General features: G+C 38.4%; 1 protein-coding gene and 1 long non-coding RNA gene across 11 annotated transcripts; one reads left to right on the forward strand and one right to left on the reverse strand.

Annotated features, from left to right (window-relative positions):
* Positions 1–96,144: 96,144 nt before the first annotated feature.
* NTNG1 (netrin G1) lies at positions 96,145–243,063 on the forward strand. Of its 10 annotated transcripts, XM_072343204.1 has the most exons (9): positions 96,145–96,417; positions 102,441–103,147; positions 158,139–158,779; positions 187,058–187,230; positions 196,421–196,447; positions 205,649–205,714; positions 207,621–207,680; positions 218,898–219,035; positions 241,480–243,063. In XM_072343204.1, the coding sequence occupies exons 2-9, from the start codon at positions 102,902–102,904 to the stop codon at positions 241,704–241,706; spliced, it is 1,578 nt and encodes a 525-aa protein (XP_072199305.1). In that variant the 5' UTR covers positions 96,145–96,417; positions 102,441–102,901; the 3' UTR covers positions 241,707–243,063. The 10 variants fall into 10 exon arrangements, with proteins under 10 accessions (XP_072199305.1, XP_072199310.1, XP_072199308.1 ...); XM_072343209.1 differs by lacking the exon at positions 218,898–219,035; XM_072343206.1 differs by lacking the exon at positions 207,621–207,680 and having other exon boundaries at positions 96,146–96,417.
* LOC140255830 (uncharacterized) lies at positions 143,152–151,384 on the reverse strand. Its single transcript, XR_011904558.1, has 5 exons — positions 151,236–151,384; positions 150,750–150,869; positions 146,398–146,477; positions 145,538–145,633; positions 143,152–143,293 (listed from the first exon to the last, which is right to left on the reverse strand). It is a non-coding gene; the product is annotated as an uncharacterized lncRNA (long non-coding RNA).
* Positions 243,064–267,624: the final 24,561 nt, after the last annotated feature.

Here is a 267,624-nt window from a genome sequence, read left to right on the forward strand (position 1 = left end):
CATCACAAAACAGATTCCATTCATGCAGAAACCCTTGACTTCTTTTGGTCTAGCTGCCTCTGAGAAAAACCGTGCTTGAGCAATTACTTACCATAAGCAAAAATAAAATGCTTATGTACATACTCATTTATTAAATGTTAAATCACTGAAGATTTTCAAAGATATTGAAGAATTTTGTTGGTTCTCCTCTTTCTTCACACAGCTTATCTTGAAATCTAGTCAAAATGCAAGTACACATCAGTATAAGGCTTGAGATGTAAATGCTCATAAGGCAGTTATCACTATGCTTCTCTCAGCTGCTGCTCAGCTGTCACCAGCAAGCCTGGGTGAAAAGATGCCCTAAAGAGCTTGCTGTGATTGTCTGAATAGTTGCTGAATTTGTCATACAGAATTAAATTGTTAGAAAAAAAAATATGTAAGCAGTCAAATACAATTTATAATGCAATCTTAAATCTCACTGGGCAAAACGCAATTCTACATCTCATCATAAGAGACATTTCTTTCACTTTTCTTTATCTTAACAATTTTGGAATGTAGACAAGTAAAAACTTCAAATGTTTTGACAATAACGTGGTTAAATCTGGGATCAAATTTCAGTAAGATCCAATGTTGTGCAACCAGATGTACAGATCCTAAACTTTTTTTTTCTTTACTTCCAAAACTTTATATAAAGTGTTAACAAACACCTGTAGTAATACAAAACTTAGCGACATGTTACCACATATAATATTTAAAAGATAATTTCATGACCATAAGAAACATAAGAAGGCTTGTTTTCTTTCCTTATGGTAAGGTTAAGTTCTAAAAACATCTCTGCTGTAAATAAAAGGGTTGCATTTTTTTTTTCTACTTTTAATTGATCTGTTGATACTAATACTAGAAAAGGATCTTAAAAGAAAGCATGACCAGATATATTTTTTCTCAATTCAGCAATGAAACAGAAAAGCAATTTCAAAAACTTCCATTAAAAAGAAATACATACCTTTCAAGCAGGAGCAACTTCTATAATTCAAGTTTCTCAGCTCCAGCAAATAAATATTTCTCAGGCCTGTTTGTTCATCTGTAGACACATTCAGCAAATCAACTCTGAGATCACCTGCATAAACACATTTGAGACCAAAGCCACAATAAGTACCTTCCATTTAAGAATAGTTTTTTGCAAGGTTTTTGAAGGCTTTAATTGATAAAATAATACCCAGATTACTTCCACTCATCTGCCAATATGACTCTAAGGATTACTCTCAAAAGACTATGCAAAAATGCTCCCACAGTACTGAGATCAACTCAACATAGAAAGGGAAAAATGACAGCACAAACACAGCTGTGGCCCCACTTGTGGTCCATGAGGCACTTTCATGTCACCATTTTTTATACCACTTATTTGTGGTATAGACTGGAGAGCACCACAGGGCCTTTGTTTCCAAAAGTTCTTACCTGCTTTTACCCAGCTCAACTTTTTCTAGGCTACAATTGGGATTTGCTATTACCTTTGTAACATGAAAGAAGGGAATATATATATATATTTTTATCAGCAACTACATGTGAAGAAATACTCAAAAATGAGTTTACTCAAAGTAATAAGTACTAATAAGAGTGCAAGAATAAGTACTAATAAGAGTGTAGTAAGAAGTACTAATATTTTACTGGTTGTTAAAATATAGAAAATATAAAATGTAGAAAGTGCAGTTAAAGCAACAAGCATTTGTCTTCTTTCAACAGTATTCTTGTTTATCTTATTATAACCTGAAAACAGTAAATAATTGAAGGAATTCACTAGGAAAAAAAAATACAGCACAAAGGTGACTGATCATAAATCTAACATCCCTAAAATCATATAACATTGCCATATTTTAACTACAATATCTCTTGAAGAAATTGCAGTCTTTTGATTTAGTTTAACTATAATTCCATTAGACTTCGTTTGTTTCATTAAGCAGCAAAAGACTAATCACAAGCCATCCAGATTTGAATCAAAGCCTCACAAAAGATGGGAGTTGCTCTGAAATAAGAACATAAACCCAAGTAATCAGGGATATCTTTCTGGTTACTTGACACTAGCCTTTGCTACCACTCCTTCAGTTTCCCACACATTCATGTTCTCATTCAGTTTAACTGAAGAAAAGCTTAAGGACCTGAATATTTGTGGCAGAATCCCAGCTTGACCCAAGTTTTCAATTAAATTTACCTAGAGTTTGTCTTTTTGGGGAATGACCAACAACCTGTGTCTGCTGAAATGAAGGCAACAACTTTTTTTTTTAATGTTTAGTTTACAGTACATCCACATATGTTTTCCAGAGACTAATCATATTATTCTTCAAATAAAAGCTAGCCTTCACCATGTCATTGAAATACTAAGTTCTAAATTACTTCTTTATATTGTGTCTATAATGTAAGACTACACTTTAGACATACCAAACTAGACAGGTGGATTATTTCCTTGTGCTATATGTTTCCAAGCATTTACGTGCTAAAAAAATAAATTCTGATTTTACGTGGCCCACTTATGATTAATTTAATGATTTGCCCAGGGTTTAGATTGTTTCCCAGGAGGAGTGAAGGTCAAAATTTACATCTTACTAAATATTTAAAATCTTTAACCTTTTTTGATATGGAACCAAATGATTTGAAGTCCACAGTTCTGTTACTTACATAGCAAAGTTACAGCTTGCTTAAAATTTACACTTCTGATCTATAAATTCTGAGGTGTTTTACATGACTGATTTTTTTTTTTATAGTGATTTATGATGACATCTTAAACCTTTATTTGATGTACTGTCAACTTTCTTATCAAACTTAACACATCCTTGTACCTAAAAAGAAAGGACTTGGTTCTCCAATACAGTCTTTCTCAATTCAAGATACAGATAAGTCATAAACTATGTAGCTGCTGAGGAGGGAGAAATGTAATTTCTTATTGGTAAACATGTCCACAGAGCTTCCGTACACACTGATTAGTCAAAATTTGGCATTCCCATCACACACATTCATACACGGAGCCAGTTCATACGCAAAAAGTGTTCAGCAAAAGAGCAAATTTTGTAAAGCAACTAGATTCTTTTTCTATCAAATGAATTATCCTTTCACCGGATACAATGGAACATAACTATAGATCTGTCAAATATACAATCAAATGGAGTCATCATTCTAAATACTTCCAAAGCACGTCTTTAGATAAATTTACTAGAAATTATCTTCTTGAATATATGCAATGAACTCGTAAAATAAGCAAGGAGAATATTTGGTCATCTAGAAAACTACTGAAATGACAGTAGCTCAGAGAGACAATCTGCCTGCTGGATTGGATTTGTAGCATGGAAAGATTTTATTTTGAAATATCAAGTATTGATGCTCCTTTACTTCAGGTGCATAGATCCAGTACTTGCTCAGCAAGTCTTAGCTCTTCCAAGTCATATTCTTCCTGACCCTCAATATCTCAGATGCAGTTCTTCCACACTTTGAAAACTTCAAAACTTGTTTTGTAGATGTTTTTTTAGAAATTATATATATATATATATATATATATATATATATATATATATATATATATGAATATCAAACTGAAGTCTAAAATTTATTCTTCTGTTCTTTGGATCTTGAAGTTAATTCTCTTACAACAGCCTGTAGCTCTATGAATTGCTTTGCTGTACTTGAGCGACACCTATTAAAATCAGTGAGTGACCACTTCAGGGCATCACACTGAAAAATGAGGTGCTGTTGCAGATGAAGGTACCCCTTTAGCAGTAACACAAACATCTATCGCTAAGAACATATCACCTTAGGTTACTTAAAGTACACAACAGTGTCTACGTGATTTCCAAAATCAAGCAGATTTGGCATAGTGCAAAGACCCTGCTCTTTTTCACATGCTTTAGGTATGCACCCAGCTGGACTTTCTATCCTTAAAGAAAAAGTTTCTCTGACCTTACTACCTCCAACGTGGCTAAGACATATACTGCCAAATTAAGTGGAGGTAGGAAAATACAAGAGATTATAGATAATAATATGTACAGTGTGTCATGTTACAACAATACAAATCCACTATATATTGATCAACAATACAGAGTTAAGGTTTGCAACACAGGCATTTTTATTCAATCCTGTGGAATAACGAGTTTCTGTAAATTCACAAATACTGAGCTCCATAAGTACCTGCTCACAGCAGAAGCCAAAGATAAAGGTGAGGAACCACCCTTCTCTGGCTGAAACATACAATGAGCCAAGCCTTTGGCATAAGCTTAAAAGGAACTATCATATTTGTGAATTACCTTTAAAATCTGTCAGAAGTGAAGATGATTGAGTTTTCACACTTTTATTCTTACTAAGACTTAAATTCCAGTTCTGGAAATGCATACTGGACGTTACTTTTAAGGAAAAATAAAATTAAAAAAAAAAAAAAAAAAAAAAAAAGCATATATATGAGTTTTGTTTATTAAGGAAATCAGGATGTAGACACAGTAATTAGTAAAAAGTTAAAAGAGATTGAGATCCCTTGGTAAACAGATACTGTTATTATAATGCTCGTCCTTTTCTTGAGCATTATCTTCATTTTTATCTTGTTAGTAAGTTTCATACATACAGACTTTTTAAATAACCAAGATAGCTCTTTAAAAGGAAAAAATGCAAAGAGCCATTCTGACTGCCAGAATTTGAGGCAGTGGCAATATGCCATCTGTTACACCTTGATAGAATCCATGAGCAAGAAACTGAAACAAACTGTGTCTGATGAGATAGAGCTGAAGCGGCATAAGAATCTTCTAGTTTAAAAAATAAATAAGTAAATAAAAATAAAAAAATTATTGCTGCTTCTAATTTCCTGAGTTGAATCACCATGATTGGTAGATGGATGTGAGAGGTTGGCTTATAAAGCCAGGGTGATTTTTAGATGGATAGCAGCTCTGGCTTAATCTTAAATCATGAAGCAAATAAGGTTAGGAAAAATTAAAATAAAAATCAATGGCAACTTACAGCAACTAAAACCAAAATAAAACATTTTAGGGAATAGAAGCATGATGGAAGCTTCCAAAACTGCACTATTGAGAACTTGCGGACTGAGAGTTACCTTCATTTAAACAACTGAATAAATGTGCCTGCCCCTGACTTTGGCAGACACAATGTCAGTGCCCCCTGGTTATTTACATTAATTCAATTGTGTAATTCCTTTAAAAATTCACTATAAATACTAATTAAATATTTTTTAAACAGCTAGATCTGGCTCTCTAGTTACAGTAATGGAAACTGGGAGGTGTTGAATTATTATTTAGGTGAATTATGCAAGATAGACTATAACATTTTTGACTAAGTCAGGTTGTCATCTGATTAGAAGTGCTAGAAGTACTTAAAAAAAAAAAACAAAGCACCTGACAATCTAATGTGCACAAAAGTGAGGTATTATGTGATTGTGTAGAGACTGCCAAAAGTACATCTGCAAATCTATAAGTATTTTTGCAATACTTGCTCCAATCTAAATATGGTTATGAGTACTTTGATTTTTAAAGTACTGCTTGTGGTCAGCAATTGGTAGAGCTTCACTCAGCTGACTCTAAGGACAAACAGAAGAAACAAGAGGGAACACTCCAAGAGTTTGCTCTGTGATCAGTTCCAGGAAGCAGTCCTGCAAATCAGTACTTTACGGGAGTAAAGTGATAACTCCTAATTACTGGAAACTAATACCTGAGTAATAGGGGATGGATAAACCTCCAGCAGCAAGCTGGATTGAAATCCATTTTTTTCTGCCTTCAACTTTGCTTCTCTGGATGTACAGTTATTCCATTGTCCCAATTTTAACTCAACCTGTTCCAGATCTGAATAGAGACAATTAACTTCTGATCACCTCCAGTGATCTAAATAGAGAACATAAAAAGAATCAAGAATTCAACTCTCAATTCTGTGTTACTCAACTTCTCCAAGGCAGACAAAGATAGGAAAAATCATATTCCCTATGACAAAGATGTATGTAATTACATTAGAGAGATCAGCCACGTGCAACTACTCATAATGATAATATTAGAAACTTGGAATGGAAAGTGTCAGCTATCATCTTTGTAATGTTGTGTCTATATGCAGGATTTCCATTACATTTAATTTGTAAAACAATGCTTTGCAAATATGCTTTTAAATGACTGCATATTACAGATTTTAGTTAAAATATACTCAAAACCCTGTATCGCTTGCAGTGAACAGAATTCTGCCTCCATGAAAGCACAAGCACGCACGTTACAAATAAATAAATACATTAAGTGATATTAAGCAAATTCAAATCGAGTGTTGACTTGAAAAGCTCGTGGGAACAAAGTGCTGTAAGGATCAAGACCTGCTGCTTTCATGAAATAATCCTCCAGTAAAAACATGGAAGCTGTTTAATTGATTAGTAAAAAATAGAAGAGATCTTTCCAGAGTTAATAGATTCTATTATTTCTTGCTTCTCTTCATGCAAACATTTTCAGCCAGACCTCATCTAGCAGGTACAATCAAGCCCAGACAAGCCTCTCCTCCTCAGTCTTTTTTCCTTTATATGGGTTTTACCTATGTTGAACAAGCTCCTCAGTATGTCTGTCACAAATTACTCCTTAAAACCAAATCTTCTGTACTTTCTATAACATAAATTCAATTTGACTGACCTGCTATTGGTCTCTGTCTCTCCTCAGAGCTTGTCATAAGAAATAAACTTCTGATTTTAGTCCTAGTTCAGGGGTAATTCCTCTTCCTTGCAGAATCTTATAATCCTTGCCCCATAGATCCTCATTTAAAGCCATACTCTGAGCAGAGGAAGCTAAAGAACAGGGGTGTAATTTCCAAGCTGAACCAAAGGATGGTGCTCCAGCAGAAGAGCAAACAAAAACAAGGATTTATAAAGTATTATCACTTTACCTGGTTATTCACCAGATGCAACTTCTTTCCAGCTTATCACACTCAACATAAAAATGAAAGAAAAACGCAGCAGCAGAGAAGAGAGAAAATTAGAAGGAACTCAGTGGTTGTAACTCCCCAGTCCCCCATACAGCAAAGAATTCCACTGAAGTTATGCATGCATATTATTTATGTCACTTTTGCATTCAGTCAAACTCCATAGGAATATGTGGTCGATTATAATAATTTTTGGATTTGTGAATTTCATTTCTTATTAAAAATGCAAAGCAAGAAATGTTATATACAGGTAGTACTTCCTAAAATGCATGTATATACATTTATTAGAAATCTTGTATTGACTGAAGAAAGAAGGTATCCATATGAGGCGTACAGAAAAAAATACTGACAGCGGGTATTAAGGACAAAACCTTTGTACATCACAAACAAGTCTCGCTTCCTACAGCTTTATACTTCTCCATTGCCTGTGCAGGAACACATGATGTGTACCCAAATCATGATGGAAAAAAACAACAGTTCAATACATGCCTGAAATGACACCTGTGCTTCGTTTCAAGGCTCCATGAATGAAGCTAAGACTGAAGTCAGAGTTTTAACAGAAGCTCATGGACATAAAACCCCATTTTAAAACATTGCAACCTGAAATTTATCTTCCTTTCAGAAACTGTGAAGTTCAAGATAGAATTATCACCTCTGTACATAATTCTAGATCTCAAAAGCATCAAAATAAGCTCATACATTAACCTGTAAATCTTGCAACAGAAAAAGCTCTAGAGTAAAATTCTTTCATTGACTCGAATCAAAGAAAATTTCCAAGAGCCACAGATTATTTAATATAGCTTCTGCCACACACCATTCTCTACCATATATCTAAGTCCATTAATGCTGTGGGAGAGAATTCAAAGGATATGCACACAAAAAATGTAAAGCAAGCAGCACTTAAAATGAAGCCACAGATACAAATAATAATAATAATAATAATTTGTAGTAAACTAACTCTGAAAGCCCAGGCATAGGCAGGAGAAATGGAAAAGCAGGAAGCTGCCTCCATACTTCTATTCTCATTCAAGTCACTTCTTCTTCTTTTAAGCATAGGGTGAGTATTACCTTATATATTGCTTTTTTCCTCACTCAGGAAACTAGCCCAGGGCTGACAAGCCGTTATCATGCACAGCACAGGAGAGGTGGCAGCAGCCCAGCCTGTAGGGTCACCACCTGCAGCCCCAGAGCCCAGCTCACAGCCTTTGCACCCACTTCAGGGTCTCTGTGCTACACAAAAGTAACTTAGGAAGTTTTAAAATGCTACTTCCAGTGGAATTGTAAATGGTTTGCAAGCAGGAGGAAACAATTACCATCCTTCATGTGACTTTTTTTCAGTTAACAACACCAAAACTGAGCAAATGGGTAACTTAACAAACCAGTCCCCCTGCAACCACACCTCACAGTTTCTGGTCCTATATATCCAGCTTTGATTAAAACCTGCAGCCTCTAAATCAGGTAAAGAAAATCAGAAAAGACCAACACCACTTACTTAAGCAAATTAAACCTAACTTTCACAAGCTGAGGAAACAGTCTCGATAATTTTATGACCCTTAAATATTAGATAAGTAACTTATTTATACCCACATGCTTATTACCTACTTTGTATTCCCTGATCTCAGACAGGTTTATTAAATCCAAGGTTTGATATTATTCTCATACCACTAACAATGAGGTCTGATCGCTATTTCCCTTTCTTCTTAAAGTTATGCAGGTAGCCCTCCTGAGTACAAAAGTCATTTATCTGACAATTATTGATCTCTTTTCAACTTGCCCTACATGTGAATCCTATGTACAGAGATCATCTCCACCCCTCGCAGCTGGTATTGTACTGCCTATAAACACACTCCGGGGAAGGGCTGGCTCTCAGCAAACTGTTACAGAATGAAGCAACACAACATTTCTGGGAAATTAAATGTTTTGTGTGTAAATGATCTGAAAAAAGTGGCCATTCATGAACTCTACAGCCTGCTATGGCTTGCTCTTTATCACTTCTTCACAGTTATTATTACTGCATATCAAAACAGATACTGGGGGGATCCTCAGGTCTCTGTAATCTCTTCACATCAAGCAGGACCTTGCAGCATCTTCTATTTCACATTTTCTAAGTGTTTGACTTGGTACTTTATGCTTCAGTTACTTATTGTTTCCCTTAGTGGGGAATGGGGCTGTACTCTTCTCCCAGGGCAGATTCTGAAGCTGAAAATAAGGCAGAATAATCTTTAAAAGAAACCTCAGTATTTCACAACATGTAAATTTCTCCAGTTGAGAGGCACACAGCAGATTCTAGGAGAACCAGGAAGTTGTTCTTTCACATTCCAGGAACACAGCCTGGACTAACCAACCAACAAATATGTGTCCCCCAGTACAGCTGGTTATCTTTTGCGCTGGCCAAGCCCCAAGACTTACCAGAAATGGATGCTGCTAAAGGAGATGAGCTCACAAGGCAGTGGTGTGAGCTGAGGAGCCCACATGCAGAGGATCACACTGCAGCTCTAAAAATGAACACCTGAAATCTCTACAGCTCATCAAGTGGGGAAGCCTGACCAAGTAAGTAGAAGCAGGGCTTAAATAAAAAGGATACATCTAAGTAGAATTTGGGGTAGGTTGATATATCTAAGATACTTTTTCCTTGTGGCTAAAAACACATCAAAGGTAAATTATTAGGTAAGGTAAATTACACCTTCAATCTGAGTCTAAGACTTTCTTTTCCCCTTCAGTCTCCTCTTTCGGTGTTGGGTTATTAATCTGTCTTTAATTCCTATGGATCTTTACCAAACATGTCCTTGTCTCTCAGTCAGAGTATATTCTGTGTTTCACAACACTCAGCAAAACTTTAAATGCTCAAAACCAGTGACTTCGTTAGTAGGTCAGCTTCTAGCTGGAAAAGGGGAAATACTCAAAATACAGAGAGAAGCTGAAAATGCATCTCCTATATAGTTCAAAAACTACATTAGAAAGAACAGAAAGTTTCTTAAACACTTTCTAAGACACTGGTTCAACTTTGAGGCCCTTATTTTTGAAAGTTTCCCAAATGCTATATTTTCCCTGTGTAGTTTTCCAGCTCATTTCTACCTCTGCCTCTTACTCCATTCCAGCAAGAAAATTAAAAGCAGTAAAACTCTCAAGTTGTTTGCATTTTCTTTCCTGTCCTGCCCACTTCACTATTACCAAGGGTTGACTGCTTCAAAAATAAGCTCGTGATACTTTTGCATACTCCTTGAAAGTCACATAAGAAACAAATAATTTTACATGAATTAGAAGCAGAGAAGATCCGTCTTCTCTTTTCTTCCAAAAGCGAGAAAAGAAAAATAAAAGGACCTGACAACCACCATAAAAATTGTGCTGTTTCTGTAAAAGAAACCATCTTGTTGGGAGGTTCATTCCACTGGTAAGCAGACAGTAACATCAGCCCAGCTCTGCCACTACAGTTCCATTTCCTCTCTCACATTACACTTTATAACGCTTGCAGAACTTAGGTTTGTGAGTATTACAATAAATAAATTTCAGGTACTAAAACTGTATTTTTTTTTCCTTTCTTCTATATATAGGGAGAAAATGAGGTGCTGCTGCTACTACTTGAAGTCACTAGACTCCTTCTGTCTGTATACCAGAACTGCCAACAGTCCTTCTCAAAATGATACTTGCTATGCAGATGAACTGTCACATCACAATATGAGTTTATTAATGAAGGTGGGTTTTGTTTTAAGCAGCTATTATCAACTATGAAGTTTCTGAAGTCACAGATGATAACAACAACACATTTATATTTCTAACATACTACATTGGTTGTAAATTGTTTTGCATGGGTTCAGGCTTTATAATCTCTCCATAACCAGTGACCATGGAAGTCATGATAGCTGTACACAGAACAAAGTCTATTCTTACAAGAACTGAGTGCAAAATTCTGCAAGTTCTCTCCTTTGGTACATTTGGGAAAGAGGGGTGTTTCTCCACCTTGGAGAAGGATGACTTGTGCTTCCAGAAGAGACAAGCTCAGGTTTGTACAGATGATGTCATCTGCAATGAGTCAAAGGGTCAGCACTGTAACATCATCCTGCTACTTCACAGCACTAATGAATTCCATGTAATAATTGCAGAGTTTTCAAGCTAAAAACTATTGATTGCTTTTCTTTCAAATCATTCCCTTCTTATGCCTCATTCCATTTTTTGTCTAGAACAGCATCATTTGTGTTGAGACCTCATTCATCTTAGTTGTATTACTTATCTCTGTAGCACCTGGGTCATTCTTGGTGCCACACAAACAAGAGATAACTATGCATAATATTCATTTTCTTTGGTGTAAGGTATCATTCATCCACCTCATCTCAGATGCAACAATGTGTCCCCTACACAGCTGAATTCATGCAGCTTTGGTTAACTAAAATCCAGAGTAAGCCTATTAGTTCAACATGTTTGTGGTAAAAATGCTTTTAACCAAAGCTTTTTAGAAGCACAAACTAAGGTGTTAAAATAGACAAAAAAAGAAGCTAATGTTAATTGTATGGACTGATGTAAAAACAAAAACAAAACAAAAACCACCCCACATTAATCCATTTGAGAATATGAAGGTTGTCACATACTATACATTTATGCTCCTGTTGTTTTGAATGTTTAAAAGTTCCTTTTCCTGCATCTGTTGATAGCTATTCTCCCTGTGCTCAGCAGAAACATATATGTTAAATAACTTAGATTGTCTACATTATGTATAGAATTAACACAGATTTGCTTTTATAATTCAATAAATTCTTGGTGTGATACATCAATTTTCAATAACAACAAAACAGATGAGGAAAAAAAGAACAGAGTAAAACCCTTCCACATGGTGAAAAATAGCAGCAACTGATTCAGTGGAGTTCAGCAGTGCTGCTATAGAGCAACAGTAAATAAAATCAGAATGGTAGCAGTCATGTGTTTTACACTTTCCTCTTGTGAAAATATCTCTTACTGGTCCATGTTTGTAAACTCTGCCACAGGTAATAGAAAGTCTTAGCTGAAATTTCCTCAAAATCCTGACTACAGTTAGTTAAAAACAGTTTCTATTCTATAGCACATTCTGAGCTTTCATTCTGTCATCAAAGAATGAGTGAAGGTACTGGATCTACACTACTTAACATTTCTCAAAGCATTTAATTGAGAGGTGACCACTCTGATACTCGTTACACAAATAATAAAAGATCTGAAAAGAACCTTAAGACATCCCATTTACGCCCTGCAACTGATATATAAAGTCAAGCAGAACTATGCTGCCCCTGCAAGCTATTTGTCTAAACTATAATTAAAACGTTTCTATAAAAGGGATTTCACAACTTCTATGCTCACCTTTTTTTGTTCCTTAAACATCCATACAATTCACACATTTACAGTTAAACTAAAACAGTTTTTCTTAAAATTAAGGCCACTACGCAATTCTTTTAAAAGCCTTTTAATTTTTGGAAATCAATAGAACTTCCCCCGTCCTCTCTTTTCTGGGAGAAATAATTACAATATATTAACTCTTATTTTTCAAGCAATTTATTAAGTCTACATGAATTCTGTACTACATGATTTGTATTTGGTATTGACTCCGAAATAAAGACATTGCCATAAAGTATTTTGAGCTTGCAGAAGCAAAAATCTAAATAAAAATTTAGCCTTGTATCCAGTAATAATCTATCCAGATTCATGTTCATCAGAACAGTTCATAATGAAAGTCCTACAGATCAGTAGGACTATGTTCCATAGCATTTTCTTAAGGATATTATCTTCTCCTCCTTTATAGAGCCTAACAAAAGACAGTATTTCTTAAAAACAACAACAAACTTTGTAGGAATGCCCTCAGATCCAAATCTTTCACCAAAATTGAAGGTGCTTGACTAAGACACAAGCCTGCCTCCTACCACTACACCACTTCTCTTTCACAAGTGGCGTATAACTGTATGGTTGATACATTTTTACCAAGACAAACACCAACACTACTCCATGCTTTTGGTCTACTATGCCATGCCATATCATAAGCTTTGCTTCTTTCTGAATACACATCCTTTTACAAAGAGTGAAACAGGTGAACTTCAGAATTTTAGAACAATTGGCCTCGTTTTTATACACAAACATTTTAAAACTTCTTAACAAAAGTACCTACAAGCACTTGAAAGATAAAAAGGAAATTAACAGCAGCCAACATGTTCATCAAGAACTAGTATTGAATCAGATCAGTTTCCTTTCAAGACAGGTTGGAGAGGAAGAATAGATGCCATACACCTTGTTTTCAGCAAAACTTTTGTCAGTTTTGCATGGCATTCTTATTAAGAAAATTTAAATATATGATGCAAATTGAATTGTCATTAGATGGATGCGATACTAACTAGACAAATAGAGTCAAGAGTGACTGTAGGTAGGAAGGAGTTTGAAATAATCTTGACAGATTTCATGATTTTAAAACTAAGACAAAATACCAGAGAGACAAATACAAGTTGTTGGGTGTAGGCAAGAAAGATGAGCTGCACAAGTGGAAGGACCCATCCCAATAGCCATGCTGTAAGGAAGGGTCTCAGAGCTAGCTGTACACTGATAAACTGAAAGGGAGTCAAAACCACCACACAGGCTGGTTTAGGACGCACTGGGATAAGAAAAGCCTGCAAGACACAAAGCCTGATATTCCTGAACTTGACCTGACATAATTAATACATGGTTGCTTACAATATTCACACAGGAGCTCCTCATTTTGAAAACTAAAGAGATCATGCCTGATGAGTCTTTACTTTTCTACCTGGTAGTTCCAATGAGGCGATTCTCTCTTCAGAGGAAGAGTAACCAAGTCCTACAGATGCTTGGAAATGTATCACTGGTGTGAGCAACTAAAAGCCTCACAGCATTTATTCATTTGCCTCACTTATTTTTAATCATTGCTCAATACTGTGGCGCAAAAGAATTGATCAGAAAGCTAATAAGATAAAGTTACTATCTACTATTTGTCTAAGAAGAACATAAGATGACTGAGGAGATTAGGCCTCATGTGGAGTAATTTAAGTCAAAAACAGCAGCACTTTTTGTCATTAGAATTAAGTGAGCAGGACAGGAAGGAAAGCTCATAGCTAGTATAATTTTATGAGGGTAAAAAAGGTTAAAATTCAAATCCTTCTTGGAAAGATTATGTACTTCTTTTGACCTATTGTATGAAGTGAACTGATTTAAGTGGAAAAAAAGCACTGAAAAACTTAGTTTTGGTCAGACTTTTAGCTCATTTTTTTCTCCCCTCATCTGCCATATTTCAGTCACCTCCCTTTTAAATTTGATCTTTTCAGGCAGGTCAGATAGAGTATATGTATTGCTCTGCAGTTCTCGTGAGCTGATCCAAATTGACCCTAAATCAACAAGTGTGAGTCACTGCCTGTACTATACTTTAAATGCATAGTTTGGGGGCAGCATCGCTGAAGCTAGTAGAGAAAGCTAGAAACTCAAACTCCAAGCTCTACAGGCTGCTTCTATTCTCACTCACTCTAAGAGGATTCCTCTGGGGAAGAAGAGGCATCCCTTCTTTGGTGTGCTCAGGAGGGAAACTTGTGGATCAGATAAGGTTTTCCCACAGCTATGCTACCAAAGGCTGCTCACAAGCTGTCCCCGGTCTCTGCTGTAGATGAGCTCTGACTCAGTTTCCCTCATTTAAAGCTTCCAAGTACCTGACTTACTGCTGTGTAACTTTCAACAATGGTTGAATATGACCCCCATTTTCAGGTACTCTACTCCTTGGAATTCACACTGTCAGACTGTACAGTTTGGTTGAATAATTAGGAGTTACTTGGTCTAAAATACACATGATAGTGAGTCAGTTACTTTCATGCTGAAACATCTGACAGTCAGTGGCAGTTGTCTTACTCTGCCTCATCTGAATCAAGTACATGGACAGCAAAAAATTACATCACTGTTCTCCATTATTTCCACTGGAAGCCGCTGGAGTCTTAATGTTTGTTTATGATATACACCTAATTGAATAGAGCTGGTGATAGAAAAGATAAAATATTTTGTAAACCGTGTTGACATTTTGCAGTTGGTGAGGAGGATGCCTTCAATAAAACAGGATTTGAGCACTGGAAATCAATGGAATAAAGAATGTGAGCAGAATGAAAATTCAACATTGCAGAGATGCACCTCTGCTTTCTATTGAAACACAAAGAGGTATCATTATTCTGAGCATGATATTTGTTATACTGCAACTTCATCCACCCTAGTCTCCTCACAGTGGCCTTTGACTTCCTTGGAGTTTCTGCCGGTAAAAGATTGCCCTGCAAGGACCAAATGAACATCATAAGAGACCTCAACAATGCAGAGTAGAAACATTTTGCAGGTGAGAGCAGAATACTGAAAAGAAGTAAAAAACCATCCAATAGCAGTTCCAGTACTGAACAAAAAGCACAGAATTCATTTTACAAATCAAAAAGGAGATTTATGTGCTACGACAGATCACCTTGCTGTCTCAATACAGCAGCTGGATGCATCACAATACTAGGGCAAAACCACCATCTCAACACTTCCCTGGCAAAAAGAACAGATATAGTATCTGACATATGGACATTATGTATTTGGTTAGAATGGAAAAAGGATGGCAGTTCAGTAACTGCTAATGTACTTCCTGGTGCCCAACTCATGAGCAGCACCAAGAGCTGGAGGAGGACAGGGTGTCTGAGATAACTGGCACTGCAAGAGTAAAGAGTAGAAAAGCAAAATATCAAAGGAAAAAGATATATATGTCAAACTAAAATGAGTCAGAAAATTCATCCTACTACTTTGTTGCCCTAGGATTTCAAGTGGGTAACTGTCCATGCCACAAAAGAACATACAGGCAAAAAGTCATCCTGTATTTATGAACCATCATCACTAATAACAGTCTCCTGTTAAAACTTCAGGAAAGAAGGATCTATGCAAACATTACAGTATTTCACAGGGTAGTTATAAAGTTAATAAAGGAATCAGAAAAAAAGAGTTCCCTTGTTTATTCTATAAAATAGGCTACAGCATGCATTGTTTTGCTACATTTTCATATCACATCCCCCTTCTTTAAAAAGTAAATTTTAGGTAAAGCAGTAAGTGAAATAGAAATAATAGTCATATTTCTCTTGCTGCACTATAAAAGAAACATTTTCCTTAGTGTTTTACTATTTCTGATTATAGGTTTGCACTCCTTTCAAAACTAGGCAATATCTGAGGTGACAGAATAGTTCCAATGAGGTAAATAAACGTCTATTAAAACAGTACTGTCAACCATGCAGAATAAATAAATAGAATTCCCCACAACACAAAGGCAATGTTTGTAACTAACAATAAAGTAAAACTTGAACAAAAAGATTGGTGAGGTCTTCCATTATTTCAAGCATGTAAGAACTTGAATGTGAGCCATGATATTTCACTCACCTAAAAGGAAAGCTTTTCAGTGATATTCAATTGCCATTTGATCCACTGGAGTGATCAAAGACCAAACAGCAGTATCACGCATTCAAATAGGAAAAAATAGGAGAAATTCATGCAATGAAATGGTGAATTAATCTTCTGTAAAGTACTGCATTTTCCCACAAAGCTTTTGAGGAACCTATTCATTTTTAAATGGCTTCTGCCAGTGAAATACAACTTATTACTTTCTTCCCGACTGTATTTTAAGGCAGAAACACATAGCAGCATGAAAGGCATTAATAACTTCAAGCTCATTAATTTCAACAAAGCAAGCATGTATTTTAACGGACACTGTAGCAGAGCTACTAAATTGTCCAAGTTAAGCATGTCTCAGTATGTTTTGCTAAAACCAAACCTGAGTGTATATAGAACCTTACAGGGATGTACCTTTGATTCAACCTATAAAGGTACCTACCAATTCAACCTGTATCCAGTTGAACTGGATCAACACTAAGCAGAGACTCCTAGTATTATGCAGGAGCTGGAAACGATATTCACAGACTTTTTATTTCCAGATTGCGGTTACATGGATAACTTTGAGGAATAAAAAGGGAAAAAATAAATCACTTATTTCAGTATGGCATGTTGTAACTTAAAAAAAGAAAAAAGAAAAAAAGAAAAAAAAAAAGAAAAAGAAAAAAAAAAAAAGAGAGAAAACTAACAAATGTGGATCTACACTGAAGTTTTAAATCTTCAGCTACAGTCTGAACCTGAGTACACTTCCTACCTCTCAACAGATTCCTTTGGTTATCCACAACCAGTTTCCATGTGCATTAATAACTGCAGAAGCAGAGCTGGCCTAATATTTGACTAGACAATCACTGAGCCTGTTTAGAACTGTCTCACTTTCTCTGCAGACCCCTAATGACAAGTCATATGCCCAACTAAGCCCTTAAGAGTATGGTAAGTCATAAGGAAGCATTTCCTCTTCCCACAATGGAAACACTCAAAACTGCCTGTAACCCAAGTTCCTTTTTCCATATGAAACTGACTGTGGCAATCATGCTTCAGTCATATGTATAACACATGCATGGGACCAGCCCTGACAGAGATGTACCACCAGTGACTTGGTAATGGTCTCAATAATGGCAAATCCATTTAGCAGGTAACTGTTCACTATAAATACAGTTGTTCAAGTTACTCAGTTAATAACAACCGGTTTTGAACATAAAAAGGGCTATATGCTTCCCATTTGATCCAAATTTATCTAGCACCAAAATAACAGCATTAAACCTTCCTTGATGAAACTCTTTAAAATCTCTTTAAAGCTCTCACTTAAAAGCCTCTGAAAGAAGAAACACAAGCCAAGTTCCACCACTGCATGCTCTCCTCCACTTCCATTATCTTACCAGACTACATCAATGAGTAAACTACAAGTTTGATTACTAGACATTTAGTCATACCATTTAGTAATGCTTGACTAAGTCAGGTTCTACCATTAATTTTTGTGCAAGTCCACACAGACTGCAGTCACTGAAATAGTTTTGGATTTCTAACAGTCCGGCTCAGAGATAAATATGACCAAATTCTCAGTAGGACTCTCAAAAGAGTTGGACCCTTTTTATAAGATGTAGGATCAAAAGTGAATGTATTTGAAGTAATCCTGTAGGTTGAAGAGCTCTCTATTTTTCCACTAAAATTAAGCAAACATTGTATTATCTGCTGTGTATCCACTATAAATAATGGATCCTTCTGGCTTTTAAAAAGATTGGATGGGTTCAAATCCACTAACAATGTGACAGATAACATTCTTACCACATCCTTGCTCTCCAAGGGTCTGTCAAGTGATGCTTAGAGAATATTTTCAGAAACCAAATTTACCTCGGGGATTATAGTTCCCTGTCAACACATTATATAATTTGTTTTCAGAACTGTCCTATTCAAGGGCAGAACCAGAGCATATGCTGCAGCATACCTCCCCCATGTACTGCTTCTACAGCTACTTCCAGTTGGTGGCTTTCACAAAGATTAATTTAGCAAGCGCATAGTAAAAAGCTGGATAAAGTAAGATTTTACTGGATTTGGGCCAAATAACTAGATAGAACACTGCTCTGTCCATATCCAGCAACTAACATTGCAATCGAGCAGATATTTACTCTGGTCTGGAATTTGTGGAGGCCACACCTTTAACTTTGGATTTGAAATTTCTGTTTAAAAGCCAGGAAACAAGGGAGGTGACCTGCAACAGCCTCCAGTGCAGGCAGGAATCCTATAGCTGCCAATGGCCTTCCAGCTCCTTCCACACCCTTCACAGCCTGCGCTTTGCCTTGAACTATTCTTATGCACATTTCCCTATAACATACTTTTGTCCAAAATTCAAGCCATTACAATCAGACATTGTGTAGTTAAGCTCTGAACAACAGAAATAACAGATGGCATTTTGGTGACCCAAAATATTACATTTATTACCCACTTATGCCACTGCTCACAAGACTATTAGGCAAGCTCCAGATGTAACCCTCATCTTACTCAAATCAGTGCAACAAATGTACTAACTTCCTACAGCTAGTTTCAAATGCAACACCTCTGCTAGAATAGGCACTGACAGAAGCAGTTTTTAGTTAGAGAAGTCCTTAGTCAATATTTTTTCACAAATGAAATCTCTGTACTCTGTTCATTTTGACTCTGTACTGCGAAAACCTTAGGAGAGCACCTGTAAGCATTCTTCCTGCATGGAAATTTTGGTAGCAGTTTAGGGGATTTTGTTTGCCTGTTTCTTTTGGAGGGGGTTGTTTGCTTTAGAGGATTTATTATTATTATTATTATTTTAATAATAGTCTTAGCTACTGCATTTTTCAATATTTCATTTGGAAACATTAATAGGATAACATAGGTAGCCACAGCTGAGTGAATTCACACTAAACTTTTCCTTTTTTGTTCCTGTCAAAAAAATGGTTGGTTTTGGAAACAGCAGTGAACACAGGGCCTGCTTTCCACCTCTGTCCTTTTCTTTAGGATTTAGTGAACTGAAATTTGTTTTGAGCATTCCTTAGTCCTGTTATAATAGCTTGTTTATAAACTACTGTAATTATTAGGAATTTATTCAGGCTTTTCTATGTCCTTCCTTTGAGATAACAGAATGCTGAAAAAGAATTTCATTCTCTGCAGCTCAGTAGGTGCAGCAGAGGGATCCTCTCTCCCTGGTTTGCTTTAGCTCTGCATTTTGAACCGCACAGTGTGAAGCAGGCTTAATTACCAGCTTGACATGCCCTCTTTTTACACTTGTTTCACAAAGGAGAAAGGTTGGAGGACAGTTGTCCTGGCAGTTCCATGAGGATAAAGAGAGCAATCTCTTGGTTAACTTTTTAAAAACTAAAGTGTAGTTAAGAGTAACTTTATAATTCCCACTCTTCCTCCCCTTAATCCCAGAAATCTAAACTTCCTTTCACAAAATAAGAAAAAAAAAAACAAAAACAAACAAACAAAAAAAACACTTTCAAGCATATATTTACTTAGTTTAAAAAAGTCCATCTTAATTTACATTTTCAGAAAAAAAATTACACCTTCCTATTATTAACTAAGCAACCAAACTTCCACTAAGCTCTCATCTCTTTTCTTAATAAATCTAGAAGAGTTTTCGAAATCTTAATTCAGCTATATAGGCCACTTCCACTCTCTCCTTCAGATCTTCAACACCCCATTAAAGCTCCTGCTGCATCAGCACCTTCATAGTTTGATTCCCTCATACATGCACCCACCATAGCACCACTCCTTATCCCTTATTACCATTCTCTTTTATGGTGAGTAACACTGTGAAATGTTGTTGAAGAAACACAGATCAGAAGGGGTATAAGGCACCTCTATTTCCTTCACTCAGATCTCCTAAGGTGCAATTGTGATCAGGGTAAATTTATTAATAATTACTTGTCTTGCATGAGCGTTGTGAAAATACAGGAGAAAAACTGAATACAATAAAAGTACGTTGAGGATTCTCATGTCGAATTCTTATCTGCAGGTACTCTAAATTCATTTGTTGCTCTGCATTTTTGAATTCTTTTGTTGCGATCACTGATGCTGTTTAGAGTTCCAGTCACACTACTGGCTTCCCCTTATCAAATTGTTACTACCCTTATGTTCTTCTATTTCTAGGTAATTTTTAGTGCCTGATTAAGGATTTTTTATTTGTTTATAATTAGTACTATTATTCCTGTCTTTTTTAATTATTATTTGTACATAACAGGAAAATCCTTTACAGATCCTTCCCTTTTTTTGTTGTCCATCTTCTTAGAGGTACCGCAACTCTGAGTATTATTTTGTACTTGGGGGTGGAAGGGAGCTCATTTACTTTAAATGTAACCATTAGATTCATTTACAGTATATCATTTGAGAGTTTATTACATTCTCTTTGGTTTTACCAATTTTCTTTCATTTCTTACTCTGCTCATCTTAGCATACTTAAATCTGTAGTCAGATATGGGCTATTGCCATATCCATCAAACTCAGAATTCCTAAGGCCCCAGACAGAGCTTCTAATTCCATACAGGTTTGTTTTCAGGGTCTTACAGATTACTACCAAAGCTGCAAAGAGATCCAAAGAGCCATAAACATGGTGTCCCAAGGACATCATGGCAGAACCACTATTTCAAAGATGTCATCTCATGTGGTTATATGGTTTTTGTTTTGTTTTTTAAGAATTCTTTCTTGAGGGTTCTGATTTTCCAAACCCAGATCATTATTTCGAATTTCTAAGTTTACAGATAGGAACATGACGACTAGGCTCAGATAGGAAGGCTTTTGTGACATGAGTATCACATGACGTACCTACATGATTTGATCCATTCCAGCTGGTTCAAATATGACTACAATAGAAATAGACAAACTATCTGGACAAAGTTACCAAGGGAAACAGGTCATCTAGACCTCCTGTGTGAAACTAGGCAGAATCAAGAGAAATGTAGTCATAGCAGGGGAGGGAAGAGAAAATGCTTAACTTCTTGCACCCTTTTTCTCCTCTAAAACTTTTAATTCAGTAGTTCCCATGGAAACATTCTCAAAATGAGTATCGTATTTTCGATCATTTATAGTTATTTAACTACAGTATATTTCAATTGAAACAAACTACTTGGATTAAAACAGCGAAAATCAGGCTGGGATTCCCAAAGTTGCTAATTTCAAGTGTTACATTTCTCCCATTTTGTCAAATTTCAAGATTCATGACTTTGGCTTAGAAATGCTCAGAAAAAGTTCTGATACAAAATGAAAGCCCTTCCATTAACTAACAAACTTAAAGCTACTTGACTTTATTTATTTTTTTAAGTGTTCTTAACAGGTTTATTTCCCCCCCCCCTCCCCCCGCCCATGTAGCTCTAGTATGGTATAGCATATGAGAAACAGGCTAACTTGGCATGACATTAAATGAGTTCAAATTACACTAACTGAAGGAAGAAGCAGGGTGGTTGTCCATTTATACATTTTGGTAGGGAAAAAAATATCAAATTGGGACACTTACATTTAAATATCTACATACAAAAAAACCTTGATAACGTTTCCAAAACCTTTTCATACTTTTGTAGAAAATTTAAGAGCATTCTATGATTGCATAGTTATACTAAAGAATTGCTCAGCTAGACATCATCTTTCCAAGGCATGGTTTTTAGTAAAAGTTATCAGAAATAGTAGTGATGACCAGCAACGTTCTGGAAGCCTCAACTTGAAATTATCTGGGGATTATGTGATAGTGCCAGAAATTCTAATGGGCTGGCAAAAAATACTAATTAGTAGAGGAACACTGCAGTAGTTCATAGTGCTGTAGCTTCATCTGGCCAAAACCACCGTATAAAGGAAAGAATCAAAAATGGATCTAGATAGGTGCTTCTCTATCATTATTGTAGATTTTATAAAGGTAGGTGTAGAAACATCTATCTTGTGATATACATTCTTAAGTGAAAAAGAAAAAGCTAAGTAATGCCATAATTTGAAAATAATAATTTTGTGTAAGTTTTTAAATGTAACTAGTCCTTCTTATTCACTCCTTAAATCAAACATGCTGCAAGCATACTTGTATGCATTTAAAAGTTTTACTTTGACAAAACCACTCTTATTACTAACAACATGGTCTACATCTAATGTTCACTAAGATGTCGTATTCATTGCTTTAGAGAGAATTTTAAATACAGATTATGTGGTTCCTGCTTTGTAATGGTTTCTGCGTAATGTCCTTGTACTGCAGGGAATTTCATTAGCAAGTGCCCTGATCTTGTCCTCCAAAGCCTCATTGCTTTAGACAAGCATGGATTTAATTGAGAGAAAACCAAGCTGTGATTGTGGCTCAGGTGTGAAGGCTGTTTCCCTCAGCAAATTAAATTCAGTGTAATGACCGAGCTTTCTTTTTCTTACTCTCCACTTATGAGAGATTTAGTACTGCATATTAATTATTATGCTGGCCTCTCTTACCACGATGTTGTTTTTCCCATCGTTTTGTGAGATTGATGCACAGATAAAATTGACTGTTTAATGTACTGTGAGCATGATTAACATCCTGAAGATGGATGACAAGGTTATTCTATGTCACCAATTTCTACAGGGCTTCTACTTTAAACAATGAAACTCAACAAAATTACAGCCCCTGCTGATTCAGCATTTTCTCTGTCTGAGCTCTCACATTGGAGGTTTCTGCACAAACACCTTGCTCCCCCTTTCTGTGGGGAATTGTCAGAGTACCATGAACACTGACATACACATCAAACAGCTAAACACCTCCAACATCAGAATCAACTACAGACATATGAACTAGCAATCTGCCTTTACAAAACTGACTATATGATCCCACCACACTAGACGTGAAAAATCTGAAACAAATGGGTCATTTTCTGTATGGAAAATATTTCTGTAGCATGAATCTGAACTACCAAGCCCAGAGTACCAAAATACACATTATCCTTACTAAATGTGAAAAAAAAGGCCTAAACATCTCCAGTACACCATAAGGTAAGTATATTCCATGCATGCACATGTGTACAGACACACTGGTCAAGAATCTTAAAGGAGAAGCACTTTAATTCTCATTTCCAGTCTTCTGGAATGAAGCAATATAATCTTTTTGCTGAGAATGGAAATGGTATTAATACCTGCATGCAAATCCTGTTTATCACTATTGCCATCAAGTTTATGAGAACATAAATTTCTTTCCACAATACTTTTTCATCAGAGATCAATAAGCATCCAGTAGCAAATCACCAAAAATAAATGAATATATATAATCGTCCGCTATATTCTATTCAGGAAATTGCTCTGAAGACTTTCCTATACAGCATGCAAACTCTCAGTTCTAAGGAACTTAGTGAGTGACAAAAGAATCTAAGGACGATCAGCTGTAGTAAATCTACTGAACCTTTCATCTCTAAGGATCAAACCATTATTTATCTTACATTTTAAAATCCTTAGACCACGGACCGGTACTATTAAGCAAGTTAGGGTCCCACAGATAGGGCCAGCTTTAAGAAATTGAAATGGATTTATAATCCTGTGGAATATAACCCAGCGCAGAGAACTGTACTTAAATAAGATGAAGCTCTTTAGCAAGTCTATTACCTTGGAGTCATAGCATTTACACAACATGGCATTTTTGCAACTCTCTGGGTCAGAAATTCACAGCCTTAGGGACACAGTGTTATTGTTGTCCAGAAATAGAGATTCCAATTCTGTCCTGTGTGCCTGCTTAGCATTCAACTATTAGAAATAGATAGCAGTGGTATTAAAATCTTACAGCCTGTTTCACACATTTTGTGAAGACTAGTCCTATAGAAATTGGTGCAATTCAATGGACCAAGGCATAGGAGAGCATGAGACTGAACACTTGAAAAAGCTCCAGACTGAGTTACTGCAAGCGAAGCCTTCTAATGCATTTGTGCCTAGCCCTCAACTGGTCTGTTACCTCCACTGGGCAACTGTGATGTCCTGCTATAGATGGAAGCGTGAATGCGCCCAGCCCATTTTAATGCAAGGCTTCAAATGTCTTCATTTTGTAGGGGGAACAAACTGGAATTTAAAATTTAGCATTATGTGTACCTGCTCCAGAAATCTGTACTAGAAGTCTCCCATTGGAAACAGAAAGCAGCTGAAAATGAAGAAATTTAGTGCCAAATGAAATACCATCCTGTGTTATGAATCCAATGTTGAGAGGTAAATATAAAGTATATATCCTTAACTGCTTGAATTGTCATATCTGATCATAGCCAGAAAAAAAGCTATTACAAACTTGACTGCATTTCTTCACCAACCCTGTATCATAAACTCTTACAGCGCGCCTCAACTTACTAATTCACTTCTCCTTTGTGTATCCCCATCCATGCTACCTTGTAATACAATCCCTCTGTATAAGTATTGATTTTAAACAAAAACAAAAAACAAACAAACAAACAAAAAAGAGATATAGATTCATACAGGGAAGAAATTCTTTACTCTGAAGGTGGGCAGGCATGGGAACAGGCTGTAAGCAGTGAAATCCCCATCTCCAGAGGTATTCAAGGCAAGTCTGGATGGGTTCCTGGATGGGTTCACAACACTGTCAATGGCAGGGAGTTGGAACTGGGTGATCTCTAAGATCTCTTTGAATACAAGTCATTCTATGCTTCTACAATCATGTTGTTAAAAATAAAGTCAACATCTGATTTGCTTCATTTCCTCTATTATAAAGAAATAGATGTTTGTAAAATACCAAGTGTCAGATTCTTGAAAAAGCTTTTCAGACATTGAGGCTCCGGTCTCAATGAATAAATTCCTCAGATATATTTGTTCTTATGAAGAAAAAAGCACGCTAGGAAGTGATTAATTAGTGGGCAGCCTAACAGTTACTGATGAGTATGAAAAACAACTGAGTCTCCATTAGGCATGTGATAGCAGCAAGCATATTTCTCTATTCTTTCTTCATGAAAATAGACTTGGAACACTCAGCTAATATCAATTGGCACAATCTACTTCACTGGAAAGGAGTTAGACTAATCTGCCTTGGCTGGAAATCTACCTTTAAGCAAGGCAAACTCACTATGCAGTCTTGGTAGGACAATAGTATTCTTGCAAACTACATTACAGGTGCTCCTCTCGTGTTAATCCCCTAAACAAGGCACAAGGCTGCAGTCCTCCTAACAAGAACTGCACAGAATTTGGCTGGAATGGCATTTATCATTCATCTCTGTTGCGTGGAATTCTCTGGTTTCATTGAAATTCAGTCTTGACAGTGTATTTAGCAGACTTTAAACTTTGTAAAATTATTGGCTTTTTATATGAATAAAAATAATACGTATATACATTAAAAAAAAAAAAATCAAACAGTATCTATACCAAATGTCTAAACAATGCTCTTTTAAGCTCTTCACCCTTTAGTTAACACCTGTGTTCTCAAACTTCTTTGCACTTTAACAAGGTATTCTGGCTGAGAAGAACAGAAATTACAAAGCAAGAGATCAGATACTTCCTCACTGATATTTCCTGAAAAGCCCCACATGACTGAACTGAAGGACAATAGAGAGGAAACTAAAGACAAGGAAAGTGAGAAAGCCTGTTGAATCAATAATAGACTATTTCACTCAGAAGTACTCTGAAGAGACTGCTCTTGGGTCATGAGCCTGGGTAGGTTTTTGAACACCCTCCTCTTTGGAGGATTTAGCCTCTTGGCTTTCCCTGTTCACTGTAAAAGTTATCTGCTGGCCAAGATTGTAAGATGGTATCTCAATCAATATCTGCTTTAAATATATCTGGCAGCCACTCTCCTCTGGTTGACAACTTTTTTGTGCGTGTACACTGATTTCAGCCAGAATTTTCATGCTATTAAGTGTTTCATAAGGAAAAGTATTTACGGAAGGTGACTATTTGATGGCAGACTGTTTAAAAAGTTTTTGTCTATAATAAAAAAAAGCAACAAAATACAACAACAAAACATTTTCATAGCATTGAGAAACGTGTTAACTGACAACAACTTGCTTGTCCTTTCACTGGTGTCAGAAAGAATAGCTTTTCAAAGTCAAATTTTATTTATATATAAAATCTAGTAAACTGGTTTTGCAATAAATAAGAATAGCATCTTTTAAAGAAACAGAAGAATTATTAGCCGCCCAAGATAGATACCTGTCCTTGTACACTTGGAATTTATGAAGGGAAAATTAGGCTGGCAGAATGCATGACTAAGGCTGGTCTGAACTGGCTGAGAATCCAAACTGTCATCTCCAAGAGCAGAACATCACATTTTAGAGAAAGAAAAATGAGGTCTCTAACAACTCCACGTGCCATCAAGGAGCAGAAATTTACTTTTCAAATGAAGCCCATATAATTCCTTCTGAATTAATGACCAGATGAGTAGAGCCAGTGGCCTTGCATTAATACCTAAGAAAATATCCTGCATCAAAATTATTTGCTGGGTTTGGGTTTTGTTTTTCCTCACTATTTTTCATCTTATGAAATTTATGCTTTATTTTCTCTTGTTATAGTTTTACTCATCTCCAGGTAGCTAAAGAGCTTTAGGCCATGATTTAATAAAGCATTTAAATGGATATGCAAGTCCTAAAACATTCAGTGAGAATGCTTAAACAAGCTTGAAGCTAAACATAAATTTTCCTACAGCAGAATGTTTCCTTCCATTTATTGTTCAGTTTGAGTCTGTTTTGCCATATTTTCATCAAGTAATTGTATAGCAGGCAAACCAGTATAGTTTAATTAATCAGCATGTTCTCCGATAATAGATAATGTTGGATGCAGTGATATTTACATCTATATTTTTTATTCAGTCTTATTTTCTTTATTCTGTCAATATTATTTGTGTACCATTTTCTTGGTGGAGAATTGCTGATCTACAGGAAAACAGTGTCAACAAACAACCACAGAAAAACTTTGGGTAAGAGGCTAAAACAGGGCCATTGTAGGCATTTGGAGTTTTAATACAGCCAGGAGAGATTAAAAAAATAAATAAAAATTGGCATTTGCAGCTCCGTGTGCTGCCATCTTGCTCTTTCCAAGAACAGCAAGCTGCTCTGGGGAGCCTGGGGCCCACCATTTATTTTAGCTCACAGTCAGACACCTTTCCAAAAACACCCTTTCCACAGAACTGTGGCAGCAGTTTAAAACTTGCATCACAGAAGCACCTGAGTGCAAGACACGTCAAGATCTCCAGGAAAGGCAAAACTACATAAGTGGCCCTAGACAGTACCTCTAAGTCTAAAACCACACAAGGTCCACGTTATGCCATTTTACCAGAATCCACAAAGAATCAAACTGAACATGGGCTGCTTAACCCTTCTGGGGACTGCAGGAACAACTTGGACTAGTAGGCAAATGGAATATCTCCCATTTGTTACAGGAATGACTTTATGACCCTTTTACTGTGTTTAACCGCTTCTCTTAATCCACTGCTTATTGCTCATTTTCATACACTTATACACACCCAGGAATGCTGGTTAAAATAAAGCTGTTCCACAAAAGGTTTAGATTATATGCCTGTCGTTCCAGCATCATCATTTCATTTAGCTAGTAGAAGGAGTAACAATTTCATATGCTAACAAAAAAAAGTTTAAAATTAAATTACTTCAAATATAAAGCCTGTCTAGTCACCAATCCCTCTCAGCTACAGAATCACTGTTATTCTGCAGCCTCTCCATTGCAAAGGAGAGGCTGACATCACCACAAAGAACAGCACTGATACAGAAGCAGATGGCTCCTGCTTGACCAAGGGAGATATGATTCAGCACCTGTCCCCAGGCAGAGGCATCCCATTTGGCAGTGCTGCAGCACAGCCTTGAGCAGGTTTGTAAGGCCACCCGCCCATCAGAGAGCAGCTCCTCTGCAATGCAGCTGCTTTCCAAGGGTACAAACTGGTGCCAAACTGCCTACAGCCAGATTCATAGCTAAGATTCAGATTGCATTTGTTTATTTTTTTTTTCCTATTACACTCGCTGCTTTTTTTTTTCCTCCAGACAGCAGCCTACTATTTTTAATACAAGATGCCTTGTTAAGTGCCATTTAACACTATGACTGCAACCATAGGAGCTATTTTGCAAATTTAAAAGTGGTACTAGAAAGCTTTTAAATCAATCTTGACTATTTAAATAACTAAGTAAATAAATAACTGCTCACTAGCTTACAAGTGAACTAGTTAGCCAAGGTTCCTGAAATCTTCAGATCAGAGAAAGGTTTAGATTGGAGAAGCCCTTAGAGATAGTCTAGTTCTAATTCCACTTCCATGAGTACAGTTGCTACCCATCAGAGATAAGGCTGCTTGTGTCCCTACCCAATCTGCCTTCAGACGTCCTCAGGGATGGGGCCTTCCCTGGACAACCTGAAGTACCTACAGGAAAATTATTAATATGCATTTATGAATATTAGCTACATATGAATTGTTATATCAGTACAGTCACGTCTCCACTGGGGAAGTGGAAACTGATTTTTTGGTTTGTTTTCTGATGGGTTTTTAGATTTCCTTTGCTTGTTGTTGTTTTTTTTTTCCCTGTTTGAAACAACACCACATGAATTTACTGACTATTATGTGCAAGATCAACAAAAGACTGAAGCTGAACTGCACTCCGGCAATTAGACCACCTTCTGCAAGTGCCCTTTGGTGATGCCAACTTTAAACCCACTGTGTCATCTGATTATTTTGTCTTTGTGTAACACTCAACCCAAACTATTGTTCTTTAGTTTTTCTTCACATTTTGCTGCCTGAAAACTAAGATGAAGCCTTTCCCTTCCCTTCAGGAAGGAAGAAGACAACAAAGAATACAGGAATTGAATTTTTACAAGTACTCCCCAGTAAAATAGCCTAAGAAAACTTTCAGGTAAGTACTACAGAGACAGATTAGTTCAAGACCCAGAAACACACAAGTTGCAAGCATGAGCATATAACTCTATGGGATTTTTTGGAAGAGGTCATTTTTCAATCACATCCAGCAAAATTTCAGTATCCAAATAACAGAAGTTAATTTAGAAGAAGGTCATTATTAACCTCTCCCTATTATTGATGTGTCTAAAATAGTTATTGACACTGACCAATGTTCACAAAGCACCTGAGAGGAAAAAACTGTCCAAATGCAAAGCAGAACTAAGTATGCTGCTAAGTAACCAAATCACCCACCTTCCCTCCACTTCTTTAAATAGAAACTACACTGACTTTATTCAGACAAACTGTTCAACAGTGCAATGGAAACTGAGAAGAAATGCGTCCATATAGGTATAAGCTATCACATAGCGCTTAAGTTGTCTATCAACATAATAAGAACTGACAGAATTAGATTAAATGCTTTAAAACGTTACAACTGAAGTCTTGAAAATATGTATAGAAAGCGTGTTATGGTTTCCAACAAGTTAAAGCTCAATTTTAGCAAAACTACAGATTATTTATAACAGTATTATTAATGATAACTACAGTTCAATGCACAGGTTCAACTCTTCCAGCCAGAGGATCACAGAGTGTTTTACCATCTCTATTTATAGAATGGAAACCAGTGACTGCATCAGCGGAATTTCATGCTTGCAAACAATGAAGTAATGGATAAGGTTCATCCTTATTCATGATGTCATTGATGGCTTGTTCTTGAAAATAGCTAAGGTACTTGCTTGCCTGCATTCTCCAGACACAAGCATTTGCATCTCAAATCTTCACAATATCCCAACGTTTTTAAGGGTACAAAGTAAGTAAGCTGTGCTCAAGAAAAGTTTAAATGTTATACTAAGGGGCAAGGCTTAGAAGGAAAATATCTGTGGTAGTTAGATGGTTGGACCATGTGATCTTTGAGGTCTTTCCCAACTTCGGTAATCCTATGATTCTAAGTAACAAAGTTACATAATATAAATTGGTTAAAGGCAAACCACAGGGAAGAGAACATTTGGTCCCTGGAGTGACCTCTCAACCTCTTATAGCTGAAAGGGAGCTCTGAGCAGACTTCAAATCAACTTCACCAGGAAAATAAAGCCAAGGAGTAGATTTTATCTTATTTTTATTTTATAATGCTCTCAGATGCAATCTACTTGAGTGATTATTTCTTAAACTCCCCTGAAGTAAACAAAGTGGAAAGGTGTAGAAACTCTGTCTTAGTGAGAATTGCTCTGCTGACAGGGAAAAAATGTCTCTGAACAATTAATCAATTGAACTATTATTTGCAGTGAGAAAAGTACATGCTTCAGTCAAAACATGAATGCTGTGGTATGCAAAGATTTGTAACAGTGTGTGAGCACAAGAACAATAATTTTTTGCTCCCCACATGTATTTACACTTATAACAGACACAGCTAAATAGCAAAATGTGTTAACTAATCCTTAATGGATTCAACAAGGAATGCAAATATGCACAGTAGAAGCTCACTCCCAGCACTTCCAACATCCAACAGATGCAGAACTAGGCTTTCATAAGAACCCAGAGGTCTGCTTACAAAGGCATAGCATTCTCAGCTGTAGACAGTTGTTTCAAGGTGCCAAGGCTGCATATTATTAAATAATAAATTACCCCAAGTTGGCAGGTACCCATAAGGATCACTGAGTCCAACTCCTAGCTCCACACAAGACCAGCACCACCCCCACCCGCCAAAAATAATAAAAAGGGAAAAAAAGTATCAGACCATAGAGTTGTTAGCTTACGCTACACCAACAGATAGCATTCACTGACACACAAATACCTCCTAAGGAAGCTAGAAGAGATTCCAAGGACATACCATTTTGGACAGTCAGTTGCAGGACCAAGTTATCCAAACTATGAATTGTTTCAAGGACCTATAGAAGCATTTGGGGTAATTTTGAGTGTAACAGAAAGGTTAATAATAGCTACATACATTTCAGCAACCCCCAGTTTTTGATATAGTGCATATACAACTGTATAGGTGGCTAATATACAGATGTTAGCAAAGATGGTAGTAAATGTACAAAGACTATAAGCGAAAGAGAAACTCACCAGTGGTGATGCCTTAGCTGAGAAAGCTGGGGCAGTCTTCACTGAAGAGCGATCTCCAAGAGATCTCAGTGAGGGTCAGCCCTTAAATGAGGTCTCAGAGGAGGTAGAGTCGAGCTCCACCTCTTCTGGGAGCACAGCTACATCACTCTCATCTGTGCTCCCGCAGCTGACCCCACGCTTGCCTCAGCTGATTAATCAGATGTTCAGGCTGTGATTACCAATCTCCCATACAACAACATAGGATATTTAGCTGTCTTGCCACTAACTGGTTAGATACTCTGCCTTTTTCTATGTACAGGATGATGGTTTAAACAAGCACTCTCAAAAGGGCTAGATCAGCCCAACTATCTGCCACCTATCTGCTTAGCAGTGCTGAGCACTTTGTGGCACGTGACTGCTCTTCTGCCATCTAAACCAGAGATGAGTTGTCTGCAGGGGGTTACAGTTTGTTTTTTAAGGAAGCTTTGGCTGCACTGTAGATATTGACTTTTCCTTTTAAAAACTAGGTGCATGGAGCATCATTTGGATTACTGACAAGAACCTTCTTTCTCATCTAAATCCAGACAGACCTACAAGGTGACCTGCTGTGCATAGTTACATGCAAGCTGAAAGCTTATTGCTCCCAAATGTGTACTGGACAAGCATCCTTACTATAAATGAATGTAAGTTATAGATTTTCCTTTTCCATTTATTAGTAAAATCTACAGACTTCCCCTCATTCTAGAAGAAGCTACATTGCACTCCAGTTAACACCAGACAAACCTTTACCAATGCGCTCTCTGATACTATTTTTCTGCATTCCCACAAAAACTGAAGAATATTTGGCATTGGGTCCTAAAGCACTGCAGAATTGTGATTGAGAGGTTCACTAAAAGATCCACAGAGTCCACCACTAATAGCATACATTGACTCTAAAGGTTAAATGTTATTTTTGGATAAAAAAAATTAAAACAAAAGGATGAACAGAAAAGGAAAAACTAAATTCTCTTTCAAATGTTGAGATGGGAAAAGAAGATGAGTATCCTACCCTCCACATCACTGTGAGTGCAAGCAAGCAGGTTGACTACCCTCCCATAGTATGTACTCTCTCTTCATCAGGACCTGTCCTAACTCCCAATATTGCATTCCTGTTTACAGTGCTGCTTGCACTGACTAGAGCACATGTTAATCATGGCAGGTGTTACACAGCCCAGTTCTTAAATCTTGGTTCGCGTGTATCATGAGCTCACTTTCTGTAAAGCAAAAGCTACAGCCAGGGTGGCAGTGGATGGAAGGTGGTGGGCTGCTTGCAACCACTTCCCACACAACAGTCAGCCCCCAGCAGTGGGGTTTGCAGATACACAGCCAGAAAGATAGCACAAGAGGAGAAGCTGCAAGTGCAGGGTAGGTTGTAGCAGTCTACAGGGACATTGATGGGACTAGGGCTGAGTGACCAAAGGTGCAGCACAGCATCATGAACGTTCAGTCACAGAAATGAATTGTTCTTTAAAAAGACTCATTTGAAAAGGCCTTTAAGAAGTACAAACAGAAACAAAAGCACAATGTCTTGCCCAAGACTTTTGCACCATTCAAGCACAAAACTGGAAAGTGAATCAAAGCAGTACAATCCCAGCTGTGACAGTATGTTGCCTTGTACCTTCCAGGTCCTTTCAGATCTGTGTCACTTACATTGCAGTGGCCATAACCATGTGCTTTCCACACCCTCACAAAGTACCCCATCTACACTCTGAGATGAGCAGAAGCCTGGGAACTGCAGTCAATGCAGCTAAAAAGACAGACAAGGCGTCAGGTAGCACAAACACATGGCTTTCACCTGGCTCAGAGCTTGAACAGATCCCCCCCCCAGCACCTTTACTTGCACAAGCACAGACTGGGCTGACCTCAGCTGGAAAAAAGACTATATCAACAAATCCATTGATCTGAGGAATAAAGTATGATGGAAAAAAAGTAAATAAGTATACTAAGGTTTTCCACACCAAAACCTCCACCTTTCTGAAACACTGTGCAAATTCTAGATCTGTAACAAACTATAAAATCTGATTTTCAGAGAATGCTTTGCTCAGTTATATGCTGTCTATACACAGAAAGATCAGGTATGCCCACTGAATAACTCAGTGTGGGATTCAGGGTATTCGGGGAAGACAGGGCAAGTCAGGTACCACCTGCAAGATAATTTGAAGCAGGCATCTGATTCTCTTTTTAATGAGAACAATGTCTTGCAGGAAAGCCAGCTTGTCAGAACGTAAAAGAAGGGGGTCTGTACCACCACCCCCACCATACAAAGAGAGCTTGCATCCAAAGGAGCTTACACATGTTTTGCTATGTTTGTACTGCATTTGGCAACAACTGAGTGTAAGTTAATAACTAACGCTCCTCAGCAATACAACAGTTAGGGAAAAAAAGAGGAGATGCATTTCTCTGTAATGTTACAGGATATGTCATGATGTACTCTCCTCACTCCTCCACTCATCTCTCCTGAGAGAGTGGTAAAACTCAGATTAAATGGTGTTCACTCCCACTCTCCTGTTAAGGATGTTTTAAGATTTAACTTTTTGACAGGCTGATCCTGTTCCTCCTTCCCTGCTGCTCTCTGTGTAGGTGTAAAAGGCTCTTGTGGACACATGCTCCTCTCACATACAAGCCTGCTCTCTCACAAGAGTGTGGGCCATCATGTGCCAGCCTTCTGCTGGGATTTCTTCACTCAGCCTGCTGAACAGGATAGACAAAGCTAATCCCCCTGTCCAATGAGGCACAGACATGAATTCAGAGTTGAATCCTGTGGCTGGATTAAACCCTCCAGGACAAGATGTTTTTATTAACTCAGATGGAGATGAACACAGAAAAGAGGCTGTTACTCCTTACCACTCCTCATCCTAGTAAAGAATGTTCAAGCCCAGGAGATGTTCTCTTCCTGGGGATGATCCCAGAGCCCTTACCTAGATTTCTGGCATCAGAGTTTCTTTCTGCTCTCACACCCATGCAACCACCCCTATCATACTCCTCCACACAATGAGGCTGAGGCATCTCCATATGCTGCACGGCCTCTTTGCACCCCTTCTGTACCCCTAGTAGAATTTGCCTGGGCTAAAAGCACTTCTGAGTAGAGTATTTCACGTGACTCACTGATTTCTGTGGTGATGAAGCCTTTGTGTTTCCCAGGCTTGCCCAGCAAAGTTCCTTGAGGACACATCCTCACACACCACCCCAGCATCCCAAGACACAGAGCAATCCAACAGCCACCTTCGGGATTCATCCAGCCCTAGCACTTCTCTACCTGCTAGGCTCATTAAAGCAGTCAAAACATGGGAGCAAATAAGTGACATCATCCTTTCATTCAGCCAACCACATCCTCCTGCCTGCCTGCACTGAAGCTGGAAGGAGAGGTGAGGCAGGCCAGGCTTTGGCAGGCAGAGGGGGCAGGCACAACATGGGGGTCACAGTGCTTCATTCAATAGCATATATCAGAAGTATGTTTCCACAGCATCATCACAACAACAGATCCAAGGCTCTCAAAGTACAATGAAAAATAAAAAATAAAACTCAAAGCCCAGCACAGAATCACGCATGATTTTGGAGAAATATCCTTGATCTCTTTGTTTAAAGCTCTCTTCAATAAAGCAGCACATTATGGTGGGGAATGGGGATGAGAGAAAAAAAACTCAAGGCCTGTGAGGTACTTGTAGAACACTACAAGCAGCGTTAGGGAGGGGTAACAAACAAGTAAACACAAATAATCTATTTCTGACAGTCAAGTTCTTCCACTCAGAAAAAGGGCTTCAGCTCAACAGATGAGGCCACAGATGAGGGGGCTTAGTAAAAGATGCCTTGAAACAGGAGATAGACTGAGCTCTTACCTTCAGTCCCAGATTTCTCAATCTCTACAGAGTCTGTCATGTTGCATTTAAAATACGATGCTAGTGTAACAACAAGCCTGTTAAACTACCAGCAATTAAAGCTCATGCTTCCTTTGCCATGATTGGCATAATTTTTTTCATTTTATTATAATGTTTTCAAATCACCTAAAGACAATGATTAGCATGGTATTTTTTTTAGATTATCATAACTGTTGTTATAAAACAAATTACTTTTTACTTTTTCATGTTTTTTCTGCAGATAATATAGGAAGCCACGAATAATAGATTTATCAGGGGAAGGGGAAGAAAGAAAAGACAAAAACTGCAAATTGACAAAAATATGGGTATCTTAAAAGAAATTACTGGATCTCACTTTCATGTCTGTATTATCAAATACTTCTCTGGTAATGTAAGTGCTTAACAAACATTTTCCTTGTATTGGGCCTGCAAGAACTCTTCCTGTTATACACAGAAAAACATTTGGACCCTCATTCCCTCCATAAAAATCTGTAGCAATGACATACTACAGCAGTAGTAGTATTCAATATTTACCCCAGTGCAACTGAGTCTAGACCCCAGCCCTTGAATTGTTCTTTGTATTGCCCAGAATCAAATGCAGCTCTTATTACTCTTGAGAATAGTCATCCCTTAGTAAAGCGAGCGCTTGAAATCAGGCAGAGTGCCACTTCAATAATGCTATTTATGAAGCTATATTGTGTTTGTTTCATAATGGATAGCTTCAACCCTGGTTCAGCGCTGGGGAAGAGTTCATAGAGAACATAACAAAGAAAATCTATAGGATTGAAAGAAATAGTATAACTTTGAAGAGAAGCATCCAGATGGACAAAAAGAGACAGCAACAATCACACAGCAACCAACAGCTTTATGGGAGAGACCAAAACCAAAGATCTCTGCAAAACAGAAGAAACTTAACAATGTTGTCAGTGCTTTTAGGAAAACCTTTCAAAACATGCCCTTTGTTCTAGGACCAAATTGTTTTCCAGGGCCATTACATCTTTCAATCTCATCATCCCCTTCATTTTTAATTAGCTTCTTTTTCATAGCTGTGCTGCATTATATCTCCTTTGTAATAGCTCTGTCGGTACTGATGCCCTCATACCAAACATGCCAGCAAGCAAACAGTGCTCTTGGAATGAGGACTTGCATTACAAAGACACAGAGAACCAGATTTTTGGGCCAGGTCTCTTCTGTTTTTGGGCAGTAAATTGGTCTGAGTAGGGGGATTAAACAAAATATATCCAAGTCACATCTGGCTACAGCTAGATAGCTCCCTACAGATCAGAGCATAGCTTATTCAGATAAGTAATGAGGAAGAAATACTTCAACACATTCTATTTTAAGAGTAAACATAACTAAAACCAGGATAGAAGCCACCACAGACATACGGTTTGATCTTATTTTCAGTGATTTCTGAAGTAACCTCATTCATCTTCAGCGTGACTCTTGGCTTCTACCATGGCATCTTAGTCCAGATCCTAACCTCTAAGTTGCTGCTATAGAAAATAATCAACTTTTCTACTGTTCTCCCTTAAACTATTTTCCAAAAGAATTAAACTTCTCAAAAGTTTGATCCTGGAGATTTTGCTTTCATTTCCACAAATTCCCTGTGATGTTCTGGGATTCTGTAATCTCACACTCAACTACAATTGTCTGCTCTCCCCCACATGTATCTTCAGTCAGTACCTGGAAAAGTGTACTAAGAGTATGCCAATACGGTAGAAGCAGACTTCAATCAATGATGAACAGCCATTTTTGCTGTTCTCATTGTACTTGAGCACAGAATTAGTACAAGTCAGATGTTTTCCTCCCCATTATCAAACTACTCCATTACAATGTCATTTCTGGTAAGAAACATACTAGATAGAATGAAGAATTATCATCTTCTTATCACCACTGAAATGGCAGTACTACCCAGAGGCCACCTGGGTTTCATAAGCATTTTTTCCTCCAGAAGCTCCAGCTAGGATGTTGTTCTTCTATTCTGCTCCCTGCCATAGTTGTTTGTCAACACCACAGCATACAAAACCATGAAAAAGAGCACTGCATCTAAAAAGCACTCTGCAAAGTCTTGCAGCAGGAAAAAAAACAATGTGCAACTGATACCCTGAATATTGAAACAACACAAGCAGAAGCAAAAATAGGACAAAAGCACCTAATGCCACAAAAGAATCCATCAGATTCCCAAGCATCTTGGTTTAAACTTAATGATCTAAGTCACCTCCATCTCCAGAATTACTTCACAGCACATTTCTAGTCCTTCCTAAATTCAAGAGATACTGAGTGAGGTATGCTGAAGTGATTCAGTTTCCTCAAGCTTTCAGTATTTTTGAATATTAACCCAGGTTCATTTTAGTTCTATTTTTATCTGAACTGGCCCTCCCAAATCCAACACTTCCCTTCTAATTTTAGAAAAGAGATGGTAACTCGTGCTTCTACTCATTTAGAGATATTTTAAGGTCTCCACACACAACATTTTTTGCTACCTCCTATGTCAGTAAGGAAAGGCGTATTTGTGTTTTACATTGCTTACTTAATATACAATAGTTTTGTAAAATATTTGATTGTGCAGTTATGTAGCTTAAATTGTAATGACACATGGCCAAACCAGTTGTTGCAGAACTAACAACACTGGCATGAAAGGGCTGTCTTCCCTAGAGTATTTATTCTTATATACTGATCTTTTAGAATTCTTATCAAGCGTGAAAGTTTATTAACATGTATGAAAGACTCCTACTTGAATGATATTACAAAGACATTAAGATATTATTCTAATTCTAAAATTCTGCACTTTACCAGAGAAACTGAAGAATGTAGGAAGATGAAGGAGATTCATTTGAGGAAGATGTGTACTTAGGGTCAGAAGAAGAGCCAGTCAAGGGAGAATACTGATTCTAAGGCTTTTCAATCCCCAAACTATTCCCCCCCATCTTCCATTCAGACCATGTCTGTAGAATCTGCAGTAGGAAAAGGTTAATGATCCAATATTCTGTTGGCAAAATGCAGCCACTGTCATTTATTTTATCAAAATAGCCCTTGGCAGGCTATCTTTCCCCGTAATACAACAAACATTTGAAATGCCTTTTTAGCTAAGCAGTTTGGAGAGCTGTGCAAAAATAAACCACAAGTAAGCAGTTTCAACCCAAGAGTTAAGGCAACAATAATTGTTACTTAATTCCTACTCATCTGCAGTTCCTGTAGTGACATGGCAAAGAAAGCAGCCTTAGTAGGTCGAGATCCATTGCTTCAAAATATCTTCACTAAAGGGATGCATTTTCTTAGTGGAGTGGAACTAATAACGCCTTGGAATGAAGACGGTGACTGACAAATGAATACTAATCTACTAATGAAAAGACCTGCAGATTTCTAGCAAAGAAGTTGCAGACCACAAGCATTAGTGTGCATGTTACTTAACAAGATTTCAGTCACAAGATTTTTTCAGTTTCCACTTTATGGTTAAAGCTTCAATCTTATCCTACAAACACAATGCATATATAGTCACTTCTCTATATCCTCAAATCATAATTTTTTTCAACAACATAATCAAATCACTTACATTGAGGAGATATACCTTGCTGTTGTGTATACAACAGAGGGCTTTCATGGAGAGAGATCAAGGAGAGGAAACACTGAAGTGCTCAGTCACAAGAACTAGAAGCTTGGAACCAAAGTGACATTTTTGTCCTGCTAGCACCACACTCAGATCTTGAACATGTCTCAGCTGCAGTCTTTCTGTTCTTCTAAGCCCGTCTCCAACACCTGATAAGCAGGCAAGACCCTATTCCAGATGAAAAGGTTAGCATAATTGATCTGTACCTTTCTTACTGCTTTAACAGGGATGGGACTTGGTATATGCACATAATCCCCATAGACAGCAAAGGAAATCAAGCCATGTTAGATAGTTAACCTAAGATACTAAACAAATCTCTAGTTATTCAACACCACATATTCTCCAAATGCTGCAGAGGAGCTATACTGACAATCAAAATAAAGACTTTGCCCATCAAAGTGTAACTAAGCCCACCCATCAGACACATAGTAGCACTGAGAAAATAAATTAGGATAAAACATACAAGATCAAAGGACTGGAATGATTGAGAAACCCTGTACAGTCCAAGCCCCAAATTAAATGGATCGTCTCTCTAGGTTGTTTCCAGTTTAAAGGCAAATTTAGCTCTCTTTTAGATAGTAAAGTGATATTTCACTCAACACACCCATGAAAAGCAGATCTACAGATCAGTCTGGCTGTTTTGCTCTTTCTAGAGGAGGCCAAAGGAAGTGTTTGCCTCCTCTTTCAACTCCTCTCTGCTCCTACCTGCAGCTATATAGCTGGATTCCCTACTTAGTAGTCTTACTGGAAGGATGCTCCAGGTCCTTATTCCAGGAAGATTAGAAGCCTATTTCTAAATCAGTTTTAGCATTCACAGTTTATCCATTTTTCTTTCTTGACATTAAATTAAACACGCATGATGTTCCCAGTCCTTGCATATTTGTGATTCTCCATTGTATTCTTGTTCAATGTACATTTAAAGAATACTCTATAAAAATATATATATATTCTACTACTGATCAAACTGAAATAATGTTTTCCCTTTATCAGCCACTTTTATCAATGTACAATACCACTAGAATCTAGCATGAATGTCATAATGCTGATTTTATACTATTTATCACCCCCTTACTTTCATGTATTCCTGTTTTATTCTCTCATAATTTGTTACAGAGAAATGTAAGCTATTTCAGGATGAGACAAAGAAGGCTACGCAAGTTAAGTGGCTAAAATCCATACATTTCCTGAAATTAATGAATTCATTTAGCTGACATTAAGTTCCTGTTCTGCACTACGATCCAATAACCAGCCCAAATGATGCTCTGGATATCAGAATTATTATTTTTTTCCAATTTTCACTTCCAAAAATCTCTCCTGATCCTATCTCTGAAACAAATTGCTGCAGGAGCGATTGGACCGCTTGAGGGTATGGCCCAGAAGACTGATCTTGCAAGGTGATGAGTCATTACTTCTGAGTAAACTTAATGAGAGTTCAAGTTCTTAGCAAGTTTTCAGTTTCTGCTCCAAGCTCAGAACCAAAGACTGTGAGAAGTTCTCGGTGATCACCTACCGTGCAGAGCAGCCATAGAGAACAGGAAGATTGAGGAGTTTACAGAAGAATAGGTAAAGGAACTGGAAAACTGGAGAAAAATAATTTGAACATAAATCTTTAAGCACTTACAAAAAACAGACTAGCAGCCAATGCATATGCTGAATAAATGAGCCATTTTTCTTACTCAAATAATCACAGCAGCATGCATTTGGGTGCTTGTTTGAAGAGATTAGAGCAGTGATAATATTAGAATCAGTAAACAGCTAGTGTATATTAGTATTCTGAGTCTTATTTCTTAACCCTTTGGAATAGCAATTAGTCTTCAGTTTAATTGATCAAATAAAGCTGGTAGAAAATTTTAAAACGCCTTTTCTAAATGACAAAACTGAGGTACTTTATTGATCATAAAGATTTTTTTAATGCAAACTGAGGACTGCTGAGGTAGCAGAACTGTCTACAATGGGTTACAGTGTACTGTGATAAACCTCCCATCTCCTATCAAGCCTTCAATGTGCTGTTCACTATGCAGTCTTTATCTTCACGTGCTGACACATGTAATCTAACATTCTCACTTTGCCACAGTAGGAGCAATTGCTTGACAATTTGATTATGGTTTCCCGTCAGCTCATACACAGAATATTCTTTGAGCTTTCAAGAATCGCAAAATATTTTGATTTTACAATGATAATAATCTTCTGGGGAAAACATCATTTAGAATATTGATTTCTGATAGCAAACCTACTACTGCTCTGCATACAGAAACTGCTCTGAACACCTAGAAGCTGATAAACTACACTCTAAGCCAGGCAGAAATAACAGTAATGTGCAAATAAAGGGAGACTGCTGAGTGGGTTTTTCAGGATAATACATTGTATAGCTCTTACAACATTACAAAACCATGACAGTGGGTCAGAGTCAAAAAACTATTGCCTAAATCAGAGGCTGGGATCAAAACTGAACTGATGTCATCCTTGCCTTCCCTTTGTTCTGTGCTAGCTAGCATAATGCTTAATTGCTCCCCTCCATCTGTTTTATTTTATATTAAATGTCAAAATCCCCAGTGGGACAAGGTAACATACAACATCAAGGAGGAAAATCGCAGTCAAACTGTTTGGCTCTGGCTGTGTCCTAGAAGCTTAGTGCCTACAACAGATCTCTTTTGGTACAAGCCAGAGCAGCAAAACAATCAGACAAGATGCAACACACTTAGTGAACCAAGCTTATGTAGTTATACTTGCTGTCTTCAAGTAGTATTTCCAAAACACTATTATTTAACAAAAAAAAAGGATTTGATGAATGTCAATGGATACAGGTATCCACATCCAGAGGAATGACTTGTGTGAACAGTCTAGAGATAACTGTCTTTCACCATATAGTCTTAACTACCATCTCCAACTGAATCAAGTGGAATACAGATATGTAAAAACTTTTATCAATATGGCTGTCAAATGTGTAAAAACATTCCCTTACCAGGCAAACTGCCTCGTCACAATGGAGTCAAAGTACTCCTTTCACTTGCTTAAAAGGTAAAGGGTTATTTTTTTGGAGGGTATATTTTTAATTGCTTTTTTCATCAAAACATCAGGATATATTTTCTTTCATTCTTCTTATTGTAATTGCCCCTTAGGTATGACAACTGCAGGGAAGAACTAAGGAATAACTACAAAGGAAATGATTCAAGACAGGACAGTATTGTATAGATTCAAACTTAAAAGTGGAGGTATTAAAATGGAGGAGGTAACACTGAAAATAATCCTATTACCGAAACTGCATGACTAACAATAATTTATATGCACCCAGGAACATATGTGCACCCCCAGAACACAATCAATCACTTCACCTGGAATTCAGCCACTCAGCACTATAATATTCATCCATACAAGCTGTTTGCTGCCATTAATCAAAAAGCTTTTAACTAATTACTTCCACTTTTAAGCAACCATTTTGTGAATTTATAATAAATTTACACCTTATTTTGTTTTATCAATAGATATTCAGCTAACATCCTGAATTCTGCCAGTGATAGAGACAATCTAGATGTGTCACGAGACAGATGTGCCACATTTGACATTAAATACCACACAAAGATCTCTGCAAGTCTGAAGAGCTGCTGACATGCTATAAAAAAAAAAAATGGAGAAGCTCAGTAGGGGGTAAGAGCCACATGGGCTTCAGTATGTAAGAAATCAGTTGCTTACATCTACAGTTTGGTAAGAAAACTCCAAATTCAAAACACCCAAGAGAAAGCTACTGTATTCACTTGCAGCATTGTATACCACAACTCATTTAAGTCAGTTAATTGCTGAACAGGAGGAAGAACTTCCTTTATATTACACTAGAGAGAAATACTGAAGAAGTGTACAGTTTGTCTTTCACTAAGCATGAAGAAAAAGCTTCTCTCAACCGTGTTAGATGGGACTGTCTAGCACAAAGCATTATAATTTAAAAGAAGAATTATTAACCATAGCCAGTCTTGCCAAACACATGTTAAGATATCACTACTACTTCAGGGTACATTCCTGATAAGGAGAAAGATATAGAATGGACTACAGGAGAATGGAAATTAAGCAAGTTACTGTATCAGAGTAATTTGACAAAAGGAATTTCAAATTAGAGTAATAACAATTACTGATTGTTTGTTTTTTTAATGTACTTATGTATGCATTTGTGAGTAAGGCTACCTTGAACTTAAAAATAGAAAGAAACACTCAGCAAAATGAAGTCAGATTTTCTGAATTCATAGGAAGTTTCCCATGTTTGAAGTGGCCCAAAATTTAAGTACTGACTTCACTGTACAGTTTCTAAGTGGTTTACAGGGCTTCCTTTCTGTGTCTAACAACATTTTTCAATAACCTCCAAATGGTTCTTTTCAGAAGAAATTCAGTGTCTGAGACTGCACTGATCAGCTATGCAGAGGAGAGGCTGTGATTAAACAGTCCTATTTTAGTTCCACAATTCTACTTTAAATACTATGAAGACACCCTTCCCAGAAACTGCAGAGAAGTCATAACTCAAGTTGGAGTCAAAACTTTATCACAAGCTCACTGAGATCAGACCTAAAATATATATTGAAAATATATGGAGGATTACCAAAGAGAATTAAGTCAAACGTCTTTTGTTGACACCTGAAGGACACAATTTGTTTTACAAATGGGGAAAATATATTTTTATAATCGCAGCAAGTGTAGAATATAGATGGTTCCTTATTTATGCTAATAATTAAGAATAAATGTCAGGCCTACCAAGTCCCAGATCACTTTAAAGATGCATGAAATAAGAAAGACAATTTACTGAAGATCTGTAAAAAGAAAAGGGCAACACCACTAAATAGAGGGATGGTCATTCTGGGGCAAACTGGAAAGGAGATGGCATTCCTACAAGATACAGTACACTTAGTAACTTTCTGTAGTTCTCCTGTTACTATCAAATATGTTTAAGAGCTTTTTCTGTGACAAGATGTTCATTTTCTTTCATCTACAGTTAACTCGTAGTTCTGTCTTAATTATTTCATTTATTACATAAGAAAAAAAACAGATTATGATATCAGCTTGTCATTTAGTGCCTATTGAAGGGCTAGGTAACTGAAGTGGATTGACAAAAATCAACTGAAACGTGTCTCAAGAAAAATCATTTCTTCCAGAATCTGGGGGGGTTATTTTTTGATTTTATTTTTTTTCCACCATTGAAACATGACATAAATGCTTCCTGAGAGGTTCGTGCTTTAATGCCTTTGTAGGGTTTGCATTCTGATTTTTTTTTCTTTTTAGAAGTTGCTTTCAGAATTCACTGTTAAACATTTATGTCTAAAAACCTCTGTTACCCTATGGTGAACATCATCTACCTCATCAATATAAAGAGCACTATTTATGCCAGCACTGTTCTGCCTACAAGAACTGTCCTCAGTGAGAGTGCTGTGGCATTGAAAAATGCTTAAAATTGTTTCAAAGTGAGTAAATCACATTTCAGGCCCTTTTCAGTCTGTTCTCTGTGAAGAGAAGCTCAGCTTCTGGATGTGGTTGTACAGGAAGCTTCCCATGTGAAGCAATAACTGATACTGTGGAGGAAAAAAAAATTGCACAGCTCTAATTGAATTTGTCTACCACCATTGAAATTCTTGAGCTGATTTCAAATACGCAGTCTTAAAAGAGAAAAAGAGTTGACCCCATTAACTACACTGTCTTTGGATTCTATCTATCCCCAACAGAGCAGATTAGATTTCCCTATCCAAAATAAGAGACCATGCTAACATATGCAATTACTATGAACAGGTTTAGTCACATAAACTAAGTGTGAATGAAGATGCACAATCATTTCAGAAGCCTTATCGCAACTATGTACTCTCAGGCTCTAAACTGAAACTACAGAAGTCAATACAGCAGGAAAAACCGTGTCGTATTTTCATCTTTGATTTATAATGCTCATAATGCAGCAACTTGTAACTCTTCTAGCAAGTGGCTTACAGTGTGCATATGTAAAAAAATTAGAAGTAGTAACATTGCTATTCTTGCTTTTACGTTGTTCTCTTTTGCATAGCTTTTATAAATTATTTCTATCGGCAAAAATTTATGTCCCAAAAACCAGATCTCAAACCACAGAGCTGTTGAGTGTTTTACCACTTCTATTAATTTTACTTTGTAAGAACATAAGTGGCAGCATGTTTATACAAGGCACAGCAATGAAGCTGTCATATCAGGAAAGCTGGTTTGTCTCACTTAAAAAAAAAAAAAGAAAGAAAGAAAGAAACAGAACATAAGACACAGAAGGCTTTTGCTGAGAAACCATCTGCTTTAACAATCAGATCATTTCCTGCTCATATCTTATGCTATCACAGGGGTAAGGACTGTAAAAAATTTTTCCACCCCTGCCAAACCATCTCCTTGTACAAGAGCCTGAGTTGCAGACAGCTTAGGTATGACTTTCATAACATTCACATTCTGAAGTCTATATTAACAAATGAAAGCATCAGAGAACTGGTCAGGAGAAATCTTGCCCATGACACAGAGGAGCAGGAGTGAGAAGCTACAGAGGGCAGGACACAAGCTTCACCATATGAAGAGCCACCTCAGCAGTCAAGAGTCCTGAATTTCTCCATTCAGGATCACAGCTTCTCCAGTGCAATAGTGCTCCAGCTTCAGTGCATTGCTTACACGCAAACAATTAAGCAACTATTAATGTTGAAAGCAAGGAAGTAATGGTAACATTTGCTGTCTAGTCATCATAGCCTTATCAAGGATAGCTCATCTGCAATTCCCATCCTCTCCTTCCACATGAGCATCCCCTTCCCACAATATATGTTCTCCTAAAAGAAAGCCCCCTGTAACTTTGCACTATCCCCCACTAACCTCTTTCAGTGGCCAAAATTTAATGTATGCTTTGCTTCAAGAGCTACAGACTTCTTCCTGTAAATACATGACAGCGTTCATACCATTCTGTTCAGTTGATACTCCCCCAGTAGCCTAAGTAAAATGAACTCATGATCACTTTGTGACAATTCTTCAGCAATTATTTCACTATCTGAGCCAGCATCTGTGCTTGTCCCACCAAACTGAGTGTTCCATCTAAAGCTCAGCATGCACCAGACTTCAGGGGCTACTCTGAGACTATTGTGATAGTGAGGTATATCTTGACCAAACAATGCAAACGCAGCATCTGCATCTACCTTACAGACTTGAGTTTGTCTGGTTATCTACAGAGGAGCAAAGGTTCTGACCTGGTTAGCAGACATCCCTCTATCTGGTCCACAGAAACTCCTAGCGTAAAGCCAGTAAAACAAAGTGATCTTGTACATTTGTCAGAATGGCTACTATTTGCTCAGTGGAGTTGTTCTTAGTTTATCTGTGGTAAGACCATCAGGCAAGAGCTGTATTGAAAACAACAATGTACTATGATCATACTACTGTTTCCCTGATGAAGAGTGCCTGATGCAAAAGAACTAAACAATAAGCCTCTCTCATCCTGCCATGCTGTCACTTCCACTAGAGACTATCATCAGCTCTATTAGCAGCAGATCCTGTTTCTTCACACAGAGCACACAGGAAGGGCTTTCACACTGTTTCCACTGAATGCAAAAGCTCAGGAGTAGCCCATAGTGCCATGATTTATTCTCAACCACCTTTGCCCATAACCAACAGAAGCTCAGTCTTCTCATAATTAAAATCAAATGCATACAGTGAAAAAAAAAAGAAAAATAATAGAATTGTTGAGCCATTCAATAACTCAATCATGTACATAAAAGTTCAGATTTTAATCATAAAAGGTGTGACTGTTATTAATTAATCTTAGATGTTGCCAGTAAAGATTAAGCTTAGTTATGAGAGCTCTGGTTGACCTCTTGCAACTCCAGATCATTGAAAATGAGATCCTTTTTTCATTACAGTTAAGCATTCATATACAGCATCCTATTCTGATGAGTACTGCAGGAAGAACCGATATTTCTTCATGACTTCCTACAGGTCTGAGAAGTGTGGAGTGGGGAGAAAGGAATTTAAACAACTAGATGCTGACAAGTCTGTTTGTACTGTAATTGCCACCATAAGTTATTTTTACCTGAACACACTGCTTTATACTACAATTGTGAAACTGATGTTTTTAATATTGTTTGTACTGAGCATTTGAACTGCTTAGCATAACTTAATTACCACATGCTGTAACTCCTAATTTAGTTTCTAATAGGACATTTGCAGAGTTAGGAAAAATAGTTCACACCTGTCCACCAAGTAACATTTTTGGAATACTGACTGTAAGGCAGATTGCACAAACAAACCCTGGGGCCAAGATAAATACATCCTCCACTGTAAACCACTGTTTAAGTTCAAAGTAGATGCCGAGCACTCTTCTGCCTGTTACTTGTCTCTATTTCCTGCAGGAGGCAGTAGACCTATATTATAAATGTTAAATTAAGTACAGTTACTGGTGAGTGGATGGCCAGGTCCTCCCTTCCTTATCCTGTCAGTGATAATGACCTGCTTTGGATCCTATTAAGCATACAAAGAGGTCTCCCCGCTAGCAGCCACAATGGCAGTGACTGGGGCAGAAATGAGCTTCTATTCTCACCTGTCTTGGGATACCAGCACAGTGAAGGAGCACTAGAAACAGAGAGAGAAGCAGCACTGTAAACCAGAAGAACCCAGTGTGATCCATGGATGGTCCTATCTACCTGCGCACCAATTTCCAGGAACCACTTCAAACCCATGCTGTATACACACCAAAGGAGCTGATCCCAGGCTATGAGACAACACCTGATCCCACACAGATACAGCAGAACCACTGAGGAAGCTACAGGTTCTACTTGCCTGTCTCAGTGTTATTTTCAGAGCAACCCTCTCCAGACCTACCTACTTCCTGTTTTTAACATGAACATAAAAGTTTCTTGGCAGTTTGCTTTAAGACCCAACGCAGCTTAGGAATGAGGATTTCTAAATAAGATTAATTACTTTGTAATTAACATAACTTGTAATTCATCATGTATGCAGACAAGCAGGAATATTAATTCTGCTGTTTCTATGAATACTCTTAAGAGCCCACCCATTGTACACTACATAAATGAATCATGCTGGGCTTCACACCATGCAAAATAGACCCTGTGGCTGATGTAGCTTCTGAGGCTCAGAAAACCTAGAAGGAATACAGTAGCTCTTCCTCATGTGATAGCTTTGAAAGGCTGTTTCTGACCATCCTTCCTAACGACTTATCTCAGCAATGCAATATTAAAACAAAAAGCTTTCTGTACTCTTGGATATCTAAATGAGGACAACTTTTTCTAGCTGATGGGCACTCATTCAGCCTGCTACATCATACAGCAGTCAGCTATGAGCCCCAGTCTGACTCAGACACCTGTGTTAGGAGAAAGACTTGGCTCCTTGGCTATCATCTGCCCAGATGAGCAAACACCTCTCCTATTCCTTCCTAATTAAAATACATGTTCCACAATGGAGTCCACCAGTTCTTTAATATAATTACTTCTGTTTCTTTTTTATGAAAAATATCTCAGATTGGAATAAAGTGTCATAGAAACTTACATAGTTTCTGTAATACGTAAATACTCACACCAGTAATCACCTATGCCCCTGTTGAGGAGGGACTCTCACTCTAGCCTCACTTTGAGCTGGCAATTGTATAAGCAGTACAGTGTTTGCAGCACTACATATAGAAACCATGTGTAATGTGAAGCACATGCAGTAGTACTCTTAGGAGCAGTTATTTGGTATGAGTAGTGCTAAGCAGCTGTCAGTCAGTAGAAAGATATGCAGTACTACAGGAACTGGTAAACTGAAATTAGAGAATTGGATATCTATTTGTACATTAGTATATTCAGACAGCAGAACACCTGATTCTCCTGTAAGTTCCCATTTGTTGCAGAACTTTTCTACTCAATTTTTTCATTCCTCAGTTCTTCATTTTACCTTCTATCATTAGCAAACCCTTCACAAGCTCAAGAGCACAGTCAGGACTTTTTGATAGAGACATAGCTGCTAGTAACAGCACAGATAACCGGTATGGCTCATGCCCACCTCACTCCCCACGGAGTGGCACAGAACAAGGTTCACATATTTAGAATAAGCACACATCAAGATCCCCTCTGCAGGCATTTCCCACTTTAGCACTGGCAACCTGGTACCCAGCTCTGCACCAATGCTTGTGCATTGTTAGTTTATCCAGCTAATAAACTAGAGCAGAAGCTGTTGTTACAACCAAGATGCAAGTTCCACTTTTTCAACACAACCACAACTGTGCAGATTTCTAGCAGTCAAAGCCTGGCATTGCCTTCACAAGCACAAGAAAACTTCAGATAAGTAGTTAAAGATGATCCTATGTTATTATACTATACACTTTTCCCTGAGCAATGCCTGTATAGCGTACAAAAGTATTAGTTGACCTAAAATACAAAATAATCCAAATATCAGTTGAAGAACAAACATATCATTAGTTAACAGAATCACAGAATGACCCAGGTTGGAAAGGACCTCAAGGATCATGAAGTTCCAACCCCAATGCCTCTTAACGAATAAGGGAAATGTTGACTCTAACATTAGTTTTATAATACTGCTTTTAAGTGCCAGTTCACAAGTGATAGCCTTCCTACAAATTTACTGCTGACTCTTCTGATGCTTAAGTCATGTCTTTAAGAGTATAAGCTTAGACGCCTCCAGGTTCAAGCCTAGAAATTATCTGTTCAAACATCATTTTTGACCTTTAGGGAAATACTACATAAATGATAAAATAGAAGTCTTTATTTTAAAAAGTTTTTTCTCATTAGTGCCTGCTTTTAATTCTATAAATCACTGAGCTGTACATGTGATTGTGCCCTGTCATACAACTCTAAATACAGAACCAGACAAATTAAGTTGTTACCAAACATTACTACTTGACATTTTTAACCCATACATTTTGAGAACTTTTTAATTACCTATTTACTATGACTTTGGATCAAACCAAAATAGCTTTCAGTGTCACGTAATAAATCACACCACAGAACTACTCAGATTGTTTCAAAATGTGGTGAAATGATTTGTTTGCCACACTTGTGACTAAAGTCCAGCTTCCATTAAGAATACAGTAAATTAAAAGGAAGCGGTTCTGGATACTCTAATAACTCCAGACTTTTCTGTGACTTGTCCTGCCCTTTATCCTTCAAGGAGGGATTTCTGAATCTTCTTTAAGTGAAAGACAATAGCAGTTATGAGTGCAGCACCACCTGCTAGTGAAGTTACTTATGTTAGCTACTTTATATCAGTGCTCCATTATATCCAGAAGGATGTGGTTAGTGGTTAACTTTCATCCTCAAAGCATTACAACAAAAAATTAGAAATGATCCTGCTACAAAATAGTGGTTCCGCAGAGGATATACTCTGATAAGAAATAATGAAAGATAAAGTAACCAGTTATTTTGCTCACCAGCCAGGCTTTGTGGCCGTAAGACTAGTTTTAAAGACTCCTCTCACTGGCATGAGCTCTTGTGTTCCCCTTACTTGTAATAAAGACTTCTAGGAACTACAACCAACTTCTGGAAATACCCAGACTTGAAGAGAAATTGCTAAGCTGCAAAGTGTGTTATGGAAAATACAGAATTAATGACCGCAGTATCAAAAATTCGTTTTGTACTGATCTGAAAGATGTCTCATTTGATCTTTTTGTCATTTGTAATACATGAACAGCTGTATTCAATGCAGCTACAATCGCTTTTACACTCATGGGCTTGTATTCCTGCATTTCATTGCAGTGCAAAACACATCCACTGACTGCTAAAGAATAGAAGCTATAGATTCATGGAAAAGGCTGCTTCTCTTCAGCATTCTATATTTCCAGTTCTTCTTTTTTTCTCCTGCAGAGGAGTCATAGCTATGTCTCAGTGCTTCATGATATAACACCACTCTGCTGTTGTGCACTTCCTCAGTAGATAAAATCTAGTGTTCTGACTAGGAAGAGTTCTTATTTAATGACTTAAAGGACATTAGAAAATGAGCAATACAGACCAATACAGCATAGAAAGCTGTGATTGCTCAGCATTAATTTATGCTCTAGAAGCCCCCTTCAAGCAACTTATTTGGGATTTAAGTGTTCTTATGTCTGCCTGTTAGTATGGAGAATAGGAAGGAAGGAAAACCATTACTGTAATTCTCCAAATAACACAGGAAGAGACAAACACAACATAGAGAACATTGGGCACGAAATTACCAACAATCCATTGCAAAGCAGAGCAGCCACAACAAAACTGATCTTAACGTGTTGGTTTGTTGTGAAACAAGGGAGGGGGGGCTTTCAGTGTTTATAACATTTCACAAATGCTGCTGTTCATACAATTGCTACAAGAAGAATAGCTGTCTTCCTATATACTAAGCTATATCCTTCAGTCAGCTGCTGCAGCTAAATTCCTTTCCACTCCTGAGGTTGGGGGGTGAATTTCTGGGGAAGAAAAAAGAAGAAAACTAAAATTTCAAATTTTCCTCCTAAACCAATGCCAGAGTAAGTTCTCTGAATTGACTACTTTTTGAAAGCCACATTTATCACTGCTTTTCTGTGCCATTTCATCATTAGAAGATAGTAAATATTAAGTACCAGAAAGAGTACAACATGCACCTGCCTTGCAGTTTCACAGGGTAGCAATACCTAGGTCAAAACCCCAGAAATAAGTTCCAGAATGGACCGTCTTCCCTTACAACACTCGCTGCAGACTAATTACTTCAGAATACACCAAAACAGCACAACTCAATGCTGTATATTTTCCAAGTTTTAAAACCATGTTTGAAAAAGATTAAGCTTCAGAAAGAAGTAACAAAGCACCAAACAAAACAGTTTGCAGTGGTGGAAATCAGAATTCTTAAGCTTTCCTGCTATTTGATATTCTGGTTTAATACCTTGTCACACAAATAACGCCTCAATGGAATTTTAATTTGATTCTTCTCTTTTGCTCCTACAGCCCATCTTCAAGTTGAATGGCACAAAACAATCAATGCCTCAATGAATAAACTGCCAAAGCATATCCCTACCGCTGATTCCTGTGATCTTCCTTAGCCATGGGAAAATACTCCTGTTATTAACTCTATCGGCACTGCACTGTCAGCAATCTGACAATCCATTTTCCAACTACCTATAGCAACACTGACAAAAACTGCTTCTCACAATACTAACCTTCTCTGCTTTAGTCCCTCTTTCTGTCACTTCAGACACCCTGCCAAAAACATTTTTCAGATGATTCTTTTCCTACTGAGCCATTTCCGGCCTGATGAGTGTTAATCATACTGATCTACTCTGCAATATAAAAAATTGAATTAAGTAGCACACAACATTAACAGTGATTACTAGAGATCAAAATGAAGGGCAACCAGAAGTGACTTGTCGATGCTCAAGCCTAGCGACCCCTTCATTCCTTCCCAAGGAAGGTGAGGGAACAGATGAATCAAACACAATGGCCATATGTTTATAGATATTTTTTTTCCAAAGCAATCAGACTTGCACAGTCAGAGGAGCACTGACAAGTTGATGTGTGAATTTCTCAGCACCTGTGGCTCAGAAAATCTTGTGTTTGTAATCAAACCACAACAAACAGCTGTAGCTCTACCAGTCACAACAGCTCAAGAGGAGCACAAGCAATGCAGCTATTACTCCTAGGATATGCTTCCCACACGCTAGAAAATTTTGCATTTAGGGTTGCTGGACTCAGAGCAAGACAGAACTACTTAAAGAACAACAGTATCCAGCCTGTATTTCCATAGGAAAAGTCACTGTGTGCTGGACATTGTTCACGAGACCTCTGACTGAATTATGTCGACCACTTATAGTAAGATTTATAACTTGAAAAGATCCTCCCCCCCACTTTACAAGCTTCATTAATGGGGAGATGGGGCAAAATAAACATACTGATGAGAACAACATTCTATTAATGGATTGACAGAGACAGTTTGGTGGATGATGATATAACTGATCTTATTCATTTTTAATCATAATGTATTAGCCTGTGGTACAGAAGGCCAAAGTCAGCAGTGCATTTAAGGAAGCCTTTAAATCCAAGCAGACAAACAGCTACGCTAACTGCTATTACCACTAGATCATTAAGATGCTTAGCATTAAGCATGGGCTTAACATATTCCTGGATTGGGGCCTTAATATTGGCAGAACAGAATAGCAAGAAACCCAGAATATTTAACCCATATTTTACAATGTAGTTGTTAAAAGAAAAAAATAGTGTGTTCCTACATTCCATTGGAGTAAAAGTAGTGGGTGTAAGTTTAGGTATTTCACTTGGTGTCAGTGACATTTGAGTAGGATGGCCAGACAGCGTGGTTTGCGAGAATGAAACCTGGCCTCAACACCTTTCACTTGTCCCAGCAGACTATCCTAAGCAAGGAGTTTGATCTAGGTCCGACACGACTGTTTAAAGCTCAGCCTGAAGCTGACCGGCTCTCCTGTTTTCATCTCTTTCCACTGCATTTGTCTATTTATTTTTCCAAAACAGGAATATCTGTTCTAGGCATGCTGCTAGGCACCCTTTCTGATGGAGTGAATGTATTCACTGATTCCCGGTACATTTTAAACTCTGGAATAGACAGATTGTGAAAGAATTGCCTCTCTGCAAATGCCGTTATAGCAATGAAATCAGTGTCCCTGCAGACAAAAACTGTCGCTTGGGCAGTGAAAGAGGGAGAGAGAATAATTTACCTAGGCCAAATTTCAAGTCAACTACCTGTGCTGCTAGAAATCTAGCATACTGTGCAGAGCACGCACAGTAGAACTCAGTAGGTACACAAATAAGTGTCAATTCACAATCCCACTACTGCACTATGAGAGGATTGCCTCAAAAGCCATATTACATAGGGACCCAAACAACAGGTGGTTTTGTGGAGCTTCAGGATCATCCGCTTAATCTTCTTAAAGAATGAAACAGAACAGCCAGAGAAGGTTCTTACAGAGGAAGATCACAAAGTTCATCAGCTGAGATGTGATTATAAGAGAGCTAATCTGTTTAGCCATAAAGTAGATGATACTATTTGCTCTTCGGAAAGCTCCTCAGCTTCCTCTGAGAATCTCTTCTCTCCTCTTTCCCTGTCCTTGCCCCGTTTACTCTTTTCTGTCCTTATATACAAAATAACACACTGCTTTAAACATTTCATTTTAACCAAGGAAAATAAAGTATATAGTAGCAAATATTTCCTATGCACCAGTGGCATTTCAACGTGGCACAAAAACAGACCTTAAAAAACTAGGAAAAGATTACTCAAAAATAAATAATAATCACAGTTTCCATTTATAATTCTCACATAAAATTGCATCTTTGCTCACTGTGTTGTGTCCAGTTCTCAATGGAAGTCAGCTCCAGGGTTTGCACAGCAGGTAGAGCTGTGACAAGACAAAGGGTTGCTAATGTGTCCTCTGCTTGCTCAGGGTTCACCGGAAGCTATGATCTGCCAAGATGCAATTCTTCATTTGTCTAGATGCTCATTTAAATAAGAGCTTTCAGACAGTGCAATAAAATGCTCCTCTACAGAATTTCAATTCCTACATCTTATTATAAGCAATCTTTTGCTACAAACAGAATAACACATAGAGGTCAAATGAAATACAAAGTTTTCTTGACAGTGTCATCGCTGCCCCTTCATTCCAACCTTCATCATAAACTACACTTTCAGGGAACATTCTTCTAAGATTAACAGAACACAAGCACTAATAATTTCAGGGTCAGTCATCTGCACACTCGCTGGTGGGGTCTGAATCAAAATCACAAGTCCTTTATACTTACTAGTCAGTAAGCAATTTTTTGAGAGTCCTCCTGTTCAGGTATCTAGACAAGAATAATTAATACTAAGAGGAACCAGATAAACCTAGTACTATATTAAATACCTTGCTTCCTAAAGCCTATTCTTAAAAGCCCTCACCTAGTAATGACTAACTTGAGGACTCTCTGATATCATGGTCTGACCAGCCACTACAAAATCACTGCCTGCAGACTGGTAGGGACCAGATGACTCAGCCATCAGGCTTTGGATATCATTTTATCATATCATATGCTTTAAAGTCCCTTACTACTTGCTAAAATAAATGCATGTGTAAGTACTCACATACATTAAGCCTCTAATTTGGGGGAAATCCTAATAGTTCATTTTTGCACTATTATATCTGTTAATTTTACTCTTGCACTCAACTAAAACAGTACTGTGAAGATATGTGAGAAAGCCTTAAAAATAGTAGAATGTATTGATAACTCTGAATGAGTCAAAAAAAGGAAATATTACAGAACCTAAGAAGAATCCTAAATTGATGGAGCTTGTATACTAAAATTTTTACTTCCTTTTGTTTTCGCTTGATTTTCAGCCATCTGTGAGTTTGCTTTGAGTTGAAAGTTGCTGAAGGCTTCCCTATTTGCTACTTTACAGAGGTCACCTTGTATTACCTCTAAAACTGTTAATGATGTTTAACCATTGGGACCAATTTAAATGAATTTACACTCACTCAGCTGCTTTCCTAGGATCTATGTGCTTCTTCCATAGCATCTGTCCCTGTTCCCTGTGCAAGGGTAGCTGCATAGGTTACCTACACTTGTAACAGAGCTGAGTGAGGGCAGAAACAGCCTGTCACGGGGCTCCATCATGGTGAAGGAGCACCACATCAGGGCTGGGGGTTCTCAGTGCACAACCAGCTTTTTCACACATATTTACACAACAGACTAAGAAATTTACTGATAGCTGTCCACAATTATACTTCTAGAGAAATTGTCTGTAGAAAAACTGGCCTCTATGGCCATTCTTCTCACCAGAGCAGGATCCTGTAAGAGCATTGTATGTGAGTCATACTGATGCAAGTCAACTTCAATGAGTTCCACAGTTTTGTTCTCTTACACCTTAGCTGGTACTAATTATTACACAGATCTAGTAGTAACTAGCCTGGATCGCCTGAAAAATCATCTGGTGGTTTTCAGATGGTTCTGTTTTGTTGCTTTTCTTCACATTTACTCTTTTTTTTCCCCGCCTCATTTCTAAGGAGATTTACTAGTAGCACTACATACAAGCTCTAATCTAAGTTCAAGAAAGAGCTCACACAGCCTGAAGCCTACCTCCTTTCAGTAAAGCACTAAATGTAAAGCACATTCTGTTCAAGTGCCCTCCTAAAGATATATCCTTGAGTCAGGACTTGAATCAAGATCCATAGCATGTGCTTTTCAGTCATATATTGCTTATAAAATTATTTCTTTGTGGTTTTCTCCCTGAGAAAAGATTTCAGCACTAGCCCAACCCCCTACCATCACTGGGGAACCAAGGGAAAACCTGAATATGAGAATATTGTTTATGTAGTTACGTGGAGCACTCTACCTGCTGAATATTTTTTCTGAGACTAAATTAAAACCATAAAAAATTTTGTCACGCATTCATATAGGCTCTTCAGGCATGTTTTTATGATCCACTCTGATGGTATTTCACTTGCACAGGAAAATGAAGTAAACTTGCCTAACTAGGCAGACAGACTTACCCTAAAATAATTTTATTTTCAGTGAGCTGTAAAATAAAAAGGCATGAGAGAAACTCTATCTGTAGTCTATATTGAAAAACAAAATCAGTATGTGTCTAAAAATGTTGTGTCACAGAAATTGTTAGAAGGGAACCAAAATCTGAGTCTAAAACTTCTTGTCTTTAATATACACTATACTCTAGATTGCCTGTCAAGTCACCGAACACTGCCGATATGAATGCAGCCAGTGCATATGCTGGCTTTCTAAATAAAACCTGTCAGATTCATATTCAAGGGCCTGTTTTCCTTGTCTGTCTTCTCAAGCTAACCTCACAGCATTGCACTGTAAAGCTAAAAACTAAGTTCCCAGGAGTGTGGCTGCTCAAGAATAGAAGGAACACTACAGATTTTTGATGACTTCCACTCTCCCAGATGTGAGATGAAGTAGGCCTCTGGATAGATATTAGGGGCCGGTGCCCTTTGGCCCCACTCCTGGGGCTGTGCAGCATAGTACTCCCTGCTGCTCCCTTCTAGCACCCATTCACATCTGAGTGATTTCAGGCCCTGTTACTGATCTCAAACTGCGTTTTGGAGATGGTCACTACTATAAATTATCTATTGCAACTGATCTTGTGGTCTCCATGAAACCAATTACAAAAATTCCAATGAGTTTTCAGGATTTTTGCCACTCCGCTAGGAAGGGGGAAATTTGCATTTGTGAGTTGAATTTTTTACTAATTCATTGAAAAATCTCTTTCTGTAGAGACTTAAAAAGGAAGTTCTTGGTTAACTAAAGTAGGTGGGTACTAATAAAGTAGTAGCTTCACTTATTCCATAAAATATTTGCATTCCTACCATTCCCAGATTGCCTCCCATACTGGCTGAGACAGTCTCAGCATCTCTCTGATCTCCTTTAACTCCAGCATCTCCTGTCTGATCTAATTTCAGAAATCACTGAGGACACACTCTATGTTCAGACCTGGAGTGTCTGGTATGTGCAGGACAGGACTGCATCTGGAGCTCCAGTTGCAACTGCAATTCAGCCACACACTAGAAACTAGCAAGTGAGCAGGTCTATGGCAGAGAGATCCATTAAACTTCACGCAAATAAGAGGACAAAGCTTTAAGTCTCACATGCTACCCTACATATATCCCACGTTCCCCATTCAGTGCCGAGGAATTAGGATTCTGTAGTCAACAGTTGGGTCTCCACAGAGGGTTTCTGACAAAAGACAAATCCTGAACTGAACCCAACCCACTGGGAATCCAGGCAGGCAACCCAGCACAAGGTGTTGTGTTGGTGGTAATCTGCATTACTAAGCCAGTAAACGGCTTGCAGCAGTTAGAGGGTTTTCAAAGTATTTATCTTAAGACTTTGATGTAATGAATTGCAATACTGAAAGTTAATAAGCTTAGGTACCTACCTCATAATTTCTAGACTTTTCTAAGAAAAAGGGGCTTAGACTCCAATCTGATCAGTGGCAAATAAAAATAGGTCCACTGGAAACATAGCGGTACAGCATCAAGATAAACAATGGCATCATTTCTATCAGAGACAATGCAGAAACAAGATCTAAATTCATACCTTGAGAAACTAAACTCTTAAATTACAATATTACCATCCTAAATGAAATACATTGTTAAAGGAATAAAACAGGGTGGAATCAATTTTTATTGCTCTATCATGCCTCTAAACTGATTGCAGCTGCAATAAAATTAGGGATTCCATTTCATTTAAAGTAAGGAAAGCAATTTTATTTACTTTTTTCAGTCCAACTCCCCCTCAAGTACACACGTACACAGAGCAATTGGCTGCTGCACTTGTTAGTTTGCTGATTAAATACTTTCTTACTCAACTCTGAACTAATTAAAGAGAATTGAAGTTGCCTGTACATCAGCCAACACAACATTCACTTCAGCTGAAGTCCCTGTACTTTGCTTATCATCCCTAGCCCATAGAGCTGGGGGAGGGGGCTTTCTTCTTTTCCAGCCATCAGTTTTACTAACAGATCCATTCCTAGCTGCTGCGATTTCTCTGGTCAATAACTTTTGATAGCTGTACTAAAACAATAAAATTGCCTTGTATCTGCAGCCTTGTCAGCTCAGTGCCCCACGGGTGCTCAGTATATGCCATGACTGTGCAGTAGTGAGGTGACAAGCAGTGGCACTGCAGGGCCAGCTATAGTACATGACATGCACTAGTGAGGGTAGGAAGCACACAGACTCTGGTCTCCCAACTGCTCAAAACATCTGTCAAGATCAGCACTAACTGTTAGATCTTGTTTAAGGTCCCAGTTCCCCAATGTCTATTAGTTTGGGAAAAGCTGGGCTATTTTTTAAAAGGTTGCTTTTTTGTTGTTGCTGTTCTATTTTGATTGAGACAAATCATTAAGTCCAGGAAATAATTAGAAATTTTACCAAACCTTAACATTTGAAAAGTTGTAATTTACCGGTCAGCACCAGGATTCCTACAAGTTTGACTTGTCAATTTGTAATTTGGTCACTGAAGTGCAATTATAGCATAGGAAAATCTGTATGGTTTCCTAGTTCCACAGCTAGGTGCCCTACTCATATGCATTTGTCCTCTACGCTCCAAACGAAATACACTGCACTGATAAATAAAGCAATGGTTAGCTGCATGGGTATTTGTCTCTGTTTGTAGTTCACAAAGCTGATAAGTTAATCTAGACTGACACTTAGAATGCACATATTTCACCATCACGTTTTTTGGAACATAGTCAAACAGATGGTGCGTGAACACCACAATATATTCTCAGGTTCCCAGAAGGAGTTAACAATTTTTTTTAGAATGGCAGCTCATGATATATCATAACTAATGTTGTGTCACCAATTTCCCTATAAGCCATGATTTTCAAGGCTTTATAATGCAACTATAACAAGTCACTCAGGTTAGAAAAATAGCCTGAACCCAAAAGATCACTTTTTGTTGAGAAATGCTACACATGCCATCCTATCAGCCAGTGTTTTCATATGTCAGATTTTTCTCCTGTATTCACATTAACTGGGGGGGGGGGGGGTAGGTTCTAAAAGTAATAAATAAACTCTTTAAACAAGTAACAGTCTGAAATTTTATGTCAAGTTTTATAGAAGCATGTGCCAAACAGGTTGTATTACAATTGTGCAAGTTATATGTCAGTAAAAACTGGAAAGCTCAAAATAAAGAACAATACATTTTCTAAGCCAAAGTATTTTTAAAATATCCAAATTGGAGATGCTTCAGACGTTCAGATTTTAAAACAGCCACAGACCCCAAAGATGGCTTTTCTCTATATCATCTGATAGCTTAAAATGCTTTAGTCTCTGCCCCTTATGTATTTTTAAATGGCAGTAAAACAGCCTAAGAATTCATCAGTACCAACCTTAGCCAACATACACAGGCTGAGGCAGCATCATCTTGCTCCCATTACAAGAGAAGTTGACTCCACTTTTGTTTAACTTTCATTTCACAGATGAAAACAGAAGCGGAATCACAGCTGGAGAAGGAATTTGAGTCTTTCCTAGAGCTATTAAATCTACAGCCACATCAACAACATTTTATCTGATATTTCATTTCAGCTAGGTTCACGTAAACACATGCACATATAAGCATTGTTGCTACTATACACTTCACTTTAAACTTTTCACACTTGCTCTGCTGAGCAGCCCTTGTTGCCCATTTCTGTTTCATTACATCCCGTCATCCCTGTGGCATACACTATTATCTCCAGATTTTCAGGGCCCTTGGCTAAGTACAACGTGCAGGGTCACATCTTCTACAATGTGCAGGGTTATATCTGCATCAAAACTCTCTCTCCTTAATTCTACAAGCAGAGAAATGTGTTACTTGTTTTTTAAAAACACTGCAAGTTAAAGAGCAGATGAGTGAGAGAAAAAAAAACACACAGCATTTCAGAGCTGCCTTCCCTATCACTGTCTCTCCAGCTTCCATCTCCCTCAATTTTTTGTCATTTTTACTTTTGTGATGGTTGTTGTCATCTGAGTCTGCCAAATGGGGCTTCTCTCTGAAATTCCTGAGAGAACATGAGTAATTACCCAAGCACATTATATAGAAGTTAAGAAGAAAGGCACGTGGCTGGCAGTGCACCAGTCCTGGGCAAGCACAAGGCACAAAGCCCCGAAACAGCTCATGGTGACTGCTGTGAATGCCAGCCCAGGACAGCCCATACAGCAGGACACAGAGAGCCAGGGCAGCCTAGGGAAACTATTGGAGCAGATACTCATGACTGCAGAACAAAACTACCTGCGGTGGGAAGCCAGGGACCCTTAACCAACCCTGCCCAGTTGCAGCTTAATGCTGCTATGCAGGCTTCAGCTGACTCACTTTGCTTTGCCTGGCTAAAATGCAGGCTTGCCCCAAACAGCCTGCACACAAGTAGTTGCACACAACAACCAGGAATGCAAGTGCCACGAAAGCAAACAGTACACATGCCAGAAACTGGCTAGCACATAAACAAGCAAAATAAAGACTCAAACATTGTCTCTGCTGTCCTAAGATGCCAGGAGACCACACAGCTAGCTTAGTGCACAGAATCAGCCCCATTGACAGGCTGGGAATTAGATAACACATCACATACTCTGTGGCAGCCCTGGTCATGGACCCCAGTTTGCTGCTGCCTGTTCATACACCTGTGTTTCACACCATTGCAACAACCCTAGTCTCCAGTTCTGCTCAAGCTGCACCCAAGCAGAGTCAGAAATGGGCTTAGAAGGACATGCACACAGGATAAAAGTTGTATGTTGCATTTGAAACTAGACACATCTGTTGCAAAACAAGATTAATTAGGTTTTACTTTAGATGACGAATCCTGGCCCATTCCCATGGGAACAGTTGGCAAATGTACTGTTCCCATCAGGATGGGTTTGGGGGACTAGAGGTGATTTTCATCATCAGTTTTGGTTGTTGTTTTTTGTTTGTTTTTAAACCAAAATTAGTTTTTAATGTCAGTCTACTAACAATTTTTCATTAGTTTACTAAGACTATGAACTATACTGGGTTCCTCATGTCCCTTTGAATAGTACTAACATTCAGTATTAGACAACATCAGTAAGGGAAATAAAACAGCCAAAATACGTTAATTATTAAAGAATTCGTCCACAGAACCCTAGTTTTATTCAGATGGATGACTGATACATGATCATGATTTGCTTTCCTCACTCAGCATATGTTCCATGCCTTGTAAACTGCATACCTGTAAGAAGTATCCTTCCTTGTTTAGATTAGCGAGATCTGTACATACTGTGCTCTTTTACTGAACAGATTTGCCTGGAACACTGTCAAGCTGACATTAACAAAGCAATATGTAATAAGGAGATGTTCTATACTATTCAGAGTCATCTCTGAGATTGTGTGCAAATCTTGGCATTTTTTCCCTTTTTCTCTGTAGATCCATGTCTATCAATGCTATTAGCATTGGTCAGTGATGCTTTTACCCACAGGCTTTGAACAGTTTCTCCCTCAGACTTTTCCATGGCAAAGCAAGTGAAATCTGTCACCTTGGCATTCTGAGGAAGAAACTTCGTTCAGCATCTCATAAATTCTAATGCAATAAGATCAGAGCAGTTCTAGGGAACTTCCTGTATGTATAACTGTAATATAGAATAAGACAGATTGGAATTAAATACTTACAAAGACCTGCTGAAATACAGTTCACTTTATACACTCAGTGCTTGCCTAGCGACATCGGGACAAACTATTTGTACCACTGACTGTAGAGTTTGTTCTTATCTATAATAATCCAGGAAAAATAATAATAATAATAATAATCCAAGTAAGACTGGCTTTGATAACAAACTCAATGACAGTCTTCATGCAGTACCCAAAACACACCAATCTCTCCAACCCTCATGAATTGGCAGAGGAAGCAGTAACATCACAATAATCATACCACTTATACTAAGCTCCTTGGTCTGAACAAGGCATGTACTCTAAGAGCACGAGAATAAACTAAACTGCTTTGAAAAAGGCAGCGATATCTTCTAGCAAAAGCTTTTATTTAATCTCACTATGAACACCGCACATGACACCTTTTCTGTGACACCCATCTGTACCTCTGTTGACACCTCGTGTATGGACTACATGCTGCCTGGACCCCTGAGGAGACATAAAATTTGAAGGTCCTTGTTTTCACTGGCTTAGCATGCATGTCATCTAGTATTTCCAAATCCTCATTTTGACAATTGTGATTTGCCACTGAGTAAAATATGGGAAATGTTACTCATATTAAAAGACCATATTTAAACACAAACTGCATTCAAGTGTGGGTAAGGTTGTGACAAGCCATGAAACATGTGAAATTACAAATAATGTGAAATGGGCTTCCTAGTAAGAGGAATTAAAGATTCCAAAGTGCACGATGCCTTTGCTTCCCTCCCATGTAATGCAGCAGTTTAGAGCTGGTGGCAAGCTGAGCAGCTGGAAGTTTGCTATGCCACTGGTAAAGCAATATGTTTCTTTTTATTCTCTCCTCTTATGGAAAATGATCTTCAATTTCATTATAATACAATGCAAGTATCAAGTTTATTCTTAGCAGCATGTCTCTTCAGTCCTGTTGTTAAAGTAATTGTAACAAAGGGAATATAAAATGTATTCATGCTACTAATAACAGCTTACTTCTACACAGATCCTTTCATCCAGAACTCTTCCTAGCCACTCCTGCAAACCACTGACAGCATCTTGTTCTCAGACCCTCGAGGCAGATCTCAGACCAGTATTTGGTTTGACTGCATGTGCGGAGCCCAGACAGAAGGATCTTGGTGGCACAGCGCAGTAAAAGATGACAGTCATGACATTTCTATGAATTTAAGATAAGAAGTTTGCTTTTACTTTAACCTCTGCATATCATCATGCATCTCCCACAAGTTTCTGGAAGCAATCTTCAGCAGAAATGCCAAGGAGTTAAATTTCAGGACTTCTCAAGGAGCTTGACTCAGCTGCATTCAGCCTCTGCACCCTTCTTGTACATGTATGGCCCTTAGAACTGCAGAAAGGGTACTAGAAAACTACAAGACAGACAACTGAATTGGAAAAGGCAAGCTTCCTGAACACAGTTTGTACTCAGAGGTCCAGGATTTTGTTCCTGATTTAAGTCTGAAATACATTTGGATCACTTGTTCTTAAACAGAATTTTGGACACGGTAATATGGCAACAGGACTCCCTAAGGAATATTACTTTAGGCTTTATCATTTTCAGATTGATGCACTGTTATCCACCAAACTTATCTCCTTATCCCTGTGGCTGGCTGTGATATCTCTAGACCCTAAATAAAATGCCAAAATACACAACAACTTGCTTACGTCTGCAAAGTATTACATCATACTAAAATTCTTGCAGTCACAAATGAATCTGTGTAAATATCTGCTTAGAAATTCTGAGAGGAAAAGTATAAATTAGCAAATCATTATGTAGCCATAGTTTTCCTTCACCTCCATGTGATGGTACCTCCAGCAGGCTACAACACTGATTTTATAGCAAGGTCTTACTCAATTTATTTTGATGCTCAGTGAAAGAGAGTCTGATAATTGTTTTCCATAAGTAGGGCTTAAGGTTTCTAGACTGCATCTAGTTGGTACACATACAGAAAGGCAGAGAACTATGACGTAAAAGTGCCTATGGGTAAAGGAGGATATAAGGGGCCATCAGATCAAGTACTGATGGAAAGTTCAGAACTGTATTCCCTGGAGCAGAATAGGAAGGATGGAGAAAAACCATACTTTTGAGGATTCAAAAAATAAAAATAAAGTTTAAAAAAAGCTAGAAAAACAAATGTAAATAAATGAGTTCCAAAATAACAAGTCCAAGTGATGAACAAGGCAGCTACCTACACGGATGTGCACCCTCTCACACATAGGCTCAGCACCCAGCACAACCAGTAGCATTCTGGGGAAAGAAGCCAAGGCTTTGCACTGACAAAAACATTCATCTTCCTCAATCTCAGCTTTTATTATTTACTCAATTTTCTGGCTAGAAATAAATGGCTTGGCCACAATATGTTGTGGAGAGAAGTAACATCTGTTATGGAAAAGCAAATTGGCAAGGACTACATTAAAGTGGGATCTGAATAATGCTTGTTCTCAACATTTAGATTTATTCCAATTTTATTTTATTTTTTATAACTATAGATATAATAAATTCACATAGAATCAGGAGACGCGGTTTTTATTCCTGGACTTGGACTTAAGCTATAAACAGTTGTAACTTATTCCCACAAATTCTCCTCCAAACCACAAAGGATTCAGTGTTAGGACTTTATTTGCCTTGGGTCCCCAACTTTTTTCGCCTGAATAATTTCTGAAAAGTCAGATTTACCTTTGCACCCTTATGAATAAAACTCTTGCACAAATATTAGTCCCATACACCAGCTTGGTACCTTGTTCTACTATTACTTATTGTATTGCCCTGATGTTCGTAGTCCTATCTCTATGCCTAATTTTCTGAGGTATATTAACCAAAACTTTGTTAGACATACATGCATATGCTGTATTTTTATTTACCATATCACGGAAAAGTACTTCGTGCTCTGACAAAAACAGGTGTATGCACAGCAAGAGGCATTAAAACACATCATTTTTGGTCAGTAAACTTTGACGAAACGCTTCCTATTTCTGCCTGTGTGCACCTACTCCTATTATATATAATTACATATATTACATCAGAAAGATGCCAGTTATGTATATCCGCGATGCTAGCATCTTTACTAAAGCAGAGTAATACAATCAAAATATGTATGCATAAAAATGCTCATTGCCATGCACTCTACTGATATGAAGTAATGTTAAATTTACATCTGACTGGGCACAAGAAGGAACACATGCTCATGCTTGCCAAAGTTTCTAATTTATAGCCAGAATTCTGCTAAAATCAGCAACTCTGGTGAAGATGCACCAGAGTCTGGTTTGAATTCCCAAAACTCTAAGATGAAATTACAGTCACAGATAACATATTGGTACATTGTATAAAGGCTGCTCCTGTCCTTCCTCTGTTCTCCTGGCCTCCACCTCCCCCCATTTTAGAAGTTTCTAACAATAAAGTGTCACAATGAATCTATCGTGTGTTTGTTTTTTTTTCCCCTAAATTAAAACTGGTTTTAATTTAGCTCATCGTGTGCTTACCCAAGGGAGCTATTATCTTCCAATCCCTTTGCACTCCTCAAGTGAGATTTTCACCCAAAGGAGCGCTACCATTTGCTAAAACATAATTCAGTATTTATGTTACAAGCTACTTGCAGTGTGCTGAAGTACAGAAATGCCAGTTGATGCACTTCATGGCTTTGCAAGAGGCTTCCCCCAAAGATTTGCTGACAAATTAGTGAGAAACATACCAAACGTACCAACCAAAACGTTTTGACATTAAAGAAAAAAATCCCCAGATCACAGTGATAATATCCACAGGAATCTCAAGTCCAGTTAGAGAATGTACAGCAGCAGTCTCATAAGTGACAACAGAACTATTCAAGCTTCCCTACAGCCAGCCCGTCCCCCACCCACTGCATAGACAGGGCCACAAAGCCCAGCAGAGAGGAAAGGGAGGTGCTGGAGCTGTCTAAGCTAGAGTTACCCCAGTGCAGGTGTCACCAACATATGGCCCAAGTCAGGGAACTGAATGAGCAGCATCACCACCTGCCCTTGTGCCAAGCAAACCTGTCTCCACCACACCACTCCACGCTGCTGAGGTATCCCATGGCTACATTCAACTCTCAGGTAATACGGGTAGGCTGAAGCTTCAGTACACAAACATCCTTAAATTTAGCATGGCCTAGTGCTGCCACTTCAATGCTCCTTCCAATTTCACATCAGGATTTTTTCCTCGGGGAAAAAAATAGCATTTTTAATACATTACTTCTCTCCAGGAATAATTCAGTTTTGCCTAAAGGCCTTTAATTATCCAGTCAGAACAACGGAGGAATAATTGCTTCAAAAGGAACGTATCAAAATAGTTATTAATTTAAACAAAATTTGAAACAGTGATTTGATTTTTGCTTGCTGATTCTGAGAAACTTGATTTTGAGACATGAAACTTCTGAGTGACAGAGCAGTGTGTACTGCCTGCTTTGACACTTCTGGTCCAAAACTCTTTAGAAGTTTCTTCTCCCAGAGAACAGTTGAACAAAACAACTTTTACTTCAATTTGGGCCTGAGGTAGCACCAAATTATAGTTATTTTCCCACGAAAGGAAGATTTGATTTCAGACTGAAGCTGGGAGTAGGGATGGGGAATCATGAATTGCTGTGATGTGAAATCGGGATACTACTGGCCTTCTGATTTTTTTTTTCTTCCATTTTCCTGCCATATGCATTCACCTGTGAGTTTTACCTGAGCAGACTGCCTACTTTAATGAGAATTACGCACACAGTTTGTCCCACAGTTTTAGACTAATGCAGCTCTTGTACTCAGCGCTTCAAGGCACAGGTTTCCATGCTGCATCTAATTAGTTTAGGGAAATCAAGTGTAAGAATTAACAGTGCTGCCCAAGGCTGGAGAGCAGCCACTTGCCCAGTCTGGCTGCGTCCCCTCTCACGGTCAGCACACACCTCACAGAGCAGCACAGCAGCTTTGCAAGAAGTCAGAGAGCTGCACGCCATCCCTGATGCGCTCAAAGCTCCCTGAAGTTCACTGACACTCAAAGCAGAGGGGAGACCATGTAAACATCTCCTGCAAACTGTGCCACTGAGCCACCAGGAAATTCAGCTTGTTCCAGGAACAGGATCTGGAACCATAAGGTAACCTTGGAACTTAGCCACAGCATTGCTATTTCATCACAAGCGGCTGGGAGGCCAGGGAAGGCCAGGCAGCTGGCACTACAGATAACATAAACTTCACTTTCTTCAGGCTTCAGAAAGATACAGGAAGAGTGAAGGTGGCATCAGTCTAATGGGACCTCCAAAAGCATGCTCACAAGTATACAGCCTGTACAGAGCACAGCATAGAACTTGTACAGGCAGTGAATTGAGAGTCAGTACAGAAAGGCAGCCACCCCAGCCGTGCCCTGTGGCTGCTGGCTCCAGGCACTGATACCAAGGCTGTACAGTAAACAAAAGACCCGTCAGGATGCCCCAGGTCTGGTAGGGAGGCTCCTGATGCTGCCCCCCATGAGAAATGTCTGAAAGAGCAAGAGTCAGTGACTCACCATAGCCTGTCTAAGGAATCATGGTGTCCACATGGCAATACTACCTCCCACTTGAAGAGGACAGAGAAAGCCAGGGTCCCAATAGAAGGGATTATTGAAGAGCTCATGGTATCTTTATTTTATGCAAATGTGGGAGTGTTAAATATAACAGTATCTGGGAGGAATTTTGATAAAGTTACTGCTGGATTTACAGTGAGATGCAGAAATAATTTTCCTTTTTTCTGTCAAACCATTCCACAGAACATTCAAGCTACTGTAGCCTTGACCAGAGGCAAGTGAAATGATTCCTGCCCATGGAGGGAATGTCCTTTGTTTTTTGTACTGAATTACAGAGCAACCGAGATTGAAATCTAGAAGTAGAAATACAAATCCTATTCACTCTATTTTGTATGTAATTAAAGCCACGATATGCAAGACTGAAGAGTTGTGACAGTATACTCTGTTATTTCCATCAGCACTGATATGGGGGTGACCAAAAGCTCAGCTCTGGGAAGAGTAAATCCATTACATTCTAAAAAGAACTGCAGAAATTCTTCTCCAACTGGAAACTTACATTGATTAATCAAGAGTGCTGGTCTTCACTATTGTTTCATTTATTGTAGATCTCTTACTTCATTCTTAGCATTCAACTAACACCAAGCAGGTAACCTAAGGAGTAAGTTAAGTTTACTTAAAAAAAAGTAACCTACTTCCTTAGTCTGCATGAAACTGCTGAGTATTATGTCACTAAAACTTCTGTGTGCTTAGTTTCTCTTCACTAAACAAAGCAGATAAAGGCTATAGAACTGGAAAATGCTTTTCAACTTGTCTTTGTGACTTCCAAAATGGACTTTGTTTTGCTTGTAACTTCTCTTTAATATATATGGGCAACTACTAAATTGAATGAGGCATTTTAGATATATTTTATGCATTGAACCTAAGTCCGATAACCTAAAAAACAACAAAAAAAACAAACAGTGCCTCACTTCATGTACTCATATGGGTGGAATAACAATGAAGGGGACCAGAAACTTAATTTAAATATTTGTAATGCTTTGTTGATTTCTCCTATGAACACCTCTATGGAAGAAAAAGAAAAAAATATCGTATGCAAGAATACTAAATCACAAACCATCCTATTCTGTGATGGAAAGCAAGAATGGGACCGGCTGAACGGTGTTTCTTATTGGCTTCTGCATCATTGATTCCTTTTGGCACTTTCTATCTAAAACACAATTAAGTTGTTCAATCTTTATCATCACGTTACCTGGCAAGCTTTGCACTGCCTGAATTGCACTGCTCTGTCTGGAAAGGATTAAAAATTATGTAGTAGGAAGGGTGAAAGTGTTTGATGCTCAGGTTTCAGAACGAGAGGCTGTTCTCATATTCATTTATCAAAGTATAAAGTACACATTGTTGCATGTGCTGCATGTAAGAGTTCTCAAAAACAGTGAGAGAGTCAAAAAAACAAATGGAGATTGTGATTTTTTGCCCCTAACGTCTGCATTTGTTTGAGAAACTTCATTGCTGTGGCATTACCCATCTGGTTGTTCTCATAATCACCAGATTGTTATTAAGACATAAACTATTATATGGGTGGTGGAGCAATTTTAGCACCTCCACTTTGTATTATCTTGCAGATACCAAAGTCAACAGGAGATTGTGGCCATGACTCTTCCAAAAATTACTCAAAATCGGGTTACTTATATTCACAGCAGATGAAGTCATTGCTCACCAGTGGAGGTGTACACAGACGGCAACAAACAGACCCTAACAAAGAGCAGATCACCTAGATATAAAACACCAGCTGAGACTTACAGCACTTACTACTGTCCTGATCCTATTGCATGAGTTGTGAGGAATATTCTGCAAATCAGTTTTAACAAAAGAGCAGTATGCCTGAAAAATAACCAGGGAGAATAGTGGGCAGCAATAGGAAGTCTCTAGGCAACCTATTCTGAAAGCAGGCAGTTGACTGGAGGGGCAGCTATAACAAATTTACTCCTACGGATAATTACAAAGGTGTAATGTGAAACAACAAGAAAGTGTTTTTAACTGTTCATGATTAATGGAGGAATCCAAGCAGCAGAATAAACAACAACAACAAAACAAAAAGAAGTATGAACACTGCATTGAGGAAGCACTATTGCTAAAAGGCCGATAGAGGACAGTTAACCAAAATTTGCCAGTGTTTTCCAATTATAATTGCAGATCTAATAAAAGACATTATCCTTTTGAAAGCTTTGTCCATTCAGGCTCTTAGAACATTAGCACTACCTTAACAACACCATTATGTTCTTATATATACACACACATAACAACCCGTGATAAAGATCTGTATCAATAAGCAGATTGTTTAAAACGTTACTTAAAGTTTTTAGCATAGTAACGATTGTCACATTATGAAAGAGGTGCAGTTAGTCTCATTTACTATGAATAACGATCTGCCTCTGTGAATCACAATTTATGGCCACTACAGAAAATGTGGGGTTTTTCTTTCTGGGTTTTTGTTGGTGTTATTGCTGTTTTTTTCCTGCCTTTTTTGCCTTTGAGTTAGAGCTATAGAAGCAACCTCTCATCTAGGCACATCTACACGTAACTATTCAATCCCTTTATTTATCCATAGTTGAAACAACAAGAACAGCACCTCAAGTGTAAGTATCTGCTGGAATGAAAGCAATTTAAGAAATCCTCCTTAAACTACAAACAGGTCCCACTTTTCAATTCATGAATACCTGCACAACCCCCAAAAGCCAAAGGCTTCTGGAAGAGAAGTGAGAGAATTCATAAGAGTGCCCCAGAGGCACATTTGAGAGACAGACTAGCACAACCTTCCTCTCTATCTCAGCCTTCACAACACAAGAAGAAAAACAGACACAGAAGATTCTTCTTCACTCCCAAATCTGTACAGAGAAGGGGGGAGGGGAAGTAAGGGAATGGGAGACCAACTCTTCACTCCACAAACCCAACCTTTTAGGAATGCTCACCTCTTTGATCTCATTAACTGAAAAGTGTAAAGGTCTGTCCTTTTTTTCAGTAAGCAAATCAGTGTCCTTTAACATGTGTCACTTTTAGGCCAGCTGAATTCAATTAACAAAAGCAAAGCAAACGCCCCATTTGGAAAGATTGCTTTCAGTAGTGCCCACCCCCCCCAAAACAAACGCACACACAAAAAAAACCCAGATGGTAAAATTTCACACAAGGACTGAGTTGTATTTGCAAGGCAATAAATAAATGGCACACTCAGACATAAGATGCTATATTTTCCAAAACTAAGTACTTTCTTATTCTTCCCCCCCCCCCCCCCTTTCTTTTCAACTCTCACCTTTTCATTTATTTATTTATTTATTTTAATAGTGAGAAATTACTGAAATTACTTAAACTCACTTCGCCAAAGTCCTTCCACATTAAAGTAGTAAGGAGCAGAGCCACTAAATCCTAATGACAGCATTTGGCAGGAACAGCCCTGAGGGCAAGGACATAAAAGACAACAAGCACCCCGCTCACAGCAGCAGCCCAACTCCCCACCTTGGACCCTCCTTTCTGATCTGTCCCAGCAGTGCTTAAGACTTAGGAAAGACACAAAAAGTTGCTTAGTCCATAATGAGACACTTTCTGCCAACTAGTACTTGGGGCCATCACTGGGGTAGAGTGGTGCACAGCCACAGCTGACCCTGTTTGTTAGTACCGCAGGTGACTCCTGCTCAAGAGCCAAAGGAGAGCAAGGGCTGCAGAGTGACTATCAGGTGGAGAAAGGATGAGGGTCATTAAGACACTTGCAGCTCAAAAAAAAAAACCTCAACTTGGCAAGCTTGGCAAATGCTGTCCTCAGCAGAAATTCGTAAAATAAATCTTACTGTAAAATATATCTTCCTGGGGTTTTCTTTTCATAGTAAGCTTTATTTTCTGAAAAAATGATATTCAGCCTTACAAGATATTTACAGCTCTTATGAGCACAGCGATTCCTGTGCTTTCCTTACTGTTTCAATGTTAGAACTTCAACACTTCCAAGTACACCGATCTTTACTATCAACCCTAGCTACATTAAAAACTCAAAGGATGTTGCTAGAGCCATTCATTACAACATGTAGAGAGCTTGGCTACATGCAAACTCTAACCACGCTAAGTAAGAAGCTGAAAATATTTGTTATTGCTACAACAAAATAATCTCAAAATCATAGACTCTCAATTTTATATGCAAGTTACTCTGAAAGTAATTCCTTCTATTTATTTCTATGGAAACTACAACACATGCTAAGAGCACAATAACACTATTTGATAGAGCAAATTCTCAGTTAAAAAAAAAAAAGAGCTTTCTTCAACACAGTCATAGACATTAGTTACAGACTTGCACTAGCAGCAAAGAGTCTGCAGGCTACACAAATGGATGCAACACACCATCATCATTGCTAAAATGCAGTGCCTCACTGTGCCCATATCCATTGTTCAATTTTGCAACAATTAGAAAGTTCAACACAATGAAAAAGGGACTAACGCAATAGAAAGGTGTTGCAAGGAAAAGATAAAAAGACCACTTACCCATCACCAAAGATCGAGGCTCACAGAAGAAAATGCCACAAAGGGGGGAACTCCAAAAAGAAATCCTTCCCCGTTGGCAGTCAGCCCTTAAATGAGATCTAAGAGAGGCACAGCCAGGCTTCACCCCTTCTGGTCACACAGCTGAACTGCTTTCACCTGTGCTCCCAGGGCTGATGAGTCATTTCCCCAGGTGCTAAAATCAGGCCATGAGTCAAGTTACCATATAGATTTCCATAAGCATTCAGCAAGTACCAGTGATATCAATGGGTGCCATTCTTTCCACATGGAAGAATTCAGTGACACACTTTTGCTTCATACACACTTCCATGTCAGATGCCATTTTGTCAGGCTGTGCCTCTGCTTCCAACTGTCACAGAGAAACAAGGTGTAATTGAACATTGGTGGGAAGATTCAACCTCTGCTGCCATCCCAACACCTGTCTCCGACATCATAGGCCAACATAATAAAATTCTAGGTATTACTTTTGGAGCAGCCCTCATAATTTGCTTATTTTAAAACAGCTGAGGTGATTCTATTCTACAAACACAGTGAAGCCAATTAACATTGTCACTAGATGTTCATTACTCAAACCTATGTCCTCCAATTTACACTACCCATATGCTAGGCTAATTTTGTATGGGATAAAATGCCAGAGAAAGGTGCCAGCTCACTAATACATAAAAATTACACATGCTGTAGTGGCTCAGCTGACAGACAGGCCCTGTTCCAGGATGGAGCTCTCGACCATTCTGTCACAAAATCTGCCCTGCCCATGTAAATCCTTTAAATCTTTTTCCAGGCTAAAATTAGATTTCAGCAATATGAGGGGGCAGAAGGAGAAGGATTTTCCATAACTGATTCTGGTGGTGACTGTGCAGAACTGAATAGGAGGTATTGAAGAAATTAAAAGACATCACTCTCTAACAGTCTGATGGGATGTGGTGTAAACATGCTTTTGTCACAGCACCAAGCCTCACAAGACTTATTGCCATACCGATCTACTTTGTGCCTCTAACCCAAGACACATAAAACAAGATAGCCACGTGACTAAGCCTAGACAACAAGGTGTTGCAGCTGTGCTGCTGAGGTTAGGGCTTAAAAGGGAAGTCTAAGTCTTTCCAGGAGTGCAGGAGGAAAACATGCTCATATTTTAAGACCCTTAGATGCTGTTTGTCATGCACAGGGGAATCTGGCTAGTGTGAACAAGAACATGGAGGCTTTCATGGCTGATAAAGATGGCAACAGTAAGACCTTTTTGAGCCCATAGAAAGGAATCTCTCTCCCCTGCCTAGTGCCTTGGTGGCTGATTGGCTTCCTTATATCAAGGAGGGGGATGCAGCACTACTCACAGGGTTGCCCAGTCCAGCCCAGTTGAGTGCTCATCCTGCCCAAGAGCAGCAAACAGCCTGCTGCAGGACCAAATGGGGAGCAAGGAGTCTGCTGAGGTTCCGCTCTCATCCAGCACAGGGCATGAGGCTGCAACTGCTCCCAGCCTGCCTGTGCTCCCAACAGGATCCAGTCTCTCTGCACAGCCCTCCCCACAGATGTGCCAGCACAGCACAAGGGAAGGTTTGTTTCTGCCTACCACAGCAAAGATAGCCAACAACATTTAAACTTCCAAGCAAAGTAGAGTATAGAGAGAAGTTTTCGGAAATAAGAGCTGGATTTTTATTATTATTTTTTTTAATATCTTTCTTTTCTCTTTACCTACTGAGTAAGACAAAGTAGTGGTGCAGGGGCTATGTGAACTTCCCACCATGCATTACTGCTCATTACAGAGTGTAATCCAGCAGGGAACACCAATCAAGCAGAGCATATGAGAGGCAGAAGCACCATTAGCACCCAAACAACAGCACACGGGGTGAGCCAGGGACTCTGCCAGGGCTGGAATTCAGGTACACAGCCTCCTTCATCTTCATTATCATGTAACACAACCGCACTTGATTGTAAAAGGAAAGTCCTCCTGCTGAGACAGACCACAGATGCAAACATAACTGTCTATAGAAATTAGCAAGGCAAATAGATCAGCAGAATCTTACACAGGCCTGTGACCACTATTATATTTGGCTGTGGTAGCTTTCCTGGTGGATAGCAAACACTAAGTGAAGAGAAGAAAAAAATCTATTGCACTTTCCCTGTCAGCGAGCCATGTGCAACCCAGCCAGTAAATAGCTGAGCTAATTCATAGCCATCACATTTAAAAATGCCACTGAAGTGCAGAAGAGAACACAGAAATTCAAAGCTGTGCATAGTCCCCAGTCTGCAAGAACAATACTCCCAACCTCTGGCCCTCTTCTGGCAAAGGTCACTGAGCTAATATGACTGATAAGTGTAATTCAGAAGGCCACCTGTCACTGCAGATGAAATGCATGTTTTCTTCCCAGCTTTGTAATGCAAATCAGTATGTTCTGTTGAAAAATGACAATTTCAAGTTTCCTTCTTTTATCCAAATGAAAAAGGTGCTGGTTCTCCTGATTTGCAGAGTCATATTCTCTTTATGCACAGGGCAGTGAGGGCAGCTAGCTACATTGCAAGCCTTGCTCATTCACCCACGCACTGCGCACCGGACCTAGAGCATGTGGGAAGAGGTTGTCCCTCTCCACATCAGACAGGGTGCCTACAGAAGCTCCAACATAGAGCTGCGTCCACTAGGAGCCAGCTGAAAGCAACAAACCTTTGCACAAATGTAGCTGTGCTGACAGAAAAAGAAAAGAGAGAGAAAAAAGAAAAGGAAAAAAACCAAACAAACCCAAACCAACCAGCTTGTTGCTAACTGGAAAGCAATGAAAACTTACTAAAAAAATAAGTGTATTTTTCGCATCTTGTCCTGTTAAAATGCGAGTATCACCTGCTTTTCTGCACACATGAAAAAGTTGTATATGTCTTGTACCTAGTACAGGAAACTCGCAGTTCCAGAACACCTATTTAAGAATACAGGAGTTTAAGAGCCTGCTGAAACCTTTTAAAAACATCACATACAGCTCTTTGAAGCTTCAATCCCAGAGCCTTCCTGAGAATAATGGCGAAGTTAAATCAACTTTACTCAGGGATTACTCTGCCTCTCCATGTCTCCACTTGGTCAGAAGTAATTTATTAGAAGATTACCTCCATTAGAAACAATTCTCCATCCTGCTTGGATGCATTTCCTTCCAAAGACTTTATGCCAGACTTTGAGAAGCTGGTTAATCAAAAGGACATCTCAATTAATTTCACTAATGTTCTTCACAAAGCACTGGCATTGCAGTCAGTCTTCTAAGGTGTATGGACAGCCATTCATCCCATTATTCCTCTATTTATTACAAATACAGATTCATTTTCCACCAAAGTTTTGCACATTATATTGCTTTTAATAATGTCTCTGAAGTTTGAGTGGTAGGTGAGCTGTCTCATAAACAGCAACTGCTTTCGGTTTGTGTGTTAAACTGATTTACAGTGGAGTGGCTAGAGTTCTCTTCTGCATAGCTATATAGGATAGTAAATATTACAATATGGGAAAGTATTCATAAAGTATGCTAGCAGACAGGGCCAATGATGTTTTTATTAGCTCAGAAAACAGATCAATCTGGCCTTGTCAGAGCAGAGTAAAACTTGGTTCTTCCAGTATTAATACATGAAATCTCTGTTAGCCTATGATACAGAGTAAACAAAAAGAGTTTAAATACCAAGCTTTCTGTGCCAAGAAAATTGTTTCACAGAAAGTATAATTTAATCATCTAAAAGGGTGGAGATATCTTCCTTATCTATTTCAATTACATCTATTTCATACTCAAGAACAATAAAAAGTTAATAGAGTCCTTGGCCCGGGGGAAAGCAAAACAAGGAAATGTTTGCAGTCTTCCCTTATATATTATTAAGCACATACATAGCGATTGTCTATTTCTAGGTACTCCATGTGCCCTACTGCTGTTCTGCAGTCTGCTCTCTGGGTTGCACTGCCTCTGCTAGCTGGAGAGTTCCAGCACGCCGTGCAGAAGGGACCTGTTCTGCCCAGCAGGAATGAGCTCCCAGCCACCTGCCAAACCCAGAGCTTCCAACAAATCCTGGCTCCAACAGGAACTCCCAGACAATTCAAACTCTGCATCAGCCAAGAAAATAAAATGTTAACTAAAATGCGTGAGAGTAAGCAGGCTGGATATTGCTGCATTGTTTTAGAAAAGAAAACAAAACCAAACAATAAAGAACAGAAAGAAAAAACAAAAACAAAACAACAACCCAGCAGCAGCCATAGAAAGGATGATACAGAATGCAACTTCATATTTCCCACACAGAAATAGAGTTGGGTTCAATCAGTGGTGCACTGAAATAAAGAGCAATAGAACCGAGGATTTCTTCTTTACTTACATTTCTTTGACTATTCTGTGGTATAAGCAGTATCAGCATAGCATCTCTCTGGCATTTCAGATGCATGTTCTACCTGCCCTCCTTCCTCCCCACCCTCCAAATACGCTGTCATTTCCAAAAGCAAAGATTTTGATTAATGAGTTCTTCCTGCCAAAAAATAGTCTCGCAAGCAGCAGAATGAAAATAAGTTACATTATATGGAACCCATAACTACAATCCTTCTGCACAAAAATATCCAATTAGTAGCAAGAGTTGCTAGCTTGTGAGTCATTAATGAATGCTTCTATATGCTGAATATTCATATCTTTTTGTTTATGACATCGCCTCCAAGCTTGACCCCTTGTCATCACATCAGAAGGATGAAAGCTTTAAATGAGGTATTAACAAATTCTTAAATAGCTTTTTTCAAACAGCTTGGAAAAACTATTGAACCATGACTGTTTGGTCAGAGACAAATATTGAAATTCCAACACATCATTTACTTGGTCCTGCAGTAGCTGAACATACGAATGCCACCTGTTACAATATATATAGGATTCCCTCACGGGAGTGCAGAAATTACTGGTTATGCAGGTCCTTACCATGCAGTGAACTCTGTGGGCAGCTTCCTTGTGCCCACGTGGCAACCAGCAGGTACAGAGCACAAAAAAGCCAGGTTCTTTCTGTAAGGCTGCATCAAGAGGAATTTGCTTTTAATTGACTTTAACTTAAAAAAGGCAGTATGATTCCATCAGGTATACAGGTTAAAGATAAACTTAACTAGTAACTATTTTATCTTTCTACTCTTTCTACTAACCCTATAACTGTATTTCATAATTATGTACAATTTACTCCATATTTTACATAAGATAGTTACCAAAGTTTGGCAAATCGCAAATTTTTCTTTAACTTCTGGTGGCTAATAACATTGGACTCTTGGACAATCATATTAGCAACACCACTGAGTATCATGCTGCTTTGAAACAAGGGGTCTGAGTGACTTTTGCAAGCTGGGAAATAGCATCTTCCTGCTTTCTAGCCCTCCCCTGCATAGCCAGGATAAACCTTCCCTTCCTCAGGAAGGCTGCAGCACCAGATGAGTCCAGCTCCTTGACTTTCTATCCAGAGCACCCTGCTAGAAGCCATCTAGCCACAAGCTGCTGCAAGAACAGATGGACTGACATGCAGCACTTGTGCTTCTCTCTACTATTTCACTGGGACATGAAGTACCAGCTGTGGAAGAGAGGGCTCACTGGAAAAGGGGCACTGCCTATCCCAGAGCTGGGCACAACAATCAGTGGACAACCCAGGAAAGATTCACAGTGATGTGGCTCTGGGCAGCCTGGTCTGCTGGTTGGCAACTCTGCACATAGCAGGGGGGTTGAAACTGGATGATCATTGTGGTCCTTTTCAACCCAGGCCATTCCATGCTTCTATGATTTTATGATTGCATGACTATTGTTCCTTATGGAGGGTCTGAGAAAAAGCAGTTTTTCTGGTAGATTGCTCCTTTTAGATCTGAGAAGCCAAGTAGAGGATGTTTAAAAAGAAGAATGTGCAGAAAAGACTCACATGCACTATTTTAGGCTGGAGGAAATACTTCACAGTGAGAGAACTAAAGAGCTCAGTCTGTTTATCTTAGCAAGAGGAAGACTGAGCAGTGAGTAGATTACAACAGATAAGCACCTTTTGGAGAGAAAATACCAGACACCAAAAGGATCTTTAATCTAGCTAAAAATCTAAAAGGTATAACAAGAAGCAAGAGCTGAAAGCAGATTGAACCAAGCTAAAAATTACAAACATACCGTTAACTGCAAATCTGGCAAGTTATTGTACCTGATAATTGACTGAGAGAAATTGAATGGTCTAGGAGAAATAGCAGATTTGCATTACCAACACTTTTTGGCCCTTCACTTGAATTTCAGAGTGGGATGGGAGACTGGGAAGTACTCCAGTTTAGGAAAGTGGAGCTCATAATTCATATCAAAATAATACAACTGCAGTAGCCTATTCTTGTTTCCTTTCTTCCACTGCCCTGAGAAAAGGCATATTTTTAATTTTATCAATTAATTTTGCTAATAGTGAAATCATCGAGGTATTTTTAGTGTACAGCTTTCTATTTACTGTATATCTCAGTTAAAGCAATTGCTCTGAAGACTCGCAGGCCAGTTATCATGCTCTCAATATATACTGTGGATTTCTTTAAAATGCATACATAGAATCACAAAATTAATCAGGTTGGAAAAGATCTTCAAGATCACTAAGTCCAAACACAACCTACCCGTACTACCCTAACTCTTGTGCTCCAATGCCACAATGAATACATATAATATCATAGAAACTGCTACTATTTAATTAGAAATTACATTTAACTAAACAAGGTGCAATAAACTACATTATCTTCAGTTTTTACAAAATAATTGAATAGACATAGTAGTACTATGTTCATGTACATGAGAGTAGGACTATATAAAGTAAAGCATAAGAAAGTCTAAATATTTATTGAAGAAATAAACTAAAGATCCACAGTGCGATTATCCATCATTTTCCCATCAACCAGAACTTAATTCAGATATTATAGATTCAGATATCCCAAGCAAACCTGCTTGGGAACTAAACACAGAAATCTCTCAACTCCGCATTAGGATATCCAATAATTCTCAAGAAATAAATACATACGCCAAAAATACAGGTGAAGTAGCTATATTATGTGACAGCCAGGAAGCTTCAGGAACCATCAGAATATATTTGAATAGTATTGGAAATTGTTCATGGTGAGAAGTCAAATTGTGAGACTTACTATGAGATTTAATGTCTCAGAGAAGATAAACTGAGTAGATGCTAAAATTTATATATGCAGTATGAACTACCCTAAAGCATTCAGGATTTTAAGATCTATAGCAAATGCCCCTTATTAATCAGCTTAAATACTAATTTGAAGTGCTTGTGGAACAAGAAGTCCTTTGAGGTCACACAGGACTGAAGGCTTACACTGACAGACTACATAACTACAAGACAAGAAGAATTGTACACCCCACTAACACATCAAAAAATTAATCCTCAAAACAAGAGCTAAAGTAACCAAGAATTCAGAAATTTAGGCAGAAATTTCAGGGTGAACACATTCGAGAAAATAGAAGTCCTGTGCGTAAGTGAAGCTATGGCAGAGTACTGGGTATTCAAATTAGCAGGAACAGGCTAAAACAGAGCAGCGTGCATTCATGGCCACTGCTAAGATGAGTAAAGAGCTCATGCTACAGCATATACTGGAGACAGCTCAAATTGTCTGCAATAATATCTCACATTTCACACACAAAAGAACATGAGATATTTAAGGAAAGCACAATGCAGAGTGCTGCTTCAAATGTGAGCTCAGGCACTGCAATGGGCATGTCCTGCACAGCATCAGACACAGGAGTGGGGGCTGGTTCAATTCCACTGGCTCAATCCCAGATGAGAAGATAGGGGAAAAGGTTGCACCAATGATAAATTAACCACAGGGAAAAAAAAAAAAAAAAAAAAAAATCATTACCAGCTTTCAGATATGCAAAACATAGGTAAAAGTCTGGAATAGATGAATTTGAGGATTACTCAGTTAAATTCCATCTGTAGCTCTGCCTTTAATCTGATTTCCATAGTTTAGAAAATATCAGAGAAAACGGAACTAAAAGCAAGAATTGTGGAAAAATTGCTTGACTTACTAGATGTGATGAGCAACTGCAGAAAGTGGAAGTGGGAAAGCAAAATGTAGGCAGTCTATTGCTCATGTTGCTGTGGAGTTATTCTCTTATCACTAGGGTGACTTCCTAATCACCACCTGAGCAGCTCTTTCTTATCAGACCACTGAACAGAGTTTTTTCCACGTCCTCTCAACTTTAATTTCATCTGGCCAAAAACAAACCCAAAAACAAAACAACCCACAGCCATAGTTTACTTATACTCATTTCAAGAACAGTTGCTCCTTGCCTATCTATACTTCTAATGTGTTACTGATGAGCAAGGCTGAGTCAGATTTACAATTAAGATATTTGGCCATGCAATTAATGATGAAATTATCTGAAGCATGTGTTAGTAGTGCAATTTTACTCCTGTGCAAGCTGACAGGAGGCCTACTTTTGACTTCAGTGATAGCAGTCTGCCTAGTAGTGAGCAATTCAGAGTTTTCTAACTTAAAGCCTTTTTAATGCCACGAATAGCACACTGTATCCTTGGTAGCATATCTTTGAGGCTATCAGTTGGCAAAGCTTAATTATCCACTATCAGTTTTCAATTACAAGTATATGAATTCTGACATGGCTGTTAGAAGCCTAACAAGTCTTTACTGAAAATGCATGAGCATTCTCTGGTGTTCTTAGGCACAGTTTTTTCCTTCATCAGAGGAAAATGTGACCTCTTTACTGGCATTAGCAAAATATTGTAGTAGATGTTGTAGTTCATAAGCTATCCTTGGTTGGGGTTGAAAAGTACTGTAATTACGTGATATATTTCCCTGGGGAAACAACAACAACAACAAAACAAACAAACAAAAACAACAGATCGTGCTTCTTACTACACTGCAAGTATGGTGGCATCAGGACTGGTTTAAAGCAAGTCTTGTCCCTGATCTCAGTTCCGAAGTTCACAATGAGTCCTCCTGTTCCCAAAGATTTTCTGCTTAACTACCATGAGAAAAAAGGTATTGGGAACAATAGTACCTGGAGAAGACTATGGAGAAAGTTGTTCTTCTAACGAAAAGGATTCCTAATTTTATTATTTTCAGCAACCTTCTATTTTAAAATCTTCAAATGATCAACTCATAAAAATACACAGTGAAAACAGTCGCACCGTTAACTACTCTCAAATGCAGTCTAACAAAACTTGCAGATGATCCAATAATCAGCAAAGCTATATGATGAAATGAGGGAGAAGAGATTCTTGGAAATCTTCTGCTCCTATTCCTAAATATTTAGAAAATGCAGTTTTAATGCTGCAAATTATGTTTCTTTACGCTGTTATTTCCCTTTGTTGGACGCTGTGACAGCAGTCTGAATATCACACCGTATGATTTCCAACCAGCAACATCTATTCTCAACAGGAATTATGCTCCACTTCTTCCAAATGTTCTCAAGACATCAAACATATTTGTATAAATATGCTGTATCATAATTGAGAGAGTTGTTAGTACTCAGAATTCAGACAGCATTTTTACAGCTTCAAGGTGCTATACAAACATTTAGCTGATTTATTAATTAAATCTTCTAACTAGGGACATAACCCAGATTTAGTTAGAAGAAAGCTGTGCATGTAAGAAGGCTGGGTAAACAGGTTTATCATGTGTACCTAAAAGACAATACCAAGTTTTCATAGGAAGCATTTTCCCCAAATGCTGGGAAGTGGCTGGTTAGCCCCTATGAGAACCCACAGTCTTACTCAGGTCTCTTCCTTGGTGACCAAAATAAGGATTCCACCATCTCTGACAGACATACAGCAGTCTTTGAGCACTGGGAAGCTTCTAACCCCTGGTGGACAAATGCACAGCTGGTCAGCTTGGACCACCAGGCAGATTTTCACAGATACTTGGAACTTGTCTTTCCAGGTTCTCCTAAAGAAGTAAAGGTGCTTCCCACTGAATTCAGTAGGACCTGGGTAACTATTTGAGAATATTTCTACCTGTCGTTCCTGTCCGTCCCTACTTCATAAACCTGTGAACCAGTAGCCTCAATATTACTGGTCTGCCTTCTGTATTTTATTACCATCATGGGGGATATTTTCAGACACAGTAAGGAGTTACGACCTAGATTTACAAAAATATTTAGGTCTGTAATTCCTGTTCACTGCTTAACACCAGTGACACTGAGAGCCTCATTGCCCATCTCCAGCGGGGTTTTTGCTATGAACCATTTACTCTGAAGATGAATTTTGCCCCAGCTCCTGAACTGATTCAAGTCAAACACTTTATAACTAAAATCATCTGCCTTCTATGGGTTTAAGTTCTGACATTGCAGGAGAGTAAAAGTCTCTCATCTGATATAGGAGTGTCCTTACTCCTTATTCTTCTTTCTTTGGCATATAATAAATTGAGCCTTGGCAGTAGAAATACTATGGGGAAATAAAGATAATTAAGAAATATAAAGCATGTCACTTTTTTTGAACCCGGTGAAATCTTGGTTTTGTGTCTCTCTTGTAGGATTATAAGTGTAGCTTTAAGTCTGTATTCTCATAATTTTACATAATTGACCATCTGCAACCTTCTATAATCTAAAATATCTAATAACTATGCACAGAAACTGAGCCCTTTCTATAATATTTATAAATATTTCATATGAACTGGAGTTAATACAATTTATTTATAATGCATGGGAGTCTGCAGTAGGTTTATAAAAATAATGGGTGTTAACATGCAGTCATGATTTAATAATCAGAAACTAATTTCCAAAATACATACAGGGAGTGGCTGGTTCCAGTAATCAGTAATGGTATAGAGGTGCAAATATAGATGAATGACTAAGGTATGGTTAATAAAACTTACAGGGTGGAACAAAAATAGCATTAACAAGAACTTCATCCAACCTTCACCCAACCCGCCCCTTATTCCTTTTAGTTTCTGCTAGGACAAAATTAAAATAGCTTCCCCCCAAATCCACAGGCTGCTGGATGAATACCCTCCTTCTGCTAACAACTGCTGTGGTGGAGGATGACATAAGCATATGATGTCACCATGGTGCAATAACACCATCCAAGGATTTCTACCTTCTCAGAAAACAACCCAGGGGCCATCAAGTTGCAAAAGCCATTAAACATCTATTAACTAATTGATCCAAAATTGTTAAAAGGAAAGAAAAGCTCTTTATCTGCTCCACAGTAAATGCCTCTCTCTCTTATCTGATACGCTGACATTGCTTAAGCAATTCCCATAACATTTTAGAGATCTACTTTGCAGATGGAGGAGAAGAAGCCTATCTGCAGGAGAAACCAGAGGAAGTTTCCACGGTGACTTAAGAACATTAATGCAACTGAAATGGACCTTCTGGTTTTCATTTACTGTGAATAAGAGTGCAGAAATCAGCAAGTGCATGCACCTGATGATGAAACTAAGACTACAGCTGCAGTGAGACAATCACGTGCAAGCTATCCTGTACAGCACCACAGGAAAGGAACAGACCTCCCACATTAATCTCGCTTTACATACACCTCGATTCATTTCTCATACTTGTTAGTGTATGAAAGGGTGAAAAAGCAGCAATTGTTCATATTACTTGATGATAATTCCTGCATTTGGAAAAGGGTATACAACTTCAACAGCTACAATTATCCCCCAAAAGCATTATCATGCACATGCTTCATCCCTGTACTTCCAGCCACACATTGCTTATTATTCATTACAAAACAAACTGCGCTTTCTATGGCAGTCCACTGACAAAACAACTTTAGATTTCTTCACAATACTTGCACTGCTCAGCTCTGTAACCTATGAAATGTATTAGAAAACAATGCTTTATATGGCTTTATTTTAAAATGCATTTCAGGTTATCCATTTGAGAAATGCTTATCTTTTGAACTCTAAGATTGCTGGGCTGAACAAAACAGGCTTAAAAAAACCAGAACAATACAAAACCAACTAGCTCAAACCCCCATTTCAATAAAAATATAAGAATATGAATGAAGTAAGCAGTTAATTCAGGGCAGCTGGATCAAGTTTCTCAGGTGTAAATGGGTGTTCAGGCAATGACTTGCGACTTCACGCGACTGAATATTCCAATTCTCCATTGTAAAAGAATTTGTATTTTCTATTTGCTAAGATATCTTGCATATTTATTTACAAGAGAGTATAATTAAAAAGACAAAACAACTTAAGAGCTAATATGAGATTATTCCCTTAAGTATTGTTACCTACAAGCTTCAGCATATGCAGTTATAAGCCATATTGCCTTGACTCTCACAAGAGTATTTAGCACATCCTTCCTTTTGGCTCCTGATCTCCCCTGAATCTTTCTGCCTGCTGCTGATGCTCACTATGTTGTTCCAGGAGGGTCACTTTAGCTTCCAACCAGAGCAGCATGTTTTTAGTTCCTGTAATATCATTTTGATCCATCTCACTAAATATCTACAAACCTAAAATAATATATTTATGATGCTATAAATATATACATTAAAAAAATCATTGCAATATATATTAGTTAAGCCCAGAACATTTCTCATTCTGGATATAGATCAGGTGAAGACTATAAAAAAGAGAACAACTACTTCAGTTCTTGTTCTTACATATGTTGGCCAAGATGTTTGTGCCCTACTGCTTCAATAACCAAGACTATGTTCCTCATATAGATTTAGCTGCCAGTAGTTAGAGGGGCACTGCAAACTGGACAGTCATGAGAATACACATAATCAGGGCTTAAAGTTATAGCTGATGTCAATTTTGGTCAGAGTTAAATGCAGGCCAGGACTGGAAACAGTGGCCATAGAACATGGCACGACAAATGCTAATGTCAAAGATAGCTCTTCCATGTGTCATTCATTGTGAACCTAGCTCCTTATGTGAAAACAAAACTGCAGAAATCAGAGTGGAACAATAGTGGACTAAGGTCCAAGTGGCCATCACATTGCAGGCAATGTTCAGAAGTTCCATATCTGGGCTATGCAGACATTGAAATCAGTTATAGGTTTGGTATCAACTACAAATGGATGCTAGATCCACCTTCTTGCCATTTAACTTGTGACTTCAGAAACTTTTCTTTGTACTCTTTCTCTGTGCTTGTGTATAAGCTGGAGAAAAAAAAAAAAAATAAAAGAATTGATTCTATTAAACTATTTGTCTTTTGAAGATCTTTCATTCTCTTTTCCCAGAAGACAGAGAGCATTCACTGCCCATCCTTTTGCTCTTAACAAACCCATGTTCAGCTTGGTCCAGTTTTGCTTTTATGTAATCACCTGTCTGTCACAAGCAGTCCACATCAAGCTCTATTTATAAATGAAACCACCAGGTTCACGTCTTTTGCCCTCAATAAACAAGCACAAAGTCAGTATGCAATATCTCAGATCCTGAAATCATTCCTTGAACCCCTGAAAATGTATGAATTTAGAGGAGTAGATGGCTCACCTGTGCCTCTTCCCACCAGCATCAAGGCCACATGAATAAGTGATGTCAAATATAATGCCTTTTGAGATAACGGGTCATGAAAGCAGGGAATAAATCATTAGGAAAAAAACACTCCACCACATAAACCTCACTCTTTAATTCTCTGAAGAATTAGAGATGTCTAAAAACAAGCAAAAAAAAATCTCAAGACGCACAGCCCAGCTGCCTCAGCTCACAAGTGCTACATGGGTCTGTGGGTCAGATGGATCAGTCCTCATCCTGCCACCCACAGTCTGCAGGATCTAGTTCATACCAACTCCTCCTTGCAAACAGAAGCCACACACAGTCTTTGTTTCTTGGCTTTCTCTGTTCAACTCTTCTCTCACAGGAAGAAAACTCTGTTCCAAAGGCACAAGTACCCAATGAGCACACCAAACTTCTCTTGCTCCCTCTCCATCACTGGCAGCATGAAACCAATATCCTCCCAATACCAGGGGCAGCTCACCAGCTCAACATGGCATGAATTACCTGATGCAAATACTTTATTTTTATTTTTTTTTCCCTTCATGCTCATGTCTTTCTTTTTTCTTAATGGAAACCATAACAAGTACATAGAAATCAGCGCTCCTCAAGGCATTTAAGGAACTACAGCATTTCATGGAATCAGTGTTTGGGCTGAAATGCCAGCGACTCACCTGAATAGCTTAGATGACTTCTCATACAAGAGAAGACCATAATAACAGCGTATATGAGAATAAATTTGTAAATATTGCTGATCAAACTTCAGCTCAATTGATATTTTACTTAACAGAGTAAACATATAAACTCCAGTGCCATTTAAAAACTTTAATGACCAGATGAATTAAATGATTCACTCATCTTTTCTATAGTTTGATCTATTGGTCTGGCTCTCCAATGAAAAAATATTAGTGCAGCAAATGTCACAATTTTAATTTGTAACCAGCGCCCAATATGCATGCCATAAAATATTATTCTAATCCCCTAAAAGGAAAAGGGGATTTTTTTTCATGATTTAATTGGACAGTCTTGTGCATTAGATATAGTAATAAACGTCGTGCAATGCAGGTGAAATTGAAAATATAAACAACTGCTGTTGACTATGGAAAACCGAAAATCCTGACATTTATGTCTAAGTAATAGACAAGACTGCTAGTGAAGGAAAGCAACCAGAGTCATCTTGGCCCTGACAACCTCTCTCTTCTACCAAAAGGCTGAAGGATACGCATAAGTGCAAGTACAGGGACAAGGAAATAACAACAGCACCTCTCTCAAAATGAGTAAAGCAGAGCTACCTCAGAGACAGTGCCCAGGGGATTGCTTACTTGGAGCACAAAAGTCTCCAAGCTGTGTTCTGTTTACAATGAATCTTCTCCAATTTAGATCTCTTCTATGAAATGAATCCTTGCAGTGCCTACCTCATTTGATCTAAGCAAATGCCTACTTATCTGTACTCAAAGTGCCAGGAATACCATATATATGATACATGTGTTCTGTTCTCCACCACTTGGACTTTGTTTTGTCATAAAGGCCAGCTGCATGCCACAGAAACCTTCTGTAAGGACATCTTAAAGAAAAAAAGAAAATAGACACCCAAAAACAAGTGATCCCATCATACACAACTATGCAAAAAGTTACAAGGGCATGATAAAAATGATTACAATTCACTTGCTTTTTCCTTACAGCAGAGCCATTCATAATAGCTATTCCTACAGATGTCTCACACCAGAACTTGTGAGGTTAAAATAGATGCTTTTGGATTAATGGGCAATGGCTTGACCTACAGGTGCACTTTGTGCTAATCTTTACCATGTGTATGTTAATCTGCAGCATACCACTCAAAGGGTCAGCGGGAGTCCCTTGACACAGAACCGGTTCTGGAGACCCAAGACACAGTTTGCCTTCTCTCTTCAGCTTTGGGGACTGGCCTGGGTCTGCAGGAGCTCTCTGCAGAAGGGCTGGGCGGCCAAGGCTACAGCGGACAGCAGGAATATAAAGGAGAAAGTAAGGCTGAATGCGCACGCTTGCTATTTATGAGCTGAGTCAAGACATGTTCTCTTTAGCACTAAAATGTTCCTAGTATTAGAATAATGATTTTATCTGTAAAAAGAGACAATGCTGCAAATTAATATTGTTGGTTGCTATCTGAATATACATGGGAAGACTTTACTATAACATCACACTGAAAATCTTTATTTACAGGCTACTCAGTTCATTATCTAACAGGACTGATTCATCAGAATCATGACACATCCTTCAAATTCAGAATGATGTGTACTTTGCATTTTACAAGTAAATGGATGAACTACTGTTTGCATTAATTTATAGTGTAATGTTGCTTCCATTTAAATTCAAGATCTTTTCTTTAAGGCGAAAAACAAAAAGAAGCTGTTGAAATGATTTTTAAATATACACATGGAAATAGAACAATTGTAATGAGACTAAGTAGCACAGCAATTTTCATTTATTCACTCCCAAACACCTTAATAAACAAGAGCAGAAAAGCATTTTGAAAAAGTTTGTACCAGGTTCTACCTAAATTTCCAGATACAAGGCCAAAAAAAGCACTGAAAATTCTTTCCAATATCCCATTGTGTTCAGTATCAATTTATCGAAACACAAATCAGTGTTTCCTACAAAGCCAAGCAGAGGCAAACTTCAGAAATAAAGTCACTTATCTCATCTGCCAAATTCTACAGAAAGCCATACCTCCACTGTTTTAAAGTACAAAGACGAGCACACTACAGTTTACATCTTTCTGATACGAAACATAATTCAGTCTGCTGAAGTCTGTTTTCAGGCTTAGCTCCTATTCTATATTCTAATAAAGCATTAGAACGAACCCAACCATACACCTTATAAGAGAACCTGTCTTCCAAAAGTTTATTGCCCCTTACCAGAATTCACTACAAGCTGTTAATTTGTAGCAGTAGAATTCTGCTCTAACCATCCTGGGATGCTCTGGAAGCTGCTGTTATGCAGCACTGCAGCAGTACAGTCATTTCAATAGCAAACCCTGTCAAACAATTAATGTTTATGTCAGTTTAAACTTGAAAACATGATTAGCCATCTCTTTCATTACCTAAAGCTGTTGGTTAGTGCTGCCCTTTACTGGTTCGTAATGGTATACCACAAATCAGAAATAATGGTTACCTGACAAAATGTGGTTCAGCCACATGAAAACTAAATGAGCATCCTATACCACTCCCTGCAGGAGTTCCATGCTCCTCTCACACGAATGCCAATACATGCTTCTTCATAAACCAGTTTTTCAAGTAGCAAGTGTATATATATGCATATATATATACATACTTATTTTCAGTTGAAGAGCTAAAATAATTTCAAATACTGTTACCTGCCAAATACTCTTATGTTTCTATCCCACTTACAAACGTGATTATAATTCAATCCTGAAAGCTCTATATTCATGAAACAAAAATAAATCAACAACAGTGAAAATCATTCCTGAAATGTTTGAATTCCATTTATAAGTATTGCTCTGATTAAAATTTTTGCTAATAAGTGATGTCCATATGTATGCACGATCAATGATCACATGCGTGACTGGGCAAATAACCACTAGTTTGCAAGACAATCTGCTGAGCTGCAGAGGGAACAGAACTTAGCTGGTCCTTTAAAATGGCAAAAACTATCATCATTGTACCCAAACATTAAGCTCAAATTGGAAGCTGGATTCAGGACTGGATGGTTGTTTCAGCTGCTATCACAACCACAGCCTGCAGGTTTTATGTCTCCAAAAAGCTATTTTTGGAAAGGAAAGCTATTTAGAATAGTAGTAACAAGTAAAGGATATCAGAAAACAGATGTCAAATTATTAATAATTACTGTATGTATTACATGTCCCAATCACAAGCTTGGATGCATAACTCTGACCTGAGCAACAACAGTTTCTGCTCACAAACACAAAAAGTCCCTGACTCAAAGACTTGACAAGATTAACTGTTAAAAAAAAACAAGAACAGCAAATATTTTTGAAGTATGCAATTAAAAGACAGAACTTTGATTTCTAAAACAGATTCAATATTTCTGGACAAACAATCTGCTTCTTTCAATTAAGTCTGAAAAATTCCTGAAGTTTGCATTGGTGCTGGCCATTTCTATAAAACATTTTGTTCTTAAAAGCCTGTTTGAAAATTAGAAACAAACAAACATAACCAATGTAACCGTGCACATTGTTGATCAGTTGTATTGACAGCTGTATGCTGTGGTTACCTGTGCAGGTGAGCAAGCTCACCCAGGAGTAGACTCAGGTGCTGCAACTGAGTCTCTGCAAATAAACTTCTGGCCAAATAATAATAATAATAATAATAAAGATAATAATAATAAAATAGAGCAGCTAAGAAAAAGGTGATGTGAGAAGAGAAAGAGAAATTCAGAATATTGGGGAAATAGAAATTTTTCCTGCAAAGCAATTTGTACAGTCCTGTTCAGTGTATAAGTGGTTGAGTCACTCATGCCCAGTTACACTGAAAGCATCCCTGCTAGGGTGTCACACTTCCATCTGGTTAAGTTTTGGGCCCTGAGCAGCAACTTGACTTGTATGGACTTTTTCTGCTACAGAATGCATAATGATAGCATGAAAATGTTGCAGACACCTCTGATTCATCCCCTCTCTTATTTTACGCTGGACTATTAAGGTTTGACTTTTCTGGAAGGTTTGAAGGATTCCCACCCACACTGCTAAGCACAATCAACAAAATGAATAGTTAAACTTTCAACAAATGAGACTTAGCCAATTTTTGCACCAGTAGCTTGATGATAAGAAAAGCAAATATAAAAAAGATTAAGTCTTTAAAAAGCAGACTAATAAAAGTCTTTCTTTTTACATCTCCTCTGTGTTAGCATTTCCCTGGCTTTCCCACAGTCAGCTCAACCTACTCTAGAAAGATTCCTATTTCCAGTGATGCTTAGTGAACCACCAATACATGCAGCTTCACTGAAGTGGTAGACAAACTTTATTCTGGCTTGTAACAGAAATGGATGTTAAAATATGATCCAATTTGTCAACTGGGGTTCACTGGTACAACTACAGCTTCTAGAAAAACCAGCTGCTGCCTGCTGTGCTAAATACCAGAAGAAGTAATACTGTACCTAGGAGCTGTGACACCCCTACCCTCCAGGTGAACCAGCCATTACAAGCAGTACAACCCCAAGGCTTTGCCTCTAGGTATTTCAGCTGCTGCTGTTTCTTCCTAGGAAATGATGAAACCTAAAAATACTGGGCTCTGAAAGGAATAATCAATAGGAGAGGAAAGGGTCTATGTAGATCTGCTGCCCTCACCATTCTGATATCCTTGTTCCATATCACAGAGAGATGTTCCCTGTGCAGGAGGAGTGACTTTGACCCCAAGGAGGCTGGTTCCTTCTTTCTACTGCAGAGATGAAGATATATTCTCTTATTCCTTATTTTCCCATGCTTCTGTTGTGGGGATTTCCCACACTTTTGTATTTTCTTGAGAAACAGCTGCAAAGATTTTCATATTAGCCACTTCCCTTTTTTAAGAATTACTGACAGTTCTCATTGTGAAAAGTACGTGTGAAGTATTTATTTTTCCAGTGAAAATGTTTATATTAATGGCATATCTGTTCAGAAAACAAACAACCAGTGACTGAAAAAAGAATGCGCACTACCACTTTGTGAAAGTCATTTACAGCGGAGAAAGACCACTTTGGCAGGCACATTTATGTCTATACAAGATGAGATTTTGCATTTATTATGGGCATGTGGCATATTATTAATTATTAACACCAAAAATTAATGTTTATGATTGCAGAAAAACAAGCTGCTAAATTCTGAGAAAATATTGTCAAGGATTTACACTTTGTGTCATATGTGTTGTTGTATTGGTTATTAATATACAGATGGTAGCAAATGTACAGAAGGTATAAAGAAGCACTCACCGGTGGTGGTGTCTTGGCTGAAGAAACTGGGGCAGTCCTCACTGGTGAGCAAACTCCGAGAGATACTGCTTCAGTTGGAGTCAGCCCTTAAATGAGGTCTCAGAGGGGATGGAGTCGAGCTCCACCCCTTCCGGGAGCACAGCTACATCACTCTCACCTGTGCTCTCACAGCTGACCCCATACTTGCCTCAGCTGATTAATCAGAGGTTCAGGCTGTGATTACCAATCTCCCATACAGTTGTGTAAATGGAAACAGCAGAGTTTCAGTACTTATTATTAGAACAAAACCTTTCTCATTCTGTGAGTGGAAATCCAGGCAGTAATTTACCTGCATCTCAGAATCAACCAATCCAATACTTCAGGATAACCCTTTGTATATCAAAGAATTGGCTCTGGCTTCCCAACAGCATATCTCACGGAATTCCTTTGCCCTCATTCCCCACTGAACTGCATGCGAATTACAAGAACACTTCTCCCAGAAGACCTGAAAAACATCTTCTATCCTAGGCTCAAGAAAGGAGTAATAGGCACCCATATTCTGCCAGTGGCAAACAATGAGATTCAGATGACAAATCATGTGCATTAGATAGTCTTTCCCAGATTTCACAAATAACCAGTTTCAAGATTTCAAACCAAGATGTCCTGTTCGGAGAAGCTCTGAGCCCTGAAACATGATTGGGAAAGATCTCTATGGACAAAAAGTCATTATCAAAGCATATGGAAATAAAGGAAGGAATAGGATGTCAGAATTGCGTATCTCTTTATGCAGCGTGCATCAGCGCAACATTGTAGTCCCAGCTGGCCATGCAAATTGCCTTACCCTGGCTGGAGGACTTCTGAGAGTACTACATGCCTCAACCAGCCTTTTCCATTAAACCTTCCCAGCGCTGCTGGCTGGGTTCAGCTCAAGGTAGTGCACTGTGATGGAAGCCCCAGTTTAGACAAAGCACATGTAGCTGCCAGCGTTGTTCTGTCCTGCCATTCATTCTGCTCAGAGAAAACCTTTTGCACACTGCCCAGTGATTGAGGTTTCAGAGCAAGGGGTGACTTGTCAGTAGCCTCTCTGTCCCCTATTCTTGAGCTGTTAAGTTAAGGCAGTGGTGAAATGCTGCTTAGACAGGTCTGTGTTTTTGCTGCTTCGCCTGCCGGACAACAGATTTGTCCCCCTGCCTGCAAAAATGCAGAATCTCTTCATTTTGTCTTTTATCTCAACGCAGTTTTCCAATCATTCTGCTGGAAATGAAGCTGCTGGAGGCACTACAGGCACAAGCCCAGATCAACATTCAAATCTGTGCCAACCAATTGACTTTACAGGAGGTTAAACTACTGTCGGCAAAGCAGCAATAAAGTGGACAGAGCAGCTCTGCCTTTTGAAGAGCGTGCCACTGCTCAGCTATTTCTACCTCTGCCTTAGTGCAGCGGTTGTGGCAGGGGAAGAACAGGGGCAAGCCAGCACTCCTTTCCTTTTCTCACCACCCCTTGCCTGGTGCTCTGCAGAGCCTCCTCCAGCTGCCTGTAAAAAAGCTCAGAGACTTGCAAGCAACACACACGAAGAGCAGACCAATACAAGGAGACAGCAGCACACATAGTGCAGGGGCATGAAGTGACTGTGATGCTCTAAAGGAGTGGGACCTCCCTGCTGCTGCCCAGCCCCAAGCATCCCCACCTGCTGCCCTGCTCCCTGCTAGCACACCAGACCCAACTGCAGCTCTGCTCCCACGTCAGAACCATGTCCTCTTTGCATATGTCACTCAGGACCACAAATACACCAAAATGCTGCTTTCAGGCACTGCTCCACGTGTATACTTACATAGAACCCTGCTACTGCACTGCTGTTGTCCAGTTCGGTGTGGCTGCGTCATGGGGAAATGCATTAATAAAATAGTTCTGCTGCATCATTAGAGGTCAACACAGACTATAGCAGGTAATAAAAGATTCATAATGGCACATGAGGGGATGCAATAAATGTCCAAAACACAGCTTGAGATGATGCAAAGCTTGATGAGCTTTAAGACTTGGTTTAAAACTCTCAGTTCAGCTGTTGTTTCACAGGAAAGTTTGCAATCAGCGATAACACGTCTGTACTAGCAATTTATGCTGCTTCTAGTAGAAATTATGCCTTGTAGCAAGTAGTATCCTCGCATGCACAGAAGGTTCCATGCTCAGGCCGGTAATCAAGAATTAATCCATTTCTCTGATTCCGTTAGGGGCCAATACCAGCTATTACTGGTGAGATGGAAGAAATATTGCTGGAAGCACTTTGAAGATAACGTGTTCCTACTGCTGTAACTTTCCATCCTTTGGTATTTAAGGACCAGCTAATCTTAATTTTAGCCAATTTCTAGCCTAGAAAAGCAGAAAGTGGGATTTGCAATTATTTGTACTTTTGTAGATATTCAAACCTTGCACCACATTACTTCCTGTCTAAATATCTAAATCTCCTTTTGGAATCCTGCTTAAAATCCAGAGTCCAAATGCTATGGCAGTGGGTTTCACAGCCCATTTAGAGATGAACAACCATCATCCACTACTATAAGAGGCTGACAGAAATTGAGTACAGGGATTCGTGCAAATATTCTCAGTTTGATTACAAAGGCACCATTCTTCTACATCTGACTCCAGCTTACAACCCCTATCAAGCACCAGAAAAAAAAACAACCCAAAGAACAAACAACACAGGAAAGTCTCCTCTGGATGCCAAATTCCATCTGCAGCAGCCTTTGACAAAGAATTTAAATCAGACCCATTTTCTTGGTGAGCTTCAAATTTGGCTGTGAGATTTGGCCACAATGTCAGACTGGATTTAATTTCTGGCCATGATTTTTACCAGTATAGCACATCTAATCCCAGAATTGGTGACAGTGCGCTCAAACCAGCTGCTCCAGCTTTGATATAGGAGAAGCTAACATCATTAGCAGAAGAATTTAACGATGTTTGACATATCAAATGTCCTGGTCCTGCCTTTAATCTCTGTGGCCAGCCAGTCCCACAGCCAAGCAACAATCCCTGCAGGCTGGCCCAAGGCTCAGTGCAGTGGACAGAAAGCTTCCAGTGCAGCTAGTGAGCTTTGGAGCACACAGAGCAGCAGAATGCACAGAGCAGCTGCATACAGCATGCTCTGCTCTGCTCTCCAGCAACATGGAGCACACTAGTACCTCTGGCATTATATTAAGGCAAAAAGCTGTGCTGTCCACACACAAGAAGGCAGCCTTCTTTCCTGTCTCAAGTATAAAAGTGGAGATCTCTTCCAGAGTGCTCCCAAACCTTTCCTGCTTCAGGATGCTGGTTCAGCAAGTGCCATCTCCTCTACTTTGCAGTACAGCCACCCATCTGTCCTGTAATCACAGAAAAGATCTGCTTCTTCTAGCTGTGATCATACTCTGCCCTTCCCCTTTATAAAACAGCCTATGGAGGCCCTGATGCCTGACATGTTTCAGGTTCAAGTAGGAAAACAAAATAATTCATTTTCATCTTCTATTCTTATATACTGGCCCTCAGCAACAAATTCCAAGCACTGTGAAGCTTCAAATCAGAACTGTTCTGGGGGCCGAAGAACTCTGGAGATGGAGTTCCCCACTCACCCTGATAATACCTGACTTTCCCATGCTAACTACTTATCTGTGCACACAGCAACTGTCCCAGCTCAGCCACAGGAGTGCCAACAAAGTGATGGCAATAGTGCAGCTGTGACACTGCCCACACAGAGAGGAGGCTGGGAGGAGCTGAAAGGGGCCTTCTGGATTTCGCTGTATTAGGGGAAAGAGACAAAACATCACCCTCAGTGGCTCCTGCCATCATCTACACCACCTACTGAATTCTGCAGCTGAACAGAGTAAGTCTGAACATAACAGAAATCCTTTGCCCTGTTAAATTTGGTTACATCCTGGCATTGCAAAACTGAATTTTATCAACTGAATACAATGGTACTGCAACGCAGATAAACACATTTAACGCTTCTTAATGCACAAAACACAAACAAAAAGCACAGCTCTGAGCTTCCGCACCACAGCCAGTGTCAGCGCCTAGAGCTGGCCCCTGGAGCCGGTTGGGTTCAGCAAGCAAATAGCTGCCAGGAGAAGGCACAACTCCTGCGGACGACTTAACTGATTGTAGGTTTAGATGCTGTTTTATAGCCTGGAGAGGTCTGAAGGGGAGAAGTGCGTACAGCTCATTTAAAGGAGGGAACTGGAGAGAAAGTAGGAGCAATTCGGGATGACAGAGCACTGCACGGGGACCCAGGCAGAGCTTTCTCGTGCTCCTGGACGAGGTACGAGGATGACAGTCACAGCGGAACACCAGCAAAAACAACGTTCTCTCAGTACCGGCGGCACGTCGCGCCTGCGGCCAGCCGAAGGACCGGCGGCTTGAAGGCATCCACTATCTTGGAGCCGGCGCCCCGCAGGGTCGCTGCTCTGTCCCCTATCCCCGCAGCCCAGAGCCGCTGTAGCGGGGCTCTGCTATCAGCCCGCCCGGCTTCTCTTTCGGACGGCAGAACCACCGGCGGTGCTCTCCGTGTTTGCGTTATGAGGCCGAAACCGAAAAGACAGAGAGATAAGGCAGCTCCTGCGGGAGTGCAGTAGCCCGGCCCCGCTCCCGGCGGCCGCGTGGCCGAGAGGAGCGGGAGCCACCCGCGGGGCAGGCGGTGCCGGCTCTCCCGCCGCGGCGGGCGCTCCGCGGGGGCGGCGGGGCGGGGAGCGCGGCGGAGGGGGGCGGCGCGGCGGCGGCGCTAGGGCCGCGCGGCGGCGGCCCGGAGGAGGGGTAGGCTGGCGCCGCCGCCCCGCTCGCCGGCAGTCGCGGGGAGGTCGCTCCGAAGTGAGGAGACGCCGCCGCCGCCCGAAGTTTGGCCACACCGGGGCGGCGCACGGCGGAGATTCGCGCCCCGGCTCCGGCCAGGCGCGCCCCGCCCGCGGCTCGCCCCGCTCTCCATGCCGCGGCCGCCGGCGCCCGGAGCGGGGACACCCCCGCCCTGAGCGGCGGTGGCGGGCGGGGAGCCCCGCCGGGCGGCACCTCGGCGGCTCCCGGGGCGATGCTCTGCGCGCTCCGCCCGCCGCCCCGACAGCCGGAGCAGGGCTGCAGCCCGCCCGCCCCGCTGCCCGTCCGCCCCGCAAACGCGCGCCGCCCGCCGCCGCGCACCGCCAAACTTTAACGCCGACAAGTGCCGGGGACCGGCGCCGGCTCCCGCCCGCTTCGCTCCGAGCGGCGCCCGAAGCATCTCCGGCAACTTTCTCGAGGGACGCCGCCCCCGCACGCCCGCCCGCAGCCCCCCATGCCGCCGCCGAGGGAGCTCCAGCGCGTCCTGGCGCCGCGGCGGCTCCGCGTCGAGAGGAGGGCGACCCGCGCGGTGAGTACCGCCCGCCGCAGCTCCGCGGGGCGCGACGCGCTGGGACGGGACGGACGGACGTTTCGGGACGGGGAAGCGGCGCGGGGCCGTGAAGCGGGGTGGCCCCCTCGCCCCGGCGGGGCCGTGGGGAGGATCGGCGCGGGCCGCGCGCCCCCTGCCGCTCGCGCGGCGCGGAACGCGGAGGCGGCCGGCGGGGCGGGGCCGGGCGGTACCTGCGCGGTGCTCCTCCGTGCCTGCTCCGGCCGCGCCGCGCAGCGCCGGGCTTTGTAGGGCGCGGCTCGGACAGAGCGCGCAGGGAGGGGAACTGCCCGCCGGCCCTTCCGCCCCTCCGCGGGGTCTTTCCTGCGCAGGGAGCGAGGAAGACTGGAAGTAGAATTTGTCAACGGGAAGGCGGCGGGGAGAGTTACCCCGCCGGGCGAGGAGCGGTGCTCAGCCTGGAAATCGAGAGCGATTTTTCTAACCGTTCTCAAAAAATTATTTAAAAAAAACCCCAAATGACGGTGAGCAGCATAGATGAGCTGAATGTAATAAAGCAGATGCTTTTGTGCTCTCAAAGTTGGTCCACGCACATCTTCTCTGGCCTCCACCGAATATACTTTTATTGCTCTGCAATCAACTTTTCGATATCGTGGATGCGATGAGCCAGGAGCCAGCCTCGCTTTTGCTGGTAGAGCCAGGGGTCGAAGCTGCCGGTTTGGATACTTTCGCCAAGAGAATAAATCAGCACCTCACCTAAGGACAATGTGCTTTGGGATGGGAAGCAGTGACCTGGGCAACCCATCAGAAGGAGAAAAAGCCCGGCAGAACTTTCCCCGGTTCAGTTTTTGGTGGGTTTGATGTTGTTCGGATTTGGATAAAAATAAAGGTCGATTTCCAGCATCTTTTCAGAGCCTTGCAGGATGTTCACCAGGGAGCTCCCAGCAATTAGGAGCGATATTCTAATAGAGCCGTGGAATTTGCTGCCCACTCCCAACCCCGTGACACCGCTAAGAAGCGACACCAACTTTCTAGCTACGTATGTAAGATCTGGTATAGCACAGAACAAAGTCAGAGACTGACAGCCTCCCGGGTTTGTTCCTCTGTGGCATTCAGAGCTTAGGATTCCATCAGGCTGCAGAAAGTCATCAGTCCCTACCGGCACTGGCAGACTTGGCAGCCCTGTGCCCACATTCTGCTGCTGGGGAGTACCTGGTACCTGGCAGGGTAAAAAGTAACATCCCAAAGCGCAACCACCCCAAATGCTCACTATGGTTCTGCAAGGAAGATCGTGCAGAACAGGGTGACTCTAAGTACAGAAATACTTAAGGCAATAAGCCACAGTTATAAGATCCTAGAGAAAGACCTTAAAGCAGCTACACACAAAGGCTTTAACATTTAAATCAGGAGTGCTTGCGCTCTGCTGAATGCTGCGGATACCCTGCAAGCAGCAGCAGCAGTGCAGCAAGTATCACTCAGCAAAGAACGATGTGGGACAACCAGAAGCAGTTTCAGTGCGGCGCCAAATCCCATCTCTTTAGTAGCAGAACTCTGTATTTTGCTTTCCTTGTTCAATAGTTATTGGTACTTTACATTTCTCCAGAGACAAATCTTTTTCTGTCAGATAGTTGAATAAGCCAGATAAAAATAGGAGAGAAACTTTGTTTGAAGCAGTGTGCAAGTCCACAGACACTACAGGAATCATTTGGAGTATATTTCGTTTATCCAGGTGCGATGGGAAGGGTATTGTGAATTGCTAAACATAGCTTCCCTTTTGCCTTGCATAGATAAATAGTTCCGCATTGAAAAAAGGGGCTGAGTTTATGATGTTTGATACTGGAGCTTTATAGGTACCAGGCGCTCACATTTCCTAGGTGTAACAAGGTAAAACTGCTCTGCTTCTATTAAACACCATGACTGGCGGGTACGAAGATTAGTGCTGTTAGCTACTACACACTATTTCTTATATCCTGAACTAGCTTGAAGTAACTGACAAGCAGAATGGGCACAAAAGGATCTTTTTGCTTGGGCTTGGTCAGATACATTCCTCTGCTGAAGCCGCAGCAAACTTCCTGCAGGGATACGAGCTGGTAGGGATGCCAAGTTTTTCCTCTTGAAAAAAAGAATTCTTCAGACCCCTGCATTGTCAGCCAGAATCCCCTGCATCCGGGAAGGATTTTAACCAGTTTTCCTCACACTGGCGTGCTTTGTAATAACCGAGTTTGGCTCTTGCTCTTGCATAGTGGCAGTGCACATTTTATTGAATACTTGGGCTGTTTGAAAAGCCGTTCTGTTATTTTATTGCATTCTTCACGTACCACTGTAGATGAGAATTGAAGAACCAGAAACCACCCTGCGACATCTGCATGGCAACTTTTCAGCAGAGACGTGCTGCAGGAGAGGGGCTGCGGAGCTTCCAGCTGGCGTCTTTGTGCAGAGGGGATTATTTGGGGCCACCAATGGATTTTCTGCGATGGAAGGAGGCAGGGGAGGTGTGTTTGCTAACAGCCCCTGACAAGAGCTCAAGTTGTTCACCAGCACTAATCCTGCGAAGATGCAGTTCATCGGAGGTGTGGAGAAGGGGGCATCTGCTCAGGTTGCAAAACTGAAATGCTGCGAGAGGCTTGAGTGGCAGCCTCACCCACCTGGGAAGAGGGTGCACAGGCACCTTCACAGCTAATTTTAGACTGAGGTCAGCCGTTTGCCTTCCTTAAACGTGGGATGCAGCCGGTCCGCATTATACACATTGCCACTTCAGTGTCCTCCTCTTTGCCTACAGAGGGGTGCTCTGGGGGAAGGCAGAGACAGAGGAAGTGGGGTTTGGCACCCAGATGCCTGGGGAGGCTGGGTTTTTTTTTGGATTGTAGAGAATATGGTGCAGAAATTCAAGGCCTCAAATGCTCAGCTGTTCACACTCCCAATGTCCCCACTGGGCTCCCTCCAGAAGCAGTGTGCCCCTGAAGTTGGAATGCAGAAGCTGCCCTGCAGCACGCTGCCACCTTGCCCTCCACCCATACTTGTGTGAGCCCTGTGGGCCCCTGCACTGTGCTGGCAGACGGGGAACTGCAGAAGGTCACGCTGCCATATACTGGTTATTCCTGATTTGTCTGATTGCTTCTCATGGGGTCAGATGTGTACCTATTACTTGAGAGGGGCTGCAAAACTCTCGCTTTGTTACCCAAGTTAGAGGCTTAGTGCTACACGGCTGGTGCACTTAAAAACTTCAGAACTGTTATTCTATTTGTTTTTTACAAAATAATTCAGTTGTTTTTATAACTCGCTGACATGTGGAATGCAGACATTCCTGCAGTGACTCTGCAGGAATAAATATAAGCAAGACAAACTGTATAGCTCTGTTAGAAAAATCCCAATAGCGCTTAGCATATGATCCTTAATGTGCTTTGGTCAATATCTTTCTCTGTATCAATGGAAGCTCATTAAAAGAAGATATTGCAGACTAACTGAGCCGTGTCGTATTAGTTCTTGCCAAAGCTTGACATTTTTAATATATTAATAATATGTCTGTAATGTAATGGAAAACTATTAATCAGAACTGGTTATATGCCAGAATTTTAAGCTATAATTGGCTGCTTCTTGTCAGGGAGGTCTGTCGTACAGTTCTACATCTGCCTAATACTCAGATGTCTTGCACTCCTCTGCACTTTTTTCTTGTCAGTGCACTAAATTCGATCGATGTTATAGTCTATAATTCTGTGTAACGACCATCATTATGACTCTGGCTTACTTTAATGAGAATTCGTTATATGGGAAGTATTTTAGAACAGCATGTTAAGGTAGCGGCTTGCTTCCCATTATTTCAGTCCTATCCAATCCTCTTTATTTGTAGGTCTGCATCTCAGCAGTTATAAAAGGTTATTGGTAACTGAAGGGCAAGGAAAATATTAAAGAAAACAAATCACTTTTCTTAATATACAAGCTTGTAGACTAAGGATAATTAAAGCTTGAAATTTCTTGTTTCTACACGGAAACATGATATTCACTAACTGTTCATTCCAGCTATGATCAGACCTTCTCCAATACAGAGTATATTCTGATTTGTCAAAATGCAACTTAAATGACTTGTAGGTTTTGAGTTAGGTCAAGGGACTCTTTGCTCTGCTTTTTTTCTTTCTTTCCTTCTTTCCTTTACTTTTTTCCTTCTTTCTTTCTTTTCCAGCAGAGCAGTTGTTTCGTTTCTGTATAATGACTGCGAAACTATGGGACTTTTTAGAGGTTTTTTCCCCTGAAAAATAAGCTAGAAAGGACCAGAGGGGAAGAATATGAGGCTGTCTTGGATGTCTTTAAAAGGACATGGGGAACATGCTTTGAATTAGTGAAATCCAAGATAATAAACAAATATTGCCACTGGAGAAAACAAACAAACAAACAAAAAAAACCAACATAAGGTTGCTATTAAAGCTGTGGTACTCTACAATGTGATTTTTAGAAAGATCTGATTTTACTTTAATCTTTGATATTTCTTCTTTTGTATCAAAATCGGATTTGAGGCTTAAATATACTTGATCTAGTTGAGAGTTGTCATGGCATGAAATTTCAGATCTTCTCTTTTTATTCTGATAAAATATATCCGAGTTGTGTAGTAACGTTTGATACGACGAATATAATGCAAAATTGCATTTACGTCCATACAGCAATTATTGTAAATTACTTTGCTATGGAAACACAATTCAACCATCTGTTGGCATTTCATGCTGTCTGTGGTTTAGCTCAGTTTAAGATGAAGTATTATTTAAATATAGGGAGGCCATTTGTGAGTAGCTTTGAGGATAACTGATAACTTTTGAGAATGTGCATTAGCAAAACAGTGCACTCAAGAGCTCACCAAGTCACAGGCCACTTTATGTGGCTTCTGAGTAAATGAAGGTTCATGACGCAGAGCATAATCTGAACTTTGGAATAAGCAAAGTGGGCAAAAGAGTGCGATGACTTACAGTTGTTGATGTCTGTCTGAAGGATTTGCATCCACTTCTTCCGCTGCCAAAGCCGGCTCTTGAGCTCTTGTCCTTGGCTGGCACAGTTTGGCAACAGGCACAGGCTGAAAGAGATGAGTTGGAGTTTTCAGTCTGGTCTTTGCCTGCCCATGTTTAGAGAACTTAATCCATTTTTGCAGTTTCCCCCACACATTGTTTATATTTTTACCAAATACATATGTTAAGTCATTGTAATAATACCCTAGGTTTTTCTGCGTGTAATAATATGACTGAAGTGACATAAACAGAGGGAATTTCCAGTTGCTCTTTGAAGACTAGGAGAGGGATGTAGCTGCTGTGAAATAAACATATTTGCCATGAAATAACACTGAGTATACAGGTAACGCCAGCCACCCCCAAAGCTAGGAAAATACAACGTCTGTACTAGAAGGGGAAAGCATTCTTATAGTAAATGACAAACACACTATTACCCCTATCAAAAATTTATCAGCACGATCAGCTGTTAAAGAAAAAAAAAGTAAAGCTCTAACAATGACAAAGAGCAATTTCAAGGCAATGGAGGTGTGCTTCCAGTATCTTTGTTACTTTTCCAAAGAAGAATGTAAGAAATGTATAAGGCTTTTGGAGCTCACTGAGGTCCTCTTGCCAAGAGACTTATCAACACCTGGTAGCCCTGATACTCATCTCTTTGTCACTTTAATAAGAGAGCCTTCCTGTTATTCTGTAGCACTGTTTGGTTCCCTTCTCCTCCACCTGCCAGGTTAGAACACACAAGCAGTGTTTAAGTTCTGCAGTTTGCTCTATGGCAGTGCTAAGCTGAAGACACAGGTTTGGAAGCAGAAACATGTAATTCACCTGCAGCATTATAAATCTGTCTTTCTCAGAGCAGAGTTCAATCTCTCATGTCAAAAATACTTTTTGCTTTGAATGATTTTGGTAGTTTGTCCGTTGTAGCACAGCACCCACAGTAAAGGTTATCCATATTATACCAATTTGTTTTATATTGCATCAAAACCTTCAAAATGTCAACATATAATACATTTTGTAACTCATCGATTCTTGGACAATAACTCTAACTCTTATTGTTTCTAAAAGGGTGCTGGTGCCAGAAGAAAAGAATGATTGACGGCAAACAGACACCAGGCTATAGACACTCACCCCTTTGCTTCAGATACGATTTATCAGCGCATCTGGGCATCCCCTGTGAGCCGTGAACACGGAGGATCACTCAGGGTTATCAACAGTGTAGCTGAAGACCCACAACTTCACAAATTACTATCTACTGTTGGACATCTTTTACAAGAAGCCCTGACAAATAAGTTATAAGACAAAGGACAAGCTCTACATTGCTGTGAAAGGCTGTCTCTGGGGTCTGTGTGGCTTCTACCAAAGTCTTCAACTTAGTAAAGGAAACGCTGAATCCTGATGCCTCACATTTGAGTAGGAACCTATTTTATAAAACATATCCATCCATATGTACATATATGTATAATCTATAGACTGAACATACGTCAGTACTGAGCATCCTTACGAAGGTGACCTAAAAGGATTTAGAAATGTATTTGTCAAGATTTCTGTCACTTCACGCCCTCTGGGTCACCGTATCTTCCATGATGCAGCATTATCCTTCCGTGTGGGGACATTATGATGTGTGTAAGACTCAGATTTACACAGAAGAAGGAAAAGTATGGGATTACATGGCCTGCCAGCCAGAAGCCAGAGACATGATCAAATACGTAAGAGTGACTCTGGATCCCCCAGATATAACGTGTGGAGATCCTCCTGAGACTTTCTGTGCAATGGTAAGGCAAGCTTTTCATTTTCATAACAAGCAGATGTGTATTTGTGCTACTTGGCTGCAAAATGTGCACATACAAATATCCAGGAAAATATGCTTTGTGTTCTGAATATGCTGGTAAACAAAATGCCCGGCAGTACATTAAGCTGGGCAATGCGATGTTCTGCTTATTGGGACCGAGTTTTTAACTTTTCTGAATTCAGTGTCTCTTTAGGTCAACTTTTAATGAGTTATAAGACAGCAGTGTAGAACTTCTAGGGTGTTAACCCCTAACCAGGCAGAGTTACCTGGATCGTGAAAAACTTACGTGAATTAAGTGGCTTTAATACGTTCACCTGAAAGCATCATGGTACTATATAATTCAGCATAATTTCCAAAGACAATACACTTATTCAGACTGAAAATGCTTAAAAAGTGGTGGGAGGTGGGGTGGTGGAGATTTTTGGGCAAGCCCATACTGGCAAAGACAGGGTTATTTGGAAGCTGGGTACTCCAGGCAGCCAGTATGCACGCTTGTGTGCATGGGAAGCATAAGAAACACTTTCAGACAGGAGCCAAACATGATTGAGAGCTATTCTCCTTAACTAAAACTACAGGCTTTTGGGCCAGTCAAAAGAGGGTAAAGAAATGCTCCTTTCTTTAGGTGCTCCTAAAATTAGAGCCTGGTTTTGAAAATTTTGGGCTTGGTAAATAATTGTACATGTATCAGAAACATATATGCATATAATATATATACACATACACACTTAAATGTATTAATAAAGCACTGGAAATTCACAGTATATTACCTAGAGAATTTAGATCTGAAAAATCAATGAGTTCTGGTAGGTAAGTTTATCATAGCTGGGAACAGTCTACAAGCCATTTGTTTGCCTGTGTACAAATCATCATCACTGTATGACAATCCCCACAGGAAGGAAATTTGCTTTTAAATGCCTTATGGTATCATTTGCAACCACTACTGTTCTGTAAGGAGTTCAGGTCCGACCACACATACATTTAGGGCATTATGCACGTGCATACAGCTGCTTCCCACGTACATTATGGTAATAACCACGTGATAAATTGCAGAGCTACGTGAATAAATTACATTCAATGTGAACCTTTGACTGCACCACTTACTCTCTGCCCACTAGTCCATCTCTGCTGACACAGCTCTGACATTCCAAACCTCCAAGTAACTTCTAGTAACCCTGGTTTAAAGACAAGTAAATGCAGTGTACCCTGTATAGTATGTTTGTGTGTGGGGTTTTTTTGGTTGTGTTGCTGGCTTTTTTTTGTCCAAGCTGTGATGAATATTTTCTCCCTGAAAAATTGAAATAGATGGGATTGAGTCCTCAGTCTGTGACATTTAGTAACTCTAGTATGTAGTAAATAAGAAAACTTGTTTTTTTCTGAGGCAGTCCACTGCCCATGAAAACTTGTTTTCATCCTTTTAGTATAGATAAACGTTGCAGCTGTTCCCATACTAAGTGACTCCTTTTTATTTTCTGAATGCCTTGGCTATTGCTTGACTCTTTAGTTGGAACAAAGATAATTAAAGTAATAAAACAGAACAATATTTTGATGAAGTATTAAAGATAGTGCCAGAACTCCCCTTGTAAACACTGAAACTAGGAAGCCCTTAGCTGCAACAATGGGATGAAGGTTTGTTTGGAAATCACCTAAGATGACAGATGGAACACAGTTGTTTTGTAAGTGGTTAAGATGGGGAAGGCTGACAGAAACCTAACAAAAGGAACAGAAAAATAAAGAGGAAGAACTGGAATGGGGAAGGGGGGTAGAGGACCAAAGAGAGAGAGAGAGTGCAGTGAAATAATGCATTTAGTGATGCGAGTTCTGAAGGACTGACTGCTGCATGGTAATTGGTTATATATGCTTTGAGTATAGATGTATACTGAACTCTGAATGCACATATATGCATGGGTGATGGCCTGACTTACTTGAAACATGATGAAAATGACATAAATAGTTGAAGTTCTTGAGGTATTATCTGGCAGCAAAGCACTCCCTTCCCTAAAAAAAAATGCTTCATGTCCATCTGTACTATGTCTATTTATACATCATTCAAAACAAGGTTTTACGTATTCGTAGGGTTGAGCCTTGGCATTTCCTAATGAGCAGATCTTTTATTTTTGTGTTCAGTTTTATTTTTAGAAAATGAGTTACAAAAATACCACTGTCATACTATGAGGTGGGCAGTGGATAAAGCATGCATTTCTGTTAGGCGTGCTCTCATACTTAAAGCAGATCCTGAATTTGAAATGGCAGGGATTTAAATGATTCTTTCTAGCATAGCAAAATGCTGAACAAACTTATAAAAATGTTTGGTTTTATTGCTGTGAATATTGGATATTAGCGTACTAAACCTGTGTAGCAGTTTTTTGTTATTCAAATCAGGCTAATGCTCAACTGCCTTCTCTTTATTCCTTGGAGATAAGGGTCCTTTCAAATAGCCTCAGAAAAGCAATGATACCAAAAAGCTGAGCCTGCTTCTGTGCGAGCTGAAAGAAGTTGAATCAACCTTCTGTTTTATTGCCATATCCATTCTCCAGTCAGCCTAAATTTTCTGTTCACCACAAATTATACTGACTGAGGAACTGTCTGTTGAGTCCATGTCAATTATAGCATGGCACAGATGAGATCACTGAACAACAACCAGACTGAGGGAATCATCCCACTCCTTTTGAAAGATCACAATAAAATCAAAGCAAGTCAGTGAGAGCGTTATGGCAAGAGTCTGCAACAGTGTACAATGTAATCATACACTGCAACACATTCAGTCATGTAACAAATATGAGTTTTTGCCTCCACAACAGAGGAGACATGAGAGGTATGGGCTCTGGATTCCAGCCAGGAACCTAAGTATCAGGAAAGCTTGTTAGAGGTCAGACTGGGCAGTACTGGGATGGGTTGCCCCAGCAGAGCCCTATATCTTTAAGGACACATTTATCAGAAGGCTGCCAGGAGGACTAAGGTATCGAGTATAGAAAACAGTAGCTAATAGTAAAACAGTAGCTAATAGTAAAATTAGCCTCATACATATTTCTGCATATTCCCCATGCAATTAAGTGGTCTTATGAGTGCATTATGGGTTTTGGGGGGTTGGGGGTTTTTGTTTTTTTTTCAGTGCTTAGCTGGTAGACCAAATAACAGGTTTTGGTACATGCAGATTTGTTACAAAGTGCAAACACACTCCTCTAGTTGTTAGCTAATGCCAACATGCGACTGCTCACTGTTCTTAAGTACCTTTGAGCCATCGCTCCAGGAGGGCATCTGTAGGTATGCTAGGGAGCAGGCAGCAGGAAAAGTATCCCACAATTGCTTTTATGCAATCTGTTCTGAGAATAACATTATAGTTTCTGGTGACATTCAGTATTGACAGCTCATGAGATTATTCTGAAACCTCAAACCCCTGGAGTCCTATGATTATGAGAGATTCTCCGCTTTCATTTAAAATACCATCTTTATTGTCATAGTCCTTCTGGTGGCAAAGAAAAGTTTGAAAATGAGACTGAGAAGCTCAAAAAGCAAAACAGCCCTCGAAGTTATTCGTTGTTTAAAATTTCATCATTTTTAAAGTCAGACAGGATTTTTAGATCTTGGGAAAGGATTTTGCTTGATAAGAGAGGCATGAAAAAAAATTATAAAGAAATAAATGGCTTAGAGGAGTTAACACTTGCCATTTCTGGCCATGGAGTTGTGTCTGTCAGTAGAAGGTAACAACATCCTTCCCCAAGGGGTAATATTCCTTCCCTGCAGAAAGGGCTGACTGATAACTTCTGTCTACCCTGTACATTTTAAAGCAATCTCTAGCATCCCAAGAGTGAGGCACGTATGGTGGCAGATGACACGTTTGCTTTCAGTGGCATTTCTGCAAGGATGCTTGACTGCCCTTTGTCAGCCACAGTGCTGGATGATCATTGCGTATGAGATAGTGTGCCATTGTTTCTCTAATTCATTAATTTTGAGCATTTGGCATCACTAACAGTGTATCTGGCACAGTACAATGAGATTTAGTTGGCCTGGGAGAAGACAGAGAGATGGGGAAAAAGAGAAGAGAAAGGAATGACTTCCTGTTTTCACAGTTCACTTTGCAAAGCAAAACTGTAAGTACCCAAAGGTGCTAGTCCTCATGGCACTGCAGCATTTCAATTTGCAAAATATACCTGCTTTGAATCGACAGGAATAAATAACAGTTGGTGAAATCCTTTAGCTCCTTAATTGTAAACACTTGTTAAAATTTCATAAAACTCAGTACACTTACAGAAAGAAGTAAATGTTATCTTTCTCTATGACAGTAACTGTCTTGTCCTACAAAAATACGTATAGGTTGCATCTGAATTCTTTTCTTATTAAAAAATTCTTCAGCTCTAGCTTAGTGTGAGTGGCAGGAGCCACCTCGAGTGAAGAGCATGATCAGGAGCAGGAGTGAGAGCCCCAAACTGAACATCCTTTTCCACAGCAATCTCCCACATTCCTGCTGCATGCTTTGCATGGCATGTGCAGGCACTTCGACCCCAGGTTCAGTATGCACAGCAGGAGCTGTAGTGCAGTTCTTGGAGCTGCTAGCACTGGAGGGGCTATCTCCTTTGCTAACAATCTAACCTTTGTCACCGACCTTGCATTCTGTTTGCCAGTCTTAGTCATGCAAATTCTTCACAAACTTAACCAGGAGACTCCTAGTGGCTACAGCTGTAATTTGCAAACTGGGGATGGATCTTTTTTACAGCTGAAATGGCAACACAAGAATACACTTTTCTGCTTATGTTTAGGCCATAACTAGCTATCATAACACAATCCAACATCACAACAGCTCAAAAAATGATGAAATTATCTGCAATTATCTGTGGCCTGCAGCCAACTTTCTTCATAGGTTAAACAAGCTTGAAAAGAAGCCTACAGACGGAAGTCATGTGCACTTGTACAGTCTAAAGAGCAGAAATGCTGATGATAGTGGAAATGTGAGCCCTTGAGTGATACTCTGTATTTCATAGCCAATCAAAACTAAATTAAGAAACAAAGATTATTAAAAGTCTCCTGTACGTGTAATTCTGGCATGATATTATGAGCTGGACTTCACATTTTTCCCCTCTGAGACTTTCAGCATTGTTAATGCAGCATTTCTTTAATTACAAGTAGGCTCATATTCCTTGAAAAAGGGAAAATAACCTTGAATAGTTAATGATACCATTATTATGTTTACTGAAATAATTAAATGAACAGATACTCTTTTGAGCAACATATAAATCAAAATGTTAAATAAAAATGTGTTTTTGGAAACATTCTGGCACACATGCATTCTTGGGTAAGATATTTTAAACTAGCATTAAGCAGTACTGTTAAGGGATGCCAGTAAAAATATCTATATCTATCTATCTATTATATATAATAGATACATTATATTATTTTTTATATATATATAATATATATTATTGCCTGAATTCAGAGAAGAAATATCTCATTTTAGTTCCATTTGTGTAACCTTATTAATTAGCATGGTGGAGAATGGGACCACCGAGTTAAAGATGAGGCTGTTATTACTGCGTTGTTTAATGTGAGTTTTCGTGGTTGTATATTTTAAAGGTATGTGCAGACCTGGAAGCTTTCACAGACCTGCATCCATTCTTTTTAGACTCTTTTGAGCATGTTTAATTAATAGAAATGTTAATTTGTTGTTGTTGGAAATGACCTCATCTTTCAGGGAGCGTGATTTTTGTTTGGTATTTTCTCTCAAGTTAATAGATGCTTCATTTCATTTCTAGTATAACAAGATGTACCTGGGGAGCTGAAGGCTCCCCTGCTCCTCATCTTTCCCTACTCTGCCATTGCTATTCTCATCAAATGACCACCTTGGTTCTTATATTATTGCCTTAGAGTATGTGGCAGGTATGACAAGAAGGCAGGGAAGCACTGTGCCTTTTGCTCCTTCCTCCCTTCATCCCTGGATCACTTTAACTGACCAACACAGAGGGGGAAAAAAGCTTAGCTGCATCTTCTGAAACAGTGTGTCTACAGAAACTTCTAATGTCTTTTGTTCTTAAGAAAGGAGGTCCTGAAATAAATAAAGCAAATGACAGCAGGAAAAAAAAAATAAAAAAAATGCTAAAATGCATTTTCTTTCAACTGGAACCAATCTAAAAATTACTAATTTCCCATAAATCAAAACTAAATATTGTCAGAAAAAACAAATGTGCACAAAACAAAATTCCCAGTAAATTATTAACAAAACTGTCTGGCTTCCTCAGCTACACCTTACAAACTGCAACGTTTTCTAACCTTAAGCAAAGCAAAAGCGTGCCCCCTGAAGAGCTGGGTACCTAAACAAGGCCGAGAGCTTCTGTTTCTTTTCTGCTGCAAGGACTTAATGCACATATCACCACATTATTTAGGTGAATCATTTTAACAAGATGCATGTTTTGAACATGCACATCATAGAAGCTGCTTCACTGCTGTTTCTGACACCATCCTTATTCCATTTGGTCAGTTATCTCATTTTTCTTTATTTTCCTGATATTAGCTGGAAATAGCAGATGTTTTTAGCTAATGCAATGATCAATAAACGTTGATTGTAATAGTAGCTGATCTTAGAAAGCAAAGGATTATAACGTGTCGAATAAAATTTCCTCAATAATAAGCAATTATTTGGGGACTTCTGTCACCTGGTGACAGCTGTGCAACACACATATTTGAAAGCAACCAGGCTGGGAGGACGTAGATTCTACTGGCTGGTTATTGAGGGCTGTGCCATCACCAAAACGGAGTATTTTCTCACATGTACATACTCACTTTCCATCATCCCTGAGCATTTTAACTTGTTTGGGTTGTTTGTTGGTTTTTGGGTTGTTGTTTTTGTCTTTTGAGCTGTCAGGAGCTATCATTTCAACTAAGCAATTTGATTTTTACCATCTACACCTGCTCATAAGGCTCCTTCCTCCAGTGAAAACTAGAAACAGAACTGCATGTGGGTGACATTTACTAATTACTGGGGAAGAAAGAAAAAAAAAAAAGTAGTAAATAACTACACAAACATCCTCATCTTTTAAAAACAACAGTGCAAATAGCTATAGAAAAGAGTACAGAATGTAATTTTTTCTGACTACTAAAACAAATCTTTCTACGTGTTCTATTTTTCCCCTCTATTTTTAGCCTTCCAGACTTTGACATGCCTCCTGGCTTCCTTGACCATATGGAACTGCCAAGCAGTTTGAATACTATAGGGATAGCCTGCAGAAATATCCTTGCAAGGTGTCTCACTTGCAAGAGTTTGCTCAAACTTCCAGAGACTATAAGTAATAGGTTTAAGGAGTTCATGCATAGTAGCTTTCCTTGCTAAAAATTTGGTGTAAATTTATACCAGCACTTTTCATACAAACAATGAAAAAAAAAAAAGAAAAAATAAAAGAATGATTAAAGAATGTAGAAGTTTATTGGTGTTTGAAGCACTAATAGATTTTATATATATAAAAAAAATCTATCTATCTATCTATCTATATATATCCTTCAACAACTAAAAAGCAGTTGTAGGTAAATCATGACGTATATTTCATGCTTAAGAATCATAAGCCAATTTCCAAGTCTTTTTTTTTTTTTCTTTAATTTTCTTTCTGTAAAGGTCACAGAACTGAAACTGTAGAAAAGAAAAACTAATGTTAAGCTAGAGTTGATTTAAGAATTGACAGTCAATTCATTGAGTTTGTGGAAGTAACATACACCACTAATAATCACTTGGAACTGATTTAACACCATATTCTACTGGAGCGTTAAGAAGAAGCCAAGGACTTCTAACAATCAGTCATTTGTAGTGACATTTTTATTACTCTCAGAAATGCTGCACTTTAATTATCTCCCTGCTTCAAATCAACTGCTTAGTTTGCTCTAACACTGATTTTTTTGTTTAGTCATGTGGTGGTGTTTTTTCCCCCCTCTCTCCTCTGTGGTATTCATTGTCCTTGCTATCGGGATCCTAGACTTTCTATGTTCCTAGCATGTTAAGTGCTAACAGACACAGGACCAGAGCCCCTATCCATGTCTCTCTAATTTAAGAGTGAAAATACTATATTGATTCTGAGTCACATTTTTATGGAGTTCACACTATATTCTTCATAGACTTGTATCCCAGGCAATTCCCCCTTGATTCACTAGGATTGAACCCAGAGAAAATCCATAAAAAAAAAAAAAATATATATATATATATATATTTATCTTTTTTTCCCATTATTATGAAGTTTGCAACAGGCTGTCCAACAGAGAAATGGCTTTGCTTTCAACAATAAAAGAGGAACTGCAAGCTCTTAATTTAGTAGCAATGTTTCTAGTGCTCTAGCATCTTCAGCATGCCTCCAACTGATGAACTGAAGCACAACTATAAATAGCAATGATGCCTTTGTCAGCTTGTGATAAAAAGGTTTCTTTTTCATATTTCCTGAAAGGACATACAGTAAAATATCCCTTATCTCATTTGTGCTGCGTTCATAGATTTATCTGTTTGGTGGATTACTGAATTACCGATTTGTTGCCAGCTGCCAGCAAACAGAAGAAATGTAGCCCTAAGATTGTATCATATGATTGACACCCTAAATGTTCCCAGTTTTATGCTTCAGGACTTTGGGGTGATCTTCCCTTTCAAGTCAGAAAAAGTCTTTTTTTTTTTTTTTTTTTTTTTCAATCATTGCTATCTGGGGAGCATTCAATAATTAAAACATATTTCCACATTTTCTGCCTGTGACATTGCATGCCAGGCTTAGCTGCAGGGCTCATTGCAGATGAGCAGGGCACAAAGCAGGGTATGGCATGCCTTTTCCTGCTCTCAGACCACCAGTGTTACAGCCAGAGGGATTCAACATTCAGTCCAGTCCCTTGCAGCCAAATCACAACCTGGAAATTCTCCTGCTCTGACCTGTAGTTGCTGTGCATCTCAATGGCATCTAAAAGGCCAGCCTCTCCTTGCATTGCAGATCTTCAAGAATTCCCTTCCATGGTTGAGCTGCTCTTTTACCATTCTGTACCTGATAACTAAGTTGCCCATACAGCAAATGGCTGTGTTAGATTGGGTCTGCTTGCTCTGTATTTTAAGAAAATACCTATCAGAAAAGCATTATGTTTCACAAATCCCCACTTTTGAGACCTGATGCAACGACATACATAGGAACATGACAGCAGCTGAGACAGTACGGCTGGTCTGCACGCTATGGTATTTTAATGGAACAGATGGATTCTGTTCTGAATTCTGAATCAGGAATGTATTCAGGCAGAATAGTGATTGGAGAAAAAGAGTTAATTTTCAGGGCTTGCATGCCTTCAGGTTTGTTTGCTTGAGAATATTTTTAGAAGGTAATATTAGATGCTAAGGGAAAGTTACAGTGAGGCCTGTGACTAATGGATCAGATGCAGTGTGCTCTGTAATGCTGTTAGAAAAATGCTGATGCAGTTAACTTATATCAGAGAGAGAATAATAGCACCACTGTTTTTTTAAAAGAAGAAAATATATATATTTTATAAAGTTTTCCAAGATCCTGCTTTGCTATCGTTTCGGAGGTTGTTTCTAACTAATAGCCACACAAATAATTGCAGATTACAATGTCGTACAACTCCATTAACGAGGTGAAGGAAAAATAGCAACATTTTCATTTTAATGAGATGTCAACTCTCTCCTCCTCTGTACCATGCATCTTAATGTACCTTGCTGTCTGCACTGACTTGGGGCTCCAAGGCTTTGTCATTTCTTGGCAATTCCTTCCTCTAATTTCTTCTGACACATGGTGCTTAAATCCACAAGAAATGTGAGGTGAGGCAGAGAGGAATCCTGCAGACTGCTGCACCATAAGAAGAGCGCTCATTTGCATTATTCATTAGATAAAGGCGCTGATTTGCATCTCATTTTAGTCGTCTCCATTTCCAGGCAGAGAATGTAGAGAATTCTCAGAGTTGCTAAATTTTTATGATATTAATAGCATTCGTTTGGGATTAAGTCTCCATTCTCTGATGCTCCGTATTGTCCCACACTTATCTTAAATACCTACAGAGCTGACATCCTTTTGTTCCTTTTGTAATGAACTGTAGCTATTCATTGTGTAGTAAAAAAGCGCTAATTTGTTTCACATTACAATTTCATAAGTATTTTTATCAAAGGCAAAACTCTCTGCTTGGTCACTATTTGTAACATTATTACAATCTGTTTTCTGTTTTTCTAAGGTTATAGTTCAAACAAAAGCTTGCAAAAATCACTGCAGTGCTGACGTGTAATCTGGTGGTATCTGTAATATTTGCCATCCAATATTGTTAAGCACTAAGCTTTTAGGAATTCTTTTTAGGCTTCTTTTTAAATAACATGCTAATGCAAAGTTATGAAGGAGTGGCTCCAGATCACTTTCAGTGCTGTTTTCATCTTGTCTAAGCTTTATGAACTAGTTTACATTATGATTAGCATTAATATCTGATTCTGAAAAGTTATACCATAAAAAGGTAGAGATAACACTCTTGACTGCAGTACATTGTGAGGCTTTTTTGTTGTTTTTTTTTTTGGTGAGGGGGTCTTTTGCTACTATTGAGCACTTTCATCCTCTTGTTAAACACATAAGACATATAATCATTCTTGGGATGTTAGAAATGTCAGAAACCAAGCAGGTATCACTGCCATATGATTTTTAAGAAAATACAAACACTTAGCTACCGAAATAAAGAGTGATTCCCTTAGAAATCCTTCACCTGCTAGGACAGCAAGCAGCTGAAACAAAAGGGTTATTCTGTTTGTCACAACCTTCAGTTAAGCTTGGTGCTTTGTTGCACTGGGTACTGTACGAAAATAAAGATGTTGCCCCTGTTTTAAGTATCTTACAGTATAACTGAAATTGAAAGTAAGCAATAAAAATACCAGAGATCAGAAGGCAGCCTTTAGCAAAATGAGATGAGCTTGCGCTCTCTTTTTTTTGTTGTTGTTGTTTTAATTACTGTGCTGTACAATCAGTGCTCCCTCTGGCTTTCTGTGGTTGTCTGGTGTCACAGTAGGCAAATTCATTTGGGGATGGGATTAGAAGGTGGAAAAGACCCCAAGAGACACTTCTTGTGAAAGCAGCTTTATGGCAGAGGACAAGATGCAAATGGCGTATAAAGATGACACTGGTTTATCCTACGACTGACTAATGTGCAACTTAATTAAAATAGGGATTGCCACAAGTTAGTGACACACTTGCATCTAAACAAATCACCTAGGTAATGCCCTGATTATACTAACAGAGATTGTTGTCAGGGGCACAAGTTGCCATATGGCTCTTTTTCTCTACCCAGGTCAAAATATCGTTGGGAAGAAGCTTTTATACATAGACACAAAAAGGGAAATTAACCAATCTGGCTTTCATCATGCCCTCAGTGCTCATACACATCCAATGGTCTGTCCACTACAAACAAATCACTAACAACACTGCAGTAGCTACTAAATGTTGTGGGTTTTTGTTGTTTTTTTTTACTACTGGGCCTGGTAGCACCCCTGCTTTTACAGATCTTTTAGTATTTCTATTTCAGACTTCATGTGACGCTTTTCTAGACTGCATCAGGCTGAAACACAGCACAAACGTTGCGATGTTAAATGGCTACTAACTACAACAAAATCATCCAAAGTACAGGGTTCTGCCAGTTTGAATTATATGATTTTTGTCATGCTTTCTTCTTTCAAAAATACACATTCAAAAAAATTTTTAAGCATACCAAGTAGGCAAAATGCTGCCCTTCAGAAATAAAGATTGTCTAAACTGATGGTGTGATGATTTGGGTTGGAGAAAAGCAGTAAAGTTCCTGCCAGACTTAAAATATCTTTCCTTGAGCAACAGTCCCTCTGCTGATCTCACTGTCAGCAAGGCTTTGAAGATCCTCAGTTATGAAACACCTTGTCACCACCTATCCAGTAGCTTGCTCCTGCTCTGCTGTTACATTTGCTTAACTACTTTGTTTAGATTTTGAAATCTAACATGGGTTTCTTAATGACTTTCTTAGTGAAAAGACTGTAATCAGTCTTTTGATGTAACTCAGGGCAGCTACTCTGAAACATGTTACTGGTGCGGTGGATAATCCAAAGGCTTTTGCACAATGGATTATTCTAAAAAAATATTTACCCTTAAAAATGTCCTTGCCTAGTGCAAAGTGAGTAGAGCAGCTGTTCAACTTTTATTTTTATCTTCACTCTTCAATAGATATTAGACCTCTGCCTCTTTTGGGGCTTGCTCAACTATCTATCTCTGAAGATTTACTGCACAGTCCTGCCTCATCCATTACAAGCCGCCTATTTTGTCTGCCATGGGTTCCTCTGTGTCCTCACCCACACCTATGCAAGTCTAGAACTAAATGCCTGACCCCCAGGTTGGATGTTTGGCACTGCCTTGGCCACGCAAAGTAGCTAAAAAGCAATCTGGGAAAAGGAGCAGAGGATTTTTCGTGCCATACTAAAATTCCTCTGGTGGCAAAGGATTGTGCCATCTGCTCCTTGGTCCTCCCTATTTCAGAAGCACATTCAGGAGGCATACCATGATAGCGGTAGGAGAACATGGAGTGGAGCTAAGGAAAACCTTTCCAGACAGTCAGTGCAGCCAGTATGCTGGAACCAGTGTGACCAGTGAGTTGGAGCAACCCGTAGGATGCTATGAAATATGCCTAGACACATTCCAAATTTTAATCAGGATGACATGCTTTTTAGGACTGCTTTTCTCTCTCTTCATTAGTGATGAGCATCAACTAGAAGCCAAAATGTACACATTCATTCTGCATTTTTTGTAACAATTTGTACTATACATTCAAAATTCATAATGTGAATCTGCATTTCATCAGCTTTATGAATGCCACGTGAGGTAAAATTGTCATTCTAGTGAGTAATGCAAGAGCATATCTTAGGTGCTTCTCGGCAATATTGAAAACTGCTATTTTTTTTCCTGCAGAGCTGACCTTACAGGATAAAGCTCTCCTAATGTGCCTCAGACTAATTACAGAAAGCTGATCCTCATGTGTTCATCCCATATGTGTGAAATTCTGAAAGCTGAATCAAATTAAGCTCCAAACATATTTTCAGTTTATGTTGAGAGATGCAGCTATTTCAGCATCTCCAAGAGAAAACGAATATTGCTTTCCTTCGAACATTACGAACAACACTGCAGAGAGATTACATCTGTTACAAGAGGAAAACGCTATATTTATGCCTTTTTGTAAACCAGCCAATGGCTAATGGACAGGAAGTCTTTCAGAAAGTTTTGCAAATCCACATAATGTTCTCTGAGTACGAGAGTGTGTGTTCGAATCTCAGATTTATCTAAGAGAAAGGAGTGGGGGGGTTATGCAGACAACTCACTGTTCGGTGGGTATCCAAGAAGGATCAAAACCACAAGGCTTCCCAGCTAAGATTAGCATTATCTAAAGCTTAAAAATACTCTCTTCTGATGTTCCCTTTCAGTTCATGTCATGTAAATCAATGTTGCTTCTTGTTCTTTGGAACAAACCAAAGCATTTGTAGTTATTTTGCTGTGATAAATGCTGAGAACCATAATCAAGAGACCAGCAAGGGCTGGTCTCTTGTCCAGAGCATTGAGTCACGAGCAACTGGAAAGGGTGAATGAAATGCTACAGTTTTGTGAACTAATCTGAATTAGAAAAGCCAGGAATGAAGATGTACAGTTGATCGTGTTACAGCTTATCATGAACCCAACAAAGTACAGAGCGAAGCTGGAAGACTTCTGATAAACGTATAAGTGCAGCCTCTGATGACTTTCATTACATTTAATATTTGTGTAATGGATTACATGTGCAATGAGGGGGTGCAGAAAAACTAGGCAACCTCTGACTAAAATAACATGATTTATACTATGTCTTTTCAGTTCATTAGAGATTCCCAGTAAAATCCCTGTAGCTTTTAGGAAAGTGCAACGAACAGAAGTGAACATCTGCACAGCATCTTATGTTAGTTCCACAGATGCACTAGTGACCTTCCCTCGGTACCAAGTTGCTCCTAAATGCTTTAATATGCAAGCTCCTAATGAACAGTGTAATTAAGGATTTTCCTGCAGGAAAAATTAATATGAGAAAATGATGGGAAAAACATCATTCATATTAGTTAGTGCCTTACTGTTCAGTTCAGGTACCTTAAAAGCAACTGAATGAGCTTTTGACAGCTTTAGAGTCTTTGCTTTGACCTCTCAGTGCATGGAAGTTCTTGCTTTTGTATAGAATTGTTGAACATCACAGTGATGGCCTATTGGAAACTATACAAGTTTGCCATACCAGCTAAATTAAAAAGATTCCCATTACAACTCAGGCATTCCAGTAAGTCAAACAAGTCGATGGTGCTGCTATAACATCACAAACTTCCATCCTATACTGGATGTCTTTGCATTTTGCATCGATTCTCATCTCTCCTTGTTCAGCTAAGCAGCCTACCCCTTTCAGATGATTCTCTTTGTTTAAAAATCTTTCCATTTCTCTCATCTTTTTTTTTTTTTTTTTGGTCACAAGGGATTCATGCTGTAAGAATAACTGACAGTAGCAGTGTCTAAAACATCGTAAGAGTCTGCAGGGGAAGTCAGGCTGAGGGTAGCATTACAATATGCACTGCTATTCCAATATGCATATTTTCCATAAACTTCAGTACATTTATCTGGTTGATTCCTGAGCAGGCAATTTCTGTGTTCTCACTACAACAGTTATTTATACAGCCATGTTATTTAGGAACTCTTCTATCTATGAACCCTTTTTGTGTCAGGTTCCATTCAATGATCCACATGGTCCCTCCTCCCCATGTGCAAGCTCTAATTTGAAGGAGATTACAGATGTGGACGAATTGTCATGTACAAAGAAGTAAGGAGTCAACACTAGTCAGTATGATGGACAGTTGTAATATAGCACATTACTAATATTTAGCATCACATTTCCACTAAAGATCACTGCAAAAGAGATGCTTTTAAGGTTATAAAATTAAGGAGATTAATGAGCTGCTTTCACTAATGCCTACGGAGGACTCCTCCCAATGGGGAAAAACAGCAGGGGAGAAAGCACAAGGGTGCTTCTGTAATAAACATACAGTATATAGAACAATAGATCAAAAGCTCTTATCACCAAATAGAGATATGTGGCAGGAGCTGACTTCCAGATAACAAATTTGGGGTGATTAAGATGAGAAGGGTCTGTTTAAGGTTTTAAAGGTGAGAACAAACAGCCCTCAGAAGAGATGGAGAAGGGGGAGTTGGTTATGCAGGACAGTGGGACTGCATGGTGGTCAAAGTAAAGATCTTAAGAAATTAAAAAAAGAATAAATTAAAAAAAAAATAAATCTTTGCAAAAGCATTCTGTTTATCAGCAGGACAAGACTGCATTTGTCAAGGCCAGAGAAAAGGTTGTTGTTGTAATCAAGACATGGCACGGTGAAAGCCTGAATGAGAGTTTAACTGGGAAGATGGATAGGAAAAACTTTATCGCAGAGATATGATAGTGATGTAGCATGGAAACCATAAATCATCCAGTAGAGTCAGAGCACTCTTAGCAAGGTCAATTAGCCCATGATGAGTACTGTGCTGCCAAAGCCAGGCTGCTGCTAGTATCCAAGCTATTGAGTTTGTAACTATCTCAGGAGCATCCAAACAGATTTATAGCTAGCTCAGTTCTCTGCTCTGTGGAACTAAACCCAGTGTAAACATATTTAGCCTAAGTGTGACTTTCCAGATTAATCCACCCGACAGGCAGAAGGTACAGCAGATCTGCTTGCTTTAAGTCACTCTCTGCAGAATGTGTCCTGTAATTTTGGGTTTCATTCTTCACTTGCAGAGTTTTCAGTTTCTGCCATTTACAGTCTCTCACACCAATGATCAACTGCCCAACAACAATCCTTTTTCCTCTCTCTGAGTACCTTCTATTTTAAACTGAGGGTCAAGGTCTACTTTTTCTTCCACCTTATTAAGGAAGAGCAGCTTGTTTTGATATCAGATAGCTGGTGATGACATGCAGTGGGAGGAGTGACATACTCAAAGAACAAGCATATCCTATGGATCCGTCTTGCTGCATTTCTGATGAGATGTGGATTTCGAAAGGCTAGGGATTTTGATGTGGATTTATAAACAAACCACAACAGGCACCCAGCACAAGGGTTGCTGATTTCACAGCATCAGATACACAAATTGTGGCAAAAATAATGGGGGATGGTGCATTACGCAGCCCCTGCTACTTAGGTTCTAGTTGGGCTGCTAGCAGCTGCTGACTGCACCTTTAGCAGTGCCTATCTTGGAGCTGTTTGCAGTCTAGATAGAAGTAGGGAAAACACACATCTAAAATGCTCATCAGTACCGTGACAAATGCCTTGCAAATTTTTGCTGTGGTACTTTGCTGCATCTGACTATCATCATTATATTGGATTTTTTTTTATGAATGACCAGGTTATAATAGTCTCTTTGAAGTTATTTTATATACTTGTGATAGCATTTTCAGTGAGTTGTTAATTTTGTAACTTCCAACGTTAAGTCCTTGAAGCAAAAAATTAAAACAAGTGTAATGTGCTTGATTGCATAAAATAAGACCCATTTAAATGCCTATATAAACTTGCAAAACATCAGCAGTCACCGAGTTTATGAGGAACTGGAGCTACATTTACTACATGGTATTTGTCTACAGAATGAGGGATTTAATGAGTGTAAAGTAAAATTTAGTAACTAGCTTCAAATCATTTCCCACCAGCTCTGAAAGATCATGTTATTGCAGCTCAGGCCTATAAAAATATTTTGACTGGCACTAGCTGAGACAGTTGTGCATGGTATTAATCTGCAGTACTGTGTAGCCGCTCTAAAGTCACATAGGGATAAGCACAGAAGACCTGCAAGCACCCTAACTGTACTTGAATTTACTGTACCCCTTGCTTGGGGATCTCCAGCAGCCATACAGACCATGTTAATGCACACACCAGAACTGAGGGGGAAGGGGCAGTCTCCCCTTTCAGTGCATGGAGATCAACAATGACATTTCCCCCATGCACCCACAGCCCTATCTCCAAGACACTTGCTGTGACAGGGTGAGATGCTACATAACATCCCTTGCTACCTAACATGATGCAAAACAGCACGAACAGGCTGACTGGTACCTGGGTGCTGGTCCTAAACCTGCGCAAAACTCCATGCTAAGAGGTTTGAGGTTTGGTAGATATCTTGATAGTACATTGCTGTGACTGTTCTATAAACATAGATTTGGGGTTCTGCTTCCCTTCATTTCTCTGAAGTTCATCCATATGGATTTCAACACCCTAATGCGTTTGCATTCTTCACAAGACAAACAACAACTTCACAGACTAAATTAAGAAAGGAGCGAAAGAAAATATTTCTGCAGAAGAGTACCATGTAACAACTGACTATTGTGAACACAAGCAAGCCTGGCTTTCTCTGCCCTCCCGAAAACAGAGGTGAGAAAGAACTGTGCTCCCTTCAGTTTTCTGCAGAGCTGGCATTTCAGGATGCTGAAAAATTAGTGGCATGTTTATAAACATCATTATAAAAAGTGTGCTTTTCAGCAGAATTATTTCAAGGGTCTCACTCATCAATTTTAAATGAGCACTGCAGAACTCTGAGGTTAAAGGTGTGAGCTTGTGCTGCTGCTGCTTTGAAATTGCCCAGAGAGGGATTTTCGCTTCAGCTCCACTTTGCCCCAGGGAAAAGCCTACTCCGCTATCTTTCTAAATTAAAATGGACACTGAAAATCATTACTTTATGAATTAAGAAAAGGAAATGCACACTGTAACTCGATTTGGAATAACTATAATCATAGGGAAGTATTTTTCCAAGTAGAGTATTTCCCTAATTAAACCCATGAAAACGCCTCATTTTTAGGTTATTGCCAGGGTGTTTCAAACTCCTGTAGAAATGCTTGATTGTAATTTCATTAGAATTCCATTTCTCCAGGCCATACAGGTGCAATGAAAGAAGAAGCAAAATTAATTAAAACTCTGGACATGTTTATACCCGCCAGGTGTCATAAAAGGTAGTGGCTGAGACATTTTTCAAGTAATTAAGCAGACAGTTCTGCATTTTCTGATGAGTTATTGCCCTTCCCTCTTTAATCTGTGTAGCAGATTTCATCACGGCTCTATTGTCAGGTGATGGGATTACTCTTCACAATCAGCATTCCCCTTGCACCACCACGCGCTAATCGAAATCACATCATCACTGCAAAGAGGCAGTGACATGCAGTCGGCACATTTCCAAAGGCAGGCTTCATGTGCCAAGATCTGCCCATAATGTAGGCTAAAAAGGGATAACACAATTTTCAGTTTAACTGTAGTGGCTTAAATAGCTTGAGTTGTTTATTCGAGGCATGACACAGCTTCTGCATGTAAGGCTCGCTTCTCCTCAGTGAACATGGTGGGGGTGTTTGTATCACGGTGTTTTTTACATTTTGTTTCTGTTTTACCAGGAGTTTATCTTCCAGCCAGGCTGCAATAATCACTGGTTTTCCAGAGGAAGCACAAATTGCCATGGTCACATCCTCAGGGTACAACATAAGGTTGTTATGATGGCATCCTCTGTATTTTCAGCACAAGTTAGGAGCCAGAATTCGGCACATTTTGTTTCTCTGCACTGGAAGTGGATATTTAAAAGAAAAACATAAAAGTCCCTCTGCTTTTCTTTACTGCTTTTCTTTATCTTTACTTATGATAGCATAAATGCAGTCTCTGTGTGTATGCAGCTTTATCTTATATACATGTGCAGTCCTTTGAATTGGAAAGGAGAAGGGTGTCACAACACCCATGGTGCTTACATTACTCACACATAGCAGCACACATCTTTGATGCACTGAGGGCAGAGCTAGCCTGGTTGTATTGGCTCATAAGAACATGGGGGGGGGGGGTCTGGCATGCTCCTGGGACAAAACACTGATGCTATTCCCCTCACGTAGGGATGGTGGAAGAGCCATGCTAACCCACTGCTCATCAGGGACACCACCACCCCCATCCCTGTTCAGCATTATTAATAACCACATCTGCTATGCCCCTCTAATAACGTCATTGTCACATGAAGGTTGCTCTCCATCCCACAGGCAGGAGAATGGGATGGATCCTACGCTGTTTTCATCTTACACAGAAAGTCGTACCTTTTCTACATTTTAGTGTTTTACACATCATTTGCAGTCTTATGGCAGCAATGCAATATAAACCTATGAATATTCTAGAGTACTGAATAATCAAGCATGTTATGAAAAGTCATTTTTTATTTTCTTTCCTATATGGGATGTTTCTTATTTTGCAGTCACTACTGATTAAATATTTCCTGACTTGCTTTTAATATATATAAGCGTTGAAAGAAGCCAGTGTAAAATTGTTTGTCAAATAGAGAACAATCTGAGCAGAACACTAACTATATTTGGCTGCAAATGCCCACAGCACTGAGCCGACCTGGAGAAAAAGTAATTCAGAATGGTTGTGTCAGAAAGACGTTCATCACCTATTGCCATTTGGAGCTAGTGCCCTCTCTGAGTATACGTTTTTCCTGGTTTTTACTTAATGTTCTGTCTTTATTAGCTTTATATCATTTTAATTAGATTTCCTTTCATAATATTGTAATATTCTCCTGCTCTCAAAGTTATGCCATGCAAGGTCACCTCCGATACATGACTAATACATTTGACTAAAATGCACAAATAAAATACAATAGTCACATTAAAGCATTATGGGACTGTGCTGAAAATCACAGCTCAAGTTTGAAATAAATAGAAAAGTAAAGTAAAAAGTCTTGGAGATGAAAGGATAAAGTCACAGACCTCTAGAATCAAAGTCAGCCACATATGCTCTTTGTACCTGCTGTTCTGGGGGCTAAATTTGACCTTTTGTGTGTTGAAAATTGTTTTAGAAACAGTTGTTACTTCTTTTTCTTTTTAAGTTTTAAAGAGCTATTTTACACTCTATGTACTAAATTCTGCTTTCCACAACAAGCAACATAAATCTCAAATTTGCTTTGACCCAAATGAGGCTCTCTTCCATTCCATTTCCCAACTTTTTGCACTTCTGCCATTTATGCAACACTTGGGCTTTAAGTTTAACACCACAGGAATAAGTTCTACAGGTAATGCATTTAAAATACTTTGTTTTTTTCTGTTGCAGTGATTTGTGTTATTTCATTATGTAAAAGGACAAATTTACTTCATTTACTACTTTTGTGCAAGTCATACTATATTATATATCTCCCAAGCTCTCATTTATTTCAACTTAGCCCTAATCTAATCATTTCCATCACCTGCTTTTGAGCCTTTTCCATTTCTCTTATGCCCTATTTCAGGTGAAGTAAACAAAAGTATATTTCAAGTGAGGGTACAGTAATTAACAGCATGATATCTCAATGCTTCCAGTGTTATTTTCTATCCTGTCTTTTCACATATTACTACTGTGGGTTCTCTGCCTCCACCCCCCATGAAAGTTTCTACCCAATATACCTTGTATTATTTCTGTGGTTATTTTATTAACTTGAAGAGACCACATAAAATGTTTTGGCTGGTTTAGTAGTCACAGAAACTCCTTAAAGCTAATGGAAAGGTACTCAGAAGTTGCTGGAATCAGAAATTAGAATGGTACTCAGGGTTTATGTCAAGTACAGTAATTTCAAATTTATCTAGGAAGAAGCTTTTCTAAGAAAAGTTGAATAGTTGATGTGTTCTATGGATTACTAGAAGAGGAAAAACGCTTGTAACATCTTAGTAAACAACTGGTATGAAATCAAGGCACTTTGGAGCATCTGCTGTGTAGCCTTTTGCTACTCCTTCACAGTGCAGGGTGACTTGTAATTAAGTAATAAAGGATTCTGTAAGAATAATTTACTAACACAAGGTTTAAAAACTTTTAAAACGTGTATTGTTAGACACTATTACACTATTTGCCTTTCGTGGTATATGGCATCTTTGAAATTAAGTGGAAAGGGGGAAAGATTACAAATACTTAAATAAAGTTACCCCACCAGTCAAGCTTGCTCCTTGACTTTGTGCCTGACAACACACTGTAGCCCTTCCTAAGGAACTAAAAGGACTCAAGGCAGCCTGGCAGAACTTCAGCTTTGAGATCTTTGCAATCAGCTGTATTGCGTGGCTAAGGCATTTCCACCCAAAGCTTTCAAAACTGACCCATAGCATTGGGACTAGTTCACGCAGCATCACAGCATTAAACAAGTAGCATTTCTACTACCAACTCTCTCCTTTAGCCTCCCATATCACCACCTACTGAGAGCACTCCCAGAGGAAGCACACACAACAGAAGCTAGTACATGCTGCTTTTCATAGATAATCACAAGGTTAGAAATAAACATATTGGCTAAAATAATAACAATAGAATTCAAGGAAAACAGAGAGCACCAGAAAATGATAATAAAACTAATATTTCTATTCAAGTCATTCATAACTTACCGTGGCTCAGAAGCAACCAGCCTGCAACCCTTCAACAGCCCAACAGAGTGACCTTAGCATGCTCACTTAAGCATTAATTAATCAACATCGCTAACCTTAACTGGATACAACTGTGATGAATCTCAGATAGAACTGTCATCCCCACCCAATTACTTCATTCCTTAAACACAGGTCATAGGAAAATCTTGCATCCTTGTTCTTAGATAAAAAAATAAAAAAGAAAATAAAAATAACCTTAGAAATATGAGTTGGAGATAAAGAAACACATGATATGATACTCACAATTAAGTTACTCAGAAATTGACTATTACATCAGTATTGTGCTTTTATCTTAGGACAAATATATTTGTACATGGTATTAGAAGTAACTCTGGTGTTCAGATTACATGTGATTTGAACAATACTTCCTTTTAGAAGGATAATACTTAATAACATGAAACTAGAAGTAGTGGTAGTACCTGAGAAAAGTGTAGGTGGAATGAAGTAAATCAAGCAGAGCAAATCCATTATCATCCTTGGATGCCTGGAGTGGGATTTCTGTTGCTTTCTCAGTAGAAGATACTTTAATTTTGGAAAGGAAAAAAAAAAAAAAAAAGTTTTAATATCAGAAGAGTGCAAACCCATACCTAAATAGGTACACACTGAAGCTTAACATTCAGGCAAGTTAACTAAATCATGCTCTTTGCACCTGTCCTCAGCCCACTCTTTCTCAAAACTGCATACATTTGTTTTCTTAGGTATAGAATACCTGAATTTCTGCATAGCACGTGGGCAGGTATGTATGTAATTGCTAGTGTGACAGAAACAAGTTAGTTCTGATTAACTAAGCTTTTCCACTATAATTTGCTAACTGAGAACAAAAGAAAATAGAAAATAATTGCAACCTGCCTATGAATAAATCTGAAAAGCTGAGCTATTCCAGCACCAACCAGAAGACATCCAGTAGCATGCATTTCTGTAGGTGTTCTATCTGCTGTTTTTTTGCAACCACAGTTCTTTTTCACTGCTGATAAAGGTGAGACAAACTCTCTTACTCCAGGAAGGTCTAAGGCTTTTACAGACATTTCAATAAAATGAAAGCTGATCTGATGAAGTAACTGGAGAAGAGGTGGTAATCTGCTCCTTATTTATTGCAATGGCCATCATTTCTGCAGGTTTTATAGTGCTCCAGAATTTGATATTTGAAATGTCTTTCAAAACATCGGGATCTTCACCATGTGACTCAAAGCACTGCTTGAGTTGCTACTGCTCGCCATCCTCCATGCTTGTTGCCTTTTTTCCAGCAGCAGAGTCTGCAGAATGGGCTTCACCCAGCCAACCCAGTCTCTGGGTTTAGCTGATCCCGCAGCTATAGTCAGCTAAGCTGATGAATTTTGCACTCAGATGAGCAGCCAGTCCAGCCTGCCAACTCTGCTCTGGGTCACTGACCTCCCAGGAGAGGCACTGACTTGTTCCTTCCAGCAGTCCCTCGAGAGCAGATGTCAAAGTCCTTCACGAGCTCAAAGTGTCATCGTGTCTGGCACCAGCAGCATTTCCTGTCTGTTGGTTTTGGATGGGTGCATTTATCTGAGCACAGCTCCTTTTTCTTTGCTTTTTGTTTAGGTATTTATAGGAAGAAGAAACACGTTCTTTCAGAATCAGTTCTGCTCAGTATCAAATATTAGTTTTGATCAGATTAACTATGGATTGTTAAACCTGTGTTTTCTTATGTCAAGCTGTGACATGGGAACATGCCAACTGGCCCTTTCAGCTATTCCTACTTAAAGTTCTGAGATCTCTTTTTTTTTCTTTTTTTCTCCTTTCTTCTGGTTTCTTTAGCAGCTGTGTTGATTTAAACCCACGCAGTCTTAAAGTGCTGCAAACCACAGCACTGTTTGTCCCCACTCGTAGCAGAATATAGTGACTCTCTAGCTGTAGAAACAATTCCCCATTATTCTTCTGGACATCTTGCTAACCACTGTCAAAATTGTTTTGCGGCCCAGCCTCCTGCCAAGTCCTTGTCACATTCAGCTGATGACTTACTGGTTTGTTCTTCAGAAGGACCAAAGGCTAGCAAGGAGTCCTTGTTTTGTAGCAGCACTGTAAGCTTCCTAAAGCAGCCTGGGAAGCTCATTTTGCGCACCTGCAACTTACCCCCCTCCTTTGGACTTTTCACATCAGCAGTAATTCTCTTGCATTCAAACTTCTGAACTCAGAGCAGCTAGTCCCCAAAGACGCTATGGCATTGCCCCATGGGCATCATCTGCAACAGCTACGTTAGATAGGGTCTGAGAAACATGGTATCTGATGGATACATGAAGAGATCTTTCTCAAGGTGCAGGAGCCTCAGCACCTGGATGACTTCCCACTATATATCCATCATCACAGCTTTGCATTTTGAATAAAGCACAAACCTGTATATTTAAGGAATACATTAAACAGATTTTATAATTTAAGATACAATTATTGTGTTTCTGTTCTGCCTGGTTGATCTTGTTTTGCTTTTCCTCATAAAACGTAGCTTTTTAATGGAAGTACTAGCATCCTGTGCTCCCAGGGAGGCCTTCTTTCAGTTCTATGATGAGGCCGATCCATTGTTGTGGCATAGCCTTCCTATGCTGACCTCAGTGTACTGTTAATTACTTGAAACAGGCAATAGAAGGAAATGTTTTCTTCCTCCCTTTTACTGTTTTAACCTAAAACTGATTTCTGCACTAAAGAATCCTTGACTTTTTCAGCTGTTTTAGGATCTTTAGACATTACAATTTAGTTCTTTAATAGAAGCTTCTGTTTGTTGTTTAACAGGCTAGAAATCTCACCTAAAGGGTATATATTCAACTTGATTAGAGGCGTCTGTATTTGGATTACCTGCATGATTGACAGTTCAAAAATACAATCATCTTTTGCGTCTAGCACATGTAATGCTGGAGAATGCTTGAATCAATAATAGTGCTATCAGAACTCGAAATCAAATGCAAAATAATTCCCTGATCTTCCCATGTCTAATGGCATTTGCTCTTTTGATGAATTACCAGTGTATTTTTGGACAATTCTGCTGGCAGGGCAGCCAAGTTGATGGTATAAATGGCAGAGCTGGGAGAGCAGTACGGTATTTACCACTGCTTGCTGCTGGTGAACAATGCACCATTCAGCACGTTATCTCTCGGCTACAAAACCTTCCATTTCTAAACAAGCAACATCTAAATAAACTTTAAAACTACTCTTTTGAAAAAAATTACTGTTTTCTTCAATGAAATGTTAGCTTGTTTTGTTCATTTTGAAGTGGCAGTACCAAGTTGAAACATAATTACAGTTCTAAAAAGGCAAAAATGATTTCAGCCGTGGTAGCTTCCTAATTCTCCCAGCAACTTCCACGATTCCAATTATAATGCATATTTTCTGCATTAATTTCTTCTGTGTTCCAATCTGACACCCCCTGAAAGACGAGCAGGCTGAGCAACTGGCCTTCAGACCGGCTCTGGCAGTAATGAAATGAACTGTATCCAAAGTACTGTCCTATGGGCAGATTACAAATGGGTGAGAAAACAGGGGAAAAAATCTTCTCATCTTTCCATTGAATGCAGGCAGTAATTTTGTTGTGTTTTCTTTTATCTTTAGCAGCAATTGGCTTAAACTCGCTGAAGTAATCAAGCACAGATAAAAATGTGAGCTTTTTTGCTTTACTTATTTGTTTAATGTCACCATAGGGACCAAAAAATGTGTATCGCATGCATGTTTTATTGCTGTGAATTACAAATTTGGTCAGCATTTGAAAACGAGCAGTAGTTTTGAGATTTTTCTAAGCGTGCTGCTGTGCTATGGATTTCTTTTCATAGTGAATTCAAAAAGATTTTAGAAGCATGAAGTATTTCTGATTCCCAAAGGACTCTGGCTTTGCTGGAAGGTGACAGCTCTTACACTGTACGGAAAGCCTTACATTAACAAAGGCTCTAGTAATATTTGACAGATACATCCTTTGATCGTGAGATAGTAAAACAACATTAATTCTTTACTTAATTTACTACGCTTGGCACCTTAAGTAAATAATCATATCCTCAACATTACATTTAATACATGCAGATATGTACTTATACTTAACAGGCATGGTGTAGAAAGATCTGAAATCTTACTGGCAGTTTTTTTCCAAAGTAGTTTCTACCTGCAGAAATGATATATAAAAGTATATCCCTAAAGAGTACTCTAAAGAATATCAACTACTTTTCCCCGTATTTCTCTACTGTTTCTTCTTCTTGAGCACTGCAACTAGACATCATCACATATCTGCCAAATACTACAATAGCGTCACTCCACAATTCCTGAGAGAGATCAAGAGGAGAAATTAAATACGCATTTCAAAAACAGAAATGCGCTTTCTGGCCGTACACGTTTTCATGTGAATATGAATTTTCAGACTAATGTGCTTTATTCATTATGAGCGATTGAATGACTGCGACACAATTAACAGAAACCTCACAAGGTAGAGGATAATCCTTACAGTGAGAAGTTAACAATTCACAGGACAATAGATCAGGTGATACCTTGCTTTTCATTAGGTTAAGATTTCCTGAGTCATTTGATTTCAATCAGAGCTGAATTGCAACTTCATTGGGTAGCTGAAAATTTCTATTTTTTCCTTCTTAGTCCTTGCTAGATTGCAAACTGCTTTCAGAAAACCACAAAGTATTTCCCTGTCTCCCAGTTACGAGTGCATCTTGTAGATTTCTCATCGTAGCTATATGGCTGTCTCTGCAGTGCTAAATGGACCTATACAGTATCTGCCATAATAACGCTTCAATCTTAAATTAGACTTCCAAGCAGAAAACCAGAAATTGTGGATAATAGTAACAGCGATTATCTGTATGGAAATTGCATCCATTTGAGAAAAAAGCTGTGATCTGGGCTACACAGAAATGAAAGGCAAAATTCCCGGGGGGAATTGGATTCTCTTTTCATGAAGGATAGAATATTAAGTAGAACACCCTCGACTGCATTCATCTGTAGATTAGGAGAATAAGTCACACCAGGTGTAGGACAAAGAGCTGCAACTGGGGTTTTTGATAGATGATACACCTGCATCTTGACAGAACTTATTTCCCAAATGAACTCAGCACCAAAAGGCTGACAGGAGTAGACTTCTTACGCTGGTGAAAAGCAGGCTCTGATGCTTTTTTGGAGCTCACGTGAGAAAGGCTAAGTGATGTTTTTAGAGCATGATAGCTATATTCCTGTTGTCAAAGCTCAAATGGTTAAATTGGACAAATAATACTTTTAGGGTAGTTGATTCTCTGTACCTATAATAGTCACATATTTTGCAAACTTAACTCTTAAGGTTTTGACTCAATCATATGACTAAAACCTGTCTAATATCTGCAGTTTAAAGCATGCTGCATTAATAAAGCTCTGGTTACCTTTGGTGTTTCTGCTCACTCCCACTAAATTACATAAACCACGCTGTAAAATCTTTAAAGCATGTTATGTACAGTTTATAAAGAATCTCAAGAGTTACAAAGTCAGGAAGGAACAACATGCACAGATTTTCTTTATGCCCACAAGCTTCTCTAACTGGACCAAGAAGGAGGGAGGAAGCACTGCAAGGCCTTCAAGCCTGCAGTACAGCCTCTCTCCACGCAGACAGCTGCAGCCCTCTTGTTCTCACCACTTACAGCCCCTTTGCTCTTCCAGGAAGCCCCATGTTGTATCACAGGCACTGATGTTTACACCTGGTCACTGCTACACAGATGCAGTCTGAACAAAATGTGCAGAAAAGCACATTCCTGTTGTTGATTTCTAGAGCAGTGGAGGTTAGGTGATTTCTTCTGCTGGCCTCCCAGTGAAGACTACAGGACACAGTACTGTCCCATTCTTACCTCAGAACAATGGCCAATTTGTTCCCTAATGCTGCAACTGCAAACTCTTTCACGGTGACAGATTATATAAGAGAATTATTCACTTAAAAATTCTGTTTCAGTTTCACCCATTTATTCATTGTTTCAAAGGACCCATTATCTCTCCAATTTTCTATACTATTCCCCAAAAGGTCACGTTACTGTTTCTGGAACTTTTTTTTTTGAAGAAAAATAAAACTGTGGTTCTTTTTTCAGATCTGAAAAAAATATTTTCACAGCTGTTGCTGAAAAGGTTAAGGGTATGCCAGCAGCTCAGCTGATGAGCACAGGCTACTTCTGTTTGAGGAGAGCTAGTATGCAGCCCGGAATGCTTTTCAAGTTTTCATTGTGGAGTCTGGCAGAAGCAGTATTTATCTGTGAGAAAAGCAGCTTGGTGTCAAAGAAGTTTTGCTGATAAGATTTCTGTCTGTTTTGCTGCTGGTGCTGATAGAGCCTTAGGTGGGTTGTAAATAATAGATATACTTGTACTGCATGTGTTAACTGCTATTACACACACAAGGAATGCAGTCTCCTTGGTTTTTGGCTTTCTGTAATGAAGCACTTATCAAAACAACATCTTTAACAGAAAACCTTTATGGATCTTCATTTTACGTGTCAAAACATGAGGTCAACTATTCATTTTAAAAGATATCTACATACTTAAGATTTTGATTATTGACAGGTCTGTAAATTGCACCTGCATTCATGTTGTGAAAGCATTAAGCCCCCCCCTTAGATATAACTTTATCTGCATCAGATGAAACAAGGCAATTTGCAAGGAAGCATTTTCTTAACACAAGGAAATGTGTTTCTCAAAATTGTGGAGGAAATATCTTTGCATAAAAATTATAGAAAAGATTTAAAAAAATAAATATGGTTGAACCTGCCCTATCTTTAGGAGTAATTGGTTTATTTCGTTATAATCCAATGTGCTTTCTACTGATGCATATTTCTTTTGGGGGTGATTGCATTAGAACTCAGGTTTCAGTACTTTTCAGATAAATACCAGACCTTTTGTTTGCTATTTCAATCAAAAATCAAAACGTTAATGTCTGTGCATAGAAGAAAAACAGTACTGAGCACAAAACAACAGGGTGAAATTCTCAAGTTCAAAACTGGCCTTCACTGCAGTCAATCTCTTTCTAACCGTTTAGATATTCCAACAGAAACGATTTTACACATGCTCTGCAGGCTGCAGACTTAGGTCTACAGGGATGGCTCTGCAGGGGGAATGCCTTTGATGCAGAAGCCCTCTGTCTCTGGGCTACCAGCGCACATTGCTAGACAATGTGATCATGCTGCCAGTGGATGTGGGGCTAAAGAAAAGCGGGCTGTGCCCCTGCCAGCCCTCACGCATGTACTGGGGACAAGCTGTAGCACTGCACCTCTAGCCCTGCCAGCAGAACAAGGGGACAACTCCACTAATCTGGGGCTGCCCCCGTAGCCCCAGAGAATCCACCAGTGAACGCTCCACAGATTGTTAACATGGCTCTGAGCAGTCACTTCAACTTCACAAGCAACATTTCCTTTTCACTGCATGTTACATCTCTGAATGTCTCTTCCCTAAACATCAGTGTCATTCTTCATGGCAGGTTCTGCACTACATTTAGAGATAAAAACTAAACTCTGGTGTAAAATGGGCTCTCTCTGGAGAAGGAGATGAAGAAGCTGCCAACTGCTCAGTGCCAACTGCTGTGGGCATCAAGCAGCTTTCTGTGTCTTCCCCAGGAATACAGGCATGCACTTGAAGTACCCACGCATTCTCACTGGAGCACGTATCAGTCACATATTAGGTATTCATCTTTCATTCCTGTGTATTACTAATTGATAGCTGAGGTCTTTATGATGCATCATATTTCATTTCACATCGTACTTGTAACTAGGTTCAACATACAAAGAAAGATTCCTTAGAGCTAAAGATCTGAATGAAGAGACTACAGATCAGTTTTACACGATGCTGCCTTTTCTCTGCCATAATTGCTATTCTTTAGCTGCACAGGCCCACATTTTGCTGCTTTGCACGAGCTGAATCAAGATTAGCAATGTTGGATTTAGCAGAAAGAGTATAGGTTTGTTATCAGTTTCTCCATCAATCTCAGTATATTCCAGAAAGAACAAATGGGCCAAGTGCTCCAGGGCCACCACTCCAAGGGATATCTTTGCATTTGGACACAACTTCAGCTTCAAAAGTGCAGAAATGGGAAAGAAAAGAGCAGGAGTGACTGAGAAGAGGGTACCTCTGTGCTTCTCGTCCTTCCTCCATACCACATACTCTGCCCATTGTAGAGGAGCTACCATTTGATAGCAAGTCTAGAGAAAGCAATCCATTATTCACATGGAAGACTATTGGTCTCATTAGTGGGATTTTCTATTAATTTCCCTTAATTAACAAACCATTCCTAATTAGGAAAGCTGAAAAAAGAGAAAAAATCTAGACTATTTGAATATCTTTCAGCAAAGCTGAGCTACAGAGCAGGCTGTGTGCCCAAAGGAATCCTGAAAGCTTCTAGTTACACTGCCTTCTTCCTTACCTTTCTCTCCATATCCTCTGCAGAAAACTCACATGAAACGCTGATTCACCTGAACTTAAAGTTGACATATGTATGAACCTCTTACCTAAAGTTTTGGGTCAGCTTCTTGGCTGCAGCATATACTTGAATATTTTTTAATCTCTTATTTTTCTAGCTTTTTTGCTTATTGCTGGATTTCTGCAGTTTTGAAATAGAAAGCAAAGGTGTGAAAAAATATATATATATTTTTTTCTTTTCTCAATCAAGGGAAAGCTGAGAGGGAAAGGAAGTGAGAAGCAAGAAAGAAGAAAAGAGAAAAAGAAATTTGAGCAAAAGAGCAAGGATTATTATTTTTAGAACAGGCAGCTGCTTCTGACAGTTCACCCAGGGTAGATTTCTGTTTCTCTGCAGGACTTGAATTCATTCCTCTCAAGACTTTTCTATTGATCCTCTTACTTTCTAGAGTTCCTGACCTTCCTCCCCTCCTGTCCCTGCCCAGATGGCAGGTTTTCATACAGCTTTGCCAACTTGCCTGCACTTGCAGTTTACATTTCATCAGGGATACCTCAAAGATACTTAATCTGCTCATTTAAACCCTAGCAACTGAACTGGTTAGTGATATCCTATAGGGAATATACTTTTTTTTTTTTAATAGAAGTTATCTATTGAAATAAAAGTCGTGTTGATTGTGCCACAACAGCAAACACCTTCCAAAAGTTGCATCATATCTTCCGTATATCCTGCTGCAAGTTTTAAGAAGGATTTCCAACAAAAAGTTTGGAAAGTGTGTTGTGTCCACGTTTTTGACAGTTCAAATGCTAGATATCGAAAATTGCTTTCAAGTGAAATTATCAACATTTGAGTTCCACATTTTGCTCAGAGATCAGACTTTGAAATTTCAGACTTCTTCACCAGCTGCCATTTCTGTCCTCCTCAAAGCAGGACTGGAAACTGCCTGACCCTCCTTTCACAGTCTGTTCCTGCTTGCTGTCTTCAAGGGACACTCCTGCACATCCTGTGCCTCGCTGTCCTCGTCACCATCTGAAAGCCCATCTGCTGCCTTCTGCCTCTGAGTGAGGAGCAGAGGATCCCGAGGGCTGTCTGAGGACAGAATGTCTGTGGGGGCTCCGTGGCGGTGAGACCTGGATGGGAACCTGCCCTGGTGAGGCCAGAGGCACAAATAGCCTTTGCTGGTGCTGACAGATACAGGCAGCAATAAGGAAATGCAATGACAAAGACTAGGTGCTGTGCAGAGAGGGGAGGAGGCTTGCTTTCTAGAAATTGCATTTTCTGAGGAATGGAGGACAAAAAAAAAATTGAATTGGGGAGCTAGAGATTCCTTCTGAGGCAAAGGGAGAGAAAATTCAGGCCACTGTGGCAATGCTAACAGGTGCAATTTTAACAGCTGAGAAATTAGGAAAAGATTGTGTTGCTTTTGTGCTGTATGAAGGAGGAAACCAAGTGCTTTGAAGCCTAGGATAAGTGAAAACAAGAGGTGTCTGAGGAGACACCGTAGAGAAAAGCAGAAAACAATTATTGAAGAGGAAAAAATCTTCAATAAAATGTGCTTGGGTGTTTCTTGAACCATATGAGCACATCCCCGTCCTTGTATTCCTCTGCTGCCTGCTCTAGCTCTATTCATTCTCTATTTTTTTCCCTTCTTTTTCCATTGCTCCTCATCCTCTTTGTCAGTAAGGGAGGTTATTTGTCATGATTGATTTTTCTCTTGACATGTAACTATTCAATGGTTACCTGTCAGGCTTCTCTATCCCATGGCCAGGCCTGCCTTGTCATGTACCTGCTATAATGTGCATAATGTGTAGTTAAATTTAAGTGATGGATATAATGACTCACAAGAAACCAATTTCAGTGTAATTCGAGAGGAATGTCAGGATGAGCGCTTCCTGGCAGCCCCTGGGGAGTGCCTCTCCAATCTCAACTAGTTTGAACCACCGCTAGAGAGCAAGGTGGGGAATTCCTATTATTTTTCCTCCATTCTGAAATGACAACCACGTTAAATAAGTAAGCAGTATGCAGTAAATCCCATCCTTATATATATCTAATACAGAAGAATCAGTAAGAACTGCCTGTATTGTCCAAGAAGGAGCTTATTTTTCTTTTCTTTTTTTCTTTTCTTTTTTAAGGGATTAATTTGGTAGTTAGGATTTGTAAAAAGAAAAGCTATGCAGGAGAAAAGAACGTTAGAAGGGTGCCTGTAGGGTACATGCGTTATTCTAATCCATAGGGAAAACACTTCTGTTCTTATTCAAAATCTCCTCTGCAGTGCCACCATGAGCACTGCTGTACAGCATAGCCTCTAGCCTGCTGCTGGGGAGTGAAGCCTGCCTGCTCCCCCCAGCATGAAGCGGGAGTCAGTGAAACTTCCCAAAGTCACTCAGTCACTCACTTGGTAGCACTTTAAGTATTACTAATTCAGTAAGAGAAATGTACCTTCATTTCTAAAGGAAAAAAAAAAAAAAAAAAAAGAGGAAAAAAAAAAAAAAAGATGCCTGTCTTCAGCTGGAATAAATCAGTGAAATGGCATTAGGCTGACTGACTTATGCTGGCTTTCAACCTATGGCTTTCACAAGGACCCGTCTCCTAATTCATAAAGGAGAGCTGAGCATACCTTGCTTGTGCTGAATCTGTGTCCAAGCACATAACTTTGTCTGCCACTTAATGTTCACAGACCACAATTGCTAGTCTGAGGTTTTGTGGTTGAAAGACTGGGTTTGCTGGGTGTTTTCTGTTTGCCTTGATGGTTGGGGCTTTTTTTCAGTTTCCTAGTGTATATATATCCTTTCTCTTCTACTTTGACATTGACAGTGTTTTGCTTTAGTCTGAGCACATAGGAACAAACAACCTGATCTGCATAAAGCATGTCACCTCTCACTCCTGAAATTAGTATTCTTCAAAACAAACCACTGTGTTTGTATTCCTTATAACATCCTAACTATGACAGCCAAAAAAATGAGTACAGTAGGCTCACCATTTAAAGCTGATTATATTAATTGCTATTCGAGTCATAGCTGAGATTAATTATTGTGTTTGTGTAGGATGCTCGTTAAGAGGTTTCCTGATTGCTGTTCAGAAGATTGATTACTTGTTACATTTACCATGTGGTTTCTGTGAGAGCGTCTTTTAGGGTTCAGCATTTACAAACACACAAAGGCTAGACAGGGCCATTGAGAAATGAAGCAATGAAGATACATACACCTGCCATACCAAGAAGCCACGACAAATGTCTGCATTAATATCAAGCTAGGAAACTGAAGACACGTAAAGCAGATATATGATTTAAAGTGCCTGAATCTAGTGATTACAACACAGCCTTAGGCAATGACATACCTCTAGTAATCATCTAGTAATGACAAAATAAAAAGCTTACACAAAAAAATGCCCATTGGTAGGTTTGTGTGGACAAGACCAATAATTTACGAAAGAACTTACCTGATTCATTGCTACACTCTTCACATAATGTGCAAAGATCCAGGTTTCCTTTCCTTGAATCTCATGGTTTGACAACAGTGCAACATAGGCTTTGCCAGCAAACAGTGAGGTGCATGAAGTTTCTCCTAGACACTTGCTGCTCTGGGGCAAAAGTGGGGATGTTTGGCTTCCTATGGAGAAAAAGCACAAAGTTACATTTAGTGAGCTGAAGATTTGATAGGCACTTATACATGCATTAGCTTTAAATGAATTCAAGAATAAATTCAAGTAAAACTCAGATTAGGGGGCCTGCTAGAATCTGGTAGAGACTAAAGACAAATGTAAACTGTTTTGCTTTGGGGTTTTTTTTTGTTTTGCTTTTGGGTTTTTTTAAATGTGCTGCAGGACTCCTGACAAGTGTTAATTAACCAGGTGGTTTCTCAGTCCACATTGCCTGACCTGTTCCTCCTTTGTATCCAAATAACCAACAACCATAAACTTCTGTTTACAATAAAAATAAGACATACTGAAGGTGAAAAAAAAAGGAGAAAGCATAAATAGAAGTGTAGGATTTATAGCTGTTCTAAGTAACTGTTTTAAAGATTTTATTCTGACATAGTGCTAAAATAATAATAAGACTTAATATAAATACAAATAATAATATACCTTTGAAACAGCAATGATGTATTCATAGCTTTTCACATGGCGTTCATCTTCTTTCTTTTGTTATCCAGTTTTCTCTCTTCACTTCTGGAGGAGTTAACAAAGCACAGAGAGGGGAAATGTTTAAACTAAAAAGTAGAGGCTGATACAGTATTTTGGCAAGCATTCAAGATGCTGCCATCCCTAACAGGAGCTTGGTTCCTATGAATCTTGGTGGAGGCAGTAGAAGTTCCCATCAGAAAGCATTGAAACGTCCTGAGTACTTGAGGACTCTCATTTCTAGCCATTAGGCTGAGCTACCCTGTCAAATGTTATTGCCTAATTTAAAAGTAAAGAGCGTCGGGTACTGGATGGGGTGATGATGCGTATAATGCAACAGCTCAAAAAAATAGTTCATCTGTTGTGATCTCCCACTACACCTTTAAAAGCAGCAAACAAAATCTTGTGCAGCAGCGTGACTTAATGCAATGATTAGTACATGTCCACAGACACGGGTCCACTCAATAAGTGAACTGATACTAAACTTCTCATTTGAAAAATAAAATATATATATACACTTTTCTGAGATACCAGCTAGACTTATTTGCCAAATTCCATTTAAACTTGCTTGCTAGAGTTGCCAGCTACTCGGCAGATAATGCATCAGTGAATAACCTTTCCAGACCGTCAGTGGAAATATATAAACCTATCTTACATCAAAATCTTATACTTCTCCATATCCCTATGCTTTTACTTCAAAAAAATGGCATGTTAAGTAAAATTATTTAACATTGCAAGACATAAAAATTAAATTACAGTCAAGTTCCATTAGAAGCCTGCTATGGCTCACAGGCTTGCACTCTTTCAAAGAGCATCTTCAGACTTTCGGGGGGGGAGGGAGGGAGAGGTAGAAGAATAGTATGAAAAAGAGAACCTCATTTAGAAGTTTCACTTCTAACTGTTCTGCATGAGAAGTTCTTGTTCTCATCTTTACTGCTTGTTTAGTTATTTAGCATAATGGCTAGTAAGATGGAGGAATGAGAGAAAATGATACGGTAGGTAAAATGACTTAATGGTAATTCATTTTTTTGTAATCTAACGTTTTTCCATCCCATTTTCTTTATCCACCTTAAGATGGTGACCTTTTATTTTCTTACTCTGTCCTTTTTGTGCGCAGAATTCTTCGGCGTAGGTAGGATACTGTCTTTCGAGCTGACACTAAATTCTTCACCTCACACACAGCAAAATGAAGCGGTCATTTTATGTGCACGAGTAGTTCTGCTATTTGGATTATGTTAGCACATGTTAAAAAAAAAAAAATAGCAATAAAGAGCCAAGACCTCTGGGAACTCCAAGTAATGCATGATCCTATTACCCTACACTTTCAGTGCTAACATTACCATCTCAGGACAAGTCCCGCAGGCACAAACAGGCATTTTTATGAAGTAGTTTTTCCCTGATTTTCCCTTGTGAACATATCCATTGTGCTATGACTAGGGACAGATGAAATGCTGTGCAGGTTGCTGATTATAATGGTTACGTTCTTGTGAGGATATTAGCTCCTAGAATAAAGAAGTTGGGACCCTGACTAAATTAGGGACTACAGGCACAACTGATCAGAAGAGTTCTGAGAGCAGTTTTGACACAAGTACTTCTTGCTAGAACATCGTGTTCTAGGAAAAGGAAAGGAACTGTAGCCAAATACCTGTCAAAATCAGGAAGAGAGCTGAAAAGAAGAAAAGAGAAAGTACTTTTTATCCTTGTCTGGAGAGGTGCTTGGGCCCAATAAGAGCCTACCTCCAGATCATATATTCATAATTCCTGGAAAGTGGAACCTTCTGCATGTTAATACTGAAGAAGTAGGACTGTATTAACTTAGAATCTTCTGCATCACCAGTTTTTCAAAGAGAACAACAGGACTCCCATATACTCCCATATATTGCTTTACCATTTAGGGGGAAAAAAAAAAAAAAAAAAAAAAAAGCCTGGCTGTGATTTCCTGAAGAATAATTTAAAAGAAATGAGGATCAATGAGGGAAAAAAAAAAGTGTTTTTTTTGAGCTTTGATTATTTTTTGCTCTCTTCCGATGACCTCAATTCTTCACACTCCTCCCTTCCCGTTTCATACCATTATCACCTCTCTATTTTAGTTTTACACAGTGTTGCCGACAGTTAGTGATAACTTATTTTAGAATATGATTCTGCTCTTTTTTTCCCTAGTAACTTTCCTTTCAGTCTGTTTTCTTGACCAAGGAGACAGCCAACAGTCTACCTATAAAAATGCAGAAGGACAGGACAGCTTTGTCTTAGAACTGAATTTCTGTAAGCAAGCACTCCTAACAACACTCCCATCACCAATCCCATTTTACACAATTAGCTCTCAGGAACAGTTTCAATACCTTCAGGTGACTAAACACTCTCAGCTGTGAATAAAGAAATCACATATTCTTTGGCTAGGTTTGGAACAGCATCTGTCAATAAACACTTCCCGTGAAAAGTATTGCACAAGTGCTGCTCCTCTGTACAACTTTACATTTCTAAGGCTTGAGTACTTTTACAAGTGAAAACCCCAACAATGGTAGCAGTATCAGTTGTGAGTGCTTGGAAAAACAAAACTTCATTTAGCTTGCACATATTTCAAAGTCTTCATTTTCAGAAGTGCTGAGATGTTTTTTCAGAGAAAAGTGATTTTAATTAAAGATCATCTAGTAAAACTCCACATGTGTATGTGGATTTAATTCCCTAACTTTCAGGTCAGCCACAGCTTCAGTGAAGTCACATAAGTTTATCCTGCCTTAAGCAGACTTTCCCATAGCACTTATTCAAAATGAGGAAGCAAGCAACATAGTCCAGATTTTAACTAGGTTTTCACAGTACTAAAGAGTAAATGCATATTTCTAGGGAGATTTTATTCAGCCACCACTGATATGATCCAGGAGACTACGGATGACCTCCACTCAGGCTTTGGAATAGGTTAGGGATAGAGCAGAAAATCTACTTCCTGTGTCACTGCTTTTGCAGTATAGCATTCACCAGTGGAAAAACACGATTTTCCCCTAAAATTGAAAGAGAAACTGCACTAAAGTAAAAAAAAAAAACAAAAAAAACAAAAAACAAAACCAAAACCTGCCATCCTCACAAGTACTTGGTTTGTTATGGATGACTGCAAAAATTAAGCAGGTCTTTCCCAGTCTTTGTTTGTCTAACAACTCAAAAGCCAACACGAATCCTTTGTGTATTTTCTTACCATTTGACTTATACTACTGATGGCCTTTAAAGTATTTTGAGGATAGAATGCATGATATCACTAAGGAGAGTGGAGTCTGGAATGCTGCTTCTATAGGTTAAACACCTACTTCCTTAAAAGACCACTCTCACGTTTGTTTTTCTTGATATATCATAAGCTCAGAAAAGTTTTGTTTCTGCAGATATGTGCACACATTGCTGCCCATTCTGCTTAGCACTGGGCAGGCATAATGTTGCAGCCTGCTCACAAAGAAGTAGTTCTTTTTGCAGAACATTCTTTTTGATGAATTATTTTGTTTATCATACTTTGATTTTAAAAAAAAAAAAAAAAGAGAAAAAAAATTACACAAAGTCCAGCATTAAAATAACTCCAAAGAATAAAACAGCAAAAGTTTTCATCTGAGTTAATTGAAGGGGTACATCACTTATCTCTGCAGTGCCATTCTTTTAACCCTTCCAATTACTAATCCTTATGGACTGATTTAACTCACTGTACTCAGATTTAATGTGGTGTATCCCTTCTTTCTTTTATGTCTCTCTTTGTGGGACTATTTCAACATCATAGACACTTACTGCTGTTTGCTTATTTCTGTGCCTTGGAGAAAATCTACTTCAACTTTGGTTCATGCGAAGATTTCCACAGTCTTTAGTGTAAATTTTGAGGGGCATGTGATCATCCCAAGTGGGAGAGGAAAAGCACCAAACACTCATGGGGCCCACCCTTATTGTTGCTCTTTGCACCACTCCCTGGAGCATTAGGACTCTTGACATACTCATGAACTCATGATTGCAGGTTGTGGCTGTTCTGCTGCGTGATTAGAAACCTTCTCCAAGGCACGGGAACAAGCAAACACATGAGGTTCAAAGAATGGCACATGACAACACATCACTGTGACAGCAATGAAAGAGCAACTGGCCCTCAGTAAAACAATAAAACTGATGATCAGATCTATTAAAATGCTGTCAAGACCTGGGATGTCTCACAGCAGCACCTTTCAGCAAGCTGTTGGTCTAGGTCTGTGACTTGCTGCTGCAGAAGCAAAGTGTAAACAAATATTAGTTCATAGAATAGCCCAGCAGAAAGACTTCTTTTTAATTTCACTGTCTAGCTTAAACCGCTATATTAATCCTACTATGGTAACTGAACCATAAACATTGTATGGAGATTTATGTTATGCAGTGTATTTGAGTCTCTGAAATCAAAGGGCTGAACATGGGTTGGCAGTTTCCTCAACTGTGAACAGGAACAAATAGCAGTATTGGCAGTACTGAGTTTAAAAACCATTTTTAACATATAATTCACTTGTAAATGACAAATTCTGTCTATGAAGTCTTTTTTCAGTTCTTTTATCTCTTGTGTTTACATCAGCCTAAGCCTCACTTCAACCTACTGCTGCAGACTCCGCTAATAAAGCTCCCATTTGTAGGTGGTACTGAAAGAATAATAACCCATTCATAGTGGTGACTGACAAATATCAAGCATCTTACATGAAGGTGCCCTGAAGGACTTGTGGCCTGCAGTGTAATTTAATTAAGATATCCTAGTGATAGCAATTATATCATCTATGACAGCTATTCTGCTATAAAGCATTTCTTTAATTAACAAAAGGTGGTATCTAAGAAAGCAACTCTACCACGAGGCATGGCTTACACTCACAGAAAAACACTTGTTATTCATGTTTCTTCACGTCATACATTTGTTTTTCTGCCTTTCTATCTGAATTTCTCCGCCTAGCCCACATTGAGAGCATTTGCAGGATAACCTAGATAAACCACATGCACCAGTCTCTGCCTGCTCCTTCAAACTGTTTCTTTTTGTATGGTTCCCCTTATTATCTGTATAAACTAAAAGGCTAGACTTTAGTTTTAACAGGAATTTCTTGGAAACTCTAGGGATCACGTTCAGTCCTTATGTTGACTTATGGTTTAACCCAGTGGCTCACTCCATTCCTTCCCAGTGGGACAAAGGAAGAGAATCAGGAAAAACAAAGTAGAAATCCCAGGCTGAGATAACACTATTAACTAAGGTAGAGAAAAGGACAAGGATAATAGTTATACATTCGCGTATATATAGTTAAATAAGAAGTGATGCAAAAGCAATTGTTTACCACCCTCTGACCAATGCCCAGTGTGCCCCCTGAGTAGCAGAAGGAAGAGATGAACTCCCATCCCCTTTCAACTCTCTTTCCACACATATGGTATGGAATATCCCTTTGGCCAGCTTAAATCATCTGTCTTTATTCTGTTCCCTCTCAGCTCCTTGGGCCCCTTCCTTCTCTGATGGCCTTAGCTCTGTACAACGCTACTTAACAGTACCTATAAACATTGGTGTGTTACCAGCATTGTATTTCTCCTCCAAACAAAAGCATAGCATCATACCAGACACTCTGAAGAAAACAATTCCATCCCAGCTGAAACTAATGCATAACTAAAGAAAAAACACCGAACAACTTGGGAGCAAGTGCGCAATTAGGCTAGCCCAATCTGAAGGCTCAGTTCTATGCTTATAGCTGCAGGAACCTCATGCACACTTAGGTCAAGTCACTTGCCTGAGCTGGCATCAGGGGGAGATCAGCTGATGGCAAATCAGGGCAGCTTCAGAGAAGTGTGATGCATGTGGAGCTAAAAGCTGCTAGAAAGTGACAGGATGATCTGGGACCTCATAAATACATGGATACCTCCTGGAGCTTTCATTCTATTGCCTCTCAGGTTTTATTCAGTAAGAACATCTGTTGATTTCAATGAATTCTAGACTAGGAATTAATTTAATTGAATCCAAGGCTAGGACTCACTGAAAGAAGCTTTAGAGAATTGGAATAAAATCATAAAGTCCTAATAAAACATTTTCTGTGGCATAAGGTTACTTTATAACAAAATAAATACTTAAATCTCTCTTCACATATTCAACATACTCACAGTTTCCAATGATTTTTTTCTTAGATGTTCAGATACCAAAACACTCTGAAATTTCTGGTTTTGAGCATCACAGCCAAACTTTGGCATTAGGCAGCTTCCGGTCATCCACTTGTAAATACAGGCAGTTTCTTCAGTCTAATTCAGGACAGGATGCTGCAAAAGAATATTGTCAGTGTTGAAGCTTCTTGCAAGCTTAAATATTTATTTTCGTACTTCTTAGTTTCCATTTCTTAAATCCGCAACATAATGATTCTAAAATTAAGTCTAGCAAAGCACTCTAAGAAATATTGGTGCTTCAGAAAGCTTCACTAGGCATAATGTCAGATGGAGGAATTGATTTTATAATCTAGAGCTAGTTGGGACTGCGTTCCAAAACACATACAGATAAGTACAGTGATATAGATGGTGATAGTCACAAATGTTTGCAAGGAGGCAGATTCTTTTTTAAATAGCTTCTATGACAAAGACCAGTGACTCTCAGGTTGCTTGTCAAATAAATTACAGTAATAAACCACCCAAAATAGCTCATCATGACATAGTAAGGGTATTAAAATCAAAGATAATTTAACAGACTTGCTTTCTTATTTGCTTTTTAATTTTTTGGCCAACTTTCAAATTTGCAAGCACCAACATAAAATATTGTTCACTGAACTAATATATTCAAATTCTGTGCAACTAAACTCACAGAGAAGACCTCAAATCCATTTAAAATTTAGGACCCTAAGTTGACTCCAGTCATCAACTAGAATTTAGAGTTATTTTTCATTGATCTCACACTGCAGCACACTCAGCATACGGCCAGTCAAAGATTAGGAGATATGAAGAAATCTAAGGACATAAATCTTTTGAAGTTGCTTTTATTTTTTCCTTTTTTTCATTAACACATCACAGATGGTCACGCTGAACAGGGTGATGTTGCATGCTGCCTTAAAAGGTCATCATTGCAAGCAGAGCTATGCCACTCCCCTTAAAAAACCTTTATTTTGGGCCTGAACGTTCTCACATGGCACATGCAAGGTGTTTTTGTATAAAAAGTGTAACTGAGAAAACTGAAATGCTGCATAGCTTTAAAGAGGCAAATTGCTTTTGTTCATGGCACAGCCCTGAACTCTGCATATGAGGGAAAAAAATACCTCACTTTCTCCAAGGGCTTTTACTTTCGCACCCTTATAAAAAGCAGTTCATTGTATAGACAGCTAATTTTCATTCTAATAAGTATACTTGACATAGCTGCTCTAGTACAAACTAGAAGCTGTAAGGGCCTTTAAAGAGAAATGCTGGAAAGCACTAAATTGCTTAAATTTCAGAGTAGCTGCAGTAATACTCCAAGGAAAACCCAGCACTGTGGTCAGGTTACTACACCTTCCTGGCTCAGGCTGCTGCATAACCCCACCACAGGATCTTCTCACCTCAGTGGTGAGCATAAGTCTTATAGGGCTAACATGGCCATCGTGCCCTCAGTGAGGGCTCCATTTCCACCCAGATATCCCTGTCCCAGGGCTGCACAGTTACAAGTTGGCTGCAACCGCTGCAAGCTTTTGACCTTTCTTGTAGGACATCAGCCTGTACTGCAGAAAGGAGCCAGCAAGTCATTAAACAGCATTTCGACTCAAAAACAGTAAAACAGACAGATGGGCTGGGAATGAGGAAATATAATTTTTCAGATTTCAAATGGCAGCAGTTAATTGCATTACTTTATCTGAGGTGTTTCTCTTTATCATGTCGGCAAGACAAGCCTGTGATGGGTGGAACTGATAGGGGACATAATATGCTGTAATTTATTGCTTCCCAGGGTGGTGCAGGGAGAAGAGCATACTCAGAGCTTCTGTTACCACCTTACTCTGTAATGAATTGTAATGTGTTGGGATAAAAGGAATCCTTGCCCTTAAACCACACCTTCAGCATCCTAGCAGGCAACTGTAGAAAGTTGTTTTTTTCTGCTATAGAAAAAACTACATATAGTCTCTTCTTGTTTAGAGCATGCCCCACTTACCAAAGGGGATATATTTTTCAGGGTACATTCACACTGGCAACGTGCCGTTCAGCTGCATGCAGTCAGGCTTTGCACTGATGGAGTCTAACAACACAGGCCCAGAAGCAGCAGTGCTATGGTTATGTGGCACAAGAGCCTAGCAGTGCTGAGACTCACAGATAAACCTGAGCTGGAGAACAGATGCCAGCACTGGATATGTAGCCACAGCTCCTCCTCCCTACAGCAGAGACTGCAGAGGTTGGAAACACTATCACATATTGTGCAGTCTTAACCATAGCTCTACTGTGAAATAAGGTTTCCAGATTCCAATTTATTCCCAGTAAAGTCAATAAGGAAATGTGGCTCAATTGAAGGAAGTTGTGTGCTACACATACAATTATGTACCAAATAAAAGTATTACATACATTATCCCAGGCATTTCTTCCATCTAGAGGTGCTCTTCAAGTCAGTTAAAAGGTTTTCATTCACGCTTGGGAAGTCAGTGTCATTTGGAGCAGTAACTGGAGCCATGGAAAAAAATAAAACAAACATCACCAAGAATATATCTTCACTTCCCATCACTCTGAGCCCCCTACTTGAGGAAAGAGAGCCCAAAGGCAGCAAGCAATGATAACACTGCTTTCACAGCCCCACCTCTGTGCGGAGCAGCTGCTTCTGCTGCTCCTGCCCTGCAGTCTGCCAGTTGGGATTAGCATGATGAAGTACATTTTGCAAGTGGCGGGCTGTTGGCAGTCAGTGCAACCACCTGACATCTGCAAATTTACACTCCTGGTAACAGTTTGAGTACCAATTATTTTAGGAAATAATTATATATTTTTCAGAGATGTACCCTTATTATCTGATTATGGATATATGTAATAAAGAAAATCATATAACAGTCTCCAGCACACAACTGAATAAACTACCAGCTTATCATAGCATTTACTACCTTTCCTCAATTGATAGTGTGCATATTGATTGAATTACTTATATTGATGCGTTACACTAATGTGGACTTAATGAGTGTCTTCGTTCTCTTTCAGAGTACTATGTGCTGTATTCTGAATGTACAGAGATGGTGCACAATTCATTGTGTGTATGAGCACAGCATTCCTTCATCGAATAATGAAATTTAAGATTTTAAATTCATTTCCAGCAAGTCCACATTATGTAGTGATACACTGTGATTCATTAGAAACATTTTTGTTATCTTGATAAATAAATGAAGGCAAAACAACATAGCCCACCGTTTAAGAAAAATGAAATCAAATTGAATTTCACTTACAATTGTCATTTTTGTTTATGTCACTTCTTCCTCTTCCTTTCCTTGGTTCACATACATAGGTCCTCTGAGCCCAGAAAATACTATGAAAATAAACCATCAAATACAACAAAAATGAGTGCAGATTCTGTGGCAATAGAAAAAGGTTATTATTTTTTATTTTTTTTTAAATAATATTAAAGCAGTGTTTCTGTGTAATATCAGCAATTCTAATTGTGGTGTTTGAAATTCAGTGTTAATCTACCGCCTCTAAAGCATATTAAAAATGGCAGCAGATGCAGTAATAATACAGAAGCAGGTCAGAAATTCTGAAAAAAGCAATACTGACATTGAGAACCAGAAATAAAATTACAGATAATATAGAAACACAATTTTGCATGAAGTCCTCAGGCATAAAAAAAAAAGTCAGTAATGCTCAGGACTGGAATGAATTGTGCCTACGGATGCAGACAGTCCCAGAAGTGCAATTGAAACATTCCCAACCAGAATTTCTCCTTTTTAGTTCCTCTTATTTGTTGTCTGGCTCCTCGCTTTCTTTTCTCTATAGCAAAAATAAAATAAGAACAAAGACAGAAACTTCTGTTAGGGAAAAGCTGTGGGTTAAAGGAAAAGGGTCAGTTCTTGGTTTAACCACTGCTCATCCCCCCCACCTCTGTGATGCTCTTCCACAGCTGTAACTTTGCAGGCAGCTGAATGCTGCAAATCATCTGGAGATCTCCAGCTGGGAAATAAGATGCAAAGCTAAATATCCTACTACAGCATGAATTCAGCAACGTTTTCTGGAACTGAGTAACAATTTTGCTATTCTCATTCATAGGAAAACATGCTACGTTACATAGTATTGAATGAATAGCCCATTTAAACTGGTCTGAGTATGCAGAATAGGGACAGTAATTTATAGAGTAAGACAACCTGCCTTGGTTTAGCAAAGCTTCCTATTTCCAGTGCTATCAAAGTAAAAGACAAACATTCAGAGAATTAACTGTTCAATTGCACTCAACACTTGCCTCATTGTAAAGACTAATAAAATATCAACTTACTTAGAACGTCTTCCTTTTTGAAAAACAGCACATTTGAGACATATCCCTTCATGTTTTGTACCACATTTGATAAACAGGTTAACTAATGCAGCTATTCAAGAGTGCCTTAAGTCTCCTACGGAGGAGGCAGGAATTGTACCTCGAAAATTAAATTAAAGCCAACTGCAGTTTGTGACAGGCAATCATTAATGACTGCCGTGGAGGATTTAGTATCCTTCTGCTCATTGTCTTGGCATATTTTGCACTTCATATCCCACATATTACGAAGAATAGACATGAATATTAGTTGTAGTTACACATTTAGGCAAGAGAACAGCATCTTTTAAGTTACAAGAAGTTAAAAGAAATGAGAAATTTTAAGACCTGTTCCCTAAGGGTGGATACTTAACTGGCCTTAGGACATTTCATATCTGTGGTTTGGGTTTTGTTTTATGGCCCCCTTTTATTTTCTAGTACAGAGACTTCTGTTTCAGTGCATGAAACTAGTTTTGTATACACTTCATGTCAATCACTATAGCTTAATGCAACATTTTACTTTATCAGCCTTAATCATGACAGTGCCTGTATTCAGAGTAAAACATGAAGCCTACCATCACAATGAGATAATATAATTTGCCTTCCACTTAAGCAGTTGCTTTTTCAAGGTGTAGCATATTTCACAGTTCCAGAACAGGAGAGAGGAAAAAGCATTGACTTCAGAAAACAAAGAATTCTTTACACCTGAACTTAGATCACAGAACACATGCAGAAGAAATGTCCTCAGTATAGACCTCAGTAGTATTTGCGTGCACTACCTACGTTTACACATACAGTAAAGAACCCAAATTTGCTGTCCTGAACCCTGCTCTTCTTAAGAGTAAAATCCTAATGATTACCTTGAGGTTACATATTTACTGAAAGCAATTTTGCCAGCACAGAACCAGTCACACCAAAGTCCTGTGCACATATATACCTTCAGAAGAGTCTTTTACAGCATAAATAGCTACTTGAATATGTGATATTTGTACATATAAATTATTTTTTTACAGATAAGCACAAATGTGACAGAACAGACAATTTAGCTCTTTGTTCACAATTTATGGTGCACTTTGATGCTGCCCTTAAGCCACCTATCTGTATTGCTTTGCTTCCATCCTCAGCTGTTGCATCCCTTCTGACACTCGTGTAGCTAAACTGTATGTCAGACCAGATACTTGATTCAAATGGAAAACAAACTGGGAAAAGAAACACTTGCATTCTAGACATTTGAGTCCTCTCCTCCTATTTGCCACATAGCTGCACAACTGCTAGGTACAAAGGTGACAGGCACAACTGATGGTAAAAAGGTGGAGGTCTACAAGTCTGTAGGAAATTTGTCCTTGGTGACCTTCAGCCCACCAATACAAGGAAGAGACTGAGATACCAACAAAGTGCTACGCTGCCTGAGGCAGCAGTGAGCCCACAACAGAGGTACTGTTCTAAAGGAAGAAAGGATTTTCCAAGTGTATCTACTGCAAGGTACCAGAATGGAAAGAAAAATCACACAGTAAGATACTTTTCAAGAATTCCCTTATCTTTCAACCCTACAACTTAGAGCTAAGCTCTTGCTGCTTTAAATAACATCATTCTAATTTAGTGTTAAATTAGCTGTAGCATCTGGAAGACCTTACCTTGACTTGCTTCAAGGAAAAGGTAGGGCCACAAGTAAGCACGTGGCTGCAAGGCAACTGCAGCTCAGGGTCGCTCCTGTGCACACCATCCTCTCAAATGCAGCCTTCAGAACATCATTTTAAACTACACAATAAAGCTCAGTAACTGCAATTTGAGATTCACTGAATCTGAAAATTGGCAAATTGTTAAGCATTAATTGTAAAGCATATTGCCTATCACATCATTCAGTCAGCCAGACTAAATATGCTACCTGAGCTATTGTGCTAAGCGTGGGTAAAAGTTTTAGTTAGTTTTACACTCTCCTAGTGTGACATCAGCATTTCAAGCTTTCACTACCTAGTCAGAACCTGTATAGAAGTCAAAAGCGTAGGGCTTCAGTGGATATCATTCTAAGTTTGTTTCCTTCATCATTACAGCAACTGCCTGTGCTGAACTTTCCCTTGTTACTGTATACTTAGGTGTAGCAGGAATAAACAGAAAGTCCTGTTTGGGAATTGCTTCCTATTTTGCATTACACAGTTTGATTCTGCTTACATAAGATACTTCTGAACTCTCAGTTGAATATAGCAGTCTACAGTTCCACTCCAAGCAGATGGGTACTGTAAAACAGCTGTATATTATTATAAAGCTGTGACAGCTTTGGTGGGCTATGAGCTAATTCTTGAAGTCACATTAATGGGTCACATCATGTTTTAGAACCCTTCCAGATTGAAAAATAACAGTTAAAAGTACAGGTTTTTTGCTTATTTCTCCTCAAAGAAATACATTAAACTATGTTGGAAAGCTTCAGTCCAGCCATAAAGTTTTATAACGTACATGAAAACCTGATTATATACAAAAATCTTACCATAATGTAAGCAGTGAGACCTTTGTTACAATTGGAAAGATAATGCAGTGGAAGGGCGACACAGCAAAGGGACCAGTGTGGATTTGATAGTATTTTGAAGGAAGAGTAAAGGTACTCGCCCATCTCTAAAGATCCAGGCTCAAAGGAGAGACTCCACAAAGGAGGGCCCTCCAAACAGACATCCTTCCAGAGTGGCAGTCAGCCCTTAAGTGGGGTCTAAGGGAGATGCAGTCAGGCTCCACCACTTCTAATCACAGAGCTGAATTGCCTTCACCTGTGCTCTCAGGGCTGACCAATTCTTTCCCCGGGTGCTAGAACAATGGTTCAGGCTGTGACTCAACAGTTATCACACAGACCTTGGTGAAAAGTTTTCTTTTTTCATCCTTTTAAATATGGTCACAAATGTTATGATAATTCTCCTCTTTAAAGACTTATATCATTTTCATTTAACTTACTACAAAGCTGTGTGCTCGTTTCTCAATAGTTCTACAGTTTTTAATTGCTTCTGCATCACTCGTTGTTAACCTCATGCAATAGTTTTTCAGAACTGTGATGGATGTTCTATTTGAAGAGCCATCCAAAATGCTACTGCTGAAATTAGTGCAGGAAAGCAGTGCATTGAACATTACAAGGCAGCTCTTCAGTTAAACAACACATCTCACTCTTCTACTCACTTCGTTCTGTTTACACAGAAATCAAGCTAAAACTCTTGTATCTAAACACACTCCAACTCCAAGATTCATTACATCATTGCTTTGCACAAGTCTCCACAGGCATTACTCAAGAGCTGTCCTCTAGAAAGAAAAAGAAACCCTTACCACAGTAGATGGAGCTTCCTTGAGAACCAGTGAGAAGGCTCAGAGCAACCTTTTGCAGAAGCCAAAGCTATCACATCTCTGCTGCCTCCGTGACTCTCCAGGCATATTTCTTCAGTTTCTCTGTATGGAATAAAAACAGAATAGTTATTTGTGCCATCTACCAGGAAAGCACCTCACAGTATTCTCACATGTCTGGCACAGAGAGGAGGAACCAGCTGAGAGCATGGCTTACAGCAATCACCCACCCTGCCCAGGAGGATTTCTAGTCCACCCATATCAGTGCAGAGCAGCAGCCCACACAGACTGCAATATTCATACCATAAGGCTTCCTGATTTTTTTCCCCAACACGAAATTTCTACATTGCCATGACCTTAATTGCAAACTGAACTAGTGTAAAACTGCTCTGCTATTGTCTGGGGCAAGTTGTGGATCCCATCTCCACAATCATGACATATGAGGAGCAGCATCTGAAAAGAGAGGAGAACCTTCAATAGCTGTCCTCACATGGATGGGCACCATTCCACACAGCCAGGAATCCCAGAGGCTCAACTCGGAACCCTTCACACGGCGAGGATTGGGCAGTAGGGTAACCTAAAAAGTTCTATTATGAACAACAGAAAAAATAACCACAACACAAGCCCACAGTACACCCAGGAGAACAAAAAAGTCTCTCACCTGCATTTAAATAGGGCTTGGCCTGGGAATCAGGTGGCACTGATTGCAGTCATTAAGACCAGATGGGGAACACATTGTCCTCACGGAATGTTTCTTAGTCTGTTTGCAATCAATAGGTGACCCTTAAGGACTGAAACTCTGAATCAGTAATTTCTATCAGAAAGAAAAGAGAGAAAAATAAAGTATTTCTTAGTGTTTCCAGCAGCCTATTTCCCTCTGTTATCACTGAGATGATCCAGTGTCTTGGTTTTAAGAATGCTCCCATTCTTTCTGTGATCCACTGCAATAACTGAGACCATCCCTCAGTAGGATCACACCAGCTTACCTTAATATTGCTTTTCTTAAAACGGGAATGGCAATGTAGAACTTCAGAGAGTTCCTTTTTTTACACCTTCCCAAAGTGGCTTCCTCTCTAAATTGAGCAAGATGAGGTCTGTATCACACCACTGAATGTAAAGTGAAGGGCACTCTTTCCCACCAGGGCCCCTGCAGGCTGGCGGAACAGCTGCATGAGCCAGTCTGACAGGGTGCTGAGCCAGGCCCATGGTGATCCATGTCCTGTGCTGCTGTATTTGAGGAGGGCTCTGACAGATGGAGTGGTTTTGCTAGGACAGGTGCCAGTATCCTGACAGGAGTGGATTTTATCCCCAGCGATTTCAGTTTCTCAAACCTAAATATGTGTCTGGCATATAAAGAAAGATTTTCTTGGAACTGTTGTCCTGTTGTTTAGCCACAGCTAAGTGTGATGAGGTCCCAGTAGTGTGCACCTCATGACATTACAAAAGCTATAAATAAGAAAGTGATTATATTGCCAGATACCCACTGTTAGAAGAGGAAAACACCGATATTGAGGTTTTCAAACAACAAAAATATACTCAGGTCAGTGCCAGCATATCTGACAAAAAATACCATTAATTCCAGAATCACCAAGTGGTCAAAGTAGCAGCAACATTGTCAACTCAAAGACAGCCTCAAAGCATTAAATTATCAAGTAGGAATGAGCAGGATTTTTCCCACAAGAAGTAAGTCATTATTTCAGAGGGAAAACCGAAATCCATTCACCTCGTAACTTGAGAAGTATTTCAAAGAAAAGCATCCTGAGGAACCACAAAGAAACAATGTTCTGATAGGAATTAAATGCCTTTGCAAATGTGAACATGTAATATCAGTGGTTATATGGTAGTAGTTTTGCTGACTCTCTCAGTAACTCTAGTGTGAACCAAAACATTCCAGAAGCCTGAAGAGATCTAGAAGACATAATTTGTTCCCTCTATTCATCAGATCAGTTCTGCCCCACATTCCTGTTAACATCAAAGAAGGGCTATAGAAGGAGAAAAACAGTCTTCTCTAGATGACAGTGCAAATTTTTTAATGTTTTTCCTACAAAACATTTTCAGTTCTTATTATTGGGAAAGGCGTGATATAATAATAATAATAATAATAATAATAATAATAATAATAATAATAATAATAATAATTCAGAGCTACTCTGGGTACTAGGAATGCCCTGAGGTGATACACCATAAGGCTTTGGAAGTACAATATAAACAGGGTTTAGAGAATTCATCATGTAAAGATGTTTCTTTCAATTTCTGAGCTATATGTAAATTCAGGATAGAGTCCCTTTCTCATGAAGCCATTGTCATGAAGATTAATTAGTTAGACCTGTGTTTCATGAGACAAAGTGCCAAATCTTTACAGACTAACAGATCTTTTAAAAAAAACTGGTGTTTTTTTACACTGAATTTCTTTCAGGACCAGGGCCATAATCTGCAACATAATTTCCAACTTAAAAGTGCACAAAGTTGTTAAGTGTTATTATTTGTTTTGGCCAGTCGCATCCTCCTTGGTTCAGTCTTTTTAAGTCTCCCTAGAATTTATTGATTTAAACATTGTTTTATATTCTTTTTGCTGGTTTTGGCAAATTCACAGTGTACAGCCTGCAGCTCAGAGTTCAAAGTGCTTGTCTGACCATCCAAATGCCTCTCACTTGGGAGCTCTGTGAGCACATCAAATCTTCCACTGAGATTTTAGCGTTTTTTTTCTTTCTTAGCTTAAATCACTTTAACTTAAAAATGCTGTCACTGTAGTGATGAAAGGCTATTGATGGTAAAATGTTCTTGTCTGCAGCCAACCCTGTCTTCCTCACAACAATAATTCTACAAATGTTGACGAAGCTGCTCTCAAACCAGCTAATGGACGTAGTACATTTGACAACATAAATAATTATGTGACAGATTTTGTGCCTTGCCATTCCACTGTACTGCCCTGAAAGGGAAAACTCCTAATGAGTAATATCTCTCTGCTAATGTTTTAATAGTCTGGCTGTATCACAGTAAACACCTAACTCCCGTTTAGAAATCACAAGGAAAATGTAAATGTAAGCATTAGAGCAATGGTCACATTCAGTTATTACTGTCTAATCTGCAACATACCGCATGGTACTGAGTGGAATACTTGTAATACTCCTTTGAAAAACTCTATTATTTCCAAAAGTGTGATTTGAATGCAGTCGTCAAACACTCCATGTTTGATTCAGACTGTATTTATTTCTTATCTAGTGCCTCTGAGCTAACTACCTTGAGGCAGCGATATAAAAATCAGTTCCTGTGACTTGCTTCTTGAAAATTCATTTTGCTCCTTCTTAAAATCTTGGCCTGCTTGACCTCAGCAGCCTTCACCAGTCTGAAAATGCAACTTATAATCCTCTGCAGGGATTTAGCCAGGTGTCTATTACAGCATGTAATCTGTGATACGGCTTCCAATATTCACGCTGAAGAAAGGTTAAGCCCCTCTGTCTTTGTTCCCAAGTAAAAAAGACCATGAGGTGTTAGCGCAGACAGGAAGCAGACTGAAAGAAGCAACATCTTCAATCAAGCTCTAAGCCTGTGTGTATGGCACAGAAGGATCTCTGTGATGCAGGCTTTGGCTGAGAGTGATCAGATTTTAACCCTTGAACAGGAGCTGCCGACTGCCCTGTTGATATTCAAAGGTTACACGACCACTGTCCGTATCATAAATCCTCACCCAAGGGTCATTGTCCCATTTGTCACTAAGCAGTGCTCACAGATAGGCCTGGTAAGAAGTCTCAGTGGCTCAGCTGATCGCCACCCAGCAGCACCCCCTGCACCGTTCCGAACACCTCTGTCAGAATTCAAGCTCGCTGACACAGACATTGTGTGCAAACACAAGCTAAATTTATATGCTTGAAGGGAAACCCTCCTGGGACCAGTCAGTAGCTTCTCAGATAACTCTGCTTTTTTCCACCATGACTGAGGAGGATCAAATGTGTGATACAGCCGTGGGCTCTGGGGCTGTGGGCTAGAGCCTGCAAACAGGTACTTCCCAAAGCCCAGCCTTCTGAACTGTGATGGTACCAGTTTGGGAAATATTTTGAATTCCATCGGTGACATAAAATAAAATAATAGCAACTTAATTTGACTTCCTGCAAGAAGCTGTTTAATACCAAAATCCAACTACCGTACAGCAAAACTGTGTTTTTTGTCTAGCTAGTGATGATATAGAGAAACCTCAGAAACCTCTTATGTTAATTGGCAGTTAAGCCTTTAGAAGTATGTATTAGTGTTTAATTATTTAGAAATCTCTTAATGATGTAAATATCATTTTAAAAAGTTATAAATATTTTTCACGTTGTCCAGCTGAAAAGCTGTTGCTTGGAGAACTTCAATTAAGATCTATTTCCAGCTGCCTGCTGGTCACAAAATTATTTATCGCTGCTAATGCTCTGGTCATTATGACATTCCCACCATAGAATGTGCTTAGTTATGACAAACTGGGGGACAGTTTCTCTGTGTTGTATACGTTTTACTGAAATAGAGGTCTTAAAGAGGATTATCTTAGAGCTGTAGACATTAAAACACATAACTAATCTCAGTTAATTGAATTGTTTCATACTAACGTGTATGAACGAACTTTCACGTAGACAGCTTTTTTAGTAATATCAATACGATTTAACACATAAATTACATTTAAGATTAAACTCTCCAGAATGTTGAACTCCATATGGGTTATTTTGGTGTAATCAAACCATTTGTCCCTTTAATGAGAATTGAATTAAACGAATAATTTCATTTTTGGTGGAAGAAATGCCCAAAGTCTTGTACCTGGAGTCTCATTTGCAGTGCTTTCCTACAGCGTGGTTTGGTAACAGATTTAGGTGTGGGGCCATGCTGTCACCCCAGCCTGTGTCTCGCTGTACTCTGCCATTAAATAGATCAGCATCAACTTTTTCAAAAAGCTTTGTGCCCACAGAGATAGAGAGAACCATTCAGAAGCAAGCAAATGCCAACATTTAGCATTCATTGCACAATCCACAATCTGGATTACTCACTCAGAATAGCATAACATGCCTTCTCCTTTACCCAGGGACTCAGAGAAGCATTTAGGTTTGGTTTATAACATGAATTACAATGGCTTTACTGTCTACTGGTGCTGTAGGAAACCAAAGACATCCTCAAGCAACCCTTAACAAGTGTCTTACTATCCAATAGCTTTTTTTTACTATGTTTCAATACCTGTGACCTCCCAGTGACGTGCCAAGGAGGTGACAGAAGATACACATTATAGGTCTGCAGTCAGCTTCATGATGGTAGCCACTGAAGTGACTGGATTTTTCTAGTAAACTGCAGAAAGGTGTGCCTTGTGTAACTGAGCATTTGCTGCAAAATTTGGCTTTACATCTATTCAAAGTGTATGGAACCTTGTTGATCTCACAGTCTGCGTATTTTATTAAGAGAAATGCCTAAGTAAGGTGGCTTGTCCTTGTATTTGTATCTGCTGTATGAAATTGAGCTAAATAACAAAAAACCTCAGTCTGTTATCTATTCTGCTTGATACTTATTTTGATTTTCACTGTTTTATTCAAAAGGAAGGCATAGGAATAGTAACCGTGAGCTTGAAATCAAGAAAACTGTGACAGGAACTTATTATAGACACATTTTGCAGCATATTCTCAGTTACAGTTCCGTGTTTTGAATCCTTCTGTCTAATGAGTATCGTTCTGCTTTTCAAATAACCCTTTTTTTTTCTTAACTTTGAGTCCCAAAGAATTGTAAGTTTTGGGATTCAGCTGTATTAATGGGAGAGGGACAGGAGAAAAGTGTTTCCCTGTGCGGGGCAGAGGAGTTGCTTGTGGGGAGGTGAAAGTGAGCACTGAAGTCATTTTTCTTGTGTTTCATGGGAGTTTGCCAAGGGGCAGAACTGTGACCAAGGTGGAAACATGTTTGAAGCTCATTTCACATGCTGGATGGCGCTGAACAGCCTCACTGCCCCGAGGCCTCGAGGTAGAGAGAAGCAATAATTGTAATTGTAAGAAAAGAAAAGGTTGATCATCATATCAGGGCTTGTTCTATTATCAGGGCAGGTGAGGAGAACTCTGATTAATGACAATCGCAGCTGCACTTAAGTCCATATTCAGCACTACTGGATACAGACGTGTGCAACTTTTTTCCCAGCAGTGCAGACCATCAGTGACAAAAAACTTCTTGCACAATCCATACTGAACACAGAGAAAGATACAGGGCAGCTGTTGTTCTCCGAAACAAATGCAGAATGAACAAGTAGCAAAATGGTAATGTACTGTTGAAAGTTTAAATTAGATGGACGTGATTCAGTGCAGCCTACAGGGTCTGATATCTTGGCAACTGCTGCAAGATACCCCAGTCTGCAGACAAAATAGCCTTTGTGAAGGAGAGGAAGATTGTAGTTTGCAAGCTAATGCATCAAAAGGCCAGAGAGAGAATAATTCACTTTCACCTTGCTACAGAGGACAAGTAGCAGTAAAAGCTGTGCATTATTGGCAAGCTCTTTTTGTTGCTGTTTTTAACTCAATCCACAGTTCAGACCTCCAGCCACCTCGGCAGCATTCCAGCTGCAGCTGCTGACATCCCCCATCTAATCAAGTGGTGGATTATCTTGTCCTGATAAATTGGAGGCTGTGCTTCATGAAGTCTTTCCTGCAGTACTTTCCTACACTGTAATAAGGTGGCAGAAGTCTGAATCAAACTTGTTGTGCACTAATTTTTCTAGTGACTTCTGATGGAGAGTGTCAGTGTTTTAAGAAAGGACAGTGCTAGGCTGGAAATACAGTTAATCATGTTTCATTTCACACCTGGGTGAAAAGGAACATGAAGTTGTAGTGTCTGTTGTTTCATACGGCATGCGTAGGGGCTATACTGCTGACTTCAATAATTTTCACTCCAAAAACTGCTTCCTTTATGAATGAAGCTCTTGAGGAGCATAATTGGTTTAAAAAGGAGTTCTCTTGGCTGTTGGATCCTTCTAAGAAGAATCAGATATACTGAGCAGTTAGACACTTCCTTGCCGTTCCTGGTCCTTTGTGACTGGTCATTCCACTTCCACTCTTGCTAACAAAATCTTTCCACATAAGCCCAATACAAGGGTAAATAAACTAGTTTCTTTCCCTCAAGTATACTGAGGAAAATGTTTACAGCACAGAAGTAAATGTGCTGTATATTTCTGTGTACAGTCACCTTAATGTAAGATCATTAGATGAAAGGTAAAATGTACAAGATAAACCTAGTTAAAAGTATTCCTTGCAAGCACTCATTTCTTCTTTCCCAGTTTCACTCCTGAATTAAAAGCAGCAACTGTCATGTGCCAACCACAAAACATCTTTATGTGTCACAGTCACTACACTGTTCCTCTTGTAAACCTGTTTTCCTTTTTTCTAGGGAAACCCGTACATGTGCAATAATGAATGTGATGCAAGTACCCAAGAACTGGCTCATCCTCCGGAATTGATGTTTGATCTTGAAGGAAGACATCCATCCACATTTTGGCAGTCCACAACTTGGAAGGATTATCCAAAGCCTCTTCACGTTAATATTACACTCTCCTGGAACAAAACCATTGAGCTGACAGATAACATAGTTATCACTTTTGAATCTGGCCGTCCAGACCAAATGATCCTGGAGAAATCCCTTGACTATGGACGAACATGGCAGCCCTACCAATATTATGCCACAGACTGTTTAGATGCTTTCCACATGGATCCAAAATCAGTGAGGGATTTATCACAGCATACAGTCCTAGAAATCATTTGCACGGAAGAATACTCGACTGGGTATATGACAAACAGTAAAATAATCCACTTTGAAATCAAAGATAGATTTGCTTTTTTTGCTGGACCTCGGCTTCATAATATGGCTTCTCTTTATGGCCAGCTTGACACAACCAAGAAGTTAAGAGATTTCTTTACCATCACAGACCTGAGGATAAGATTGCTTAGACCAGCAACTGGAGAAATATATGTAGATGAGCAACACCTGGCACGGTACTTTTATGCCATCTCAGATATAAGGGTATATGGAAGGTAAGAGATTATAAACTTTTAGGAACAAGTGTATGCATTTGTTTATAGAGGTTATGCAATAACTGTTTATTTTCCCAAACATAACAAGAATAGCAACCAAAATTTGTTCATTGGAAATTTGGCTCAATTGGTGCATTTCTGATAGTACTAGAAGTTTCTGACTCAGTAGCACTAAATCACGGGTGTTTGCTGTCACTACCTGCAAAGCCCTGAATGATTAAAGCATTTTCTTACATTGGCTCAGGATTTCATCCTGGCATTATGACACATTTCAGGGGCTCTTCCTTTGCTTTTATACAGTTGAAGCCTCATTTGGGGGCAGTTAATTGAAAAGAGGGATTCTGTTTCATTATTTTTTCTAGGCCTTTAATACAAGAATCAACTGATACAGCAGCCTTTGCATAGACTCTTTCCAGTAGGGCAAACTGTATACAGACAATGAGGCAACAGAGATGAGAGTCTACTCCTTCTGCTTTAATTAGCTCTGAAATGCAGTGAAGCTGAAGCAGAATGGAAAAACTAGCAGTGCTTTGGAGGGTGTGAGACTGATCTGAATGCAACAAAGATTATTACTCATCCTGGTTCAAGACAGATTGGTCCTCTGTGGCAAGCAAGGGCTGGTATCAGGTGTTGTAGACTCAAAAATAATAAAGATGCAGTGACATTCGTATGGGGAAATTTTCTTACCAGCTCTAACTAGCAATTGACTGATGACCTCAAACAGAAGGGTGATATCTTTACTGTGTGTCTTGGATGCATATTTGTTCAGAAGAAACTAACTGAACCTTCTCTATTAGCCGTTCACTGAACTCTCTAATTTATGCTTTTGCCTTTTTGTTTTCCTCTGCACCTTCAGAGAGTTCAAATCTTCCTTGTTATTTATTTATATAAATTCTTAAGAGAAGCCAGATATCAAAACAAACAGGAAAGCTAATTTATCTTAGAGGGCTGTGGTATTTTTCCAGACACAGGAACAAGTGAAAAATAATAGAGATATTAAATGTCTAATACACTGGTTGCTGTATTTTATCATTCCTGCCATGAGTTTACCATTTTCTCCCTCTTTTATACAAGCCTTTCAAGTTCTTAAGTACTTCCATGATATACAAATAGATCGATACAGTCAAAATAGAATCAAATTGATGTGATCTATTGAAAAATAGATGATCTGAATTTGTATGAAGTACTGCTGACACATACAGATTCTAATGCATAAGGATTTCTGCAAGACCATAGATTAAGCATATACTTACAATGTTCTGCATCCACACCCATATTCATACGTAAAGACATTAATTGTAAGTGTAAAATTATTAGACAAAGTTTCCTGTTTAAAGAATCCTTTTCGTAACTCTTATTAGTTATACTGTAAATTAATTATTTGTCAGAAGTCTCATGATCAGGCTGATTGGATCATGGGCAGCTTAGGACAGCGTTTCCAACCGTTTTGTAATACTAACTCCAGCATATCAAAACTGTCAAATATGTTCTACTTCATGTGTACCCTTTCTCCTTGGGACTCCGAATAGGTTGTATGTGCAGAGAGATCGTACCACAGATTAGGATTTTAAGTTCCTTACACTTAAAGAAAATGTTGTTTCCCATTTGAAAACCCAGGAATGCTTCAATTAGACTATCAATGTCTTGTCAAAGAAAGCATTTGAGAAGGGAGAAAAAAAAAAGAGTACACTGCATGTAAATTAGAAACTGAAACCTTCCAAATGTATCTGGGATACAGCAATCTTTCGAAAAATTATCTATAAAAATGAAGCCTAACTGTACAGAGAGCTTATCTGATGCTGAAGCTTGTTGTCTAAATGCAACACTAATTCAACTTACGTGTTAACAGAATTATCTGATATGTAATACTGTATCACTAGATTAGATCTGTGTGAATCCTTATCACTCTTGTGCTAATAAGAACAGCTCTTTAGGGATTTGGGGTCCTTGCCCTCAACACATAGCGAGCCTTTCTCGCTTATTCCTAATAAGTGAGCCTTGCTTATTACTTAGTATGCATGCCCTGATTATTTGGTCCCAGTGAAGAAGCCTCTTGCAATAGGCCCCTGTCAGACAGTCTGAGGTATTTGTAGTCTCTTACCAGAATCTCTACAGGGTCCCTCTGTCAGGTCTCCAAACAAGCATTTTGGCCACATGCCCTGGTGTGGTGGTGGCAGGTTTGGGACCACAGAATCACAGAATGTAGGGTTTGAAAAGGGGGAGGAGGCAAGAGTTACAGGCTGTTGTGTGGCCATTTCTGGTTCAGCTGAACTTTCCAGCCCTTGCACATTAATCTAGGATATTAAATGAAAATTAATTTATAATCTTTCTTTTTCTTTTCTTTTTTTTTTTTCCTACAATTTTTCATATTCTATGCTTTGAGATTTCGGTAAAGCTAGGCTAGACAGTATTCCATAAGGATAGAATACAAAGGGATGATACCTAAAAGCTTGATGCTAGCAGACACATCTTGAAACTAGTCCCTTTGTTAAAAATATAACCTGTAGTTTAAATAAAGTTAAAATCACCGGTGCTTAAAATAGCACGTTCCAAAGGGAGCTTAAAATTTGTTTCACACTGTAACTTAAAAATCAGTGCCAATGGAAAACATCTATCTTAAAGCTGCCAAATTTAATATACAAAATGTTGAATGAATGAAAGACAGATTTTCCCACTTAATATATGGTTCCTTTTGTCACTGCTTTGCAGTTTGATGTAAAGTAAGCCTGATGTATGTTGCATCAGAGATGAAAGCCGGTGTGTTCTTAATGGTTGCTTTACTACCTGTTTGTTCATCTTCAGTTTACCTCTTTCATTGTGTGTTTATTAAGATGATGAAAAAAAAGGAAACCTGGCTGCCTGGTTGTTAGCAATTTCAGCAGCCCCATTGTGCTCGTATTATTCAAGAAACCTAATAATCCACATGAACTAATTCTGACTTACTGATGGCCTGCTTCACTAAATCGGAGTGATTTTTTCTAGTGAATAATGGACGATGTAGTGTGCCAGTACCTTAATTAAAGAGAGCCTCTCTTAGTCTTGATCTCATTTTAATTTACAGGGTAATACTACAATAATATCACTAATGGAAGGTACATTAAAGGGCATCAAGTAGCATTAACTGTATTAAATTATGGCACTTGTGTTAATTAACTGCTGAAGCAAGATGGTCCTAGCAGCTAGAAAGGTCGATTAATGCATAAATAAAGTCTTCTGGGATGGAAAACCAGAAAAGAGTAGACAATTCTCTGACCTGCAGCAGAGAATCAAAGGTACCCCATGTGGTAACCTCAGGAAGGTTTCTTTCTTTTCACTGCTTGGGGAGGTGGATGTGCAGTGGGCTCTGCAGATCCCAGATACCTTGAGAAGGACAGCCCTGACAGTAAGCACACAGCTCATTTTCTTTTTCACTAAAATGCTGATAATAGTTCCTTTGAAGTCAAGCAAAAGGTTCCTAGCAGATTTTGGATCTGACTGCTAAAGGTTTAGCTGGATTCATTCCAAAATATTTTTTGTTCAACTTCTGTGTTGTCAATAATATGCACATTTACTCTAATTTCAGACAGTAGTAACTGTATATAAATATATCCCCAGTGGTTATAGAATGACTGTCTAGCTAAACCAAAGAAAAATCTCATCCCACATTGTTCTTTCTTGATTAGTTTTTGATCTAAGAGCCAACAGTTTCTTTTTGACACTGGAATACCCAGCCTCAATGCAATGTTATTAAGGCCTTTCAAATTTATTTTTATATTCTTCTTGCCTTGAAGCTTCTGTATTTAAGCTACAGAGTTTTCTGACCTGGCCACAGCTACACTTGCAGTTCCAGCAGTAATAGAAACCTCTAGCTTGCAGTAGGTAATGTGAAAAATATCCTCATTTTTAACAGTTACTTGCTCTCACATTATCTCTTAAAATTTAATCCATCTTGGAACCTGACCAAATTACACTTGAGGAAGGCATACTTACTACTCTGGGGCTTGGGGTTTTTTGCCTGTTTTCTCATCCTGCCCTGCAGCCCCCTGTGACACTGGGCTGCTGGTGCTACAACACTCATACTGCAGAGAGCCATGCCCCCGGTTTGGATGCCAGGCCCTGGGTTGTTCCTCGCATGGTTGGATCAATGGGATTATGTATGGAGTGTTATTCTGGCACGTACTTGACAACACTGAAAGAATATCCCTCTGTGCTGTACCCTAAAGCAGAACTTTGACCAATGAAAATGGGAGTGCAAAAATATGCTTTACTTTTATTTATAGGGAAAAGTTTTCATTAACATTCAGCTCGAAACCTGACAATCAAAGTGAAGATATGTTGGCTTTAAGCTTTTAAGTGGACAGGCAAATACTATTCATTTTTCAACTATATATTTACTGTGCTGGATTAGTCTTGTTTTACAAGAACACTTCACAAGCAGGTTATTTTCACTAGTACATGGAGTAACTCTAGCAATTTCTCCAATTTAATTATAAACTCATTAGAGAATAAGAGAGAAAAAAAACTTGTGTATTTAAGAGCATGTCAATTTATCCTTAACTCCCAAGTGCAATTAGCTTTTAAAATTTACCTACTGTACTATGTCAGTACGGAAGTTTTCTGTAAACAAATCTAAGATCATCAGGAATTGAAATAGGTGAATAGTTACTGTGTTTATTATCACATTAGCAGTCTCCAGTGGTTTACCAGGGTTCTAGGCAACTTTTACTTCTACCCATGTTCCAGTGTTACTAAACAGTGTTTGTTTCCACCTGCCGTCCTGATTACATAAGTCCTGGCAATCAGCTCAGAGTGGTTTCAGTCTTGTAGTGACTTAAAGGGGAGCAGAGCATTAGAATCTGGAAGGCTGACAAAGCCTTTAATTCTGTTACTCCCTTTTGAAGCCAGTGGAATTAAACCACCAGATTTCACACACCACCTTTCCTCATTAGCATTTGATCATCTTTTCTTTTGGCCCGTTTTGCAAAACGTCAAGTATTTCAGTACAGATCTCCCTCAGCTGCTTTTCAAGGAAACCCCATATCAAGCAGAATCAGTGTTTGAGGAGAGGAGCCAAGCTTTTTTGTAGTATAATTCATTTTGCCATTGAACATTAAAGAAATAGAGATGAAACTCCTGATGAAAGAAATGAGAATTTTTCTTTCTGTTTTACTTCATATGCTGTAAAGCTATCCAGAGAGCCTTTCTGAATAAATTTGGTGATTCCGATGTCTTGCAGAAACTTTCTTTCCTTTAAGCTTTTCATTTCAACAGATTTCTATTTAATGCCTAAAGATTTTCTGGATCACATGTACAAATGATCTCCGGCACTGGGATGTCCTTCAGGTTGTATCGGTGATAATATGTACATGATCCAAGCTGGAGCAGTACAACATACTATCATGTTAAAAGTTTAAAATCTCTCTCAACTATTTCCTAAGTAACAGGAACTACCAATCTGCAGAGGTTTTATTTTGTTTTTCTGTGATTCTGATCCCTTCCACCAGTACTCACATGGTGAGCTTTTCTGCAGTCAATTTTGTCTGTTTCTGTACTTAATTACATGTGTTAAGGAGATGGGTTTTCAAGGACACTCATTAAATTAACAAGTTCCTCAGAAGGTAGTAGCAGGACTTAGAATACACATATGATTTTTCTTGACACAGGTGATATTTCTCTCTCTCTACTAATCTTTATTGTCGTAAAAAAATAAGACATAATCTGTGATTTAGGAAAATGTTCGAAACTAAGGCAGTTAACATTTCTGTCTTTCCACTTCTTTTCCTTCAGTACAGCACTGTAGTAAATACAGGAGAAGTGAGAGAAAAGAAGTGAAGAAAAGGAAGGGAGGAAGTAGGAAGGAAAGAACATCAGTGACAGAAGTGACAATGTTGTCACATCTTCTATTTGAAAGAAATAGGGAAAAAAATATACATAAATAATGAACAAAAACATACCTCTCCATCTTCTCATCTTCTGCCAGTCTTAGCTAACAAGGCAGGAGAGTTCTGCTAATTTCAGGGGAAGTCCAGTGACACAGTAACACGGAGACACCTATTAAGAAGACCTGAAAGTTAATAACAAAGGTCAAGGTCTAGTAGCCTTGTTCCTGTGAATTGTTACAGAGGGGCTGTGAGATCCCTTCCTGTCATTTGCTCTAGTACCTCTTTGGGATTAGTGTGCCTCAGAAGTACCAGTGATTCGTGCATGAAGGGAGTCATCGTGATTCTTAAACGATCGCAGAAGGCTGTAGTGCAAATGAGTCAGCACCAAAGACCCTCAATAAAACAGATAAAACATCTTGTTAGCTGGGCTAAACAACAGAGTAGGCATTCAACGCTACTGTAATTCCGATTTCATTGAATATAATACTGTTTGTGGAAAAGCAAGAAAAGAGCTACAGAAAGAGAAAGCAATGATGTGAATTTAGCACGCAGCAATACAGTCAAGAAAAAGAAGATGAAAGGTTACACTGCAGGTAGAGTTCCCAAGAGAATGTCTGGCTGCTGACGCTTGAGGAAAGCATAATGTTAGCAGTAGCCCTTTGCAGAACAGGCTGTGTCCTGGTTAGCTTTGTGGAATACGGTAAAAATGAAAGGATGCTGAATGGCAGGATATATCATAATGACATTAGGAGGGAGCAGGACTTGACATACTACCACTCATGTATGAAACCATTTGAAAGCAGACTTCTAATTTCTACAGTTCACAAAGTGCTTGGAAATTTAGAATCTGTCTGTTAAGTATCTGCTTCCTCACACAGCACATCATCCAAGCTTCTAGCAAGTAGCAACAGCAACTAATTCAAAGGAAATATCCCATTGGTATGATTTTTTTGTTTGAAAGACAGCCATACTCAGAAGAAACCTTTGCATTCTACTGATGATTATTTTGACCACACTGGAGTGATGACCACTATTTTAACATAAGCCTGAATACAAAGGAAAACAATTCAATAAAAGGCTAATAATCAATTGCCTCATACTATGGATTAAAGCTGAGCAGGCCTTGGGACATAGTATGGATAGTGGAACACATACGGTAAATACGCACACGCATATCCCAGTGCTGGAGGGCATTTTTCTAAACTAAAAGTCTTTCTTTGAACTGCTTAGTCCTTCCTCTGAATTTGATGGCTGTAAAGATATCAGTAGTTTTCTGCTTCTTCCTTGCAACCCTCCTGGAATTTCTTGTGATATGTTCTCAGTTGCTTTCATTTTCACCCTTGAATTCATTTCTATCTTTATAGGAGCTATGCAGTGTCTTTGTTCTCTACCATTCAGTATTCCCACTTCCACCCTATCTAGATGTGTGTTAAGCTGTAATATGATACAATATCTGATATAGTAAGATCTATAAAATACTTTGAAATACACTTAAGAAAAAATGGCAGAGAAGCACAATGGATTGTTATAATCTGTCCTCCCTGCACCGTCACTCACAAACAGCCTAACAGGAGTACCGGTATAAATGTTAATGACAGCAGCGCTGTCTTGATGATGGAGGGACACCATAGGTCATGTTTAATTACCATCAGTATTTCTGTGACGTTGCACGTGAAACCTATTAACAACCAAAAAGATAAAATCTGATTACGATAATGATATATGCTTGTACATGGAGATATGCGTCTTCACACTCAACTAATTAGTTGGCACTGACTGTTTTCACTTTGCTCGGTGACATGCGGTATATAAATCATTACAATATGTTAAATGCAAATGGTTGGTAATAGGGTAACCATCTGCTCACTGTTGGAAAGTTTGCAGAGGAACATAGTAAGCTGTACTTCTAATAACGATGCTACACTCACATCCCCGAAATACCAAATATCTAAAAACAGCTGCCTCCACTAATGCCAGCGTTACTAATATGTCTCTTACCCTTTTCATTTTCAGAAGTAAACTACATATTGTAAGAGGTAATTTTGTTCTTCAGTATGAACTTGACTTCAAGGCTAGAGCCTGCAACAGTAATGTGAACCACCGTTTCTCAGAGCCTGATCTTTTTCTTAGATTGTGTTTTATGCTTTTGAGCAGCCAATAAATAACCAGGCTACACACTCTTTTTGGGACATCTTTTCCTCCACAAATATAATTAAACCTTCATCCTCCTCTAAACCCCTCCTGCCAGGCCCTTTTCCAGGGATGACATGATTTTGTACATGATAGATTGCTGGCACACTGCTGTCTGGTAATGTATTACTCTAGAGACCATCAAAGAGTGCCTTCCATCTAATAATCTACCATGCCCTGTGAGGGCTAGAGATCACCACTGCAAAGAGGGATCAATTATTTTACCACAGACGTGTATTATCAGGGCCTGTCACATACTTTCTTAATGAGCATTTCTGGACACCCAAGTGACAAAGTAACACATTGGAAAATTAGGAGCAGGACAAGAGTGAAGGACTGCCTGCCAAAGTGGAGGCTGTGCCTTCAAGCCAGAGAAGCTCCTTCTTTCCTTACCCATTCAGTCATTTGCTGGTCAGGGTCACTGTCACAGTGCTCATATGCTGGCTCCCCTGTAGTAATATATTGCATTATCGCCTATCAGAGAGATTAATATGTTCACATGCTGAATTCCCAAGACACAGCTCTCAGCATTAAAAAAGCCGATGAATTAATTCAGCTCCTACTGACTGAATGGAAAAGTTTGTGCTTTCATCATAGTCAGATGGCAGTGCTGCTATTGCTTCCTTTGGGCAGGAGGGGCTGCTGTCTGTTCGGGGGTTACGCCTGGCATGGCGGTGTCTGAATTAGGATCGTGCTCCTGGAGAAGCACCTGCAGGGGAAGAGGCTGCAGGAGAGCTCATTAGCCCTGCAGTTCTCAGCCCCTGGATGAATTACACAATGAAATGCTTGCTCTACAGGGTCTCAGAAATCTGCGGCTTTGTGTAGGTATGCTGTCCTGCAAAGCTATCTGAGTTCAAAAAACATTGAAGGGAGACAGCTTTGCACTAACACATTTTCCTTTGTTGCCTTGCAGAAAAGAAGAGCTGTCTGAACACAAATTTGGTGACTCCATTTTGATTCACAATGAATGCTTGTCTGTTTCAAAATGGGGTGTCTGAACATTAAACATATCTATAGACAGAGCTGGTAGGATGAATAGTACTCTATAATACCTGAAAGGCACAGTGTCAGCACCGGGAATTTGATAAGCTGGGATCCTGAATTGGATTCCAGCAATGGTCACAAGTTTGAGGAAGCTCTCATTTCAAATTGCAAGCAGAGGAAAAACAGGATTCTTTCTCTTTAATTGCATTACTTTTATTGAACTGAAGCATTGCTTCAGTTCCCAGAACACTTTATATATATTTTAATTCAAGTTAGCAGAGACAGAACCGTAGCAGGACTGTTTATTGTTTCTGACATGTTATTCATTTTCCCATTCAACCCTATTGTGCATTAAGAATTTTATAGGCTTGGGGATGCTGTTTACCAAAGTCATTATAAATAAATTAATTTTCATCTATTTGACTTGGTGATACTTCTATGGAGCTTTTGTCTATAGTCCTGTTCAGAACAGCCACAGGCAAACATGAACTGGACTCCACAAACCTGCTGGTAGCCCTTTGCACAGAGAAGAATATTACACTCAAACCCTCAGTAGACAAACCTTTTAGGTTTATTTCATGTATGCTGCTAGCATTCACTGTGACACAAATCCTGGCAATCAGATGCTTTCCATCTGTTGTTTTCAGAGGAAAGGGAGGGTCATCTGAGAGATTTGAGGTTTTTTAGCCTCGCATACCCCAGGCTGTATTTTTATAGCCTCATCATGTTTTAATTGGCTCTAGATCTTCTCATTATATTTATTGAACTGTGGGCCAATTTTCCCTTACTTAGAGCCAGGGTTGTAGATTTTGCCATATAAGCACAATCAGGAATTGACTCGAAAAACCATTTCAAAACATTATCATCGTCCCCCCAGGCAGAGCACAGCACAGCACAGCAGTTCCTTGACCTTCCACAGGCAGGAACAGGGTGCAGAGACAGCAGGTGGGACAGGGGACAGAGCTGCAATATGAGAAGGCGTCTGTTTTGTCAGTGACCCACTTTAGGAAACACTCCTTCCACACCACTCCAGCTGCTCATTTCTCACCATTTTCACTTCTCTTTTTGGTGATCAGCACTCCTTCAATCATATCGCACAAGGAGTCACTGCCTATGTGGCTCAAAGGAAGCATGGAAACCTTCATCAGGAAAAGTAAAAATGAGATGCAAGGAGCAGAGGAGAGGGAGAAACATGAATGACTCAATTTACAGTGAAAAATAAACCTATTATTCTTTGTCAATGCAGAAAATTGCTTATCATTTGGAGGCTTCATTAAAGACACTGTGCTTATGGAAGCATGCCTTGTTTCCTTTGAAAACTCCTGAAATAATTCTTCCAGCAGGACAGCAAAACAGCAAGGAGCCAGTTACATTTTTAATCACTCGCGTCCCATAGGAATTGCAGTCTGCCAACAAGGGCAGCTCCTTCCCCTTTGCAACACAGGAAAAGAATTGAGAGATGGGAAGCTGTGGTTCCAGGATGGTTTCTTACAGTTATTAATGAGCTAACGATCAAAAACCTGAGTGCTATTAACTGCTAATATTCTGCTACTGAAAATGTTTAACCCAATATACAACCTGTCTCTGAAAAAAAACCAAAAATACAATGGTTTTCATTTCACTTTTCCATTTGATTGTTTCTTTCTTCTGAATCATGAATGTGGACTGGAGAAACAGTTGGATGAAGACAAAAGAGAAATGCATAATAATCGTATATTTCTCTTCCACTGAACAAATTTCAAAAGAAAAGGAGTATTGGTACTGCACACCCAGACCAGATGGCATTATGTTACCTTGTCATTGGTTAGTCATTGCAGAGGTGACCCACAATGTGGTGATTCTTTCCTAGATCAGTCCTTTCATGGGCATGGCAGCAATTGCTTTATTTCTAATACATACAAATACCACATTTAAAATAGGATAATTTAAAAGATATCCCTGGACTTTTGGGTTTGTTTTTGGTGTTTTTTTTTACGAAGTCAATATATTGAGAGATGAAATTCTGCAATCTCTCTGTTCCAGTAGTTACTTTTGGAGAACAGGACAGGGTTTGGATCTTGTGGTCTGTACGTTTGCTTGCCTGTTAATGCTTCATAAAATATACATGCTTGAAATAGGAGATGCATCAGAGCGATACCACCAGAATGACAAAGAGTTGTAAGTCAATTCCAAACGTAGGCAAAGTCTATTAACATACTTCATTGGTTTCCTTACTGCATGGTCCTACCCAGATTCCAACTAACTTATGCACAGTTAATGTATAGCTGACATTTGGCCTGTTTGTGAATTATGGAGCGATTTATGTCCTTCCTACTCCCAGGGATAAGGTTCTGCAATTTAAAGTGTGCTGAATGTGTACTGTAAGATGAGGAAAGCTTTTGCAAATATTGCTGCAAGACAAGCATAATTAATAGAACACAAAGTCCAGTCTCTCCCTATGACTCTCTCCTCCCTAGGACCCAGTCATCCAGTCATTTATAACTCTTCAAATGTGTACTTTTTTATATCCTCATTTGCTTAAAAAAAACAACCAGATTTTAAATTCCAGCTGCCATGGGCAGTAGGTGAGGCTTCATCTTGAGAGTCTTGTAGCAGCAGCCAAGTGCACTTGTTCCAGCCTAGCAACTGCAAGAGCTGGTGCTAATATGACCAAGTGGTGTTACCCGCTGTTTTGTCAAGTTGTTACAGAGTTCTCAATCTACGCCACATTTAGCTCAAGAGGAGCCTGTTACAAACTAACTTATCTTATTCAAAACAAAACAAAACAAAACCTTACCTATCTTCAGGGGTAGGCTCAGATTCTGGTTGTCCAGAGATGATCATGGAAGGGTAACTGAAACGAAACACAGGAGTGTTTTCTATGGAAGGAAAAAAAAAAAAAATAATGGAATTAAAATGTTGTATTCTGAAAGAGATATTCAACTTCTCTTACAGTAAGTTTGGACAGGTGCCAGAATCTTGCTCCCTTCGTGATAGTATTTTATGGCCACTAAGTGATTTGGCTCAGTCAATTTGCTGTATATCACAACAAAAATGTATATAGAATTAAATCCACAAAATACTGCACTTTTCCTCTCTTGAGGTTCTCTGTGCAACACGAAAGCAGAGAACAGCTTTAATAAGATCTGGGTGCCCTCGTGAGTCTAGTGTAATCCTCCCCTCCTAGCTGCATAAGTTACTAGGAGATAAAACAATAGATGAGGAAAGACAGTGAGCAATAATGGTGTGATGGGAGGTCACGGCTGCTATGGGCACCATCCCGAATCCCAGTGGAACTGTCTCCTTGCCCCTCCTTTGCAAATATCAGTGTTGGTGAGACAGAACACCAGCTCTGAAGTGTATCAGATACAAACATTCGCTCCTTCATCCCCAGAAGTATTGCTTATGAACATAGGTCTTAACAATGTGGCTATTACCCTTTCCTTCTTTTTTCTTTTTTTCTTTCTTTCTTTCTTTTTTTTTTTTTTTTTCTTTCATGTATTTGTGTAATTCAAAAGGTTTTGATAATTATGCTGAAGTTAATTAAGGAGATAAAGCTCTGTGCAATGCAGGAGTTCTTGTTAAGGTCCTCACTGGGCCCCTTGTCTCTTACTGCCAGTCAGGTCTTCAGGACAAATCCCTCTTTTCCCTGTATGACACCTTTCAGCCAATATATAAGATTTTAAAAGCTGCATTAGGCAAGATAGAAATGCAAAGGTTTATTCCTCAGTATAAACATATACTGATTGTTTTTGTCAGCAATATTTCTCACTTGCTTTCCCCTGTGATGGGCTTACATTATTCATAACTTACAATCTATTCCTTAAATTTTCAGTTCTAACAGTTTCTTGGTGGAGGTTGCAGAATATGAAGTATTGATTTGAAATATTTGAAATATAAATGAAGCTGTTCAGTTCTTCTATTACATGAAATGTCATAGTCACAGAATCACAGAATCTTAGGGGTTAGAGGGGACCTCTGGAAATCACCTGATCCAATCTCATGCTAAAACAGGTTCCCTAGGGTAGCTTGCACAGAAAAGCATCCAAGATGGTCTTGAATGTCTCCAGAGAAGGAGACTTCGTAATCTCTCTGGGCAGCCTGTTCCAGTTCTCTATCACCCTCAAAGTAAAGAAAGTTTTCCTCGTGTTTATATGGAACCTCCTATGTTCCAGTTGGTGTCCATTGCCTCTTGTTTTGTCATTTGACAAATCAGCTGGTTCACAGTCCCCCTCACTATCCACTCATCTACCCCATACTTCTAAGCTTACCTGCGACTATGTTGGGGGAGATAGTGTCAAAAGCCTCTCTGAAGTCAAGATACACAACATCTACTGTTCTCCCCTCATCTATCCTGCTGGTCGCAGAAGATTACCAGTTTGGTCAAGCATAATTTCCCCTTTGTGAATCTACTGGGTCATATTCAATCCACCCATTTGCCAGTTCTCCTACACACCAGAAACATGCTCCTGAACCCTCCAATGACAGTACAGCTCAGCTCCAGCCCTTCTTAACTTTCTTTGATTTACACACTATTTGTTAAAACAAACATGATTAATAAAGGTTTCGGTGCACTAGAAGGCCACAAACAATCACTTGTTTACTCTAGTCTGACATTATGCTATAGTCTTATGACTTTGGTTTAAAATTACAGGTCCTTTGCCAGTTAAACTTAGGGAATCCTATCAAACAGCAACATTAACCCTATTTCACAGAGGAAGACTTGCACAGTATCTTGTCCCTTGGCACATGAATTTGGGGCTAGGGCAAGTACCGTGCTCAGTGGCAGAACTATTTTGGCCCTGGAGGAAGAGCAGATAGCACTGCTGGTGGTGCTGTGAGTGGCAGACATACATGTGCCCATACATGTCATACTTCTTTCCAACTACAACTGAGAAGTGAGTGCCTAGCTCTGGATCTCTGAGAGTACCAGGTTGTTCATTAGGAGCCATATCCATAGGGTGTCTATTATGCTACTGCCTTCACATCTTCACATCATGGTAAAAACCCATCAAATTTGATCCATGATACTGTCTATCTCAGTTTTTCTAATAGAAAAGGACGTATATAGTCTTCTCAACTTTGAGTAATTCCACTGACTTTAGTAACCTAGAATGTTTGCAGAATCTAGCCAATTTAATGGCTTCAAGACAATATGAAGTACTGTCTATAATTAAACAATATTCATTGGGTATTTCTGAATAAGAAGACAAGCTCTCAGCATATATAAAGTTAGCAATCGAAATGAAGTAGATGAAAGAAAAGATACAGTTAGAATTTTATCTCCTGACTAGTTTAAAATTAGTCCCAGCAAATAACTTGACTAAGCTGTATTGTTACACTAACAGGGCTAGAGAGATGATGACCCAATACTTCTTTTTTTTTTTTTTGTATCTGAGGTGCCTATGGGAAGCTAAGTTGCTTCTGGTGTACTTCAAGCACAACACACATACAAAACCACTCAATTCTCATCTAGTTTTTTTCAGCAGCCGAAATAATAGGTATTTTTTTAAGTATAAATTATTCTCAAGAGCAACGTCTGTTAGGGATGGGTACAAATATTTTCAGAATTCAAGTTAACATTAGTAAAAATTTTTACTAACTTATTTTAAACCTCAAAAAGGGCAAAAATTTTAGCTTTGGAAATAGTTTTGTTCAAAAAATTATCAAAAATTTCATTTTAAACCCGAAAATAAAATCACACATCTCCTTTCATTTGATGCAAGTGATTTTTTCCCCTATTTTTTATTTTTATTTTTTTCAGTTCAGCCAGTGAGCTGAAAAATCAATTATTCTCACAGCTCAGCTGGCAAATAATTCTTATCATAATAATTCCAGAAGGAATTATACTGTGACAAGGAGTTTATATTGTATGGAATTTGAAACTTAGAAAATGGAAGCTAGTATGAAAAAGAAGGAGAAATGCTCTGTTCATTTTGTCACTTTTCTTTTTCAAATTATGACTTCCAATCAAGATGAAAATAAGAAAAGAAAAAAAAAAAAAAAGAGAGAGAAAAAAAAAAAGAAAAAGGAGAGAGAGAGAATGGAAATAGTTTTCAGTGTTTTAAAGTGGATTTGGAGTGTCTACTTTGATAACAATAAGAAACATCCACTCCCCAGTTATTGTAGACGGAGCTGTGAGTACTAAGCGTATTGAAAATCAACCATGCTGTAACTCAAGAAAACATGAGAACAAAGCCACTTTTGAAATACTTAGTCAGATTCATTTGCTCTGAACAGTTAGTTTTACAGCTTGTTGTTTTGCTAGTTTACTCATAAATAGCTCAGAATATACTCCAGAAAGGAACGTAGGTCCTTTGAAAAAGGTTTTTGTGAAAAGAATACAGGTGCTTTATCATTAGCCCCAAAGTTCAGCAAAATGATTTTTCATTAAGAGATTAATTAACCCAACTGTGTAGTAAGTCTTTTCTTATCCTTACCTTTTATGAGAAGCATCAAAGTGGGTTTCCATCTGACTACATCAAGAACAAAGCTGGGATGATTCAGCTCTTGCATGGGGCGTGCCAGATGCTTTTCTTTTTCTGGCAACATACAGTAATGGCAGCACTGCAGAGGAAGGGATACAGTTCAAAGTCCTTAAACTCAACCAATGCTTAGCAGTAAGATCAAGGAAAACGAGCAGAACAGCAAAACCTTGGGGTAGTAGGTCCAATTTCACCTGTGTCAAATGGGCTCTTCAGAGTGGTTGCAGTAATGATTCTTTGGCAGTGGTTTCTGTACAGGTGAGGAATCAGGTACAAACCTGAAAAGAGGAATGACAGGCTAGTTCTCAGAATCAAGTGTTAGTTTTAAGCTAGGCTGTATATTTACAATGCAAAACTGGATTCCATATTTATCATTTACAAATACCTACCAAGTCAAATGCCAAAAGAGTCATGTCAGGATTCTCAAAGCAGAACAAAATGAATTCCACTTCTGCTAAGCAGAGGCCTATCAGAGAAAAGGGCTGGGGGAGAATGTTCTTCACAAAAGCCTGGCATCAAGAGCTGCAGAATGGCCTTTCCTGTTACTAACCTTGGTAGGAACAGGACAGAGCTATTCATTGCTCTCACAGAGGTCTCCCTTGAAGAAGAACCTGGCACTCAATAGGACATGAGTGTGGCGGGCCCTAAACAACCCACCTGCCCCTCCTGTGTCCTTGCACGTAAGGCTGCCAGAGCCGCACTAGCCTTTGCTCCATGCAGGGTACACCTAGCTGGGATGGCGGCAGTTGGCATCAGCATGATGCTGTGCTCCACTCATGAGGATCAGTCCCCTGGGGCCCATACCCATTGCCCCTCCCAGGCACACTGCTTACAGCACCACAGGCATGTTTGTCTCCCTCAGAGGCAATCCGTTGCAGCTCATCCATCTCTTTTCCATATATATCATTCTGCAGCACTAACTACTGAGGGCACATTCAGACCTTTAAATGAGTTCATAGGAGGTCTCTTAAACAGAAATGCTTTAAAATCTTTTGAAAAGAGCAACAGATGTACTGCTTTGCAGAACTGGTTTCCCTGGTGTGGAATTCTGTGCACACCACAGATATTTTTATGCTGCTTTTCTCTATTATAGTCCTCAAAAAGTTAACAACAATCAGTATGGAATTAACCTTGCTTGTTTCTTATGTAGCAGAAATGCTGCTCTCTGACAATGGCTTGTGAAAACACTTTGTTTCCTACTGTGACACAATAGGTGCTGCATCATGAGTCTTTTCTTATGCTCAAGAAAGTAAAGGTATTTCTGCCACTCACACATTTGTCCAGCATTAATTGTTGCCAGAAATTTGTAACACCTCACTTAGCATAATTCTGCCTAAGAGAGGAAAGGGTTTTTCCCCCACTGCAGAGAGTTAGGAAACATTTTTGAATGACATTGTAAGCATGCCCTCCCGGACAGTAATTTAATGTCCACAATTTTAGACCTCCCACACAACAAGTTGTTCCTTTTCAGAAATGCAATGGGAAAAAAAAACAACCCTTCAGGGTACCAGCTGGCAGCTGATCCTGTGAAATCCTACTTCCAAATAAAGACAGGAAGCCTGGTGCAATTGCTAGCAACCTAAAGCAGCTTTCTTGGGATTGCTGTTAAGCAAATGGAAGATCGGTATTAATTAAATTAAAACAAAAAACAACAACAACAACAAAAAAGGTCTATCGATGAAGTATAAATCAGTGATATGCAATGCAGTTTAGTACCTTCAAATGTAATGTACAGATCTGTATCAAAATAAAAGGGAAAACAGGAGAAACTGTGAAACTGTGACTCCTAAAGACTTAACTTTTGCTGAATTTGTTACACTACAAAACTCTGTATTGCTACATTGCTGTACCTTTCATCTGAGGCTTTTCCATCATATTCCTGACTGTCTAGCAAGTTATGCTACAGACCTGTTTGTTACACATAACACAATGCAGAATAACAGAGCAGCAAGAATTCTTACAGCATAGTGCTCAAGTTCTGCTGGGTGGCTGTAGTGCTTAACATTTTTGCACCATTGGACCGACAGTGACACAGTACTGGCAAGCAAGGTACTACCAAAACAATCATAGAATCATAGAATCACCAAGGTTGGAAAAGACCTAAAAGATCATTCAGTCCAGCTGTTCACCTATTACCTATCAATAGCTCCCACTAAACCATGTCCCCCAACACAACATCCAATCGCTCCTTGAACACCCCCAGGGTCGGTGACTCCACCACCTCCCTGGGCAGTCCATTCCAGTGCCTGACCACCCCTTATGAGAAGTAATATTTCCTAACATCCAGCCTGAATCTCCCCTGCCGCAGTTTGAAACCATTCCCTCTAGTCCAATCACTAGCATTGTTGGTGCTGACAACTGAGCAATGGTTCTCAGCTGGCATCACTAGAAGAAATTGTCATTATTAACGTTTATCTTAGAGATTTTGCTTCCTCTCCCAGATAGACATGACTAGCCTCAGCTTTGGTTTCCTGAGGTAGGTAATAAAATCTCTTTCTGTGATTAAACATTACAGCAAAATAGATGCAAAGGAAAAAAAAAGAAATCCATAAAATACCATCATCCTACCTTTTCAACAGACGTGGCCCTAAAGGGAGAACACACCTGGACTTCTCATCTTCTATTGACTCCCACTTTTTATTCCACGCTCTCAGTTGTGATTATTGTGAACTTAATTCTAAAACTATAGCGAATGTAGAGCAATATGAATGAAAGGTGGAAACAAATTAGGCCACATTTCAGACAACATGAACATAAATTCATTGATTGTTGTGGAGCCAGATGGACTTACATCGGCTTAGAATCTGTGTTCATGGGCAAAATTATTTGTGGAACGCACTGCTGGCAAACTCTTGCAGATCTTCTATTGAAGATCTATTGCTGCTCTATTGACACATTTCCTTGAAAACTAATAGCTGTGAAAAAAAAGGAAAAAAAACTGAGCATTTGGAAAGGTGAAGGAAATCGGTTCTCTGTAGCAGCTAACAACAGCTCTCTTTTTCAGGCATATTTGTTTCAGTTTTAACACTTAAGATAATGAGTGGCTTTATACAGATGCAGACATAGGGATATCACTGCTGTTATGCTACTGATGGCAAATGTTCCTACTGTGTTCACATCAACAAGATCCTCAAGCACATTTATGGGTACTCAGTAAGGTATTTGGTAGGGATACATTAAATAGTATCCACCTTCCTTTCCTGAATTGAACTGCTTTCTGAAATGTCAAATTTTGTTTATGCAGCGGTTTTCAAGAGAATATGAAACATGAATTAGAAAAAATGTTCATCCATTCCATTGGCTAGGTGTATCTAATGTTTAGTATAGGTATTTCTAGCACAGTAGACTGAAATAACTTGGAATTAACTGTTTTCTTTTTGGTACAAGTGTTGTTGAATTATCTTTACACTATGGGTTTACAAGACAGAGTAGAATATTTTTGATCTATTCATCTTCAGTGTTTTCATCTAGAATCAGAAGTTTCGTATGCTTAACTGCTAAGGTGTTTTTAAGACGTTTCATAGATTATAGTTACCTTTCTGTTTGAGTTCTGAGTGTTGCTGATTTAGCCTGTAAATATGTTTAGTTAGTTTTCAGCTGCCTCTTTTCATTTTGAAGGATGCCATCTAGCAAACTAATGCATTTCAGAAACACTTACGGCTTATTTGGTGACGTGAGGTTAAATACGATAAGAATTCCTTCTCTAGTCTACAGCTTCTCTCTATGAGGAGTGATGAAAAGGGAGAGGACTGTATTTGTTTTGGTTTTTTGTTTGTTTTTTTTTTTTCCTTTTTTAATCAGTGTAAAATATTTTTCTGACATGGATAAAAACTAACAGTGAAATCTTTAGAAAATCTTTTCAGTGAGTGTTTTACCATCATAGAAGGATTCAGCCTTTGAATCTTTGTAATTCGCTGCTTATTTTTTCTTTAGCTTTATAATTGAACTGGTCAGCTGCTGAAACAGCACTTTTTTTTTTTCTTTCCATTTTCCCATGATAACATCACATAAAGCAAAATCTATTGGATTGTGGTTTCATGAAAGAAGAAAAAAGGGCTCTGAGGCCAACACTTTGTATGCTGAATGTAATGCCAGACATAAACGTCTGACAGCAGAGAAATAAAAGAAAATGGCAGTATATTGCCAAAGAACTATCTTATTTATAAAATAAAAATACCCTAGGGAAAAAGCAAATGACAAAGGCAGGGTTTTCATTGCAAGCCTCACTGCTATGTAAAATCGGTTCAACATACTTGTGTATTAAAACATAATATGAACTCTTTTACGCCATCAGAAAATCACATTTTTGATGCTTTAAAGGTGCCATTCAGCATGACAGCAGGGGCTTTTACTGTGTGCGCTTCAGGTCTCTGCATAAGATACACCTTTTCAAATCTATAAATTAAAAATGCACTTGATAGTATAATCTGCTATTTCTAGTCCTGTAGAAATACCGATTCTCATTTTGTTTCACTGCAGTTTTGTTTTTCTGCAAGATCACTTTGTTTTTCAATGATAGCGCACTCCAAAAACCGATGGCACCAGAGAATGCTATGTGTAAAATTATATGACTCTGTCAACCATACATCTCAAATATATTTTGAAAGCCAGTATGCTCCCTTAACCAATCATCCTGCATGAGTGAATGGTCTATGAAAGAAATGAAAATATTTTTTCAGTAAGTGCAACTAAGATTTCTGTAGCTTCCATCTTATGTACTCACCATGGCCCTAAACAAGTCCCTGTGTTGTATGTAATCTGAGTTAGGAAGAAGATTGTACCAAAGCCAATCAGTTGACTCATATTTTGGCAGCAGGCCTCTTTTTCTAGCAGTGAAAATCCTAGGATTTTGAGGTTAGAGGACTAGTTCTTTGGCAACTATATTTGTAATGATAGCAAAAAATATGCTGTCTTTGATTCTAAGATTATCATAAGCAGCTGGAGAATGCACACACAAAACAGGAGACCCCTGGGCTGCTGCTGCAGCAGTGCACAGGCTGTGCCCTTTCAGGAAGGCAGGAGCCAGAGCCTGGGGCTGCAGAGCAGAGCCAGCAGCAGTCCCACTGCAGCTTCCTCAGACAGGCAGGGTGCAGCTCCCATACAGCATCCTCTGTTACAGGCTGAGGTAGGGATCAAACTGTAGTGAGTGTGTAGTTCTGGTTCCTACTGACTGGCATTCAGCTTGCTGGCAGTTCCCATTTAAATAATCAGAACTTACAGAAATGTGTGTGAACACAATAAATACATTAATAGTTAAGTGCAGCATTTGTGTGCTCTCACTGTTGGGCTGGCTTAGTGCAAACAGTGGGCAACTGCAGGCCCTGCATGTTTTATTTTTTGTATGAGCCTTAGAAAGTCCTTTCTCCTGGGAAGGGGAATTATGCTGCTCTTTTGGACTTTGTTTTCTTTTTTAATTTCAAGCTCTCCAAGTGCTTGGAAGTAGGCCACTGAGAAAGCAAGGCAAACATGCTTTCCGAGTCTGGGTTTTGCTGTTCCCCACTAGATATATTAAATTCATCTGAGGAAGAATAAGAAGCTATTTTCCCCAATTTTCCATACTGCCTGTGGGAATCTAATTCAATTTCCTCCCAAATTTAGCAATGAAAATAGCAAAGAATAAAGTTGAAGAGGCTTCTATATATCTCTGGATTCTAAAGTACTAAGGTGCTGTAGGATTACTGAGCACAGGTTAAACTTCTTTTCCAGCCACAAAGCTACTTACAGATTTAAGAAGCTTAAAAACCTGATCCAACATTAGTCCTTGCTTTGCAAATGAAAGAATAGTATATATACCTATACAAAGTTATTTTTGTTATCACCGAATTTTTTTATTCATTAATATCGCTGTTGCCCCATTCCACAAAGGAATCTTATTTGCAGCGGGAGATTATGAAGTATTAGAAAAATCCAGGGAAAGAGACATGGAAAAAAATCTTTTGACCAAAAGCATCTCCAAAAATAAACAAATGAAAGAAAGGATCCACATTTCATTGCTCGCACTAAAGCGTCTACATTTTAGCAGCAATAGTTCTTTTTTGGGGCTTCTATTCTGTTCAGCAGTGTGGACTTGACGTATTCACATAGCTCAAAAAAAAAAAAAACAAAAACAACAACACAGAATAAAAACCAGAATTGACTTTTCTGCTTCCCATGAGCTGGAACATTTGTTCAGCAGACATATTTGCAGCCAACCACCCAGGCCATTTTCTGATTGCCAACTGTCCTTACTTGTTTCAACCCTTTTAGCTCAGAACTTCCACAGAGGGCTGGTCCCTGCGGGGAGAACTGGTAGCCTAGATTGCAGTAATTATCTCTTACCTCTTTTATGTGTGTTCCCTCTGTCTATTCCTCCACCCTCACAGAAATAAATTGGCCGGCAATCATTGTATTTCTTCACAATAGTCCCCTTTATCCTTGTTTTCATCACCACAAAGTCTGCTTCAATAGTAAAGCTGTGAAGACTTCTGTTAAGCTTTGGAAGTTAGGATACAGACTGGCACACATTATTTTTTTTCTTTGACATGACATGGAAAAATTCTATGATGTAATTAATAAAAACACTCAATAGACACATTAAATTTCTGAGGCTGAGCCTCTAGGAAAACATGTTCTACTTATTACAAGACATTTAAAGGGACTTACATTTTTTTCCTGCTGCTTACATTGTACATTCAACAGTACAAGAATTTTGGCACTTATCTGTACGGTTTTGCATGTTATGACAAGTATGTCTCATCTTATGACAAGGGAAATATAAAGTAGAAACAGCCTAAATAGAAATCATGAAAATAAATAAATAAATAAATAGTTAAGATTCGATGTTGTTTTTATCTCAAGTATTTCATGACATGTTTTTAAGACGTTTCAGTTTTAACTGCCTTTCTACTTTCTTGATCACCTATTTCATGGCTAAAGTATCACTTAAAATGCACTTACAACAGGGAAATTCCATCTTTGTCTACATTATATTAGAAAACTGGATCTCCTGGTGAAGCCACCTCAAGGTCGTTAGTAACCTTGAGAGGGATGGCATAGACAGCAATGTTAACAGCTCTGGTGTCAGATCCACTTCAGCCAGGTCCTTTCGGACAGCTGTGACAAGGTGCTGGGAGCAGTTGCTAGCACTGGGGAGATGATTAAGGGAACTTCATTGCTAACAGTGTTTCCAAATTTCCCACTGCAGACAATGTTTCCCAGCGCTGAAGCTCTGTAGGGACAGCACTTCACGTTGTGCATGCACCACCTTGCGTGGGCAGCACTATGACAAGCAAATCTTGGGCAAGCTCTCCTGTGGGTGCAGAGCTACAGCACGTGGAAATGGAGGGTCCGTGTAGGGGGGCTTGCAAGTTGATTTTAAGATGGTTTTATAAACTTTGGCTATGACCTAGAATGATCCAAAAATGTATCTAAGTGAGGAACATATGGCTAGCTGTAAAAAATGTATCAAAGAGCATATCTTGTCTTTCTCATGAATGATCCCTTCAACAATACCCTCAAGTGACCCCAGTCTGTTGGTTGGCACTCACATGCAAGTGAATCAGCACGGTATTACCAATTACTTTAGTGATATTTACAGCATTTTAATGTCACTTGTCTATATGTAAATAGAATCTGTGAGGAACGCAGCGCGCCCAGGGCTCCTTCTCCCACTAAAACAGAACTGTTCCTTGAACAAGCCTGAATGCTTCCTACACCTTATATAACTGCCAAAAATATCACCTAAATTGCTCTATGACAAAATAATGAGTCTGTCAAAGATGAGTGGTCAGAACAACAAATTTGTTCTCCTACACAATTAGGGTTTATAGTGTTGGACAGCAATATCAATCTCCAACAATTCAGAACTGGATTTGCACATTTTAGGGAAATATGTTCTGTGTGCTGTAACTAGGCTGCTGAGCAGGAAACATCCCCTCAGTTTGAACTGAAAAATGGGAAACCCCTGACCACAGAAACACTGAGAGAGAGGTTTCCAAGTGGAGGCAAACATAGTGCAGACTCAGCGTTCAAATTCACAAGCTCACCAATAAGCAAAATCACTTGTAATTAGCATGTTTTCTCAGAATAACACTTGGCCATTTTGTGCTGCTTTGCCCCTAGACTGTTTGCCTGTGCAGTGCAAAGGCTGCTACATACATCCTCTTACACTTGCCACACCTTAACCCATATTCTCAAAGCTACTCTACTCAAAACAGCTCCCTCAATCGTCCTTTACCAGCACACATTCAAACCTGCTTGATTTGCCAAGCGTCTGCTACCCACCCACTAATACCGAGTCATTACATTTCTGCGTATGTGTACATCATACCTTTTGAAGCACTTGATGTTTATTCTGGATTTCAAGAAACTATGTAGTCATAAAATGCTGTCATCTGGTACTTGCTCAGTTCACGTAGTATGGACAGAGTTTTAGTTTTTCATAACTTGTCCATTCTTACACATGTAGGCAACTTGAACTAGCTCTTCCAACAGAAACATCTGCAAGGGTTACATGAAATTTTAGGTTTAATATGCTTTGTATTCAAAACTAATTAAGTCTTTTGTTACTACTTAAATTCAAAGCAGTAACAAGTAAGAACTGCCTTTCAAAGGAAGCGTTTAAAGAAACAGCAAGTGACACCTAGAATTTTCAGTATTAATTTATCATCATAGTTGTTACTTTGCCATATAAAGTAATAAAATATTTCCCTGCCTCTGAAGCAAAAAAAAAAAAAAAAGAAAGAAAGAAAAGAAAAGAAAAGAAAAGAAAAGAAAAAAAGAAAAAAGAAAAAAGAAAAGTAAGCTTCTTTGGGAAAAAAAGGAGACAGATGAAGGCCTCTCAACTTGGGTAATGCGTCTTCCATGGTCAGCTGATGCCTCCATCCCTTTCTGTGATCTGGTGGAGCCCTGTTGGCCTGCCACATCAGTGTTACTCTTCTGATTCAGTTACCTGAAATAGCTGAACTCCAAGCTCTGTTTTGTTTTGAACTTACAACCCAGTATATCTCATCACAAAGGGTGTTTTTCCTCATTCTCTATCTGGGTTTTACTTTTACATAAATGATCTCTTCTCAACAACCTTAAAAATTTCTATTTCCCTTACTGCTTATTCCCAAACAAAAGCAGTTTTTTATTATACTCTAGTCATCTCCCTTCCCTCTATGTATATTTACCACTTTCATCCACCCTGGAAGTCTGTCCCTCAGGCACAAAAGGCATTTCTATCCTTCTGCACTGCACTGCCTGTGAATTGTCTGTACACACCTCTGATGAGGTCCCTGGGACAGATTGGCCATTTCCTAGTGCAGCCTTCCCGAAAATAAATAAGTAAATAGATCAGTAAAAACATCTCTCTATATACAGCACAGAATCTGATATTAGCACGTTATCCCCATGGTACCTTCCAAAAGTACGCCCTGCTTGCATTCCACAGTTGCTATTGGTCTTATTCAGTTTTAGCTCTGCCTGCACATGACTCTCATTCGGGATTCAGCTGTGAACATGCTGTAGAAATCATGATTAATCTCTGAGGTCTGTGAAGTGACATCAGAAAAATTAATGCAAGTGAGTTGAGAATCACAGCCTGTGTGGGTCAATCCCCTAAATGGCATTTTTTGTGCTTATGCTCCTTTACTTGTTATGTGTAGTTAGTGATACGATATCTTCGGTTCAATTTCTTCATATTTCTTTACTCTACAGGGTTTTTGCACTTGTATAACACTAATGATCACAAACCAAACTGTTATGCTGTCAGTATTCTGAAGTGCTGCGGGTAATATATTTTTACACTTCGTCTTTAAGTAGACCTTCAGAAAACTACAGTGACCACTTCTTGCTCCTTGCTCTCTTTGAAACTGTACACAGCTAAGTTTGAATTATTCTGAGGATTATTTTATTTTAGGATTCTGTAACACTGTCAGCAATTATTGTACTCATCTCTTGATGCTATCTGTTCTCTGCTCAAAACAATTTGATATTAGTCCTTTGTTTTTCCAATGATAAACTCACTTTGTTTTATTTCATCCACTTTATATCATACTCTTAAAGTAATACCTCCATCTTCACTGTTGGTTTCTTGTGGTGGTGATGGTTTTGTGTTTGCCTTTTTTTTGGTCATTTGTTTGGTTTTGGTGGGAGAGGGGAGTAGGCAGTTTACTTTCCATTCTCTTATAATTGTATTCCTTGGAATTTTCTTTGAAGGCAGAATTCAGCTTCCTTGGTGATTCAGCTAGGAAAGCTTTCACATAAATAAACATATACAAATAAATTAATTTGCAGAGAAGAATTGACTGAATGAATTGTTCAACAGATTTGATGGGAAGAGACATTTAGCAGCTTCAGCAAGCTAAGTGGCTAAGATGACAATATTGCTTGGCTTCTTTATACGTGTTCTGAATGCCTATAATAAGGGCTGATTATTTTATTATTATTTTTTATTCTCACTTAAGCTGGTCTTTAAAGCTCAGAGTTCCTACCTGTTTCCTTGAGCAAATGGCTTTTGATGGTCAAAGGCAATGCCTCCTGCAGAATCCCTTCCCATTGCTGTACTGTTCAGGTTCTGCCATGTAGACCACAGAACAGCTGTCACGTCATGGTGCCATGGCCCTGCATTAAGAAACACTTCTCCATAAAATTCAGAAAGCAACCAGCGGCGCTCATTGGTGCTGTCTATGCTCTCTTGTCTGAGGAATAAGGAATATGAAGGCAGCAGGGAGAAGGCAGCCTACAAAGAGGTTAGGGAATGTGAAACGTGAAAGGAAGTCAACAGGCATGAGAATTTGTAGGAACAGTTTCCATATGAATATACACATCCATATTTATACACAAACAAAGCATGCATAAAGAGAGGTGGGACAGGACTGGGTAGAAGCAACAATTATGCAAGCAAAATTGAAGAAGGGTCAGTCTAGTTCCTTAGGAACAAAGTAGAAGTACAGTATCTGATATATACAGACTTTTTTTTGCAAGATTTTCTGACACAACCACTGTTTGTTTTCAGGTGCTGGTAGAAGATCTATGTATGTTGGCACCAATTAACAGACGCATCTACACTTATTTTCTCCTCACCAGTACACAGCACTCTTCAGAGCCATAGGAATTACTGCTTTTCTTAGCATCAGCTGGCTTTTTCTTCTGCTTAGATAACTTTGCTGTTTCTAACACTGATGAGTCTCTACAATAAACTCCTGCAGGAAAGCCAGTCAGTTCCTGTCTTCAGTGCTACACAGTCTCTCTTCTTTCTTCCCTGACCCCTTCTTGTGCATGCTATCATTGTATATTTCCTGTTTTCATAGTCCAGTGGGCAGTAAAACAACTCATCACCTTCCTTAATAGCAGTTCTATTTACCAAAACTTGGAGCTCTGCATGACTGGCCATATCTTACCCACTGACATTTAGACAGTTATCTTTCACTCTGCAGCATCTAGTCTATGAAAATTTACCTTAAGATTGGTGTAGTCCTTATTACAGAAATGATATAAAAATGAAGTGTGCCTTCTTTTGTCTGGCGTGTTTGATATATTTTGGTAATTTCAATTTAAGCAGTACCAGTCCTGCTTTTCTTTAGAGTAAGTGTTGCTTAAATAGCAACAGTTTCATCTGCCTCATTTCTAGCACTGAAAGGGATGCTACACCATCTTCTGCATTACAAATTCTTGTGGATTCTCTCCAGCAGCCACTTATGACAACTGCAAGTTTGTTTTACCCTGAGGATATATATGTATGTGGCCAGTTGCTTCAGGTCATATTCCTTCCAAATGGAAGTCAGCTTGACAGCTGTTAATTTGCAGTTGGCCATTCCATGTGTTGTTTTGCTCTAATTATTGGTCAGTGTATGGAACAGGTGACAAATACCCACAGGAGAACCCTTTAAATCTCTAGACATGGAATCATTATGAAAACAAACAACTAGAGTCATTAAATACTGGTTTTCTCTCCAGCTCCAAACAGAAACAGATTTTAGCCATTTCCCACATTTATAAGAAAGGGGTGGAAAAAACAAAAAGTAAAAATAAATGTTTATGAAATTGTTTTCCCATTCTGTAAGAATCCTACTTTCAGGCAGAGAGAGGAATTAAGGGAAATACAATTGTTCAGGTAACAGATGCTGAATCTGATTTATGTAATGATTTTTTTCTCCAAGTTTGTTTTGGTACTATTTCCTAAATTAAACTCGGGAAACAGTATTTCCTGTGACCTTCAGCTACTATAATTATATCAAATTAAAGCATGGGGGGAAAAGAATTGCTTATTGAGCAAGACAGCACTTGCTGGACAGGAATGGTAAAACATTACTGAACTGAGCTTACGTTTCTCAAGGTTCCTTTCTCCCGAAGTGGGCTGTTGTAGAGGATATGTAATTGAAATCTGCTTTCTCAGATGTCCATGGCCTATTCAGATCTTAATTCAGGCCAGACTCCCTAAGGACACAAATAACTTATTTTGTCCCTGTGTGTACCAAGCAACCCTTGAATTTTTTGCAAGACTGTAGACCTAGCTGTATGAAAATTACAAATAATTTAGTTGATCTCAGTGGAGTTAAGTTAGTGGAAATGAGAAAAGATTCAGCATCTTGGAACCTTGGTGAAATTAGAGCAGTTTATCTTGATAGATCTGTGTGAGTTGATGATAATATAACATGTTCTTTGAGCAATATCTTGCAATACTTGCTAAAACACAGTCACAACACACTGAGAAAGAGTGATTGCCATAGGATAAGCTTTTCAAAAAAATATAAGCCAAACTTAAGTACACCTTTAAATAATATCCTACTTCTTTTATTTTTGCCTTTTAAATATAGGTGTAAGTGCAACCTTCATGCTACCGGCTGTAAAGAAGAAAACAAAAGACTACTTTGTGAATGTGAGCACAACACAACTGGCCCAGACTGTGGAAAATGCAAGAAGAATTATCAGGGCCGACCATGGAGCCCTGGTTCTTATCTGCCAATACCTAAGGGCACTGCTAATATCTGTAAGTAATTCTGCAAAATAAGGATATTCCGTTATTAGAATTCTGCCCATATCGCAACTATGAAGGAAGATTAGCACTGGGAAAAGTTTGTTCTTTCTTATGACTTAACGCACATAATTTAACATGGCTAAATGCACATTCATTGTAAGTGTGCATCATCTCATCATCTGTGATTCTACATGCTTGTAAATATTTTTCATGAGAACTGCATAGAATCATAGAATGCCTTGGGCTGAAAAATACTCAAAGATCATCCAGTTTCAACCCCCCTGCCATGGGCAGGGTTGCCAGCCACCAGACAAGCTGCCCAGAGCCATATCCAGCCTGGCCTTGAATGCCTCCAGGTATGCGGTGCCCACAGCCTCCTTAGGCAACCTGTTCCAATGTGTCACCACCCTCTGGGTGTAAAATGTCCTCCTAATATCTAACCTACGCCTCCCCCTTAGTTTAAAACCATTCCCCTTTGCCCTGTCATTGTCAACCCACATAAACAGTTGTTACGCTTGTATCCACGGACAATATTCTTTTATACTGCACAGAAAGGCCTAAGGAACCAAAAAAGAATCATACCCTTCACATGAAAAAGCACATGTAGGAGAGGGAAGCCAGTGGGAATGTCTGTCACAGTGCTCCAACTGTGGCTCCCTCAGCTTTCCTCTCATACACTTTTATTGCCTCTGGACTCAAAACAACTGCAACACAATTTATCAGATGAGATCATTACTGATTTTTCATCCATTTAAGAAAATTTTTAAAAGCCTTTCTCTTAACTATATCCAAAGGCTGATAAAGGAACTTTGTACCTGATGTCAACCTGTAATCCAGATTCACATTCAATCTTGCTGATGTCTAAGAGGAAACGTGTGAGCAAAAACTGCATTTTTATCTCTGCCCATTTCAAATTAACACATTTCAGCAACTTGCGTACTCACCATTTCATGTATACCATTCTAAAATGCTTGAATATCATCCAGAGGAAGGTACTTGCAACTACCTTTCCTAGTCCTGGAGAGGATAAGGTCAAACAAAGCATGGTACTGAAAGAGAGGTTGCAAAGCATCAGTTTTTTTTTTCATGCATGTGTGAAATACACAATGATTCAAATTCCTCCTGAGTAACAGACTTACATTCCTTTGAAGAAAGGATTAAAGAAGATGAGAATAAATCACCAAACCTTTTGACAGAACTTACTAGCTTCTTTGAAGAAAGAAGTTCGGAGTTTTACTCTGATTAAAAGCAAAACATTTATTTCTAGAATATTAGAGTATAACAATTTACTGAAAAGTTATGTAAGAGAAACAAAGCTATGTAATGCATTGAATGGAAGTTTAAAATCAGGAGAAATGTGCAGTGCTCAGAATGTTATCTAAGACTTCAAAGCAGCAGCTGTGAGGAATCAAGACTCAAAAATGAGTATCACAGGAAGCGGGACCTTATCAAGTTAAATGTGAGAGTAATAGCCCAAGTAACAAACCGTGAAGTGTGGGGGTATGAAATTATGATAAAGTTCCTACTAAGCAGAAAAAGGAACCTTCAAAAAGCAAGCAAAAAACATTCTGTAAAAGAATTCACTTTTTCCAAATTATAAAAAGGGAGAGCTGCTCTCAGAATTAGTACTTTAAAGTTTTGTTTGGACAAAACTGGTGAGATTTACCAGCTTGATTTTATTTATATATGCATTTGTCTGCATACACATGTACCGGCACATATACATATCATATATATAAAAACATACACATCTATATACACACACATACATATATCATGCAGTTGCTACCCCCAGTAATCAACTGAACTGGGGACAAAATACATCTGAAAGTAAAAATGGGGATCTTTCTACAGTTTGTTATGTCAGTGACATCATTCTAAATGAGTTGAGCATATACCAGAAGAAACACTGGAACTAGCACACAGTGAAAGGTTGCTGATGCTTGGTGAGACAACTTTAAACACTGAGTGCCATCAGATTCTCTATTTCATCAAAATCAAAAACTGTTGCAAATAAAAGGAAGAATTTTCTGTTTAATAATACTATCATTATTACTATTGTTGTTACTGCTAAAGCAATGTGAAAATCTAACCTTATTTGGGCTGACCAGTGTTTCACCAAACCTCAAATCTTGACTTCAGCAATGCTCACCAGAAGCGTTGATAGAAAACTGAAAGAAGTAGATGAATGTAGAAGGATTCTGTGTTGGTCTTTCCAGTCCAGAGCAGTAAAGATGCTTTCTGTGCTGGAGCCTCCTACACAGGATCTAGATGCAGAAGAGAGAGAGACAGCTGTCACAAATTCCATCTCAGTAGCTTCTTACAGCAACACATTTTAAAGACCCAATGAGTGAAAACTGTTTCCTTTTGTTTGCTTTTAGTGTTTTTATTTGTTTAAGCCTTTATCCCCTCAGAAAGAAATGGAATAATGCAACCATATTTATTTGTTATTCTATTTATTATTTTATGGACTTGGCATGTCCACTTCTCCAATCTGTTTCCCAAATAAGGAATCCTAAGCTATTTAATCTTGTCATATATAAAAGCAATGCCACATCCACTTACCTGTGCCATTCCTGCTCTCTTCTGGCTCTGTGGTGACATTGTTTTCAATCGGTAAGGCTAAAACTGCATATCATATTCTAGATATGAGCGTAACATGGATCTCTCACAGTGGCATAAAAAAAGTGTCTGCTTTGTATTTTGTTATTACATGGATCAGCCCTTAAGTCCTTTTTAAGAAGAACTGGTATCACACTGACAACATTTCTTCTGGCATCAAGGCTGACATAAGTGACAGGTTATATGTTACAGTTATTCGTTCAGAAATGTCATATTTGAGTTCCTTTAAAACGCTTTTCCAGCGAATACAACCATATGGCAATTCTTATTGCTTGATATTACTTTCATCTTCTAAAACAACTTCTGGTGATGGCAGACTTTTACAAATTCCCCAGTTTGTGAGAATCTCTCTAACCTTTGTTGTGAACATCAATGCAAACAATTCATTTAGTATTTTGTATTTAGCATCATCTATCTACCCAATCATCTCTCTGTGAAGCCTTCTGCTTGTGATGTGTTTATTTAAAAAAAGAACGTATTAAAGTCTGTAGCAAGTTGATTCTCCAAGCACTGTTGGTTATATTTAGCTTGACAGATTTTTATGCATTTTTTCCTATCTTTCTCTATTAACCTAACTTACTCTTCTTAAGGGCATCTTTCTAAAGACTTCTTTATTTTGCCATTTGGGTAGGTTTTTTTATGTTTTTAGTGAAGTTCATTTTTACAATATATATATTGATTGGTTGTATGTAATTATTCTGAGTCTCTCATAGATTTTTACACGTCTCTCTTGTCTGCATTACATTTGTTTGGTTGTTCTTTTTTGTTTCCTTTTAACTAGCTTCCTATTTTTTAATCTGCTCTCTCTGAAAGTTCAATATAACAAGTTTGTTGCCCTGCTTCTTGAATCAGTTCCTATGCACTAATAAGAACTAAATAAGTTTCTCTTACCCAGCATGAGTTGTAGCATATGAATTTTTGCATTATTCTATAATCTCTCTGCAGGGCCAATGTAATTTCACTTACACTGTTGAGTTTGTTTCATCATCTCCATCAGGTGACAATCAACATAGCCCTAACGCCATACTCTCCTTAGTTAGCCATTCATTCTGTGAACATTTTGGCAAACACGTTGGTAGAATTAACTTACTTCTCTGGCTTTGCTCTAAACCTTCCTTGGTATGGTACTTATATTCCTCAGGGATACAATAATTGATCCTTCATTACAGCTGTGTCCTTTGATTCTTTTCCTCCCTTCCAATTTTCAGAATCTACCTTCTCCATCTAAGACAAAATATTTTTCATTTAGAATGGATTTGTAGCACTTTTGTTTTGTATGAGTGCTGAAAGAAGATACAGTTAAAATGTAAGTGTATAAATGAAAATAAAGATTTCTCTGGACATTCTCTGATATGAGGGAATTTGTTTCAATTCAACAAGAAGCCTAAGGAATGTTTCAAAATCTTTCCAAACAGGAATTGACATAGTTTCCACTGTCCTGATTCTGCCATTTTGGTAGCCAATGAGGCTTGCTCATACCTATTCAAGCTACAGACCATGAAACACAAGAGCATTCTAGGCTATATTCCACTCATAATCTAAACCTTGATATAGAGCTGATAACCCGTATCCTTCTTGTTTTTATTGAATGTAATTTTTTTTAGGAGAATGCAAAGCATTTTTCCCTGCTTTGTTAGAGACATCAAATTCTTTGCTGTATACCGGTACTATTGCATAGCATCTATTTTATATTTTCACTCTACCTTATTGACTATTTTGTGATTACATTTATTCCCTTGTGCTGCCACATTCTGCAAATAGTTTGTTCTGCAATATGTTTCGACACTCAAAGTGAACTTATTGAATTTCTCTGTACTTGGTATTACAAGATAGCTTTTCTCTCAGCAGTCATATGTGTCTGACAGCACCAGCCCTTTTCTTCCTTCTGTTGTTTAGATCATCTCTGGCACTTATGTTCTTTGCTCCGTCAAACAGAGCTGTCCGAGACTGTGCTGGGCTCCCATCCATCAAAGCCTGCTTGCTTTTTTGTCAGTCCTCCACAGCCAATAACCTGTACCAGAAATGCTTGACACTCAGCTAAAAAATGCCTCCCAGCTGCTACCTGACTTTGCTAATTCATAGTTCGACATGAAAACAAAGGATTGACCAGGACACAAGGAACACTGGTGGATTTTGCAGTCAGCAGTTAGGCAGATAGTTTCAATCAGTTAACAGAATTTCTTCTGCAGCAGGTTCCCCTCTGACAGAACAGCCTCTGTCTCAGCAGCACAGCCCTAATCCTCCCTGAACAGGAAAAGACTTATGAGGCATCACTGCAGCACAGCTGCCACAGAAACAGTTCTGGCTAAAAGTAATGGTACTTAAAGTATTGCACTGATTACCCTCATCTGTGTTCGTTTTTTTCCCCATGAATATTTGATGACACAAAGCCATCTTGAAGGACCTGCATAAATTAAATTGTTGAGGAGGTTGTGTGATGGCAGGCTTGTTACTGAGGAATCCGTGTAGCAGGAATCCCTGTGCCTGAAAAGATCATGCAGTCAATTATCTTTTCAAGTCAGGCTCACATCATAGATACAGTCTCATTTTCTAAGGGTCCCATTCTCTGACGCAACATGCAGGAGCTTTCCAGTTCCAATTCTGATAATCTTTACAATCTTTACAGAATGAGTAACTGCAAAATTAACAGTAGTGGGAGTTCTAAGGCTTTAACGACAAAACACATGCAAAACTTCCTATGAATTATGTCTTTCACAGTGTGTCGTCCTTTGCCTGTACACAAATTGACAGTACACGAAAAGTTTACTTCTCTGATCATAGTAATCGTTTGCTTTGATGAAGGCATTATGAGATACTAGGTTTCTCCAGCTTCTCAGAACTTTAAATTACTATAGAATTCAGAACTTCTAAAATTGATACTGATGATCTGATGTTGTGATCACGCCTCAGTGGAGAATTTAGAAAGGGGAAAAGTCTCTGCGAGGAGTTCTGTCATGCTGCAGCACATCTGTCTCAGCAAAACAGATCAGATGTGGCAGGCCAGCTCTGACTCTTTGCTATGGGATTCAGCTCTATATTTTGCACCTCTCAGTCAAATTATGATATGTAGAGTGCAATTATAAGGAAATCTCTTTTGTCAGAAAAGATCTCACACAACTTTCATCAGCAATTAAAGAGTCCAAAATTGCATTGCATTATCTGTTCTTGTAGCTTCTCATACCTTCATAAGAGGCAGTCTAAATTCTCAGTCTCTAGGCTGTGTTCACATCACCTGGATAATTCTGGGTGTCACTGGCTTCCTGAATATGTGAGCTGCAAGACAGGTATAGTGCTCTGATAGCAGCAGGAGCCCGTCCCTGACTCCCCGTCATATGGCAGGAACACATCCAGCCTAGTGATATCAAAGGCAGAGAAGCCCAAGAGAAAGACAGTAGCCAAGATTGAGTTGCCAGAATAATTCCTCCATCCCAAATGCGCTCTGAGCCCAGGAGGACACACAGCCTGATTGCATTACCTCCTCTGCTGGCAGGAAGCATGCAAACACATTGATGGTCAGGGCAATAAGAGGTGCTGCAGCATATGGCCTGCTCTGAGACTGCAAGCTGCAGCATGGCCCTTCTCACTGAAAGCTTGATGCCATTCCTTTGTGTTATGCATTCCATACTGACACAGTCTGTACAAGAAGTCTAAAACCTGCTTCCTTTGCAAGCATGCAATTTCTGGAGTTTTTTTCTCCATTCACAATAGTCAGCTACACAGTATCTAGTCACTAAAACAACTTATTTCCTGATAATGGGAAACAAGATTACAAGGCAGATGCAGAAGACCATATGCAAGGAAAGCACTAGATTTTTTCTCTCATGCAATGTGTGCATATTTAGACGCACTTGTAGCTAACATGCAGTATATCAAACCACCACGCTCAAGTCAAGTCAAAAATAGTAACTAGGATCAGATACTTCTGCTGTGTTCACCATTTGGGGGGCAGGAGCTACCCTGATTCTTTCATAAGTACAAGACCCCCCATTACAATGCATGACCATCCCAGTGATTCCAAGTGGAAGAACTTAGGCTGAACATTGCTTTGATTTAACGACTCAATATTTGTATATGCAGTCACTTAATTTTATTAATTTAGCGGAAAAGAGTTGTGCATGGTTGATCTATCTTGCCACAAGGCTGATGGGCACCCACCATGCCAAGGGACAGCATTCTGCCCAGCTCCCAGCAGCTGCCTACCCACCATATCGCAACCCCAACATGGCCTGTATGCACAACTCAGGGCTGGTGATAGGAGCACCTGCTGCACCTCAATAAGCTCTGCTGTGCCAGAGCTGGTCTCAACATGCAAGTCCAGATCTTCCCCGAGCACCACTACTAAGAATATATTTCCCATCATATCTGCACTTTAGCTTTTAAGGAGTGTTAATAGATCCTGTCTCACGGCCCTACGCAATCACCTCTTTTCTAGACAAACCCAGAAGTGCCATTCTCACTCTCTTTAGCAGAAAGGGTATGAAGTAGAACGCTCTCAACACGGTCACCACACGTAGGGTAACTGGTATTACAAATATCACACAAATATAGAAACTATGGAAAGAGCAAAAGAGCTTTTCAAACAGAACCAGAAGACAACTTTGCAAGTTTAATTTGGAGCCCTTCAAGCAAGCAGGTTTTTATATTCTCATTATTCTCTGCCCAGGAAGCATTTATCACTATGAATTTGTGAAATAGAATAAAAAGAGAAGATCAGACTTGCAGGAAAGCCTCTCCCTTTGCTACAATCTGTTAAGGACAGAAAGGAAAGGATATTTGTGTGTGTGTGTAGGAGAGAAAGGAGGTTTGAGGTGGGGGAGTATACCGAAAGAAATACAAATACAGTTTCACAGTGGAAGTGTGAGTGTGAGAACACAGGATCTGTACTTTATCTAATACTTTTGCAGTTTCCATCAGTGTATAAAGGAAAATGAACACTGCTAATTTAAAACATCTATAATGACTTGCAAGAAAAGGAAACAAACTTCTATTGAAACTTTGAGGAAAAAAAATTGGAAAATGGACTGCCTTTTTTACTTTTAAGGCAAGGGGATAGAAGTTCTCTTACATTAACCTATTTTAATTTAAAGGTACATAGTGAACTAAGTTCTTTTTATAACGTTTAGAACAAAAAATATGTTCTATTACGATCATATTCTTATTTAGCTTTTAATACTTAACTGTGTTATTTAAGTATATACATACAAATATGTATTAATCTCAGCAAAAAATAACATTTGGTAATGATGTCTGAGTGAAAGTTTCATTCAGAAGGGCTTCTCTGAGTGCAGGGCCTGGCCCTCTGCAGGTCCCGGTTCCCACATATGATGTGAAAGTAGGGCAGCCTTTCTGGCACATGCTCCAGCATTGCCGTACCTGTTTAAGGCCACCATTCTGTACACATAATTACTTCAGCTTTCTCCTTGCTGAGCTAGAATTTAGGAATGATCCCTAATTGATTCTACCACCATACTTACATTGAATGTGATTTATCACGAAAACATTCCTTCACTCCAGCTTGCTTCATTGGAGAGTAGCCCATAAGAACTCTGAGTAAGACAGAAATTCAAGATGGATTTTGAAAGTAGTATAGCAGATGTTTAATGAAGAACAAGGTCTCTGCAGTAAAACACATGTTATTAAAGTTAATAGAACTTACAGTAAGAAAACTGTATTTAACTGAGAGGATGCAAATATTCAGAATTTAATCACTGATCTGCAGTTTAATGCTGGAAACTAGCAATAGTCCTATAATCAATACCACTTAATATGAAGAAAATGGCATTTCAGAAAAGATTTTGTGTCCACAGTTTTGGACATGAAAAAGAGCACCAGTCAAGAGCAGACATGACCACAAGCTACGTGTCAGAACAGCATCAGGCAACTGGAGATTCCACGTTGCTAATTTAGCGGAGAAGCTTTACTCCTCAGCAGCCCCACCTCTTCTGGTAAATCTCACCTGCCTCTGGAATGGTTTCCCTGCATTAGTTAATCTCAGAAACTGAAATGAAAGCAGGAAAAGAAATCAATGAGAGGCTTAGTCAATATGGCAAACCTAATGCATTAGATTGTTTTGCTCAATTATATTCCTTTTCCTTAACTTAATTTAGGTAACCATCAGGTAAAGGATGAAAAAAATAGCTATGTACAGTCAACGCAACAGAAGCTATCAACTGATTTAAGCAGCTGGCCAAAGCAGTTAGCAATACATCTATCCTTTGGTTCATTTTTTCCCTAGATCTACATAATACATGCATGAGTTACATTTTTTTCTAGAGCATTAAACCTAATGGCTGGATAGTTCAAATACAAAACTGCTCTGAACAAATTCATGAAGTTTAGAGATCTGGTATGGGTCCCAGAAATACCCATCTGTCAATACATTTTAGTGGTCCCCACAGTCTCATACTGAAAAATCTAAAGACTCTGCATTTAGAAAGGGCTGGATAAATGCTGGCAATTGCTTGGAACTATTTATTGATACAATATTCTGAAAATGAGGAGACTTTTTTTTAGATGTAATAGCGCTGCCAACTACAGTAAACAGCTAACAATGTCTTTTTATTGTTTTCTTTCTCTACAGGTATACCCAGTATTTCCAGTATTGGTAGTAAGTAAAAAGACACAGTATTGTTTTGCATTTTCATTCAGCTTCTTGGATCTAGTTTCCCAACATCCCTCTCTGTTGCAGATGATGCTTATCTGAAATGTGCTCTACAGTGAAGGGGTTATGTACTGAATTACATTAACATGTAACTGTATTATATGGTCAGAGAGATTGTCACTCCTGACAACACATCTGCCTTCAAGCACAGATTTTCAGGTGCATTCTTGTCAGCAGATGAAAGATGAGTGCTGTAAAAACGATGGAGAGAATTAAAACTTCCACAGGAAATATTTCTTGAGTGCATTTTGTAAAACTGTTTACTAATAACAAGGAAGTGTAGGACTATTAATTTTCATCTGCTTGTGTGTAAATTCAAAGAGAGAATAGAAGATTTCAAAAATACTTCTAATTTTTGCGCAGCGGCTTAGTAAATGCAGTGTATCTCTTTAAATCTTTGCATTACCACCAGTGGCCTTTGAACTGGGCTTTTCTGCACAGAACAAAAAGAACTGCGCTCCTCGTAAAAAATAATCCTGCTTTTCTGTATGCATATGAAGCTTCAAAATATCACACCAAAACTATGATAAAATCATAATGTTATAATGTGAAGAACAAGCGTATCAAGTAAGTAGCAGATTAATCATGTCAGAACACTTAAACAAAGGAAGAACATAGTAACTGAGCTCTGTGCCTCAGCTGAGTTCCACAGCAGACAAGTGCACGCAGTCAAGGCATGTCAGCTGCTTACAAATAGAGTGCAGGGCTAGAAATCTATCATGCTGTGGCTGACTGAAAGAATATTCCCCACAGCCTCAGCTTTGCAGAAACCTTAGATGCAACTTCTATGAGATGCAGGACTATCACAATGATAAAATATCACCATAGTAAAATACAATTTGCCATACCTGATATCCAGCTGAAAAGCTTCTAATAATTTGGATAAAACTGCCTCACTTCTTATGATGCATAGTCAGGTCTGCCAATTTATAAATCAGCTCAGTTTGTGGAAGCTCATGAATAGCACTGATTTGTTAAACTCTAGGCAGCAAGCTAAATATCATCAAAACTAGCCTCCTCGTAAATAAGGACAGTGTTAACAGCTGAATGCCATGGCATCTGTTTTGTAGCTTTAAATATTGAAGCAGCATCAATGACAATAACCTGGAACTGAAAGCCTTCAATTTGAATAATGTAATTTTCCTGCTTCAGTATCTCCTTTGACGTTTTCATGACTGGAAATGGATAGTGATATGCTATTTGAAAACCATGTGTTTACACGTCTATTTTATAACACAATAAATAAATAAATAACAGGAAACCTAAAAAAAATAGAACTACATGGAAGAGAAGAGTAAGCTTATATTGGTGCTATCAGAAGTATCCTGACATTAATAACAGATGTGGGATGAGTGGGAAAATAGGTCTTTGAAGCATGGTTGTGCTGTGTTTTCTTAGTGCTGTGTTGCATGGACTATATACTTGTGTTTTCACTTCACGCTTCATACAACCCTTGTCACCACATCTACCATTCCTGAGCATCAGCAGATGTTGGCCTTTGAAAACTTAATAGGGAAACTCAAATACCTTTAAAGCAATGGTGACCTGAAAGGATGCAATGTTGACCTCTTTGTGTTCTACACTGGGTTCAATAGTACTGCTTATCTATTAAAAATGGAGAAAAATCTGTTTAACATTCTATAAGAAATTGAAAAATTAGTGCAAGCTTATGCTTTATCTTAAATGTGCTGTAAATATCTTGGAGTTTTTGTTTTGTTTTGTTTTTCTTGCTTTTCTTCTTAAATAGCTCAGAGGAAAAATAGCTCTACTTGCACAATGTTCTGACCATCTTTACTATAGAACAGAACCAGCAGAATTATCAGTTAAACAAGGGTAGAACCCATAATTATATTCTTGTCTCTAAGAGAATTTAACAGAATTACAATTAATACATAAGACTGAAAAAGATTCAGTAGTTGTGGCTGCTTTAATGGATTCTGCATTATTACTTCTTTTGTCTATGCTATGCTTGTGTTCAAATCAGCAGGGTTCCTCCCCAGCTGGGGACAGGAGTTTTTTCTCAGGAGATACCATTTGGATTTTATTTTGCCTGACAGCAAACACTACCTGTGGGGGTACTGCATTTTGCGTTCTTCAAGCTTTTTCAGGTACATTAGAATGGGACAGAAGGGAGGGAACAAAAGTAAACCAATGTGCCAGCAAAGAAATCAGGTGCCACTGCAACCAGTGTTCATTAAACACTCTGATGACCCCAATGAAAGTATCCCCAAAGAAAACTAAGATGTATTTTACTGTGTGCACATATACACATAATTATTTCTTTTATAATTCAATCATCTTGTGTTGAAGCAGTTTATCATTAGTTTGAGTACAAAGAAAGAGTGGTCATTAAGTAAACATCCTTTCTGATCATCTAGAAAGTAAATAAATAAATCCGAGCTTTCCCATTAAGGTCATTTGTACCTGCTGCTGTCTATCACTTGAATAATAGGTTTTCAGTCACTTCCAGCATTCTTGATTCCAACGCTGTCCCTTTCAGCATTTTTCAACCATATCTGCAAAGATATTTGGTGAGAGCATTAGCAATTAATGAGTCCCAAAACCATTTCATAGATGTAAAATTTATGATTAGCGGTACTTGCATATAATACTTGAACATTATGAAAACTGCATTACATTACTTGCTTATTGTATAATTTTACATAGACCAATGCATCACAATATTTGTTATTGTGACCACATACAAAAATAACTAGTTTGTACACGTATGCCTTCAAAAACCTGAATCTTCTAACCTATAACTTCTATCTTTATTCCTGTAAAGCATAACACCGCTAATTATGCTAAACAGTTTGTTATAAAGGGTATAATTAGATACAGGATAAGATAGACCTGATGTGCAAATAGCTCTGTGTGGGTGATTATCACCTTAAAACCTGCTGGTGGCAAATGAGTCAGAGTTTAGAGACAGACCGTGTGCCCAAGTGCAAGGTGGAATCAAGATATTCAAATGGTATTTTCTGCTTTGTTCTCTATATTTTTGTTATTCTTTACAGCCAGTTTCAAATTAAGAGAGCTTTTTTTGGAATGATAATCAGTATAAAACAGAATGAAATAAACCTTGAATGGGCATTCTTATTTTTATTGGTTTCTTAACCTTGAAAGATCTGGTGGATATCTTCCTGCATTTAAAACAGTGTTTGGATGAGAGTAACTTTGTTTGTTTTAAATATTTATTGTGACATTTTGAAGTGAGAAATATAAATATTATAAAGTTGTGAGAGCAAATACTAGAAATCTTATTTTTTTAAAACCACACTGGAAGTGTTTTGAACCTGATTACATCCCCTTGCACCAGTCAAGAACTTCTCTCACTAAACTTATAGTGGGGTAATAACCAAAGTTATTACAGTGCCAACTCTGGACTAGATTTTGTATGTAGGATTTAAATATGCATAACTGGGTTGTATTTATTTGTAGTTAGTTGAGAGCAAGTTTTACAGAGAGAATTGAATGGTTAAGAGATCATGAAGATGTTTATCTCCTTCAAAATCTTTTAAACAGTTTTAAGATTGTAATTGTGTTGTTTTGGATATGTTAGCAAAATATTCCGATTTCGATTCAGTTTTAAGGAAATCTGACTTTTTATTAAATAATTCTGTTAATCAGAGACCTGGTCTAAGGCAGTCACCTTATCTGAATAAGCAACTACAGAAAGACAGTATTTGTTTTCCCACAGTTGCTCTAATAACTCTAAGAGCAGAGAATTTTTCAAGTTTAACACTTAGGCTTTCTATATTAAAACTTTACAAAGCTGAAATATATATATATATATATATATATATATATATACATATGTATATAAATATATATATATATATATATATGTATAGCCTTTGTGGCTTTCATTTGAGTACCAGATCTGAAAGTAAATTGAACTTTCTAAGTCAAAGAAATTGTGAGTTTACTTACCTGGTAGGATTCATGAGAACACCATTGTTCTTCTACATAACAGTGCTGAACAGAATCCCTCTCTGTGTGGAGTGATAATATAATAACGTACTCCTCAAGGAAGCACTGATAAATGGCTGGGCTGGAATTTGGGAGAGTTTTTGGTTTAGTTTTGCTTGATTTGCCAGATCCACCAATTTTAACAGATAAGAAGAGCCATTCTCTCCAACCCAGTAGAAGTGGCCAGTGCCAGTTCTGAATTGTTTCTCATTCTTCATCCTGAAGTATCATCATCACCTAGGATTAATTCCAATCAGTAATTCTGATTAACGTCAGTCCTTGGAGTATAAAGAAGAACGAATCTTGAAATCAGCATTCTGATTTTTTTTTAAATGGGTTTTGGTTTACTGTTCTTCATCAGTTGCGATTGACAGTACAGTATTCTCAGTCTACCAGTGAATTCCAGCACCGCTGTAGGATAAAAGCAGAACAAACAATAATAATAACAACAATAATAATATTTCAGATATTTTTACAAATGCTACAAATACTTACAATTGAAGAATAGTCCTTCCAACCTCATTAGTGTGAGAATAACTGTATTTTACCTTAGTTAAAAGCAGTGGATTTTTTTTTTCTGAGAGCAGCTCCAAAACTTTCCAGAACTGAATCACTGGATTTTTAAAGCCTCTGAAAAGATCGTTTTCTTTTACTCTGAAATAACTGGATGCATAGAGAACTAATTGCATTTAAATTATTCCAACAGTTGTAAAAGATGTTATGGCTGAGGAGCTGCCATAAAAACAACCACATCTTCACATTTATGCAGAATTCTCCTTTCTTCAAAGGAACAGGTATGAAACTTCCTACATTGCTCCAAAAAGATTGCCTAAAATTGGCCCAGAATTTAAGACTTAATAAGATCAGTGCATGATTTAAAAACAAAAAAAAAAAAAAAAAAAAAAAAAAAAAAAAAAAAACAAAAAAAAAAAAAAAAAAAAAAAAAAAGCTTTTTTTTCATGAGGTACGTTATTGTGGCTTCAAGCAGACCTAGAAACAATGTAATAATCATCACATTACCTTTGCAAGAAGTGACGGTATATCGTCTGATCTGAACATTCAATTATGCCAGCAGTTAAAAAATCTCTGTTGCCACTGATCTGATACAAATGTTATTTTTAATTATTCTCAATCTTTTTTTCTTTAATTTTAAACCTAAAACCACTGTCATACATCTACCACTGTGCTCAGAAGATGCCGATTTTCTGGATGAAGTCATCTTTACTCTCAGCTACTCATTGTTTAAAATAGGCAGTGGCTAGGCCAGTTTTCAACAATTTCTACTGGAATCACTAAACTTGATTTTTTTTTCTAAGTACTCTTATGTGTTTTAAGCCAAAGATTTAAGAGACTAAACTTAAACATAACTACTCTCCCTCACTACAATTCTTTATAATGTGAATAAGTAATGACAGTAGGAAACACAAGTTCTCTTTGTCTAACCTTAGAGTGAGCATTACTTATGAGCTGCTAAAAATTACTCACAGTAAATCAATAAACATACTGTTTCTGGACAAGTCAGCTTAAACATTTTAGGAGAATAAAGTATACGAAGTGCCGATGCCCAGGCAGCAGTGTAGTCTTCACGTGCTCCATCACCTGCCCTTGGTCAGCATCCCTAAGGAAGGATAGTCCCTGTCAGTGGAAGTGCATTTTAATTTTACTGCCAGCTCAGTACTCAGTTGAAGTGAGAAACAAACAAAGAGACGATTAATTTCTGCCAACAAAATGACAAGTTTTTTCATGTGCAGCTGTCTGGCTGGAATTAGGCTGAAATGACTTGCTTCATTTCTGTTATTTCCCTAAATCAAAGCCACGATGTGGCATGAGGTATAGATTGCAATTCCAGGGAATACTTGAAATACATTTTCTTTATTTAATATATTTATACCCAAAACATTGAGGGAAGGTGGAAGGGAATGGCCAGAGGAAATGATCATATATATATAATATATCTGCAATCATCAGCTTTTCCTTTCTCCATAAATTATTTTTTTTTCAAGAGTTGGCTTTCAAACAAAAGGAACAAAAAAAGCAGAAATTTCCAATGCGAATTTAAAACTTCATGTCTTGATTTTCAGCTCATTCACATATCTCACATACCTTTACTATTTAAGGTGCCTACAACGCCCCTTACTTTTAAACAATGCACTAAAAATCTATTTTTAGAAGCACTTTTTCACATTTCTGTAGCTTTGTTTACCTAGAATACCTCCCATCAAACACTAAATAGCAGAGTAGTATCCTAGATTTCTCCAATGTTTCTTCTAGAATATTAACATTAATTATTCAGGAAAATAAGGCTTCAATTACAGAAGAGATCATGCAAACAAAATATTCTGGAATAGCATAGTTTATCTAGTAAACTTCTCTGTAAAAAGAAAATGTTTTGTGGTGATCACTTAGGGCTAGAGATATTTTCACAAGTTGCAGTAAAAGAATAACTAGCTTCTAAATGATTGTTACTGATGTCTGTTCAAAGGATGACTCATCCGCTCCAACATACTTGTGGGAATGACAGCTGATATTCTCTGACTTGGAAGTCCCACATATGTTTTTAGATAAAGCATTTAATGTCATATTCAAGGAGGGGAGGAGGGAGCTAGAAAGATAAGTGAAAAGACCTTTATCAGAAAATGTGTAATCTTGGTGATAATACATTCCCTGAGTATGGACATAAGAAAAAAAAAACCTTCTCCTTAGCAAATCTATATATATGTATTTAAATGTGAGTAAAAGAAGAATTGTCTCCTGGTGCATTAACCACACTACCAAGCAGCCCAGAGCTACTAAAGACAGCAGATGATTTCAACTTGATACAACCTTGAATAACAACATTTGAAGTTGACCTTGCTATGAGCACAGAGTAGAAAGGCCCTTCTAAGGTGGTTACAATTAGTGCTAATAACTAGTAATAATTACTCTTAATTGTTAATCCTTAGGCACAGTACATATGCTCATCTGTTTTGTATGCCCATTAAGAAACAGGGCTCAATATAGTCTAATTTAAAAGGTCAGGGAAGTTTTCATTATTTCAGCAAGTCACAGTCTCCATTTCAAGGCAGTTTGCAAAAAGAATCATGGATCTATAGAATTTATAGGATTACTTAGAAACACATAACACTGATTTTCTGTCACACAAGTAATGATTTTATTTGGACAAGACTAGATATTCCTTGAGGAAATCACTATCAGAATAAGAGTTGATATGATTTCATATATAGGATCTACAGTTGATTAAGTAACAGGTATTTCTGAAGGCATTACAAAGCTTTGAAACTGTTACTTTTATTTCTGGTGCTACCTAAGTTATTTTAGAAAATGTAATCAATAAAGATTGTTTTTCCTTTCTAGCTCCTGATTTTCATACATATTCTCCAATTTTCAGTCCATTCAAGCTTTAAAGCCAAATCTGAGCATTCCTGAAACTTAACCAGTGAATTCACAGTCCAAATAATTTATTTTTATGTATTTCAAACTTTTTTACCATAACAACTCAATGAGTGTTTCAGGAGGTAGAAGGTGGTTGCAGATGCATAGAATTATAGTCAAATAGTGTGCTAGGGTTATCATGCCACCTCAAGTATGGAATTTAGATAGCTTTTGTTGTGCACTGACTACTGTGTTTGCACTTCCTATGTGTGTGAATTGGTGGATCTGATTAGCAGAGGCAGGTTGTTTTCAATCAAGACTTAAGACTACCAAATCAGCTCAGTTTTCCTTACTTGCATTATGTTTACTAATAAGGACAAAACAAAAAACAAAAAAAAATTCAAGAATGATGCGATAATATATTTAGATCAAATATTAACTGATTCAATTTCGAAAGACTATCTAACAGTAAACAGCACAGTACAAGCCTTTCCTTAAATTGTTCACTTCACAGGAAAACTTGTGGGACATGCATTCACACCCAGCCATTTTCCTTTCACCTTTGACAAATTGGTCTGAAGATGCAGTAGTAAAAAATCACATCCTCCTACTGGATCAGGCGGTTGAAGCCCCAGTGTTTTTCTCTTCACCTCTCGCTAAGTCTTCCATTAAAACTGATATACCGGTGAAACACACTATCTTCAAAAAGACCTATCAGCCTAGATCCTTTATACCAAAGAGACGTGACAACAGCAATCTACATACCACACAACTGAATTCCTTGTATGCAAAAATAAATTCCCCTCTCACCATTTATAACACTGCTGTGTAGGCTGATGTGACCATAAAGGAAAATTCTATTCAGGCTCAGAAAAGAAACAGCTGCAGTACTCACAGAAGATAAAAATGTCCGAATCTGGTGTCCAAAGCTAGGCAGATGGGAGCTGTCAATGATCAAAAAGAACAGAAATAAAACAAAATGAAACAGAATATAAAAGACCATGTCCCACATCAGGGTCCAAAGAAAAGTTTTCTCCCCTTCTACCACTAGCTCATCTCCTTACTTGCTCTTAGCTCCAGCAGCCAGCACCATTAAGTGTAATCATTCCACCCTACCTCAGCACTAGAACATATTGACTGTAGGAAATGAAGCTCTAAAGACACATATCTTATGCCTTCATGAGAGACAAAATGCCTCTATATGTAGGCGACATGACTCTAGAGCCCTTGAGATACTTAGACATTTTGGATTTTTACAAAAAAATAATCTAGCTGTGAAATATTAGATGTGAAACAAAATAAATACAGCACACAAAAAATGTGAGAGCAAAGAAAAGGTCCACTGTACTGGAAAATATATGTCTTCTGTTATCAGAAATGTGTTTCACTCAAAAGGTCCTAAAACAGGATGCAATGGTAAGATATTTGTCTTTGGTAAGAAATCTATATTTGTCTGATATTCTCATTTTATCTCTACAGTGCAGATGAAAAGAATATGCTTCTATTTTGTTCTATGTGTTAGAACCACATACGTTGGTCTTGAATATCTTCTCACAATGAACAATGATATTATGAACCATTGAAGATAAACTGTTACGCACAGTATTTTATGTCCATTTGGTGTTTTGGGAGTCATCAATTGCTTGTTTTCTTGTTCAGTGTGGAGTCATGTACTGTTCAAGTGCAACCTAGAATAGTTCAGTAATGGATGTTTGTAATCTATGTCTTTGTCCACATGCTTGCCTGTTTAGAACAATATCACAGATGCAAATAACAAAACCTGATTTTTCCTGATGCATGCAGATCCTCCAAAGTTTGATAGGATATGGCCGAATATTTCTTCTCTTGAGGTTTCTAAACCAAACCAAGGTAGGATGCTGTAAAATTCCTAGTGGTGTAAAATTTCCCAAATTTCTTTCAAAGAGCCCCCAACATGGCAGCAAAAATAGTAACAATGGTAATGCAACTCATTTTTTTTTTCTAGTGCTGAGTAATGATATTCTGTGAGAAATTATCTATAGAGTTCAACATCAAAGAAACCTTAACTGAATTGGGCATCTTTCAACAATTAGATCATGCACAATGATACGTAAAATCTGCAAATGTAGACACACAGGTTATAAGTACTGACACACGTAAAGTTGTACGGAAGCCCCTAAATAATATGGTATGACTTGTATAAACAGCACAGTCTGTATTATGAACAAGTTTCAGATTTTTTGAGTGAGAAAGATTGCAATTGTTTTCTTTAAGCGCACTTATTTATATTTTGTTTGCACTTTCTTTTCCCAAGCAAGCTGGGAATTCTCAGCTTGTATGCCATTCAGCCTGCAAGCATGGTCTCTGCAGAATAGACTGTTCTCTGCAATTCAAATTCCACACAAAAAAATTACTCACAGACTTTGTCATGATGATTAGTACTGAAAGTGACAGAATGACTTCTTTAGATGAGTAATAATGTAAAAGCAATATTCTTTGTTATTTGAAGATTTATTCAGCTCTGCTACACATTCCATAACAATCATTCAGTGTAAAAATATAATGGTCCTTCTTTTTTATCCTTATTTACTGCCATGATAACCATTCACTCCCAAGAAAACCCTGCAGAAATTTGGCCAGCAGCTTGCTCTGACAATTCACATACCGATGGAGAAAGAAATTAATTGATATAGAAAATAGCCATTCAACTAAACTAACAAGCAAACAAACAAACAAACAAAAGGATTCTGTTGGGAAAGTATCTTAGAATGGCTGCAGCTCTATCCATTGATTACAGTGACCAGATGGAGATGTACTCATGTATGTATAAAACTTAATGTGTTATAGGTGTAAGCTTCTACATGCTCTACACTTAAAAAAAAAAAAAAAAGAAAAGAAAATCACAGTTCATCTGTGCTCTCTATAAGGATTAGCAACATACTTTAGTTTGTATTATTCGCATACATTTTGAACTAAGTATCCCTGATAATATGACAGTATTCCAATAATTTAATTAAGCCCAATTTCTATTTTCCAAGTTTTTGCATATGTTCTTTAAACAAACAAAACAAAATACAGGTTGACGTCTACTCCTCTGCTCTAAGGATTAGTCTGCCTTATTCACAACACATCATAGGTTAATCATTCATACTACTTGTAATCTAAGACCTAACTTCACTGCACAGTACATCTTGAGCAGCACAAGATTACTCATTGTTTCTTTCCCAGTAAATAAGAGCCAGCTTTACTAGAATTATTTTTGATATTTTGTTATGAAACAACAAACACAAAAACTTAAAAACATTTCTATTTAGATCATATGCTTGCAGTACATTGTTACAGCATTATATATTTACTGGAAATTAAATACCTGTTAATTATAGTGTGCACTGAGAATGATTTCAAAATTATATCTAATATTATTTTATCATGTTTTCTTTCTTTATGCTGATAGTCCAGAGTATATTTCATAAAACCCTTTGTAGGGCATACTGGTTGCCTTATAGCCTTTGATCACGAATTGTAGAAGTTATCATATAACATCTAGCAAAAAATCACCAGTGTGCAGATGTGAATTACTTCCCCTGTGTCTTGGATATTACAGCTCAAATGACTTAATAGTTGGTAGTCTATAATACATTTTCAGTAAGTTTCATGGTTTCCTATAAAAGAGTAGCCATTTGTAAAGTTAATTTAAAATGGTACAGAAACAAAATAAAGAAGTTTATTTTACTCTTTTGATTTATTCCTATATGAAATCTTTTCTAATTTGCTGTTCATTTTATTACCTATCCAGTTGCTCCCAAATTATCTATGACAACTGTTTCTTCTGTTCAAGTTGCAAACCACAAGAGAGGTAGGAATTCTTGGATTCATACAGTGATTTCATAGTGCTATGTGTCGTGAAAACATTGCACTGTATGAATCTGGAATATCTGTGAAGTGAACCCATCAGCTATACTGGTGAGGCATCTTCATTGACAACAGAAACATTCAGTCACATAAACATAAGACATACACAGAAAAAATAGTAATTCTTTTTACACAGTCACTGCTGACGTCTAAGGTGATGTAACGCTTGATTTTGAGCTAATGAAATATTAGAATATTCAGATTGTTACCTAGAAACAAAATGATTTTTAGAGATTTTCTTTCCTCACTCATCTGCATAAATTGTAAAAATGGAAAGAAAAAGGTTAGTTGAGGGGAAACAATACATTAAAAAGTCAATTGTCCATATCATCAAGAAGTATCTGTAAGTGCCATGGAATTGAATATGTAGTTATGTCTTCTAATGCATTGTAAGTGTGTCTTACATCTTCATTTTATTGTAACAGTGTGCAAATTGAAAGTATAGGCATTATTTTTTCTACTGATGTTTCAGCGTTTTATCAAAATAATGGCATTATGTGGGCATAATGAAGGATGCCAATGTTATCTCAGTGGCATACAGGCAACCTATTTGATTTGCATATTTATCAATCTGTCTGAGCTCTGAGATATTTTCATTGGTTTTCTTCATCTATTTATCTATAAAGAGTACATATAAACATGTCTTGTCTTTCTGTAGCTATTTGTGAGCATCTCCCTATTTACAAAACACACATCACTAAGGACTGGAGATATCAGCAAATGTTTGAACTCAGTTTGACCCATTCGATGAGATTATGATAACTATATGTTTTGAAGCAGGTCATTTCTAAGGTCACAAGAAAATCTCCTTTGCTTGTCTTCTGCTAGAGTACAGAGGAGGAAACCAGAGTTACCGGACAATGAAAAAGAAAAAAAGGATTTAATGATTTCCCAATGTACTTTTCTTGAAATACTTTTCTGTGATTTTAATTGGAAAATGACACTGATTGCTGTCTCGTGCATTATCAATTTCTATTTTAAAACTGTGCTTCCCTTCCCTGTGTGTCTACCATTGTTTCATGTGATGATGTTTCATGTTTGACTGGTCCCAGCTGAAGCCTGAGTTGAACTCAGTCCTGACTAATAGCACAACAGTATAACATCTCGAAGATGTAAATGTGCAGCATTATATCAGAGGGGAGGCAACAGGGTACTGATTTTATAGGAAGACATACTCAACCTTTACATGAGCATCTTTCAGTATTTAATTTTACGCTTTATGCAGTAGGATCAGGATTGTCACATCAGAATCACTGCACTGAAAATCATCTTTAAAGGCTCATACAGTCAGTTCTTCTGTGAGTTGGAAAGGAATTCCTGAATCATCCAAAGATAATTATCAAATCTAACCTGGCTCTTTCTTCTCCCTTTCTCCTTAGCACTGAACACACCCAGCTAGCTTTACTACTTCTTTGAGGTTTCACTTTCCAGTTCATTTATTCCTTATTGTTACACAGCTTTAAACTGCCTCTAGTTTATCTGTGCCTTTCCTGACATAAAGTGTTAGGAATTGAAAGCAGCATTTTGTAGCAGTGTAAGTTCATGGCATTTCAATCTTGTTAAACCGTTTTCAGCCTGATTTTGGTACTTTTCCTCCACTTCTTTCAGCAATTGCATGGCTTCTCCAACATGTGAAAGTTACTGGTCTGCTAACCAGAGACATATGCTTAAAAAACTTAAGTTGTACTTTCTGGTCTTTGTGCACTGGTAGGGGGGGAATAACATTATAATCTATAAGAGCCATACGGCATTGACAGGTATTAGGTAATCAGATGCCATGATGCTTAACGCAATTCTAGTTGTTATGTCTGAGTAGCTCAGGAAAGCACTTTATGTAACCCTTTACACAGCTTTTTTTTTTTTTTTTTTTTTTTAAACATATATATAAGCCTGGAAAAACTATAAACGATTCACTAAATAGGCCAATAGCAACAAGCAAAATAAGTTCATTTGATTGCATTAGCAAAATGGAAGAAAAGCAATAACTAGGAATAATTGGTTACCATCTGGCATTTAACAGTGTTAAGACCAACAGCCCTAGTGGTTTTCAGCACAAAAGAGCAGTACCCACAATAACCATATAATCACCTGTGTTGAAAGGGACCCACAAGAATCAGAGTTCAACTCCTGACTATACACAGGGCAACCTAAGACTTAAACCATTTATCTTAGAAAGCTGTCAAAATATTTCTTGAACACCAATAAGCTTGGGACTTTTCAGAGGTACTTGTTCCACTGCCTAACCCTCTCTCAGTGAAAAACTTTTTCCTAATATCCAATCTGAACTTCCTCTGGTGATGTTTAAACCATTTCATTCTATCACAGGTCGAGAGAATTGGTCTAATTACACACCCTAAAAATTGACAAAATGCATTGGAACTTGAGTGGGCCTTCAGAGTCTTTTTTAAGAGTCTATTTGTACATCAAACTGAGCCTTTCAAAATCATTAGATTCTTCTTCAGATCATAAATTGGAGAAAGCTTTGCTATAGCAGTGAATTATTTTTTGTGCAGCAATTTTTTTGTGCGTTTTTGTAATAGCCAATTATGTGTAGTATTGCTGAAGGTCATATCAATTTCAGAGAGGAAATAGTGCAGTTATTCATTCACAAAGTATTCTACTATTTTAAAAACAAAAGATGAGGTAGCATAGTCTGATTTACTATCAGTATTTTGCCTCATAGTCTTGTAACATAACAACGCACTATTATTTTGCTGCCTGTTACTGCTTCCTCTGAATTCACCTGCAGCATGATTTATGTTTAGCCACAAGACTGACAAACAGATCAGCACAGTATCTTCTCACCAAAACAAGCTGTGTGATGGGGCAGAAGACAGGTGCTATGTCAAAGCAGAAATTACAGAATTGCTTCTTAGTCTTGAGATTCAAAATGATCACGTTGCTTTTCTCCAAACACTCTTTCTTATTTTATAAATTTAACACACTAAAATTTACCATTGTATCAGTTTTGACTGTGGTCCTATTTGATAGTGCTAGCTTCCACTATTAGACCTGTTGCATCTACCTCTACCTCACAAGGGCAGTTTTTACTCAGGTAAGACAGATAAGCTAGGGGAGAAATGCAGCTGGACAGCTGGCTGAGATGCTGAATCTCACTGACCAGTTGCAATAGAGAAACTTTAACACTTTTCCTCCCGATTTGATTATCAAAGAATCATAGAATATGACAAATTATGTTTACTGGTAGCATACTGAAACTATTACACCAAGTCTTTTACTGCACAGCAGTTACAAGGAACAAAATTATCAGGCTAACATGAACTGTGAGCATTACTTCACCAGCTTTATATAAAAGAAAATGGGAATGTACATATGTTAACTGAATATATATATATGTAAATTGAAATAACGTTTCCTGGCAGCAGAAAGGCAGTTCTAAAGATGGATATGTATGTTAAACTAAGTGCTGTAGGTAAAAGAAAATATATAATCTATTTACAGGCCGCTAGATCAGACAAATAGCAAAAGAAGTATACACATATTGCATGCATAACGCACAGACTGGTATAGCAGTTTCTTAATAAACAGGCATACACATTGTTTAAGACACACTACCCCAACAACTTGTGGACTCATTATGTGCCCAGCACAATCAGCAGTGCACCTCAGAAAAGTCACAGGGACCTGGTCCCTGCCACATATATAAAAAATAATCATTTTACACCCTCTGCTGCAACTGTCTAATTATAGGTTAAGTTAACCTCAAGCCCTCAAAGTATTTCCACATCACTGCATCCAGTGTTCCATTACTGCACAGAAACATACCATAGTCTCTTTTGCTAATTTAATAAACTACATCTCTAAAGCATCGGTGGTGTTGCTACAAATTGGAAGGGTGTTTGAGAACCTCAGTGCCCTAATGGCTAGATACTATCTCCTAGTTTACAGCTGAAGTGTCTCAATGGCCAGTTATTATGCCTTTGGTCTTGTGCCAGTGTTGTCCGTTAGCACAGATACTCACTTATGATAATAGACCATCTTCTTGATGTATTTATAGCCTGGCGATACGCCAGCTTCTATTTCCTGGACTAGACTTATCAAATTATCATAGTCTTCACTTTTTAAATAGCCTCTATGTCTCTGATCATCTGAATAACCTTTCCTGCACTTATTCTGAGCTCAGACTCAGAGCTGAGCAATCAGACCTACACAAGATTTCTACACACACCGCAGCTGTGCCTTGTAATGATATTGATACTTTCCTAATTTCCTTTTGTCTGAATAAAACCACATATTGCTCGTGATTAAATACTGAGGCAGTAGCATTCTATATGTAACATAGGTTACAGTACACATTTCAGAGTTTTCAAGCTCTTTTCTGACCCAGTTGCTCCTCACGTCTGAACTAAAACTGGGTTAACACTTACCTTAGAAATGCGCCAGAAATGGTTCTTAAATAATACTTCTCTTCCTTCTTTTTTTCCTCTATTTCAGTTGTTTTAGGAGGTTCTCACCAAAATTTTCAACTCGAGATTTATTCGGTCTTTAAGTAAAATAGTCCCTTCCCAAGGTGGCGGCCAGTTACAGTACGCTGAGCTGAATTCAGTACTAGTTTAGAATGCTCACCACTTATGTCAGAACAAAGCTTTTGTAGATTTAAATGTGTTGAAGTTTGACAGTTTTGTCCTCTGTATGCAGTATTTTTAATATGAGGAAGGTTTTCCTGTGTCTTGATTTATATTCATTTCAAATATGCAAAAGAGGCATGCATTTCTATCAGCAGAAACCGAGCCTCCAGTACTCCTGAAAGGTTTACAACTGCAAATGCTTCAGTTCCATCAGGTCTGCCAATAGCAGCCAGCCTTTGATGTCATGCCATGGTCAGTCACACTAATCTGCCTGAAACAAGCCTCACTTCCATTGCAGATAAACATCTGCTGTTGTCCATGTTACATTGATTAACATGTATGTGCCATTCATTCATACTTCTTCTCATAGTTCATTTTTACTGAGCATGTAATGTGCTATTACTCTGCTGCTGTATACATTTTGTATACATTTCTGTTCTTCCTTGAAAGACTGTGAATGCTTCGGGCACTCCAACCGGTGCAGTTACATCGAGCTGCTCAATACGGTCATTTGCGTGAGCTGTAAGCACAACACTAGAGGTCAGCACTGTGAGTTATGCAGGCTGGGCTACTTCAGAAATGCTTCTGCAGAGCTGGACGATGAAAATGTGTGCATAGGTCAGTCCCGGGGTAACTGTGGCTTTTCTTCTGTGCCTTTTCAGCTACTGGCAGCTGCTAGGGACTGCTGCTGCTTAATTGCTAGTTGAGCCAGAATGAGCTTTTTCAATGGATAAGAACATCTGTGTAGACTTTCCATCTTGTTGCTTTAGTTTTCATTGTAGCCCCAAGGAAGTATTTTGGATCTGAGCATGATGATGAAATCCCTTGGCTAAGAGCCCTGGGAAGACTCTCCCAGGAAGCCCCGAGAATCTGACTGTGTTGGCCTGCAGCAGGGAGCTGTACATGTGTGAAAATGGAAGCTTTTGGGTCATAAATCCCTGTTCCTAGTCTAACTTTCAAAATTGTTAGTACATTCATGAACACTTGCAGAAGATCTACAAAAGTTGTCAGGTACATGAACAGAAAATAGGGCTTGGTGTTTGTTAACCCCTTTTCATAGAATCACAGAATAGCCAGGGCTGAAAAGGATCTCAAAGATCATCCAGTTTCAACCACCCCCACCTGCCCAGAGCCACATCCAGCCTGGCCTTGAATGCCTGCAGGGATGGGGCATCCACAACCTCTCTAGGCAACCTGTTCCAGCGCATCACCACCCTATGTGTGAAAAACTTCCTCCTAATATCTAACCTAAGCTTCCCGTGTCTCAGCTTAAAACTATTCACCCTTGTCCTATCACTATCCACCTGTATAAACAGCTGTTCCCCCTCCTGTTTATACGCTCCCTTCAAGTACTGGAAGGCCACAGAGAGGTCTCCCCGGAGCCTTCTCTTCTCCATCTTTTATTAATTTAAATTTTAAAAGAAAATGTTGCTCCAGATTCTACTCACAAGCTGCCAACTCCTCAGTCCTTTGAGAAGAAACTGAAATTATGCCCATGTGATTAGAATTTATCAGACCAGTTTGACATAATGTCAATTTAAACATAGGAAACCAAGATGAAAGCAGGACTCTAAACCTAATATCTGATGTAACTATCCAAAATGCAGAATTAAAAGCAAATGTCAGAACTAATGAAGAAATAGCATAGTACAAAAAATGTCACACAACAATAATACGCGTTGTTCTCTTATCACCTCAAGTCAGTAGATAGAAAATGATAGGACAGTAGGCAAAGACCAAGGACAGTCAATAAAAGGTTCGCTATTGGCTTCATACAATATCCAGTAGTGAACACATCACCACAGAAGGCATTATTCAAACAAGCGATTGACAATTTCATTATATAGAGTTGCTTATAGACACAAGCATCAGAATAACATTTTCCCAGTTTCTACCATGATTAGTTTTTCTTTCCACTCTCCAAGAAGGAAAAGCAAAAGAAAGAGGGGAAAAAAAAAAGAAAAAAAAAAAAGATTTTCATACCAAAATAGGCTACAGGTGAATAAGTGAAATTGTAATTGTAATGTTCTTTATAATCCATTCCTGAGATTCAATCCAGACATTTTGTAGGTTGCTATTATTTGTTTCAGTCTACAGCTTGTCAGATTTACATTTTATTTTGTGATAAACACCTGAATCCATCCATGCACCGCATTTCACATGTCCTTCTTTTAACTTTGCTTGGCAACACATTCAGAAAATGCATGATCTCCTTTGACATTAATTAGTCTGAACTAATATAAACTTCAGTAGGCAAGTCATGATTTCTTATATGACTGTGCTGAGGATGTTAACCCACTCAAATGTTATCAGTAAAAAGCAGTGTCCTTCATATGTGTTTGATGCAAACGAGGGACAGCATTGATATGACATCAGGGCTATATAATTTCAGCTGTCTAAATAGGCCTAATAAGCATGATACTCTGGGATTTTTCATCAGCTCATGCAGTAAATTGTTTTCCCACGCACACTTCAAGTGCTAAGTTAGCATCTGTAGCTATATGCTTAAGACCGGGAAGTTAATAAACCAGGGGTAAAAACTAAGTAGATTTTTAATTAATTTGCAAGTAATATATTTAGAATGTCTTAGTACTGTGCGTATCAGAATGGCCCAGACACTAAGGAAGTAAAATAAAATAAACTTCCATTTATCAAGTCTTAAAAAAAAAAAGAAAGAAAGAAAAGAAAGCAGAATTAGGTCCATCTAGGCCCTAAGCAAGCAAAATTCTCATGGCCTCCCATGCAAGATGACTACAGGATCAACACAGTTTTGCTACGTATTATGTAATTTGTTTAAATAAATAATATTCTTATTGGTCTAGGGCAGCACTGAGAATCATAGTGATCACAATGCGTGCAAAATCCTTGTTTCTCAACTGATTTACCAGCTTAGTAGTAGCTTTCGTACTATTGCTGGCATAAAACCAGTGAAGTGCAATGGATACCAAAAAACTTTTTAGGGGAGGGAATAAAAAAAAACAAACAACCAAAAAAGCAGGAGTTTGCGCTTGAAGTGCTTTCCTGATGTGGGGCTGCTAAGATTTAATCCTGCAAAGCATGGGGCATGTTTTCAATGCAGAGAGCAAATGGATTCACCATCCTGCTGCATCAAACACATGGAGTCTTGCTCTATTGGAAATGCTCATTTCTCTTCTGAGAGCAGTGTTTTGAATTTTAAGTATGATTAGAACATTACATTAACATTTTAATAATCAGAATTTCAGAAACTACAAATCTTACTCCCATAAAAAGTCTAATTTTTCCAGGTTAACTCTTTCCTCTTCAGCTACATATATAGAAAGTTCAAGGATATTTAGATAAGATAGGTTACTGGCAGCTAGCAGGGGTTTGGCTCTGCTTTATCAAAACTACTTACATAGTTCTGATATGTATATGGTAAGTAAGTGGATAACGTGAATCTTAGTCAATGCTATCTAGATGATGAAAATGTTTCATTTTTAAAACCAGAAGTATTAAAAAGCATTCAAATATTGAGAGGGGATTTTGCTGTTGTCATTTGATTGATTTTTTTGTTGTATTTTTTATTATGTAGTGAATGCAACATACTATACAGGGGGCTTAAATCTTATTTCATTATACTCTTAATTTTTTAGAAGTAAAATTAAATTTTATTTCCTAAAATGAAATATCAAATGTTTGTGGATTTGTCACTTAAATTCCAAATTGCCTTTAGTGGACAACCCAATTTCTAAATAAGTCATGCTATTTTAACCTATTTTTTAATTAAAAAAAAATTCACTGGGCACGCTTGTAGTGGAATTTAGCAGAATTGGAAGAACTTCTCTAGTTTACAAGTTCTTGATCAAGTCCTAATAACTCTGTTTCAGTGAATACACCCACTGGTAAGCATGAATAGTATTGAAACCTCCAAGTGGACCCAGAGTAATACATCATTTCCTTTGCTTTTCTGACATAAATACTGAAATACTGATTATTGTCTCACCTATAAGATCCAACCTTGTGGTCACCCTAGTCTTAAGCTCCAGTTAATATTGTTGAAAATTTAATAAATTCCAATGATAAGTTCCTTAAGGGTTGTTCTGTAGCTACTGTCAACCCAGAATGATAGCAGCAAGACTGCAAGCTTCAGCTCATTTTCCCAGTGTTTTATTCTTTTTTTTTAAAACTTAATGGCAGAATTATATTAATATAGTGCATTTCTGTGAAAAGATGACTTCTACTGGTATCTTCCCATCCTTTACAGTCACCAGATTGAGGTCAGGAGGAAGATTCCTACCCAGTTGGATCAGCAGAAGCTGTTTTTTTTCCTACCCTGGAGCCTGGTGTATGTTCTTGCTAAGATGATCTGGAAATGTTTCTTAATGACCTATTGTTACAAGGTCATAATGATACCTACTGTCTTCATTTGGCACTTTGGAATTGTAGCTTTTGATCTTTTAAATGTCTTAGGCAGGCGATGGGAAGTTTTGTATCATATAAAATACATATAGAAGTTTTGTATCATATAAGATACATATAGAAGCCTATCATATAGTGTTGGACAGTGAGCTTGGATGTTCTGTTGACCTTTCTAGTTTAGACTGTGTCAGCTATGTACTGGGAAAGACGCAGGCTACATTGAGTTACTGAAGGTTCCCACGTCTGCGCTCTGATTCGAACCACCACTTTTACAAAACTGGCTTGACTTACAGTTTTCTTTGTGTTAAAACACAACATGGACCTAGTACATCTAATGTATTTATATGATAACTCAGTAGAAAAGCTTTCGCTGACTCAGAGACAGGTTCTTGTTCTGTGGCCAATTTAGCACTATGTATCTGTAGCATTCAATAGCATAGGCCACTCATTTCTTTCAAAAATACTTCTTTTTAATCAGTGTAGGTCTGTTTTGTCCAACTAAGTTATTTTTAATGTGTAAGAACTGGGCCCTCTGTTTCTAATGTAATTCCAAGCCTTTTGTCCTTCAAGATTTTCTATAAACATCTTAAACAAATGTGACTTATTGCATTCAATATGTAACTCCATTCTATGTCTATTTACATGAACAATTTGTACATCTGATTAACATTAGAATTGCCAGCTTTTCAAGTGGCACCCATCACAGCATAATTGTGCTGTCTTGCACAATATTTTTGGCATTACAGCATTCAGCTTCATTAATGAATGTTGCTAGCTAACTGACTATATTATTATTGTGGATATCCAACTGCCAAAGGTAACTTCTCTTCCTCGGCATGCCAAATCAAGTGTCAAGTTCAAAGTGTCTTCCGTAATTTACAACTATTAGACACTGACACAACAGATGACAAACATAATTCTGGCAATGTTTTTTTTTTTTCAGTTTGTTTTTCTGACACAGATTTTCCATTGTATTTTTTAATATTTTCCTTCCCAGTTCAACTACGTTTTGTCATTTTCAATTTCACTGAATTTTAACCTAATGCTGGGGAAAAATTGCCAAAGGTAGTCAAAGCAGCAGCGATTCACAGACACACAAAGCCAGATTCCCAGCAGGTTGCTCAGATTCAAGAATCAATTTGTATGTCTTTTGCCTTCAACAGCAGCAGAGATCAGACACTGCCAAAATCCGAGTGTGTCTGCATTCTCAGGTGATGGAGGAGTTACTCTGGGTCTACCTGGGTCTACATAAAAATTAAGATAAGACCACTTGAAGAAAAACAAATTGAAGAATGAGAATGCCAAAAAAAATGAGCTCTGCTAGCTAACGTCTTCTTTGCTTAGCTAGCTGAAAGCTGAATGCTAATATTATAATCACAATAAAGAAAAGGGCTGTGGTTGAAGAAGATATATTCCCCTACAGTAACTGTTGTGGGAGGAAATAGTTTGGCCTGGACTTACTTTAATTAGGTCAATACACATGTGAAAAATATACAGCAGAGAAAGAGCCTCATTGCATCTTCCACCTGCCCAGTGGGAGATGAGAGAAATGAAAACAGCAACATAAAGCAAGTTTGATAAGTTTTGCATTACATTCCTTCTCACCTCTGCTTATCATTTTGGGAAACGTAAAAGGTTTATTAATGTCACTGATAAATACAGTCTCATCAATTTAATGACAGATATCCACAAAGATTACTATACTACTACTCCAAACAATAAAGGAAGACTATCTTGGAAATAACTAAAGTGCATTTATATAGCCTTCTAAAGCCATTCAGCATTTCTAAAACCATTGAGTAATATATAGATAAGTCTATAGATAATGATATGAAACGTTTTGCCCTAATGGCACATTGATATGTAAAGCTTTCATAATGTTTGTTAAATTGTCAAAAACATTCCTACCAGAACAGAATCTGTTACAATCACTTACCCTCAAAGAACAGGTATCTTTTGCCTCCGCATCTTTCTGTTTACCTTTTCTCTTCATATCATAAAATGCCTCTTCCTGAAATGACATATGCAAACAAATAAATGGACTATAGTAATTATAGTCACTACTCTTGATATTGTTCATAGACAGTCTTCCTTTACCTGTAACACTGGAAATGCAGCCTTTATGGTATTAAATGAATTATGAGTTTATGTAGACCTGAATCCAGTGTGTGTGTGTTGTCTTGTTTCTGCAGACTGTTATTGTAACCCTTTTGGTTCAGTCCATGATCGCTGTAATGACAGAGGATTTTGTGAGTGTAAGGAGGGAGCATCAGGGCCTAAATGTGATAAATGTCTGCCGGGATATATCTGGCACAGCTTGGGCTGTCAACGTAAGTAACTCAGAGTTGCCCCTCTTCTGCAACTTTGCTGCCTCTGCGTCTGTGTGCTATCATGTGCAGCTACTTAAGAGCAGAAAATAAGCAAAACCTCTGCAGGCTGCCAGAATGCCAGACTGCCTGAACCTTTCTGGAGACTCCCAGATGAGGACAGTAGATTGGCTGCACCATCCGTTAATTTTAGTATGCTTTCAGTGTCCTTGCTCTTGCTAATTCTTGCAAGAGCTCCCACTGGAATATATAAATGTGCATCTTGCTGTCTGTGAAAAAAAAACATTTTGTATACTAACATATCAGCACATTAAATGCAACTTCTAAATTCTTCCTAGAAGACAAAAGGTAATTTTTCTGCATGTTTGGTATTGTTTTGGGGTTGTTTTTGGTTTTTTTTATACTAAACTTCGACCTTTTGGATTAACTTTACTATATTATCACACCTTAGAACTGAGCCTCTGAGCAATACAACTGCATAATGGTGGCTTATTACGTTATCATTAGTGAAAGCTCCACGAAAGTTAATTTTAAAATATAATTGAAAAAACCTCCCTTAAAAATAATAGCTGAAATTTGGTGTAAACACTGTTAGCAACAAGTGTCATTTTAGCAGTTAGTTGGATATTTAGGTACTTTTCTGGTTAACAGGTCTTGTAAACACGTGAGTGGGAATATCCCATCGGTACACACTGGATTAGGCTTTCACTGTCAGTTTCTTTTGTTTTATTATAACTGTTTTGATCACCTACTTTCACAAACTCTATAGAGACCTCTCATGATTTTTTTCAGCTTTTCTCGAGAAAATCAATATGATTCTCTGCAGTAGAATTTGAATAAAGCATAGCAAAAACTTGTGTTCACACCGTGGGTTTAAATAAGATATTAGATATTATGTAGCTAAGATACTGAAGGGGGCTGAAGGTCTGTGTACTGTGTTGTATAGTCATATAATCAATATGGAAATAGAATAGGCTGTCAAACAAATTGCGTATTAATCACACGGTTTCTTGTCTTTATGATTTGGACACCATAACCCCAGTAATGTTCTTCTAATGAGGATTTTTTGAGCTCAACATATAATCAGACTGATTTTAGCTGAGTCAGACAAATTGTAAAAGTTTTAGACAGTTTCTGGAAATGCAAGCTAGTGCTTTTCTGTTTGCTGACAGAACCAATTAAGTGTCCCTTTCCACACTGTAATTTTCTGAACAAATCTCCATCTGATCGTGTTACTGTCAGATAACCCCTAAGTTTCATCAACTTATCTGATCAAGTTCAGAAGAAAAACTAGATGCAGTTGTCAGTTCTATGGAACAGGCACCAAATTTAAATCTTGTTTCTAGTCTTTTCATGGAGGAACAGAATTCCAATTCATTTAATTTTGCAGTGTGGCAATTTTAGCTTGGTTATCTTCCCGTTGAAATCTAAACAACTTACTGGCAAACAAGTGGGCCCCAATATACAGAAAAAATAACAACTCATTCTTTTGCCTTAACAAAGCACAAAAAAGTCATTTGTCTGGACTTGTAGTGTATGATCATACAGGGTTCCCTTGAGCTTGCACTGCACAGAAATATAAATATGCTAAGATGGATACATACACAGCATACCAATACATGTTTGTTTACTTTTTTGTCATATGTAGCCTGTTGGTACCATTACAAAAATCTATTTGTATGGACCTCTGTTGCTAAACATTGTTGATCTAGGACGATCAGAAGCTTTACCTACAAATAAAGTTAAGTCTATACTTTAGCTAGTTTAATTATTCTAATGATGGTGACAGTAAATGAAATGGCTTAGTATCAAGTATTAGTGAACCTATTTCGGTAAAACACTGCTGAAAATCCTGTTGTGTTCTAAGGCTTACAATACATCATTTGATAAATTACTGTTCAGAGTCTCCCTTGTACAACACATGGGTGAAAGACACAGAAGCTATTATCCTCAGAAGTATTCATTTAGGTACTGCACTCTTACTGATTTCATCTAAAACCTTTGAGGATCCAGGTAGAGCACTCATCGCTTGCTTCTCTGTGCATACAGAGGTCAGGTGCAATTTAAGACTTTGCCTCCCAGATAAAAAGCACTGTGATAACAACTGTTATCTTACTGAATTCAGGGTTTATGCTACACAGACACAGCAGGGTCTGGTTAGAACAGGAAGGTTTGCTGCCCTCAGAAATAAAAAGAGGCAGAAGAGGTGCAGCTGTGCCTCTGTGCCCACCCCTGGACCCATCTGTGCTGCAGGCAGAGTTTGGGGGAAGCAACCAGGGCTCAGCCCTCCACCATTCTTCCACATAACCTCCAGTGGTTTTCTCACCTGCACACATATGGAGATCAAAGCGAGAGAAATGAATTCAGAAGAGAATATTCTGGTCCTGAAACTCTTCTAGAACTTCAGAAACGTGGGAAACAAGATAGCCGTATTTAATTTTTCTGTTTCATTGCAATTAAACAATTTCTTTTAAAAAAGAATGTAAAAACAGGAGAAAACAAAATTCTAAACCTAGAGAGAAATTAAACCAGCAATGACAGTTGTTTTGGGCCAAAATGAACAGTTCATAGTGATAAGAGTCACCCGTAACAAAAAGTAGAATCATTTGCACAGAACTGAGTCTGAAAAACAGATGAAGGGAAAACATCATGCAGGACCATTTGATTTTCTAAGCACGCAGGTTCATAGTATTGCTATTTCATATTTCTCATCCATGTTATCTCAGGTATCTGAATCCTGTTGTGTTCATATAGGAGTGCTTAAAAATAAACCTTTTAATTTCAATTTCACTAGATTCCAAAAGCAGCTGTGTATTTATCCAATCCAACGAAGAAAAAGTTTCTCTTTTGGCTATCCCAACTTAGCAGCATAACTCTAATTTGCCTAAGACATGACCTTCCCATGGAAGAAAAAGGTGATATTATTCACTATTTTCCTTCATATGGCTAATGAGCAAAGAGGGATGTTGGAGTATCCTTGGTAACAAGGATAGCTTGCACCCAGAAGTTAAATTCACTGTATTATTTATTGACAATCATAGTTTTAACACATCTCATTTCAGTTTTCAGCCAGATGCCTTATGCTGACCTCTGAATAGTTGCTTTTATTTTACCCCCCCCTTTTTTTTTTCCTCCCTATTTCAAATATTTTTTATTAAGGCAGGAAGAAGATTACAATTACACTCTTATCTTAAAAGCGCAAACTGTGCTCAGTGCTTGTATCTGGACTGAACTTTTATCCCTCTGCAGCTCGCTAGATAATTCATATTCTGTTACAGCGTGCATTCGACTTCTTAAATAATTTAATTTTTTTATTATTTTTTTGTCTGCATTTTATCACATGCTACAAGTGTGAGAACCCCAGGCATTTGATCAAAATCATCACACAGATTGAATTTCAAAAGAAAGTCAAAGCTGAAGTTGTGACCCTGTGAATTTTATTAACATTGGCTTTTGGGTGTTTGTGATCAGTATTCAACAATAAAAGACGAGTTACCATCTTTTTCTTAAAATACATCCCATTCTTCTTTACAGGCTGATTAAATACATAAAGGTAACGGTATTTCCTCTTGAAGGATAGCAAGTTTTTAATACATATTTGTACACAGCTGTATCTGTTAGCCCTCCTGTATCTATATATTGACTTTCTGCATGGGGAACTATGACACAAATTCAGAAGTGGAAAGCCCTGTTTTCCAATTCGTCTTTGTAACTGCCTGTGTGCCTGACCACAGACAATCCATTTCTGTCTTATTCCATCCTTCTACCAGTGGCGATTTTAAAGCTTGTATCTTGTCAAGATATAGCAGGATTTACCCTTTACACAGGTGCTGCACTAATTTCTAGTTCTGGTCTGTTTTGGTGCCTGGACTGGCGCTAGCAAGTGTACTGCCACTTTGGAGCCAGAGATGAAATAAATGCAGACACAACTGACTGAAAGGTACCAAGTTCTGAACAGTGCTGTCACGAAGGAACAGTCTTTCCTTGGTCTTTATGCACAAAACACTGCTTTTACAATTCCTATTTTACATGATTGTTATGCAGAATGAAGAAATTGTGTGTGTATAGGGATTTGGATGTCAGAGAAACACTCCGCTTCAAACTACTCTAAATTTAAATGCAGAATAATTCTCCTTAAACCAATCCAGAATCCCACTGCTTCAACTCAAGGCAAAGTATGACTTACAGGTGTAATAACAAGCAAGGCAAAATTACAAACAAAATTACAGAGTTATCATACCTGATTCTCAGATGATTCAGAACGCTGATTCCATTAACCTCAGTGGAAGCAAGCTGCCTTACTACACATGCCGAAATCCTGGGTCTCCTAGAGCTGAGAAAAGACAATGTGAATATGTTTATTATCATGTTAATTCCAAAATACATGCCCACAAAACAGCCATGCAGATATAGCAATAGACAATTTTTTACTAACAAAGTATAAGTATTATGGAAAGATACTACTTTTTAATGAGATGTTGGATTTAAAAGAGAAACAGAAGGCTCATCTCTCTCTTCAGAGGGTATTTTAGACACCAAAATAAAAAAAGCCCAGAACACAAACATTGTATTTTACAAAAAGAATAAAATGAACCATCTTTCCTCTATGAGGAGCACAAAGATGAAAACACAAGAAGCTTTCTATATATAGGTATTACACAGATACACATAGTAACCATAACATGGCCAGTTGGAATCAAGTCTCAGACTGCTCTTAGTACTGCCTCATTAAAATCTGTCAAACATCCTGAAAATGGAGCAACCTGCAAAAGAAATAGGTTAGAGAGACATTTGTAAGTTCTCAAAGACATTATCTAAAGCTTCTCTGTGTTGGAAGGAAAGCCTCTGTGAATAGGATAAGGACTGTGAGTTAGGTAACACCTGTGTGTGGGGCAGCTCAGGGAAATAATGGGTCATAAAACAAACAGAAGGAGGAATAGCACAGGGGGCTAGTTTACATTAAGCTAGCACCTTACTAAGAAGCAAGAGGCTCTTAATAGGCTGCAGTTCTTCAGCTCAAGAGCTCTGATAACCAAGTGATCAGATTTGCTGTCTCTGAACAGAAATTGAGCATCAACATTTGTGTGTTTGACTTTTATTAGAAACTTTTTTTCCCCTGCAAGGTCAAGGATTGGATTGGTGCCAAGAAGTTCTTCTCTTGATCTTGCCCATGTATCAATTTCAAAGCTGCTGTTCCGCAGCTGTCCAAACTGCTCTAATGGCAGGTGCTGCAATCCCACTCCTCCCAGTTTTAGTCCCACATCCCCAGGAATATCTCAGGCACTTTTTGGACCATCACTGAACCATTTTAGAGCTAAACCAACAGGATAGTAACCAAACAAGATTTTTTCTGCTGCATTGGAGAAGGGGGAGCAGCCCATCCTGTGCTGGGAGGGATGTACCTTGGCAGCTGGGCTGCAGTGGGCTGCTCCACAGCAACATTCTCCTCTCCATTAGATCAGTCACAGGACAGCTGTTGGTATTTGTATCAGATAAAGCCATACAGTCTCAGATGAACAAGCAAGTGGACAACAGGGAGACATCCTAAATAAATAAATAAACTGTTCCATAATTTCTCCACTCTGCACACCAAAAATAAAAGGCACCATCCTAGTCTGCAGAGCAATACTCTTGTGTTGAAATGGTATAGGAACTTCCTATGGGCAGAAAAAAAATCTTATTATGTGTGCAGGGACAAAATGAACAATAGCAACGGGTTTGGGCAGAGTGGATTTCATAACGGGCCAGTTTGCTAAAAGGGCATAGAGTTTCCAGGTACTGCAGTACTTTTGGCGCTATGTCAGAAGGAGCATTCTGAATAACCAAATACGAGGAAATTCATAAAAAGTTAAACAAGTAGCATTATTTGTTTTCAGATGATTTTAAAATGGTTAATATTTGATAGCACAATGATAAATATTTTAATACAGTATATTGCAGTCAGTTAGGAATAGATCAAAAATAAGCAAAGTAAGCTCCGTAAGATAAACTTTTATTAGGCACATGAAATAGAACGTAAAGCTTGATAGCAATTACTGTTTAATCTATTCACATTTGGAAACATGTTGAAGAGAAAACTTATCAAGCAGTTAATTGTTATGAATTATTAAGTATTCATTTGAACAGTGATGAGCAGGTCTTTTCCTCTGAAGATCTGTCATGTTTTCCTTGTAAGCCTGCTCAGTGGCCATAACTATAATTTGCCTGCTCAGTATATTTTTAGGTGGACAGAAACAAAAAGATCTGTACCACCACAGACACACTCATGAGACGTTTTTATGAAGAGGCCTTAAAAGGATCATTTGAGGAGCAAGTTAAATAATTTCCATCCTACTTAACTGGAGTTAAAAACTACTGACCCGAAGCAATTAAAGATAGTCGGCACTTCCTGCCATGCCATCAATACAACTGACGGCAGTGCTGACACCAGAACATGCTGATAATTAAAGCTTCAGTATTTAGGGCTTTAACTTCATTTACATGTCTGCAAATATATCTCTCCCCAGAGATCTTTCTGCTCATGCTGATGGCAATGTGAAAATCAAAGTTTAGTTGATAGGTGTGAACTTGTAAGGTGCTGACTGTCTACCCTAACAGAAGCTAGCCTACCCCAGTGCAAGTAAAATTAAAAATTAAAGGCTCTCAATATTAAGCATTAATAAATGGGTACGATTGAAGCAGGTATACCAGTATTCAGTCTACCTGTAAATAGCTGATGACTCAAAGCTTTTTAAAGATGTACTGATACTATCTGAGGTACTTCCAAAAAAAAAAATGTGTATTTCTTTATACATTGACATTATTTATTATGGGTAATCTATAGAGGTGTAAAACATCTCAGACAACATTTTAAAGGAATTCAGTTGAGCTAAAGGATTTTTACCATTTAGTGTCTATATGTTGAGTACTTCAGCAATGAATTTCTGAAAATGATCAAGTCCTTTGAAGATCTGAGCTCCCAATTAGAATGCTTAACAGAACTATTTTTTTTTTTCTGAATTTTTCAGAAAAAATATTCTGTTATATATTTCTGAATTTCCAATTCCAAGCATTTTACCTAGCTTGTAGTAAAGCTGGTCTTCAAAACCTGCATGGCACGTGATTATCTTCACATTTCCAGGCCTGTAGACCCTGGGACATCTTAGGTAGAAACCTGAGAAAGCCTGCAACCAAGGATCAATTTATCCCAGTATTGTGTACCTCACAGTAGTATTGAGTAGTATTTCATTTAGTACAGGCATCCACACTCTAGGAAGCTACAGTGTAGGGACTGTCTTAGCCAAAGAATTAATCAGTACCTTCATACTTGTCTTGATGAGCCTTTGGTCCACTGATTTGTCTAATCACTTCTTAATAATAAATGCAGTAATTCTTCAACTGGCTGACTGACAACTTCATTTGATTTTTCCTAGTCCTTGGACAGGAGAGATGTAATAATAAATGAATAATCTTTTCCAGTTCATCTTTTCCATAATATTCATGATTTTCTAGATTTCTATTGTATTTTCCTTCAGTAAATCTTCCCTTTCATAAACTAAGTAATCCTAATCCATTTAATCCTCCCTTTACCAGTAGCTGTCTATATCTATGATCAAATTACTCTACTTTTTATTAATAACAATTACCTAGTCAATATTTCAAGCAGCATTAAGGACATTGGTGCATCATATGGTGACTTTTCTGTTTCATCTTTTTTCCAAAACTAAAAAAGAAAATCAAGATTTCATTTGCCTCTTTGACTGATGCAGTCAAAATTGTCAGTAAATTACCCAGAACTACTTTTAAGATCTTTCCTAAGTGGTAAAAGTAGGTATTATAGGTGGAGGCATTACTAGGCATTACTTGTCATAACTGAAATTCACCTGTGATTTTATTGTATTATTACCCAGCAGCTTAGAAACGCTTTGGAAAATCTTTACAGAACACTTTTATAATACAAGCAAACTTACGTTACTCTTCATTCACTTTTCTAGCACACTTCTGCATGTTTAATTCCTGACACGATTCTTGGAGCACTGAGTGGTAGTCTCTTTTCAATTGTAGTGACTGTCCTTTATTCTTATCTAATTTTTCATTATTTATTCCATGATTAATGACGCCTGAAAAAATAAATAAATAAATAAATAAATAAGAAGTTAATCCCTGCTTGTCATACTCCTTCATTTATTTGCTAATTCTGCTCTTCCTTATAGTTCCTATCAAATCACTTCCTGCTGAAGAAACCACGACACCTTAATAGCCTGTAGATCTTCTCAATCTCTTTGGAGCTCTTTAGAAAAATCCCATATGCTAAAGCTGCTTCTTACAGCTGATAAAGTCAGTCCCAACAATTGAATTAGTAAAATCACAGGTAACGGAAAATTGTTTTGGCTTTTTTCAAAATCCTTGGATCAATATTATTTGTTTCCTGTGACCTGATAAGACACAATGTTCTCAAATTGTTAAGAATGGTTTCTGCAGAATTGCCTTCAGAATGTGCCCCCATCAGGAGCAGCAGCAACATGGTAACCTCTTGAAACTCTTCCACATACTAAACACTTGATAGATATTTTTTCCACAGCCATATCTGATACACCATTCATTTGCCATACAGACTTACAGGAAAGGTTATATTTCTGATGTGTTTCCAAAAACAAATTAATTACTGATTTTATGACTTCAGTACATTGCCCTAATTCATTTCTGGCCTTCCTTCGTGCCTTAACATGTTCTTATAGTTAATATCCTAGAGTTGATGCTCTTTTATCCTCGATTTTGTTATCATTTCAGAATTGTTCTTCTTTACTGTTGGTAAAAATTGTTTTTGTTTTGATAGTCACTTTACATCCATAATGTGACTTGCTCACCAAATCATCTGCAGTCGTGGTGCCCCTTTGGCTTCTTTCTTGCTGATAAGTGCCCTACCTACATAATCCTCATCCTTGTTCATGTACTAACTCTTGCAATGACTTCAGATTCACCTCGTATTTAAGCATATAAGTAAATAATTCTTCAACAAACATGAGAATGATGAAATGAGAAACAAAGTCATAAGTGCTAGTCCATGTTTTTAGCCAGAACTTTGACTGCTCGTCATATGAGAACAATGAAAGTGAATAAAGTTTTGCAGGCCCCAGCCAAAATGTATCTATGGATACATGGAATGAAAAGGGAATGAAAGCCCAAACACAAGCATTGTGATATTCGGTACAACATTAATGGTATTGTTCCTTTCAGTTTACTTCATCAATTTTGAGATAATTTTGCCATTATGAATGGCTCTTCACTCACATTGGACTATATCCAGTGGCAAAATCATTAAAATAAACTTTTAATGGGAGCCAAGTCAAGCCTGTTATAATTATCTTGGCTATTCTAAGAAGAATAATTAAGTTGTTAATAAAAGTTTTACTATGATGATCAGGTGAGAAGAGAAAGATGTGACAGTACTGGAAGTTTTCTACAGAGAAGAGAGAAGAGTTTGATCGTAACTCAGATGTCGATAATTAATGTCTGTAGGATCTCCGTCAGCTTGGTGAATTAAAAGGGACCACATTCATTAACATCTCTTATTACAATACACAGCTGGGGCACATGATGATTAAAGCATTATGCCCAAAACTAGTTTATGCATTTTTATAACTACAGTTTGGACAAGTACTTCTTAATATGCTATTTTCTTCTGCTCTTTTCTTTCTAATAACTGTCTTTTTGTTCAGATAGAACTGCAAAGCCACATATGGACAATTATGTGGGTGCCATTGGCTGAACCTAGTGACAATATTTTGATTTGTACTTCTCTTTGTAGATCAATTTACACACAATATTTCTTCTTTAAACTTAGTACAGTAAAATTGAAAATCTCTCCTACTTTGTAGACACACGTGGATCCTGTTTCTTTTCCATATGTACAAAGAATAAACTATAAAAAAAATCTGCTGATCAAGAGAAATATTGTTCCAGTAATAATGATCTCCAGTGGAGATCAGCGATGGAACTGTATAGTGAGCATCTCTGAATTGCTGAACAATCAAATTTGAAGGCTTTTCCAATGGGCTCAAAAATATATTCTTGCACTTCAAAACTGCTTAGCCATAACCTCTTCAGAGGCAGAACTGTCGCCTGAAAAGTTATTTACGTTCATCTTCACTAGCACCCAAGCAACAATAGGTCAGGAATGCACAAGAGTTAGAATCAAAAGTGCTCCAAGCTGTTACCCATATACACTAGACATTTTCAGCTCCCATACGCATTGACTGACGCAGGAACAAAAAACACCTCCCGCATTCTCAGCATATAAATATATGTCCATAGCAGACAATTCTGAACAGAATACACCTGTGTTCTGTTAACGAAAATGCTTCATCACTGAGCTCCAAGTATTATATATACTTTAAATGGGAAATGAATTTCCCTTTAAAGTCAAAACACCTTGAAATAGGACTCCATTAGAATATCGTTTCCAAGGAGAGTAAAGGGTTTTACCACACATCACTCTTTTTTTAAGAACTGAAGCTGCATTTTGACAGAGAGGCAATAAGCGCTGAGTAGAGTCCAGGGAGAACATGTTGCTCTCACAAGGTTCAGAAAACCAGCTTACTTCCTACTGATTTCAAGAAGAGGAGAATCCCAAAATGAGATTTAAACTGGGACCATTATTGCAAGGAAATTTATATTGAGGGCAAAAATAACACCCTTAAATCAGCTCCATTGTGCTGACATTATGAAGCAAATTGCAGCTCTCTGAAAGACTTCAGTTATAAGGAAAAGAAATCCTATTCTACACATATTTACAGATAAATTACAAAATTGCATTACAATGCAAATGTCTCGAAAAAAAAAAAAGCCAGGTGTTTTTGAAATGACTGAAATTACACATGTGCACACATACCATTTGGTACACTGGGAAGGCACAAGAAACAAAGGCTCTACATGCACAGCATAACTTCTGCACTGATTTGGAAATTTGGATCCAGATTTATACCACTTATCAAAATATAGCCATATACTGCTATAATTCTTATGCAATGACCTGAGAGATCTGCTTGTTCATGCAAAACCCTCACTGGTTTAACACACAAAAGCTGCTTAGAGAAGTGTACTTTGCTTATATCTTTTATTCAGTGGCACAGTGACAACTTAACGATGCTACAGCCCACGCCTGCTCTGCAGCATTAGAAGACCTGGAGTGTACTGCAGGTTGAAAACACTAAGCAAGCTGTGTTGTGTACCTCCTGCACCTTCTCCCACCCATCCTGGCTTTGGCCCAAATCCCTCTGTTCCAGTTACATCTCCTCCTCTTCAGCATTCATCTTTCTTTGAGCTTAGCAAATAATCATTCTGTAGCTTTCTTGCAGACTTGTAGAAAGGCATCATCCCACTGAGATCTGCCTCTTATCAATTGGGAAAAGTTCTCTCAAAGAGCATTTCACACTCCTTCTCCCCCTCCATTCCTCCCCCCCCCCCCCCCCCCCCCCCCATGCTCTTATTTCACTGTCCCTGTGTTTGAAACCTGATAAGGAACCCTGCAGAAGTCTATCCTACCCAAGACCATCTATCTGTCAGTGCAGAGGCTGGCCTGTGACATGATGGCTACCTGGGCTTGCAGTGTAGCTCCAAGGAGCAGGACAAAGTTCAGTGTTTGATCTCATGGAGGTTCAAGCATAGAGTAGTCCTACAAAAAGTCATCTTACCTGGAATTACAGCCTTATCACATCTTCCAACATCATGTGCATGTATGTATCCACCACCCAGCACTTTACGCAGGCATACTGCAAACACTGGTTCTTCACACAGGAGGGAGTGCAAAGGAATATATGCAGTCCTGAGGGAGATGGGTGATCAGAGGAAAGCAGATTTCCATTGCAGTCTCTGCCAAAGCTACTGAAAGAGAAGGACAAACACGATAGGAGTTAGGCATGTCCAGCTTCTGTAAGGTTGGGTCCTGCATGGGGGGGATGTCTGAATGTTATTTAGCAGAACTCCATTTACATTTTCTCTAAGAATCCTTCAAAGAAAAATACTGTCACTTTAAAAATAAAAGTAATAAGCATTTTACAAATGCATTTTCACAAAAATTGAACATTTTGTGCGTGGCACTTCCATATCTAAACTAAAGGTGAGCATATGAGTTAACAACGTCACTATCTTCGGTACTCTGAAGGAGTGTGAGGAAAAAAGTCAGTTTTGGCTGTTCAGATTCACACGTGAGTGGAAGACTTTCTGAATAGAGCTCTCATTTCTGCTTATCGTGAAGGTTGAAGGTATTGATACAAAGTATCTGTAGAAACATAACTCACAGATTATAGAGGAACATACTGAACTTCTGTCCAGATCAATGTAGATGTCTTATTTTTCAGCACTGATGTGACTTGGCAATCCTCTGAAAACTGGAGAAAATAGTTGTAGATAAAATAAAGCAAGTGATTCTAAGTGAAATCATATTATACAGTTGTCTATTCCTTGCGGATTTCAGGTTTCTTCATTCTTCACTAATAATTAAATTTTAACACTTTTGCACATCAGAGGTTATGCAAGAACTTTCCCTCTATTAAGTACAGAAGGAAACAGCTTGTACTCTTTAAAGAGCCCTGCAGCTGGATATTTTTATATCTGATTTATTTAATATTTTGTCAAAGTATGATCAATACCCATATTAAGTGACACTTTCTTTAGTCCATATAACAGTACAAAGAACTTTTCTGACACTATAGCTGAAAAAATGTTATTACAACCCTGTTACTGTCAAATTAACTTAATTGTAACAGCTGCATAATATTATTGTGTAAAATGTGTAGGTCAGCTAAGTTGGTCCTGTTGGTTACGCCTGTGCAGTGAATTGCAGCAAAACTAGTGCACCTGAACAGAATCACTCTGAGAGACCAGCATCTATTATCCATCTGCAATCCATCTATTACCCAACTAATGGCTGCCCCGTCGTGAAGATAAATGCACACTGAAGCCTAAAGCTAGCCCGTGTGTAGCAATAAACATTGTTGGTGAAAACTACCATGAAGTCCTTAATAGCTTTAATTATTTGACACATTAATTTATTATTTTTGCTGAGTGGTACAAGCTAGATGATTGAGTCACCTCATTGGTATTCCAATGAAAAGAGTAGGAAAATAAAGCACTTCACCAACTAAAATCCCACTTACAAGGCAGCATGTTATCATCCAGTATGTTTCAAAAGGAATTATGATATAAGATCATTCATTGATTTCATGTTAATGAAATAACAATATAAATAAAAGCAAAGCCAAGATAAAGCACAGGAGACAGTAAAGTTTTGCAAATGTTCCTTCCTGATATATGAACATGAAGTAGCCAAAGGTTGAACTGGTCAGATTAGAAGGCGGCACACATTTGACATCATTATTTCTAATTGTAAGAATATTTAAACATTTTATGCAATGACATGTGCTACTTACAAGCTGGTAAGATTGCATATTCCTTTTTTAACTTCATAGTTGGTAAATGTTTTTCAACCCGAGACTCTCCAAATTCCCTTGGAAACAGTGATCAACTCTACTGTTGCATACATCTAAAAAAAAAAAAACAACAAAACAACAGAACAGGCACACACAGGACCTGCATTTGTACCCTCATTTTGTTAGGGCAGGCAAAACATTTGACTTCCCTTGGCATCAACCTCTCTATTATTCACTGGCAGCAATAACTCTTACTCACTGAAGAGCTTCGTGAGACCTGCAGGGGCAATGTTTTTATCCCCACTCCAGAATAGCTCAGCAAAAACACTCTAAAGACTTTCATCCACATTCAACACAATATGTCAATGTAAATTCCCAACATTGTTGCTTTAACAAAAATAATTGCTGTACTTTAGATTTCAGATACTTTGCAGGAGGTATATAAATGTTTTACCTTTGCATTGTAGCTAATCTTCACAAACTCTGAAAGTCCACCTGCCGAGAGATCCTAGGCCATTTACTTTGCACATTCGTGTTTTGGTCTTTCATAGTAGAGTATTATCCTAACACCTCATGCAAAGTTTCAATTTTGAAAAATACATGCAAGAGAAATGCAAATTCATTATAAAAACTTACTTGTGGCTACCCTAGCACAGCTGATAGTCCCAATTAAATAATACAGAAATATCTCCGTATCTATCAATTGCATCAGAGCTTCCTTTCCCTTTGATAGTTACTTGTGCATCCAATTTTAATATCCTTGCTAATTATGGTAGTGTAATTTAAGATTATGGATGTTTCCATTGGCTGAAATCACAGTGAAGCTTCTGACAGATATTGCTCACAACTTCTCACGTTTTACAGGAGTCACCTCCAGTGTGGTTGTACAGCAGCACTGTATTACAGCAGATGTCAAATGCAGGCAAGGAAGTGGTGCATGGTGGGGAACCTGCCGGCTAACCTCCATCCATCCTAAGGGAAGTTACAATCTGCAGGGACCTGAGGGTATTTGGGAAACCAAATTCCACCCACCAACTGTACACAGGGCCTCTTGACCTGTGTCCTCTTGACACCCTGTCCTCTGTATCCAGGGGGTCATTATGCTTAACCAGCTTTTATTGATAGTGGCTCTACTGAAACCCAGACTTAAATAAATATATAAGTATCCAGAAGGGAAGAAGACAGATGGTTTACACATGTTCATTTATCTCCAGGAAGATAAGAAATAATGGTACCACAGCTTACAACTTTGTTAGCAGAATACGAATGATAGGGACATGTAGTGTCCCTTCTGAGCAAATAAAGCTATGATGTAGCTTATTGCTTTCCTGAGATTATCCTAAAATATGGTAGGAGTCATACTGAGACACTGGTGCTCCTCCATAAGCAAAATGATAAACAAATGTGGGGAATTTTTTTCTTCCCTTTGAGAATTGTTCTCTTTTGGACAAGTAAAAATCAAAACCACGCAAATCACACAACTGAAAGGTTAATTAACCACTTCCAAAAACCCTCCAGTTTTTCTTGGTTTCATCTCAACCGTAATTCTTAGATGACTAAATCAGCATTTGTTTCCAGCCATTTTAACAAGCAATCTGGTGTTGTTGCTGATAAAACCGTTATGACTCCTTGATCAGGCAAGTAAATGTATTCCCAAATTCTCCCCATCTTTCTGACAGATTTGATGCATTTCTTCTCATTATCATTTATTAATTAAATCCAAGAATTTTAGATAAAATGAGACAGGGGAAATAATCTGAAATAGAGTAACTTCCTACATCTGCTGTCCTTTCACCACGTTAAAAAATATATCAAATAGTTCTATGGTGGAATTTATGCTTTCAGTAGCAAAATCATGAACTACAGTTACCCATGTGGATGCCAGGATAAACTGGAACCTATTTGCAGAAGAGGGGAATCGCCATCCATTCTGTGGCTGTGCACAGGGAAGAACTCTGAACAGTTGCTGCATCTTCTGAAGACTTTCCCTGCAATTTGAATAGAAGCAGCATAGCTTTGGAGTGAAAATTGTGCAGACAGACCAGAAATTACATATAGACAAACAATCCAAGAATTCTACCAGAAACTTGCACAGTAAATGCAGTTCATTCATGATGCATCTATCAGTTACTCTCTGATGACTTGATAAAGCTGGCTTTATTTATTCTTTTTAAGAGCACTTGTGCCCCAAACTGGCATTTCTGAGACAAGCCAAGATGGAGGCAGCTGCCCTTAGAAACATTCTCATTTGGTCAGCATTTATTCCCTTGTGCTGTTTACAGTTTTATTAATCACAAATTGTTTCAACGTTGCAGGAGAGATCTCTGTATTAATATCTGTCATTTTATGGCAGAGCATTTGACACAGTAAGGTGTATGCCTTAGGCTTGTACTTGTCCACACTGATTTACTTTGTCTCAACTTCAGAATGTGCCTTGTTGCATAAGCAGAAACCAGTTTCCTTCTTATACCACCTAAGCATTTGTCTCATCTTGATTTGGCAGCATCATAAGATAGTTTTATTTAACCCAGTGGAGCAAACGGTCAATTGCTCTCACTTCAAAAAATAAATCATTATGGATATATTTAAAGGAGCAATAACTGGTTTTTATATGACAGTTCTGATTGATTTAAAACCCCAGAATAAGACTGATAAACTCTCTGACATATATTTATGGCATTTATATATATGTATGGTATACAGTACACGACACAGTATCTGAATAGATATTTATATATATATTTATATACACACACTATACATATATATGGCCATATATATATAATGGCAGTAAATTTAACTGATAAATATAAATAAATCCTAACAATAGTCTAATAGTAGACCTAATTGGGAGAAAGCTAGGGGAAGAAATCTTAGTGATGAAACATCCAAGTGAGTTACTGATCACTCTTTATTCAAATCAGTAAGACACAGATGTTAAACAAATTTGAGGTTTTGTAATGCAAGTAATTGTAACAGCAATTCTTGTCAGCATCTCAGAAGCCTGCCTACTTAAAAACTTTCCTCATGCCCTTACATACTGATTCCTAATATTTACTTTAAATGGCTGAAATCTCATGAAAGTCAGTGGAACTCCACATAAAAATCCTTAAAACATAACAAAAATAGAACTAAAATCTTTTATACTGTATAAAAATACCATAGTTTGAAAGAGACTGTTTTGCATGACCCAGCACCAGTAATGTCAGTTTGACAAACTGTAGATTACTCATACCTTCATAACTGCAGAGGTTTTCTTGTGCATGTTTGCAATATATGCACGTAGAGGGCTATATTCTTAGCTGTACACAAGCTTCCTTATTTGTTACAGTTGTTTGGTTTTGGTATATATATATGGTATATATATATGGTATATATATATGTGTGTGTGTATGTATATATATATATATATATTTGTTGGGTTTTTTTTTCATTATATATTCATTATATATTCATTCTGACCTGGAGGAAGGAGGAGGAAGGGGGCTGATCTGTTTTGTTTTAAAACTGTTTAAATGATTACATTTTTGAAGAATAACACCTATATTTTCTTCAGCCACTAGGCCTGCATGCTTTCAGTTATTAAGAACAGCTGGAATCCAAGGTCAAAAATTCTCATGATTTCAGTAGCGCCATTCATACAAACTACAGAGGAACAGTAAGGAAAATTCACTACAGCAGAAATAAAGCCAAAACATGTGTCAGCTCCCTAGAACAAACCTAACTATGTAGTATACTCAAACAGCTGAAGCCATTAGCGTGTCCAGAGCCCATAAGATGCAGGCTCTGTAAGATAAAAAGAAGTGAAGAGAGTTGAAAGAAGGAGGCTGTAACAAATGATATCACCAAAAAAAAAAGTGCAGTGAAGAAAAATAGTGATAGGAGAGATCATACAAAAATATTGCTTGAAATGAAAGGCTTAAAAATTCTCGGTAAAATATAAAGGTCTTCTAATAAAAAGATGTCTTTCTTTAATTTCATTGATGATGACCTTTAGGCTGTTTGTACAATGAACATTTCAAAATCAACCCAGACTCTGACGAGAAAAGGAATGCCATGTATGTTAGATCAAAAAAGATGTCTTTTGCTTGGGGTTACTGTCTGCTTGTTTCTTAAGTGAGTGGTCCATCCTACCTCATGTTCGTGTGGCTGACCCATCTGAATATGATGCTACTGTAGGCAAGCTGAACCAAAATGAAGGTAGCAAGGTACAAAATATACTTTCTTCTCTCTTTAATGGCCTTCCTGAAGGATAAGAGGCTAAAAGATATTACTCTTAAATCCATTTTGGTATTGTTTTACCTGTCTGAGCAGCAGACAGGCCAAAACTCTTGCATGTGTTCTGACACTGCCCAGACAGTAGACACAAAGAATGTCAGCCAACAGTGCAGTGCTGTGTCTGAGGTGACACTCCAGATCAAAAAGATCAAGGCTTGAGTTTGTATTACTGGGTCTATACTTTTGCTTCTAAAACCAGTCCTAATATAATTTCTATCTATATTTTTCCAAGAAGCTGTTGTGATAATAAGGTTTTGGACAGACTCCGAAATTTCCATGTAATATTTGTGTCTGAACATGTAAGAGGAAAGTAGACATTTGTCAAACATCTGCACTACTCTCAATATATTTCATTAGATACCAAACACAAATTCTAAGAAACACTCACATATCAATTACTTCTTGAGCAGCTTGAACTAGTGGAAAGACTAGGTTTTCCTGCCCTTATTTCCCTTTTTTATTCTATTTGCAAATTTAATGACATTAGAATTACAAAGCAAATAGTTTCCTGCAAATGTTTTTGTAAATTGAGGTAAGTCATCATTCAGTATTTATAAAGGTCTTAATCCTACAAAAGGAACTTCAATAACTTATTAATGAATACTTTGGAAAAGACATTTAAGTTTTAACTTAGAAAATAATTACCACCTCCTGCTAATTGAAGGCACTTGTTGGTTGTCAATGTTTTTTCCCCCTAGGACAGAAAAGCTTCAAATACTTACCTGTATTCACACATAGCTTTTTTCTGTCTCCTTTGTGTAGTGTTTTTAAGAATTCCATAATCAGACTATAGCTTAGACCACAATCCGATTATTTACCAAAATATAACTAAAAAATTTTAAGTATTTCACTTCCCACATTAGCACTAGAAGATCTGGAGACTGTGCTTAAAAGGGCCCCTTAAAAATCCAGCAAGGTTATCCACAACAAGTCACATATCTCTGTTATGTTTCTTAAATAATCAGCTTGGTGTCCTGTCTTCTAATTCATGAAGGTCTGCCAGCAAACCATGGCTACTTTAGCCACACAAGTCTTAAGAGGCAAGTATGATTAATTCTGAATTAGGTTTTATTTGCTTTGCTTCTCAGTGTTTCATTCCATGATTAGAACTTGGTAGCTGAAACCTTTCCGGTTATGAAATATTAATTGAAAATATATCATTTACATGAATTGTCCAGGCATAGTTTGGGACACCAAAAGCTGAATGTAAATAATCACTCTGTTTATCAGAGTCCTGACAATAAGATGTAGAATGGGAGTATGGCAGAGCAAACAACTTCAATCTAACAGCAGCCTTCTACTTCCAACCAGCTTTTCATTGTTACAATTAATAGCCAGTAATGAAGGTAAGGCAAAAATGGTTCAGCATCTCTTAGCAGTGGAGGCAAAGTTTTGCTAAGAGTGAGCAGGGACGTAGCCCAAAGGTAACAGAATGCAGAAGGGGTTTTGCAATGGGCAGGAAAGCCCTGTGTTTTCAGGCTTAGCAATCAAGAAAAAGAAAAGACTAAGGGTTACCTGTGTGCTGGGCTCCATCAGCCCTTCCTGCCCCCACCAGTGCTTTTTGGGGTTCCACATACAGCAAGTGGTCCAAGGTCCTGGCCCTTCTTTCTCTGCTCAGCAGCTGCCACATCTCTGCCTCCTCAGAGTAAGCCAGGGAGCTGCTTCTGAAATAAGTATGTTACAATGTGTATCCAAACAGAATACCAGATTAACATTAGAAGCATTATTAATTTTCAAAACAACAGTTAATATACTTGCCCAATATACTTGGCAGCATGTGGACTTGTTTTATTTGAGGAATAAATTTCATTCTAGACTTCAGTGAATACACTCCAGTGAAAGTACTTCATGCTGCTGACGTGTTACACTCATTTGCAATCGAGAATACAAATCCTAAGCTGAATAAACATAACAGTGGTTAGCAAGGAAATAGTTAATATTTAGGTCTTGAATATAATCCTCACTAGGCCTTCCAGAAGGTGAGAATGGAATTAGAGTTGGTCAGAATAAACATAAAACAAAAGTTTAACAAAAACAGAAGGGGGAAGGAGATTCCCTTTCAGAATCATTTCCCTTCCAAACAACTGCATTTGTTACCTCCATGATACACATACTTATGGGTGCAAGAGAAAGACTAAGGAACAATTTGACAATAGAAGACTAACAGCTGAAAAATTTCCATCTGCAAGTACTAAGAACATTAAACTGCATTTGCCTTAATGCATTTCTGCAGGCAAACTTCTATGCATAGAATAGTGAAAAGAAGTTTTTGGTTCATCTCTTAAGGACTTCAAAGAAAACTTTTTAATAATAAATTAACAGTCTTAATGAAAAACTCCATATCTGTAGCACTGTATCCAGAATTTTTTAGGCAACAGTAATTACACAGGAGTTATGTATTACCCTGCATCAGAGTGTAACGGAGAACAGCCCTCATGGAGCACAGAGCCACATCAGTCACCCACATCCAGCACTCTGTAACAAGACAACCAGCATCTGGGTAAATGACCTCCTAAACAAAAGGCTATGATTGGCAAGGTAACTAAAGTTAATGGAAAACAAATTTGTTTTTAGCAACTAATTAGAAAGAAAATATAGATATATTCAGGGGCAAACATGAAGTGAAATGTCTACCATTTAAAAAGTGGTATTTAATTGACTGTTGATATCCACTCAATTAATCAACGCAAACAATGGTCAGTATTGATGGAACAGATATTTCACCATTTTTGCTGCCTGATTTGCAGGAAGCATCCCAGCAATGAGTAGTCCAGAACAAATAGGCACAGTAGATGTACTGTCAAATTATTTTTATTTGATTATTGCATATATTTACCCATATGAAAACTGAATATGAAACCTGAATAACAAGGTCAGGTTTAACTACACGACTGTTGTAACTGAGGCTATATAGCTCAAATATTGACTTTCAAAAAACAATTCTTTTTTTTTTTTTTTTTCACCCTGTTACCTTGAAACATTTCTAGGTTGTTAAGTTCACCATACTTACTTGGTGATTTACTGTTACTTGTACATAATAAACGCTGTTAAAATGAACATAGAAAACATTCAAATTCAGACATACATCTGTCACCTTCATGGTACCTTTATATCCAGATCCTGACATTACAGTTCATAAACAAGACAAAGATTTTTAATCCAGAGCTCTCAGGAAGGGGCTTTGATTATTAACATTAATGGTATCACTGAGACACATAATTTAGCTGCTCACTCTAGATTAGATCTGTGTAAGTTTCTAACGCCGTGTGTTATTATTTGGCTTGCTTGGATGCAAAACATTAGAAAACCCCCTTCTCAGGGTCCTTCCAAAGTCAGAATTTTTCTGAATGAAAGAGTGGATGTAAAAGATTGCCAGTAGTATTCTTAGAACACAAAATTGTATAGATAGATGTAGAACTGCAACACTCAAGGGCTTGGGCTGTTTGGATTTTAGTTCTGATAATACTGTTTTGTTTTGTTTTTTCTTAAGAAGAAATTTACATCTATAAAACTACACATTTTCACAGAGCTAAATTGAATGTTTTAAGTGAAATTAAGAATAATTTTCCCTTAGTCTGAATTATTAAGGTTATTTCCAGGCTAATATATGTATAAACAGCATATAATGTTGAGACTGTCTCAACCAAACCATTCTCCAGTTCCCTGAGGGAAAGTTTCTTCTGTCACATCCTGCTTAAATAGGAAGTGCAAATCTTTACTAAGATTAACACTCCTGTGGAAGACAAAGCTGTATACATAGCACATATTTTACCATTGTTGTTCTCCAAAATATAACAGATTGGCACATTCAAGTACTAAGTGAAATATTTTGATAGTTTAAATAAAATAAAAATAAAAAAATAAAAAAATAAAAAAATAAAAAAATAAAAAAATAAAAAAATAAAAAAATAAGCTGCCAGATTTTCCAATAGAAAATAACTACGTAGCTGTAAAACTATTGCCTGTGCTATTTTCTCTCAAATCTTTTGTCAAATCTGACTTCTGAGGTCATTTCATCAGGCTGCAATGCCTAACCAAGATAGTTTTGAGTTGTCAGTTACCCTTGTACCAAAAGCAGAAAATCTAATTAAGAAGAAATATTTGATCTGTAATGGAAATAACTATCTTTTATTTCCATATGCACGTAGCATAAAATCCCCATTGGATAGCATGCTGATTTTTCTGCCTGCGCTTGCCTTATCTTTTTTGCATACTTTTATTCAGACCATCGATACACACAATTCTTGGTTATAAAATCTTGCCTTCTCATGCAGACCTTTTAACTGTAGTGAAGCCACGTTGCATTTTTAACCCTGTTTGTGTTGCCCAAAAGCCTTGGATACCCTGTCCCTTCCAAGTAACAGCATCCCTACAGTTCCACTTTAGCAGGAACTATAAAAATGCAGATACTGGCACAAAGCAGGTATTAATATTCATATTTCATTATTAATTCATTCATAATATTAATTCATTAATTAATATTCAGTGGTCTGAAGTGAACGATACGGTTCTCCAAGACTACTACTTAAAAAAAAGATGGAAAACTAGCAAATAAAATACCAAAATTCCAATATGAATTGAGCGTTTGAATTAAGCGTTTAAAAACCAGACCACTTCCCCTGTTCCCATGCCTCAGGAAGAGGAGGGAGGTGTCAGATGAGCCACGGCGTTTTGATTCTGCTTTCCATGCAGAATTCCTCCTGTAGACGAACTGGTATTTATTCTGCTTTTCTCTCGCTCCCTCCCCTGCTGTCTTGCAGCAAATGTGTGTGACAATGAGCTCCTGCACTGCCAGAACGGAGGGACATGCGTCAACAATGTGCGGTGCCAGTGCCCTCCGGCCTACACTGGCATCTTATGTGAGAAGCTTAAGTGTGAAAGGGATCCAGGAGGCTGCAGCCAAAGCTCCGCCCAGGGCGCTATATCACATGGTCCCTTATTACTGCTGATGGCCCTACTAGGAACAGCCGGGCTTCACATGTGCTAGGCTCCATATGGCTGATGGCATCGTATTTGGACTGCTTCAAAAGAACATGCCACACGAAAACTAAGCAAAATCCAAGCGTTTGCTACTGAAATTTCAAAAAGGAAAAAGAGAGAAAAATAATACCACATACAAACTAGGAAGGCCTAACTGAACTAAGCCATATTAATCAGTTACGGACAGCGCTCTGAGTCAAGACTGCTCATCACAACCGGAGATGGGCTGGCAGCACCTGCTGTGCCCAATCAGTGCTGGCTGCCAGGCTCACACAGGACAAACAGCTTGGAAAGCCCCAAAATGGAAAGAAAAACAACAACAACAACAAAAAAACATTTGCTACTCTTCTCTGGTGCGCTGCTGTACCTCCGCCCAGTGTGTGGACCGACCAAATAAAGGCATTCTTTGCTGTCAGTGCATTGTGGGTATAAGGAAATCTGTAAAAGCTGCCATATTGGCCTGCTTCAGTCCCTGAATCCTCTCCAACCTGTGCTTTAGTGAACGTTGCTCTGTAACCCTTGTTGGTTGAAAGATTTCTTTGTCTGATGTTAGTGATGCACATGTGTAACAGCCCCCTCAACAAAACTCGAGCCAGTCATATCCTTGTATACCTTAGCAGCACCGCATCAGTACGATGCTGTGTTCACCTACTGTACAAGAGTGGCTATAGGACAAAAAGTGTATTTATCCTTTTGTATTCAAATGAAGTTATTTTTCTTGAAATAATGTACAATGTAGATTTTTTGTATTATTGCCTATTTGTGTTACCAGACAATTTGTTAATGTATTTAATTCTAATCAGAGAAGAGAAAAAAGAATACTTTTTATTTAGTCCTTTTCTTTTACCTTTCATTTAATTGTGCAGAGATTTCTCTGTATGGGCAACGTGCTGGCATCAAAGAATATCAGTTTACATATATAACAAGTGTAATAAGATTCCACCAAAGGACATTCTATATGTTTTCTTGTTGCTTTAACACTGGAAGATTTCCAAGAATAAAAACTCCTGCATAAACAATTCCAGAATCATGTAGTACTATTTCTTAAGACCTTTTCTGGGGGAGATAGATCATTGTGCCATCTGATATGTGGTAGAAAAACAGATTCAACAGTGGAAATTACTGGATGAAAATCTAACCTGGTTTAATTTTTACTGTATTCCTGCAAACCATTATAAACAAATTTGCCTAAGGAAAATATCATCAAATCCTAAGCGTGGGAGGGGTATGATAAGTTGAGTAGTTCTCATCTTTGTTCTCTCAAGCTATCAGAGGAATTATTCCAGACTAATTCACAAAGCATTACAGAAACTAGTCTTTATATCATAGAGTATGTGGATTTTGGCAGTAACAAAGTAGATATAGCCACCGTTTAACTTGTTTCTGCAAAAGCTTCATTAAAATGATATGTTTATATATGTACTAGTCTGCCTAAGAAACTGCAAAAACAGCAGCAATCAAAAACATAAGATTTAACATTTAACAGAGTCAAATGTAATATTTAGAAGGACTGTCAAAACATACAGCAGCTTGTAGATTAGAAGTGCTGCTCCAGCAAATAAAGTTGGTTTTAAGTATTGCCCAGGGTGTAATAAATTCTGGCCTTTGCCTTTATTAGGCCAATTACTGAGCGTGACAGAAACGAATAGCAAGAATAGATAGACAGGTAAACCAAAACCTCAGCAGTGTTTCAAAGCCCTGGAAAAAAATAAATAAATAAATAAAAATAAAACAATTCAAGGGGCAGCAAGACTGTGTGAATTCATTTCCTGGCTATTTTCATCATAATGGCTTTAAACAGTTTACTAACATAATAACCTCATTTGGAAAACAATTAGCAATAAATAAATGAATAAATAAAAATCCTGAGAAAAATAAATTTTACCTGGTTGCTGGTGAGCAGAGCAGAATTTAGAGCACAGCAGAATTTAGAGCACTGCCTTCTTGGATAAGTTCTTTTGCTGAGGAATGTTTTTCAGGCCAATACTCACTCTCAAGAAACAGGCAGACATGGCAGGTCTTCATTTCTTAAAGATGGCAATGAGCACAGAAAGAGCACAGTGATTCAGATAGCAAGACAGTGTTCAGGTCATCACCTTGACCTTTCATGTGGAATGTTTACTGCTCACACCAGAATTCTCTTTTGGTAGGTGGGCTACAATAAGAGTTTTAAGACAAATCTAGAGCTTAGGTGGCTACTAGTCATGGGCTACGTTGGATTACAGGTATATATGAAAAGGATGTTCACAATAATAAGTGGAAAATTATAACACGGACTTAATGAGAAATATAGATGCTAATACAGCTGAAAGGCAGAACCAGACATTACCTATAATTAAATGGACTTCTAATATTAAAATGTGGGTTTTAATTTTTCTTATAGTTTATTAGCACAGATCAAATAATTGGAAAAGATGCACTTAAACTGTCATTACAAACTCAAGACTTTGTGAAAGTGCTAAGAAGGCATGTTATGCGCGTTTGGTTAGACGAGATTCTGCCAGCAGTGCTGAAGTGTAGCAAATATCAGATTGTAATCAATTCAGCCTCATTCCAATTTCACGTAGTTATGATCTTTTAAACCAGCACAGAATATACGGCTTTCCACAAATTTAGCTACTATTTTGTGCACTTTATCCGCTTCCACCTATTAATAAAATCATGTTTTGTGGAGTTCACTCAGTGAAAACTTACTGACCGTCATTTTCTTCAGCTTCATTATTTTTTCCATCTGAATTCCAAAGAAGTTAGCTAATTGAAAATTCTGAGTGCAAGTTTCTGCTATTTTGTTCCAACTACAGTAAAAATCCACACACATGTTTAGAGGGAGGAGGATATTAACATTTCTTAGTATTGCTTTACCTGCCTGTTCAGTGGAATTCAGTGGAAAATAAAGACAGAAGCTGCTCCTCACTTCAGAAGCTGTAAAAAGCGAAGTTCCTTTTGCTGGGGATATAGTGGGATTTTGGTTCTGTATCAAAACACAGAAAAAGACCCCAGTGTGGAATTATCCCTTCCCATACGATATTTCTATCCTGGAATGTTTACCATCCAAGAACTCCACATCACTAAGTAGTCCACAATACGGTTCAGAGTACAAAGACCTTAAACCTAGCATTCCTATTTCAACTTAGGCAGTTACATTGCATTCAGTTATTTTGAGAAATACATCACTGCTCGTCATCTCACAGTTGTTGTGTTCCTAACTATAGCATGAGTTCTGATCTGTGATCCACAGACTTGACACGTGAAAATGACACAACTTAAAACAAGACTCCCTCATCAGGGAGCAGCAGAAACTTCCACTTGTATATACAACCACTTTCTCAAAGGGGCACTAAGAGATATTTATCTTAATGCCACAAAACTGTTTCAAAAGCAAATTATTCAAAGAAGGAAAAAGTAGCTGGACACATATTGACACCAAGATATTCCCCTCACACAATAATGATCATGGCAGCCGCAGACAAGAAGTTATTTCATGTTGTGAATAGAACAAATATATATATATATGTAAAAAAACTCTTCATATTTAGAAAGAGCTCTTCTGCTTGCATTTAATTTTCTACATCTTTCTCATAACTCCCAGGCACAAGAGGGATTTGAATTAACTAGATTCACTCACGCATGCAGCTTATTCACCTGTGAGAAATTTGAGTAATACTTTTTTGCAGAATATGCAAGATCAGATTTTCAGCCAGACTCCAGCCCAGCCCTCATGTTTGTCCTTGTGAACGCAAAGTTACAGATGTAAATATTACAAAACAGCCAATCAATTCACGTCAGACAAAAAAAATGGAAGCACAATTATATGTGGATGCAAACATTTATCCCTTAAAACTCAGATGCGACGTGACAGATCAGAAATTTTATATTAACCAATACTTTTCTCACCGTTATCTCATATCAGAACAAACAGAATGTGAAAGGAGTATTAAAAACCATAAGGAGAACAGCAGTATTTTGCACCATACAGTCCATTTCATTTAATGAAATGAAGGTTCATCACCAGTACAGCACATTCACAGAGATGCATGCACCATTTAGCCACAGTATGCAATAAACGACATTCTAGTACGAAGCATGTTTTCCTTCATTGTTTTTCTGACTACTGTTACCAAACACATATGTGATGAAACACAGCTCGAGAAATTCTACAGTCTCAGAGAAGACAGCAAAGACTAACATTTTGCAATCTGCAGATCTAAACAGACCGTAAGGGCTTTGGGATTGAACTCCTTCATGCATTGCTAGCATTTCTGGAACAGACCAGGATAAAGATCACATCATGGAAATGCACTGAATCAGTTCTGCAGCAGTCAGCAGGACAGAGTGACAGGCCAGTTGCAGAAAGCATAACAAGAACGTATAAATCCTGCATCTATCAGCAGGGACAACCACATCTGACCCTAGGACGTACCCAGACATCATTTCCCTGTTAAAACCCTTTTTGTATGCACGCATGTGTGTGTATGTGGTAGTTAATTTACTGAGATACCTGCTGCTTACACTGTGCTGCTGAGTTGCTGTACGCACGTTCAAGCTTACTGTCATCATGGAAAATACAATTTTTATACTAGAGGTGAGCCATTGTCAAGAAATTGAAGTAATAACAGTTATTTGGGGGAAAGAGAGTGAAGAGTGTGACTGAGGGATGTTTGCTCTCTTATTTTGAGGAAATGAGACCAGATTCAGATGAGCTAATGCCGGGCCCTTTCTCACATTGTATCATTTTCACTTGAGTTCCCTGTGCAGGTCTTTGTGACACCCAAGAAACCAACTACTAAGAAGTTAATTCTAAATTGTATAGATCTTAGCGAAACCTTTCAAGAATAATGATATCAGTGCAATTTGGTACACTGGCAGTCTTTACAGCTCAAGACTGCAGGAGAAGCTTAAGACAAAGTACTGCTTTTCAGAGTGAAGAAATAACAGAGGCACTGATGGGGGTGGGAAGGGTTTTGTGAATTCCCATAATTGTTTAAAGTTAAAATTGATGTATACACACAAACATATCCCAAAACTGAACACAAAATCCCTAGTTTGGATACCTTTGCAGCATGTTCTTTCTTTCACACCTTCCATTTCCAATAGAATACAAACATACTTCCCTCATTTATTCTATGGAAGTTTTAGTATTTTCCAGTTCTTCCAGTATCTGAAAGAAAAGCTTCTCATATAGGCTACAAAACTTAATATTGGCAAATAACACCATTAAAAAGCAAAACAAAAAAATTTCGCTTTTGGATCTTCAAAACAAGGTTTTAAAAAGTATAAAATCCTTTCAAATAACTTCACTGTGTACCACTGTATGTCTCAACTCCTTCCACGTGCATTACATAATTCCAACATAATTACCATTAAACCCATTGAATCCAAAATATCTTAGTAAACTTTTTCTACTTAACAAGTCAAAGAGGAGACATTTACCCGCTTGTGATATCACAGACTACCTTACATACAGTTACTTGACAACCTGGGGAATTCAGAGATATCCCTGCATATCACCACTAGAAGAATGATATGTCATTCATAAAGTGTTTCACAACCACTATTCTAGACCCAGTTAATGCAGTGCATTAGGAAACGTTTGGAAGATAGTTGTGCCTGTCATGAAAAGGTAAGTACAGATCTATCAAAAAACTTTCATAACCTTTTCTGATTGGGCTATCAACTGCTTTGAGATCAATGCATTCTCAACATTCAGGAGTGAAAAAACTGTCTCTCCACAAAACTTGCAAAAATATCTCTATATTCATCACACGGACACTCATCTGGGCCCTTACTCTGAAGTTTATGCAAACCACAGTTCAAGTTCCCCTTATTTAAAGGGGCCTTGATCTGACTGAAGCTTTTGCACATCTCAGTGCCTGTTTTCAGTGTTACCTAAACATGTAAACGAAAACATTTCAACCCATGTGTATGTAGGTGGAACAAAGTTCACTTGGCACCTGAAAAACTACTGTCTGTTTTTTATTATTGACAGTACTGAGAGCTCTCATTGAAAGACTTGGGCTGTCTTTGAGTAGATTCCATAAACACACTGAATAGAGAGAGGTGTACTTACATACTTCAGCTAAATAAAACACAGGGTAAAATTCTTACAAGCTTCCTATGATACTCATCAACAGTGTCAAAGCACTTCTCTTTATCACATGTGATGCTTCAAAAGCCCTCAGGGAAGAACACACAGACAAGACTGTTCATCTCTGCACCCTATGAATGCTCAGATGCTGTGTCCCCAAGAGGTAAACTGAGGTTTTTACTAACAACCCAATAGACAAGCAGCCAAGTTAGAAGAATTGTTCAACAAGTCTACTGCCTGTGCAGTACACCACTCTGGATATCAAGCAGTGTTTAGTAGCAGAGGCTACTAAAAAAAGAGAGAGAGAGGGAGTAAACCAATAGGAACAACACTAAGAGCAACAGTTCAGTTCTCAGTACTGTTCAGACACAAATTTTATCCCAGGTCCCAGAGGAAGTGCATATAAATAGGCATTACAATTCAAAAGAAGGAAGGCAGAAAAGGCAAAAATAATCCACTCTTTTCAAGAGTTAAAATATTAAGGGGAAACCCAGTACTTACAGAGCACTGCAAAAAGGAGAAGAGCAAGTTGTCCTCAGACTAGAATCACTTAAGTATGCTAGGACCTCATGGAAAGGACAAGCTTTGATACTACAGATTTGGTTTCAAAGACACAGTGTTTATCAGTCTAAATGCTTGTTTGGATATTGCAGAACTCGAGCCTCATAGACAAGACTCTCCCTGCTTCAGGATTTCATGTCCTGTCTGACTAAATTGCCAACTTATCTGCTGTCAGATCCTAGGACCTTCAGCTCCATTTCTGCTCTGTCATCAACTCTGTGCTGGCTTCAGCTGTGGATTTAGCAGCTCCAGTCTGGTCATGTTCACAAGGCAGCTGGCTTTCAACAAACTAAGTCACAAACGTCACTCAGTCCAAAGCAGTGGTTACTTCTCCTTTTCATCATGCACCTCCAAAATCAAATATAATCTTAGAAGGCTTTAGAAAAATGGAATGCAACTGTTCAAAAGTGAATATTTTTCCCTTCAGACCTTCTTTTGGCATCTGTTTCCTCCATGCTCAGCAGTGGACTGAACTTGGCTCTGAACAGCTTCACCAACCCATTCAATACATTACTTATTAACATCTCTCACCTCCAACTGCTGTTGCTTGGTATGATGAGAGAACTGACAGAAGAGACATTTGGATAATTACATTTATTATACTGCCTTCTTTTGCCATCCTACAGCTAGCTTGCTCTCCTCCCTTATTTCAGAGATCTTTCTATGCTCTCATAGAATATGTTTATTACTTTACAGATCTCCCACGGGCAAAAAGTAGGTGGACTGGTAGTTATGAATTAGTCTTGGCAGTGCTCTTTTGCATAGATGTGGTAGAGAGTCACAACTACTTTTATGATTCTCTCATCAAGTAGGATGTTAGGAACAATGACTAAACTAAGTAGGTTTACTGGTGAACAATTTTTTGACAGGTTTCTTGTTTTCTGACAACATCCATCATCCGAGCATCTTGCAGGCTTTACAAAGGTTAGGCTCTTGAACTACTCTAAGTCAGGGAGGAATGCTCCTACCATTTCATTCATAAGGATTGAAGCCTGAAGATGTTGAGAGACTTACAAATCCAATTAAAGCAGGAGAGATTAATTCTGACACCTTGTCCATTGCATTAAGTATTGAGACCAACAGTTTCCTACTCCATGCAAATTATACACGCCTGAAATTAAACAGCCTTCCATCTGCATGTATTTGCCACCCACTTACATAAAATTATCTAAGACTGTTTTACATCACACCTCCCAAAACCTTGTCTTTGCCTTCCATGCTTGGAATTTCAATGTTGTGATACGTACCTCATACATCTGATTGTGTTGTTTTAGGTTTTCCTCTTCAGCGTCAGTTTTAGGTTAGAATGGGCAGCTGCGTTTTTGAAGGGATGTCGTATATGAGTCAAAATACTGGGAGGCATCTTAACTGTCTGAGAAATTATGAGGGCTGTTCTGAAGGTAATGCCTCCTATTTTATTATGTCAGTCCACAGCAACAGAGATGGATGCTGGTGTTACAGCAGTAGAGGTTGAACCTTCACACCAATACTGCATTACGTTCTGTTCTGTGTGATGGATGGCAGCAGAGGGGCAGTCTGACAAAACCGCATCTGACATGGAAGTGCTTATGAAGTAAAGATGTGCCACTGAATTCCTCCATGTAGAAAAAATGGCACCCATTGACATTCACTGACACTTGCTGAACATTTACGGAGACCAAACAGTGGTTTGGAGCTCAGTGAGGCAGTGCATGGTACGTTTCAGCAGTGGTGATAGCAGGTCATCACTGCCAGTGTTATGAGCAGGGTACGCAGGCTTTTATACATCGTTAATGAAAATGCATAGCTGATGGTGGTGACTGTGTTGAAAAAAGCAGGGTTTCATAGCTGAGAATTTGCTCTATCCAATAGTGATATTGTGCTCTATCCGTTGTCGTTTCCATGGAAATAAATACGAGGCATTGCTTTTGGAGCAACCTATGTAAAAAACAGTAAAACACTAAAATCTTCCAAAAGGAAGACACTGATGAGTTTCTTTTCCCTCCACCTTGTCCTATTTTAATTCATTGGGTGTATTAAGGCACATATAATAATTATAAGTTAATAAGTTAATATACAATATTATTTATAGCTGGAAATGCCTATAGCTTTGGCACTTAATTTCTTCCATAACTGTCTAGATACTGACACAATTAGGTTATGATGCATGGGTATTTCTGCTTACTGGAAATCTGAGAGCAAAACGGCTCTACATTTTGAATGGGCTCATAAATATAGATTGAATTTAATTTTTTAACACAGAGAATCCATTTTCCCTTTGTTTGGTTAGTTTGGCGGCTGCTTGAGAGAAATATTTTCTATAAATATTTTTGTTTTGTACAACTAATTAGTCCATATATCAGTACATGGTAATATGGCAGAGATTACCCTCAAGCCAATAGAGAGCAACTGATTGAATATACTTACCTTCTCCTCAATTTATCTATCTCTAATGTATCTGTATTTTCTTCTGCTGATTTCAAATACTATCTTGCTTTCCTCCCTATCCCCCCCCTCCTTTCCCATTCTTCAAATATAAACAGCAACTTCCCCAGGATGAATACTTTCTACTAAGGACCAGATTTCTCCTGTGTTTTCTACCACGTGCAGCAATGAGCTGACAAACTATATAAATGAACAATAACCAGATAATCATGGATTGTTTTGATTCTGTAGTAGGATTTTTACATGCTTTCCATCTTCACGTTATTTATTAATGTCACTTACTGGTATTAAAACATGCCAGTTTTCAAGCATAAACATGTATCTAAGTGTGGAGAGGAAAACTACAAATGTAAAATCCCTCTAACAGATGTCAAAGACTAATTTAGAAGTCAGTTCAGGATGGCAAACGTTCAAAAAAAATTAACATAACTAAGCACTTGCTCAACTTGAAGTATCTATTTTAATAACACTGAAGATAATTTAAATGCATTTTTCTTCCTAATCTATAATGTATACAGAAAACAAGTGGAAGTGGAAAGAGGACAAGGTAACCTTCTATCCCTTAACCACACCTTGAAGGAGGAAACAGACTGTCAAAACAGTATTAGAAGAGACAGAACTCTGATGGACATGAAGTATATATTCTCCTGGCCATTTGGATTCATTCTCCACAGGCTGACCAGATTGCATTCACTCACAACCTAGTGCAGGTCTGTTGAGTGCAAAGGAAAGCCTTAACTTGATTTCAGCAAAACAGAGTCAGGTTTTAAATTCTCCTGAAATATAATTTCAGGATAGGAAAAAGTAATCCCTTAGGCATTATCTCTCTGATCCTACTTTAATCTGCAACATTTGTACAGTTCCTTGCACCATTTATTGTGCATTATTCTACTGCAGCACTTCAATTATTCTCATTTCAATGTTTCCGCAGACCCAGCAGTTCTGGTGACAAATGTCTTAATTTTAAAAGCTGGTCGGTGTGGAGGCACTATTTCTATCCAACAGAGAAAGGAACTCCCCAGCTGAAGCTGTTTTCACCAACAATTTGTTTGCCAGCAGCATGTTTTCCTGTTTAATCCATGTTAACATTTTGTTCAGAGTTATCCTAACTGGCATGTATTCTATCTGATAAACATCTCCTCTTTTCCCTCACGGAAACATTATTTATTTATGACATTATTGTTACAGACAACTAAACAGCCAAGAGGGAAACACATTTGCTTTTCTACAAATACCTGCACATGCTGTTAAACCCGCATCATTTTTCTACAGAAACATACAAAACTTGGTAAAAGGTTTCCTAGCATGCTCCGCATCCACTGAGAACAAGGAACAGACACAGACATGTGCAGCAGTACAGAATCAGCAGGAGTTGAGAACTAGAGGATAAAAATAATGACATTGCAGGTTGCTAGGTTGATATGCGAAGCTTTCATTTGCGAATTGCTTTCTAAGTTAAATCATCCTTATCTTTTGTAGTTTTATCTCAGCTAAAGGCAGTTTTTTAGGCTATCATCAGCTTTGTAGAACGTAAGATTTAGTGACCTTCTGGAGCACCTCATGAACAGAGTCTGTTTCCATCAGTATCAACCTCTGCAACAAAAGCAACACATCTTGGCAATAATAAATACAAAACTCATGAGATCTCTACTCAGAATGATGGCCACAGTTGATGGCCGAAAGCCTAACACAAAACTCTGTGCGGGCCCTAAACTTGTACACATATCCACTGTCTACATCAAGTTTATTACCTAATGTTCTTGTCACTGTGAGCCAATGCCTTGACTGTAGTTACACATGCTTATTAAAACAGAGAAAGAAAGGTCTGCGCAACCAAATATGCACCCTTTAGGGGCTGAGCTTGTAAAAGTGCAAAGCAGCCACTACATCATCTCTTAGCCAAGGACCACAGGAGGGATCACCACCACCAGCGAGCAAGAGACAGAGCACTGCCAGTCATCACACAGTCAGAGGGTACATGAGAGGGTCAGTAATGCAGACAGCAGTAATAACTATTGGCAAGTCAAAGGGAGGAATGAGTGTACTTTTCAAAAGCTTCACAAGAAACAACAATTAATGTAGAAAAACTTTGTTTAGCCATTACTTTTCTCTTTTTTTTCCTGTTGAACTAACACCACTATTTCTGGGAGGTCACGCTGCTGCTCAAGATGTCTCACCTGCTTAATGTCTCTCCACTAAATTGGATGAAGTGTGAAGTGAGTCTTACAAAAAATGTATCTTTTTCCCTCACAACACGACCTTGAAAAGCACATCTTATTTCTAACGAACATCTCAACTTTCTGCGCTTCTAACAATGCTGAGCAAAAATAAGGTTGTGGTGGTTCTTTTAAAGCCTTCCTAAAGTTGTGTGCTGGCTGCATTTTCAGAGCCATTGGTTCCATAACTCCACACCTGCTGCAGACACTGGGGGGCAATGACTGCAAAGACAACAGGCCAAGCTCAGAAGTCTTGCACTCAATGCACAGAACATGGCTGCATGCAGACTTTTTACTTATATACCTCTTAGCATAAAACATTACAGGCTGAGAGTTTCAAAACATCCGAACAAAAACTTGTGTCAAAATCTTTGGACTTCAGTAGGAGCCAATTGCTGAGGCTTCTTTAGGTGCCTTTAAAAACCCTTGATTTAAAAATTATCCCCCTCATCATTTTGATCTCTCTATATACACACGTATGTATAAATAAATACACACAGCATGCTCTTAACTGCCGTGCTGCTCCACGTTCAGGTTAGCCTGCCATCCTGCGGCGACAAGGAGAACAACACTGTTTAACCTAACATCTGTACGCCGTCTGGATGCACGCAAGCATGCTAATGTCTATATTATAATTTAGGCAAAAACAAAACAGCTCTTGAGCAACGCAAGACAATTATTTCACTTAATTAGATGTGGTGGGGTCTCGTGTATGCTGATTAGACAAGCTGGTATAGAATTCTAAAGGCAAACAACCGTTACAAATTAAGCAGAGTTATTGTTAACTAAACTGCAGCAGGTAATACTTTGCTCAAAACTGTATCGCTATCTAATCGGAAATAAGAATTGCCAGGATAGCTCCAGTAGGCGTTCTCATCTTTTCATGTTAACTATTGGTTGGATTTTTCCCATAGGGAACAACCTGCTCCTGCTGCAAGAGCAGAACCATGCAGTAGACAAGAGAAAAAAGTCCCACCAGACAGGAAGACGAATGACTAAAGGAATTGGTTTTGCTCATACACATAGGAGTAGCAAGGGTAGGTGGGTGGCAGTGAGAGGGGTGGGGGTGTCACCCAACCAAGAAGAGCAGCTGCTCTCACTTTTTCTTCAAAGGTGGATGACTGATTCATTTTAAAGAAATGTAACTTTCCTATCAGAAGAAAAATCCTTCTTTTAGGAGGATTTGCTGCACTGTCTGAAGAGGCTCAACACTCACCTCCCATTCTCCTTTTTGGCACAGAGAAGAACAATCAAGCAATAACGCAGAGAAAATAATCTGTGCAGTTTGATTAGTTTCTGCACCAGATGTTCCCACATATATACACATCTCCCCAACATTCTTTCTCCAGCCAAGAGTGTGCGCAGCTGGTAGTTGTACAGTCAACACTAAAGCTATTTCACAGACATGTTAGCAGAGACAGATCCCACCACTTCCCCAGGGGCCTGCTCCCTTTTCCATTGAAATTAAGGCATCATTGTGCTCATTCTCTTCAGAGAGCACCAGAGAAGTTGCTGGAAAAACATCTGCTGCTCTGTTACACACCTGTGCTTGTTCCTCTCACAGCCTATGATTTCCATTTTACTTATTCCCTCGGCTTTCTTGCTGGCACCACAGGGCACTGAAGCTGTTCTGCTGACCAGTTCTGGACTTTCATTCTTCATAAAGTAGGTTCCAGCGTCAAACCTTTTCGTAAAGAGTCACCACAGATAAGAACTGTGGCTTGTTCTTTAATTTCAGGTTTTAACATCCACAGATTTCTAGAAATGGCAACTATAAGGCATTTCATGTCTGTGACTTAAGAAACCTTAAATCTGGTACAAGTGTTCCCAGATGAAAACAGCAGTTTCTACTAAACTTCCCCAGGGCAATCCCTCCCCCCAGGGCAATTCCCAGCTCATAGAAACAGCAACATGATGAGAAATTCTAAATGCCTAAATAAAGCCCATTTTTTAAAAACTTACTTACTTATCATTGACAGAAATTATGTTACAGCCTTGGAGCTTTGTATTTGGTACTAATTGCTCTGGATTCAAGTGAGAAGTTCACTGTAAAATGCAGAAGGAAATTATGAGGTTATATACCTTTTCCCTTCCATGATCCATTTGCCTTCATGACTCTGTGTCTTGTTACAGAAGACAAACGCGTGGGATTCTCTTTGATGGAGAACTTATGCATTCTTCATGGAAATTAAAGGTGATCTGAGGTGGAAACTTGTTGGTGGAGCAGAAGTAACAGCAAAGATGAAATCATCCTATATACCAACAGCATTTGCCAACAGCATTGTGCATGGGGAGTTTTTTACCAGTAGGTTCTCAGGGTGTGCATCTGACAGCCAGTCATTTCCACATGGACGATCACTTCCAAGATCACATTAAAGATGACTAAAGGGGTCCAGTTATCAGCTGAATGCAGCTACTCTCCCAAAGGGGCATTTTTAATGCTTAGGTGTCAGGTTAGCCAGATGTGAGCTTAGGTCATCTAAAATAATAAACACAATTTTATGAGGCAAAGGACCATAGGAACTGATCCGTAAGTTGTGATTTAGGAAGAAAAAATGGCCAGTACCTACTTCTGAAGTCCCCATAAAGAGGCAGCTTGGTACAGTATTATGGCAGTATAGTAAGATTGGGTAAATGCTGACAACAGATTGGCAAAGGTCAGGGTGGTCCAGGCAGGAAGTGAGGGTGTACGTAAGAAAGGACACAAGGTTAAAGTAGTCAGTCTTGCTTGACACACTAATAAGCAAGCATCTCTGCAGATCAAGGAGAGCAGTGAGCATTGTATTAGCCTCACAATGCTTATGGGGAAGTTGTACTGATAATTAGATGTAAATAATAATACAGTTCATTGTTTTGGGCTTGAAATGTCACAGTGTCTTAACATCCTTATGATGGCTGCTAATCCAGCATATAAGTCTTGTGTAAACTCAAGGAGAATGGGAAAAAGAAAGTAACAGAATTCATTGCTATCCTTATTGAATTAGGTGAAGACAAAAGCAGCATAGGGGAACTGAAGGCAAATTACATAGCTAGCATGATTCTAAATCACCAGAAGTAAAACTAAAAAACACAGACATCTGCATTTAGTACATGAAGCCCCATTTCCTGAACTCTGCTGAAGTTATGCCATAATTTTATTCTGGAAATGTCTCAAGTCAAACAGTGAGAAAATGGAGGCCTCAGGATGTGAGAAGCACTGCCTACCTGTCTGAAGAAGAAAGATAAAACCCAACACACACCCCTTTGTTATAAGATTATATCTATTCAAAAGGAAATAATAACAAATTAACCTCATAACAGGATGGTAACCATCCCTCCCACATACATGGCTGATGCAGACTCCCACTGTACTTATAATAAACACCCAGGCATGTTTCAGCTGTATTAATGGAACCTGATTTTTAAAGCTCTAAGCATGCAGATATGACATATGATTTCCTAACGTATCAGAACACTTTAAGTGGACCCCTCCCAGGTCCACTGAAAGTAAAATAAGGCACAGGATCACATTCCAGCACATCATGGAGAGGTGACAAGTGAAAGCAAATGTAAAAGAAAACAATAGCATTGTCTAGTAAAGCAGAGGATATTTTGCACAAGCTGAAACAGTGCACAGACATCCCATTTGGTCCCTTCTTCCCCATGATCTGAAAGCTTCATCATCATGAATGCTTACACAGACAAAGTGATAACCAAAAGCTTCTCTCGCCCCCTTCAAACTCATTCCTGTTGCAGTTATAAACACAAACAAAAGATTCCTCAATGACCCCAGGAGACAGCAGATGTTAATTATAGCAAAATGGTACCAAAGCCAAGTTGAAATGTGTTTGGTTTTACATGATTAGTTCAGCAGCAGTACCAAAAAAAAATATGAACTGCTTAGTAAGTGAAGCTTGATCACTTGACAAAGATGTATGTAGACTTGCCCATCCGATATAACAACATGTCACCTACATAGTTAATAGCAATTGCCCTTAAGCTAATATATTATATGTCTTTTTGACAAGATGAATGACTGGGTTCTGACAAAGAGCAATTGTAATTTCAAGTGAAAACGTTAAAATATAACTTCAATCACAGATACAATCATAAGTGAAAAATGTAGAGGAGCAGACAGAAGCGTACAGCTGCACTGGTGTTATCAGTGGACTGACTGACCTTAATTTAGTCTTAATAAGCATTCATACAATCACAGAGTGGCCCAGGTTGGAAGGGAGCTCAAGGATCAAAGCTCCAACCCCCTGCCACATGCAGCACCACCACTCTCCATATCTAATCCTAGACCTGACTCAATGCACTACAAGCATTTACAATAGTAAATGAAAACATTTACAGCACTTTGAGATTACGGTGCCCTCAGTGTTCAAGGAACTTCAGCCCTAACTAGAGGAGTGTTCCTTGAAAGTACCAGTTTCCACTAAACTTGAGGCTTAATGATCCAATTCTTCAGTTTTATACTAATTCAAAACTGTCAAGTTATTGAATACACTGAAGCTACATAGCGTACAAAAATGAGGAATAAAGTCACATCCTCCAGTTTCAGCTCCAGTGCTGCTCCAACACACCCTTCCTAGGAAGTAATGAAGAGGGCTGAACAGTAAGTACTGCAAATCTCTCCTTCCAGACCTCAGACAGACTTTTGCAGTATGCCATTGTCTCACTTTCAGCACTATAAATTAAGCTCACTAAATATTCCAATCAATTCCTTTTTGATATACTGCCTTCCGTGGCATTTTCCTCTTACATTTATTAGTGCACTTGTATTTCCTCGGGGAGCGTTGTGTGCTAGAATTATATAGCAAAGAACATGCCATTCTTTTGAAATGTCTTCTTTTCTTCCAGTGCAAGTTTAGGCTGTACCCTGTAAGGTGCCCCCAAACTAATCACTTCTCCCTCCAGTCCCAGCAGAGACCTCTACCTCATTGGATATCAGCTTTTCCCACCACAGCAATGATGAGAATACTGATCAAAAGTTCTCCCTGCATATGACTGCACAAACAAGCTAACAAATGTAAATGTCTTCTGGTATACATTTATAACACTGTTCTGTTTGACATCCTGCATTCAAATGCACTGATTACAGTTCTCCTCTGAGGAATAATGGATACAATCACAAGTGGACAATGCCCTCTGTGCTGCCAGGTAATCCAGATTTTAGATTCATTCTTATTATACTGGCCACTACTCAGCACCAAACATGTGGGTAACCAAGTCAGAAGATCCTTGCACTAGCCATGGGGCAAAAAGATGGTTGAAATGTAAGAGCAGCTCTTCACAACATGCTGATTTAACACACTTAATGATCAACTGGATTTTGTTTTGCAGTAAGTGGAAACACATTCCATGAATATGAAATATTGTTTCGTGTTCTACCAGTTCTCCTAAATAATCTGTCATTTGGGTCCACCACTTTGTCACTGTTATTAATATATATCACTCTTTTCAACCTTCACCCCAACCCTCAGAAACATTATTCTTTACTTCAGCAACACAAGTCTCCATTTCTTTAATTCAGTCCGTACCTAATATTGTTACAAAGAGGAACGCCTTAAAAGGACAGGAGGGATAAGAAAGCCTCTGAGACAGTAATATCTTTGTTACGAGTACCTACTTTTCCCAGTATAAAGATTGTAGTCCTTAAGTCTGATGTTACTTATTCTTTAAGTACCAAAACCTAATAAGGAAACCCTGTCTACACAGTATTGATAATTCACAAGGCCACAGAGAGACTGGGTGGGGGTTCTTTGAAATGTTAATTAAGCCTGGGAGAATCAATAAAGCCATTTGTTTAGTTCTAGCACCTGTTTTTAGGCAATAATATATTCATGCTACTGCTTGTTTAGTTATATTAAAATTATAGGATCTGCTCAGCTGCAAAAAGATTATTGATTTGTATGTAAAACCAAGCACAAAATACTGGCTGTTTACAGGAGATTCAGATTTGCTGTGAACAGCGTCTGTGAACAGTTTCCCAACTCCAGTGCAACATGCATGCATACCTCTAAGGAAGCAAGCTAAACACATCAACAACTCATATCTCATATAGCAGCCACTGAGCCACCTTCTGTCAGGTAAGAAACTTTCCAATTCTGATATAAGTAACGTAAAAGAAGTCTAGCTATTCAACAGCTTTTAAGAGGAACATTAGGGAAGGAGAAAATGAACTGTGAAAAATGTCACTATTTACCATTCAGGTAGCTTTTCACAATACTAACCCCTCCCTCTATACTTGCTTGATATATAAAGAGAGTTTTTAAAATACAAAAGCTTATCTAGCTGGCAGTGACTAACTACTAACCAGTGAGCACTTGTTGGTCCAAAGCACACCAGCGAGCAGCACATCCTGGTCAAAAGGAGTTTGTTGCTCAAGATCAATTGCCAGCCAATAAACATGCCTGCCCACAGGAGACAAAGGAAACAGTCATGGGTAGATGCTTTATGTCTGTTGTTACACAGAATACTTTTACTAATATATAGATATATATATACATACATATATTACATATGTGTGTATATATATATATAATATATATATTAAATCCTATATATATATACATATATATATATATAGGATTTAAACAGAATCCCTGTTAACCATCCCTGCAATACCCATAAATTACAAATCCCCAACAATATTTTTTTTAAAAAATGACTTGAAAAATGAACACTGAGTCTCAGATAGTATAGTAGCTGAAGTAACATAATAAAAATCCTATTTCCATTCAGGTCAGCAAATTGACTGTGCCCCTGTAGATTTCAATTGTCTAGTTCCCTAATTTTGTTCTCCTGGCTACAGCATAGCATTTCTACAAACAGTAAGAACATACATACAGCTTTTTAGCATTTGCTTTTCACTGCATGCTTTTTTCATCTGTATACGGATTGAGGATTCAACTTAATTTGAACCTCCTGGCTTTGTCACATGTAAGACTGTTCTTGACAATCTTTTGTTATCTCAAATAATAATAAAATCTCAAATACTTTCTAAAGCAGATAGATAAAAGTGTGGCTTAAAAAAAAAAAAAAAAAAAAAAAAAAAAGCAGAAATGTATTTAGTAAGCATGACATCAGTTTCTCAGCCTCAAGAATAGTGAGACAGTCCATCTTCACCCAACTGATATGTGCTGCCCTGTGGCTAATTCATAACTGAACCCAACAAATGTGAAAATGCTTGAGTTATCCCTGCATTTGCCACTAGAATCAAAAACCCCAAGCAAGACAAACTAAGCAGGAAGAAGGCAGAGATAATTAATGCTTTTCAAACTCTTTTCCACAGATCTTTCAACCTAGATAGTTTTGCCAGAAATATCAAGCATCAAAGCAGTTCCTTTAGTGGAACAAAGACCTGGATAGAAGCTATAGATCTTGATTCTTGTTCTACATTATTTCTGATACTCAAGGATTACTGTAGATGTTAGGTCCAATGGAATGCTCAGCTCCCACACATATAATTTGAGACTTCTGTGCCACTTATAGGCTACATCTTTAACTTCAGCTTCCATACATGTGATGCTAGCGTGTTCCTCCCTGCACACCTCTCAGAGACAAGCAGATCAGTCTGCTTGAGTTGCAACTGGAATATAACTTTTTGGACAGCTATTTTATGTGATTATCAGAGAACTATGACTTATTCTAAGACATGTCTTCAAACATTATCACCAATAAAACCAATGCAGCTGAATAATTCTCAAGAACACTCATCTTGTCTGATGCATACAACTTCAGTTTGAACTTGTTCATGTCCTTTTGACAATAAGAAGTCCACAGTAAAACAAAAACTTTTCAGTTCTGGTCAAGCTTGAGCTGTTTCTGAGGATGCTGGCTATATTCTACGCTCCCCATGGTCTGTGCTTAAGAAATTTCTCATCACAGAAGCCTGAAGCAAATATAATACAGAGGATAACAGTAAGTTCTGATCTTGAAAGCAGAAGTATCTCACTTTGGGGTTTTCCCCATCCTCCTAACAACCTACTGTGATCTGAGGCACAACAGAACCTAAAAAAAAAAACATACAAATTCTTTTGAAATAATTTAAAATCTCTGGAAAGTTCCATTACTCAACAAAAAGTTAGAATGGGTGTTCAGTTCCCTTTAAGCAAAATTCATCCAAACTTCTCAAGAAACCAAACCCAGATTGTCCAATACGCTCTTTCATATGAAAATACAACTACACAGTAGGCAACACAATGATCCTATCAACATTCTATTGAATGTATGGAACATTATTACCAAAGAATAAATGAGAAAAACCATCTGCAAAAAAAGTCACCTTTCAGAAAAGCAATGAATTTTGACTGTATTTAAGTTTGTGTTTTGCCACTGAATTTGACATAACCTGTGTTCCATAAGGTTTCCAGTATTATAAATAAAATATACACACACCCCACACTGTGCAGCTATGCTGGAAAGAGTTCCTAGCTGCTTTAATACCTGTACTCCAACAAGTTGACGTCAGTGCTCTACTAAGCATTTTTCACAGTGTCTATATGAAAAAAGCAGTTAAATGCTTCTTGCACTGGTGAGTATAATACGAAACTACCGCCCAGGGCAAGCTACTCCTTCTGATAACTTAATACAAGCTGGCAAAAAAACATCTCTCTGGTTATTGCTTACTGACACAGGATTGACTGGAGCATTCTTGTGTTCATGTGAGTTAGAAAAAAGGAAGAGATAGAAAGAAAGCAGAGAAAAAAGCCAGAAATGAAATATTTTTTGAAGTATCCATCAGAAACCTTAATTTCTTGAAATGAAAACAGTTCTTGGTCTGAAAAATTGAAAATTCTGTACGCTCTGCAAGTTTACCAGCTGCATCAAGAAAATAATATGATTTTTCCCCCAATCCTCTCTTAAAAGGAAGCAAGGTTCCAAATGATGTCTGATTACATGGAAAACAAAGAAACTGGTATTCTGAATGCATATCTGAATGCACACTATGGCAGATAATCTTATCATACAGATACAATTATAATATATGTCAAGATATTTTTAATATAGTTCTTAGAATTTATTTAATTAATCAGTGGAGCAAATCTTGACATTTTGCAGGACAGTGCTACACAAAGGCTCATCAACACCTGCTCCAATGTAAGCAACCACCAATATGAGAGATTCAGCCAGTACATGGTTCTTCGCATAGCAGCCATAGCATAAGCTCCAAATATCAGCCAAGAGAATGGATTTTGTGAATGGAATCAAGCCACCCTCTGATGACACAGAGAAGTATGAATAGTGCCAGTCACATGCCAGATACTTCAATGTGCACGTTCTCTTATGCCACAAATTAATCATTTTCTCTTCATGCAATGCAGACAGATATAACACGTTCTATTAAATATTACTTAGCAATCCTTCTCTAATAAGTGGTTTGCTGAATTCTTTCAGCAATTAGAGTGGCATTCAAGTAAAGCTTCTTGCTCTCCACAGTACATTACTAACAGAGAGCCAAAAGAGAAAATACCTGGCTTTATAAGTCTTATTGACTAGATGCATATTATTTGGGCTACAGTTCTGTTCTGTGCTTATTTATTTCACTGATAACTATAAAATATTTATAACAATCCAAAAATTGGGACTCAAATCAGCTAAATTTAGGAGATAAACCATTGTACCTGTGCATACATACTTAAAATGCAGAGAAAGGATGTTCCAAGCAAGAGCTGACACTGTTGTTATTAATCTACAAGAAGTCATACAAGGAAACAATGGAGTTTTTTTTTCCTAATGCCCTACAGCATTTTGCAGTAGGAGGAAACGAGAGAACATGATTGGCAATATTTTCAATATAAATCCTTTGGGTACCTGTATATGTGTTTACTGGCATGCTACTGAGGAAGCAATATAAAAGGACTTTGCACATTTGCAGGGTTTTTTTTATTATTATTATTATTGTTTGGTTGGGTTTTTCTTTAAGTATTCTCTAAGTCCAAGGAGTTGTAATCAAACTCTGGTGGCAGGAAGTCTAAGCCTGAACTCCCATGTTCAGAACAACATAGATAAAAGGATACATTCCTTGAAAGTGTGAATGAAAGTAGCAAAGATAGAAAAGTTTGAACTGAATCTTCTTTAAATTACCAGGGCTCAATTTTCCAAAGCTCACTATCTAAAAAAAATCTTTATGCTATATGGATTCAGAAAGCAATAAGCATTCTAATATTTCAATCCCTGTCTCTACTTGATCCAACTGCATATGCTATACAATTATAGAAGCAACAGAACACTCTTTAAAATGAAATAAGAATAGAAAACTTGCCACTGCATCTTCTAGTTGGAACTATTTCTGAAAAAAATATATATAGATAAACCTCTATATTAGAGCACAGTACAGCAGTACATTCAAGTGTTCTTTCATCCAAACCACTCCAATTTGGTGACACCAAAGAGCCACACCCAGAACTTAACAGAACACACAGTTCTGTGCAGTTTCATTTTTCATCCACCACAAACACAGATCACTCCAAGTTTGACAACGCTTTATTCAGATTCACCAAAATAAAGAGAATAAAACTGGCCTCCTGACTCCCCTAAGCAATCATTCTCTTCTCTGGCATTAAAAAAAAATAATAATAACTTTTTTAACAAAAGGTTTCCTATACCTCATAACCACCTGAAGTCTATCTTACAATACAAAAACTAAGGAAAAAAGAGAAATATCTGTGAGAATAGGCAGGAAATCTGCTTGTACATCACCTAGCAACTCAGTGGTGTGGAGGCCTCCTGCCTCATTACAATTCACATACAGCTGACAGGATACCAGGAAACTGATTGTAAAACTACTGAGTAAACTTTCCTTCAATTATACATATTTCCATTAGGCTTATGCATGAGTAAAAATTAGAATCCTAGGAACAATACTGCATTTCCTTGAAGAAGAATTATAATTGCTTTGCGGGAAAAAAAAAAAACAACTAATTGGAGAGAAATTTATAGAGTTCTCTAGTAGGAGCGGGACCAAATCCAACTGTGCTCGATTCCTCTGCTGCATCAGCAATGTTTTCCAGTACAAAAGTAATGAAGAATTTTTTTTCCAATCCAATGCTATCATCACACATTTAATATTTTGAGCAATTGTTTATAAGAATTTATCACACAACAGGCTCTCCCTAACACACACAGTATGTTATCAACATTTGATTTCTTATTCACTGGTCTTCTCTGTCTTTCCTACAGCCATAAGCTTAATATTAAAGGATGGAGTTATTAAAGAACCAATAAACAGCTTTATGCACCTTGACCAACAGCCACTTCCAGACTTACCATTTCTTGTAACACTATGTTTACTAAAGGCCATATTGCAACATTCTAAAATGAACTGCATATTTTTTGAAAAGCATATTGACAAGTAAAAAATCGTAACACAGGAATTAAAAACCTAAATTAGCAACTCAAATCTCATTTGCTATGAAAACAAACTGCTCTTTGTTCTTGAAAAGGAAGTTGTGAAAATAATGTAAAAATGAATCGCCCTTCTGCAGTCAATTTCTGATGCTTAATCCTTTCTATACTTCTATTATTAATTATATACGCATCATACACTTCAGCATTGTGAAAAAGTACATACCATTAACATCTTATTCCATAGCTTTTTATGAAGTCAAAATTACTCCAAACTACTTCCCCCTTACCTAGATTAAAGCTAAAATTCCATGACTCATTTCAAGAAAGGCTGGGTAATTTATTAACTTCTTTTTTTCCTCTGAAATGCAGAGCTAAAAAGATTCGACATTGTGCATGAGAAATGACCCTTGCTGAATTTATTGAAAACGGATACTAATGTGGCTTGATAAAGTACCATGGATTCCACATACACCTAGTATCTCCTGGTTTACTTCAAATTTTACTTTTATACCTGCTATACTGGGTCTGGCTGCCACAGCATTCACTTTTTTCATAGCAGCTCACAGGATGCTGTTTTTAGATCAGTGAACAAAAGGGAAAATAGAAGTATTTTAATCACCACTCAGCAAACAGACTAGGGGTGCACAAAAAGCTGTGAGGGAACACAAGCAAAGCAGATGACCAGAATTAACCAAAGAAATATTCTCTGCTACATAATAACACATTCAGCAAGAAAATGGAAAGGAAATTTTGGGGAGCTTAGCTATCTTCTGCTTGTGAACTGACTGGATATCAGTCCACTGTTGGAAGATGGTAAGCAATTGGCTTTGTGTCACTTACTCTTCTTCTGTCACTATCCTTTTCCTTAATAAACTATTTTTGTCTCAATACTACTTCTCATTTTTATTCTTCCCCATCCCACTGCTTACCGTACTGGGGTTAACCCTGAACATCTGTCTATCAACATAACTGGTATAACCTGGCTGACAACGTTTTTCATGCTTCATGTTGATCACTGCCATGTTACAGCTGAAAGTAGAGCCACTGAATACTGTACTAGTAATCAGATTGCAGTGTTTCCTCTTTTGCTCAAATGGAAGAAGCAGTGCTCTGTGAACAGAAGAAATAGAATTTCAGATAAAACAGTCATGTGAAAATTTCAGCAGCCCAAGTATTACCAGATCCAGGAGATGGTCTTGCTGATCCTCAAGTGGAGTGATCCGCGCGACAACATGAGTGCATAAACTATACCTGTATTTGCAACTTCTTTTCCAAACAAGCTCAAAATATCGATTGTTAAGTGCAAAAATATTTGTTCCAAATTCACATTGAAGTCAACATTTTATTTTATTTTTTTTTTAATTCAAGACACCTCTTTCTTAATTCTATGCGCTACTAAAACCTTTAGAATTGATCTTCTCGTTCAGACTGAAAAATTCAACTAGTATCTGGTCATAAGTGGTTCTTGTGCCCTTATTACACCTCACCCATCAGAGGATGCATCCCTTTTTTCCCCACATAGAAGGAGAACATCTGTGACAGAGTGCGATACTGCTAATGAGAGAATTTAATTGAGAAACATTTTTGCATCTTACATTAGGTGTAACTCAGTTATGTGGCATGTTCATGGCTGACAGGAAAATTATGCCTTACATCTGTAGAGATGTGTAAATGCCTCATTAAGTTCAATAATTATCTGTTAGAAAGGTAGTTCCATAAGAAAAGACTTGCTACTAAAAAAATAGAAGCAGCACAAGGAAGTAACATTTCCATCTTATCATCACTGGCCTCACTGAAATAATTCACCTACCCAGAAATGGTTACACAAACACTGTAATTTTTATATCGTATGGAACATATGAACAGGTTACACTATTAAAAGATTATCAAGTAGCCCATAAAATTAAACACAAACTATATTTTCAAGACTTGAACTCAACTCAAACAGAATTTGTATGTTAATTTATATATTGCAAAGGCAGAAAAAAAAAAAAAAAAAAGTGGAAGAGGAAGGAAATTCCTAAGAAAAACAATGCATAAAAGGAAACTTCATAGACTTATTTTAGTGTTGTTGTTTTTTTTTTTCAGTCAAAAACTACAATTTTTTCTCAGCTTTAACAGATAAAAATCCATAGCAGATGACTGATTCCACAATTTTCTCCATAGTTAAAACACAAACAAAACACACCACTTGTCTCAGTGTGGCAGAAGACAAATTATTTTAGCTATAAAAAGCCCTCAGAAACCAATAACAAACCATTTACAATGACAGCTCAGTCCCACAGCTGAACAAAGATGATACAGATCTAGAAAACCAAAACAATATTATCTTCCCCATAGGGAAAGAAAACCAGTACAAATGAACCAGGAACTATTGTTGAGACTCCAGAAGAAAAGGAGAGTTTATGTCCTCTGGAAAAGGGGTCAGGCTACCTGGGGAGATTACAAGGAGCTAAAGCATGCAGGAAGGAAGCTAGGAAGGCAAAAGCCCAACTTGAACTTACATTGGCCATCGCAGTACAAGAGAATAAGTAATCCTTTTACATATGCATCAACGTTAAGAGAAAAAACAAGGAAAATTTCCATCCTTTAGTTGGTGCAGTGGAGAATGTGACTGCCAAGGATAAGGAGAAGGCCGAGGTCCTCAACACATTCTTTACATTTGCCTTTAATAGGCAGATCAGTTATCCTCATGGCACTTTACACACTGATCTGGAAGTCTGGGATACCATGCAGAATACAAAGCCAGGTGATTCAGGTGGAGACAGACAGCTCCTCCTCCACTTGGGGTATCACAAGTCCATGGGACCAGGATTCCATCCTTGGGTGCTGAGGGAGTTGGTGGGGGTGATTGCTGAGCCACTCTCCATTATCTATCAGTGCTCCTGGTTATCTGGAGAGGCCCCAGAGGATTGAAGGCTTGCCGATGTGACTCCCATCTACAAAAAAGTTTCATGAAAGACAAGTTGTGCTTGACCAACCTCATCTCCTACGACTGGGTGATCAGACTGGTAGACGAGGGAAAGGCTGTCAAAGTAGTCTACCTAGACTTCACAGCAAAGCCTTTGACACGGTCTCTCACAGTATTCTCCTGGGGAAACTGGCTGCCCATGGCCTGGAAAGGTATACCCTTCTTTGGGTAAGGAACTGGCAAGAGGGCCATGCCCAACAGGTAGTGTTTAATAAAGTCCAGCTGGCAACCTGTTACAAGCGGTGCCCTCCAGGGGTGGGTACTGAGGCCCATCTTGTTTAATATCTTTACTGATGACCTAGATGAGGGGATTGAGTGTACTCTCAGTAAGTTT

The sequence above is a fragment of the Excalfactoria chinensis genome, chromosome 8 (genome assembly GCF_039878825.1).
Source record: "Excalfactoria chinensis isolate bCotChi1 chromosome 8, bCotChi1.hap2, whole genome shotgun sequence".
In the NCBI taxonomy this organism is placed as follows: Eukaryota; Metazoa; Chordata; class Aves; order Galliformes; family Phasianidae; genus Excalfactoria; species Excalfactoria chinensis.

Bases quoted from the DNA above. Each gene is read 5' to 3' on its own strand.
- NTNG1 (XM_072343203.1), top strand. From the start codon at position 102,902: ATGTATTTGTCAAGATTTCTGTCACTTCACGCCCTCTGGGTCACCGTA. The intron at 196,448-212,775 runs GTAAGTAAAAAG...CTTCCTTGAAAG, and splicing joins CAGTATTTCCAGTATTGGTA to ACTGTGAATGCTTCGGGCAC. The intron at 219,036-241,479 runs GTAAGTAACTCA...GCTGTCTTGCAG, and splicing joins GCACAGCTTGGGCTGTCAAC to CAAATGTGTGTGACAATGAG.